At 38.1% G+C, this 245,193-nt stretch overlaps 4 protein-coding genes across 7 annotated transcripts; 1 reads left to right on the forward strand and 3 right to left on the reverse strand.

Annotated features, from left to right (window-relative positions):
• Nucleotides 1-5,961: 5,961 nt before the first annotated feature.
• LOC121910664 (TLC domain-containing protein 5-like) lies at nt 5,962-8,581 on the reverse strand. Its single transcript, XM_042431941.1, has 2 exons — nt 8,259-8,581; nt 5,962-6,595 (listed from the first exon to the last, which is right to left on the reverse strand). Exons 1-2 carry the CDS (start codon nt 8,446-8,448, stop codon nt 6,042-6,044), a joined length of 744 nt encoding a protein of 247 aa, XP_042287875.1. The 5' UTR covers nt 8,449-8,581; the 3' UTR covers nt 5,962-6,041.
• A 4,328-nt stretch (nt 8,582-12,909) lies between these two features.
• On the forward strand, nt 12,910-29,297 carry rcc1l (RCC1 like). 3 transcript variants are annotated; one of them, XM_042432244.1, is made up of 13 exons: nt 12,910-13,100; nt 14,212-14,337; nt 14,419-14,497; nt 15,760-15,889; nt 17,606-17,734; nt 19,920-19,986; nt 21,024-21,078; nt 21,422-21,506; nt 22,028-22,209; nt 23,867-23,954; nt 25,136-25,309; nt 27,408-27,493; nt 28,133-29,297. In XM_042432244.1, the coding sequence occupies exons 2-13, from the start codon at nt 14,213-14,215 to the stop codon at nt 28,208-28,210; spliced, it is 1,278 nt and encodes a 425-aa protein (XP_042288178.1). In that variant the 5' UTR covers nt 12,910-13,100; nt 14,212; the 3' UTR covers nt 28,211-29,297. The 3 variants fall into 3 exon arrangements, with proteins under 3 accessions (XP_042288178.1, XP_042288177.1, XP_042288179.1); XM_042432243.1 differs by having other exon boundaries at nt 14,212-14,497; XM_042432245.1 differs by lacking the exons at nt 12,910-13,100; nt 14,212-14,337 and adding an exon at nt 15,543-15,614 and having other exon boundaries at nt 14,412-14,497.
• Nucleotides 29,298-36,533: 7,236 nt separating this feature from the next.
• castor2 (cytosolic arginine sensor for mTORC1 subunit 2) lies at nt 36,534-62,201 on the reverse strand. The gene is made up of 9 exons (XM_042432097.1): nt 61,822-62,201; nt 51,362-51,432; nt 47,642-47,835; nt 43,723-43,855; nt 42,048-42,171; nt 40,952-41,062; nt 39,106-39,188; nt 37,669-37,763; nt 36,534-37,576 (listed from the first exon to the last, which is right to left on the reverse strand). The coding sequence occupies exons 1-9, from the start codon at nt 61,932-61,934 to the stop codon at nt 37,514-37,516; spliced, it is 987 nt and encodes a 328-aa protein (XP_042288031.1). The 5' UTR covers nt 61,935-62,201; the 3' UTR covers nt 36,534-37,513.
• Nucleotides 62,202-78,909: 16,708 nt separating this feature from the next.
• On the reverse strand, nt 78,910-226,658 carry doc2b (double C2-like domains, beta). Of its 2 annotated transcripts, XR_006099486.1 has the most exons (10): nt 225,991-226,658; nt 155,037-155,116; nt 128,750-128,824; nt 115,386-115,495; nt 108,140-108,266; nt 95,021-95,178; nt 90,656-90,737; nt 88,413-88,509; nt 81,185-84,820; nt 78,910-79,495 (listed from the first exon to the last, which is right to left on the reverse strand). XR_006099486.1 is itself a non-coding variant. In XM_042430135.1 (9 exons), exons 1-9 carry the CDS (start codon nt 226,331-226,333, stop codon nt 84,687-84,689), a joined length of 1,206 nt encoding a protein of 401 aa, XP_042286069.1. In that variant the 5' UTR covers nt 226,334-226,658; the 3' UTR covers nt 78,910-84,686. The 2 variants fall into 2 exon arrangements, 1 of the variants encoding a protein (XP_042286069.1); XM_042430135.1 differs by having other exon boundaries at nt 78,910-84,820.
• Between the last annotated feature and the right edge of the window lie 18,535 nt (nt 226,659-245,193).

Below are 245,193 nucleotides of genomic sequence, written 5' to 3' on the forward strand. Positions count from 1 at the left end.
AACAGTGATGTCACAGGGTCCTGGAGTACACCACTGCAGCAAGGGGTGTTAAGTCACTCTTTAAGCACCTGAAATTAAAACCACTTAAAATGATAATAAGAGGTGTGTGTATGTCAAATCCACATTTCTTGTTCATGTTTGTAGCCTGAAGATCATTTCTTTAGGGAAAGGCCACTAAAAAGTAATTGTCCTACTTGCAAAGCTGCATCTTCTTACCGTTACAGCTGCCTACTTTTTGTGCATCAGCTGACTTAAAAGTCCTAGATTTTAAACTTCCTATAGCACTTGAATGTAGCATGATACAGCATATAAATTAAAATGGTCTAATGAGGAAAACCTTGATCCAGACGACTACAAAAATCAAACCCACTGGATTTCAGCCAAATCCAAAATGTCTCGCTAACACATAAACAAACAAAACAGCCAACTCGGGGGGAAAACAGAGGCTCCTTGACATGTTTGTGTTTTAAATAATCTCTCAAATTGACTCTGGCACTGCGTGGTAAGCAAACAGACTTTGCAAATACTGAAACGATGCACTCTTAATCAAAAGTTCATTTTACTGAAGCACAGCAACAAATTTGAAAGGAATTATTCACATTGTGTTACTGGGGTGTTTTCCCAATGCTGCATGCAACTGAGAGCACATCACACCATATATACTAATAGATACTTCAGAATGTGTGCACATGTGAATTTAATGAATTGAACTTTATTGTAGGATTTATTCTCCATGTGTATTGCAGAGGTTTTTTCTCACTGACACTGGCCTCCATAATAGTGTGCACAGCGAGGTGAATGACTAACCTGAGTGCAGTTTTTCACCTCTTTTGTACATCCTCAGCACTGAACTGATTTAATGTTTATTCCCCTGAAATATTGTAATGGAGAGTGTGTGTGTGTGTTATTATTCCTGATTGGAGGTTTTTCTTCAGGATCCTTTCAGGCTCTGCAGCAGGCTACTCATGAAAGTGGTCTTCAACTTGTAACCAACCACAGAATTGTTGTATGTTTAATCTGCAGGTGTTTGCTATGGTAAATCCTTTAGGCACAAGCTGCAACAATTCACTCATCAGACCTTCGCACTTTCACCGTTGGACTGAAAAGACTAAAATATTCGCCGGCCAAAAGACTGCAAAGATGAAGTTATGGCTTTGATTTTCAGACAAAATATAAGAAAAAAGAAAGTTTATGTAAACAGAAAGGACTGTTTTCATTGTAAAGGAATATAATGTACGATTATGACTGTATATCAAAGGTTTTGTTTTATTTGCCCTGTTTTTTTACACCATGCAATCATGTCATGTTTTAACACAAACTACTTAAAAAGAGGGTAAAGTATCCATGCAATATTAATCCGTTGTATAAATGTATTAACCCTGTTAACGTGTTTGCTGAGAGGAGATTTAAAGCTGACCTGTTGTTAAAAATGAAGGGAAAGGCTGAAAAAAGTGTCATTTTATTTTAGTTGATTTTGTGGTGAGTGAGATTTATTGACGTCATCTTATTCATCTGAAAACCTGTTGAAGGGCCCCGCCAACAATGATAGTAAACGTCAGTTCCTCTTAAAATCAAAACGGCACCTTTCTAGATTTCTCACCAATATCGAGTCATTGGTTTTGTGTGCTAACGTTCAAAGGAGTGGTTGGCAAACAGCGGCCTCCAACTAAAATATTTGCATCAAATCTTTTACAATATTCTACAAAAATCTACAGTAGATAACAATGCAAACACAGAGACCATTTAAATCCTATAAATATGATCTGTTAACTTCTTATAAACTTATGAGATGCATAACACAGATACATAATTCGACTGGAACAGATTTGTGTCAATAACAGTACCTTCCTTCAACCACCAATGATGCAGGCCACTGTTTATTGTGTGAAGATAAGCTATCAATTACATTTCTAATCTCATGTATGTTCATGTTTATGAGTAATTTTTTGCCAAATCACTATCAACATAAGACGCTGTCACGGCAACGATGACATCTGCTCCTCAGATACAACCCTAAAACTGTTTATAAGTCCCTTTTATTCTCGAAATTAATTAAAAGACATAAACAAACCAAACATATGAAAAAATATTGGTTTGTGTTTTCACTGTGAAACTTCAGCTCCCCAATAAATAGTGCTGAAAAAACTGGTCCATAGTTGACCCCTAATTGCTGACCTCTGGTTTAAAGGATCAGGCTGGTGCTTTTCTATATTCAAACAAATCCCATAGAAAGACCAAAACCAACAAAACATTAATCTGTCTCTCATTCACTGCCTGTGACCACATTTGGTTCCTACTGAAGACATAAATCTTTAGAAAATGTTACCCAAACAGGAATAAATAGTGTAAATAGTGTTTTCAGATGTGTTTTAATACATACAGTATTTAGTGCTCTAATCTAGTGCAGTGGTTCCCAATCTGGGTGTCAGAACTCCTCAAGGTGTCGCCAGATGGCTTCGCTTAAAGTTTACTTTCACTTTACTTAAAGGGGCTATAATCAATATTTTTATTAATGACTATGTGTAACGTCAGAGGTGTCTCTCGTAGTGATGAACCTACAGAGACTCTGTAGCTCCCCTCGGCTTTACGGAGCTTTATTGCGAATTTCAGCTCATTGTTTAGCTGCAACTTTACTGTTTTGGTTCACTCTCAGTGCTCTTGTAGCTTCGCTTTTGGATGCAGCAGGCAGCTGTTTTCAGAGTAAAAGCTCTAAAAAACTACTGTACACGACCTGCTCAGCACCAAACAGCAAACAGACACAGTTAGCTGTAGACTAGCTGGTGAACATAGCGGAGCATTTAGCAGCTAAACAGCCAGATATTTCCCTCAGGAGTTGGTAGAGAGTAAAAACAGAGCTAAAAGAGAGTGAATATTGGACTTACATTCACCAGATGGACAGAAACACGACTCCAAATGAATGATATTGTTGCTCCGCAACTGCTCGATGTGGAAATAACCAACTGTTTGCTAACAAGTTCAACATATCACCTTAATAGTTGATGACGTGTCAATGTTGTGTTCACTACTTGTTTCTGCTGAAAACAAGTGGCCAAAAAATTACTTAATGCAAATTTAAAGTCCCCCTATTTAGCTTTTATAAGCAGTGAATGGTTTATAACAATTATTATATTATTATTATAACATTTTAAATGTTTATTAATGTGCAGTATTTGTCAAAATTATAATTTGTCCTGTGAAGACATATTTTATATTATTACAACCATGTTACTACTTTTAACATATTGTCGTTCTCAGCCTCCACTTATGGTTGCCCAAAGGATGATTTACAGTTATTGACAAATTCATTAATAAACACTGCTTACAACTAGATCATAGTGTGTTATAAACCATTTAATAACTGTTTACATACTGCTTATAAATACTCAATAAAAGCTTGCTACAGACATGGTAGCTTTGGATCAAATGAAAGTCAATAACCAATTAAGTAAACTGTGACATTTCATGTTTTCTGTGTTTTTAATATGAAATTTATTCTCACAAAAGCTTTTTCTTTGTGACATATAACTTATCTTACCGCCTAGAACATCAATTCACAATTCAGTTTGTAATGGCTGATGGTGTTACAGCTAAAAACATTTGTATTTATTGTAAGATGAAGGTGAATACAAGTTTGGTGGATTGAGGTAATATGGCTGATAGCTACAAGAAAAGTAGACCTACTGTAGCATGAGTACATTATGGCAGCAGCATCTTTCAAACAGGCATCATAAGATGTTGAATAAGTCGTATACGTCTGCTGGTGAAATTAGGCCACAAGTACTTTTACTACATAGACAAATAACTGAACTCTACCTACTACATCTACTTCTTTTGCATGGGTATCTCAGTGAAATCCAACGCACCATAGAAAACCACATCGGTTTACAAAGCACACTTGGTAAACAGGATGAAAAAAAAAAGACTAAAAGCAGTTTGACACGTTTTTCTTTTTTCTAGATACAAAGCATTTGAAGCGTCCTATCAAGTGTTGATGGAATAGTTAAAGGTATTACATTTTGAACATGAGCATAACTGTCATTTATTGTGATTAGTTGGTATAATTAACGTGTTTTAATTTGCTACATGTTTCAGCATGACACAAAAACAGAAAAAATAACTCGAAATCAAGTAAATGTATATTGTTGTATATTGGACTAATTGTCAACTGGTGATTTGACTGGTAATTGATTGTTAAAGATGTTCGCTATCTGTCAAACACATCCTATAAATGTAATATGTGTATCTTCTACAGGATTGGGAGGGAAATTGGTTGGGTACTCAGGTTACTTCCCTTGCCGTTTTTACTTAAACAAACTAAGCACGTAGTTAGCTAGTTTATCTAAGTTAGCTAGCTAGTTTAGCTTAGTTTAGTTAAGTTGCTTCCTGTGCTGCTTCTACTTTGTAAGAAACAAAGTAAACCAAACATGGGAAGTAATCTAAGTTAGCTAGCTAGTTTAGCTTAGTTTAGTTAAGTTACTTCCTGTGCTGCTTCTACTTCATAAGAAACTAAGTAAACCAAACATGGGAAGTAATCTAAGTTAGCTAGCTAGTTTAGCTTAGTTTAGTTAAGTTACTTCCTGTGCTGCTTCTACTTCATAAGAAACTAAGTAAACCAAACATGGGAAGTAACTTAGTTTGTTTTGTTGTTGTTGTTTTTTTTGTCTCCATCTCTTTCTTTTTTGCTTCGTTGCAGGTTGTTGGTAGTGTACCTACAACACGTACATTTAAATATTGTTAATTCCAAACATGTTAATTCCACACGGTGTAATTTCACATTTCCTATAAACCCTGTTGGTTTGTGTCACAAAGAGGATGTTGTGTCAAAGGTGATTTCTTTTTAATTGTACTTGAAGGGGCACTGCACCGATTCTACACATGTAGATCAGTTTCTAGTCATCGTTAGTACCACTCAGCCTGTGAACGGTTGTATCATGTCTTCTGTGGCTCTGGGGGAGTTTTGTCATCTCTGAAAAAATAACCCCTAATGATGTCCTCAGGGTTAACTTGGTTTGACCTTGGAGACGTTTGTTTTAAATGGAGAGCTTGTGTTACATGGAGTTAAACGTCCTGGTAGCCAAATGGTTACTGTGCATAACCACGTAACTGCAATGTACCTGAGTCGATTCCAGCCAGGGACCTTTGTTACATGTCATACCCATCTCTCTCTCCCCGTGTTTCCTGTCTGCCTCTTTGCTGTCCACTGTCCAATAAAGGAAAAAATGCTGCCCCCCCCCTAAAAAAAAAGTCTTCAAGGATGGTCTAATGAAAGATGCTATTGAGTTGTGATGTGAAATGTATGCTCTAGTGTTTCTGGACTAGAACTAGAGACTAGAGGTCAGGATATTTAGGCAAGTATCACATCTAAGAGTAATATGGAGACATTTTTGTCAAATAATTTGGAATAACAATAACATTTCATGGGTAATGATTTTGAAAACGCCTTGTGTGCCTTTTGCTGAAGAAACATGTTCCCTGCAGAGTACAGACAGCTCATTGTGTCTCCTCCCATTACACAATAAGAAGGACCAAGTGTGCGCACATTCAAACAAAAATATTCTGTACAGGTGCAAGACAGAAAATATTTCACTGCAGGGCACAGAGAAGAAAGGTCTGCATGCTGTTAGCGAGCCTGAATCAGGCCTGAAGAAGGTCATGTAGATAGAAACGTTGCCTTGAAAAGAGAAAAAGAGAATTAATCTATTTATTTGGAGCCTAACAGACCTTTCTCTTTTGTTTGCTCCCATTACACACAAATGAAAAATTCCCTGTTTCTGTTTTGTGTCATGAAGCAATCCAGAAGATTTCATGTCGAATGTGACCTGATGGCAGGTAATGTAAAAATAACAGGATGGTAATTAGCAGTGGAAACAACTCTTCTTTGTTTTGGGTAATAATACTATGTAATGAACATACAGTATGTCTGATATCAGATGCACTGTTGAAGCTGCAGAAGTCCATGAATGTATAAACACAGCAGATAAGCTCTGTAAGCTTTTGTCCACAGACGAACTACTGTGAGTTTAACTCTCTTCATGATTAATTCATTCTTTACTCTCCTCTGAATGTCCGTCCGGTTTTTGCGTATTGATTTCTTTTTTGAGTTTGTGGTTCTCCAGCCACTTTATATACTTGCCCCTACTTTTCCTGTAGCCAAATCTGGCGATGTCCACCATGAACACCCAGGCTAGTCCGTACATAACCACACCGCCGAGCTTCATTATCAGTGTGGTCCTGGGAGATGTGAGCTCGCAGTAAAACATTGCTGTGCCGACTCCCACGCGAATAGTGGCGAACAGTAAAATAAAAAGCAGGTCCACCGCGTCGCCCAGCAGGCTGTCGTACAGGCCCACCCGACGGAGGAACCAGCGGGTCTGCAGCAGGGGATTAGTGATCTCGCTGCCGAAGATGACTCCACAGGTTTCACAGCCTGACACTCCCATGAGCAGAGCCAGCAGGATGCCCATGATGCTCGCAGCGTGGTGCGCCAGCATGACAGGGCCCTCCGTGTGGTAGCATATGCACCAGCCCAAATCAAAGAAGAAGTAGCCGAGGCAGACGGTGAGGGCGAAAGTCTGGAGCTCGGTGTTCTCTGTACCTGAGGAACAGACAGGAACAGCGTCAGGTAAGAGAGTAAAATTCAATATGAAGACTAAACATTTAGAACAGTGAAACTGCCAAAAAAACAAACGTTCCCTTTGTGCTGTAAAGCGATCCCGACCATCCCAGCAGCACATGGAGAGTTCAGAGACGGTCTTGTTTGATTATGGCAACTTCAAGCCCAAACTTAAGATGGTAATGATATATTATTACTGAAATAATACATCATGCTCCCTTAAAGGATATGGCTGGTGATTTTCTATATTATTCTTATTGTCAACAAATCTCATGTGCAACGAATTCATCTACTTACAAGTAATATGTGTGTATTAAAATCCTCTGTTGTTGTCCAAAAACCATTAAAACCATGTCAGTGAGCCACACTGCTGCACTGAGTGACATGTTCCTTCACCACAAAGAGTTTGGGAACGATAGTTTGTTTTTGTTTTGTATCGAATGAGTGAATTGAATCATTGTTTGCCTCACTGATGGATTAGAGCTTAAAATTAGAGTTTAAATGTTGGTTGCTTGGAGGTCAAATGAATGTAATCCATTCAGACAAACAGTCTAGTCAAGTCGTGCCTGTCAGTGTTCTCAACTCTTTTAAGGGGGTACCTTATTGATATTAAATAAAAAGTCAATATGTGGAGGCTGTGAAAACAGTTATATACAATATTATCTTCTGTGGCTCTGCAATACAAACTGAGTTTAAAAGTTGCAGGAAGTGTCTAACAAAGTTGCTTTTGAGTTGCATCATGGGAAGAGCGTGACCCATACTCGTGACAATTTTATCTTCCTCTTGCATCTCCTCCAACTTCCTGGAAACACAATATTAAATCACTGGAGTAGCCCTTTATTCACTAAATCGTTCATATTTAACCAAAACAAACATCCTAAATGTGTTTTTTCTTTGCTATAACGTGTCCCTGTGTTCAGCACTAACAGCTTGTTTTAACCCTGAGTAAAGACAGTAGTCCACTAATAATACTACAGCACCGATCTTTATTTATAGCGCTTTCAAAACACTTAAAGAATGATTTACAGTCAAAAGAGACACAAACATTAATATTACTCAACTGGAAGCAGGCAGTAGCTGCTAATTGATGAGAGAAGCAGCGATGCATTTACATTTAGACAAAATAAGCCGTTCATTAAAAGGACAGGAGGATAAATTCTACAGAATATGGTCACTTTTTATAAATCGCTTGAACCAGACCAGAAACTGAAATATTAACAAATACTATTACCACCATGTTTACTACTAATTACCCATTTACTCTCATTAAATCCTCTTGATTATAGGAACAGTATATAGACAGACCATCTTTTTTTTAATCTATTTACTTTTTATTATTTAATTTAATAATATCATTAATTCAATTAGATTTTATATTTTGTATGACCTTTCATGTAGAGTGTTGTGTTTTCTAATTTTCAATCGTTAAAACACAATAAAAACTGTAAACATTCTCTGTCTACATCTCTAATATAGTAAAGTAACATTTGTCAGATTTGCATGAGAAAACAAATTAGTAAGATGTATTTTAAGCAAAATGTCAGAGTCAAAGAACAAGTCCAGCGGGATTTAAATGCAACATATTTTTTAAATGTTTTTTATGGATGCACTGCTGATGACTTATAGTTCAGTTTATATCACTGACCTGCATGTGTAAGAGGCCAGGGTCCGTCTATGAAGATGACGTACGCCGTCAGCAGCACTATGAGGATGCCGTGGGACAACGTGACCAGCCGGCAGTTCCACTCGGCCCCCCGATGACTGAAGATCCACAGGAACAGCATGTAGAGGCAGAACCAGCCAATCAGGCTCACGATCACCTCCAGTACCGGCATGGCTGTCTGTATGGGACGATTTAATTAGTTTTACTATCATGGATTTCAGCTCTAGAGGCTCAAGCTCTAGTTTTAAATGTCATGTGTATTTAATTTGAACATATTTCAAAATTAACAAAGACTGTGTCACTTGCATGAGCAGGTTGCAGGACATAAGCTCCTGAGAAATTAGCTGATTAGTGTTTATTTTTAGGTTGTTAACAAGTGTATAATTACTTAAATTAACATTGTGATAATTAATATATGGAATACGATCACCATTTTAAAGCATTTCACACGTCTTACCTTAACTCCGTCTTCTCTCAGTTGTCCTCAAATTCAGGGCACATGTAGAAAACGACTCCAACAGTCGCACACAGCCTCGGCCTCCATCACTGTTTATGCTCCATAAAAGGCATAAAGACTCCACCAAAGTGCCTGGAGCTCAGTATATGTCAAATGCACACATGCTCACTCTGAAAAGGTGTCAGAAATGCCATGTGCAGGCCACTATAGACAGTCAGTGGATCCTGTATCCCTTCCCCCTGGATCTCAGACTTGATCCTCTTAAAGGATTACAGTCAGTCTCTACTTCTCTGCAGATACCTGCTGTTAGACGAGACGGGTGATACAAGGGCTGCACACCCGCAGCTCTGTAAAGTAAAATTAAACGGCGCTTCTGATGATCTGATGCTCTTTTGGGCTGCTTGGCGTGTGTGTGGTGTGAGAGAAATATATCCCCAATTTGATTATGCAAATCTGGTTATATTCTTCATAAGCTGGTAATGCACACTCAGAAAGAATCCTGTACTTTACATTTTTAGTCTTTAAATTGACAGTGAAACAGGGTGAGGGTAGTTTAAATGGAGGCAGAGTGATATCACATCTGTGATGCCTCGGTAATAACAGTTAAAAACAGTGATGTAATGAACAGGAGAGAAATACAAGATTAGGCTTCACAAACACACATATCAGACCCCAGTCTTGTCTATTCCCTCATGCAAATTTGCAAAGACTGAGTTCACAATCAGACCGGACCACTACAAATAATGCTTACGTTTGTATCTAATTTTGTATTTTTATCTTGTAAGGTTTGAACAAAAACTGGGTAAAATTTTACCCAGTTTGGGTCAATATAGCATCAACACAACACTGGGTTAATGTTACCCAGAAAGCCAATCAATACCCAGTTTTAGTGTTGTTTTTTATTTTCTTGTCGAGTTATTTACCCAAACTAAAGCTTGTTATAATCTACTCTATTCTTTTTAAATGTACATGTTGCAGTTTGTTATTGATTGCTAATAACTTGTGTATCTTTTGAATGTCATATGTACATCGTTTTGTACAAGAAACACTACATTTGTGACAGTTTTTAGCTAAAGCTTGTTGTGTTTAACACTGTAGATCCATGTAACAGATTGCTATTGGGTATAGTTAACCCAGTGTTGTATTGGTGCTGTATTGACCCAAACTGGGTAAAATTTTAACCCAGTTATTTTTAGTGTATATATATATATTGTTCTTATAGTTAAAAAAATAATAGTTTTATGTTTAATTCTCAACTCAAAGTAAGATTTGAGAACAAAGTAAGAATTTCATTGTCCAGTGCATATGACAATAAAGATTTTATTTTGATTTGATGAGTTGAGTGAACTTTTCATGCTTGCAGTAAGATTAAAACAAGAGTTTTGATCTGTGTGTTTTGTTTAATGACAAATAAATTTATATTGTATCAAAGAAACCTTGAGTCATACTGTATAGCCGGTCTTTCATACGAGGAATGATGGCTAACTGTAAGCAAACAATGACTGACTGACTGAATAAATAAATATGCGAGTGATATATATATGGCATCACAGCAACAATTAAATGTATGCCGTGTGCACACAGGTGAGAGGTTTTCACATTTCACTCCCAGGTGAAGGTTAATAACTTGTGAAGCGAGGGCCAGGTGAGTGACAGTCCTGCAGCATTAACCCACTTCCAGGCTCTAATCTGTCACAAGAGCAGATTATTGGCCTGTCATGAACAGTAACAGCAAACACTGATATTTATTACATCATATTCTTGACTGTTTTCTATTATGTAATGAATATGAACTAGCACAAATCTAAGCGGATAAAGAAAGTTTGTGTACTCTTACAGCACATATAACGTATCCAGGTGTTGATTGTAACAGAAAATTGAAGAAGTACTGTACTTTTTACATAACAAGCAAGATGGTATTGACATTATGAATAGATAAATACTTTAAAGTGAAGGCAAAACGACCACTAAACGATAACCACATGATAAAAATTTTATTGTGAAGGGTGAGGCAAAATCACTGCAGTCGGTCAAGGGAAAGGTAAAAAGGTGACAGACAAGCTGTGTTTTTGAAAGATGTCTCGAATGTCACTATTATAATGTCACTATTATAACATTATACACTTATAACATTATATACAATGTGTTATTTCTGCAAAGGTAATGCAAGATGTTTACTAGCCCTGTTTGGGACAGAAAAACAGTGTAAGATACTCATTCCTGCCGCCTACATTAGCAGACAGGTAGATTTATCTGCTTGTAATGCCACAATGTGTGAACATTTTTCAGAAGCGTATTTCAGCAGATGTAGAATATAGTCTTGAAATATATCCCTAGGAAATATTATGCAGCGAGACAAGGATAGATTAACTCAGGGCTTGATTTCTCCAAGGCTCCTAAAAAATTCATTGTGTGGGGAATGGTTTGTTGTAATTTGATTAATTATAATTTTGAATGTGAAAGATAAATAAATAAATCTTAACTCATGGACTCTTGGCTTTTAAAAAGCTAGTGAGTTACCAGTTGTAATTTTGTTTGGGAATATACACTACTGATGCACAATACCACCTGATATCAACCATGATAAAGGCCTTAAGGTGGATCATTTTGAGGTTATACTGATATTGTGCTTACATGGTACATATTTCTAAATGAATTTATGCTTAATCAAATTAAACCAAAGCAAACTTGGAGCTTTGTTATATTCCTGCAGAGGGAGAAATGGGGGTTAATGGGGCCCAGAGGGTCAATTTTTGTGTGTTGTCAATGTTAACTGCTTTGTAAAGACTGAACACCTCTTCTATACATCATATTAATACTGGGCTTATCTCTGAGGTTGATGTTGGTGGTGTGTAGAAGTGTCAGTGGGCCGTTTCTACAGCTCGTGTATTCTTTTCCAAAAGCAATGAGACTGAGAGGATGTAAGATTGCTAAACTTAGAGTCCCAATGAGGTAAGAGGAACAAAGCAGGGGGCTTTGGAAAAGGCTAGGTTTTCTAAATAACAAACATACAGACACACACACACACACACACACACACACACACACAGCAGGCAGAGGACAAAGACCAAGCTTTGGGTGTGCTGGCAAAATATATGCAGAGGATATGGTGGTTAATTATATCAAGATGAGCCCAATGGTAGTAATTCCAGAGATTGAGCAATGGACACATGTAACACCACAGCAAGACTTGAGCTCAAGAAGGCAGAGAGACGGAAAGTGGACCTGTTAAAAGAATTTTCAGTCCATGTTAGAAAGCACTACTCCCAGTACACACAAGTATATACAGATGAGTCAAAAGATCCAGAACATCAGACACCCGGGGCTGCTTTTTCAGTTCCAGAAAGGAAAGTTGGAATAAAGCAAACTCCAAATTATCTGGGAGTCTACTCAGTGGCGGTACTCTTGGCTCTGCAGTGGGGAGAGGCGAGTAAACCAGGAAACCTGGTTCTATGTCAGTTCTCAAGGGCCTGAGATCCTTCAGCTCCAGCCACCAAGATATTCTGTTCAAAGTATTACAAGTAAATTCCAGACTCATTCAACGACATATGTTAATTGGGTTCATGTAGGTTCTGGCACATGTAGGTCTGAGGGGAAACAAAGAAGTGGACAGATTAGCAAAACAAGATTTACATAGAGACACTATAGATTTACAAGTCCCATTAAGCAAATTAGAGGTCAAGGTAATAGTTCGGAGTAAAGCAATAGGAAACAAATTCAATTCAACAGTAAGAAATATAGGTAGGTCATGGAAAGAAGAGATCATCTGCAATTGAATAAGGCGAGATCATTCCAACCTAAACAGCACACTCACTTTAATAGGAAAGCATCCAACCGGTTTATGTGAACACCACTGACTGTATATAAATATTTATATACAGTCAAGGGTGAGCAATGTCAGGCTGAGGACACTGTTACAGATGCAATCATAGATTGTACTAAGTATGATCAAGACAGGCAATATATGAAGAAAGAGCTCTGGAGGACTGGAGTTCAGGAGCTCAGCATTAAAACTTTGATGAACCTGCCAAGTGGGTTTGAGTTTATTAGAAAAACGGGATTAATGGGTAGGTTTTAATCTCTGGTCCACACTCCGAAGCAGAAGGTGGCGGTAATGCGCTTAATACGATGGTTGCCCGTAGAAGAAGTAGAAGAAGAAGAAGTAAAATAGACGAAGAAGAATCGTAACGGAAGGAAAGCGTTCCCCTTCCTGGGTGATGTTAATTTAAGCTAAATAAACACGACATAATGACATTGAAATATATTTCTACTATTTCTGCTGGTTCACATCGGTTTCTATACAGCACAAGGTAGTTGTCCAGCCCGGGAAACACGTTGTAAAACGCGGCTGTACCAAAAAAACAAAGGTAAGTTCACCGAGCTGCGTGTGGAAGAAGGAGAGAACATGAAGTGAAACTAGGTTCATATTACTGATAATTTAACGTTTCAGAGACTATTGTGAAATGTACGATTTTTATTTATAGTGTTGTATTATCTTACACGATAGACTAGAAGCCGATCTCAAATTCGGCTTGATTAGATATACCAAACATCGCTTATTTAAAGATCATTTTTGCCCATAACGGTCGTTTCACGTGTTATTCCGTACGTCGGTTTCAACCGTCGTTAGCTGACGACCAATATGTTAAATTACGATATGAGTGACATTTAATGAAAATGTAGACCTGTGTAGAGGATTATCTGCATGCCGAATTAACCAGTAGACCCTGACTATTCTTTAAAATCTACAAAGTCCGGTATTACATGTTAGGTTCAAACAAAATGAAGGTGGCATTAATTTGAAAGTTTAAGCGAACGGAGTTCGGCGCTGTTCTTTTTCTCTCAGCATAGGTTGCAGCTGCATATTAAAACTGATGCTGAAATATTTTTTACATTTACAACTAGACAGGCTATGTTCTTTTTTTTTTTAAAGATGTCTTTATGATTCACAAATCCTAACTGGGTCTCAAATGGTGTATAATTTCCAAATGTCACTTATTTTTCAACGTTATACTACATATAATGTTACTTGTGCTAATGCAAGATATTTGTAATCATGTGTTTAGTTCTGCAAATTTTTTCACACTAATTCAAATTATATTATGAAAAACAACTACAATAGCTTCAGTAAAACAAGTAATAGTAAAGTTAGGTTTCATATATTTTGATGGAAAATAATGAGAATAACCGTCCTCTATTTAAAAAAAAAAAAAAAGTATAGCCCAATATAATAAAACACAAATTTGCCTCAGGGAGCTTTACAATCTGTACAGTAATACAACATCCTCTATACTTAGACCCTTGATTCAAATTAGGAAAACCATTAAATGTCATTACTGTGTGTATATATATATATATATATATATATATATATATATATATATATATATATATATATATATATATATATATATTTATATAAAATGTATTTACCTGCTGTTCATTACTTATGTGGTGCTGTTTCTTCTCTTCCTACAGGATGGCGTTTCCGTGTGTGCGACTGTGCACTCCGTACAGAATCACAGGGCTTCAAGTCTGTGGTTATGCAACACTGAGCAAAGCATCCAAACCGCAGGAGAAAAGCAGCAGCGGTCCAGTCTTTCAGTATGTTGGCCAGCACAAAAAACCAAACCACAAAGTGTTTGTATGGGGCTTTAGCTTCACCGGTGCTCTGGGTATCCCCAGCTTTGTAGTGCCGGACAGCGGCAGGAAGAAGCCCCGCAAATACCAGCTCACTCCTTACCGCCTGGAGACTGCAGAGCAGGTAAAATCAGCAGAGGAAAGTCACTTTATTCAGCTCCATGTGGAGCCTTACAGGCTTGGCTCTTGTAGATTTATGGACACTGATCGTTTTTAAATGTAGTTTCAGAAAGATAATACCCAAACGTTTGAGAGGTATTATTGGTATTATCAGCTAGGTATTGTCCTGACAGAAGTTTTTTTTTGTGATCACATTTTTACTGCTTTTACTACGTGTCACAAAAGTCATTAAGGCATTTAAGTCAAACAAGAAACAACACAAGTGGTGCCTGTGTTATTCTCCTTATGCACCTCAATATCTCAAAAAACAATTGAAACTGCAGTTCAGTTCTCTTATTCAAAACATCAACACAAATCAATTTTTTTTTTTTGAAAATACAAAAATTGTATTAATTGTTTTTGTATTTTCTGTGTGGAGAGAGAAACAAACAAATAAACTCACCACCCTCAGTGTCTCCTCAGTCCAGAGAAAAGTCTTAAAAAATTTATTCAATCCTGTTCAGTTCATAATGCTAAAAACTGAATCAAGAGGTTAATCACACCTGTGTAGATCTAGCAATGATGCACACAGGATTTATATTGTTTAATGTGCAAGTGATAGTCGGGGTCGTCAATTTGGATGCAGTTTATTTCTTTAAGGGGCAGTCAGGTGATTTTAATATTACATTCCTGGTAAGTGTGATTTAAATCCTGTGCAGACTGCATACTGATGTGCCAGTAATATTTACCTTTTTGGTTTAAAACAACAAATCATGTTCCTTGTTTTAATGAGATAAGTCAGTATGTTGTTATAACAAAATATTTTCATTTTGTCAAATAACAAGAAAGTTTTGTGATACAAGATGGGATGATATGTTGAGATTACAAGTAAAATATTTTGTAAAAAAAAAGTATAATATGAAAAATATCTTGTTATAACAAGAAATTGAGCAAATATTTTTTGTCATGGGGCAACAATACGCTGCTGTATGTCTGTGTAAATAATACAATTACTCGTAAATATTTAAATAATACTAATATTAGTAATAACATGAAGTTTTGTTATTTAGAAAGCCTGCTGGTGAGGGAAGTCACCTGGTCACATTTCCTTGTATATTGAACCAGCTCCAGTAATTTAATTGGTAATGATAAAATCTTTCTTATTACAAAATATTTTAAAATCAACATTGTGGAGTTTTGGATAAAACAGGAACACGAGGGCTTTGTCTTCCATGTCCACAATCCACAATAAAGCTGAACTCACCGGCTGCTCTTCTTCTGTGGTAGATCTCTTCTGCTGCTTGTGGTTACGGCTTCTCTCTCATCGCGTCCTCGACTAAAGATGTGACCAAGCTGTGGGGCATGGGCCTGAACAAGGACTCTCAGCTGGGCTTCCAGCGCACCCAGCACAGCCGCCGTAAGAAAAACCAGATTGTTTTACAAAGCCAAAAATACTGTCAGCTGCCCTCTACTCTGCTTAACTTACTTCAAAACTTTTTCAGCTAGTTCCCCTTCAGTTTTATGAAGTCTTTTATTGACTTTAAAGTCATTTTTCTTGTTTTACAGCCCAGCTTTACACCACTTTCATCAACCTCATTTCTAGCAGCAGCAGGCAGCTGTTTTCATAGAAAAGTCTCTGATAAATCCACTGTACACTACCTGATCAGCACCTGACAGACAAGGTTAGCAACTAGCTGAAGAACATTTAGTAGATAAAGTGCCAGATATTTTCCTCAGGAGTTGGTGGAGGCCAAACAGGAGCTAAAAGCACGGGGACTATTACTTGTACATTCATTAGGTGGACAAAGACGTGACACCACAGGAACGCTGATGACATTCTGTGTCTGCTGGATGTGTAACTTTATGCTAACATCTTCGCCATTTCAAATTTATAAGGTGATGATGTCAAATGTGTTTTCAGCTTGTTCTGCTGCCGCCAAGAGGCCAAAAAAGATGAATGCAAACTTTAAAGATAAACGCTGCCATCGGATACACCGTGTTTTCTCACATAAAAGACAGTAAAAGCCCCGTCTCTGATAACGGCTGGGGCCGTGGTTGACATGAACAAATAAAGGCCGGCCCCAAAACAGGCTGGAGAAAAAACAAAGGTGGATAAATATATAATGTACATGCCAGTTAAGCATAAATAGTAGTTACCTGGATGAAACTCCGGTTCTATGAGTACATGTGTAGCCCTCTAGCTGACTGTCACAGGGAAGGGAGGGGGACGGAGGAGATATTGTTAAATACAGGGATGACAGCGCATATTTTAATAATAATGACGGCAGTGACACTACATGATCATGAGTAACCAGGGTAACCAGCATGCTACAGCTAGGTGGTGCACTGACAAAACGTTCCGGGTGGAACTCAAGTGCTAGAATTATTGTCCCACAGGTCGGAGTAAATAGTAGTTACCAGGATGTAACTCCAGTTCTATGAATACGTGCGTAGCAGATAATGCAATAACAAAAATGTAATAGAGCAAATGGAAGCAGATCATCAAATATGCTTATCAAACAGAGGGAATTAGAAATAAAGACCTCTCTCTGATGTAAGCCTGCTTCCAATAAAGGTCTGATTTTGAATGTAGCACAAATATAAGTAGAATAGAGTAAATACCAAGAAAAAGCAGCACCTACTCTACGGAAACACAAAGTTTAATAGCAACATGACGGAAATACCACACCACAGCCCACACTGTCTGACCAAGTGATGCAAGTGATGTGATGCAAAAGCATCACAGCAAAATGTGTGGGTTCAGCAAATAGGTGTTTTTGAGAATTACCAGGTGAATAATCTCAGTGCAACGTGTACCCTGCTAAAAATGTCCTTCACAATTCCTTAAGAGTCCTCTGTGATGCCTTCAATTTGCTTCTTCTGTCTGACCAACAGTCCAGAACCTAAAGATTTTCAAATGACTGTTGTTTATGTTGAAGAAAAACAGCAAATCCTCACATCTAAGAAGTTGAAACCAGAGAATGTTTGGCACTATTGCTTGAAAAATCACTGAAATAATCGATTTTCAAAATAGTTGCCGGTTAATTTTCTGTCAATCGATGAATCAGCTAATCGTTGAAGCTCTATACCCCGCCTCACATCCTAATTTTTTCCCGATGCCCTGTCTCTACAGATCAGGGTTATGACTATGTGTTGGAGCCCTCGCCTGTGGCTCTGCCTCTCGTTGAGCCTCTGCAGACCAGAGTGGTACAGGTTGCATGCGGCCGGGCTCACTCTCTGGTCCTCACTGACCAAGAAGGAGGTAAGAGACTCATACTTCCTGTGCGAGCATGAAACTGAACCCACAGTAATACGCGGTGAACATATATCACCCTCAGAGGAGACGTGACAGCCGAGTGTTCGTCACAGCCTGTTAGAAGAGAAAGAACACCTGGTATTGTGTAGTTACCAACCACTTGTCACACTGTTTGTCCTTCTACTCCCTCCACCCACCACTCACTGAAAATGAATTATTATCAGGCAGCTGTTAAAGCTCATTTAAAAAGCCCATTAGGGTTTATTAAATTAGCATACAGATGTTCTAACAAGCGACATTTGATGTCAGAGAAATCTGCATTTGTAGAAGCACTTCTGCTGTTGTTCATTGAGGTATAATTGTATTTTTTTAACATTCCTTTGTGTTTAAGGTATTATCATGTTTTATCAGGTATGTGCTTTGCTGTTTCTTACTGTTGTGTGTCATGACTGTCATGACTCATCCACAGCATCTGTTACTTTAAAAGATCCGGCCGGTGATATTCTATATTTTTATTATCTCCAGAGTCACCAGAGCCTGATATATCGTATTTCTCTGTGCCGTGGAGCTCCGTTGTTGTGTAAAAACTATTAAAAACACATCAGTGAGCCACACTGTTGCCCCGGACGACATGTTCCTAAATTACCACAAACACATATGCTGTGGATGATTCTGTCTCTACTCCGTCATGCTGCCAGAAATACTCACAAGCCACCAATTATGTGTTAATCCATGGCTGAAAATAGTCCCCAACAAGTGAACTATTCACTTCTGTTTGAGTACTTTTGTTAAAAAATTACTTTTCTTAAAAAATGGCCCAGCTGTCTCAGGAAATTGCTTTTAAAAAAATTAAAATATATATTTGTGAGCGGATTTTCATGGGATTTGTTGACCGTAAGGAAAAATATAGAATAATACCAGACTTTAAAGCAGCTATAATCAATATATTTTTTAATAGTAACAATGTATCAAACATCAGTGAGTGATGTCAGAGGCGTAGTGATGAATTATCAGCGACTCTGCAGCTCCCCTCGGCTTTACGGAGGTTTATAACGAGTTTCAGCTCATTGTTTATCTGTCTGGCTGCAACTTTACTGTTTTGGTTCACTCTCAGTGCTCTTATAGCTTCGCTTTTGGACACAGCACGCAGCTGTTTTCAAAGAAAAAGCTCTAAAAAGCCACTGCACACTCCCTGCTCAGCACAAAACAGACACAGTTAGCTGTAGACTAGCTGGTGAACATAGTGGAGCATTTAGCAGCTAAAGAGCCAGATATTTCCCTCAGGAGTTGTTAGAGAGCAAAAACAGAGCTTAAAGAGAGTGAATATTGGAATTATATTCACCAGGTGGACAGAAACACGACTCCAAATGAATGATAATGTTGCTCCGTAACTGCTGGATGTGGAAATAAGGTGACGACATGTCTATGTCCTGTATCTGCTGCTCCAAGTAGCCAGAAAATCTGTTGAAAAGTTTTTCCACTAAGTCATTAAGCCAGAGTGGATAATAAAATAAGGTAGAAATGATGATCAGTAGTATCTGTATCAGACTCTCCTATCGTACTAATTTATCATCATATTCATTTCAGGCAAAAACATTTCATCTGGAAAAACAGATGATATCGTTAGTCAAGCGGGAATGAAACTAATACAAATTTAATTATGTTTTTAATCTTTTAGTTTACTGTAGGACTCTAAATTAAACAGTTTGCATATGAGAATAAAACTTTGTTAATTTCACTACAATAGATAAGAAAGGGTACATTAGTGTATTAAATTGGTGCTTAATTGCCATATTCACAATTGTAAACCACTGTTTTACAAATTGAGCTAAAGTAACTGAGTCAGCGTCATGTAGTTCTTGCAGCTGTGATGACACACGTACAGCGAGGTAGATCACAGATTTTAGGAGAATTAACCAAGACTCCCTATAGTTTTTGAAATATATATTTATTACATTTTCTTCAAAGAAAAAAAACAAACACCCGCAGCTCATCTAGTTTGCAAGTCAGTTCTGTAGCTCTGACAACAACAGTGTTCAAATAATTAACTGTGTTTAATCCCACTGAAAGCCACCGCAGTGAAAACAGTCCAGGAACGAAAGCTCACATGAATGCAGCTGCTTCGGCTTGTTCTTCCTCTCACAGTCTGACACGCTCACCCTCTTCTTTCCGTTCTCTCTTTCTCTTCAAGTTTTCAGCATGGGCAACAATTCCTACGGTCAGTGTGGAAGGCGGATAGTCGAAGATGAAGTCTACAGGTGCGTCATAATGCACTTTACACGCACAAACACAGTGATGACTGCTAACTCAAGTATTTCAAGACTGTTTTACCAGCAGGCCCTGCAGATGTATTCTCAAAATATTTTGGTTTTAATTTGGTATTTTTGGCCGTTATTTCTGTGGGTTATGATAATATTGCACTCATCAATAATACTGACATCTGGGGTCATGGTGACATCACTACAATGGAGTCAGACAGGACGACAAACAGGAGAAGTCAGATGGGTTGTAAACAAATTGAACCAGATTATCTAAACCACTTTGTTTGGAGGTAAAACTGAAATTTTGCCTACCTGTCAGTAGCAAATCCCTCGTTTTCCACAAAAAACTCCAGATACAGTAAATCTTTACAGACACAGACTGATAATCCTCACAGACATGCAAGCATCAGGAGCTTTAAGACATGCAAACAACTCAACTGGTTGTTTAATTGTCACGGGAGACTTAGAAAGTACTGTGCATGCTCAATAGAGCATTACATCCATTAAATTAGTGTTTTATGATGAATTAGACACTTTGGTGCAGTTTAGTTCCTAGTTGGATGTACGTAATGTAATTTGAGCCTGACTTATTGTAGATATATTTGGTATCAGCGTATATGTCGGCAGATAAGTAACAAGAAATAGCAGTACAGAAATGACAAAGATATGTTTTAGGTCATTGAGAAAGGACGATGCCATTACACAGTTTACTAACTGCAGAGCACTGACAAGTTCATTTTCAATTTTCAATTCAATTCTTGAATAAAAACCTAGGAAAAAAGGTAACGCCTGCACCCTGACTACATTTGTATAGTTTAAAGACATCCTATCTTACCTGTAGAAAAGTATCACTTACGTTTCAGGCTGTTTTCATTGGTTATATCGGTACATATATTGTTGATCTGTCGGTTTGGTTCTTGAAAATGCATTCGGGAGGTTATGAGAAGGATGAGAGAGAAGGATGGGACCTCTCTAAGAGACGCTGCTGTTCTCCAGTGATGGATGGCTTATTCCTCTGTCTCATGTTCAAACAGTGGCAGTCACATCATTCACAAGATTGGAGGCTTCAGCAGCAGCAGGGTCATCCAGGTGAGTGCATCCTTTGTCTGAGCAGTGATGACAGATGGTTTGGTTGTTGTATGTGTCATTTCCTCCCCACCTGTACTAAATCTTTGAGTGCCCAGATCATGACAAGATACAATTTAACCCTTGCCCAGTGAACAATCTCCACTGTCCATATTGCTACACATTCATTTATTGCTCAATTTTTTCATCCTGCACTCATACTGACGGTCTATTTTTAACAAGGTCGTTGTTGGTTTGGGTGTTTGTGTGCATTTAAATGTAGATTTAATGTCTTTTAACATCATTCAAATGGGATCTTATCACTGAAGATGCATGTTAGTGTCATCTTTTGTTGTTTCTCTCCCAGGTGGCGTGTGGACAGGATCACAGCCTTTTCCTCACAGAGGCGGGGAAGGTGTACGCGTGTGGATGGGGCGCAGATGGACAGACGGGTTGGTGCACTTTACGAAACAAAAAGTGTCACGTTTTGTTTTGGTCACGTTCAACCCCCTTAACCTTGAAAGCTAGATGAAAAAATATGCTCTCTACTCTACAGTAACCATTAGTTAAGTTGAACAGAGACACATTTATGATAATAACTGCTACTCGTGCTGCATAATCGTGTGTTGAGAAACATTTGTAGCAACAGTAGAATGATGCAAAATAAACTCCTTTTGCAGAATCTTGTCATTGCTGCTTCCAGCTCAGGCAATGGCAAGAAGTCCTGCTCACTTCAGCTAATATATTACTCATCAGTTATTCCAAAACATGTCTTCTTTGTTCTCACCTCTGTCTCTGTACTGTAGTCACCCAGGAGCTCTATTTTAATTTAATAGTATTTTAAACTCGTAATAAATTGTTTTTATTCTCAAGTTTGTGAGTAGGAGTAAAAGTAAAGCCTTTTTACTTTCCTCTTCAAGTCCAAAAATTCCCTCATAGCAATTTGAGGAATACAAGCTCTGGATCATTCCAGGTCTGGGACACCACAAAGTCAGCTCCAGTCCGGTGGAAGTGGGAGGGGATCTGGCAGGGGTGGAGGTGCAGCAGATCAGCACGTACGGAGACTGCAGCCTGGCCGTGTCCAGAGATGGACAGCTATACGGATGGGGCAACTCTGAATACCTGCAGCTGGCCTCGGTCACAGAGGCCACACAGGTGAGAACAAACATGTCGTCGTGTCGTACATTTGACTGATTGATTCGATCTAATTGAACCTCAGTATGAGCGCTCATATGGCACAAATGATCGCTCGATGGCTCTGGTAAGGTCTTTTTACACCTGTCGGCCATCTGTTCAGGCTGCCAAAAGGGTTTTCGCAAGCTGCTCAGTTCTAAGCGCTCACCAGCCAAACACATAAAATATGATCATGATCTTAATTAAATTTGGCCCCAAAATTAATCGAGAGGCTACTGCACATCAGGGGACAAAGCCTACAATAATGTTTCTGACAGTTTAACAGTGGTTGAAGAAATACTTAGAGCGTTAACTTATGTAAAAGTACTCCATTACAAGTAAAAGTCCTGCATTCAAAATCCTACTTAAAGGTATAATATGTAATTATTCCACATTAAAATGTCTAAAAACAACTAGACCTATGTGATATATGTTGTTGAGTTGTGTACTTACATTATCTCAAATGTTTCCAACAATTTTCAAACCCAGAGAAATCTGTAATTTAATCAAAGTAACGAACCGTTTTATTTGGTCGCATGTCGATGGCATCATACCTCCTCTACCAAAGAGTAAACACGCACAAGACGGCAGCGCTGTTGTCGGGCCTCTATAAAGGGTCACATATTAAATCTGAAGGGCCGTGAGATGATGAATAGTGAGGAAAGAAGAAAAAACGAACAGTTTGTGTTTGTTAATTATTTTTCTGATTTTTCTCTAATCTTTGCTTTTTCTTGGAGAAATATTAGATAGTTTTACCTCTTTGGGCCTCAAACAGTAATTTGACTAAAACAATGTGAGAAGTTGAGAGGTGAAATGTCTCTGATTGAACTGCTGAAAACTCTCAGACACAAGCAAAAAGGTTAGAAACTACTGATATGTTATTTAACGATGTATTATATTTTTATAGGCTTATATCATATGTTTTTGTTATGTAAAATCTTAATCTGGAAAATAACTTGTGACCACAGTGATCAGATAAAAGTAATGGAGTAAAAAGTACAATATTTGCCTCTGAACTGCAGTGGAATACAAGTGGAAAATGAAAACACTCAAGTGGAGTTGAGTTAATGTACTTACTTGTTTTCCACCGCTACAGATGAAGCATATTGAAGGAAAAATACCCTGCTACCTCCTTAGATTTCTTTTGTATTAGTGTGATAATACCGTCCTTAGTCTTTCCATAACATCTCTTATATTATTTATGTTGAACTTGAAAGATCATTCTGAACCTTGGAAACAATCTCAACTCAGCGTACTCACCTTATAGCTCGATCTGGAGCTTTCGACTTCGTATCACACGGTCTTCATCTTAAGATAAAGTTTGCTTAGTTGTCATGGAACTGTAAATGTTCAAACTTTCTGTTATTTTGAGTACTTTTAGGACTTCTCATGTATGTTGGCTTAAATTAAAGACTGAGCTTGACTTCATCTGTTTATAAAGACCATGTGATATGGTCAAAAGCTCCAGAACAAGCAACCTCACTAATTATCATGTAACTCCATAGCTTAGTTTTTTTTTAATATATTTCATATTTTGGCAACATGAGTCACAGCATTTAGAAATACGTGAGAGATAAGCAGCAAAGCAACAGATGCTCGCTGTCATTGAGCTCTTGTTTATCTTTTCCTCGTCTTTCAGATCAACTCTCCTCGTCATCTTCCTCTGAAAGGCTGCGGGAAGGTGGTTCAGGCAGCATGTGGTGGCACACAGGTGGCCATAATTAACGGTCAGTTCACACAAGAACACACAGTTAATGATGATGTAGAGAGAGTAGAAGTTTTCTGATATGATAAGCACAGCGGTCTAACAGTTTTTAGCTAAACTCAATCTTTAGTGACAATATTATAGGTATTATAAAATGATGTGAGCATATGTCAAGCAGCTTGATATTAATTTTTCAAGATTGCAGTTGTTTACTTACATCCAACCGTGTAAATGTTATCTGTAAATATCTTCACAAGATTGAAAGTCCCCTCCACTCGAACATGTGTTTTTCTTCTTGTTACTTCAGTTGTTTGAGTTTCACTGTGCAGAGTTTGACACCAGAAAGCTGTTTTTCACATCCATCCGCTGAAAGTTTCTCTGTGCTCACCTTAAATCTGAGTTTTAAGATGTGTACGAGCGTGATTTGTGACATCACAACTAGTTTGTAGCCAATCGTGGTTCAATATTCAACTTACACAAATATGGTGTGAAAACTTGAAGCCTCCAGTGCACAAACACTGAGAATAAACTTCACAGGAGACATCTTGTGTCCAACACTAAAACCTTTTAAATGAAAAATATTTACATATTCATAGAATCTGGATTTTTTAATGAGGGAAAAGAAGATGTAGTCACATCAGACACAAATTCTTAATACATGTCTGGAGGGAATCTTTAAGCTCTTTATCGCAGTAAAAGTTCTATTTTCTGCATTTTGAATTTGACCAATTTTACCACTGATAAACATTTCATACCACAAATGTCAAGAAAACTACAATACATCATCATAATTTCTACTTTGCGGCTGAGAGAGTCCTAAACAGTGACATCACATACACTCTTAGGAGTCTTTCTTGCTGAAAATGAATGCAGGAAACTTCATAAATAACTAAGTTAACTTTTAGCACGATTGCTAGGAGGTATTTGTTTAAGAAGTTTCCTGTTTGTTTTTTACTGTACTTGTAGCTAATTCTGTTTGCCCAGATTTATTTTGTTTTGTTTTCTTCTGTTTGTTCTGTTGCTTATTTTTAATTCATTTACTGTAGCAACTGTTCTTGTGTGTCATTATATTTGTATATATTAAAAAAGCTAATAAAAACTCTTAATTAAAAAATAAGAAGTGTGTTTTCTATGACATCCGTAGCTTTTGTTTCACTATCTCGGTGTATAAGTTGATCTATGTCTCTGAATCTTTTTTTCCAGAAAAAGGAGAGGTGTTTGTATGGGGCTTCGGCATTCTTGGAAAAGGCCCAAAGCTATCAGAGTCGTCCATTCCTGAGATGATTCCCTCCACACTGTTTGGAAAATCAGAGTTCAACCCATCGGTAGCTGTCACCAGCATCAGATGTGGCCTCAACCATTTTGCTGCAGTAACAGGTAAGAATATTAACTTAAAGGGTGTCAACCAGCACAAAAAAAACTCTTCAAGACTTAATTATAAGACGTTTATGTCAAATCAGTGTCACACCAGGAGATACGAGGTTTCCTGATGTCACTTTATTGCATCATCATCTTTTGAATTTCAGCTTTATTCTCCTGAGCTTTTTTAGCAAGTATAAAAGATGAAAACATAAAACTCATAAAAAGCACAGTCATTCTGTCTCATCCAGTCTGAAGTGCAAAAGTGAAGTACGAGTGTCTGGGGGAGCAGTTTACTGTTGAGTCACGTAATTGAGTCTTTTTATGGTACTGAACAAAAAAGTCTGTTCTGTTGCACGTCTTGTTTTTATCCCTCCTGATGTGGATGATGTGAATAGTCTGACTGATCGATTGAAAAAGGCCTTTTAGTCAGTTTTTATGCGTCAGACTCAAGCTGTGTTTCGACCGCAGGAACTTTTCCTCAGGTCCTAAGAACCTACCTGCGTTTCCACTTGAGGGATCAGGGTCTAAACTAAGTTCCAGGGAGATTCTTTTACCCCCCCAGAAGTCTCTGCTGGTTGGGTAGTACTTTCCAAAACGTACAGGAACTTTGGGGGCGGGGTTTGCGGGGGATGACGTCACTGATTGTTCAAACACACAGCCTACCGCTTCATTCATAAAACAAGGAAGTACTCTCGGATTGATTTAGGACCAGTTTAGGACGAGGGGAGGATGTTTCTCTTTATTTGTTAACGTTAAAAGTGAAGTTAGGCTTTGTTGTTGTCTTCCTGACTCGTTTTGAAAAAGATGAGAGAGAGAGAGGGAGCGGCGGTAGCGAAAGCAGCCAGTGAATGAGAGAAATAAAATGTTATTTTCTCAATGTTTCATGACGGTTACGTTCTAAAGCAGAAATAAATAAGCATCAAGATGATTTAGTGTGGAGACAGACGCTCTTAGTTTCTGTTTCATTATCCTCCTCTGAATTTCTCCTTTTCATTCATTCACTACATCCAACTCATGCAGCAGTAAATACAAAGAACAACAGGACAAATCTGTGTTGTTGTTTCCTCGTGTTAATACTGCGTCTCAAATGCTGCCATTACATTTTTCATGGGTCTAATTTGCATGAGCTACCTGGTTCTTCTGGTTCTTCTGGTTCTTCAGGAACCTTCTGGTTCAAACAGGACTGTACAACAGGGACTTTTAGTCTGGGATCAGTTCCTCTGAAAAGTACCTGGAACTTTTGGTGGAAACGCAGCTTCAGACTTCTAAACCAGACAACAGCATAAAAACTCAGAACATAACAGAAGTATTTGTATTCTGTGAAATTCAGTGACTTTTCATTAAATTGCCACTTCCTGAAGTCAATGATTGTTTCTTTGGTTTAGAGTCTGAAGTAATCTGAAGGATGCCTTTTATAAAATACCACAGTCATTACTTTAAGTACACTTTTACTGTTTTAAGTGAAACTAATATGTGATGCCCTTGAGGAGAGCCTGTGAAGGATGTTAATTTTAGGAAATACCCTTTTTTGTTTTCTGGTGGCACATTAGATGAGAAGATTGATACCACTCTCATATTTTTCCGTTAGATATGAAGATACAGCCAGCAGCTGGTTAGCTTAGCACTAACACTGGAAACAGGAGGAAACAGATAGTCCGGCTCAGTCCAGAATTAACAAAATCTTTCTACTAGCACCTCTAAAGCTCACTAATTGACACATTATATCTCATTTGTTTGCGTAAAAATGACAATTTGCTGTTTTACAGGAGGTTATGTGACTACTATGTGACCGACTATTTCTCGCTGAGAACTCATAGAGATCTTATTATTACTGTTATGTAATAATTGTGTTATAACAAAAACAAGGCGTCCCTGGTATGATACATAACTTATTGCTTAGACAGCATGGCATTTTTGTAGCAATAATGGTGCATATTTATGCTGAAATGTTATGAATTCTGGTTATTATTAATTTTTTTTAATATATTCAACATGTCTCAAAGATCAATCCATTAAAAGGTCTAACTTGTTCCAAACTGCAGCTGCTCTGTGTTTGAAGCACAGCAGGCGTTCAGTCTCACAGCGTGCTGATGTTTGATGATTTGCGTTGCAGATCGAGGCGAGCTCTTCGTTTGGGGGAAGAATGTGAGAGGTTGTTTGGGCATCGGGAAGAGAGATGACCAGTACTTCCCATGGCGAGTAAGACAACACTGACTCAATATTAGTCATACAAACAAACAACTATGCAGCTGACGCACTGTAAAACAAGACGCACACAAGCCTCTGAGCTCGGAAATGAGAGTTTAGTCTGGCGTTGTCTTTCTTGAAATCAAAATCAAATGCACTTATATATTTTTTTGTTTCTTCATGTGGTAGTGTTACAAAAAATAAACTGTTAAGAGTAAAAGTTAGAAATATTTCCAGTTGATTTTTGTCGTTCTAACCCACAAATCCTTGAAAGTAAAATAAAATGCTTATAATAAAGTCATCTGTATAAAATGGTGTTCAAAAGTAGAGCTATTTGGCAGTTCAGTGTTAGTTTTAAAAGTACATTTTCTGTGTAAAATATATGTGAAGTATTCCCACCTGAACGCCCCCACAGAGATTTCCAAATAGTCTCGCAGACTTGCATTAGTACGCCCCCGTCACTATGTTCTAAAAGGATTTGAAGGTGAAATAAAGGGCTCACGCTGCCTCTATGTGTTGCACAGTGTGCAAGCTTTGGCTCACTTATAGACCTTTTTCAGAGACACAAAGAAAATAAATGTTCCTTCTGCCCTCACTTTTACTTTTTTTCCTCTCCTTTAAGCTGCCTTTCTCTGTGTGAATTTCCATCAGGTGACTGTGCCAGGTCAAGTGGTGGACGTAGCGTGTGGTGTTGACCATATGGTGGCGCTGGTGAAGTCCCTCCTGTGAGCTCCTGCCCCCCCCCCCCCCGCCCACCCCCTCCAGCAGCGGATGAAAGGCTGGATGTTTGGCTGAGCCTCCCGCTGACCACCGGGCGCCTCAGGGAGCTGATCGGGGCTGCTCTGGAGTCTTGAAGCCAGCTGCTCTCCACGGGTGACGGTCCCTCGTGTCCCTCCGACCTACGGTGACGTCAAACAGTGTGCAGAGCAGTCGATTATGCAGCTAACTGTCACTGACACAGCTCACGTTATCCTGCATGAAGGTCATATGGTAAAAGGGTATTTTCATGGATTTATTTTTGTATTTTTGGCCATCATGTTAACATTTCACCCACCGAGTTAATTGCTGCTATCTGGGAAGTAAAAAGAACTTTGGTGAGTACAATGTAACATAACTAATAGATGACGGCCAAAACTATGAAAATAAGACCCAAGTTGTAATAAACGGGACAAGCTTCTTACCAGAAAACACTGTTAGCTTTCAAGTGGTTAAAACCTTGAAATGTGGTTGTTTTGCCTGTACATGAGAAAATGAATATGAGAGAAATGTGCTCAGTGAATGAAGTGACTCACTGTGGAACCAACAGACTCATGCGGTTTGAAATCTTTGTAGGCCTGTGAAATGTTTGTAAAAAGAACATTTTGCCATTTGAAAAGCCAGTGACAGCAAAACACACACACACACACACACACACACACACACACACAAAAGATTATCTCCCCGCCAACAGCAAATAGAGGTGAAGGCACTCTGCCATGTAGAAAACAGGTTTTCAGAATCAATTTTGCAACATGAACTTGTGTGTCATCAGAAATGCGTGCATGCTCTGCATATGAAAGCTCATCAGCAGAAGCAGAAAGCGTCAATTATGGCATCCTTTCAGCTTGAATGGATGTTGATTGTCATTATATTGCAATATGAATCTAATGCATCAGCAGAAAAGTGACTTGAGACAGGTAGTTTTATTTAGTTTTTCATGTCGTGTGAGTCTGGATGTACTGGAGGAGAAACCCACCTTACCCACAATGTTAAACTCACATTATGCACTGAAGAAAATGTCAAAATATCAAAATAAATGTATATTTTTATTTACTGAGTTGAAAGTTTTGATAACGCTTTGTTTTACGTGCCTGTAAATTCCTGATAACGTCCAAGGAGGTTTTCTCTAAATAAATTTGGTATAATTATATATAAAATATGTTCGGTTGACAAACGTTGAATTAATCAATTCTTATATATTTTTGATAACCCTATAGTCTTGTAGTTGGTGCACAGCAGTGCAACATGCAAATAATTAAATAGTTAGTGAACAAATATTTACTCGGGTTTAAATGGAACAGTTCTTTCAGGGAAATTCCCCTGGGAATCTACAAATAACAGATAATCTCAGCACCTTGTCACGAATTTTCCTTTAACTTGTACCAAATTACAAGAAGTTATTAGGAAATAATGGACCTGTAAAATAACGCCTTTAAGTGCATCTTTAACAATCTCTTTAGATTGAACTTTGCAGCTAAAACTGGCCATGACCTTTTAATTTACTGAAATTAACAGACCAGCTGATGGAAAGTTTCATCAGTTCTCACAGTACAGTTAGTGTGTAAACAAACTCATCATCACAGCATTGTTGTGCTTTGCTCTCCTCATTCAGCTCCTTTATTTTGGAGCCATTAATCACTGTGACAACTTCAGGGCCCCTCAGAGAGTATGGAAATATATTTATGATTTATTTATTTATGAACATATTTATGAAACTACTAAGTGAGCATAAAACTCACAACCTGTGATTAACCTGCAAGTGAGAACACACAGGGACAGACTTATAAACACAAATCAAGTTGGTCTCTTGGTGTGTTTGGTCCCTTTCTCAAGACTTGAGAATGTGCGGGCACTTTTCTAGAAATTTTAGGCTAACATACTTCTAAGGGGATGCCCATATCTGTTAGTTAGGGTCATATTTATCTCACAGATGTTATTGTAGACAAATGTGAAGAGTAAGCATGCTCATTAAAAAACAGGGCCTAACAGAATGAAGCTTATAGCGAGCAAAGGAAAGCCCCTACTGCCCACTCAGATCAACTGATATAACACTCTTATACATTTCCGTACAGTGAACTAAAATATCTAGCAATAAGGAACCATTTTTACAACTGAACACATCATTCCTGTCATTTAGGTTTGAGTCAAAAGATAAGGCTCGTGATTTTCTATATTTCTCTTATGGTCAACAAATCTCAAACCAACAATTAATTTATCTACTTACAAGTATAGCATGTGTATCCAACGCCTGATAAATCTTATTCCTCAGTGCTGTAGGCCTCTGTTGTCGTCCACAAACCATTAAAAGACATCAGTGAGTCACACTGTTGCACTGGGTGACATGGTCCTTCACCACAAAGAGATTCGGTGTGTTAGTTTGTTTAAAAACAGCTCCAAAGACGAATAACCGCAATCACATTTTCAGTCTCCGGAGAGTAGTTCTGTGTAAGACAGACACCACTGAGAATGCACGTATACAGAGCTTTGCAAGCTTTTTGTGCCACATATCACCACCTCTTGATTTTTAATTACATTGTTTATTTACTGAATTAAAAACATCAGTATAAAGTCAGGAGGATGTGATGTATAGCACAACAAACATCTGCCTCACACAGAACTACTCTCCAGAGACTGAAAACTTGATCGCTGTTATTAGTCTTTGGAGCTGTTTCTAAACAAACTAACATGACCAAACGCTTCATGATGAAGGGACATGTCACCCAGTGCAGCACTGTGGCTCAGTGACATGTTTTTAATAGCTTTCGGACAACAACTGAGGTCTATAGAGGATCAAGATATATAAGGCTTTGGAAACACACACAATACTTTTAAGTAGATCTATTCATTGTTGGTTTGACTCTGGCCATTAGATTTGTTGAAAATAAGAAAAATACAGAAAATCGCAAGCTTTATCATTGAAATACACTTTGTTTTAACTCTGCAGACATGAATGTAGATGTGACAAACACCTGCAGTGACATCACTCATTATGGTTGTGGCTAAAAGTGCTTTCTTAGAATAGTGCAATAGTGCAACTGGGCTCCAAATTTCAGAGAAAAATGATTTCAACTTTAATACCCAACAATGCTGTGAGATGACACTAGTAGGTTTTGAGTGGTTTGTGATGCAAGAGGGAAAATGTGTTGTTCATATCTGGCTTTGTCTGGATGAAGTGACTCACTGCTGTTTATGTGTCACTTGTACAGTTTTTATTTGTCATTTCTGTGGGTGGAGATTTCTCACCAGTGACCTTGCAACTCGAAGGAATCGATTAGAGAAGGTGAAGGGATGCATTTCAATTAGCAGTGACGAGATGCTCTTCTGTATGCAGCTCCACTTGAATTTAACTGAGAGGCGAGCAGAAGCTTTTACCGATGAGTCACAAAACTCTCTCGTAAGGAGAAAGATGATCATGAGAAGGGAAAACACTTACATACCATGTCCGCTCCTTTAACCCTGCTCTGCAGAGAGGGTTTCTGCAGCTGGAACAGCCCTCCTCCTCCTCCTCTTCCTCTCCTTAGTCTGTGTGCTGAAGTGAGCTGAAGCAGAGAAAAGGTGGCGTGTTGAGGCACCCGTGCAGGGCCACAAGGACCTGGCTGTTCTCTGCTTTGTTTACTCAGGTCAAATAATACAGGCAACTGATACACCTGCAGTCTTCCCTGCTGTTGTCTATTTGCTGCCAGCAAAAGTGGAGGAAGGGTATCAGTAGAGCCAAAGTCCAGTAGTGAAGACACTGACAGACAGGCAAAATGCATATTTTCACAGAGAAGTTCTAAGTCAGATTACTTCAAAGCTACATTATACACCTCATGATATGAAAGTGTTGGGCAGAATGAGCAAGATATTGAATTTAGATTGACGTAGCAAGACTGTGAAACTATTAAAAAAAAAGAAATGACACATTTATTCACTTACAAAAGAAAAGGTAAACGCACAATAAATAAAATGCTCGTGCTCAGTTCAATACATTTGAGTTTTGGTGCTAAAGCCTTGGTCTGATGGGAGCTGCCCATTAGTCCGAAGGCCCATTATTCCGAAACCTCAATAATTTGAAAAATGTCCCATTGGATTGCTCTGAAAATACACACAGTCATTATTTATGGTAAGGCGATCCGATTAGGCTACCTCTGTTGTCTTCTGGATGAGGGTTAGTATGCAACAAATGCACTAAAAAGCAAGCGTTTTGTAAATGATATCTTCGCATTTGCACATCAAAATACACTTAGATATTAAGGGCAAAAAACTCCAGGGACAGTGTGTATTTTCAGAGCAACGGGCCTTTGAGCAGTGGGCTTTTGTTTTCGGGATACTGGGCAATCGGACTAATGGGTTTTCAGTCCAATGGGAAGTTTTTCTAACTATTGGGGTTTCGGAATAATGGGCAATTGGATAAATGGCATTGCATCGGTCTGGTACCACCTTTAGCTTATATCTAATGTTTACAAACATTAGACATTGAGGTGTAACCGACATTACTGAGCCTACTGTTGCATTATGTTTTTGCATTGTAGTTCTAACTGCCACTTCAGCAGTGCGAGGGGTTCAACATGAATATCTGCACCTATTATTTTTGTCTTCAGAATGAAGCCTACACACAGGTGTTAAAGTGGCATCAACATGTCAGGACTTCGCCACTGTTCTATTTTCCCAGCGCAGACATGCAACAACTCTCTAGAAAAACATTAATTTAGTCACATTAACTGCTCGGATTAGCACGTTAGTACAAGTCTGTCTGACCTGAGCCTGTACTTAATCTTAGTCTTAACCCCAGCCATGGAGGGAAACACTTTAGGTAACACTATTCAAAGGATAAACAGGCGCAAGATGTCTTTTGCACACTTACAATTTACGTGAGTCTAAATCACAAAATGCAGCTGGTTTGTGTTACACTTTAGATTATGACATATCTTGCATAAAAGCTGACATTTTTTGCCAAGGGTGATGCTAGTCAAAAGCTGATGGAGAATCCACAATAGAAGCTTTTTACTCTGGTGTTCAGTAAATTTCAGAGCAATCTGCCCTTCAGATTTTTTATTTTCTTTGTACAAATGGAAATTTTGCTTAATGGAGGCTTTTGAATACAGGTTAAAAGATGGATTCACAATTTTTCAAGTCTGTCTTAAAATAATAGTCAGGTGCCCAAATGAACACTGAAATAGGTTTCATACTGGCGAGACAGACTTGAAAAATTGTCAACCTATTCTGAAGGCATCATCAAAAACACAAGGAAAAATATCTCCTGCGTACCATGAAGATCAACAGCAAATTTAAATAACATCTGACTATTACTGTTTTTTATACATGTAGCAAAATGTGGAAATTTAGAGAAGATGGTTGTGCTTGAAGAAAGATGAGGCGGTCACCAGAATCATGAGCATTCATGAGGACTCTGGGGGACCATGCAAATCTCTAGATGCCTTCATGTGGGCTGAAGGAGTGAGCAACATCTAGCCTCCTTTCGTGGAATAAATCTTTATATATTTCTTTAACCAATATGAAAAGGATCCGTTCAATTTGGCAGGTGATTGTTTTCGTGCTTTTGGCTTTAAGTGCGTCACACCTCAGAGGGTTCAGAAATCTTTTCACCGATGGAAAACAAGTCCCAGTTGAATTGATTTAGTAATGATGTAACAAACATTATCAGTGAGAGTCTTGGCAACATCACTGCTGCTGTTAGTGGGTTTTTTTGGCAGGTTATTATAGGCACAAGGTGACGTCCTTCACTTCTAGTTTGCATTATGTTTGTTTACGAATAAGTTTGTGCCCAAAGGTTGTAAAGCCCTACTGCTATTCTGTTCCTTTATGTATTTGTGTATTAGCTGATACTGTTAATTTTTTCATGATATTAATCCACAGATTATATTTTATGTAAAAAAAACCCTAAATGCCAGAAAGTTTCCTTGAGAAATCTGATTTAGAGTCAATCTGGAGGCTCTGAAGACCAGATTGGGCAGAGATGTCACCAGTTTATTGTTTAAAGTACACATTGGGAGCAAATAACAGTGAGAAGACAATCCTCATTGGTAAGTAAAGACAGTAAAAATTACACATTGGTGAAAACTGAACACGCAACAAGCTCAAAAAAAAGCTTGTTTATTTTTCCACACAAGAAGCTTCAAATGAAAACCTTTTTCTTTGAAATGGAATCAGAAGAAATGACACCTTCCTCACGGTTTAACACTGATAAAATACAGGGTTTCTACTAATCAGATCTGATCAGAAGAACAGTTGTTGTTATGTGTAAGGTGTTGCGAAGAAAAAAAAAAAAAAGTAAAGAAAGAAAAACATCACCAAACGCTTAAGACCAACAGAAATCTCCCCATAAGAACAAGATCTTTCTAAAGTAAATAGCCCTCCCCATTTTCACATCAGTACAGCAGGTCTGTGGGGGTGGAACCTGCATTAAAGTGCAGACTGGGGCAGGGGAGGGGGAGCTTCAAGACCGAAATGGACACCAGGGCTTGGAGGGAGACGTTCCTTCCCTGTGTGAACCTTAGCTTATGTTTAGCGCAATTACACTGCCATTATTCTAGTACGCTGTCAAAGTGGCTCAGTAATTTATTACTAGAGGCAAACATTTTCATCATTGTATTTATCATCAGGTCTTACTGCAGATTCACACTGTGAGAAACGTGATCTTTAAGTTGTCAGAAGAGACCAGAAAACAGTCAAATTTCTACCAAATAGAAGGTTTGTTAGTCATTAAGAGTTGGACTTTTTTACTATGATCAGCTTCTCTGTAGTGTATCTATTTCTTCAATTTGCCCAGCACTTACCCACACATAGCCATTTTTGTTTGTGTACAAATTAAACAAGATACAATATGTTTATTAGTAGGTATATATTTGAGTTTTAGACAGAGCCAGGTTAGACGTTTACCCCTTTTCCCAGTTTTTAAGCTGAGCTAATCGCCTCCTGACTTCAGCTTCATACTTAACGCGCATGGTATAGGTCTTCTCATCCATCTCTTGGCAAAAAATGAATAACTGCATTACTGAAAATGTTAAACTATTCCTTTACGCAAGCTCAACTCAAGTGGTAAGACTGCTTGTATCCCATATTGGGGTTGATGTGCAGAAGTAGGGCGGCAAGTTATGATTATGTCTGTCAATTAAACTTCATATATCCTATAAATATATGTTGGGTGGAAAGAATAATTCAGGTCTGAATAAAGAAAGAACTTATAAACCCTTTTTTTTTTATAAACATTTTGTATTCAACCCATTAATAATGCTGTGTTTCACTGATATGATCTACTTTTTTAAAATGATCATATTTTTAAAAATCATATTTTTAATCATTTCATTGTGTGATGAAACAACATTAACTTGCGATGTTACTTGTGGTATTATTTCGCTCTTATTAAAACCCTGTGAGACCGTAAATTAAAAGGCTGTAAGTAGAAATATCCTCCGTATTCTACCTACAGGTTAGTGCCTTAAGAATGTGTTCATTTTTGTGACTTGTTTATTTGTCTTGTTTAGATTAATCAATACAATACAAAACAAGACCAAGAGTCTACAGCCATGCTAGCTGCTATGTAAATAAGCTAGCTGTAACGAACACCAAATTATATGATTGATTTGATGTTTTTGATTTTCACCAGTTGTGGTGCAGTAAATGTAAAATGTAGTGACTGTTAACATATTAACATGCTGATGTTTAGAAGGTTATGTTTACTGTGTTCAAAATCTTAGCGTTAATATGCCTGTAGACTGTAAAAAATAATGGACGTAGCCACCGTGACGTTGGTTTGAAGCCTCGAGTTTGCATTTTGACCGCCGCCATCTTGGATTTTTGGAGCCAGAAGTTACCATATTTGAACAAGAGGATGGAGCTGACCCTAACGCTAGCTGATAGCTGCTAGCTTGGTTAGCACGGTGCATTTACAGTCTGTGGTTAACTGTGATAATGCTAATGCTAATGCTAATTTTCACTAGTGAAAAAAAAAAGGCTTAAAACCATTAAAACAAAATGGACTTACCGGAAAAAACTGAACATACGACCCCTGAGAGGGTCATTTAGTACAAACAAACACTGAACAAGACTTTTTTAGGTGACTAAAATGTTACAAATAACTTTGATGAACTGAACACACACTGAAATAGCAACAGCTATGCCTACACTCTGTAAACCTGGGGTTACATCATGGTTACATTACATAACCAACGTTGTCACCTTGACGGCACCCACCTGTCACTAAAAGTGGCCACACCCTTAATCATGCATAACTTTTTTTTTTTTACTCTAAAACGGACAAATACTTTTAAATTTTAGTGATAAATTGTCACAGATTTATTTTCTCTACATCAAATCGATTCATAAACTAATCCAACTCTCACACACGACTCTGAACTCAATGATTAATGCTACATAAATTGTGCTTTCTCACCGATTTGTCTGTCTAAAACCTTGCAGTCCCACTACCTAAATAAAATCTGCTGATTCTGAGTGACTGATCAACCAGGTTGCTCACAGTGCGAATGCATATTACTTATGAAAGTACTAAAAGAATAATCCTTCATCAAGAGGATGATGGATTCATTTCATGTTTCACTAGATCAAGCATCTCGAGGCCTCTGAATTTAACATCTAAGTCTGAGGGACTCCAACAGTTAGATCATTGCTGTGATTAAAACAATGTTCAACAGCTACTAAAAGCAAAAACACACCATATGACTGAACCAGGCCGTCTGGCGGTCTCCAAAATTGTCTCCTTCAATTGCACACATGTATTTTGACAAAGGCATCGGTTTAGGCATTCAAACATCTTGGCACTGAAAAATGACCTGTTGAAAAAACAAAACAAAAAAAGAAAATGGAGAGCTTGATATATGCCTATATATATAGAATATTTCTTTTGTTTTTGAGAGTACATTCGTCATCCTTCCATGAGAGGAATTATGTAACTAATACAGTATGGTGCTTGTGAGGGTCAGGGAGTGGGAAGAAGCAGCTTTAGAGAGGGAAAAAAAAAACATATTCAGTCCGGTAAACTAAAGCAACAACTACCAGAGCAGGCAGTGGAGGCCTCGAGTGCCAATGAAGGAAGGAAGGAAGGAGATGTGGGGGTAAAGAAAATGACCGAGTAACAAAGGCATCCCTAACACACTGCCACACTCCTCCATACACCACCCCACACTTTGGGGTTAGATCCCTTCCTTTCAGAGCCGATCAACAGTAGTCCGCTAATAAGCTCTTGGCACTTTTTGGACATGATAAACGAAATGACTTTGAAAACGGTTGTTTTCATTGTTTTTCCTCCAGCTTCCTTCACTGCGCCGTGCTCTCGGTCCTCAGAGCGCCGATCACACTTTGGATGTTTTCTTCGGGAACCTGGAGAAGACACAAACATTTAAAACCTCCTCTGACAGAAGCCTTCACATTTAATCCAAACGAATTTAATGAGGAGGGTTCCTCTCTCTCACCAGGGCGTGGTCGAACTTGAAGGTACTAATGTAGTAAGCTGGAATGTCAGCTGTTGCCAGGGGTTCTGATATTTGAGCCACGATGCCGCATTCATCTGAAACAAACAAACAAACAAACAAACAAACAAACAAACAGGTTTCTGCTGAGTTCACTTTAGGGTTAGATTTCAGACTTTTTAAATACTTTTAATACCACATACAATGTAATTTAAGTCCTGTTTCACAATACCGTACAAAGTTTGGACAATATTGCCTAAAATTATTTAATATAAATTACTATACAGTATATAATGACAGTATAGGTGATATAAATCAAATTAATGCAACCTGAACCCAGAGAAGTGGCAGAAAAGTGGATTAAACAATGAAAAATGATTCATTCAATTAAATTCATGCTATAATTGACACTTATGAATGGATGAGCTTTGTAGCTACCACCAGTGTTTGCAGGTCTGATGGTGCTGATTGAAACGACCGAACAATCCATTGTCAAATCCTATTTAATTTATACAACAGGTGAATAATGTCTCCAGACAGCCTGTGACTTTTGACGTTTAATACCTTCTAAGGTGTAGGGAACTGAATTCAAAGCTGCTTCAAAGACCTGCAGATATCTGCTGATTTTTTAATTCCCCAGCTGTAACTCATTCACTATACTGACTTATTCAGTTATTAGTTTGTCCATGAGCACTTGAACATGTGGTGAGGCAGTGGTTCCCACAGCCCATCAGTTCCAAATGTGTTCTTTTGAATGAACTTTCAACTTGGGTCTTATGTAACACTATTAATTATATGAAAGTGGATACTCTAACAGTGTTTTTTTCATACAAAACACTTGTGGCTGTTTAGGCATGGTCTCTTTTCCCCCCAGAAGGTTTGGTCAAGTTTGCATTCGTACTACTACAAACTGGAGAGGCAGAAGACAATGTATCCGTAACTTTTAGTGATCTACTTTGACATCCTTATGTCACAACTAACTAAGGTTAGTTGGAGGTGTGTCTTGTGCAATCAGCTTATAGTAGCTGGTAGTTCATAGTATTTATTGTGACAATAAATATACCAGAGTTTCTGCAGTGTTCACCAATTTCAATTTAAACCTTTTAATACCACACAGAATGCAACTGAACACAAACTGATGGATGGGTTAACTAATTACATTAATTCATTTAGGTTTCAGTGCCAAAATACTGTTGTTTATAGCAGAGTCTCCTGGTCATAATGTACAGTGCTTCTGCATCTTGCACATATTAACTGCATATGAAGACATGCTAAGTTGTGAAACTGAACTAAGCTACTCATCAATAATTTGAGTATATTTATTATACTGATAATATAGTAAACACCGTATGCTGGAGCTGGCTTAATCTCTGATACTGTAACAGTACATTTTACCATCATATAACCTGCCTAACTAGCGTTATGGCAAATAAAACTCACCAAATCCTAAAGGTTGTCCCCCAATTCGAACCATTTTCCAAAGCTCACCAGAAGCGCTGGTGAAGAGGACATTGTTTGGAAACCTAGAAGAGAATAAAAAGAAATTGACAGCATAAGGGTCAATACAGAAGACGACAATAAATAAACCTGTAATGCTGACTGCATCTTAACAGCTAAGGTTTGTTTGCAGTAGCATTGAAAAAGGGGACCACACTGACTGTTGTTGATGTTTGCAGCTATCTGGTCTGCAAATGGTGCTGCAGTGCAGGACAGGACATTGTCTCCATGCTTTTAGATAGAAGGAGATAATAGCTAAAAGGCTAATGTGGGTTGTAGTTAAGAGGTGTATAACAACTAGGGCTGCAACTAATGATTATTTTCATTATCGATTAATCTGTTGATTGTTTTCTTGATAAGTTGTTTGGTTCTTAAAATGTCGATCAGTGTTTCCCAAAGCCCAAGGTGTTGTCCTTAGATTAGTCTTGTTTTGTCCCGACCAACAGTCCCCAACCCAAAAATATTCAGTTTACTGTCAAAGAATAATAAAGAAACCAGAAAGTCTACACATTTAAGAAATTTGATATTTTTTGCTTTAAAAAAAAAAAAAAAAATCCTTTTGTAAACAGAATTTAACATTTCTTTTAAATATCTTCTGAGGCCTTTTTTAAAAGGAAAAACTAAAGATACCAGGTCTGAACAACACAAATTCTTCACTATATTTATGACTCCATTCAGTTTCAGTTTGTACATGATCACTTGGCTAATGTGGGTTGTAGTTCAAAGCCTCTGCTTCTTTTTGTGTTGTGGTTGTCTGTGTTACCGTTTGATGCAGCGCCGTCATTAAAACCAACAGATAAAAAATAGAATTTTTTCCCTTTTGGGTACTAATTTGTCTCAAAGGAAAGTACAGGATATGTAATTAAAGAGCAGATATGTATGCGGTAGAAGAAGAAAAAAAACCATCCAATTCAATTTCAGTAGGACTATAAATCATATATAAACTTTCAAAATGATAAAAGTATCTTTTTTTTTTTTTTTTTTACATAGTTTTCTTGGTTGTTTTTGGGAACTCAAATGTTTTGCCAAGTCCTGCCCTACTCTACTTCAAAGCACTTATTTGTCTTGCTCTAGTTAACAGTACTGTGCAGAACTGCAACAGAAGAAGCTAACTATTAACCAATGAGAAACTGGAACAAAACAGATGAACAGCAGCAGGTGAATGCTGTTGCTACTGTTCATCACACTGCACTGAATAAGAGAGCCTTTGTAAAGTAAGAGAATAAAATGGGTGACCTATCTCTTTAAGGCAACATGTTAAGTCTTACATAAATGTTGAGACAAGGCTGGCCCACATGCTGCAGTAGCAAAATATGAACTGAATTATATAAATATATAAATAATGAAAGTTTGGTCCAATTATTTCTTTACCTCCATATGGCCTAAAGACATTAGTGACCCATATAAGGGCTATCTCATTTATGAATGGACAATCCTGATATGATCAGGTACTGAAGTGGTGGTAACAGAGGAGCAACCTGCAGTTTCCCAAGTTTCTTTATGGCATTTCTGCTTAATTACAGAGTATACTGCGAGAAAGAGAAGAGCAGCAGAGAATAAATGAGTCAGACTGAAACCCACTGTGACTTAAGCACATTGTAGATACCCAACTGCTCTGCCATTGCTTAGCAACAAACTAATAACCCCCTCCAACAACAATCATAAATTTGTTCCCATTGCATGAACATAATGTCTCAGTGTTGTCTTGACTAAAAGGAAAACAACATCTTGAAAGAGTTTGGCTAATTATGCAGCGGTAATATGTTTTTGAGTTTTCTGTCTGCTCCACCTTTGAGTTGTCTGTTCATCCATGACCAGAGAGATGTAGCCTTCGATCAGGGAGAAGGAGAAGAAGCGGATGTGGCTCGAGTCCTCATTGGATGCTCCCGGCTCCTTTGGCCTGGAAAGGAAGGCTCAACACTCAATGTGCTGGGACTAGTGACACAGAAACCACATTTATTTTCTTTATCTCACACCTAGTTACCAAACCCACTTAAGTTTCATACATTTTCACTTGTGTCTTTGCAACAACAAAGAGGTGGGTGTCAAACCTGGCTGATAGTCATCAAGTAATGGTGGAAATTGTATCTATTTACGTGTATGTCATGACATTTAACATTTTATACAGAGGCTCTACTGGAAAATCTGCATGATTTACAGTTTAAAAAACTCCTTATTTATCTTATACTGGCCCTTTATGCAGCCCCCCAGTTCCACTTCTGTCTGAAACAGGCTGTTTTAGCTCCTGTCCCTTTAAGACCCCCAAACGAAGTGTCAGGGCAGGCTGAAGCCCTGGCTTTTGACTTGAAGGCAGCATTTTACATCCGTTCACCACATTGGACATCATAGCAGTGTAAAAAAATAACAGAAAATCAAAAAAAAGCATGACATTTCTCTATCTGCTTCAAAGGCAGGTCAGGGGATGACAAAAGGATTCAACATGAATGTCTGTGCCAGTGACAATCCTTCCATTGCCAAAAATGTCAACATGTTCTTGGCACTAGAGGAAAAGTCAGGTGATCATCCAAGTCAGTACAATTCATGCTCTGTGGAGTGTGACTGTCTGTACAAAATTTAATGGTAATCCATCTGATAGTTGTTTAGATATTTCAGTCTTGACCAAAGTGGTAGACTGTCTGACATCACACCACCAGATAATGTAATTACAAATACTGCTACACAACAACTGAAAAAAAAAATCAAAACTCAAAAACAAACAAAAAATAAAATGAGATGTACAAGAATTGATAATGTAATGTCTTTTGTTATTATTCCTGTATTCCAGTTCATACAGGTATTGCATCCAACAAAAGATTAATACATTCTAAAAAGGCATTTTTCATTTAAGATGAGGTCATTTTCAAATACGATGAGGTGATTCTTACCCTCCAGAGTAAAACATGACGTCCATGAGAAGGGTGGCTACGGAGGGTAGTGTGTCTGGGTCCAAGCTGGTCACGCAGAACATGTTGCTGGGACTAGATAACGGGTGAATGATGGGACGGGGCACTGAAAAACAAAAACAATGGAACACATGAGGGCTCAGAGGCTGTCTGTCTGTCTGAATGTGTGCTTGTCCTTTGCATATCTCGAGAAGCGTTCATCCAATCTACTTCATACCAAGCAGGTGGATTGCTGGGGAATCAAGGAAGTGCAATGTCGATGTATGAAGTTGTTTAGATGAGTGGTTCTCGAGAAATATATAAAAATACATCATATACAGTGTTGATTTGCTTCTTCTTCTGCCAGTGGAGTCAACGAGCGGAACCACGGACAGCGCCACTCTGCCATTGCAACCCACATTGTGGTTAGAGGTGGGATTACATCCTTCGTGTTAATGACTTGAAAAAGTTTAAGAGGCTTAAGCTCTATTATTGAACTGTGTGCTGTGAATGAAACTTGGCATGTACATTCAAGACTTAGTGCTGGATGTCTCAGGCACGGTCAGAAATATATAAAAATACCTCATACACAACGTTGCTTCGGCTTCTTCTTCTGCACGAGAAGTCAGAAGTCAACGAACGGAAATACAGACAGTGCCACTCTGCCATTGCAACCCACATTGTGGTCAGAGATGAGATTACATCCACAGTGATGAAAACTATCATAGAGAATGAACTGAGAAAGTTTAGAGAGTTAAGCTCTATTCCTGTTTCTCATGCGCAGGATCTTTGGATATATGTTCAAGACATAGTGCAGGATGGACACTACAGTTCATCTAATCCACTTCAGCTCAACTCAAAATTGTAGTCTCCAGATATTATGCACGTGAGGCGTTTAGGGAGCATCGGTAAATTGTAGCATCTACCAACAGGCACGTTTTGAATGGGCACTGCACTAGTAGTGATAATGAGCATTCAATCTCAACACTTTTTTCCATTTGTTTGAGCTTGTTTAGGACAACGTGTTGGCTTTTAATCTGAGCTTGAAATCTGCTGTCAAAAATGAAAGTTTGAGCTCTTCATACATGACGTGAAATGCCAAAAAAATTCGTTTAGCTCAATGTTGTGAATACTTCTGCAGAATAAGGACATATTATTTCAAACGAAGTAATTTGCAAACTAAATTACTATTTGAAATTTACACTTTACTAACAAGTCCTTTAAATGCCAATCCACTTTGACCTGAAGTACTTGAACCATAATTACAACAAAAATCCTCCGTAGATTTGCTTTCAGTTATTGTGTCAAAAAGAAACTATGCAAAAGACTATTTGGATTTGTTTTATAGCTTCTGTACCTGTGCAGTTCCATTGCATATTGAATATTTGTAAATTACATTCTGCAATATTTCTCAGTAAGCACTCTGATGCTAAACAGATTGATGTAATGGTGGTGGGTTACATCAATATTGAAAACTACAAGTGCGTAGCGTAAAATGAAAGCTGAGGTAATCATCCACCACTCCCATCTGTGTAGTTTGACCAATGTCTTTATGTTATCCATGAAAAAAAACCTTTCCAAAGCAGTTTTAATATGCAGCTTTACTATGATATATTTTGAAAACATTAACCGTTTGGGATCAACAAAGATACACATATAAATGTTTGGTTACACCTACCGAGTTTTGGCTTTACAAAGCCATTGGTGACTCCCAGATTGTGAGCAGCAACAGTCTCTCCGTTGACCACCCGAAGCAAAGTGAATTCAGAAGACAGCGTGTGCATGACCATTGGCAGGTCTCGCTCTCTAACCTGAGGATGAAAACATGAAAGTTGAGGTTCAGCAAATGATGTATGAATTGTGTGAATAAATGTGAATTAGTGGTGGTCTCCTATGTACGACGTACAACATAAGAAGGGAAATGAACGAAATAAGAACACTCATATACTGAGTTATTTTGTGATGAAATGCTGTAATTTACTTCTTGCTGTTCCGCCTCTTTTGCTCTGCTTCATCTACATTTTTTTCTGTTAATAACCTGCTACATTTCTCAAAATGGCTTTTGATTATCTCCAAAGAAGAGGCTTAGACTGTTTAAATTCTACCAGTTACAAAGAGAATAGTAACAACAACATAGCTGTTTTGAGGAAAACCAAGTGTTGTGACCACAACACACCTTGTGGCTTTACTAGATTCTGATCTAGAGAGTCTTGTGTAGGTGGAGAAAATGGCAAATGTGAGAAACTGTTTACTGCAACATTGAAAGCTTTGAGAACTTCAGACTCAGGTCTTTCTTTACCACAAGAATACAAACAATACAACGTCTGCATCACTGGGGCTGCACAATGTGGCAAATTATTCTTTTTTATAGAACCTTTCACACAAAAGGCCAATTCAAAGTGTGTTACATAAGGCAAAGAAATGCCTTAAAACAACTGCTAAAAGCACAATGAAGACGAATATACATCGCATAAAATAGAACAGAATGATTTACGTTAAAATAAAACACAAATAGACAATAAATCATAAAGAAATAAACATTTCAGCGCAGCTACAAAACAGTTATAAATTGTTCCAAATGTATAAAAAGGAAAGAAAAGTACACACAGGGAGGCGCAAGAAAACACATCAATTTGAGGTGCATTTAAGGTGACACAACATGATCATATCGTCACACTACGTTTTGCATCTTCCGGTCCTTGTATATCCACAGTAAGAGCCATGTACCTAAGCACATAGTGTTTGATATGTCATGTGTACAAGTGGATTTTTAAAAAGGTCAATAAAGATATTAAGCTTGACCTGGGGGGGACTATAAATATCTGCAGCACATTTCATGGAAATTAAGTTATTAGTTTTGTAAACATCCTGTCTTGGGGAAGAGTGTCGGTAAGAGGGAAAGTTTTGGAATATGGATGCATGGGAGAGACTTTTCTTGCTTGTGGGGCAAAAAGATCATCAAACAGAAAATAAAACCACATAGAAAATGTGCCTTTCCATTTTTTTGAGTTATATATGTTTATTTTAGTGTGAATTGTTCCTTGATATGAAAATTGTATTTGAACAGCTTTGTATACTGAATATATTGCTATCAAATAACAATTAAATTCCACAGTAGCAAACATTTCTTTCATTTCAAGATTTACTGTTAAATGCTTAAACATAATATGACCTATAAAGGTTTTTTATGATATTGTCACGCAGGCAAGTATCTGACTGTCTAATATAAAGGAGCCGAGTATATTGATAGGAGAATAATTTAGACCCGAATCAATATACAAAGCCTTGGGTGTGTCTTCTTTGTTATCTCTGATACAAAATAATAATCTCTGCAGCTAGTGAAAGAAGTGTTTTTGGTAGTAATAGAGTGTTTTATTTATCCGGAGTGACAGCTATTGCTTCATTGAGTGTGTATGAGTGTGAGTCGAAGGTAAAGTTGCTTGAGAGAAGCTGGTATGTAGCTCTGAGCGGCTTGACTCAGTCAGGATACTTCCGGCTCTGTCTAAATGAGTGCATTCAACATTTGGGTCAGGCTTTACCGCTTTATGTAACACAAACGATCATAATGGTGAAAAGACACATCTTAAGCTGGTCTGTCTTAGAGATTCGGTAACGCGATCCGACACAGTGTGAGATGAGGACGGGGGGGGGGGGGGGGGGGGGGGGAGAACACGGGTAGCGGGTGAACGCAGCAGGTCTTTTTCCTCTTTTTAGCTGATATACCAATAATTAGGATCGTGGATCGGAGCAGCCGGTGTCAAGACAGGAAACAGGCTCGTGTATGATACCTGGAATTCCAGCAAGAGGCCGAGCTGCTGATCCCCTTTATGTAACTATCAACAGATTATCAACATCGACGCAGGTTTTTTGTTTTTTCTTTCTTTCATTTTCATAAACATGCCAGAGCTGTTCAGCAGGCCTTGTTTTTCCACCAAAGCAAGGCAATAAATAAGACTCCCTGTGGCCAGAAAGGCTTTGGTATGAGGGGATTTCTTCCTAAATCAAAGGAAGTGGGGCTGTGGAAGGTACACTATATCCAAGGTTATTGCTTTTTCATGTCAGGTGTTGTGGTACAGCAGAACTGTTTGTAATTGTATTTCATTGACATCTGTCTCACTTTTTTTTAAAAACAAAATTTAATTTATTTTATTCTACACTTTTATTAATGTTCCCTTTGATTCTCATAATTATGTCTGTGTTTTTGTTTGATTGTAATTCTCAGTCTCTCTGTAAAGCACTTTGGTCAACATTGCTCTATAAATAAACTGACTTGACTGTTTACCGTTCACTCTCCTAACGCCGTATCAGAGCTGCAGGAAGTTATTGCTAACGCAAATCAAACATTTCCTGCTGCTGCTATTTCACAATAGAGGCATTCAATTGGTGAAACGTGGGACGGCTTTTACTGTGAAGCAGTCACAGGAAATGCAAGTTATTTACAAACAAGAAAGGGCAGCCACAGTGAGCTGTGGGATGAAGAGCTGCAGTTGACTTCTTCAACTTCTCAAAACAACAACTTCTTTGTTTATGTATGAATCTTTGTAAGTATGTCTGGGAGATAAATATTTTGTGATGCAGCGACGCTGAGCCCAAGAAAAATTTCCCAAAGGAGACAATAAAATATATCAAAGTAACTGACTCCTTTTACTATGACCTGTTTGTTTGGCTGCACTGTAAACAGAAACACCACTTGCTCTTCTGATGTATTTCCAACAAATGCCAGAATTCTGCCACTTGAAATATTAAAACAGTACTTGCTGTTGTCACGGTAACCACAAGTGTTTCCAAGTCAACCAGGACTGAAATCTTAAGGATTGTAACTTCAAATTTGTCTGCCTTCTTGTAGCCAAATATCTGCCCGCTGTGCAGTACAATGCAGATTGAGAAATGCATTGTTCCAGAAATTTGACTTTGATACCAACATTAAGATTATTATCATCATGTGATACACTGAATCTATCATTTTAGTACCACAACTCACCCACTGTGGGCTTCACTGGTGGATGTTAAAATGTTATTATTTCGTCCATTATAGCGCAGCTTGAATTCATATCCTTTAAAATGGATTCCAACAGTTTTCAATGAAAATGCAGATGGGCAGTGTAGAAGTGGATGCAGCAGCAGTTTCAACAGACCTTTTGATACTTGGTACCACTGTGAAAACTTGTCATCATTATCAGTTAATCAATAAGTCTACAGAATGTCAGAAAATTGCGAAAAATGCCCATTAGTCCAAGTTTACTATCATGTATGACAGAGAAAAGCATAAAATCATCACGTACGAGGAGCTGAAAGCAGCAAATATTTGTCATTTTTGATTAAAAAAAGAGACAATTATTGATATAAAAACCATATATTTAGGATGGACTTTAACTTATAATACTGAGATTTCATATTCAACCCCTTGAACAAGTCTAGTTGAACATGAAGGACTGTTCAATGCTGTTTTCCATTGACTGTGGCCGACTGCTGTCAAGAGCCACACTTATTTTCACACTCTTAACGTTGATGGTGTTTCAGAATTAAAAAAAAAAAAAAAAGTAAACAACCTCTTGAAATAACGTTCCAGTACCACTTTGGTACTTATCCACACTCACCAGAATGAAGTCCGTCTGATAGGTTGACAGCATGAAAACAGAGATGTTGTGGTCGGCCAGCGGAGCGATGACTGATTTAGCGATTTTGGTGACTCCGATGGGTTGCGAACTGGAGGCGTTGCCGCCCCCCGACACCACGTTAAGGGCCAACCATGTGGCATCAGCAACACTGATGTGCTCTGACTCAGGCAGCTCTGGAAGAGACAAGAAAGCTGTGTCAAAAAACACAAAGTAAGCAGCGAAAAAGGACTTATTGCTTTTATTAATGGTGGCAGTAAAACACTATTATATTAATATTGCACATTAGTGATTTACATGATACTTTTATACTAGTTGTTCTAATATTCCAATGTCCTCTAGCTCTTTTCTGGGAAAAATGGTAAATGGTAATGACACATTTTCCAACACCAGTTTGGATTGAATAGAAGAGAAACAGGTGGTAAGAGTGAGCAACGAGCATGACTAATGTTGTTCCTCGTATTTTTTTTTTTTTTTAATGCACCACCAGTTCCTGTTTTTCATCTTTTATACAGATGCTCTTTGTTTTCACAAAAATATGAATACTATTGCTACTGCCTTTTTATTACCTGGGATTATGAGAAACAGAATATTATTCACAGCCTCCACCCTTCTATGTTAGAGCCAGTGATAGAACAGCAACCACAGTCTGTATTGGACAAGCTTTTCCACCTGTCCTATTAAATTCCAGTCTAGACTGTGGTGCTTGGCCCCTGTTTAATTATACATTCTGGATCAATGTGTCCTAAGTTTCTCAGGATTTAAAAGTCAGTCAAAGAGACAATAACAGCTGAGTTACATCTGGCCTTCATTAATAATGCTGGAATAAGAAAGGGTAGCTCTAACATAGAAACTCATGGTTCAACAATAAGGCTTGCCCGATTGCCCAGGGCAAGTAAAATGCCACATCGGGCATTTTACTTGCCCGAGTTTCATTCATTTTTTTTGATCATCGTCATATCATGAATTATGCTCTCGCTCTCTGGCATGCAGCATAGCCCACTCCCCTTGCAGGCATCGGAGAATATTGGCATGCGCAGAATTGAGTAGGCTAGTAGTGTGATGCGTGACACAAACATCCCTCAGAATTATGTGAGCACTTTCAAATAGAGGAATCAGAGGAAACTATGTAATTTTTCACTGCCATAAATACTCTCAAGAATGAGAAACATTAAAGAGGGAAATCAGGAAGCTTGGAGTCGAGGAATGAGTTTAAAAAAATGTATCTGCCATCAGGTTAGGGAGTCATTGTTTGAAAGAAATCGGGCTGGTCAAAAGAATTTAGTGCTCAGTTGAATATATGGGAAGGGTCATATCATTTTCGATTTGCAAGAATGTTTGTTGCTTCGCATCCGTGACGCTCTGTGTCCTTGTTCGGTTTCATTTACTTAAATAAAGATTGAATATGACAGTTAACTTTAGTCTGTGTTGTTAGGTCTATTTGATAACCGCTAATAAACAAAAAATTTGTATAGGGGCAAGAAAAAATTGACTTCAGGCAAGTAGATTTCTGACCGGGCAAGCAAAAAAAAAAAAAAATTAATGTCGAAATATTCTATAGCTTTGTCCTAAATCCAGACTACACACTAATTCTAAGCAGGTTTGAGTATGTAGTGAGTTTGCAGTTTGTTCATACTGGATGTTACATACTCCCCCCCTGCTGGATGGGATTTGTATAGCCTTATTATTGACCCTTTGTTTGTGCTCTCTCTCCCAGGTGGCCTTAAGTGGATGATTGAGGGGAGGGCCTATAAAGAGAGAAGGAAGGTGGCTTTCCAGCCTGATCAGCAGCAGCAGCTTGATCTTTGTGTTTGTTCTGTTATGTTGCAGTTGCCTTTGTTAGTTTCTTGGTTCGGGTTGGTAAATCCAGTAGTCTTTTTTTCGTGGCTTTATTTCTGTGAGGTTTAGTTCTGTGGATTTAGGTTAGAGAGGAGAGTCCAGATCCTACGGCCCTTTGTGGGCTGGTCTGGGTGTCTCCACTTCTTTTTGTTCTTTTTTGCCGGCTCACCAGCTTCTGTTATTTGGTTGTTGTTTTTTATTGATAAATTTGTTTAATTATTGTGGTAAATCCTGACTCTCAATTATGTTGGGACCTTCTGTGGGCGAGCTGGTTTAGAGGGCCGTAACACTGGAAAAGTGACAAAATAAAGAATATTGAAAACAGATGGCATGCATACTAAAAAGGAAGGACCGCAACTCACTATGACTTTCATTGACGATTAATCAATAACTTGCTTTGTCTATAAAATGTCAGAAAACAATGATGTGATTGTTTCTAAGAGCCCAAGTGATGTCTTCAAATGTCTTGATTTGTCCAACCAGCGGTCCAAAACCCCAAAATATTCAGTGTTGTATCACATAAGACAAAGGCAAGCATTAAATCCTTACATTTGAGTAGCTAAAATCAGCGATTGCTTGGTATATTGCAGATCCGATGTACTCTATTCTCCACCAACTCAATACACAAAGGAAATGGAGGAGCTACTTGCAGTTGGGAAAAATGAAAAAGTAATAGTGGATAGTGGTGAAACAGCTCCATGAACACCTCAGAAAACAAAAAGTAACACCACATTTTTCTGTATTTTTGTTTAACTACTGGTGCCATTTTGCACATATTGCATCTTTTCCTGCTAGTATAAAACAATGTAGCATGTTGATTTCTTGCATACTAATTGCAAAAAAACCCAGTACACTATAAAGATTAATATATTGTTGATAGTGGATACAACTGGTGTAGTATAATAATCGGGCAGTGTAAGTAATTATGTAACTTTTAAAGAACAAGAAGAAGAAATAGCACACATTTCCTCTTAAAAATTAAAACACACATACTCATTCAGTTTAATGCACTCAGGAGGTTTTGCTGTTACTAATCTTCTTGCTTTGGTGGTTTGACTTGTAGCTAATTTTAGCTAATGTTAGCTAATCTCCTACTCTATTTCTACACATTTTAACATTTATCATTATCTCATCACTTGTGGCTTTAACTCACAAATGATCAACAGTAACAACACATCAACAAGCAATTTACACCAAAACACAGAGATAATTAATTCATCTCACAGATTATGCTTTGAAACTAGAATCATAATACTGATTAAAAAGCTTGTTAAAAACATTAACAACTAATATCATTGTAGTAATTGAACCACAAACCGTTAACATCTTAGCTGAATTATTAGCCACTTCAGTCTGGTCCAGTTAATCAGCAACCTTTAGCATACAGTAGGTTTAACAGGATATGCAATAATATTGATCTAAAGCTCAAGTATACAGCATATTTTCCTAAATAACTTACTGTCAGTGTTTAATTATCCCACATCAAGATCTTTTCAGTCTCTTTTTGAAGTTTTTAATAATGTATCTGACATTGCTTGCTTGAGTTTCATATCTTAGTTCAACACAGAGCCAGTCACCAGTAGAAAATACCTGCACCACTTATGCAACAAATAGCCTGTCGTCTCCAGGGTAACAAAGGAGAGTCACCCTGGAAAAGGGTGTGTAATGACATGGATTTACTCACTCAGCCAACCACAAAACACGGCGAGTGGCAGCTTGGCCGCACATCCATAATGTCAAAGTGTGCTCAAACAGTGGCAGCTGAAGCTACGTGGTACTGCAGAGAATCAGAGATCTTTTTTTTTTTTTGTCCCCCTCTATGGTTGCCAGAGTGACTTTAAAGATCCACAAAATGAGGCCCACCTTTGAAGCCTTCCTCGTCAACGATAATAGTGTAGTCCTCCGGAGTCTCTGTCAAACTGAAAAACTTGCATCTGAATGAGAGAGACAGAAACAGAGAGGACAGATCAAACAGTGAAAACAGTGACGTTATAATACAAAATAGAAAAGCTTCACATCAGACAAAGCTTGACTATGTAACTCATGTGTCAGGTCAGTCTGATGGTTAATGTCTCCTTTAGCTCGACTGCTCCCTGAAGCATTCATAATACACATCAAACAGAATTAAGGAGACAGTTTCATAAGAAAAGATGCAACAATAAGATGCACAGGGACTAACATGAGACCACAGCTGAGCCTGTAAATGTCTTCTTCATCATTTTATATTGAATATGAGGCTCATAACCAAGTCATCAATAAAGCACGGTGCTGTTCTGCTTCCAATAAAAAGCTCCCCGACAGCAAAACCTTGTAGTGAGAGTAATCTCACTGATCGATGTTTTTAAATACATAGGCCTGGGCACCATGACTTAAACTCTATATTAAGATTAATTATCAGATTTTACTTGATAATCATAAATGTCACTATTTTTTTTTCACATCAGTGTACACATTTCCTTTCTCATGTTGGATCACTTCTGATATATTCATCTTGTTTAATTAAGAGCCACAACAATTAATTGTTCACCAGAAAATTCACTGCCAACTATTTAGATAACTGATTCATTGTTTTTTGTTTTTTAATCATAGATAGATAGTTATTATGAATATATTTAGATCAGTTAGAGATTCATAATGTCAGCAAGTTTATAAATTAATTTATTGCCTAAAAACAAAACATACTTGCATTCTTAGCAGTTGTTAATATAAGAAAGCCTTAAAGCCTTAAAGGGGACGTATCAGGCACATTTCCAGGTCTATATTTTTATTCTGGGGCTCTACTCTCTGTATGATTTATAGTTCAACAAACTCAAAACAACTTATTTATCTTATACTGGTTCTTTATGCAGCCCCTCAGTTCAGCCTCTGTCTGAAACAGGCCGTTTTAGCTCCTGTCTCTTTAAGGCCGCCCTCCCAATAAGCCCACTCTGCTCTGATTGGTTAGCTTCCAGAAGTTGCCTCTGACTCTGGAGGCTATGTAAACAGTAGTAGTAGGATTCCACTTCTTTTTCTTGTTTTTTTTTACTAAAAATAGACTTCTCAAATACAATGGACAGCATGAACAACCCCCCATGGAACAACCTTACCAACAAAGACTTGTGGGCTTGTTCAAACAATCTGATGTCATCGCGAGGAGGAAGTAGACGTAACATTACAAATGGAGCATTCAGAGCAGGATGAAGTGCTGGCTGTTGACTTGAAGGTGGCATTTTTACATATGTTCACCTCAAGTTTTGGAACTTTGACCATGTTTAACACAGACATCCGACATCATAATGGTATATGACAGAAAATCACAAAAAGCACGTTATGTCCCCTTTAACTTGCAACAAGCTGACTGATTAACTTGTAAATATTATGCCATTGCAAGTTATTGGTTGAGGAAAAAATGTAAATTGAAAAAAAGCCAGTACTGAGCCTGCACAGTTACCAGTTTCTTTTATAATGATAATGTGCGTCATATTATGAATAGAGCCTGGTATCAAACTTCTATATGATTTTAGTCCCAAACAAAATGTGTCCGTAGCACAGAGTATTGAAAATTATCAAGTATTGAAAGCTGGTCTGGTCAGATTCATATGTTATTTAATTAATCTGTGATCAGATAAAATTTGCTAATTTTAGACTGTATTTTATTTTGTTTAAGTTCTTGTTGTGTTGTGTTTAGACAATATTTAACATTTGCAAACTTTGGATTCTTTTGGGAAATGAAGAAAAGGGTTTTGTATAAAAAAAAGATGTTTACATACATCAATGCAACATATTGGAAAAAAGTATTAATTTGGTATTGGTACCAAAACTCAACTGGCAGCGATGTTGAAAAATTTCAAATGATACCCACAAATGCTTCTTCGTTCTCTTTTAGTCTCATCTTTTGTTAAATGCCACCCTTTTTCTAAAACACATACATTATGTTTAGTTAGATTTGACCACTTGTGGTACAACAAAGTTTGTGTTGATGATTTTTCCCGAAATCCAAAAAGTCAAAATTCAATTCAATGAACCACAAATGTTCCAAGAAGTCTAGGAATATTCTTTCGAATCAGCTTGAAAACATGCCTAGCAGGCATTCTGAAGCACAGCACTGGAAAAACACCACGCACAACACTTCTGTGATAATCACATTCTCTACAGGCCAGCGAATGAATGCTCGCACTTCACATTTGTCTGAAAGGTGTGAAGGACAGCAGGGGGAATAACAGAGAAGACTTTTGACAACTCTCTCCATGGCAAGAACAGCGTTTCCTCTCAGAATCCAATGAGCTGTCAAGTGTCACTCTGACTTGCAGCATGTTTTCTTGAGCCAGGACATTAGCTTGATGAGCACTGGAGGTTTTATCTAGTGACTGGTTTGGATGATTGACTGATTGATTGATTGATTTTATTTGACAGCTTCATTTTAAAAACACCAGCTCTTCTATGGCGTTGAGCGTATATATATATATATATATATATATATATATATATAGATAAATAAAAGGAAAAGTCAGGACAACACAATAAAGCCAAAGGTTGATAATATTCCTCTAATTATGATTGTCATCGACTTAATGACTCACTTTATTCTCTGACAGCGTTTCATGCAAATCAGCAATGAAACAGCAAATCACTATAGACACACTATTATTACCTAGCCTGCATTACTCACATTCTGTGTACATGCAAGGAACTTCACAAGGCGTCTTTAATTTAGTTTATATTGTAAAGCGCTGCATTGTAACACCACTCAACCTCATTTATGACTAAACACAGAAACTGTAATTAAATGTCTTTAAAGAACATTGACATTAACGGAAATGAGGTTGATTTATTACTTACATAATCGTAGGGTAATCCAAACAGTCCTGCACCCGTTCATTCAGCTTCTTGAGTTGTTGGTGTAAGTTAACAAGCTGAATTTATCTCATAAGTGTTGTCAGAGGGACTTAAGATATCTTCATATGATCAGTCAGACTATTAGGCGTATTTACTCTTTGATCTAATCTCTTTGATCAGATGTTTCCTCATCTGAATTCGGAAATGCTTCTATCTTAAAATGATTTTATCAAGGAAAAACTCTTCATTTAAAGCTGCATTAATTAATTTTGTGGCCACTTGGGGGCAGAGGAACAAGCTGAAACCATACTACTGGCATATAATCGCCTCCTGTTGTTGTTGTTGTTGTTGTTGTTGTTGTGGCAGACATGTTACCAATCAGTTGCTTATTTACACATCCAGCAGACATGGAGCAACATTCACTAGGAGTCGTGTTTCTGTCCGCCTGATGAAAATTCACTCTCCTTTTAGCTCTGCTTTGCTGGTCACCGACTCCTGAGGAAAATATCTGTTCCTTGAACTGCTACAAGCTTCATTATGTTCACCAGCTAGTCACAAACCGTGTCCGTCTGTCATTCGGTGCTGGGCAGGTAGTGTGCAGTGTGTTTAACAGAGCTTTGGTACAATTTTTGGGGAGCATTTTTACCTTTACACATGAGAAGAGAGAGGTGGGCATGACATGAAGCAAAGGTGTCAAGTGTCCCAGTAAGTCTTGACAAGTGTGACAGTGAACCAGCACATGGTAGTGGTTTCATTACTATGACACATTTCACAATATCACTTCCATCCATTGCTTCTTGGTGCACTGAGCATTTTTGAATATTTTGTTAAAAACAAAAAAAAAGGGGTTAAAATATATTTATATTCTCTTAACTATATTTTTACCAGTGTATCAGTATTGTATTGGTATTAAAACATCTGTACAGTATCGTACAATCACCTACATTGATTTGAAGATGAATTTTATGAAGAAAGGACAACTATTGGACATACATTACATTTGACTCAGTTGGCTGAACTGTGAGCTATTTTAATGTAATCACAGCATCTTGGTTTTAATCCTGTCGCTCCATTGGTATTTCTAGTTTTCCAGCTTTGTCCACAATTTCCTTCATCCTCTGTCTTTTCTTAAAAAAAAATAATGTGAGATAACTGTTGTGAATGCATGCAAAAATAAACAAGACAAGAGATTTGAGATTAAACCCCAGAAGAAATGGACTGAATTAAAACTTTAGATTTAGCAGATCAGCTGCAAAACATGTACTGTATACACAATGTGCTCAGTGGACAAAGGAGGCACAATGCAACAGCATGATAAACGGAGAAAAGTGTGCTGTTGAAGAGGCTTATCAACGGGATGTGTGCCAAGCTTGTTGCTTCTACAACATGAAGGCAGAGAAGTGTGAGAGTGTGGTGAGAAAAATCAGCTAGAAGGAACAACAGGGGAGGCTGAAAAGAAGAAACAAGCTGCAAAACCTCATCTGACGGACACACGTTCTGCAGCTGAATGGTATGAACTTCTGTAATCATTAATAGATAGCTGCTGTGACCACCTGAACACCCAGCTTCAAACAAGGTGCTGAAGAATATTCCTAAACCACTAAATCTAGTTGTCCAACTAACCCTGGAGAGATATGATGGTAAAAGTGCTTTTATTCAAGGAGCTTTTCAATTCGCCTCTGATTCACCCATTGAATCACCAACCCTGTGATTAACGAACGACCTCCTCTCTACCTGCTGAGCCACAGCCGGTGGAGCTGCCTGTTAATATCGATTTGTTCAGACATCACGTCATTTGGTCAGACGAAAACAAAGCCACCTAAACGCTTCGGCACCAAATAACCAAACACGGACACCTTAAAAAAAAAAAAGGAAGGTTCAGTCCAAATACAAGACGACTGTGATGTGACGTTCATTAGGAAAAAAATAATTAATAAGACAAAAAAATAATTCAGACATGGGGTGTAGGACATAGATGTTGACATGTGATAGCATTTCCTCACATTATGATAAAAATGAAGCGAGAGCAAACTGTAGCCTGGCCTGAACATGGGAGGAAGGGAGATTACAACAAAAAGAGCAGACACGTCCAACATGTGAAGCCACAGTTACAGAGACTATAAGTCAGCGGTTGAATTGTTTCTTAATTAGTTGTTTATTTGTGAATGTTTCTACTTTGCTGAAGACGACTAAAGAAGATGGACTGAGTGCATAATCACGCCCACAGACTGGACACAAATAGGCTAATGTAACAAACACTGATGCCTGTATATGGATACAGTCTAAGACCAGTTCTTTGAATGTGTCATTTCAAGTGGATGAATCTGTATCTTTTAGTAAAAACAATCACTACATCGTTGTAGGGTTTGATGAACTATACTGTAGATTTCCTCACTGATTACAGTCTTTGTTTCATTACATTTTTCAGGCCATCTTGGCAGTCATTGCCAAAAAAAATTCACAATTGACATCTGAGTTCAGCCATAATGAGCCTGTAATAGCTGATGAAGGCGTTTCCTTTATGAAGAGGTTTTTGCCTTTTTTTTTTTAAAGACGTTGCTAATGATTGACAGTGTCAAAGCCACAGTCATGCAGTGACAAACAAGTTGGTTTAAATGGCAAAACCACACTTCTCATATGTTGACTTCCTCACTGATATCTACACAGTGAGTTCTGCTTCTCCGTTTAAGACACTAGAAATGTGGTTTCAAGGAATATCAAATTAATGAACATAGGAAGACATTGATACTGTCTACTAGAGTCTGTCTGAACTATCAGCTGATAATAGTTTATCGCAGATATATCAGTATCAACAACTATGTGGGCCTTATAAATAGCAAGAAAAATGAAAAGATGATGCTTTGTTTGTATGATATCATTTAGAAACAGTTCCTCCATTACGTAGTTTGTCCTCCAGAGAGCACTGACAAGTTCATTTTTCAACTGTGTAATGTCTTGCGCAGTACAAAGCTTGGTCACAATTCTTTAATAACCAAATTTAATGGATTCTTAAACAAACTCGTTAGATGTGTTATGTGAAAAGAATAAGACTGCAACCAATGAATATTTTCATTATCAATTAATCTGTCGATTATATTCTTGATTAACTGATTAGTTGTTTGGTCTATAAAATATCATGGTTTCCAAAAGCCCAAGGTGACATCCTGAAATGTCTTCTTTTGTCCCGATCAACATTCAATAATCCAAAGATATTTAGTTTATTATTCTAGAAAATATTCACATTTGAGAAGCTGGAATCTGAGAATTTGGACATTTTTTTTCTCTAAAGACTCAAAACGATAAATTGATTATGAAATAGTGGTGTAACAGAACGTAGTTGATCCGTGATCTGAACAGATCGCTGTAAGTACAAGTCACGGACAGACAGCGTGTCACTAACAGGGATTTTGAAGAGCAACGACCAAACCAGCATCTAACTGGTCTAAAGTGACATCTGCAGGTATGTTTACATGCTGTTTAGCCGTCAAGCTGCTAGCTGGCGCCCCAGTGAATGTTTATTTGGTGACTCGTTCAACAAGGTAAGCTACAGGACAAGACGTGTGTTCATGTTCGTAAGTTTTGATGATGTGGATACAGGCTGTTGTTTCATTCACTACCATGTTTAAAGGAAGAAGGTATCAGGCCTCATATTACACTTTAATTTAACAAATGAGTATTGAATATTCCATATATTTGAAGATTTTATTTAAACATCGGACATCTTTAATGTTGTTTTCATGTAAGACCATGAGCAAATGATGAAAATAGTTGGTGATTCATTTCTTGTTGATCGACTAATCGATTAATCGACTAACCGCTGCAGCTATAGAAAAGAATATCTGCTGTGCAGTATATTGAGATATATTAGGTGGCTAACCACCTCTGCTAAACTATTTCCCAAGGGTTAAACCGTGCAATTTATTTTAATACGTGCATTCAAAAGTGGACAATATTCAGAGCATTTTGTTTACAGTCAAGGGCAGATTACGAGCATGCAGAGTGATATTACAGGCTAATATAACATGTTGCTCTGTGGTTTCTCTTACTGGTCTTGTGCAATAGCCATGGCAGCTGTGGCTGTCTTTTCTTACACCAGCAAAACAAAATTGGTTCACACTTCAAAAGAAAATGGGCAAAGCTGGAAAATCACAGAATCCGTGTTATTAAGTTAAAGCAATCCTGCCAATAAGAAATGATGAAAAGCTACTTTAGAAAGAAACAAGATGGTGTTTGAAAAGAACAAAAAGATGACTTGAGATGTATTGTGCACACATTGGAAACACTGATTTCAAATAATTGCAATACCCAATGTATCTGTATGATGAAACATGGGAGGCATATTCAGTCATGAGTAGCTGGAAGTGATGAATGAAGTGAATTAATTACTTTGCAGCTTTTTTTGATAGTTAATCAACTGTTTTTTGAGCAAAGACGTCAAACATTCTCTGGTTCCAACTTCTCCAATGTGACGATTTTTGGCCATTTACACCTTCAAGTCTAGGAAATCGTGATGTACATTTTTCACTACTTTTTAACATTTTATAAACCATAAAATGATTAATCGATTAATTAAAAAATGATAGTCTGTAGATTAATCAATACTGAAAATAACTAGGGCTGCAACTAACGATCAATGAATCTGCAGATTATTTTTCTTCCATTAATCAATTAATGGCTGATCTATAAATCATCAGAAAACACTGAAAAAGTCCCATCACAATATGCTAGAGCACAAGGTGACATCATCAAATGTCTTTTTATCCAACCAACAGTCCAAAGCCCAAAAAAATGTAATTTGCTATAAATTAGACCAAGAAAAGCAGCAAATTCTCACATTTAGAAACCCAGAACCATCAAATGTTTGGCATTTTTGCATGAAAGGATTTACTTTAAGGATTAACATATTATCAAAATAGTTGCCGATTAATTTTCTTTCGACTGACTAAGGCTGCAACTAATGATTATTTTCATTATCGATTATTCTGACCATTATTTTCTTGATTAACCGTTTTGTCTCGAAAATGAAATAAAAACGGCCTTTATGATTTCTAAGAGCCCAAGTTGACGTCTTCGTATGTCTTGTTTTGCCTGATCAACAGTCCAAAATTCAAAGATATTCAGTTTACTATCATGTATGACGTTAAAAAGCTTCATATCCTCTTATTTGTGAAGCTTAAACCAACAAATGTTTCCTTAAAAGATGACTTAAAACGGTTAATTTCTGTTGATAGACTAATCCATTAATCGACTAATCATTGCAGCTCTAGAAATAATAGTTAGCTGCAGCCTTATTTGAATTAAAATAAGCTGGTATTTTGGATGATATGAGGTAACCAGTTATCTGAAGGGAGTGTCTTTTATCAGTAACCTCTCCTCAGCACAGAGGGAGAGTTGATTACCAGCTCACTGCCACACTTGTACTGACTTTGCCTGCCAGTGTGTCAGTTAAGTGAACTAATTTGCTGAAGCTAATTTTAATAGACTGGTGGTAATAAAACTGCACAACAGAGCAGTGACATGTGTAAAGGCCTGCAGTCAACACATCGACTCCGCTGCTGCTGCAGCTATTTCATTTTGAAGGGGACTTATTAGGCTTTTTATGTTTATGTTATTTATATACGGTTATGATGTCGGATATCCATGTTAAGCATATCATCAAGGGATGCTGTTTCTGTTGTTGTGTCACATGTCGATGGTGAACAACACGCCTGTCAAATGACCGGCTGTTTGCGTGTCACTCGTAGCACGCTCCATTATCAAGGGATATGGGAGGGAGGGAGCACGCTTAGGGTGTGTCTGTGCAACTGAACTTTGTGTATTCATAATGTTTTTTCATGGCAGTTCACATTTAATTGAAACTATCAAACAATTTTCTTATTGTTACTGATTAAGTGACTATCGCCGGTACATATCGCTATCGTTTTATCACCCAGACCTAGCTGAATGTGGTCAAAGCTGCAAAATTTGAGTTGACTGCAACTAACAATTATTCTCATTATCAATTAATCTGTCGATTCTTGAGTAATCGATTTGTTGTTTCGTCTATATAATGTTACAGAATGGTGAAAAATGTTGATCACTGTTTTCCAAAGTCTTCAAATGTCAAAGATATTCAGTTTACTATCATAGAAACCAGAAATATTCATATTTGAGAAGCTGAAATCAGAGAATTTAGATTTTTTTTCTTAAAGAATGACACCAAACAATTAACCAATTATCAAAATAGTTGCTGATTAATGTAATAGTTGGCACGCAATCAATTTGCCGTAGAGTAGTAGCAATACTCTAGTAGCAATGCTACCTGCTAGTCAAAAGCCAGAGATTCAGTTTGCTCTGAACGCTTCGTTTGCAACATTTATTTATACCTCGTTGCTCATAAATGTCCGTCTGTTCAGTAGCCTTGGTTGCTAAGACTGTTGCTAAGGTTTTCCACGTGTTGTTTGTGTTGTCCACTTTCATATTTTTTCTCATATCACATCGGATTTTGGCTTGTTTTTGGCTATTTGATAAGTTGACATTTCAAGTAAAGAACGAGAAAAAGTAGTGAAATCCTACTACTGCATTTCGTCTCAAGGTTTGTTTATGTAGCCTGCACAGCTGGCGGATATCTGCCGAGAGGCAGCTTCCTGAGGCCGGCCAATCAGAACAGAGTGGGCTCATCGAGAGGAGGGCCTTAGAGAGGAGCTAAAACATCCTGTTTTAGACAGAGGCTGAACTGAGGGGCTGCATAAAGGGCCACTATAAGATAAATAAGGAGTTTTTTTAAACTGTAAATCATGCAAAGTTATTCCAGTAGAGCCCAAGAATACAAATACAGACCTGGAAACAACAAAAAATGAGTTGGGGGGGTGGGGAGGGTTAGAGAGGCAGGAGCTTAAACAACTGGTATTAGACAGAAACTGAACTGAAGGGCTTTGTAAAGGGCCAGCATGAGATAAAAGGTTTTTTTTTTTAGCTATAAATCATGCAAAGATATTCCAGTAGAGCCCCAGATTAAAAATATAGACCTGAAAATGTGCACGATGTGTCCCCTTTAAGTTTCCACGGGCTGATTGGCTGTCAGTAAACATGCACTTCATGGGACAGGATAAACTGTAAACGTCTCTTTCAGTGCGTTCAAGTTAGGTTAAAAACATGTTATAAATTCCCCAGGCTGCACACACACACACATACACACATATATATAGCCTACTGTACAGACAAACACACCCCCCGGCTGGCGTCGACCCAGCTACAGATGGCACAAAGCTACAAAATGACACTACAGAGCAAGGATAGGCCTGGAAACTGGTGGCATGAGACCAAACACACAGTCGACTGCTCTCAGAATAACACACAAAGCTGCAGTTTGAGGCATTAACACAACTACAGGAACTAGCTAAGGCAGGAATTACACCGCTACCTTTTCAACACAGGCAGCACTAGTTTTGCTATGCACAGCTCTGTGTGACAAACATAAATGACACTGTACATTTTTTTGTATTTATCACGTCTGGGAAGTTACGTACCTTGTTTTAGAGGCCAAGAAGGCGAGTTTTATTAATCCGTGAGTGCAAATCTGGATCCCCTCTTTCTCTATACTCGCCACTTTCAAGCTGTGCTCTAAAATATGAAGCTCCATCTTTTACGTCTTCTCATTTGAGGAACGACTAAAAATGAAAAAAAAAAAAAAAAAAAAAAAAGCAAAAAGAAAAAAACCCAAAGTACTTTCAGATGAGATGCATAAATAAATAAATACTCTCTCTCTCACACACACACACACACACTCACACACAGGGGCGACAGGCTCAGGCGTATTAAATAGAGAAAGAAAGAGGGAGGCAGGGAGGAATAAAGAAAGCAGAGGGGTGAAAAACGGAGCTGCTGTCAAAGCTGCAACGGAAACGCGCACACTTCCGGGGTCACCTTCTCAGAATAAAAGTCTCCGAGGACATGAGTTAGAAAATCACACAGCTTTTTGTTCCTGTAAGTGTTATTTCCTAATTGCTTATACCTAAAAAGTATAAAAAATGGCAGAAAATCATTCCCTTCAGGCTTTTTTTTTTGATATTTTGGAAATGTACCTACAGATGGGTCACAAATTAAAAGAAAAACCTACATAAAGTGTCTTAGTAAGGTGTTGGGCCACCACGTGTCACCAGAACAGCTTCATTGTGCCTTGGCATTGATTCTACAAGTCTCTGATCTCTACTGGAGGGATGAACACCGTTCTTCCAAAAGATATTCCCTCATTTGGTGTTTTAATGATGGTGGTGGAGATCTGGTGACTGTGAAGGCCATATCATATGTATCACATCATTTACATATTCATCAAACCATTCAGTGACCCCTCGTGCCCTATGGATGGGGGTATTGTCATCCTGGAAGAGGATAGGATAAAGGTGATCAATCAGAGCAACTTTGTATTGATTCGCAGTGACCCTTTCCTCTAAGGGGACAAGTGGACTGAAACCATGTCAGCAAAATGCCCCCCACAGCATAACAGAGCCACTGGATCCCCTCACTGTAGTTGCTCTTCTGTTTTTCCTTACATATTGCACTTATGCACAAGCATCACGGTCAGCAAATGTTATGTTACTGATGTCTTTCTCATAGATCTAAATGCAGATGTTACTTTAGTCACAGTTCATATTGAAACACCAGCCATGACTGAAGCTCCTGCCATCCGTGCCCCAACAATGAACCGTCTTTCATTTAGATCTGCTCAGCATTTTTATACATGCCACATGATTGGATGTTAATTTCTTAATTGTACCATGCAGTGCATCCGTGTGGAAGCATCTGCATTCGTTATGAGGAATTTCCTTGAAAGAAATGCTCAATTTAAATAACACTTAAAAATATTATCAAACATCTATCTTAACAAATCAAACAAGAATAATCCAAATAATTAAAACAAAATAGAGTGGGTTGGGGAGTAGAATTCATGGTAGTATTTCTAAAATCATGAAAAATATGCCTCTCTTATGTTGAACATTCAGATCACAGAAAGAAGTGCTTTTATTTTGTAGAAAAAGCGCGAAAGCGGAAGTGGCTTGCCCTCCTGCTTCCCGTAGCTTGTGAGATCTGTTAAATATGAGAGCAGCAGACCACTGGTCCCCGTGTTGCTCTCCGCCTGGAATAGTTAGCAGCTGGTCGGACTGAAACAAACAACTTGCCATTCAAACGAAGGGGGCGGGTCTGCAGTGCAGCGGAGCATCATGGGAAATGTTGTTCTATATGGTGTTTGTCCACAGAAGCTTTTCAGTGCAGTGTTAGGCCTACAAATTTGTTTTTTTTATATGAAACAAGGACTATGAGGTAGTGTTCACATCTAATATTACTAAATAGTTGAACCGTTCTGTTATCAAACCGGACTTCACATTTCACATCCCTCCCTTTGATCCCTGCACTTGTCACTTTCATATATCTCTAGACTTTACATTGTGCATTGCATTCAACCTCCACTGTAACATAATTTAATTATTTATTGCACATGTCACATTTTATTTTACTCTTGTCACCTTCATATAACATTCATACACTTCATTTCTTTGTCCATGGCACAGTCCATATTTCCTTTGTTCAGTCAATATTTCATTTCAAGATTTATTTCCCATTTTAAAACTTTTATTATTCCATTCTGTAAATAGCCTCTTAGTATTACTCTGTTTATTTCATTATCGTTATTACTTTACTCTTAATCTATTTTTATTTTTTTGTGCTGCGTTTGTGGGAGCTAAATGCCAAGACAGATTGATTCTTTGTATGATTGCATACTTGGCTAATAAACAGATTCTGATTCTGATCCACATCAGAAGATGAAGTGGATGAGGGAAAAGATATTTTTCACAGCAGAATTTTGTCTTGTCATAGCAGGAAAAACTGTAATAAATAGCTGTAATAAATAACAGTAATTTTATTTATGACTCTGTTCAATTTAGTCTGCAACTGGCATACTAAATGTAATGCAGCCATTAATTTTTTTATAAATAACCCCTCTGCTCTTCCTGCTATGACATGTCAAGATCTCTTTGGGCCTTTTGCAGCCTTTTCTTGTAACCTCTCCTAATTTTAGGGGACCAAACTAAGATGAGATAATAGATAAGACTTTACTGATCCTCTGGGGGAGAAAATGAATTTTAGCAGTAAGACACAGGCTAAGTTCAACTATTTGAGTGAAAGAAAAGGACTAAATACAGCAAAGATACTGGATAATTTACATAATAAATGTGTATAAATTATATACATGGCAATAAGTCAGTGAATTGTGAAAATACTATATACATACACAGTATGTATGGGAATAATGAGTCCAGGAGTGCATCCATGGTGTCTGCATGATAGGCAATAGAAATATCAGAATATAGGTAAGTATGAATAATAAATACAACATACATATACATCACATTAAAAATAATACAATAATACAATAATACAATAATATAAGGTACAGTAATACTGTGATATATTATATAATAAAAAATCCAATCAAATATACAGCACATTTTATATCTTCTATAAGTGTTTCCATAGGAAATATCATATTTTAGATTTCCAAACATTCCTTTTGCAAATAGTGAAATATTCCAGTGAGAGAAGGAATTAAGGAATTTGTAGGCATATAGCCCAGTGCGTGAGTAAACAATTATACCAAACAGGTGCTAATGAACAACAGCATAATATGTAGGTTGAACCGAGATCATGAACTGAAACACAAACAGCTGTGTAGGGGGAATAAAACTGGGTGAGGGACAGCCAAACTAAAGAGGTGAGTGACAGTTTCATCTAAAAATACTGCCAAATACTAAGTAGCCTGGAGGTATTGCTATCCATAAGCAATAGGAGACAAATAAACTAACTTACATAAAGGTACCATATTGAATATTCGGTTTTAAATCCATAACACTAGCATTGTAAATACATATATGTGGACCTCAGGCAGAGTAGCTGTCGTTTCACAGCAGCTAATTGGGATCCAAACAAACATCCACCATGTTTCACAGGTGAGGCGGTATACCTTGAGTCATGAGCTGCCCTCTTCTTCCCACCAAACTTTTCTGGTGCAAGTTGATTTCCGGCTCATCGATCCGTGACTCTTGGTTCCAGCGTTCAACTGGTTCATTACTACACCTTTTTGTAAACTGCACTCTGGCCTCTCTATTCTTGAGGCGTGTCAGCGGTTAGCATCTCTCGGTGAACCCTGATGAAGACACAGAGACAGAGGCAGGTTCTCTCTGGCCTCTCATGAACCTGGACCTTGTGGGCATGTTCAGCATGTAATTCACAAACTAGGCTCAGATTTAACAGTTATTTTCTCACATTGTCACTGTAGTTATATTGTAGAGTTCACTATGACAATCGGCTTTTCCTACATCTTGTTTTAGGTAGGTGAGTGGGGTCTGTTTCACAAGAGAATCAATGTGAGCGTCCTGTGTATCAGAGGATATTTGCATCGAGATAAACCCCTCTCATCTTCCCCACATTGCACTGCCAGGTGTCTTTGGAGTGCAGGGAACTGGCATGTTTTTTCGAGGTTAAATTCACAATAATTGGCACCCTGTTGCATCTCCAGTTTTTGAGTCTGTATGAGTGAATGGTTATCTCCTGCTGTGATGTGTGTGGTATGTATTCATGACGACTTAAGGTAGCACAGTGCCATTAAATTGAGCTATACTGGGTTTGTAGAAAAATGGCTTTTGACACCTCTCCATCTATATCCTGGAATGTGTTCCTCACCTGTGTGAGATGGTTGTAAAGAGGTTTCTCTTATTTACGACAATGGTTGTCTTGTCTGTGGTGTACACTGCTTGTTCAATTACTTAGCTCCCCTGTGTGCTTTTGCTTCTTGACAAGTGTTTATTTCAACACAGCCAATATTTTGGCTCTGATGAACTCTATCTCCTAAAAATTATGTTTTGCCATAGAAAATATGTTTTGAAAAAAAGGTAATGTCACCTGAAATTAATGTTTCTTATCAACAAATGGGGAAACATTTTTTTACGGCCATATCTGGCAAATTAATGTATATGCAAAACATTCACTCCTTGACAACATATTTTATTTGTTTTTACTATAATATCCCCTCTCGCAATAAAATGGCCGTTTGTAGCAACTAAAGCTTTATTGAAGTTTTTTATTGTTATATTCAGGCACTCAAAGAACTCGGTTAAGGTTAGGGAAAGGTTGTGGTAAATCACTGAATAAGTCAACACTGACTTTAAAGGATATGGCTTATTGCAACAAATCTCATGTGCAGAGCCAAACCAACGATGAACTGATCTACTTACAAGTATTGTGTGTGTGTGTATCCAAAGCCTGATATATCTTATTCTTCTGCTCTGTGGAACTCTCTTGTTGTCCATAAACTATTAAAAACACGTTAGTGAGCCACATCGCTGCACTGGGTGACATGTTCCTTCTGCACAAAGATTACCATCACGTTAGTTTGTTTAGAAATGGCTCCAAAGACTAATAACAGTGATCACATTTTCAGTCTCTGGAGAGTAGTTCTGTGTAAGACAGACGCCACTGAGAATGCATGCATACAGAGCTTCACTACTAAAGTTACTAACAATGTACAATGTTGTATAAAGTCTAGAGGTTGTGATTCTGTAAACAGAACCGTGTTCCTGCACATGCTCAGTGTCTCCCTCCGATTAGTCTTTTTTTTTTTAATGGTCTCTGTTATGTTTGTAATGTTGCTGTTTTTTTGTCTTTTAATCTTTTTCTCAAGTTTTATGAAGCACATTGTATTGCATCTTTCTGTATGTAATGTGCTATATAAATAAAGTTATTATTATTTTATATTGTAATTATAGTATATTATCAGTAATAGTAACTTAAAGGTATACTATGCAGGATTTGCCATTGGCGTTTGTAAACACACAATATTCAAAGTTGGCCCTTCCTCGAGAGAGAGAGCAGTGGTGGTAGAGCGAGCTAGAGAGTGAATGAAAAGAGTGAGCAGCACTGGTGAGAACAAAGCCGTGAATCAGATATATAAAACGTAATTTTCCGATTGTTTAATGGCGGTTATGTTCTAAAGCACAAATAAACACCCCTGCACACCTCCACACAGCCCTGTGTGAAGGTGCTGCATTGTCAGATTTTGTGTGAATACAGAGAGAGCTTCATCCTGTCCGCTTTGGCCTCTCTGCTCTGTGTGTGTGTGGCTCAACCCTGCCCTCGGTCAAACAGACCAACAGCTCTTTATACATCCATGACACGGAGACAGAGAGCAGAGCAGAGCACAGGAGAGAGACAGAGACAGCAAAATGACCTGCTATGCTGCGAGTCCTGACTTCACACCCTGCGTGCTGTTATTGGCTGGTGGCTACACACACACTGGCCAAAGAAGCATCCCAAACACAGCAAAATAATAAGAAAATAAGAAAATACAGGCAGAGGGCAGGGTAAAGGGTGCAGATAAATACACCGCCACACACTTCTAGTGTGTCATAAGGGATGATTGAGAGGGATTACTTTTGTATGAGTCTATACTTTGTTTTTTTTAGGACAGTCCTGTATAGTATACCTTTAATCAAAGTGTAGACTTCAGGTTCAGGACTTCTGACAGCAGTGATCTGGTTTAAACCAGTTTCTTTTCCATCATGTCTCAGGTATTTTGGCCCAGAGGAAGAAGCTGTGCACCAACCTTAAATCCCTTCCTCTAAATCTCAAGCCCCTAGCAAGCAATCTTGGAGTGCTTTGTAATCCTGAGTTTGATTCTAACTTCTACATTAAGAATATCACCAAAATTTGGTCTTTTTTTTAGAAATATGAATATTGTGGTTGATTTTTATCACATAAGCAGGTACAACCACTGCTCCTTCATTTCACCATCCTAGCCATCCCTCTGCCTCAAAGATTACACCTCTGCATTTCATTTGAAAGCCCAAAACCACCTCCCTGACAATTTTATTCCTGTCTAATAAAGCAAAGAAGCACTGCAGTGTTAGTCGTCTCTAGCTGAAGGCCTCTGTTGCTGCAGCAGTTCGAGCCAACTATCTAATTGCAAGAACAATTAGTTGTAACAGCCCCACAACAAAGTATTAATTAAGCAAACAAAGACAGGAGCTCTGCTACCACACAGATAATTGAGACCACAGTGTCAAAATATTTGAACTGGAAAAAAGTATTTCCCCCGTGAAGGCAACTATTGTGCTGCTAATCTGCAGATGGGAATTTGAAATAGGTCCCTAAATAACAAATAAGCACATAAACAATAACATAAGGACATTTAATACGTGCTATTTTGTAACAGTGAAGTATTTCAAATAATAACAATTTTTCATTGGGATTTCATTTTACAGATCACATGACAGCTGCAAGATCTAGAGACAAGCATTTAACACTCAGAGGTGATTTTCTCTTTGTGGGATTCCCACTTGGATAATAATATAAAGAAAATAGTGAAATTTAAGTCTCATGAATATATACAGGGCTGCAATTAACAGTTATTTTCACCATTGATTAATCTGCCAATTATTTTCTCAAATTAATGGATTGTCTGTGTGTTGTTTGTCCATAAGATGTGAAGAAATTGGGGGAAAAAAATGGCATTCACTATTTCTTAGAACCCATGGTAAGGTCTTCAATTTACTTGTTTTGTCCAACCAAAGGTCCAAAACCTATTTTTTTTTAATATGCTGTCACATATGACAGAGAAAAACTGCAAATCCTCACATTTGATAAACTGAAACTAGAGAATATTTGGCCTTTTTGCTTGAAAAATTACTGGATTATCAAAATAGTTGCTGATTAATTTTCTGTAGATCGATTAATGGATTAATCAATTAATTGTTGCAGCTCTAAATATTTATGTCCTTATCACTAATTATTATTTGTGAGTCCATCACCATTGGTTATTTTTGTATGGGAGACTGGAAATATTTAACAAAGAATGTAAATTATTGAAAATTTTGGTCGACACCGTCAGGAAATTGGAAACAAACCTGACCAGCTCGAGTAGTTCAGATATACCATCATTTATTTATGCAACAATCAATTCCTACTCCTGTATATGAAACCCAAGGCTGTTTAATGCAGCTCCATTTGCTTTTCTTGTAAGATCAAGGCTATATTATGTATTGATTGTTTGGTTACATGTGGGTCTTTTACTGCATCATGCATGCAAGTGAATAAATAGACTTGAACTCAACACCAGTGCACTCTCAAAGCATTAAAATGTTCTCTTAGATAATGGTGCTTTAGTGCTGAGTTTTTACCTGATGGTCATTAAATCGACACTTTTATGCACTTTTATGAGTTACCATGGTTTTCCTTCCACTCCACAGGAACCTGAAATCTTCAATTTGCATTAAATGAACAAGGACATATGACTACGGCTAAAGATAAGTGTTTATATCTCCTCCAAACAGCCACATTTGAGAGGGGAGGGCTGTTAAGACAGCTGGTTGTACAGAGCAGGCAGTCTTTGCCCCTTCAACTGCTCCACTCTGCTTACACTTTATTTTGGTCTTCTTCTGGCTGCACCCCAAAGTCTTTCCAAGAACTGTGTATCTTTCAGGTGTTTTTTTAGTCTCAACGTGATGAATCATAAAAATGGGGGGGTTAAAGGCACGCGCTTTTGGAAGTCTCTCCTCATTCACGGTGTTGCACTTGGTTGTACACATGAAAAGTGATGGAAGTAATAAACTCGGCAGACCTGGCCAATCACACATAGTTCTAGACCCTGGCCCAGTTGGTGAGCCCATCGGAGAGACGAGGGGCTGCAGTAAGTTCAGACATGTCAGTAAAAACAGCTGGACGGACTGGTGTAGAAATCTTTAGACAACAGAGATTAAAACTAAAGAGTTTGAAAATTGAGTTTAAATACTGCAGTGGCAAATTTTGATGTCAGTTGAAGCTGTAACAGTTCACCACTCAACAATCACCAGGGCTTTGACTTCTAAACACAATTGCTGAAGTGGAGCCAATTTGTCTCAGAATATGAAAAGTAAACCCCAGGAACATGCTTTATTTTTTTCAGAAAGACACACGAGAGAAATACTAAATGAGAGATTGCATTGAGCTGCAGACTTTGGCTCTCTATGTATGTTTATCTTATTATAGTGACCTCCAAATATGTTAACTTGGTCCACCAAAATGTGTTGTTATCAACTGGGAGCAAACTGCTGTTCATTAAACAACATTAAGTATGAAACATCAGTCTCACACTATAACGTGATTTCACAACATACTGTCCCGTTCCTCATACAGTGTTTGAAACCCTTCTGCATCTAGATGCTAACGGTGATGTCACAACTGATGTCAATTAAAGTCTGTGAGGGTTCAGTGCTTAGGGCTTAGGGGGGGGGAGGGGACACTCACTCACTCATATTTTTGATATTATATCTAACTGCCAAGACACAGATTCACAACAAACAAAATGCCAAATGGAGGAGGAATAAAAAATCCACTAAGTTTCCTCACCGGCTGAGGTTGCATCATATGAGAAAAACTTGGTGATAAGCATCAACTTGGCCTTTGTGGTATTGTCAATTATTTCCTGTTTACATTTCCTAAACAAAAATATAACAGATAGGTTGCTAGAAAAGACATGCAAGTAACAACAATCTATATAACACTGCATTGTCTCCGGTGCAGTACATCAAAGGGTAACATTTATGTTTAACACTGTACATGGTCCAATAAATACAATACAACAACAAGCTTGTTCTGTATCTGGCAGTGCTATGTAAATGTTAGATCTGCACACATGATTTTATGAAATTTTACTCTGGTAAAAACGTCATTCACATCACAAATCTCATCTTAAACTTATGTAAGATTAGTATTATGTATACATAATATATAAAATTTGTAAAACAATATGAAAAGATTTGACAAAATATTGCCAAATATCTCACCAACACGAATCTTCTTGTAAAAATAAGCATAAGACATTTTTATGTAATTTAGCCCCTAATTGATATGAGCGTGTGTGAATGTTCATGTACATATTCATGCTCTCTGTCTTTATTTATGCTTTAACTTATTTTCACCCTGTAAAGCACTTTGAATTTGCTTTGTAATATTGTGCCTTGAACTTTAATCTGCAACAGATTTATATGGTAGGAACATTATATATATATTTTAAAAAAAACTATGACATCTGAGTACAGCAACTGGAAGCATTAAGGGGAATGATTGTGGTCATGGCAGGTCATGGTTATGGTTAGGCAACTTAAACACTGGGGTAAGGTTAGGGAAAGGTCATAGTTAAGATTTTAAAAATGTCAGTTGCACGTCTGCGATGGGAGACAAACTCCGAATGTCTACACACAAGTGGCAACACAATACATACCCATCCACCACTCCAACCTCCACACCCTTACTTTCTGCCTCCCTAAATATAAGATATACTACTTCCTGTCTTGTCCCTGAAAATTGTCAATAGACGCAACCTGTGGTTATAATCAGCCTATATTTATACCTGTAACTTATAACATGTTAAAAATTTGTTTTTAATTGGTCTCATGTGACACTTATGCAGTTTGGTACCAAACTTAAAACCACACTATTACAGGAATAGAAAGCAATACGAGAACAGCATGTGGTCATTAGAGTCCACAAATTTAGCATTTGGCAAAAAGATGGAACCTTTTAACAAGTTGGTTCCCTTCATGACAGTGTGGCACATCATGTCTCTAGCTTATTATATGCTTGTAATTACAGCCTCAAGGCATGATCACTCAAGATGTGTTTTTTAGCAGCACAGAGAAGGCTTTCCTGATTATTTTTAATGCGACGGATGCTTTTTGTATGATCCTTTTCAGTTACTATGTGCCCTCTGCTTTTTTCCATTTAGGGAGACCGCATTGAATGTTGATGAAACCTAAGTGTAAAAGAGTACAAATGATTGATTGAATTTATTTATGGATTAAACAGACACATAAAAAACAAAAATCCAAATAAGTGAAAGTGAAAACATTTATTTCCAACATGGTCCCAACAATGAAGCTGTCATTGTTTTTGTATTGTGTGATTGGATGAATGGAGAAATACTAGCTCTGTGGGAGAGAAGAACTTTGCTCTTTAAGTTCAAGCTGCTGACACAAAATGTTAGATCACTGAAAACTTTTTCGTTTTAGTTGCGCTGAAAACATCTCAGTGTGACATCCAGTCATTACACAGGAATATAAAAACTTCCAAAACACCAAAGTGGAGATCCTGCTGGTGGAAGCTCATTCACAGAGCTGGATCTCCGTCTTAAGAGCTGAATTAACACAGGAGGTGGTGGAGTGGAGGTGGGATGCATAAAAGAGCACTTAAATGACAGCCAAAAGCAGCTGAGCTAGGGACATTTTTAAAGTCTGGCAGCAGTATGATGATTGCCTCACTGAAAATATGGAGTCATTTGAAGAGCAAATTGCAGAAGCTGCAAACAACAGCTAAAAGGTTGAAAGAGTAGAAAAATCTATAAGCCTGGAAATAATTCCTTCTGATTGTGATTCAAAATGGTTGCAATGGTTCATAAGAAAGATTGTGAGATTATTCATTCCATTATTTATATAAAATTTCTTAAAGATAGTCTTTGTTGACTTGCTTCTCCCACTTGATTTTCACTTTATAAATGAGCTTAGTTCAAAAGAGGATTCATTGAGACAGGTGATACAGAGCAGAGCAAACCTGTGTCAGTTTGAGGCTGAGGCCAATGCAGAAGCACCTTAAAGTGCAATACCACTGACTGCCACTAGATGCTGGTTCCCATTCAAAAAGTGTCAACTTCTCTCTAGAAATGCTAAGTCAGTAATTTTTTTCAATTTTTGGTCTCAATGGTCGCTAGATTTGCGCCCTCTAATAAGTGTGCTTGTGGTCATTTTGGAAATTATTGCTCCATTAATAAGATTTGAAGACTTATGCTAGCTTGGACGGTTGCCTTGTGGGCATTGATTGACAGCTGTGAGTGACAGTTGGCTCACCTGCTGCTCTCCCCGGCTCCAAGACTCACACTGAGTCTTTTATTGTCGCAATATTTTGGTAAGGTTAACGTTACTTGATTATGAAACCTGTTCTGCTAACTAAGTTTAGCTGCAGTTCCCAGTAAGTTATTATTCACTTCAGTCCGAGGTAGTGGGGCGTGTTTCCGGAGTGTGAAAGGCAACACCTCGCACTCATTATTCAGAAGGTCCTGGCTCCAAACAGAAAAGATGGTGCCGACCATAAGCAGCAACTCCGGGCTTCAAACCAGCTCCAATGCAAACCAATGTGTGACGTCACACCTCACTATGTCCATCTTTATATGGTTCACATCGAAAGAATATGCAAAATGTTCACTAACAATGTATTTAATGTGTTTTCCCTACAATATCCTATTCCCTATCAGTATTACACATTTCTCTGGCTAGGTATCTGGTTTGAATACTTACTCAAAGTGTGCCAATGGTTCTCACAATATATATCAAGACACCAATGGGTCACAAGATACCTAGGAACAAGCTAGGATTGAGAAGAAAAAAACTTTTTTGACACACAAAATTCTGTTTATTTTTCTGTCTTTTCTCAATCTTTTATTATTGTGAAATATTGGAGAATTTTACCTCTTCAGGCCTCTAAAAACTATTAAAATGAAACATTATGATAAAATAATATCACTATTACAGCTCATTTACAAATGCAACCTGTTTCAAGTCATACTGTAGGCACTGCTTGGCTATAAAAAGTCACAAGCCAAAAAGGTTGAGAACCACTGCCTCAGTCCATTCCACTAAACTTGTGAAGATACTGACATATATGAAGGTTTACTTACAGTATTTGATTAAAGTTTTTCAGGTAATTCCACCTGCAAAAATGTGTCTTGGCAATCTTAGTCATGGAGATTAGATCAGAATGTGTTTTCTGAGAAGATAAACTGTAAAGATAGTTAAACATTAGGAGTGTCGCACTGAACAGCTGCTGATGAACAGGAGGACGTATTTGTTTTGTCGCTTTGTACCATTTATCCACAATGAATGTGTGAGTCTACCTCTTCCTTTCCAGAAATAATGTGATCAGAGTTTTAGCCTTTGCTCAAGGATTATAGGAGCCATGTGTTTCAATTTGAATTTCACATATTTAATTTGTGGGTCGAGATATTTTCATTGCTTAAAAAAAAATGTTTAAACACTAAGACAGCACTGAGTCTGAAAGTGTTCTGCATGCAGTTGCTGTGCTGCTATTTGGTGTCATTTAAGAAGCAGTGGAGCCTCAGACAGAGGCATGTAAAATGGAGGACAGGGGTAAGCTATAATCTCTTCCCCGTGACCCAGATGAAATTCTGAGAACAACCAGGGTGTTGGCAGGGCTCAGCCCACGTCTTAGAAATACCTCCCTCCACTAGTACACACAACTGTGATCTGTGCAAACACAATTCTCTGTGGATGAATGGACTTTGTACACCCTCAAGAACACAAAATGGCAAAGCCTGTTACCTAAACTGACAGGTTATATAAGAACTGCAACTATTAATCAAGAACCATTGCGTAGAAACAATGTAAAAATGATGTAGTCAGCTTTTTGGAAAGTCAACATCTAAATAAAACACCTAGTTTTGAAGTCTACTTTGTAATTTTAACTGACATAGTTTATTTTATTAGATACTAAACACAATGACTTATTGAAATAGAACTATGTCACAATAGTATACATTTATAACTGCATTAAAGTTTAGAATAAAATTGTTGGCTGCACTTGAATTATGGGCTTTTATACCTCATCCATTGTATTCTTCCACCAGCTGTTGGTTTCAGTTGGGTGGTCTGTTGTTAGTAGCAACCACTACTTGCTCAGTTTTGTTATTTTTTGACATATGTTTAGATTACTACATGCAGAAGACATAATGTCTTATGTATACATAAACATAATGTTCTGCTCTCTCTAAAGCCGGGTAGACACTGTGTGGACTTTTTAATCCCAAATTTCAGAGTTGGGCTGATTTTCTGCCAGATCGGTTGTCATTTCATGTGCAGTATGAGGGCACAACACCTGATTAATTACCCAAATGATCAACAATCTGGCTCTCGGATGATTGGTTGGACTTCTAGCATGTCAGGAAGTTTTGGTTTCAGTTCCATGGTCTGATTTCCTGCAATTCAGCATAAAGTTACCTCAATATGCTTGCTCAAGTACAGAAGTAAACAATAACAAACATGCCACAGATGAGAGAATGTATTATGTGGACAGAATCTATGAAGACCAGGTTAATTGATCACTGAGGTTGTTTCTGTATGAAGTAAAATGGCCAACCATAAAGCTGTCTTTCCCTTCATTGACAAGAACTACAAGGATGCAGCTATCTTGTCTGAATAAAACTTTTTTGGAACTGTCAATGTACAAACCCGTTCGGTCCCCCTGTTAGAGGCAGCAATGTGCCGCGAGCATGGATGTATTAGAAGAAATGGCAAAGATGGCACCTATTCAATCCCATGAAAATTGCTTGCCTGATGCTAGTTTCTAGCTTCCGGGTTTGCTTCTGCGTCATGTGGCCCACTGAATATGTGCAGAAGTGTTTTACGCACTGGCCTTGCCTGAGAATTCCTCCTCAGTCCATAAACTGTACATTGGGATGATGTTTTTTCCTAAATTTTGTTTTTAATATGCTCAGCTAACTGCTAACCAAGCAAAAAAGGTAGCTATCTAGAGCTAATGTTTTGCTAATTCACACATTACGTAAGGAACTGTTTTGAATTACTTTTGGGCTAACTATTAGTGCCGTGTTTTCTATGGGAAATTAATGTTAATCTTTACTGATGAAAGGCCTACTTTGTGCTTTGATACCCGGCATGAACAAGGCCACTAATTTGACAGCTAAAGCTAGTTAGCAGTCCCTGCTTATATATATTAATCATATTAATTAAAGCAGAAATATTACACTGAAAACCTTCAGGAGTATCGTGAAGAAAATGAATATTGATCTTGACTTCACATTTCTTTTCAAATGCCTTATTTTTATTTTTGCATCTGTCTTGTGAGCTGTAATTTTCTCTTTTTCCCTTTTTACCCGCAGGAGTGCAGTCCTCAGAGTACAGACACATGATTCAATGAGCCACCAGAGCCACTCGTTCATCATTTTATTCATTCTCCATTTGTTAGATAGATGGCTGAAAGCTCAAATTTCCTTATTTTCTGTTGTGTTCGAAGACATAAATCCGCAATCAAATGATCCGTGTTTCTAATGATGTAAATTTGGAAGAACAATAAAAAGCTGAAAAGTGCCCCAGTTTTACTGACTAAAACAAAATATTATTGTGATAATCAGTAAGTGAATTGATTACCAAGTTGTTGCCTATATAACTATACTTGGCCGTCAACTGTTAATCATGAGCAATTGAGACCATAATGACTTTTACATTAATGACTTAAAGGAGAAGTTGACACTTTTTAAATGGGAGTCAATTGGAGCCACATTTTTTTTGGAGCCAGCATCTAGTGGCCTTTGGTAACATTACCTCAAACTGTGGTAGTTGCTGCTTGAACTTTACTTGTATGTTATTCTCTCCTAGGGAACACAATGTCAGAGCGAAGTGTGTCGTTGCATGGAAACCAGCTGATACTGATAAATGCTGTTATCTGTCACTGCACTGATCATCTGAGAAAAGTTTGTTGGAGGGTATTTGTACCTGAATGTTGCTGACAGAGAGTTCAGACTCTTTCACAGGGCTTTGATGGGTTGCATAAGGGGAGGAGGGCACAAAGAAATAAGCAGTCACACAGCTAATTGACTTTCTTTTGTTCCCTGCATTTGAATTAGAGCTGTGCAGCCATATGGACTTCTGCAAGAGTAACTTGGCAAAAGGCACAAAAAAAGAGATCAGTATCTTGAATTGCCTCATAAAGTCCTTAGAGGGGAATGCCACCTGAAAAATTGCCTTTTCAGTGGCCATGAATGCAGCTAGGCTTTAAATGGGAGAAACTCTCAATGCAAGCTAGAGAACAAGTTAGAAAGTTATAGTATATACAGAATGTTGGTGTGGCATTTATTGCTATTTAAATTTAGGTTTGTGCAACGTTAATTTATTGTGTAATCATGAGTGTGGCAGTGATTTGCAAATAAATGTGGTTTGCAAATAAAGATTTGTTAATTAATGTTAAATTGCCAAGATGTTTAAAGGTTAACTCCACCAAATTTATAACAGAAAGCCTGCATTACAAACTGGAGTTGTGGAGTGTGAAAGAGGTAGGCGTTTACAAGGCAGGAAGGTCTCTTGAATGGGTGCTATTGGTTGCATTATGGGAAATATAGGATGCAGTGTTTTTGGAGCTTGACCCATTCTAGCAATTAAAATGCAGAAAATCTCAGCTTCTGCACTATCAATTTTGATCTTATTTTGAAAAACCTTGCGAGTCTCCAATATGTATGGAAGCGCAATACTAAAAATCACAGAAGAGAAAATATAATTTCAAATTCAAAGGTTGTAATGACTGTGTGATGCTGTACGTCATCTAGTGAATCTGTACATTTGTTTCTCTACAGGATTAATGTTATAATACATACGCTGCTAAAATGTAACATATTTTCATGCATGGCTTTTGTGATGGCAATGCTGGTCTGTCAGTTGGTCCATCAATTTGGTCCAGACTGAAATATCAACAACTATTGGATGGATTGCCATGAGATTTTATACAGACATTCAAGACCCCCAGAGGATGAATCCTCCTGACTTTGGTGATTCTTTGACTTTTCATTTAACTGTGAGGTTGACATATCCTAATAGCGTTTCCTCTACTGCTACTATGAGGTTGACGTTTGTGGTTGTAAGTGAGATGTCTCATCAAGTAATTGCCATTAAATTTTGAAGAGACTTTCATATTCCCCTCAGGATGAATTGCAATAACTTTGGAAATCCCTTAACTTTTACTATAGTACCATGGTTAGGTCAAATTTTGAAATGTTAGCATGCTTACACACTAAACTTAGATGGTTGTCGTGGTGGACATTTTACCTGCTAAACAACAGCATGTTAGCACTGTCAGAGAGAAGATCCTACTTACTGCAGGAATGCCTCGCATCGGTGTTCAGCTCTCATCTAGATTCATTCTTTTGATATGTGGAAAACTTCACATGATAAGAGATACACATCAGTCTTTTTTGATATTCTGCATGCTACTCTTGTATAGCTAGACTGGCATAAAGTTGCGTGATTACACTGGTCTTGTATTGGCAAGAAACACAGCAGGATTGTTGCTTCCTGTTGCTTCCCAGTCAAAATACAGAACTCTGGTATCACTGAGCTGGCAGGAACCACCTGCTGTTTGCAAGCACCATACTACTACAGAAATGAGCTCAAGGAAAGTTAGAAACACGCAAACTTTTCTAATTGCAACCTTACACCAACTCTCTTATCGTCATCAATTATCACAGTGGGCAGAAAGAATTGACCTTTCACCATTATAGCAGAAAATTTCAAATCTGAAATGACCCTTGAAATGACCAGCATGAGACCAAGTGTATCTTAACTTTCAGTGATTAGCTATTCTTTGAAAAGCATTTTGTGCTGAAATACACTGTGAGAAATATGGAAATGCACAAGAACCTGTCCCTTTGGCAAAGGACTAAAATATAATTTGAGACCATGCATTTGGAGTCATACATTCAACAAACCACCAGAACAATGCAAATAAGTGCCTGAGAGTTAAAAAGGAAACCAAACAACAAAGGAAAGATTTTAATTCACATCAAGTCACGCTTCCAGATAGTCAATACAGCAGCCAAACAGGCAATGCGATAGTGTTCAAAGGTACAAAATGTTGTCCAGAAGAAAGACTGACTTATAGCATAATCTTAGAGCATCCACAGTTGTGTATTTTGTGTTTTTTTTATACAGAAAACAGTATCAAACATTAGGCAAAGTCATCTCATGACAAAACCAAGAACATACGCATGCAGTTGTGTTTTTTTCATAATATTGAGCTTGCATACAAAGGCAGACAGATTACAAAATCAAAATCACATGTTGGTTGTATTCATTACATATTCATCAGAGAGAGAGAGAGAGAGAGAGAGAGAGAGAGAGAGAGAGAGAGAGAGAGAGATCACTGTTGTGTAAAGGAGTATATTGAGATGTCAACAAGGTTTCACAGCTGGTTTGTGCCTCACAAGTCAATGTGGTTGAAGAGGCTGTTAACACCTAAATAAAATGGAGATGTGAGGCCTGATGTGATGCATTAAACACTTCATTCCACAGCTTTGAAGGTCTGGGACCATTAAAATATTTTTCCCTAAATAAACGGAATGTAATAAGTCAAATAACACTTTGTCAATAATAAAACTATGGGTTCAAAGGATTAAATAATATAACAAATGGACATTAGGGCTGTTCATCAAGAGCCAACAGCTGTAATGAGTGAGATAAAATGATTATAAAAACAGCCAGCCACACTGACAGAGTCGACATGCTCCTAAGAACAATCATGCCCGGCCTATCACTTACAGTGACGTGAGGTAATGACAAGAAGCCGATAGCTGAATTGCAAGCCTGACAGGAATCCTGAACATTACGTAAGGACTATTTGTATGGCGTTTCTGTGTTACCAGTCAGTGCACGGTTCAAATTTACAAGAAAGGTGAGTGTGGGGGCATGCGGAAAAGATCATACTGCAAAATCATACTGATAAAATCACAAATACATGGCATGCATCCCAGCCTACGGATCCATGAGGACAACTCAAGTTGGCATAAGGGTATGAAACTTTAACATATATTATTGAAAAGAAGAAGAAAAAAAAAACATAGATAATTCAACAGGCTAAGAGAAGTCGAAGTAAAAGTTTAGTTATCTTAGTATATGACTTGTTGGACATAGCCCCTGGTAGTTTGCTCCTGGGTTGTGAGTTCAACCATCTCTATTCCCAAATATGTGTGCCCAAATACAGAACTTCAGATTTGACATATGGACAATATCAACGACATGGAGCACTAAGGTGCACATTCTCAGAGGAGTTACTGTGGAATAGAAGGGGTTAAACATGTACATTCTGTTTGATACATTTATAGTGGAGCTGCTTACATAAAAAAACCCTCAACATATGCAACAACATAGTAACAATATACATACTATTATATTTAACATATATTGTTGAAAAGGCTATTATATTAAAAATTCTGCCCTTCTCACCTCTGCCCACCTTAGCAAAGCTTGCATTGCACGATTGAACAATCGCAGTGACTTTAGCAAGGGCGTGTTTGCCCTTTCAGCAGCAAACTTGAACTTCAGCAAGAATAGGCTGTTGTAAACAATACATGCTTTTGTTACTTTTTTTTTTTTTATTATTTGACGTAAACTTTCCATTTTTAAAATTCGGCCCTTTTGACATACAGAAGGTACATTTTCATCCACATTACAGTTGAAAATGCCGTCAGTGAGTTTTTTGTGTGGAAACTAATTTTGTCCAGTGTAAACAATAAGCTGCACACACACACACACACACACACACACACACACACACACACAAACACACACGCACACCATAAAGCTGCCCAATCATGTGTTATTGTGGTTTGACAAGTGATTTGCGCCAGGCGGGTCACCCACTGAACTTTCCAGCTGTAATCAACAATATTCTGTTGTTGATTACAGCTGGTCTCTATCAAGTAGGCTCTTTACCGTCTACCCAGTAAAGTAAGCCAATATGATGTGATTGCTCTGTACAGTGACTGGGAATGTTTCCACCTCTGTGCTGATATTATCAACATGTCATCCATCAGGTGCATACTGTGCAGCTGTTTTACACCCATAGCCCTCTTCAATTTCGGACTATTCACAGACTCACAGCATTATTATGCTCTTATTGCAGTCATTCGGCTGAATGTCTGTTCCAATCTTACTCAGAGGGACTCTGCTAACACCCTGCACAGCCATTTGAAAGACACTGTATCATGTCCAAATCCCTGGTATTTCACGTACTTACTCTTAAGAAATCTGTAAGTGAGTTTGAAGCAGAGACAGACAGCCAGCCTTGTGCACATGACCCATTTCAAAATGCATTTCTGATTTAGCTCTCCTTTGCCTTTGCACTGTAAATGCGTAAGTAGCTATTTTAAAGTCTGGATAGAGTGACTGAATGGACCAAACACTTGTGAAACCTTGATATTAGGATCACCACAAAACTAGGCAGCTCTATAGTTTAGGGGTTGCATTGAAATATCAGTGAGGAATCCAAAAAGGTGGCACTATGACACCTTTGTGTATACAGATACAAACAGGGAATCATGGGAATCATGAATGTTTACTGTCAGTAGCCTCGAGGATGAGTTAAGCAAAATAGATTTTTGTATCGGTTCATTTAGTTCACACTCGCCAAACAGTTTGTTTATTGGAGAGAAATTTGGTAACCTGTCATCCTGCAGCAATTAGATGAGCATCAGTCGTCCTAAAATCCTCTAAGCAGAACATATGGCTATTAACTGCCAACATCTGTCTCCTTATACTCATACAGCCTTGAATTTTGGGGTTGGTCTGTGTTAATCGTTTTTGGGTGTGGTTATGGTACTTTCTCACTCCCAACAAATTGCACTGCAGTTTACGAGGACCGAAGGTATACTTCAAAGTGCTTGTCATATCAGAAAGGGAGTCGGTGAGAGGAAAACAGCACTACATGAAAAAGGTTGAATACAACACGACATCATCTGCCAAAGTGCTGATGTCGTCTGACCAATCGAATACATGAAAGCGCACATTCCTGGTAGATTACTTTGTAACATGAACACTGCATGTCTACTCTTTACCTGGCGAATGTCGCAACAAACGATTATATGTTAAATCCTTCCTCGTAAGATAAATTGCTGTGCAGTGCTTTGTCTTCTGATAAGCCTTCAATGAACTTCCAGTGGTCAGTTTCACCAAACTTGCAACATGAGATAATTTTCTCTTGTGTCAGTTTTGACACATGTAACTAATCAAAAGAAGCACCATACTTGTGATCCATGTGGTTGGACTGTAGCACTCACAAATTTATCAGCAATTTGTGATCAACAATCTTTTGTGAAACAGGACACTGTCACCATTTGCAAATGATACATGTATGCAGTGTTCGCAAATGGAATATATTTTGTGAAATGGTTCCCTGGATTGTAATTTTAAAACGTCCCCCATAACGCAGCCCCTTGCATTTTTGTAAACCAAGACAGATTTCAATCCGAATGCCCACTTACGCAGCAATTGGCCGGGTGTATGGAGGTGTGATAGTAAGGCAGGGTTTTAACTTCTCTTTCATGCCCGTTTTTTTTATTCTTCATACAACTACTTTGGTCGCATTTCTTGTGTGTGCATCATGAGCGTAACCTCTGAAAGTGTGTGCTGCTATCCAATTTGTACAAGTCATCGTGTTGAGACAAAACACAATTCTTGGAGAGAGACTGAGAAGGCAGTGGGGTGTGTGGGAAAAGGTTTAAACACTGTTAGACTTTAGACGTGATCCAACCAACAAAACTTCCAAATTAAATTACAAAATACATTCTTTTAAATTACCATCCAGGCTGACACACACATATATACACTTGATCTGAGGCCCCTGTCGACAGGGCGACGTCATTTGTTAGTGTCTTCCAAAACCATCAAAAGTGATTTTCTGATGTGATATCAGTATAGTTAAGGTTTGGTTAGGTGTATGCACAAAAATGACTTGGTTAAAGATAGTGGTCATGATTAAAAGAAATAATGTTGACTGCTGGTAAGAAACGGGAAGCAGCAGTCGTCACAGTCTGACATTTTGTTGACCCATCCAACCATCTTGACCTCTTCCGTCTGCAGACTTTGTGCCTCTTTAACAACTTTACTTTTAACTTCTTTCCCTCTGACGGCCAATATTTGTAATTCCTCCGGCAGCTAGAGGTCTTTATTACGTGACATAATGTGTTATTTGGACATTTACTGGGACAACTGATTAAGTTGTTTTTCTCAGAGGACAGTCTCTGGCAGACAATATGTCTCTACATAGTTTGTTTGAAGCATATTGAGGTCTTAATTTGTGCAGTATTTTAAGGTTTTACGTTATTTGTCACAGATGTCCTATTACGTTGTTCTCACCTGGCCAAATGACTAAAAACAAAGTGATGAAAACACCAGCCTACAACAAAGTGCTTGTTGTTGCTGTGCTATTAACAGTTTTACAATCATATTAAAGTGCAACATCTTCATTTAAAAGCTGTGGCTGATTTGTTTATTCAGTTGCTCCTCCACAACACAGACATATTAGTGTTAAGCTGACTGAATAGTTTTAAATGGAGGTTTATATGAGAAGATGAGAACTATTCCACCAAACATTTCTGCATTCTCTAAATGTATGAAAGTTTGCTACATCCTTTGTGAGAAGCTCCACTCTTTTACCTCGCCTCCTGAAGTTCTGTTTTATATTTGTGCTGACAAAGTTAGCATATGCTAACTTTTCTCCTGTGGTGAATTAAATAAGGTAGCTGCTGTAAAAGATCTAATTGAATAGAACACATTTGTTCCTTTCATCTTCACTGATCATACAAGAAATCAGAATTATGAAGCTTGAAATTGAACATTACAATGCCCACCATTCATTTTGTTGATTGAATTTCTCTTAAAAGAAAAATAAATGAGCAGCAGTGCAACCCCTATCGTACAGTCCCTCCAGGATTTCGCTGAGTTTTTTTTTTTGATTGTTGTGATCAAAAATACTTGCTTTTGCAGTGGCTTTTCTCAAAAATTGCAATGCAATTTGCAAAGTTACTGCAAATTTGCACTTTCTTCATCGTGTTATTTCCCCTGAATGCCTGATGCGATCACATGTCACATTGGTTGTTTTGATTGAACTGACACAGGGAAGTGCGACAATTGGTAGCCTAATTCTCATGATTAGACCACATCTCCCCTAAACCTCATCACTTCCTGTTTTGCTGTTTTTGCCCCCTGGCATGGAGTTTGTTTTGATGCCTTCAGCAGAACTCCTGTGAGTCTGACCTGGTCGCACACAATATCAATATAAAATAGGGCATATTGATGGACATGTTGGACTTATCTTTCATTCTCATCGCAAGGTATGGACGTTAAATTTATGATGATATATTGATGTCAAAATCTTCCCTGTAGTACCTTTAATGCTGAGAAATTGCAGGAACTTTGCAAAATTGCAAGCCCCCACAAATATTGCAGAGATTGATTGAATTTGCATTAGTTACTGTGATCACAAGATGGCGATTTCCTGGAGGGACTGATTGTACATGTGAAAGTGTTGTTGAACACAAAAATAAGGTTTTGAATATTTTCAGTTGAGCCCTGTTGAGGGGAAAGATATTCCCAAAAAAGGTGTCACAGGTCACTGTAGCCAACACGAGGAAAATCCAGAGAAGAAGAGCTGGGAGGAGATAGGAAAACGAAGGCCTATCCTATCTGGTACAGCAAGGGAGGGACGGGGGCCGACAGGTAGGACGACAGGATGCGGGTCTTCAGTCATTTAATGAACCAGGTAATTCATTGGTCAACGTGTGCCAGCGCTCTATTTTCTTGTCCTTGTTTTTGAGGCAGTCAAACCAGTGTTTGAGCCTCTCTCCGTTTGCATTGATACCCAGAGATACGCCACCTGAAAGAAGACACAAGGAGAGTATGTGTCATATGTTGAGTTCTAAGAAAAACACAATGTCCACAACACTAATGTTTCACATTAGAAAATCATTATCAGCACAAACAGCTGAAAACAGGCACAAGACATTGTTATGATGCATAGTACTTTCTATTAAAACATTGTTTATAGGTTGTAACTAATGGTTAATAAATCATTCACTAATGTTGACACGAGCTCTGATGACATCAACGTGGTTACAGAAGTGGTGACGTGTTTCATATCCAAGATGATGGACGATATCATTCCTGCGGTGACTGTTAAGATCTTTCCTAACCAGAAACTGTGGGTTGATAAAACAATCCGTGAGACTCTGAAAGCACAGACCTGCCTACAACGAAGGACTCAGCTCGGGGGACATGTCACTGCACATAGTAGTGTCCTACAAGCTCAGACAAGTGGCTAGGAGGCAGAACAGGGATAAAGCGGAGGCTCAAATGTGCAACTGCGATGGTAGACGCATGTGGCAAGGACTTCGAACGATCTATAGAGGATGTACGCACACCTTGGTTGATGTGGACTCTGCGCTAGTGAAAGATTTAAACACGTCTATGCATGCTTCAAGGCCAGCGGCGCGAGTGCCTACACTGCATGCACCATGGTTAGCGTAACTGAAGGGGGCAATCTGAGACTCTCTGTCTCAGTGCACGATGTGAGGAGATCTCTGAGATGAGTGAACAGCAGGAAGGCAGCCGGCCCAGATGGCATCCCTAGGCGGGTGCTAAGATCATGTGCTGACCAACTAGCCCTGGTGTTCACCTCTATTTTCAACGTCTCTGGCCCATTCTGTCATTCCTACATGCTTCAAAATGTCCACCATTATCCCTATACCCAAGAAAACCAATCCAGCCTGCTTAAATGACTACTGCCCTGTAGTACTGACATTTGCGGTGATGAAATGCTTTGAGAGACTCATGAAAGACTTCGTCTGCTCATCTCTGCCCGGCTCATTAGATCCCCTTCAGTCTGCCTATAGGAGTACTGATGACACTATCTCCCACGTCCTCCACCCCATCCTCCCCCACCTGAACATCGAAAAGGGGAATCATGTGCGTCTGCTGTTCATTGATTACAGTTTGGCGTTCAAGATTATAGTTCCCCTTAGACTGGTCACCAAGCTCAGGGACCTAGGGTTGAGTTCCTCACTCCGCTCCTGGGTCTGGAGCTTCCTGACTGACAGACCACAGGTGGTGAAGGTTGGAGCCTGCACCTCCAGCACCCAAACCCTCAACACTGGCACCCCCCAAGGCTGCATCCTGAGTCGTGTTGTTGTCTGATGTTGCATATTTTGTCTTAAAGAGACAGGATCTAAAACAGCCTGTTTCAGACAGAGGCTGAACTGAGGAGCTCCATAATGGGCCATTATAAGATAAATACGTTTTTTTAAAATTGTAAATCATTGAAAGATATTCCAGTAGAGCCCCAGAATATAAATATAGACCTGGAAATGTGCATGATATGTCCTCTTTAACCTCTTACGAATGATTCATAACTGATCTATAAAGCATTAGAAGCATTAGAAAATGATTCATTAACTATTACTTAAGCTTTTTATACTCACTGACAACAGCTCAATAAAGATGTTATTGAATACTTAATGAAGTAAAGACATGCCCTGAGTGAATAATGATTTGTTGTAATTTGATTACTTGTTTGCTCCCTAAGGCATCCATTGTATTATGAGGGGTCATTAGTTGTCACATTGCAATTCTTGGTAATAGTTTTCAGGTTGTTTGGGGACAGAGCACCTTCGGACATGCTGGCTGCTGTGTGTTTATGAAGTTGGATACACAGAATCAGCTCCAATGAGATGCAAGATGGTGGATGGAACTGAATTTGTGAGCTTGTGTTTATTTACTGCTGCTCAGTGCCAGGCAAATATGCAGATCATCAGTAGTCTTGTCCCAGACCTCTAAATCAACACTTACATGAACCATTTTTTTTCCAGTGATTTAAATATGTCAACAATTGACCAATCAGTTTTGGGGGTTGGATTAAGAATGTGGATCAGGCCCTCTGGAACTGTTCTGGGCTGTGAGGTGATTTTGGGATAGTGGCTACACTTGCCATTGCAGGATCATGTGATGCACACTGGCCCAGAAATACTTTTTCCTGTACACAATCATAACAAAAGGAGCTGCTGTAAACACATATACAAACACCGGGACTCTTTGTATCATCAGAATTTGACACATTAGGTTCAAAAACTAAAACTAAAAATTGGGAAGTGCAGAGGAGCTGTATAATTGAATTATTTTCATGCTTATTCGTGTGTGCGGGGAACCAACAAGTCAGCTGGCTTAGGAAGAGGAAATCTCTAACACGCATGCTCTCAAATAGCTCAGCTGAAGAAAAACTCTAGTTTTGCATGCTCTAAGCACCCAAAAACACAGGAGACCAGTGGCCAACTTTCATATGAATAAATGGGGTGCTATCTTGGAAAGCAGAACCCAGTATTTCTTGATACATGCATGATGTGGACCTCCTCTTCCCATATAGCTAGCTCCATGAAAAGTAGCGATAAAAACATGTCCACGAAGATGGTGACAAGCATGGATGAGATCGACACAGATGCACAGGTTGTTGTAAGTTGACCTACAGAAACAGCAACTCTTAAATTGGCATATCCAAAAGCGTTGAGTCAAGAGCAACTGGACTTGTTGTAGATTCTTTAAGACTCTCAACCAGTCAGTCAGAACTGAAAAAACCTTTTGGATGAGAGGTGAAAAATCTTTAAGGATCTACAAGGAGTCCAAAATGACTGAGAATCTTTGCAGATTTAAATTGGCATATTTCTTTTCTGTGAAAAACCTTGACTGCTCCTTGTACCAGCTACCCCAGCTTCCATGTCCACAGAAAATGATGTAACTGGGACTGATTTTAAAAAATGAGTCCTTCGATATGAGTCCTATAACCATGATGTCAGGCTGAATAAATGAAGTGAAACAAAATGTTGGCTCAATCTGATTATCAGGCCATGCCACCAAGAACTGAGAGCATAAAACTTGTCCTTACTATAACGCTAATTGATTCTTTGCAAAGCAATCTTAACTGTAGATCCACTTACTAGCCTTTTCTGAAGCTTTCAACCACATCTCACAGTTTTCATCAGAGTCTGAAGTGTGATTGGCTGAGTTTAAATGACTCCAAGTGGACCTTATTTTGCCAAACTAAATTTCCAAGGTATTCAGATTCTTAAGAGGCTTTTTTCAAATCTCTCATACATTCTCTTATTCATATTTTTATTCATGTTTTTTATTACTTTGACAAAGATCACTTCCTAACTGCTTTGATGCAGGTCTGGGCATCAGTGCAACATGCTCAAATTGACATGAAAACATAATGGTAGGCCAGATAGTTCCCAGCGTGGCTCAGTACTTGTTTGTTTCCCAGCCTTCAGCTTTAGGAGGGGCCAGGCAGATGGTAGACTCAGTTGGACAGAAGGCCAGTGGTGCTGCTGATGCTGCTGAAAATCAGTCAAGCTATTTAAGCTCGTCCCAAACCGTCATCATCTATGATGAAAGCAAAGCTGGCACTTTACACCTGTGCTTACCTATGAAATCGTTGGACTTGCCAATGTCGTAGTCCCACACGGTCACCTCCAAGGTCTTTTTGGTGAGGTCTGCATATTTGATGTCATAACAGAACTCCTACAGAAAAACAGAAAAGGAGAATCAGTATGATAGAATATAATGACAGTAATATATCTCATCTTTTCAGATCACCAGAAAGTACAAAGCCTAAGATGTGGATTTAAAGGTTTTGAACATGTTAAATGAGAGTCCATTCTGCTTCACCACCTTCATAACAAAACTCTCCTTTGCATGGTGTTGGGTTTGCATGAGCATCATTACAAACCTGAATGCAACTGACATTTGTTTCATTTTCTGGTGAAACTGATTCACATAATTCTGACAGCCTCATTGAGTTTTAATTTCTTTTGTTAATGTCGATGCAGTAGTTGCTTTTCTCACTCTTACGGAATCATTCAGTACATACTGAAAAGTGGTTAGACACTCAGCCAGTCCTATTAGTTCAAGACACTTTAAAAGGATCCATTCAGTATAGAACAAGTGTCAGAAGTATCTTGATTATAGCACAGAGGACATAAAATCTGAAATACAGACAAGCCTACTTTAACAGAATGACAGAATAATCAATAAAGTACACTGTTCACTAAATGAAACAAGCATTTTTCTCTGATTTGCAGCACGAGAAAGAAGAGCATTTATTCTGCATTGTAATCTGTAGTTTAATTAAGGTTGCTACTCCATTTTAGAGAAATCAATGCCTTGATTTGGACCCTGTTGCTCAGCTCTGACAGAAAGGCCTAGAGGTGATGAAGGAATATGGGTGGAAAAAATGTCAGAGGAAATGTCAGGCCGCTGGCCTGTGAGTGTTTTTGGCCAGGGCTGTCTACTTGTATACAGGCGGATACTTCCGAGCCAAGCTACCCTGTGCCATGAAGCACTGAGGGGCCTGCTCAGCCTTCAAAACATATTTGGCATCCTTTCTGCAAAACATGGCTGGGTTCCTAGAGACTAACAATGCATTTCTGATTTCAACAAAATTTAGAATCAATCATTTTGCTCACAAAAGAAGCGTGCAGCTTTGAGCCTGAGCTGCACATGCTCAGTTTGGAAGAAAATAAAGGCTGATACCCCATACTGAATTCACCAATGCAATGCTACAGCACAGTACAGTTGCTTATTTGCACATCCAGCAGACAAGGAGCAATTTAAGCATTCATTTGCAGTTGTATTTCTGTCCATCTGATGCATGTAAGTCCAATATTCACTCTCCTCTTAGCAATGTTTTTTGTCTCTACTAACGTAAAGGTATAAGTTGCTTTTCAGCTGCTAAATGCTCCACCATGTTCACCGGCTTGTTGTTAACGTTGTCTTGTCTTGTTTGGTGCTTGTAGTGTACCGTGGGTTTTTAGAGCTTTTGTGTTGAGAACAGCTGCCTGCTGCAGCTAGAAATGACCTTGGTAGAGCTGAGGGGAACTGCAGAGTTGTTGAATCATTTTTTCCTTTTGTTAATCCAAAATATTGATGGTGCAGTTCGGTCTGAGGTAGCGGGGCTTGTTTCCAGAGTGTGAAATGCAACATCCCGTACTCATTACTTGGAAGGACCTGGCTCCAAGTGGAAAGATAGCGCTAACAATAAGCTGCAACTCTGGTCTTCAAACTGGCTCCAATGCCACAACTCGCTACATTCATCTTTATATACAGTCTATGATCGGTGCACAAAAGCATGTGACAACACATTTTGCCAACTCTTCTGGTGGCCAGAAACACGATTTTTTTAAGGGCCTTTAAAGAAATGTTGGAGATAAAAGCAATGGACGACTGCAAGAAATCCTCTGAAGTTTCATTCTGACACTGTTTTAAAAATCATCTGCTCACCACCCTAATCTTTGGTGGGATACATCATATAAAGATATTCAGTGGATGAGAAAATCAGATAATGAGGTTGGATAAAGTATCTGTGCTGCCAAAGAACAGCTGAGCTATGTCTTAACTGACAAGCATTTGGCTGAGGATAAGTTTTATGGCTTATTCTACCTACGTCCACAGACACCTTCAGTTGTACTGCTCTCTCCAAAAGTCAATTTTAGTGATGAAATAAGAAAAATGTGATTCTTTCCAAACTGACAGCCTTGCCCTCTCCGAATGGCTTTTGCAGGTCCTGGGGTTATGGATGTTGCTCAGCACATAAAAGCACAGGATAAACACTCAGCTCAAAAGCAAAATTGGAGCTGCAAGATTTCAGCACATTAGCCGTGGTTTATACCTCGTTGAACTCGGGATTGAGCGTCTTCTTTTTCACAGCAGTCTTGTGCTTTGACTTTTTGTTCTCGTCAGGCTTCAGGTACCTGTAGGATAGCAGAGCACAGGAGGGAAGACTTAATACAAGGCTTAACAGTGCTGATCTCAAAACTTTTACTGCTGCCTATTTTTGTAGATGGAACAAAAACAGGAAGAAGAAAAATCAGAAAATACTACGGTGAAGCTGATGTTTTATGTGAATTGTCTGAAACCATTGTTAAGTATAAAAAGCCTCACATACAATATAAAAGCATTTGTCATTTTCTCAGTTGTTATATTGTTCTGTCCTCCAGAGGGTGCTGTGATACTGCCCTGCATTCAACCACATGGCTGCATTACATTACACACATAACATTACATTACTATATTTTCTGACTTTAATAGACTCCTCCTGTGCTTTTATTAAAGACATTTGTGCAAGTCAGTAATACATAGATGCTGTTGAATCATCACCTCTCAAAGCAGCTCCTCTCTATCAAGACTGATGTCCAATACATGGTTGGTTTAACAATAAAATTTCATTTTATTGTCTTTTTGATGGGATTACAGAGGTGAGGATGCCTCACCTCATCACAACAAGACACTTCCAAAGTCGATACTGCTCATACATTACAAGAGTGGAGATCCCCAGTACTTTATTAAATTTCTTTAAACCCTAATCCTCATGTCTTGTTAGTATGAGGTTTTTATTTGGTAGGATTTTACCATAAGACCATTTTACCATAAGAGTTTTCAGAGGCTATTTTGCCTGTTATTGTGTTCCTTTAGGACAATTGTTTGTGTTTTACCGGCTTTCTTTTTAGGTATTTGGGTGACATTGTGATGTGAAAAGTGCAATGTACTGTAAATAAAAGTTGGTTTGATTTTAACATGTACAATTCTAAACATGTAAAAGTTTAAGAACAACATTGTGGTTATATCAGTTTTAGTTTGCATTCACTGCAGTCTGTGAGTTATTGGTGAAAACAGATCATTAGAGCCACTGTTGCTCTGGGTAAAGGTATATGTGTGTATGATTGCACAGCCACTGCGTGTGTGTGTGTGTGTCTGTGTGTGTGTGTGCGCAGTTTGGACCTTCGTTTCTGCTGTGCCTTCATAAATGATGCAAAAGGAAGCAAAATATATCAAACCCAGCATATTGGATGTTGTGTATTACCTTTGTCCATTTGGCAATGAGCTTTTTGGGCAATAATGCTCAATTTGATGTGGTGTGTTTCAGTCCTGCAAGCAATTACAGTAGTTCGTCACATTCCTCTTTCCTTTGACGTGCTCACTGGACCCACACAGACTTCAATTTCCCAAGGTAACATAGAGACTTAAAGGGAGGCTAAGTGGGTTATTGCTCACAAACTTACCCCAGTTTGAGTGGGGGCTTAGAGTGTTGTTGATGAGGATATTGCAGCAAACCTAATTGTTATCATATAATGGGACTACTGACCCCCATGCAAAACAAGCTGAGAGTGAAAGTTGGGATGCGAACAATGCTATTGTGCAATATAATGGTTTTAAATGTTATTTAACTTCATTTTCCATTATTACACTCTTGTTCAGCAGCTGTGTGATGAACCATTCATTATACTTTAAAAATATCTTTACCTCTGAGCTTGGTGAAAAGCACTTGTCATTGACTGAAGAGCCATTAAGGAGAGCATTTACTCTGTCATGTCTCATGACAGACCTTGTAGGCTTACATACGTGTGTCTGCGTTATACATTCATCCATTTTTAAGAATATGGCCAACATGATCGACAGAATAGAACAAACCACTGACTGTTCAGGTGACAGCTGTGACTTGATGCATCAGATCTAGACTCTTGCTAGACATCAACTGCTGATGGAAGGGTGAAATCATGCAGTCCTCTCTATCTGACAGAGTGCACATTTTCTTTATTCCCTCTCACATGAGCTAGTCAGTAAATCTATTATCTTTCCATGTGTCCTTCAAGCTTCAGGGAGATTTCCTCAACCTCAAACTGTTGGAAAACTGTTGCCAGCCCCTCTCTTCTGAAACAAGTCGCGCTTTTGTTCTCGAGGTGTGCACAGCAGAGTTGAAAATTAATTGCACTTTCATTGCTCAGCCAGATGAAAGACTTGGAAATGTTCAGGTGTGATAAATAGGACTCTCCTTCAAATTGCAGCCCTGTGGCTGGCCTCTTGTGCTGTGTAGGAAAACGAACCCAGGAACAAAAGAAAAGTTGAATTCTTTCAGAAACATTATGATATATTAATCTAACAGTCTGTCTATGTGTGGATGCAGGAGCACACACACACACACACACACAATGATCTCTGACCTGGAGGCATGTGGATGTCAAGTAAACATTGAAGAGGACTAAAAACCCAGCCTCTTCCAAAGTCACGGGAGGGAAATGGACAGTTTTGGGATTTGACTTCCAGACACGAGCAGAGCCTCTCCCCGCACCCCTAAGATGAACTGATGAACTCACTCTGTTCTCTTATTCCATCTGAGTGTGTCCCTCTCTCTTCCTTTCTCCTTTTTATTCACAATGAATGTCTAAAATAGTTAAAAATGCTACTAAATGTGTAAATATATTTGTAACTTGACTTGTGTAACCCATGTTAACTTTTATTGTGTTTTAGAACAATTTAATTATTTTGATATTATGGAAATTCAAACTCTGCTTCATTTGTTAAGTATATGTAACACATATTATTGCATTTGATTTATTTGATATTAACCAGTGCAAGGGTATTATTTATCTATGGTTTGATTGCTAGGATAATGCTTTCTTAATATATTTAATTACAGATTAGAAAATGAAGGTTTATTGATTTTATTCTGTATTTTATGTGCTGAATCAATATTACACTTTCTAAGTGGTTTCTCACTGGTTGAGTGTTGATGACTTGGCACTGACGACAGAAATTAGTGAGTATTCAGTTTGCAAGCATGTTATTTTCAGATATTCTATAATCAATGCGGCCCCTAAAAACACGCCGCCTAGACTATAAAAACTTTTACAACTCTTTATTGGGCGGCTGTTGCTTCTTCTGTTTTCTCTCGGCCTTATCGGCTGTGATGGCCATAAATGCATTTTGGGTGTTGTCCTTTTTAATCTGAATGAGAGCTGAAAGCTCGAGAAAGAAGAAACGACTGCAAGATGCCTAAGCCATAAGCCAACGTTTTTGACTCGTGATAACATTCATTAATTCTATAGGAAATAACTTGTTAATGTAATTTACCCATTCATTCATTCTAGTTGTTTATATATATATATATATATATATATATATATATATATATATATATGTATATGCTTAGTGTTTACCATTCATCCCTATCCCTCAGTAGATAAATACATATCTTGATTTACAGTTGTTGTATCCGTGTATGCCTTTATATCAGAAGGTGAAGGTCACTGTATTCAGAATTTACGACTCTCAGATATAAGGCTGATTAATTTGTTTTAATTATTTTTCCTCCTAATTAATAAACAAATAAATATTATTAATAAATGAATTAATTAAGGGAGATGGTGCCCCATATAGCGGTTGTTCTAAAGGTGGGGTCCGGGGTCCATCCCCATTTTATTTCACAACACCCTTTTACCCAATGTTATGCCACTTTCGTAACAAAGTCTGTCTATCAATCAGCGTAGACAGTGAAGAGCCAGTTATGTGACTGGTTTATTTTGGTCTGAATGAGCAGGACAACAATCACATAATTAGCTCAGCATTGTGTGAGAGTGTTACTGCATAATCACAGTATTTTGGAATAAAAGGATCACCCTGAACAAAAAATGATTTGTGAGATAAATACAGACTTTGTAAAAATGACATTTTGAAACAAAAACAGCTGAAAGGAAATAAAAAAAATGAACTGCAATGTAAGTCGCTCTGGATAAAAGCATCTGCCAAATGACAAAATGTAAATGTAAATGTATATGAGACCTCAGCAGTCTAGATCAATCTTCAGGTAGTTATTAAAATTAAGTGGATATCTTAAAAAATAGTCTTTTAAGTACAAAAAGTAAGTACAAAATTCCCTCTTTTAGGTACTATCTCCCACTGCAGCTCAACAGGAAAACAGTGTCCAGGGAAGCAAAAAGAAGGAATTGTAATAAAAAGACTAACATATATACACTTAATTTGACTATTTCAGACTGCTGAAGCCTCATATTATCATCACAGTTTTGCAAAAAAAAACAAGGACTATGGATTTTGTCCCCCACCACTTAAACTGAGAGCACATTAGGAATGGATGATTAACTTGGTGTGATAGACCAATATTATCCTAGAATAATGCTAAGTACTAATTGTGGAGCACAGTGTATGCTCAGTTTCTATTTGGGTGCATTTGCATACTGACGTTTTGACATAAGGGTCGGAGAAGCCATTGGCGTCCATGGCGGCGAGGTGAGCACAGCGTATGATGCCAACAACAAGGCAAGACTTCTGGGTGTTGTACTTAAGTGAAATCATGATGCGTCCTCGTTCCTCCAGTGACTTGTCTTCTGTCTTGTTAACCTGCAATTGTAAAAAATGACAACATTTAGATATAATAACCAGTTTTTGTTACAAAGACCACTATGTGTAAGTATTTCTGCTTCCAAGTGGCTGCCAGCCCGGCTTCCCCTTTATGTCCAGATGATCATTTTCAGCTAATGTTTTGTTTGGGAGAAAACCAAAGCTTTAATTATGATAACAAAATGGCATAAATCCATGTAGACAACAAAATCATTACCTGGAAATGTTTTCACTCTGTCAACCATGGATTAAATTACATTTTAAAAATCCAAGTGTTCTTGTCTTGTCAAGCATTTTCTGACAGTAAGTTGATATCCTAAAAAGTTTACAGCAGCTTCTTGTCTACTTGACAGTTGTGCATCTGGAAAATCAGACGAACACTGATTGGCTGATTGGTGCCATCTCCGTTGTAAATTGTGAGTTAATAGCCTCATCAAAATTAATCTGCCATGTACTTTAGAGACAAGGTAAACATCTGAACTGACACACGTCCTGTGTGCCAAGAGTAGAGTTTTCATTTGAAACACTACACCTCCACATCACCTTGTAACTGATGAGCATAACTTTAACAAGAGAAACAAAAGTTCAGGCAGTGCTAAATGAAGTCATTCATTTTCATCTGCTGGGATGGAATTAAATGTGATGTGTCCAAGGCTCAATTTAAGCCCAATTCTTTTGCAACTTTGTCCAGTTATAGAGGCAAAGTTAAACCTTTTCTTGCAGAGAAACAAATGTATTTTCTAACCACTAAATTGACTATTTGTATAAATTATAAACTACACAAAATGATTTTAATTAGAACCAGGAAGGGAAAACACATTAGTCCTCTTTGTGCAGTGCTGCAGGAATATTCATGAACATGCTTGTTCAATACATTTGTTTTCTTTAGCTGCGCATAAACAAATAGCTTTGATTTAGCTCTACACTCTGGAATCAGAGGTGGACTTAGTGATCTCGGGGCCCAGGACAAAAGCCTGCGCAGGGGACCTTGAATCCAACCCTTTCTCCTATAAATTATATTCACATACAGCCAAATTGCAACAACAAATATGTTGCCAGAAGGCTGAATTAACATAATGAGAAAATGTTGTTAAATAACATATTTGGCAAGATACAAGATACTAAATGTTGATATTGTACTTGCAGTACAATATCTGCTGATAGTGATTACATTCATTTGAAAAACATTACCTGTGAACATAATCCAGATAGCAATTACCTTTGCCAAACCAATGTAATTTGTTTTGCAATTGGTTGCTGAAATGGTCCTCCTTTTAAAACCTTTCTTTTTATACATTTGAGTTTAGTTTGAGTTGGAGCTGAAGAAAAAGTACTGGAGCTGATCTCCCTTGATGACATGCACATGCTGTTATTTATTTGGTTTTCATGCATAGGTTGATTATACGGGGTGGTCATGACTCAAAGCTCAAATAATTTGTTATAGCAAATAGAGGATTGTTGCAAATTTTTAAGTTATTTATAGCTATTGTCCATAAATAGGGCTGTCATTACCCCCTTTATTTATAATGTTCCTTTAATGAATTTTATTCTCTATTTTTCTTTTGTTCCTATTGCATTAAACTGCATGTTATTTTGAAAATGTAGCCTACTGTATGAAGACTAATTTACTAACTGTTTGGTTGGCTAATTGATCAATTGAATAGCTGCTCATTCATCACAGCTCATTTAATGATATTCAAGCTTGCATTTTTACCCCACATCAGCGTGCAGCTTAAACCTCCAGCCTTGAGGCCCAAACCCACTCCCCTGCTCAAAACCAGCCATCTGATCAACCATCAATCAATCAGTTGAGTCAGTTTTTGCTTCATGGTCAGTGGTTAAATTAATGGTGTGGGGGACCCCTGCAGTTGGCAGACATTCATCATACTCTTATCATCAATATAATTGTCTTTTTTCACTTTTTCGCTGCACAGAGCACTTCAAGCCCTCCAGAGAGGAAAAAATACATACTTGAGAGTATAAATTTTTACGAGAATGCAGCCCAGGCCCCTAAAGACCTATCTGCGCTTTGTTTTTTTCACAGCTATGCTCAATGACTTAGAAATGCAATTTACCAGCAACACTCCCGCAGTTGCTGATTGCATGAAAATTTGCTGGGCTTTCCTATACCTCAGCATTTATTTCTACCCACATATACAATATAAGACCAATCCTATCAGCAGAGGAAATGCACAGAGACTTAACAACTTCAAGCTTATCAAGAGCTATATTGAAAGTGAAAGGGCTAGAGGAAATGTGGCATTGGTAATCTGCATTCTTTTAAGTTTGAATTGAGCTATTTCAAATTGATACTCATTCGTTTTTTTCTGACTCATTCTTCCTCTCTGTCTTGTTTATGTCAAAGACTCAGTTGCACTTAAGAAACATATAGGTGCCCATTAATTTTAATGAAAAAAACCAAGAGCAACTGAAAAACTTTTCTAAGTTTCATGTTTGCTTCAGAGTTGCACATTCACATTTGTTTTTTATTGCCCTTCCTGCTTTTTAAGACTGGGGAAGTTTTAGAAAAATTAAACATTTGTGCAGTGTGCGCAGTGTGAGATGTTCTGTCAGGTTTTACAGACGTCCTTTTTACAATGCTGGCTATGGAGAAAAGGAATTTTGGGCCGCGGGGTGTTTTTTTGTTCCAGCACTGCAGTTGGCCACGGGGGCAAATTGGCAGCAAGGCTGACTGGTGGCACCAAATCCAGCTCTCTTAATACAACCATGGTTGCATTAGATTGACAAGCTAACTATCAGATTCAGGTTTCAGGTTGGGTCAGTTCCAGTCTTATAGGGAACACATCATGCACATTTCCTGGTTTATATTTATTCTGGGGCTCTAATGGAATATCTTTGTATGATTTACAGTTTAAAAAAAACTCAATTATCTAAAATGGCTCTTTATGCATGTATCCATGCATGTTCAAGTCCAAATCTGATCAGAAATATATGAGTGGACAATGTGAACAACCTGTGGGACAACCTTGGCTACAACCTTAACAAAAAAGACTACAGAATGAATGTCTGTTTGTGGGCATGTGCGAACGACCTGATATCATCATGAGGAGAAAGTAGAGGTCACTTTGCATAGCAGGCTGGAGCCCTGGCTTTTGACTTGCAGGGAGCATTTTTGCATATTTGTTTTACATATTACATATTCACCTCAAGTCTTTGAACTTTGACCATGTTTAACATCCAACATCATAACAGTATAAAAATAACAGAAAATCACAAAAAGCATCTTATGTCCCCTTTGAAGATGGGAGTACAAGCTGGGTTTGGGTCAGTTTTAGAACTCATCTTGGGGATACTGAGATGGATGAGCTGACAAACAAAAAAAACCCCATATACCATTGAAAGATACTATGATGATGGGCTTTAAAGAAATAAATTAAAAGTTTTGGAGCAACCAACCAGCCTGTACAACCCAGGTGTAAACAAGTTTACAAGTTGAAGAAGGTAATTATGCCAAAAAATGTCTTGGATGTATCAAGTAGCACTCAGCTGCTAATAGCTTGTTGTTGTCCAGTATACATTTATAGACCACTATGTTTTGGTGTGCTAAAAGCTGCTGTTTCAAAAGAATCATCCATTCATTTCTAAACACTGATGCTCCAAAATAACCCCAACATTCAGATACAATATTAAAATAATAAAAATGAAGATGGAAAACAGACAGAAAGAAGGGTCTCTGCAGACACAGACTTCTGTCTCTGCCGCAGTCTTATACTATGTTTAGGAAACAGTGCTCAACAATCTGTCCAGCAGTGTCCACAGCAGGATACTAATCAGACATCTCTAGAGAACTGACTCTCTCTACATGAATCACAGATGACTTTTACAAGGCGTCTCACTGGACTGGTGGACTCGCCATCCAATTCGTCTGGCATGCCACCATGTTTCAGCCGCTGCCTCAGTTTACTGTCAAATCCATTTAGTCCTGTCTCTTCTTCCACTGTTTATCCATATTTAGGACATCCAACTGTTGTCTCTGTCTCTCTCTCTCTCTCTCTAACACGATGCACTCTGGGAAGTCTGTGACAAACCAAGAGGCTGACAGGAATAAAAGAGTATCAAGATAGAAAGCGAAGGAGGAAGTGCAAACCTCAGGCTGCCTGGATGGTATCAAGGTCGGCGCACCTGACGAGTGCAGACAGCACTCACTGTCCTCTTTTCTATTTCATACTCACAGATCATCCATTTAGTCTGGCTAGCCTTCCTTCCCTAACAAAAGTCTTAAACATTTTTTTAAACTGGCATATAAACAATATATAGCATCTACCAACAAGTAAACACATCTAAGACTCAGTAACATCATTAATCACAAACAAAAACACATAAATTAACTGCAACTGTGTAATTTTTGCTCTTCCTAGACTAAGGTCTGCTCTCGTTCTCCTGCTTCTGAGTCACCTCTTCCTCTTTCCATCAATCTCCTCAAACATAAAATCAACTTACATAAACAAACACACTGCTGTGCAGTAGTGTTTGCTTAACATTTTCCAGATAATTGTACCATTGCCTCAGGGGAAACTCAATTAAGATTGGCTAGAGGATGTCCATTAATTGAATTTAACGCACAGTATAACCAGACACCTCCAATGTGACTGTCTGAACATCATTCTAAATGAATGCGGCTGCATTGCTAAATAATCAAGTGAGATATGCATCGCTGGTTCTCTGCCTGCTTCATTGTTCTCTAAACTCTGCAGACTGGCAACAAAGCAGTACAGAGATAGCAACCCAAGAAAATAATATTTAAAGTGTATTGACTTGGTTCCAGGTATTACTCAGTCCCTTCAGGGTTTCCCAGGAAACAAAGATATTACCAGGAAGGTGTGGTAATATTCCAGGATAAAGGGGGCTTTTCCACGCGCAGGTTGATGAGCCAGTGGTTAATTTAGATTTATAAACTTACAGATTGAAGTGGAAAACCTTAATTAACTGCCACAAGTGTTTCCATTATATCTTATCTTACTAATGCCAGTATCTCCTTGCTATAGCATATCAATACAATTTAAAAATCGTGCTGTGCTTACAAGAGCGCAGGTCTTTTTCCATGCTTCATGTCATGACTAAACCTTCTCTGAAACAATGCGTAGGTAGTTCAGGATATGAGACTATAAGTGTGTGTAGCAGGAAGCAGGGCCAAAATGCATCACCTGCCAATGTCCTGGTAGGATCCCTCAGATCAACACCTCTCAGAGAACAGTGGGATGCTGATTATTGTGCTGATGCAAGAGGCTGCAGTTTACAGGGCATAGGCTTCAGCCTGTACACTCACAAACATATTACATGTAGAGAGGTTAGAGAAAGCAGTATTGATAACAGAGGAGGTAACATCAGATAAGAGAACCTGGTGTGCAGGGGCTTGACTGGGAATTTTTGACTCCCAGAAAGAGTATTGCTCAGGACCTCTCTTTCCATTTCCAAATAAAACAAGACTCAAAGTCCAACACTCCTGAATTCCACAATACTCATTATTGCCCACAATACTGATGACCTGCAATTTTCTGCTACTAGACTCAGACAAAATTGAAGTTATTGTGCTTGGCCCTAAACACCTTAGAAACACATTATCTAATAATTTAGCTAATCTAGATGGCATTACCCTGGCCTCCAGCTCCACCGCAAGGAATCTGGGAGTTTTTTTTTTGGATCAGGATATGTCCTTTAATTCCCACATAAAACAAATTTCAAGGACTGCCTTTTTTCACTTACGCAATATTGCAAAAATCTGGTACATCCTGTCTTAACAAGATGCAGAAAAAATAGTCCATGCATTTGTTACTTCTAGGCTGGATTATTGCAACTCATTATTATCAGGCTGCCCTAACAAGTCTCTAAAGACTCTCCAGCTGGTTCAGAATGCAGCTGCATGTGTGCTACTAAAACTAGAAAAAGAGATCATATTTCCCCCCATGTTAGCTTTGCTGCATTGGCTTCCAGTAAAATCAAGAATAGAATTTAAAATCCTTCTCCTCACATACAAAGCCCTTAATGGTCAGGCACCATTATATCTTAAAGAGCTCATAGTACCCTATTTCCCCACTAGAACACTGCACTCCCAGAATGCAGGCTTACTGGTGGTTGCTATAGTCGCCAAAAGTAGAATGGGAGGCAGAGCCTTCAGCTATCAGGCTCCTCTCTTGGGGATCCATCTTCCAGATTCGGTCTGGGGGGCAGAAACCCTCTCTACGTTTAAGAGTAGGCTTAAAACTTTCCTTTTTGATAAAGCTTATAGTTAGGGCCAACCAGACTTGCCTTGGACCAGCCCTTAGTTATGCTGCTATAGGCCTAGACTGCTGGGGGACTTCCCATGATGCACTGAGCTCCTCTCTCCTCTTCTCCATCTGTATGTATTCTTTTACCATTAATGCATGTTACTAACTTGACTTCTTCCCCAGAGTTTTTTGTGCTTTCTCATCCACAGGAAACCACCTGGACCATGCTGACGTGTTGGTGTCCTTCCTCTGTCCTTCTCCAGCTGTTGCTGTTTGTTGCTGCTAGTCATGTGTCTGTTGTTGTTGTTGCTGTTCTGCTTCTCTGTGCCTTTCATTTTAAGGTAAGATGCCCTTTAGATTTTGATTCTGTGTGTCTTGCATACAAGCAGAAATCTTCAAAGGTTGTTGGTACCATATGAAAGGTCAGGAGGATCACCAAAAAGTATTATGGACCATGAATATTCACAGAAATTTTAAAAGAAATCTGGCCAATGATTGCATTACCTTGTTGCTAACTCTCACTGTTGGCCAGGAGGCTGTAGACATCTATGTTAAATATGTTAGTCACTCCCTCTTATATACCAGTGTGAAGTATCTCCAGGAGCACTTAAAGAAGCTATGATCAATATTTTTATACTAACAGTAGATCACATGACCTTTATACTTGTATGTGAAAGCGGCTGTTCATACAGTAGTGACAAAACTTCAGCAAAGTCTCACCTAACACTCAAGATTTATAGTTCACACTCTTCAATCTCATTAGTGTCTTTTTTGGACACAACAGACAGCTTTAAAAACCCATCTTACACTCCCTGCACCAAACAGCAGACAGACAAAGTTAACAACATGATGGTGAACATAGTGGAGCATTTGGCAGCTAAAGAGTCAGATATTTCCCTCAGGAATTAGTGGAGACCAAAAAGTTCAAAGGAGCTTAAAGGATAGTGAATATCGACCAGAAATGCAACTAGAATGAATGCTAAAACTGCTCTGCGTCTGCTAAATGTATAACTAGGCAACTGTTTGCTAACAAGCTTGCCACAAAAACTTTTAGAGGTGATAATACTTCAGTGTTGCAAGTGGCCCAAAAAATCAGTCATTCCAGGTTTAAAGTGCAAAGAACCTTATACTGACTGTTAGAAGTATAAAGCTATGAGAGTCTATGTTGCTTTTTGTCTTGAGTACATCCTGACAGCTACTTGTTCTTGGGATTCAACTGTCTAAGTTTGGTTCTTGTGTTGTGATGTTTCTTCATGAAAGACAATGAACTCCTGCCCCCATCTTGCTGAATGGTTGATGGTCTGTGAAAACACCAGGGACAATGGTGGACGTAAGTCTAGGACTTTGTCATTCTATCTCTGACACAATCTGAAATGCTATGTTTTAAAATATATTGTAGTGTTGTCAATAAACCTAAAAAACTCTATCTAACATCTAACATGATCCCTCACTGGTTTCCTACACTCTTTTTGTCTTATTATCCTCCTGGGATCATGAATGTCCATACCTTAACATTACTTTTCATGATTTCTTGCTGTGGACCACGTGTTTGGATTGACTGACCAACCTATTCACCATCAGACCCAACCACTTATGGGCCATAACCTTTTGTGAGCCCTCTCCAGCTATTTAGCACTATAGCAATGCTACTGCTGGTGAAGGGCAGACAAATCAATGGCTTTTAAACATCAGCTTGCATGCATTGTAATGAGACAAAGTGCAATCCAAAACAGGGATTAAACTAATTATATTTTAAATGGCAGCAGGGTGAGCAACGAATTTGTGGTCATCTCTCACAGTTGAGCCATCGTTGTCCAACTGAGCTGCGGGGAAAGAGAACGATATTACACAGAGACACAGATCCAAGATTCATTGCCAGATTAGGAGGCTGGCTCCAACACTGTTCATGCCTCCTCGCTGTCTACTAGTGCCAATGCTAATGGCAGATCCAGAGTTGAGGCTGGCAGACACATCCATTAAATAGAAATGGATGATTGGTCAAAATGTTAGTAAGGACGCAGCAGTCCAGGTACCGTGAGATTACCAAAACAGCTCTATGTCTTCCAAAGGCCTCAACACCAGCATGTGCTTTTCCTCTTTATGGTGGTAACTAAATCTATCTATGGTGACTATGTAGTTACTTTCATGAATGTGCCTTAACCTGCTTCCATATAAATTAGACTGCTTCAGGTATATATTTATTGCAGATTGTTGGGTACTGGCCTCTGTGCTCTAAATTTATCACGTATAAACTTTAGCAGCACTGAAAATTCCCAGATGTCACAGTGAATTGGAGGATTGGCTGCTGAAAGGAATACATTGATTTGACGCACACCCAAATCAGTTAGATTGTTCCTTTTATTTAGTTTTCTTCATCAAACTTGAGCAAAGGGGGGGGAAATGTACAGACCTGTCAGCTGTGCCTTGAGTGAGTAATAGTCCTTCAGTTTCATTGTTGGGACTTTTTAACTTTGCACCAACAGTGAGTGTCATTTATAGAACTATAATCAAACAATCAAAAGAGATATTAATGTGGGTCATATGGGCAATACCAAAATAACTTCCAACCACCATAGTCCACAAAAAACAAAATAACTACATAATGAATAAACATATCTGTGGTATACTGCAAGGAAAGTATCGGGGCATCCGTCATGAGTCATTATAGTATAAGACAAAACATGGTTTATTAATGTATTCCACAAATTGTTACAGGAAAGGAGACAAGTCAAATTCCTTGTTTAAATTAGCCTGAGACATGGCATTTAATGTGAAAATCCAACCTTCATGTTGAAGTGGTTGTCTTTCTAGATCACCAGCTCTACGTGTTTGGGTCACTTTCTCTATACCAAAAGACTTTAGGCTGGCTGTGATTTATGTTCTGAGATTTTTGTTCTTTATTGGTGAGATGTTGGGGCATGCACTGTAACAAGTATACAACAATCTTTGTATGGCATGTTATACATACGATTTCTACAAGGAAAACAACCTTTGATAAATGTCCCCTTTCTTTGAACAAAATCAGTCCTGACCAGCATGTTAGATAAATTATTGGTTGTCTTCTAAAATGTAAATAGAGGTGGATTCGTAAAAACTTGATTTAAAGAGGCATAAGACTTTAGGATAAACCAATATTTGTTTACTGCAGATTTGATTTTCAAACTAGCTTCACTGTAGGTGAGCACACAATTGGCAGAGTACAGTCTCTTTTGTACTTTGGTCACTCACTTTATTCAGTGCTTATATTGGAATATATAGAGTGAAAATGGGATAAACTTGGTAGAAAGATTTTTAGGTTACATCTAATCATTGTTTTCCACATATTCCTATATTTCAACCTGTGACCGGCCCCTTTCACAGGATCACTGGCAGGCTGTCAAAATGCTCTACTGTCTGGCCAAAATCAACCAGAAGACAGGCTCGCTAGCTGCTGGATGAGATGATTAAATGGTCGGTGCTCTATGCTCCCCAGCACAGCAAACAACATCCTCTGTAGACAGAACTCCTTATTCGCTTTTTCAAGCAAGCAGCAAGCAAGCAGAGCAGAAAGCTTCCTGCCTCAAGCCCCTTCAGTAACCAGCAGCAGTCATGGCTTCACTTTGCCTTGACACATGTGAAAATGGCCAAACTGTGCTTTATACTTTCCCTTGCTTGTGTGAGACATTTATGACAGACTGGTCCAAAATAGCAAAGCCAATGAACTGAGACAGAGCAGATAATCCCTGAAAAAAACAGTTATGGAGATTGACACACACTTCTGCTCTACAGCTGTGCTGAATGTCACTGCATGCTGTGATGGTCTGAGATACCAGATCTACTAAAACCTTCCCCAGTCTTATCGTTATGAGGAATATGAGAATGTATATGTAGGAAGTTAAATACTGTCTAATAATTAGATTAAATGTACATGTAGAGTAAATGCATCCATTCCTCACTAAGATAGGTGATGAAAAGCTGTAGGTTGGGGTTTCAAGCAGGTCTACCTTCAATTTTCTAAATCATTTTCACATAGTGAAAGATAGACTTAGTCATGGAGAGATATGGATTCTGCCTGAAACATCATGTTATCTGCGGCTGTGGCTCAGGAGGTAGAGCAGGTCGTCCACTAATTGGAAGATTGGCGGTTCGATTCCTGGCTCCTCCAGTCCGTGGGCTGATGTGTCCTTGGGCAAGATACTTAACCCCAAATTGCTCCTGATGGCTGTGCCATCAGTGTATGAATGTGTGTGATGGTTAGTTTCCTCTGATGGGCAGGTTGGGACCTTGCATGGTAGCCCCTGTACCCATTCAGCTTATGAATGTGATTTGTAGCGTAAAAGCACTTTGAGTGGTTGGAAGACTAGAAAGGTGCTATACAAGTACAGTCCATTTACTGTCAGGATGTACTTCTTGTGGTGGAGGCTATGAAACTACTAGTGAGTCAGATATCAGCACGGACAGTAAATATCCAAACTGATCATGTAGTCTTTTTTTGTTACCACCTTACAGATATTCTGATTTATGTCACAAAAGTTTAGAGAGGTAATGTTGCACAGTTTTATCACTGGTCATGATTTTATAGACAAACACACACACACACACACACAAAATCAAGGTTTTTAACTCCAGCTCTGTGTGGCTGTGATTTCTGCTGGCAGTTTTACTCTGTAATTATTTTGTGATAAATGATAAAAAATATGGATATTTTTGAAGCATAGCATGTACAGTATTTATAAATAAGAAATAAGTTATGCAGTTATCAGTTATGCACAAGCATATTTAGCATTTCTTAATGCTATTTCACACTCTCACATGGACAACAAAGCATAATAAAAAGAGCAACAGGGATCAGTCTCTCTAAAAAGAAGGCAGTGCATTTATCTCAAAGTATGGATGATCCAGATTTACACTGTATTATTACTTTTTTGAAACCGTAAACTGTGTAGGCAATTTGAAAAGGATATTAAATCACAGTTCAATGACACTCCACTCTGCTCCCATTCTCTCATAACACATAATCCACTCCTGCAATCCACTCATGGGCTCAAAACTCAATGGGTTAAATTCACATAACAATCTGTCATGTGGTTTTAACTGAATCCTTATGGATACTGTTGCAATTATTAATATGTACTATATGAAACTCTCATGTTATGTCATGCCTTGTGGTGATGTACAGCATCTGAAGCAAGATTGAAGCTTTTTTTTCTCTATTATTTGTAGCATAATTTCTCTTTTGACTCCCAGAAAACATAATTGCACTGGATATCTTTTGTTGTAACATAACTATTGCAAAAGAAGAGATAACAGCATCTATTATACAGCCTGTCCTCAAAAGAAAAACGACAGTATAGGTTGAAAATTGAACTGTCACAAACGACCTATAGTTACATTTGAGTGACACATACCATCGAGCGGCCATGGTAATTATAACATGGAGAAGTGACACAGTTCAGATCAATATAAGGTGACAAATTTCAATAATTGGAGGTGGCGTGTTGGGTGGATGGCTGGATAGATAGATGGCAAAAAGCAGACTTAGCTGCAGGAGACCAATATTCACTTCCAGTTTCCAACCGTGAGTCAGGACAGTTTTTCATAAACCATAACTGCGACTGTTGTAGTGTTTTTACTGTTGCCTTGACAGTGAAGGTTGCCTAATTTTAAGAAAGAAGTAACTTTAACCCACACCATGTTTTCGAGTGATCATTTTAACCCAAACCAGATCGTTTAATTATGAGGATGTGTTGCTATTATAATATGAATTTAGTACTACTTGGTATTTCACAGTTTAACTATGTTCCTGTGAAAAATACTTCATAAAAAATGAGTTAACGATACTAAGAATGTCTTCAGTATTTTCTCTCTATGCTACACTGTAATAAGGCCTACGACATATACAGTAGCTGTGCCATGTGCACCCCTGAAGTTTTAATGAAGAGTATAGCTCAGGAAAATTTAGGAATGTAGCAATACAGTGAGATATGTACATGATCTGAAAAAAGAAAAGCTGAAATAGCTCTGGTTAAAAACCTCAGATGAGTGAAACTAGCAGGCATTTAGAGGTAAAAGGCAAAAGCTTTGTTAGAAATGTCAATATAATAAACCCATGACAATTAAAAACAACATAGATATTGTCTTTTTCCCTTTACTACTGATCACATTACTGGGTTAATTTCATTGACAGGGTGGTGGATATTTTAGAGGTATAATCTATGATGTATTAATAAGTATAATATATGATAATATAAGTATTATATCGTGGAATACTATACTATACTATACTATACTATACTATACTATGCTATACTATACTATACTATACTATACTAGCATTTATAGTATAGTATAGTATAATACAGTATATACTGTAGTATCATTTTGTATAACATAGTGTAGTATAATATGGTACATAGTGCAGTATAGTATAGTATAGTATAGTATAGTATAGTATAGTATAATATAATAGAATATATAGTGTATTACAGTTTTGTATAACAATATAGTATACACTGTAATAATGTTTGTATGTAGTTCTTAAGTTTAGTATAATATAGTATATTAGTATAGTATTATACTAGTATTATATACTGGGGTAAAGTACAGTATTGTTTTGTGATGTATAGTAATGAAAAGTATTGTAGAGAAGAGTAGAGTATGTAGCTAAGATAATATAAACTTAATGTGACAAATGTAAATGATGTTATTTTGTCTAATCCCTGTTCCTGTGTGTGTGACACAGTCAGTAGACTTACAGGTAACTGTTTCTCCAGGCAGTTGTTGAAGTTCTTGGTTTGGTTGGGCTTCAGCTTCTTGAGGGGGATTCGTGTTTCCCCGATGAACTCGTTGTGGCGGAATTTGTCCTCATCACACACTGAAATCCTGAGAGAAGAAAAAGAGAAAAGGCAGAGGTAGGTTTTGTTGCTGAGAAGAGTGTTACAACTGTACAACGGTCATTTTCCACGTGGAGTCAATCATCGTCAATCACAGGGATTCAATTCTCACCAAAATTTTACTTCACTATACATCTGCTCCCACTGGCTCTATGACCTCACAGCACTTAAGCAAAACCTTGGTAGCCCTGCAGTGAAGGAGTTCATATGATTTATGCCAGACTCAATCAGTATGACAGAAAATGATGGGATAATTATTATAGTTTTTAGGAAGCATTGTACCATGTATGGATCAAAAGGAAAAAAAGAGGGGAAACTTTTGAAGAGAAGAATTCGAGAGATATTTCAGATGTTCATAAAATGACAGTGTTCCTGATCATGTCAAAGCCATTTAAAACCAAATCACGACTTCAACTTGAACATATCTCGCTGTGTTTATCTTATTTACTCAATTAGTGCGGCTTGAATTGAATTGTGCTGTGATGGATGGTACATCCAGCCTGTTTACTGATTTGTATCATGTGCCCATTTTCAATTTTCCCATTTACCTGATTCCCCTGTACACCCAAACACAACACAAGCATCTTTATTCTGAATGCATGACAACATCCTTTGAAAACATTAAAGTATATTTGCCAGTATGCTCTACAATCAATAAAAAAGAAGATTCATTGTTAGGTAAAGCAAGGCAAGGCAGTTTTATTTATAAAGCACGTGTCATACACAGAGGTAGATTCAAGGTGCTGTACAAAGTTAAAGCAACACAGTTGGAAAAGAGCAAAATAAATTAGATAAAATCTATATAGAAATAAAACAAATTAAGAAATAAAATATAAGAGAGTAAAAGATTAAAAATAAATAAATAAAAAGATTTAAAATAATCATAATACAATAATAATAAGACCACAGGTTTCAAAAACATTAAGTTAAAAGCGCTTGAGAACAATAAGGTTTTCAATTTGGATTTAAATAGTCATGTTGCTTCCATGACAAAAAAGGTCCAACAATGACTTTTTTTCCTGAGGAAAATTTTCTTTTAATGTCTCCTCTGAGATGATGACTCCCTTTTACAGAAGTTTTATTAAATCAGTTGTAATGTTCTGCATTGTTGCTTGGTATCATAATTTGACTCAATAAAAACAGGCTCAATAGCCTCATCAAAGTGGCTATTAAGATTTCAGGGAAGAATCAAGCCCAGCTTACCAACCTTTATAATAGGCAAATGTTCAGAGAGGCTACTTCCCCTCTGGATTGCCAAGAGTTTGAACTGTGACCCTCAGGTTGTCTGTTGAGCTGTTGTCGGCCTGTAATGAGGACTAGTTTCCTTTGTCCCTGCTGCCGCTGCTGTAGATAGTATTCTAATGTTGTCTGGAGATTTTTTATTTGTACAGACTGCTTACTTAACTTCTGCACTTTGACCACGATGCTGAATGAACCCCTTTAAATCACTCTGCCCACTATGTCCTGTTTGTTGTTGTCCATCAGTGTTTTGGTGATTTGTGTGAGTTTGTATGATTTGTGTGTTTTTGTTGATCCCAGCTGCAAACCAATTACCCTGTAAGGGACAATAAAGATACTTTGAGGGTTGGGGCATGACTAAGACCATCAGGCAGTTGGTTCTAGTACTGTGCTGCATAATGACTAAAAGCCACTTCTCTTTGTTCAGATTTTGCCCTGGGCACCATTAGTAGTCTGTCCCTAGTGATCTAAGAGGTTTTGTAGGGTTATATTTCTCAATCATACCAGTCATATATTCAAGGCCAACTCCATGTAGAGATTTATAAATAAGTAATAAGACTTTAAAGTCAATTCTGTGGCTTACTGGCAACCAGTGTAGAGATGTAAGAACTGGACTGATGTGGTCCATCCTTTTTGGTTTTGGTCAGAACTCTTGCAGCTGAATTTTGAATAAGTTGCAGGTTCCTGATGGTGTTTTTAGGAAATCCTGTCAGGAGTCCATTGCAATGATGCATTAATCGAGTTTTACAAATCTTGTTTTGTCATAAGACCTCTTACTTTGGCTATGTTTTTAAGGATAAGATAAAGATGTTATTGCTTTTACATGACTGTTAAAACACAATTAAAACACCAAGGTTCCTCCCCTGCTTTTTTGTTTTAAGTGCCCTGTCCTTTAAATGAGCAGCTACCCTGAGCCTCTTATCTTTGCTGTAAGATAAAATTACCTCTGCTTTTTCTTTGTTTAATTGCATAAAGCTTTGAGAGATCTGAGTTATTTATTAGCACATTGCATTTGCATAATGACTCTATAAGACTGTAGTCATTTGATGAGAGAGCTAAGTAAATTTGAGTGTCATTAGCATAACTATGATAAGCAAAGTTATTGTTCTGAAGGATGTGGCCAAGTGGGAGCATGTACAGGTTAAACAGAAGAGAAACGACCCTTGAGGTACAGCATGGGGCAATGACATGCGTTTTGAATTGTGATTCCTAATAGTGACAAAATTATCCCTGCCCTCCAAGTATGATTTCAACCATTTTAATATTGTTCCACAAAAACCAACACAGTTTTCCCATCTATGTAAAAGTATACTTTGATCAATGGTATCAAAGCCTGCTATGTATGACAGCTTACAAAAGATGATGATTGATGATGCACTGAAAGAACCACCATGGACAAATACACACATACAGTACACACCATTTCATTTAATGAGTCAATTATTGGTGTGGGACGACACTGCTCTCAGCGGACCTCCAGTATTTCTTCAATAAGTGCAGAGAACAGACCCTATGTAATCACTCACTGCTCTGACATGACATGATTCACACTCACGACTACATCCAGCTGACGTAGTGGAATATTGTTTGTTTTGAGAGCTTCTCTCTGCATAATTAGCTGCCATATGGAGGAAAACATGCAGCCTTTGTGCACCCAATGGCATGAGTAATATGTGTTAGCATTGTAGCCTCAGAATGAAACTCAACAGATAAAAAATAACTTATCTGCCACATGGACAGGTGGTGCTCAATCCAAATTTCAATTTACAAAAGGAAATGAATAGTGCTGTGCGGAAATGTGGAGGCCTTTCTCGCAGTATATTGTTCCTGGAAAATGGTTAATCAAGGCACTGTTATGCAAATAAGTTTTTTGGCTTGTACACAGACAAGTGTCCATCAGATCACATCTCATGTTGTTATGGGACTCAATTCAGTAACAATACAGTCATATTTTTGCTGCTCTGGAACACAAAATAATAAAATAAAAATTAAATAGTTTTGCAGAGCGTTGATAAGGTTGCCTGTCAGTCAACAACAGTGATTCAACAATTATTTTACCAGCTGTGAGATACAGTATGTCTTTTCCAGCTCATAATCTGTTGTAGAAAAATAATTTCACATGGTTTGAAGAATTAATTGGTTTGTTTCAAATAATAAAAAAATAACACAATAAATGTTGTATTATATGATGATCAAAACATGTTATGATGATTTAAGGAGCATTTGCATATAAAGATGAACATCAGATTTGGTTTTAGTAATAGAAACAAATACACTAAAGGGCTACAGTCTACCAGCCTCTTGATGCAATAAAGTTCATTACACCCCACAATACAATAGTGTTGAATGCTCCTTCACCGGAACTGGGGCTTCTGCTTTGGCAACTCAGAACACTTGGTTGAGGCGAGGGAAAGGTGGTGGTCTTTGTTGAATTTTGAAAAGGTCGACATCCTCTATTCTGAATTTGAGTTAACTGCTTTGTAAATGAAGTTATAAGACACATCTAGCCAACAAAAAGATATATAAGGGATCCTTTGTGCCAAATGCAATCAGTATAATGACCAAACAGCACTAGAACATCCCCATGTTGGGGGATCCTATTGAACGGTTCTGTATAACTGTAGTATATTGCTGTACTGCTCGTGTTTGACCGTGTGTGTGTGTCTTCATTGTTTTTATTGTGTCATTGTTTTTAATGGTGAGACAAAGCCAAATTTCCTGCTGCAGTGGGATAATTAAGTTCTGTTCACACATGGCCTCATTTCTGTTTGCAAAGACCAAAATCGTTGTTGTTTTTAATTGGCAGGGGTAGGAGTAGGGTCCGTGTACCCTCCGTCCAAAGTTGTGTTCAACTTGTTTGATAACAGGAGAAACAAATCTACAATGCATTGTGTGCCCCCTCACGAAAATCAAACACCCGTCCTATTGATTTGCTCTTGTGCTGGGTCTGAACATATATATATTTAACAAATATAGAGTTATATGCAGCGACCTCCACACAGCTGTGTCTCCCCATTGAGAGACGTTGTGCGCATTTATGCACGAAGCACAGCAGCCTAACTTCATTGATTATTTAAATCTCCTGACACACTGACAGGATCGGTCAAGATCTAATGTTAATTAATGTTCTGTGTACTTGTACACATCCAGAAGGTCAGCTGTTACACACAGTCCAGGTTCATTGATCGGAGTAAAGCAGTCGTCCTCCTGATAAATCCTGAGCTCATTATGTCGAGCAGCGCAGCAAAACTAAAAACTGTAGTTATCAACTTGACAAGACAAAGGAAACCATCCAGGGGAAACAGAGTGAAACGTTTCGCTTCTGAAATAAAATTTTTCGTCAGACAAGTGAAACAATTTGTTTTCTGGTTTTTGTTTAATTTCCATTGCAATTGCCAATTTCAAGAAGAATACAGGTTAGGGTTAGGGGAACGGGAAAAATGGAAAAACAGAAGAACAAAACCGGCATGCAGCAATGCAATTCCCATGCCTAGTCTGCCGGAAAATAGATGACGTCAGTTGAGTGGGCGGTCCTTCCATGTGGCCCAGGACACATTACGTTTACACTGCTAAAAGAATGTGACCACATGTAGCCCAGACCACCTCCAAATGTGGTCTGAGCAATCGGATCTCAATGCATCCTCAATGCATCTTGGGTGCGTTCACACCTATACTTAGAGCTGTCCACTGATCTAGGCACTGTGGTGCTTTGAACAAAATGCTAACATAAGCACTCTAACATGCTTGCAATGCCAATGCTAACATGCTGATGTTTGGCAGGTGTAATATATGGGTGAAGCTGGTGGGAATGCCATTAGTATTGAACATACTTGGTCATAAACCAAAGTATTGGACAAATTTATATTTTGACCAGGTGTTAGCACTAGATGGAGAGTGCTCTATAAAGAAAGAATATTATTATTACATCATTATAACATGAAAGCCTTCACAAAGTTTCAGGGCAGTCCATCCTATAGTTGTTGAGATACTTCAGTTTGGCCCAAAGTGGTGGACCAACTGACAGACCAAGATTGCCATCCATAGAAAAATGGCCACTACAGCCAATCAGTGCCATTTTTTTCCCCATGTGACACCTGTTTCTCTCAGTGTACAGCAAACCTACAACAAGAATGTCCGGTGATATAATGAGCCACCTGCACTCAGGGGAAGTCACAGGTAAAGGTGGGAGTACTACACACATAGTAGTTTTACAGTCCTGAGATGCTTGAGGTGTCAAACTGAAAAATGAAATCCTCCACTGCACATGGCTCACCTATCACTGGATGATACTTTAGCTATCAAAACGATTAGGCATATGATTACATAACCTACTTCTTCCACTTGATTGCACAGCGATAACACTTTGGTAAAAATAAAGGAGCAGCGAACAGTGAAGTAACACTTATATTGCATAACATTGACGTATTTATCAAGGGAAGTAGAAGTTTTTGTTACAGGTTTTATTCTATTCTCAAGCATTGTAGTATACAGGAAGTCCTCTGTCTCTCTCACCTAAACATAAGTTCTGTTTGGAGTTCACAAAAACAAAGGATTTCCCAACTGTTATTCTGATCGGAGGCTATTACACGTCCAGGTTCGTCCTGGCACGTATCATAAATTGTAAGGCAAAAAGAGTGCACAGGATAAATAACTACATCAGTCATTTCTGGCTAAAATGACTGTTGCTAATGGATGTAATACATGATTCACCTCAGGAGCCAGGAAGAAGAGAAACCGTCAAACATCACTGCTCACTGAAATGTATTTTCTAAACCCTTTCAGCACAGATACAGAAGTTAAGGCTAAAACATATCAAACCATGAACAGTCATATTTCCTCTTTTCCTTCTTTCTATTCTATTCTTTTTATTTCCTTCTTTCTTTCCAAACTTTGTCTCCTATAAATTACGGTCATGTTCATTTATGACTGAATTGTAACAGCAAATATGTTTTGCTAGAACTGGCTGAATTACATTTTCTCTCATATAATGACATATAATCACATAAAGAGAAAATATTGTTAATTAAAATATTTGGCAAGTTGCAAACATGTTGATACTGAATGTGTGAGTGAAATGTTCAGAGACAACATACGTAGTTCTTTATCTGATCTTGCAGCACAAAATCCACTAGTAGTAATTACAGCGATATTAAGCTTTTTATGGTTATGTTTAGACACTGACAGCACTTGTTTAAGATTAGGGAAAGGTGGTTTTAGTTTAATAAAGAAAAAAGTCTGCAGTGACTTGAAGAACATGTTTATTTACATTTAAGTGAAACCACGATCTTTCACTTACCTAAACCAAAGTGCTTTTGTTGTCTAAAACTAACCACAAACAGGATGTGAACTGCAATTCATAAATATAGTGCTTAATTCCTTTATTTAAAAAAAAAGCATTGCCTGTGAGCGTAATACAGGCATCAATTATGTTTTCCAAGGTAACATAACTGGGAAAACAATTTAGTAGTATATAAACCTAATTTCTAGGAGACAAGGTTGATTTTTCTCCCCTTTTTATTCTTGCTTGTCCGTTTATTCCTTTCTCTTCTTTTTTCTCTCTATCCTCTCCCTCCATTTCTTTAATTTCCTTCCCTCTTTTTCCTTTCCCTTCATTCTCTCTCATTTGCATCCTACTAATTTCTTTCCTTCCTTTCCACTCTTCATTTAACGTCCTCCGTCCTTTTCTTCTTTTCTTTCTTTTCCTCTCCCTCCATTAATCTCATTTCCCTCCATTGTTCTTTCCTCTTCAACCATTGTCTTTTCTGCTTCCTTTTCTATCAGTCCTTCAGTTGTTTCTGCTTCCCCTATCATTACCTTCCTCCATGCCTCATGTCTTCCTCTTCAATGAAGGGCACAAAGTTAAGAGTACCTGAGTGTTTTGCGGACCATATCCTCATCAGTGATTCCGTAGTAGGTCAGGGTCTCGCTCCAGACAGGGTTGAGTGTGTTGTGCAGGGTCTTGGTTCTAAGTTTATTGGCCTGAAAGACAAACGGAGAAGTTGGCTATTGAACAGAATTGAACATCATGATGGACTACAGCTCCAGGGAGCACATCTCTCAAGTGTCAGTTTCATTGACATGCTGCCAGAATTATACAAACATCCTTGAAAATGTACAAAGACTCCCCGCTCCAGTGAAAATTTGTCAATGCATTGATATCTTGTGGCACGCATGCAAACATGAGCTCACTGCTGCATATTGAACACTGTCGGGAATGAAATGCAAACAGCAGATGGCATTTACATGAAGAGGCAGGCATAATCAAATCCATGCAGGCAGTGAATGAAAAAGAGTCCAGTGTGTTGAACACACTGAAGTTAAAAGATAGTTACAATGAGCTCAGTTTTGTGTTGCTGAAAGCTGTTTCAGTCAGGCCTTAAATTCACAATATGACAAAAAACAACATATTTATATTTGAACCACAGGCTGCAACAACCAGGATTCAAAACCTTCATTAAATAAATACAGAAAATGAGATGAGTAATTAATCTTAAGATCCATAGAGCACAATAGAAACCTAAAAAATTCTGGAAAATCAATACAAAATAAGTCATATTTATCAAAAAGAGGGGAGAGGTGGAGGGAGATCATGCACATTTTCAGGTCTACATTTATATTCTGGGGCTCTAGTGGAATATCTTTGCATGATTAACCCCTTATTTATCTTATACTGACTCTTTATACAGTCCCTCAGTTCAGCCTCTGTCTGAAAAAGGCTGTTTTAGCTCCTGTCTCTTTAAGGCCCCCCTCCCAACCAGACCACTCTGTTCTGATTGGTTGCTTCCGACAAGTTGCCCCAGAATCCAGAGGCTATGTAACAAACTACAGCAGTGGGATTTCACACCTTTTTCATGTTCTTTACTCAAAATGGAAACTTCTCAAATACATCCGTGTATGTGCGAGCCCGAATCCAAAGCGAAATATGCAAGTGGACAACATGAACAACCCATGGAATAACCATGGCAACAAAGACTATGGAAAAGGTGGCACTTTTGTCTTTCAGGGAGCATTTTACGCACGTTCACCTCAAGTTTTGGAACTTTGACCATGTTTAACATAGAAATCCAACATAATAACAGTATAAGAAAATCACAAAAAGCATGATATGTCCCCTTTAAAGATAAGCGTACAAGCTGGTTTCTGGTCTCAGTTTTAAACCCGAGCAGAACTCCTCCTGGGAATACGGAGATCAATGAGTTGACAAACCAACCAACACATATGTCACCTTTAACAACATTTTCCCATTATGTTGAGAGAAAACATAATTCAGCCAACATTATGTTTCTAGCAAAATGTATTTTCTGGTGCAATTTAGTCGTGTATGAACATAACTTTTAGGAAACTGGGTTGTACACAATGTGTCAGACTAAAACCTACACCAATATTGATTTGGAGAACCTCAAAAAGAAATGTAAGTTGAAGCTAAAGGAAAAGTGTTTGTGAAGTGTTAGGGGTGTAATGGTACACAAAAGTCACAGTTCAGTATGTACCTCTGTACAATTTCAGTACAGTACAAAAAAAAAGAAATTTAGAAAAATAACATTTTGGTCTTTCATTTTTTGAAAAATGTAAACATTCAGCAATGGCTCATTGGCCAAAACTATTACTGATACAGTTCAGTTGTGCTGCAGTGGAAAAGTAAAACAAGCTTTCCGTTTCTTGACAGCTGTTTTATGATGATTTATGGTCTAACTGTATATAAAATGGTTCAAACTAGCTCCACCTCCAGCAGCTACAACAGTAACATGCTGCTTACACACTGATGCTTCAGTATTAATAATCTAATGATGTCATCTATAATAATAAATATATATTTATAACATATATAATAACATATAAAGTTGTCAAAAGTCCATGTAACTGATAATTGCAGCTGGCTTGTTTGAGCTGGATTTAGTCTTCTTGTGTGTTTCATCTATGTGTTCCCTATCTCTTGTGTTTTATTTCTACTTAAACTGTAACTGCTGTGCTGTCTCGGTCTCCCTCGGAAAAGAGATTTCAATCTCAAAGGACTTCCTGTTTAAATTAAAAGAGAAAATCAGTCAGAGGGACCAAACCACTACTTTTACTTTCATACTTTTTAACTACATTTTTCTCTCTCAGAACTGGTTCTAATGACGTGCTGTCTGACCACATCAGAAATCGAATGTTTTTATAATTGTTCTGAACGGCTTCACTCAAAAGAGGAGTGAAAAGCCAACCGTCACAGAGAGGGGAGGGGGGGACGGGGAGACACAGTATCGTCTAAATATGAAGATAACAGCGCATATTTTAATAATAATATTGCAATCAGTCAGTGTCAGTGTCACGGGTCTCTCGTTTGTCTTTCTGACGGCAGGGTAACCACGGTAACCAGGCTACCTTGGCTAAGCATGAGCGTTCTACAGCTAAGTGGTGCACTGCCAAAATGTTCCGGCTAGAATTCGCACACTAGAATCATTGATCTGCATGTAGGAGTAGGTGGATCATTAAACTGTTTTGACAGTGATTGTTTGGGCCACGGAGCATATTCTTCATTCGACTGCATGCAGAGAACCGTGCCGTCCATACCGTGATGGTTCGGAACGAATACACATAGATCCAATCTTGTCAAAACCAATAAAACAAAGAGTGGAAGTATAATTTTGAGCATCACAGAAGTGAGTCACGACCCAATAAGTCAGTCTGCACTCTCCAGATGGATATTGTGACAAAAAGTCAGTGAGTGACTGATTAGCAAGAATTGCATCAATAGATATCAAAACAGACGCCACTGTTACATAGCATTTTCACTGACTTCTACTTTTTCAGAGTTGCATCCATTACAATCTAGCGAGGTGATGAAAATCACTGTGACAGGCGCCACAGCTTTATCAGCGGAATATTGTGCAGGGAATTCCTCTGAGAACGCGGCTGAACATGACAAGATGAGGACGATGATACTGTGTTGTGAGTCACGGATGAGGACATGTGATTCTGTTGGATTTAATCAATTGGCTGGTGTGATTATTTGCAATTCTGATGGCAGGGTTCCACGTAATACGCCTCTCGCTGATTGTTTCTCCCTCAATCAGTGTTTGCTTCCCACAGGAAGTGTGTTGAACACCGACACACATGCACACACACACACACACACACACACACATACACACACACACAAACACAGTGAAATTATGCTTTTAAGGCTGAACCAGATTTTGTATAAAAATTCAAATAACATTTTTATTTCATAATTTAATTAAGTGATTAAATGTAAATCTTGTGTGCTTTCCATTCCTTTCATTTCTTTCCAGGTTTTCAGTCTTGTCTTGAGTAATTGTAGTGCAGTGGACACTGAACATATTAGTGGTATCCAGTCATTATGCTGTATTAGAGTTCATTTAGGTTGGTTGTGCTCATTGCCTGAGGGCCTAAAAAGCATATCATGTAATTCCAGTGCCCCCAGTTCAAATTTGTCAGGGGAACTTTATCATCTGTCTTACTGTCCTTCCTCATTTTCTGAAAACTGGTGATCAGACAAAATCAGGGGCTTAGCCAGGATTTTAGAAATACTAATGTCCGAGTCCAAATTCCTCCCACCCCCACCATCTCAACGTGTCAAACTATAAAAAACATGTCAATGAGCCACACCGCTGACTGACTGAAATATATCTTTGCCACGAAGAGTTTTGGGCATGTTAGTTTGTTTAGAAGCGGTTCCACAGTCGATTAACAGCAATCACGTTTTCAGTCGCTGGATATAGTACACACCTGTTTCAGACCATGTGAGGAGCAAACTTGAGTAAACCATGAATTGTTCATGCACAGATTGGCAATAATGTACAACTGAACAAATAAACTAAGATGATTTACACATCCTCGGTGAATGAGGGAATTTCTGTGCATATAGTCAAATTGACCACTGAAGCAGAAGCACCATGTGTAATTTGTGTGCAAATACATATCTCTTCCACAGGCCAATTTCACTCCCAAGGAAGTGATTTCTCACTCCAACTCAGTTACATACAGAAGCTACATACTATGTATGCATAATACTGTACATAGAGAGGAAAAACAGATCCCTGCACAACCCAATTACTGAACAGTATTGCTGTGGTAAATATTAAAATATTTTTCCTGTGTAAATTCAACACAAGTAGCAGAGAACACTGACTTGTAATAGATGTTGTGTTTTGCATTTAAATCTATTTTCTAAAAAAAGCCAATATATGATATGTGTACCTGCCCATTTAGCTACTTCATCATTGTCTAAAGCGTTGTGCCCATCCACCATGAAGGTCAAAGTGTTCCTAACTTTTGGGGGGGGGGGGGGGGCATCTTGCTGATATCAAATACTCTGCTTGGCAGTTACTAAGTGGATTGTTGGCAGGATGGCAAAAGCAGAAGTGATCAGCTGAATGTACAATGTAGTCAGATGACAGTTGAGTTGTGGGCAGGGATGTCAATAAATCATAATGAAGCAGCTCGATCTGAAGGTATGATGTACCACGTAAGGTTTACAAATCCTTGAATGGTTCAGATCCTTGAAGTGACATAATGTCAAGGCTGCTGGATTTAACTAGGGAGATGAAAGCAGTGAATTAAATAGATAAAGCAGCAGTAGAGATTCCTCTTCTGCACGTGTGATCAGCATGCATTAAAGGGGAGATAATTCACCACTACCACCTGCTCACAGATGGAGGGCAGCGCTACGGATGAGCAACCGGTGTCACAAGTCTTTTCAGCTGCACAGGCTAAAAAGCCACGCTCTCAAAATGATTATTGCTGTATTTTTGCATGGACCTCTGGGTCTCTGCTCTAACTAGTTTTAATTTAAAAGTCTCCCATACCCAAAGGAGATAGGGAGAGAGGAGAGAGGTAGCAGGGCTGAAACACAGACTTGTGTAGGAGGGGGAATCATTGAGCTGTCATATTAAATCGTTCATTTCTCTGATTTTAATCACACCAGGCTCTGCTCAAAAATCTTTAATTTAACTAGGCCACAACTGTTGTTTCAAAGTTGTTTAACAGCTGCATCTTCTTAATATTGTTATTATCTGTGTTATTTGTTAGTAGAAAGTAAAAACAGCCTGTTTTGGCTGAAGCTCAGTTTTTGTGCAACCTTCACACCAAATCATAAAAATGAAAGACTCAGCACTTGCAGTAGATCATAACTTAAAGGACCATTGTGTAGAATTTAGTGGCATCTAGTGGTGACGTTGCAGATTGCAACCACTTGAATACCCCTCACCTCACCCTCCCCTTCCAAGCATGTAGGAGAACCGACGGTGGCTGCAAAACTTGCAAAAAACGCAAAAAGACCCTCTCTAGAGCCAGTGTTTGGTTTGTCCGTTCTGTGCTACTGTAGAAACATGGCGGTGCAACATGGTGAGCTCCATGGAAGAGGACCCGCTCCCTATTTAGATATAAAGGGCTCATTCTAAGGAAATGAAAACACAACAATTCTTATTTTCAGGCGGTTATACAATAATGAAAACATACTTGTATTTCTGCCAAGTTCCACTAGATGCCACTAAATTCTACACACTGCACCTTTAAAAAGGCACCTCAGTCTATTTTTCTTCAGTATTGGTCTTCCATAGAATTTACAAGAAACAAACTCCAAAAAGACTGTTTGTATGAAGAAAATCATTTGTTCTTAATCAAATCACAGCTACTTGTACTAAATATATAACTAAAGTTATACCGTAGAAAATTGGGAAGCTATCATGAGTTTATTTGAAGTACATTTACGTAGTTGACAGGAGTGAGGATTGTTATTGTGTTACTGGTTGTAGCTTCCACATTCACATAAAGTCGGACCATTCTCAACTTCCCTGCATAGCATCGCTTTTGAATCTTTGAGTAGTGGTGAGTGGTACCAGCATATTTTTCAAATTTTTCAAATTTCATTTCACAATGAATGGCATTGTGTTGTATCTCCAGTGCTTGAGTCTGTATGTATGAACGTGATGTCACATACAGTGTGTTGGTAAGCAGGAGCAGATTTTAGTTTCTGCAAAGGCCACATAGAATAAAGCTCAGGTGCTCACATGTTATTTCTCAGCACTACATTTATTTCTCAGCTGTAGTTAAAAGATTTTATGAGTAAAACAGATGATGTATTTCACATTTGTAATTAATTTAGATAAATTTTTGTTGATTGGTGTAAAAAAAAAGCCACATTAAACCCCCTTGATTCCATGTTGTAAAACAATAAAACATGTAAAATTCCTAGAGGAGTGGATACTTTTTAAATGCACTGTATAGTATATCTGTATATCCAGTATATTTTTATACTGTGGTATTGCTGGCATTGCTGGATAGATGACATAATAACCAGACAGAGTTTACAAAGTCAGTCAATCACCTTTGCTACTCTACCTTCAATGGTATGATTGGAATACTAGTTTTGGACATGTAGCTATTCATTTGCCAAATATCAAAAGTCACAGACTTCATTTCAAGGTAATCTAAAAAAAAACTGAGAGCTGTTTGGTCTCTCTGTGCATGCAAGTGCTTATACAATCAAATTTTAGCACTGATTCTGTTTTATTCTTACCCCGTCAAACACTGCTTTTATTAGGTGTATTACATAATGCAAAATACAATATGCAACAAACAATGTTGAAGTCTTGCTCTTGAAGATTCAATTTCATTCTCCCTAAATTGATTCTTGTATTCCAAATGTTTGGTCTTTAAAACAATCAAGTCAAGCAGGGAAATACAGTTTTATTATTTCATCAGCCACAGAGTGTGTGGCTCCTGTCAGTGTTTCCTTTTTATCAGCATCATGACATGCAATTGAGTTATTACTATTTTAGCAGTGCAATATTATCCCAACTATTATCCCAGCTTTAAATATTTGCTTTAGCTATGAGTCCTACAATTTTGTCAGCTGCACCAGTTAATCACCCTGCGGTCCTGTGAAAACATCATCATCATTACACAATATTTAATCCCTGTCAGTAATCGACAGTTTAATCTGGAATAATTACAGGCATTTCATTGTGTTTGATTGTGGACTCAAAGGAGATGAAACTGTGATCTGGCTTTGCAGCAGAGCGTGAAACTTCACTTCTGATTAGAGTGCATGCAGAACTTATGACCTCTTTAGTGGGCCTTAATGAGGCTCTTAGACCGAGCCTAATGATTATTTTCAGAGCAAGCGGAGAGAATATCAGAGTAGGGAGAAGGTGACGGCATCTTGTTGTGAGGTCTCCTAGTGAGACAGGAGACAGCTCCTAGAAGCAACATACCCTTGTGGAGAGTTTTATTTCACTTATCAGTCAAATAATCCATGATAATTGTCATATAAATGCTCATTCGACTAGTCTCTAAGTTTAGCTGAATGGTGCTGGATAGTTGGCATTAGCATTGATAGCAGAACACATAAAGAAATGAAAACCCCTCACATAAACTCAAACCAATCAAGGGGAAAAGATGCAGCACTATGTGAATGACAAACTAAGTCGAGTAAGTACCAGAAATCAGGGTTTTTCCTGAAGTGCAAAGTTGTTCATCGGAGACACTAAAAATAATTGTGTTCAGGAAGTTTTAAGCGGTGGTCAAACCACAACAAGACATTCACTCGTCCACGTGAGAGAGGTGGAGCTGAAAGTTGTGACTTAGTGACTACTTACAATTACAATCGTTCAATTAAAGTTATTTAATAGGGTAAATAAAGCAAGTAAATTGCAGCAATTCTATTGGAATAAACTTAATTTGCCCTCAAATTATCACCGTTTTAAATCAAGGTGGGAGGAGGCCTTAACAAGTACATTTAAATCGACTAGGAAACTGCATTTAAAATCAGTCTTTTTTAAGAAGAGTTGACTTGGACGCCATGACATCCATTCACAGATAGATTAAAGTCTGTAATTTTATCAGCAGGGATGGGATAGAAAGCTGGTAGCAGCAGAAGCAGCTGGGCCAAACCAAATAATGTTATAGATACAATACTGTATAAATTGTGCAGCTTAACCTTTCAGCCTTTGAAGAAATGAATTAAGTCAATATTTAGTACCAGTGCGGTGTGTAGTGGGTCTGACTTTAATTTGCATCTTGTTTGAGCCCAATAATTAAAGCCACGGCAAATACTCTTATTTTCTCTCTCTCATGTCTGTGTGTTATGAGGTACAGCACAGCCTAGCCTATCCGATGTGAAAAAATACACCTAATAACAGGTCCAAAGCTCACTAATTGACAGCTTGGAGCTCATTTGTTTCATTTGTACACAAACAGAAATGTAAAACAATAATTTTTGTCTTGTTTTCATGTGCTGGAGTTATTTCTTGACGGACAACAGTATATCCATCGTTCCAGTATTTATATGTGCAGAATCTCAGGCAGTAAGCACAGTTTTGGTTTTTGAGCTCTGTACAGGCACGATGGTATCAAACCTGGACCTAAATGTGACGAACAGTCACTACACCTGACTGCCGTTTGAAATTGACAGAAATTGTTCCAGCACATAACTCCCCCTAAAACGACAAATAGTCATTTTTACATTTCTGATGTCGAAATGTAACATATTCATTCATTCATTCATTCATTCATTCATTCATTGCATGTTCTAATTCAACTGAATGTTTTTGGAAAAAAGATTTTGTGCCATTTACTATAGAATAATTAAATGTGATTCAATCATTCTAAAACAATGAATGAATCATAACAATAAAAATTATAATGAATTCAGAGTTAATCCTGTCAGGAGCCATACTTAAAATTGTGAGGACAATAACAATTATTTTGAGAGAAATTAAATTAAAAAAAAATCCAATTAGGAAAAACAAGGTGATGATTCACCACTGACATAGTTATGTGTCATTTACTTTGAAATCCTTTATGCCATATTTCTAGTATGTGTACATGGTATTTTCAACACATTCTTCTAAGCGACACTATTTCCTCATGTTTATCTCCGCAGAACAGACAGCTCACAAACATTTTCTAAATTCAGACAGCTAAATGCAGAGCTTTTACAGTTCTTTAGTGTGTAAACATAAGTTTGTGGGAAGTCTTTCAGTAATAATACCTTCAATAAAACAGCATTGCATCATTGATTTTTTTACACCCCTTCATCCTGCAAGGATTAATCAATTTGCATCGTCCTCTGGGTGCATCAATCTTGTCATTAGTGAATTGATTTATCACAAATTATATCTACGGTCGGTGGATTTTTACCTTTAACTGCGGTGATTAAAGGAAAGGAGCTGTCCGATTCAGACCAACAGCAGACAGAATGTTGATTTGTTTTATGGGCCTATTCCATGTGCTGTGTGTGTGTGTGTGTCTTGTGACAATTATTATGCTACTGTTTCATTACACTCATCAGGCCCCGGGCTTTTCCACTCTCTGAATGGCTAATTGCACATTCTCATGCTAATAATCACAACTCTATCTTTGTATTCTGCTTAATTAGGCCATGTTTAAAAAAAAAAAAAAAAAAAAAAGAAGAAAAACAAGTTGTGTCACCATGAAGCACCATCAGTGTCTGCATACATGCGGCATGCGTCACTGATTTATTCCAGTTAGATACGAAAAGACTGAAAATGTTATTTACCATGTTCTGTGCATAGGGCGGACAATAAAAGTCACAGCACATTGTCTGGCTGAGCGTACAGTAGACACCAATAAAGGATGGCATATGCATGGTGGACATGATGACTGTTTCCATCTGCCTGCAGAGATCTGACTCATTTAATTCATTAGACTTATCAGTTCAGACTAGTTCAGAGATCCAGAATCTCTTCAGCCTTGACTGAGTGAGATGTAATACAGAGACTGTCATGATGTACCTCTCAGTTATATTAATGTATTCACAGTGCGAAGCCAGTTTATCAGAATTTCTGTGTCTGTTAATCCGTAAATCTAAGTATGAAATCAACAGGTTTGCAATCATTGCAGACTTTCTCAGCCTCAGTCACGTAGTCTGCAGCACATTGCAGTGACAGAAAACACCATTATCATATTATCAGTATCATTTATAACAGGTATTAAAGTGCAAATGTGTTTTATTGTTCATCAGGTGAAAAATTTGTGAGAAATAAAAAAGGTTGTTGCAGTATTTCTCATACTTTTCAGGGCTAGTACACCTTTTTTCTTTTAGCTGCTAGTTAGCATCCCTCCCTTCATCCGTCAGTCTAACTTTGGCGCAGAAATATCTCAGTAACTATTGGATACATCGCTGAAAAATTTTAATAGAGACATCCACAGTCTCCAGAGGATGAACTGAATCCTGAAAACTTTGTCCTTACTTTGCCTCTTTACGTAGCATCTACAACTGTTCCAGTAGCTGTTAACATACATGGTAACATGTGAACTGTAAGCATGTTAGCATGTTAGCATGTCAGTTTTAAGCTGTATTCACATTATTGTGGAAAAACAGCTTTCGCATGCATCTCCTCTATTATTGTATATGTGTACTGTGACGGTATTACATTGATGTATGTGGTGTAATGAGCAGAGCAGCCCTTTGTGAGCTTGACCAATGGCTGAAGGCTACTGCTTGTGCTATGATTAAAGACTGAGGAAGAATTGCTAAGGAGTGTTTCCAAATAGCAAACAATAATAAATTATATTGAGACTTAACTAAAAATGTTTGTAGAGTCAGCTACAAGGTTTGTTATAAAAATGCTGTTTGTCTTTATCATGATCTTTTAACAACTTTCACATTTTATCCCGTAGGTCTTTGCAAAAGAAATTTCACCTTGTAATAAGAACAAGTCATGATAGATTATAAAAACTGAAAATAGTTAGAAACAAATGATAAGTATCTGCAAATTGCTCTTTGCCAAAAAGTTAGATGCTACAGACGTTAGCATTCAGCTAATAACAGAGCTGAGCCGAAATACAGCTCAAGCTAACGAAGTACAGCTGAGACCGAATAATCTATGGGGAGCTGAATCTATGAGGTTCTAAATAACCACTGCAAACAGGACAAACCCTCTCATTATCAGCAATAACCAAGCATTACATTTTTTGCTCCACTAGTGGTGACAATCTAAGAATAGTAAAGTATTTTTATTACATTTTTCATCCATCCAATAATTTTGTCTTTTGGTGTCTATAGCTTTATGGCCTCATGGCTGTAGACCTTTAGTCTTCAATTTTGTTTTGTCTCCATTGTTTGTGTGAAGCCATCATTGTTTGTTTAATTTCCTTATTATTCAGTCATTGCTGTGCGTCATTGTCTCTTTACCTCCGGCTCAGTTTCAATTCATCAAGCCTCTGTTGCTATGAGTAGCTAAGAGGCTTAGATTATGATTCAACATGGACAGTCTGGCTTTGTTATTGCACACAATTTAATACGCTTAGTTGTGTTTTCCCTGTAATTTTACAGTAAATGCACTGCTGAGTTTTCTTGGAATGTCATTCAAGAATGACCAATTAGAAGTAAGTAAATCACATATTTACAAATGATTAGTCATAACCGTTTCACATATCTGTCAGACGTAACAGTGGTCTAAAGTCAAAGATGAAGTTCAATGGCAAGAGCAGGTATTAAACAATTACAAGGTTCAGATCCTAAAAACAAATGAGATGAGTTTGAAAAAAGCATTAGATTAGAAGAAAAGGAGATGTGAGTCCTTTAGATGGATAATCACAAAGCTTTAGCTTTAAATAAGCTGCTTTTGTGGAATGTACTCATATTAGATTTGAGGAGTTAATGAAAGGATTAAATCAACCTCAAAGCCCACTGACAGGCACAAATTAAAGAATTCATTCTCTTTTCTTTACACAACAACCAGTGAGTCATTATGCCAGTTGAATTTTAGATGCATGTCCATCTTTGATTCATACAATATGTGTGCGTCATATTGGCTGAAAAGCAGTGATGTGTGTCTGACATGTGGAAACCCATGAGAGCTTTAATGGCTCTTATACAATAAGTCTTAATTTATGTCTCTTCTAGTGCGTCCACTTGTGACACTGAGAGGACCAAAGCTGGGCTCACAGCATGATGATAAGAGGAAACGTCTTTGCAAGTGAGGCACATTGCTGCTAAGCTGGTACATTAGGTCAGTCAGTTAATGTTGTTTACATTGATGCAGCTTCACGCTGACATACCCTCACTGTGGTTCTCCCCTAATCATGATATAGATTTTCAGTCTTCACCTCATCTGGATCTATTCACAAGGCTGAGAAAACCACAAGACGGCCTCAGTACGAAATATGTGTATTCCTGAACACTTGGACTTCTAACTTTGTTGACCGATCAAAGCTCATATAAAGAATATCCTTGACAGACTGAAAATGGACCAAGGAGAACTTTGTTTCTATATTGTGTTTAAAGGATAAGGCTTTTCTATATATTTCTATATTTTTCTTATTGCAAGTATTGTGTGTGTATCCAAAGCCAGATATATCTTATTCCTTGACTACATTGACTACATTATAAAGAACATTAGTACAAAGTCAGTAGGTAGTGATATGTAGCACAACAAGCTAGTGAAGTTCTGTAAATGGAGCCACATTCCCGCACATGCTCAGTGGCGTCTACCTTACACAGAACTACTCTCCGGAGACTGAAACCATTAACACTGCTATTAGTTTTTGGAGTTTCTGAACAAACTAATGTGACCAGACTTTTTGGGGTGAAGGAAAATGTCACCCAGTGCAGCAGTGTTGCTCAGTGACATGTTTTCAATCATTTGTGGACAAACAGCAAACAGGAATAAGATTTATCAGGCTTTGGATACACACAAAGTACTTGTAAGTAGATCAGTTCATTGTTGGTTTGGGTCTACACATGGGAATTGTTGACAATAAGAAAAATATAGAAAATCAGCAGCCATATCCTTGAAATCTTTGGAAGCAGAGAGTGGTCCTTATTGCTCAATTTTACTTTGTGCCCTTAACAACTTCCTGTTCTTGTTAGCTTTTGATGTATTGTTTTGTATTATAGTGATCATGAGATCATGACTTAAAGGATTAGTTCAACATTTTGGGATATTTATCTGTTTTCTTTCTCAAAATGAGATTGATATCATTCTCATGTCTGTGCATTATGTGCAGGTGGAGTCAGGATGCAGTCAGCCTGGCTTAACATAAAGACTGGAGGCAGGTAGAAACAGCTAGCCTGGTTCTGTTCAAATTGACAAAAGGGCTTTTGAAAACAAACAAAAAAGTCTTCAAAAAGACTTTACAGTGTGTGACTGCCTTTAAACCACAAATTTTTACATTTCTCTTTATGAACAGATTAAAAAACATCAAAGAAAGTCAGGTAATCCAGATTTATGATTAATTAACATGCTACAGTATATTCTGTACCTTGCTGGCGCCAGGCAGTAGGTGCAACTTGACATAAGGGTCTGAAAGCCCATTGTGGTCCATTGGCTTGAGCCCCTGGAGAAGAAACACAGAGAATCAGTCAGAAATCATGAAGATAAATAGCTTCATTCAAGAGTGTTAGTTTTGTTCTAAAAATACAGCCAAACATGGTTCCTGCAACAAGAAACATTATACCCCCCCACTAGCATCCTCTAGAGGCAGTCATGTTAACTACACCCCATGAGGTCAGGGGGTCACCAGATACATCATGATTCGTCCTCTGAAACCACAAATATCCACATATATAAATGTAAAATCTGCCAGTGACAATTTGTTCTGAGAGTTGTGAAAAAGGAAAACTCATGGAGTGTCAAATGGAAAGGGTTCATCATCTGTGGATTATAATGTGCTCAGTACATTTCATGGCAATCTGCACGTTAAGAAGGTATGAGAATTTTAGCTTGATATTGATGTAAAAAAATAATAATTAAAGAACATGTGAAGAAGATGTCAGTGTGTGTTGATGCACTGGCCAGTAGCTCCCTCAAACTTTATAACTACATCCTACAATATAGTTTTACCTCTTTCCTCTAAATATCTTCCTTTAGTATTACTTTTTTATACTTTTACCATGTTTTTGCCAGTTTTATTGTTTTATGCAATTCTAATTTAAAATATTTTAATATTTGTTAACACATTTTCTGTGTGTAGCATGGAGGGGGCTACAACTGCATTTCATTGCACAATCCTGCATTGTATAATGACAATAACACTGAATCTTGAACCCTAATTAAAATCTGGAAATCTGTTGAGATATCCTGCCCTGGTGTCTAGGGATGCAAAACTGGCCCCAAAACAAACTTTTTAATTACATTAATTTGTCTAATAGTTCAAGATATGCTCTCATGAACCAAAATGTTGGTCAAAGGGTAATTTTGACCTGGTGGTCATGGGGTCATCACAATAACTACAAATCATCTTCAGGAGAACTGGACCAAAGTGTTGGACAGAGTATGATTGATGATTCTGCAAACATCGTTATTCTTAAAAGTTATATAAAAGATAACATGAAGACATCATTAACATGAGAACCAAATGTCCTTATAGCCCCCACTTAAATTACATTGATGTTTTCACACATGTGAAAGATGACATATCATGCTTTTTGCGATTTTCTGTCATTTACATACTGTTATGATGTCGTATGTCTCTGTTAAACATGATCAAAGTTCCAAAACGTGAGGTGAACATATGTAAAAATGCTCCCTGACAGTCAAATGCCAGGGCTTCGGGCTGCTCTGAGCGCTCCATTTGCAAAGTGACCTCTACTTGCTCAGCGATGTCCGTGCCTTAGCCTTTGTTGTTAAGGTTGTTCTATAAGTTGTTCACGTTGTCTACTTGCATAGTTTGGATTGGATTTTGGCTCAAACATGTATGTATTTGAAAAGTTTATATTTCAAGGAAAGAAAAATAAGTCAAATCCTACAACTACTGTTTGTTTTCGTAGCCTCTGGAGCTGATGCTGAAGTTTCCAGAAGCTGGTCAATCAGAACAGAGTCCGCTCATCGTGTGGAGGCTCTTAGAAAGACAGCCTGTATAAAGGGCCAATGTAAGATAAATCCGTTTTTTTTTAACTATAAATAATGCAAAGAAATTCAAGTAGAGCCCCAGGATAAAAAATATAGACCTGGATTTTATGTCCTCTTTAAGTTTTATTTTGCACCGGACATTTGTATGTGAATGACACCAACGAAGAGCATCTCAGTATGTCACATACTTTTATGAGATTTATAAAATATCAGGAGCGGTGGAATCGACTTAAGAAGAAGGAGGTTTTACATTCCTTTGAGGAGTAAATCAATGAGACCCATAGAAGGAACAGGATGTAAAGGTTACTCATACAAAGACCAAATAAAACAACACCATGTGGGTGCACACTGAGTGAGGTGAAAGGACCTGAAGGGGTTTGCAGAGTGAATCACAGAGGGAATAAACAGAAGAATTGAAACAAACCCTCAGCTCACTCAAAATATCTACCCATGAAGCACAGGCTGCTGCACTTAAAGGTTTTGTTGGCTTCTCTTTGACCTCATGTGGTATCAAGATTATTCAGGTTGCCAACTCCTTTTGAGATAAAAGCTTAAATTGGATCAGCGTCCATTGATGAGTATTTTTGGTCATTATTTTATCAACGCTGTCAAGTAACACTCTCAGAAATTGAGGAAACAGGAAAATCAGCCTCTATCTTTATGTACGGAGGCTTTAATTGTTTTTATCTCTATTTAGTCAACAGAAACACAACAAAGATATCACAAAAAGAAGCTGTAAAGAACGGACACTATACAAAACATAGAGGAGAGTCTGTGTGAGTGTGAATGTGGGAGTGTACGCCAGTGGCTGTAGAGCCGTTTAGATGACATATGCGGAATATGTAAAGCAAAGGGGAAGTGAACTGAAGGAAGGTGGGAGGGCAGGATGGGCTAATCTGCACACTCCTGCATCACACAAAGGAAAATTACACATCCTGAATTACAAAATATCAGCAAGTCCTCCAAATTAAAGAATAAAATATGTTGTTGGTTCATGCACTCCAGCATGACACACATTTTCTGATCTGATGCCCCTATTGGCAGTTATTTGCAGAATGATGTATTTGCCTTCCAAAACTGTTACGAATCACTTTTTAGAAAAATAACATTACAGTTAAAGACATGTTTTAAGATGTGTATAAAATACTCTAATTTGAATAATAATTTGTGTCTGATATGTTTTTTTCACAAAAATCTTGTTAAAATCCCTAAAATTACATTATCAGTGTATGCACACTGGAGGCTTCAAGTTTCCACATCACACTTGCGTAAGTTGATCATTGGACCAGGATTGGCTTCCAAACTAGTTGTGATGTCACAAATCCTGGTCATAGGCCCCTCCCCTTAAAATTGGATTTTCAATGAGCACAGAGAAACTTTCCACTTTCAGCAGATGGATGTGAAAACAGTCTTCTAGTGGCCAACTCTGCACATACATCATTCTGCACAGTGAAGGTCAAACATCCAACTGGAGTAACAAGAAGAAGAACGTATTTTTTAGTGGAGGAGGACTTTAAGGTCTACCTAGGTATAGAGGAAGATGATGGTTTGGGTTAAAATGAGTACTTGCACTGAGAATGGACTTTTCAATGAAGTAGGAGACATCTTGTGTCCAGCAGTTAAACTTTTGAAATAAAAAATAATTGCAAATTCACAGATTCTGAACTTTACAGTGAGGGAGGGAGTAGATGCCATTTTAACAACAAACTTAATTTAGCTTTAGTTATGTGGAAAAAACATATTAAACACAAATTATTACTTAAAGCAGGAATTGTTTTTAATGTCTTAAACATATCTATAAGAGATATTTAAGGTTGGGAAACCTTTGTTGTCACAGTTACAATTTTTTTTTTTTTTTTTTTTTTTTTGCTTACACACTAAAATAAAAAATAACACACAGTTGATGAAATGTGACACTCAGCCCATTCTCAGCCTCACACTGTCAGCTGATGTCAACAGATGTCAGTTCTTTGCCATCTCAACGCACTGCCTTTCAAGGTAGAAATAATCAGCAATCTCTCGTGTTAAAATCAGATGTGTTGTTGACCCGTCTGTCAATGTATAATAACATCACCTGATTTCCTCCTTTGCTGCATAATTACTACAAGCATGGGGTTCTGTCACATGAATGTACACATAGGTTTGGGGCACTAATTCTGTTGTTTTTCTAACTCATATTATGTGTCAGTGCATGGAATAAAGGATAATAAGGCTTAAAAAGCCGTGGCTTTATTATCTTGCAATACAAAGCTTTCATTTCTCATCTGGCAAATAATTAAAATTTCAAATCTCTGAGAACAGCCATCATGAAGAAAAGAAAATTCTTTATTATCAGCATATAGTAGCTCCATTATTTTAATTGTTCCCTGTCTTTAAGGTTCTTTCTTTAATGGATCAATAAGGGAAGAGCAAAACAAATATGACATCTATACACCCACAATTATCAGGCTTAATAGAGGAGCTCAGCTCAAAGCCCAGCACTCAGCAGGAATTACTCGCAGCAAAATGACACACTCAACTGTGTCTCTAATAAGGCAACACTACTGCTTGAGATCCTGTCTGCATAAAATAGAACAAGTGACACTAATTTCTTAAGCTGACTCTCATAAACATGTCCACATTTCAATAGCATATATGCAGTGTCAGATATTCTTATCTCTCTGACATCTCAGGGACACTCAGAGTCCAGACTGAACGAACTAGATTAGAACTAGATAAAAAACAGACAATCAAACCTGTTTCAGAGGGTATACCAAATAGATGAGTCATACTTTCTTTGGGTCTTTTTGATTTCATTTAGGTCTGTTGCAGAGACAAATATGTCTACAGTACAGTAGACTATCACTTCAATAGGATTTCATTTGTTTGTGCTCTGATTGGACAGGACATCTCCTCTCCTTCTAGGATTTTGTCGTCACTCATCTGGTACTGTGTCATTTTTCTACCTTCACCGATCTATGATGTCACCTGTGCAAGAGAGTTAGCAGGATGAAAAAGAGAATGAGAGAGAGACGCAGGATGGTGTCTTGTGAAAACAGTTATTTGATAGTAATGTGGTGTGACCACTGTGCAAGGGGCCTGGGACCTCCTGGGGGTGTTATTGTTAAGGTTATCATTATGACACCCTCAGCATAGAGAACAAAGGTTGCATATCTAGTACCTTAACTTAATTAATCGCCAATTTAATGAACCACCTGCGGAGCCTCAAACACACTGACCCACCAGGAGCCTAAAGGTACATTCATGAATGTAAAACTGAATGGAATTCATTCAAAAGGCTACAGGTGCTCAAAAGAGAATGGAGTACAAACAATTTGGAGTACAAACCAAAGAGCAAAGAAGTTGGATCTTGGCCAGATTGTGGAGGACTTGTACAAACCTCACAGAAGTTGATTCATTTTGGTGATAACAGCATTCACTGGGTTGCAGTGTTAAGTTAGTTTTGTGTGTGCTCACATTACGCAGTGTACAAAGAAGCACAAACTCTTTGCGCTGCATGCATGTGCATTAGCACAAGCATAAAAGTGATGCAATATAGTACATTCCTGCCATTGGTTTCACATTACTCCACTGAGCTACAGGTGCTCGTAATGTGCCAAGAAAAGGAGCAATGCACCAGCAGAGGTAGTGAAGACAGCAAGCTTGTAAAGTGGATGTTAACGATGCAGGTTTCAAACTTTTTTGTCAGGCCTCAAGGATTCACACAATGTGATACACTGCAGGTAAACAGAAACTTTGTTTACAAGAAAAATCCACAAGGCACCTATAGGCACAAAAACATAAAGCTGAGCCCATCAACACATTAAATCAAACTGAAACAGTAAAACTGGGGAAATCAAGCCCTTGTGTTCCAGCTAATGTGGCATTAGCGATAGTTATTAACCATAATCACCAGTGACCATTATTTAGTCATCAACAGTCATTGCCAGTAAATGCTCATCTAAATGTTTTCAACAGCTCACACACAGTTAGTTTACTGTTGTTACAGCACACATTTTAGTTAACAAGCCATCTAGGGAGGAGAAATTAAATTTACATAGTAGATAGTAGTCAATATATATTTAACACCACTTGTATGAATGAGAAAGACTGCATGAAATCACCAGATTTTCTTTAGTATTGCAAAAAGGATATTATAACAATTTAAATAGATTGTTTTGGTGTCTTTCTTTTATGATCATTAAATGTGCATTAAAATACTGCCAAAGGCATTTATTTGTTTGTGTCATGAGGAAGCAGTGGTAAATTCATGACTTTTCTGTCAGAGATAAAAGAAAAACAAGCTGTGTCTATCGAAATTTGTTTTGATGGCAAAGTCGTGAGTTGCCAGAGGGTTGAAGCAAGCTGCTGGGAATTTATATCTCACTTTGAAAGATTCGAATGTTGCTTTTCTGTCCATCTTTAAGATGAAACATTGTGTTTTGTGGCACAGTACAGACACAAACCAAATGACTGAGACCAGGGTGTCCCTGCTGTCTCACTCACCTTAAAGCTTAACAGGAAAAGTGAGGCAAAGCTGAGAGGCAGAGGTATTCTGCCATCTGCAGCGCCTTATGAAAATAAGGCGATACAACACAGTCAACATTCACTTTGCAACCCCAATCTCTGTGCCAGCCGTGACCCTTTAGTCTCTCTTGCCTTTTATTTTCTCGAAGGATCAGCCCCAGTGAACTTAACACAGAAAATATTCAGCTATATATAACATGCTTGAGCTGAAATACAAACACTGATTTTTCTTCTATGTGCAAAAAAAAAGAAAAAAGAATATAAACCAGCTCAAAGCTTAACATGCCTCTAATAATTTAACCCCCTCCTGCAACTCTTTGCTCACTGATTTTCATTTTCTGCAATTATATGCACCTCTGGGTGCTGAAATGTTACATTTCTTGCTAATATTTAGCCGTACATTTTGAATGTGTTTTCCACACAATGAAATCATTGAGATGGCACCATGAGAATTGATTTGAGAGGTTAATGTGCTTCCTTCATCTACCTCTATTGTTGCCTTGAGCAAAAACCTGAGATATCACTTAAATGGAGGTACATTATGTTGGGTTGGATTGGGATGAACAGACACATGCATCATGCTGCTGATTGCATGAGCACACTGTGAATACTCAGTTGATCATAATTACTGAGGGTTGGAGAAAAATGACCACTGTGAAAGGCAGATGGGTAACATGCATCAGTGTGTCTACACACCTCCCAACTCACACGCACTCATTCATTGCAGTTCCTTTGAATAACAGCCTTTAAATGCTGTGAAGATGAGCTCTCTTTTGGGAATTATGAGCATCCTTGTCGTCTTTCAGGGAAAGTGAGGGGTGTAGTGGGGCTTGGCATGTGTGGTGATGTTGGGCTGGAGCTGGAGTTGAATTGAAAGCACCAAAATATACACAAAAAGAGGATTTTCACTGAAACCACAAGCATATAAACTGCTGGAAATAATTTTGTTAGAGAAATATTTCAGCTCAAACATGCATCTAAATGTAGACTTTACCAAATAATTACAACTCATAACTAACTAGTGGGGGTGTGCCCGAATACAAATACATTATTCGGTAAAGCACAAATAGTGGGTTTTATACAAATATTTGTTTCATACAAATATTTTAAAAGTTATTTGTTGGGGGTGTTCCCCAGAGATAAAGCTGAGCTACTGACACAAGCAAAGTGCTCCAAAGGGACTCTCCATAACCTGTTGTTCCCCTTCTCCTTTCCACAAAGTTAGGTTGTAAAAAATAGGCGATAAATGAAAAGTGCAAAGCAATAATTGCCTTTGAAGTTCCTCTCTACACGTTACACGGCGTGCTGTCTCTGTGTTATGGGTGTATAAATAGGTAGAGGTCTGTCTGCATGAGGCGATGAGTAAACTTTTAGTTCAGTAGTCAGCGCAGTTGTCTATTATCTGGGAGACTCCAGTTCAAGACCTGATGTGGGGACCTCCTTTGTAAGGTAGCTTATTCATGAACACTTATCGTAACACTTTAATTCTCTAAAATTAAAAGTGTAATAAAAACAAAAAAGGACTTTTAAGCTTATTTCTACTTTAATTTGAATACAAATACAGATACAAATAATTTTGCTGCCTCAACAAATACAGATACAGATACAAATACTGGGCTTTCTGCACATCCCTACTATCTAGTACTAACTAGAGTTTTTTCTACAGCTTTTGAAGTCACTGACTGATACTGTAGTTCATTTCTTTTCTGAGTGATTGCATTAAGGTTCAGATGCACAGTAGTAGGTGATGGTATCACAGTTTAAAAATGTCTTAGATTTTAAATAAATTGCGTATCTGCAATCTGTTGCTATTTCAAACTGTTTCATTCAGTTCAGTCCAAAATTATGTCAACAGACACATTATTTATATGGTTAAAAGTTAGTTCTGGTTTATTACACTTTGTATTTTCATAGTTTTGGCCAACAATCCCATTGGTAAGAATATTGTTGTGCTTACCAGTGTTTTGAAATGCAACACTGTCACAAAGAAGTCAGATGGGTCAAGTTATATTATTGTTAATAAAGTCGTTGTAAATATCCATCACAGTTTACAGATCCACTTATTGGTTCACTCATGACCAGATGTACTTGCTGAAGTTGCAATGATGGATTACTGAAATGTCAGGTGTACTCGCTATTAGTTTTACCTCCAAATAAAGTGGCTCAGAAGCTTACTTTAGTGGTTCTAAAGTTAGCTTGTTTGCAAGCTGTCTAATCATTTAACCACTGCGGTGTCTTGCCATGTTCAGAGATCTCAGCAATTAGTTTGTTGAGTAGAATGTTATAACCAATAGAAATGAATAAAATCTGCAAATAATGTCATAATAAACTGGATTTTTTCTTTTTTGTGCAACAGAGTTATAACATCATGATTAATTCTATGACTTTTGCTGTCTTTTAATAGGTTTTTAAGGAGGATGTAACATACTGAGCTTTACCAGTGAGGGAGCCCCACTGCTAAAGGCTACTGATCCAGTTTGTTAATCAATGATTAAGATTCTGAGTTAGAGATTCATTCATACAAACTGAACACTTCTACTGCTCACCTTTAGTGCTAACATATACAACAAACTGTAGGTTTCATATTTAGTGGTCCACATTTTATGTTAATTATGTTAGATACACTTCTTACACTATATACAAAACCTTGACTTTCCCACAGTTTTTGTTGAATGTTAACTGTGAACTGCACTGAGTTTAGAAACGTCAACAGTGTATCTTTAACCTTGAAGAATATCGGGAACATTTGTAAGCAAGCACTGTAAGAAAATCCAGTATTGTTGACAACAGCAATGTCAGCACCATAACAATACGATGTGTGTGTTTAGATATTATTCATACAGTTTTGATCACTTATTTCTGTGTGTTTTTTTTAGTTTTTAGTATGTATTTTATATTCTTTATACTTCTGCTCTTTCAATGGCATAATATGAATCGATAAGCTGATATCCTCTTTATATATGAAGCCTTATTTTGAGCAAATACTGCTTATTTTTATTTTCTAAGCCGCATGTCCCACACGGGTGCCTTTTTTCCACAGTGCTATCAGCCTCTTCATTGGCTAGGGCATACGTCTTCATTACCATATCTGACTGGTCTTGTAGTACGCAGGTGGCGGAGGCATCAATCACCAGGAGCAGCAGATAACAGGGATGAGATGGAGCATTGATCTCATCCAGAGGGAGCTGACCCGCAGTCATGTTAAAGAAAGGATTAACGCTTCAGGGGCCACCTGGGATCAGTGGAGGTGCTCAGGTCAAGGCTAGTTGATGTAAGTCTGGAGTGATGGAAGTAGGCAATATGGAGAGCCAGCAGATGGGTCCCATTCATGACCAATGAATGTCAACACTGATGATCGAGAGGCTTACGGAGGAGAGGGGTGGAGGTGGGCGGTTGAGTCACAGGGTCACACTGGGACACAATAGTTTCAATGGCAGTCATGTCATCAATAATGTGTCATTTATTTGGTGGAAAAACACAGCAGAGAGGTTGATTTGTGATTTTTATCGCAAGGGAGACGATCCAAACTAGCATTTTAACAGCTAGTAGGGGGTAACGTGTTTGTCATTGTGCTGCTGATGCTGCTGCATGCTTTTATTTTTATTTCTCACAGTGAAACAGTGGAAGACAAATTCAACAATACAAAACATTAAATGATTTGGTGTCTGTCCATATAAAAAGAGCAAGAGCTGACATTTGGCAGTGACAACCACCACAAAGGAAGATAGCTGTTAGAGATCAGGCAAAGACTCCAGTTTCTCTACAGATATTAGCATCAATAAACTAGAGTGCAGCTGCAAGACATGCTGTGTTTTCAGTGTAGAGAAGAATCCCATTTCTTTTACTATATTTTATATTCTAATGTACATTACTAACACTACATATATTCCAGGTTTACACCATTTTTGTTACCTATTTCTATACCACATACTGATTTAAACAGTATTTAAAGAGTATTTAAAGATTTTAAAGAGTATAGGGCCTAGTTTGTTCATACAGGAGAAGCATTGAAATTAAATGTACTCAAAGAAGTCAGTGCATTCTAAATTTGTATGATTTTTTTGTATGTTGTTGATGGACACTGTTGTTCCACAATGCAATGCACATATATGTAGCTGGAAAATTTTAAACTAATAATAGAAAGCTTTCCAAAGTTGTAGTTTGATCAACATCTTGCATCATTTCCTCTACAACAAAATGGTAATTTACATTCATTTCTTGTGTACAGACTGCCCAAACAGTATACTGTATAATACAGTGTATACCGTATATACAGTATCTTGTCTTATATATATATGTATATTTTTATTAAAACAATACCTTCTGCCTACCACTCTTTCTCATTGCACTTGTACCTGGTCAGCTACCTGAGAGTTTGTATGACGGCTCTTTGGGAGTCACTGTCCTCTAACGCTTGACTGTCTTGGCTAGCTTGTAAGTCGTTTTGGATAAAAGCTGCTGACAAATGACAAAATGTAAATGTAAACATAATACCATATGCAATTATGTTAGTTGAGTATGTCTCTGAATTGCTAACCCCATATAAGTCTCAGTGTAGCCTGAGATCCTTTTGGTAGGTGTCTGTTAATAGTTCCTAGGTCAAGGCCCCTCAACTCTGGAGCAACCTGCCAGAAGAGATCAGGCAAACCAGCTCTGTTTAAATCTCTCTTAAAAACATGCTATTTTAGAATTACATTCTGTTGAATTGTTTATTTTTTGTTTGTTTGTTTTTTTTAAAAAAAATTCTACATTTTTTTTCTGTTGTTGTATGGCTCTGTAAAGCTCTTTGCAACCTGTTTTGAAAAGTGCTACATAAATAAAGTTATTATTGTTGTTATTATTAGTAGTAGCAGTATATACTGTAATGGGTATTTGGGACACAGCTCATTTCACTGCACTGTTTTTGCAGTTAATGTACAAAAAATTAATGTAGCGGCACTTAGCCATTTTGGTCTGACAAATAAATAATACAAGATTTGTGCCAGTGGATATCAATCAACCTTTGAATGGACCAACCACTACCAATATGAAATTTGAAAGCTTCAGAATTTGCAACTATGAGCAACAATTAGCAAGTATTTTTCCAAGGATTATTACTTGAATTGGTGCCAGACCCATTGCACCACTTTTCACAGCTGGAAATATTTTCCACGTGTGAGCTCACAAACTGAGCAGTTTTAATCTGCACTGTTGGCTTTTTTAAGCATCCCTCATTTTGTAATTTCCAGTGTGAACACATGATATACTCAAAACACATTTATAATTAGAATAACATGCAATTGTACAGGGAGTACATACTGGGAGTGTCTCCTAGAGCTATTTGACAACAAACAACTGTAGGCTATTGGTGAAGGTTTTCTGGGAAAGGCAGGGAATTGCGAGTGTAAGCACAAGGAAGGGATTTGGTTCAAGGAAAATGAGTACACCAAGACAACACATATAGTAACTATAAATAACTACCTGAACAACACTGATTGATGATGTGAAACAGCATCTCGTATCTAAGGATGGAGTTGACCTTTAATTTATCAGCTTAATCAGTAAATTGGTTGACCTTTCAGTCCAATGTATGCTCCTGTCACTATTTGTTATCAAAGTGTTTGCTTGTAATTAGTTGACTTGTCTTGGTGAGTAATTATTTATAATATATAGTACTGTGCAATCAAAATGGAACCAACAGAATAGCACATTCAAAGCATTAAATATTAATTTATAAGAAACATAATTTTCTTTGGAATCACAAGGACAGCTCAGAGGAGGTTAGCTGGGGGTTGGTGGTGGTTTTGATCAGGGTTCACTGGGTTTGGATGTTGGTTGGATAAGAATAAGTATTGATTAGTGAGGACTGGTTGGGATTTGAGCTTATCTCAGTGGCTTACCTTCTTGTATCTGGGGATAGGAAGCTGTTTTTTCCAGCAAATATAAAGTAGCAGCACGCACAGACGATGAGAGCATGCAAAAGAGCAAGGTGGAGGAGAAAAAGAAAATCAACATTGAATATGTGAACTTAAAGCTGAGGCAATTAAATGAACATGCAAATGAATTATGACAAGAAGCTGCGATGGAAATTTAAACATAAATAAGAAGAAGTAGTCTGTATACATTCAGAAATAGTTTGGATTACACAGCTCAGAGCATTGCTGAAATGTTTTCTGTGAAAATAGCCTGAGAGGAAAAAATTGTTAAAGTCATGATGAATATGAATGGTCTGTTGATATATTAATTTTCAAGTAAGCATCACCACACACTTGTTATTTAACTTGTTTCCATTTGGTTTTAAAATGTAATAACAATAACAATAATTGCAGTTTGTGACAACTAACTAACAACTAACTGGAGTTACAAAACCTGCTTTGAATCACTGTGCTGCTGTTGCTGCTGCACAGGGATCTTACAGAAATCACTTCAGCAGATGTTTATGCTCACAAAATTTCACATAGATCCCACATTCACAGGTACACATTCACCAACAATGACCGCCAAAAAACCCTTTAATCTAAACTAATATTATGATGGCATCCCAACCACCAACACCTCACTATCCAAACAAAAGACAAACAAAAAAATTGTCTTTGTGCAGAAATTACACCCATAATTTATTGTTTATCTACCAGACAATTGCTGTCTAAGACTTGACAGCACCAGTATTAACTGTTAGAATATGAACAACAATTGATTTTGCTGTAGCCATGACATAGCAGCTTCTCACGTCATCCTTTCTGAATAGCCGTTTGGGATTTTCTGTTTGACATTTCATCAATATTTAGAGCTGAAATGTGACAAGCTGAACAATAAAAATAAAGCATTCCTCAGATTTTTCATATGGTTTTCCATTTAGTGTAATGCAGGGATTACAAATGAAGATGAGTCATTTTATAAAGCCTTTTTATGTTAAACCAGCAACATGAAAAACAGACACAAACCAGGATAATGAATACAAAAGAGCCAAAACATCTCTAAGAAACAGAGCCAGAAGGTGTGTGTGTCTGTGTGTGTTTGTGTGCTCCCACGCATGAGTGTGGGCGTACCGGGCAATGACAGGGCAGTCTGCAGGAGAAAGAAGAGAATGAAAGACTGCAGTGGCGTGTTAAGGTAGGTTGTACTGTATGCAGTGCTGAATAAACAGGTCTTGGATCTGCATCTGAATAGTGAGACAGGGTCTGACTCATTGATAAAGACAGGAAACTAGTTTTTCTGTGGAAGGAGGACTCTTTACTCAGATATTTACTTTACTATGTGTGGGATGACAGGAGGAGATATGAAAAGGTATGACTACACTTACAGAGGAAGTAAATCAGTAAAAGGCAGGAGGCAAACAGAAGCCTTGTAAAGCTCTAGTATGTGAAAACATTCAAACATAGTGGCACCTTTGAGAGAACAGCAGAAATTGCAATTGGACCTCTGATGACAGCCACAATCAACAAGTGTGTACTCCCTGGTGATGATAGTGAAATACATGTAGATGATAATAATGTTGTTTTTTTTAACCTTTCTGCTCAGTATAAACAAATATATAATAAAAAATATAAATTTTCTTCATCTTCTGTACTTCAGCAAAATTTCTCACAACATATTCAGTACATCATACAGTAGATCAGAAAAGGCAGTTCTTAAGGGTCTAAAGTTATGAGAAAGTCCTCATTACATCCTGTAAGAGTTAACTATAACACTGGTAAAACTTAAAAGGGTATTCCAGGGATATAGTATTGCACTTCCATAAAGTTGGGACACTCACATTGTTACAGAAAAGGAAAGCAGCACAGTTCCTAGTATGGGCTGAGATCCTACATCCTACTGGATCCTACAGGTGCAATCAATCGTCTTTGCTGCCTGGTAAAAGCTGATATCTTCCAAAATCTTTATAAGAAAACCATGTATTTGTAATTAGCCAGTGAAGAGAATGTGTTGTACTGTACAGAGGACACAGACTGCAAAGTTTTGAAAAAACCTTGGATAGCAATACAGAGCTGAAGCCAACTGTGAAGGAAGCAAATGGCCCTTTTTGGCCTCAGTAACTTTCCCAAGAACCCATGAACTGCTGCTAACTGCAATGCAGGAAAACTAGTTGGGCCACAGCCACACTTACCCCCCCCCCCCCCCCCCCCCACACACACACACACACACACACACTGCTTCCAAGGTAGTGCATTTTGATTGGCCCAAATTTGAAGTGCTGAACAATTCAACATTAGTGCTGGGAAGTTCGAGTGTTTGAGTTGTTGCAGTATATTTAAATCCGGATTTCTAAATGTATTAAGTATTTTGAGTTTTCCATTGCTGAGTGTTGCACACCTCTCAGGCCACTGTAATGTAGGACACTCTAACAAGATGTGTGTGTATAAAGTGGTAGTAAATACATTTATGCTTCATTATCCTCTCAAAATATTAGGATGTACACTAAATAAAGCTGATAATTGAGTTGATGCTACATATGTATTATTTTTTACAGTAAATAAAGAAAAATCTAGCAACTCCTATTTGTATCATGACAACTGCTTCCATTTTTATCACTGGCAGCCAGCCTGGTAACATATAAAGCAGAGTATGTGGGAGAAAGCAACAGCTTTTATCAGTGTCAGACTTTGAGTGTGAGTGTATGGCTACTTCCTGGAGGCAGACCTGATACATACCGAACCTGCAAGAGAATAGGCACTTTGGATTTGTTGGTTCATTTATGCCAGCAATGTTCAACATGTGTACAGCATTCATTCAGACTGCAAACAAGCATTCATGGTTGCTGGTATCAATATTAAAGGATAAGTCTGGCGATTTTCTATATTTTTCTTATTATCAACAGATCTCTCTCAGGAGACTGAAAATGTGATCACTGTTATTAGTCTTGGAAGCTGTTTCTAAAAGTGCACAAACTCTTTGTGGCGTGGGAAGATGTCACCAGTGCAGTGGTGTGGCTCACTGACATGTTTTTACCAGTTTCTGGACAACAATGGAGATCTGCGAAGATATATCAGGCTTGGTTCAGGCCAGTTGTTGAGATATCTTGCTGTTGGACAGATGAATAGACAGGCTGACAGGTTGACTACTATCATCACCCTTAGGTCCTGCTGCCACTGAGGCGAAAATGATTAAATAAAGTGATCCATCTTTAAACTTTAAAAACACAACTGTCATGTTTCATTGCTGTACTGTATGCATCAGTGTGCAGAGTTAAAAATGCATCATTGTAGATGATAGACAAGCAGTAGGTAGTGAGTGCACATAAGAACCTACTGGGTCTGAACCATGGATGTATAAAGAGAACTGGATACAGGAGGAGTGCCGGGCTTTAAAGCAAATTTGACATAGCAGCCAAACTGCGTCACGTGATGCCCACTGGCACAAAAAGACTTTTTCCCATAGACTTACATGGTGAAAGAGATGTCTGTAAATCAGCTGATACATTTTTTTGAGTGTCACAACCCCTGCGAAATGACTCGTTTCACTATCATAATTTGATCAGTTTGGTCCGATCACATTTTGAAAGTCTAGAAGAGCCGCGTGATTGAATTGTTTTATCCCCATTCAAGTTAGCCGGAGGGCTAAACCAGAAGTAGCCAGTTCAGCTGGTGAAAGTCACTAGTGCGCTTGCTTTATGGGCCCCACAGATGCAGAAACAATGTGGAAGAAGTGGAACATTTTTGGCTTCATGCACCTCTGAGCAACTTTCATAGGAATGAATGAGGCCCTGCCTCCGACGCTGTATCCAGTTCTCTTTATACATCCATGGTCTGAACACAGAAAGATGTAAAATAGACCTCAGAAATGCTGCAACCTGTAACCATCTGAGATAATAAATTGGAAAAGTCAGGTGTGAGTGAAATCACTTAAGACATAGTGATTAGATTGTGTTTTAAACCTTCCAGGAAGATTTCTCTGTGTTTGGAGTCCATCAGATTGAAGGCTGACAAAGAGAACTTCTTAGTGGCTGATTGGTTATTTCTAATTCTCAAGGAAGCTGAAGAGGATCATTGAAATTCAGAGCGAGTGAGCTACAAATTGGCAGGTGTTTTTAGAGAGAGGTATAAGATTGTAAGTTTGCCTGCATGTAATATTTCAGCTCTTGTAAAGATGAGTAACTGGAACCACAGCACTGTTCCATACAGACAGGTCTCCTGCGGGGATGAGCTCTTTGGATAATTTAATGGTTTTGTGGTGATGTTGTGAGGCATGACAAGCTATAAGGATGCCTGCAGTTGAACTGAGGTACAATGACAGAATCTATCTTGTTTTGCTTGGTTTTAGGTGCACTGTAATGTTATCACACAAGGCAGCGAAGAGTTCTTTGTTCACCTGAGGTGAAAGGAGCTAAAGCAAGCGGCAGGGTGATAGTAAGATTTGAAATGGTGCAAAATAGATATGCAGGGTTATTTTATGTTTGTATCAGGCAAGCTAAAAAGATGAATAGCTGATGTTTGTTTGTTCTGTAGCAAGTAAGGCTGTCTTTCAAAGAATTAATGGACTGACTAGCAGGTCCGTTACACACCATTTATCCTTTTATTTTCAAAGTGCCTGTGTGGACACTGTGTACAAAATTGTGTTTTAGCTTCTTGGAATGTAATTCCAATAACTTGCAGGGGTTCATTAATATGTTTCTGATGAATTCAGTATTCCTATATCACATCTATTTGCATACACATATAAAAACACTGTACAGCACTGCATACCTTTGTCAAATACTATTTTCTCTGCTTTTCTAGGAGATTAGCGGAAAATGTAAACAAATAAACATTGACTTTCATGCATAAATCCTATCAAGCTCTTCTTGTCCTGCAAAGTGCTTTATGTGCAATGCAAGAATTGTACACAGTATTGTCTCAAAAAAACCTTAAAAATGTAAATGCATACAAATCAATGTAACAAGAACCAACAGCAGATATCTAACTTTGCAGAAGAGCAATTAGTGACTTTACAAGGACTAACAAGCATGTAGAGAGGAAGCCTGGGGATAATGATAAAAAGACTTTAAAAGAGAATGAATGTTATTTTATGCTGGTGTTCATAAGAGGAGTCTTTGGAGAGCAGTACCAATTCAGCAGGGAGGTGTTTAAAGTTGCACCATTATGAGACAACAGCGTGTTATTTTCTCACAAGGGTTAAGGTAACATCATTTATGTCATCATTTTTCTACCAGCACGTCATTGCTTGCTTTAGTGTTTAGTGTTAAGTGGCATTGTGCTTCAACATTTCTACTTTACTGAGTTGACTCATGATGTTATGGACATCACATGAAAAACCTCAACAGTCTCAATTGAGCTTTGTTGATGTCATACTAAATTCTGTGGTTCAACATGGGTGGGAGATGAGAGAAGGTGCCATTTGTACTTTGTCACTTTCACTAGTTTTGTAGCACCTGCACAAAGTCACTAAAATGGTTGGCATAAAGAACTTACCACTCGTACACTACTAGGGAAGCTTTTATCGTGAAGCATCCTCACTAGAGAGCCTGGGGTAAATGACAAACTGCTAAATAATTTTTTGAGCAAATCATTTTAAAATCTTGCCAGGACCAGTGTTGGGCGAGTTACTTGAAATTTGTAATTAATACTGATTATATATTGATCCTTACCCAGCAGTAAAAGTAACACATTGTATTACTTGTTGCTTTACTCATGTTACTCAGCCGCCTTTAAACAGCTCAATATCCTCCACACACACACTGCATATTTTGTATTTAATACATGTGGAAATATAAAATGAGATGTTGTGGTTTAACAAGCAGGCAGGAAGCAGTTTTGAAGGATTTACTGACCATCATCATTACGGTTGCTCCTAAAGCAACCCAGTCCCAGCCCTACCGCTGTTAATATTAGAAAATTCTCCTGTGGCTGCCTGATACACAGAGCCTGGTGAGAATCTGTGCCTTGATCTGTATTGGCATATCATGATAATGAGGCACAAATGTTATCAGTTCAATTAACTATTGACTTTGAAGTTCTTGGGCTCGGCCCTCCCATATTCTCCAGTTTTCATTTCATTCAGCTTGAATATTGTACCATTATGTACTGTATGTGTGCTCAGGTCTAGTATGTCTACATTTTAACTGTCTGTTCCTCTGGCTTGTGTCAACCTGACATCCTATTCCAACTGGAATTCAGTCTGTCAAATGCAGAAGCAAGACACAATAAAATAGCTTTTAATCTAGTGACATTATTGAGTTTCACAAATATCAACCTACCATAACATCAAGAATGACTGTGAGATGTTGGAGCCACAGCTGTGGGTCATTCTGTACAATTTACTAAAGTCTCACCAAGGTCAACTACTATGTGAGAGTGAAACGCCCCAAAGGGTGAGATTTAGACCAAACTCTTTTATCTGTGTTTGAGTCATCATGATTCCACACATACTGGCTGCTTTGGCCAACAGAGATGGAAGTGCTGTTAGCTGCATGCTATTTGTGTCTCTCTGGGCGTCTACATGCATGTACTCCCTTATAAATCAATTAAAGCCTATTTCAAGGGGCCAAAATTGACTTATTTCAGTCATGTGAGCCGTTACAATGGATGTGGTCTGATTCACTTAATGCTACGAAGAGCCTGTGAAGACGGTGAAGTTACAGATGGAGTGATATTAGCAGAAGCTGGCCTTGGCACAGGGAAAGTCTGTGACGCTGAAAGGGCTGTCAGCAGAGGGAGCGTCACATTGGCGAGAAAAATGGTGCCCGAAGTGTGTGTGAATCGGTGAATGAGAACAAAAATTGTAAAGCACTTTGTCCATTAAAGTAAAAAAATGCTATATAAGTGCAGTCCATTTACCATTATATTATAAGGGCTGCTATCCCTCTTCAACAGAGCCATATTGTCACAGCCAACAGATTGGCTCAAGTACTGTATCGTCACCGATCTGGCTCAAAAATGTGTCGTCATCCTTGAGCAATGTGTGGAGCAGTTGAACATGATCCAAAACTGAGCGGTGGAAAACCTATCCAAACCTGACGTACATAAATTAATTTTCAGAAAAGAGAGAACTGATCCGAGAGGGACTCAAGCGCAGCCAGACCCGACCCGAATAGACCCGAGGATAATTAAACCCAATCCAATATGTGGTCGGCCCGAACAGAGCCTAATAGAGAGAGAACATAAACACCAGCAGCAGCACGATGTTTTATCAATTAATTAGCAAGCAGCTGGGGTGGGAAAGAGTAGCAATAAAATAATAATAACAGCACCCTGAGAATGACTGTAAAGTCATAGAAACTAAATTAATTTGTTTGTATGCTTCAAAGACAAATTTATCTAAATAACTGAAAGTCCCATTCCACCTCCTGTACCAACAATAAAACCTTCTGTAGCCAACTGGGCGATAAATAGACAAAAGACAAAGTTTTAACCTCTTTAATATATCAGCAAAGAGGTTAAAGGTATGTAAAGCAAGGTTTCACTATGATATGGTTTCACTATACTTATCTCAATAGAATCACTTCAATCACAGTCATTAACTGATAACTATTCTCTTAATCACTTTATATTTAATCACCAGACGCCAAGATAGTCATCATTGCCTATAGCTATACAATTCGTGTCCACACCCCAAGCTTAATTGAAACACTGTTTGATATCAATATAATGTCTTTGGTTCAAATGAGCCACAGTTTCCCTTCTTCCAGCAGCGATTCGCTTGGTGGCATAGATGTCGGAAATGTGCAGAAATAAAACAAATCTCACTTTGACAAGGTAAACACCCCTCTATGAGATACCACATGGTTTTATCTCATAGGTTAAAGAAAGCCCTACAGGATGAAGAACATCAGCTCTAAAGGATAGAAAGGATAGATCTCTGAAGTCATCTTCTCTTGTGAAAAGGAAAAAAAGTAAGCAGCAACAGTCATTTTAACTTGTAAAAGTAGCATCATTAAAAAAAGAACTAAAAGGTAATTATCAAATACTTCTGGCTCTCACCCTGTGACATGTCAAGGCAAAGGATTTAATTAAATGTTAACAAGAGACACGCTATGGGCTATTTGTCCTACCACATCCTTATTGAATGGTTCAGAGCCCTTCATTTCCAATTATAAATTAATTCCAAAGTAGATTAACAAGTGCAGTTGGTCAAAAACCCAGACGTCTGACTTTATGTGTACACTTTATCCAAAAACTGATCCACTACACTCTTAGAAATATTTACAGGGTCCGCAATTTCCCAGTATTCATAAGAACTTAATTAAAATACTGGGGATTGTACAAGCACAAAAAGCACTGAATTAATCAATGCATCAAGAAGTAAAGAAGTGGTTTAGGATTGTGTTCTGGCTTTGGTAACTTAGAGGGATACTGTTAAGGTAAAGTAAATTACTCATTCCTTCTTTTGAATCATAGGAAGAACTAAAAAAAGAAAAATACAAAGTGACTGACTAATACTATACTATTTACTTTGCAATAATAGAGCAGAAAGAAAAAGTAAAAATGCAGAGGTGATTGGCAGCTTAAATGAGGGGCAATCATGCACGTAGCATTTTGTCTGTATTGTTCTGGGCGGGTGAGTGAAGGGGCCTTAGACACATTAAAATGTATAAGATGTAGGAAGGTTTCTCTTTGCTGCTGCTTCAAGCGGCAAAACTAGACCTATTCATGCTTTTAGCATGACATGGTCAAAATGGGTCTTATCAAATCATCAAAACCACAGTCCTATAAAAACAGCATGTCTTATGATTCCCACATTCGAACAAAACAGGTAGTTGTTCAAAGCCAAAAGCTTAGAGGAAAAAATTTGTTTGAATGTGGAGTTCTAAAAGCAACATGTCCCTTCAAATAAGAGAGCACTACATCGCCCTAAAGAAATATACATGTTGATTGACATTATCAAGAGGAAATATGTAAAAAGAGCAAAATATGGATGAGATGGATCCCTGAGGGACACCACAAGTGATACTACAGTAGCTGAAGAGGATGAAAAATTGACCATGTTGTACATCCTGTAGTAAAATAACACTGTTACCAGCATCAAGAGTTAAGATGAGGTCATTTATAATCTTCAGAGGGGCTGATTCAGTGCTGTCTAGTCAAGACTGAAATCTATCAAACATGTCAGCCCAGTATCCCTAGAAATTACGTTCCTATTCCAACACATGATATTCAGCGTAAATGAAGAAAGCAATGTGTGTGTGTGTATAAGGGTATGGAGGTCTGGCTGGTAGATTGGTGTGTGGTATGTAACCATAATCATGAATAATTCCAACCTAAACTAAAAGGTTATTAGTTATTACCTTACCTAACTGTATTTTAACCATACCTTAACACTAATATGAATGATTTTAATGAATGTTTGGCAACTGATTTATATATCTTGCTCATGTATATAATCTCTGTTATCCTGCTGTACTTCTTTTAGCCGTATGTCTTCTGTATGTAAATCTTCAGGTACATTTGTATGGAAGCACATTAAGAGCTCCTGGTAACCGATGTCAAATCCTGTGTGTCTAAACATATTTAGCTAATTTCGATTCTAAATTTGCTGAATAGGGAAGATAAATTGTATTATATTCAAGGTGACTTCAATATTTATCTTTTCAATAGTGACTTTCATGTCTATAGTATACAGGTGAAACCTACTAGAGTTAAAAACTCATCAGTGACTTTGATTGATAATATGCAAACTAACTCTTAAACTGAGGGAATGATACCTTGGATTCTATATGCTAATCTATCTGACCACTTTCCTATTTCCCAGTGTGGATTTGTTTACCACTTATATCTACATATGTATATTATTTAGATAGAGATAATCAAGAAGTTCATCTGGGCTTTTTCTTCTCCTTGCACATACATTTGTTAAAATAACTTTTGCATGTCTTTGTTTAACGTGCAAATAAACTCAAACAAACTCAATTTTGAGTATTATTACCATAACCACAATCTCTCCCAAACATCAACCTCAAAGTTTGACTTTGTTAACTTTAATTATAACTTAACTATTAACCATTCTTTAGTTGCCATGCATGGATACTGTATGAATAAATCATTTTTAAAATGTTGACACTGAGTGATCAAAAATGTCATTATTATTCATAATCCTGGGTTTTATAGAACTGTCCAGTATCAATGTTCTGTTTTTTGATAGGGTTGAAAATATTGTATTGTTGTGGATTATTATTATTATCATTATTATTATTATTATTAAAGCACAACCTGCTTTGAGAACCCCAAAAGGCAGCATATGAAGTTGTCAGCTTCAAACAAGAATAAATGAATAAATATTAGAGGAAAAACTGTCTTAACATGGTTTTGTTGTCACATCATTAGCCGTTAGCCAATGGCCATTTGGATCAAACAGGGAGAAGAACCAGCCCTCTGATATTCTGACATTTAGAAACAAACAAAACAATGAAACATGCCTCAACAGTTTAAGTGGTGTTAGAGGGGTTACTGACTAAATTGATGAGAACAGCCCTGGGTTTATGACAGTGTCGCAAAACTGTTCCCTGATAAAAACTGAATCATTCTGTCAATATGTTAAAAAAAAATTGCAACTTATTCTTTTCCAGATTCGCAGAGCTTTGATCTCTTTGTAGAGCCCATTGTATCATTCAGCCCAGGTTGGATTTTGGGCGTTTTCTCATTTTGAGAGCTGTATATAGTATAGTAACTCTATATATCTGATATATAGCAACTCTCTGTAAAAAAATCAAAACTTTAATATACAAATTCATTTCAGTTTTTTTCATGTTAGAATAATTATCAGATAAGTGGCCTTTCGCAACCTCTCTAACCTCTTTTGCTTGTATTAGTTATGTTGTCTGTCTCATTTATTTTTTTACCAAATGCCAACAGGGTTATGATAATATAAGCATTGTACTGTACATGTGAGCTATTACTGCTACATAAATATAAAACCCTGTCACCTCTGCACCCTTTCACCCTAACCAGCTCACCAGGCACCAATATCAGTCCCCAGAATGTAGCAATTTAGTGTTTAACCTTCCTCCAGTAACAACCATTCTTCCATGAATCAGGATCTATAAGATCTAAGTAGAGAAATGCTTAACTGAGGTACATTCAATCCCCTTTACCATTGAAACTACTGCAACTTTGGCAACAAAAAAATCTAAGATTAGAGAGATGAATTGAGGGTTTAGTAAACAAATTAAATCACAGAAATGGGTATATACAGTATCTGAGAGAGAAAAGGCTTTTTCTCTGGTTGGCTGGGCAGCAGCCGAAATAAAGGAGCAGAGCGGTATAGGAAATAACCGCCATAAATCAAGTGGCCTGATGCCCAATCTGCTGTCCAACACTCCTGCCAAGACTAGTTCCTCTGATGCCCACTTTCCTCCATACCAGCTACTCAGGCAGACAGATAGGAAGAGTTATGACTGCTGACGAGAGCAATGGCTGTCAGAACCACCGCTTCATCACCACAAGCACAGGAGAGGGAATCAGAGAGGACGACACCCATGGTGGACTTATATTTATTGTATATTGGATCGATATTGGCTTTTTATTATTATTAATATTATTATATATAATATTATTATTTATAAAAAATGGATATAGTTCAGTGATAGCAGTCCACCTCCAGTATGCTGGATAGTCGGTTGATTATGGTTGAAGCATTTATAAATGTAACTCTGACTTTCTGTTTAAGAAGCCCGTATTGATTCAGCCGCAAAATGAATCTACTCTGATCTACAGTGGTGCTCTGTGACATAAAGGCTACTTAAGCTCCTCAGCTTTGCTAATCCTGCAAAAAAAATGAATACATGACCAGAAATAAAAAGACGAACTTGGTTGCAGTGTCACTTTCAGTCAACCGTCTTCCCTTTATTTTTTGATAGCTTATATGTTTTCAAGATGTAACTTATTCTGGGTTTTGTGTATCTCTATTATTCTTTCATTTTATTTCTTGATTATATTTTCAATATATTGTCTTTGTGTTAAATTTTGTAAACAATGTCGGGTTACTATATACAGTACCAGTCAAAAGTTTGGACACACCGGAATGAGAAAGTGTGTCGAAAACCTTTGACTGGTACTGTATTTATCATTATGTCTGGCTTGAAGATGTGCTAACTTATTCAATGACACACGCCTGAGTCTATTTGTTGCCTCTGTATCTGATAAAGAGCCAATCTGGGCTTGAAACATTGTACTCTGTTTGATATGTAATAAAGAGGAATATTTTAAGGGAGCATTTTACAGTGTTGTTAGTCTTTGAGAGACAAAAAATAAATACATAAAAATAACAAAAATGGAGAATTGAACAAGTTAAATTTTGGATTTTATTGACTTTTTTTGATTACTTATTGGCATGGCAATAATAATGGCAGAATTTCATTTAGGTGTGCAATTTCCAGGCCCATGCTATTGTGCATGCTGGCTCACTGACTGTCACACCTTAATGTATCAGAGCCATCGTTAATGTTTTCAGCTACAACTTTGCTTTTCCTTCCTATGACAAGTCAAAATGTTGTGAGAAGGGTCTACTGGTAGCTTCAGTTCAGGTTGACGTGAGGCCACTAAGTTTTTAATTTGAAACACCTGCAGGAAGAACTTAGTTTCATTGACTGCAGCTCAATATGTGGAGTGGATCCGCACACACTTGCAAGTGGTCAAGTGGCTACTTGTGTGACCGCAACAGTGTGGAGGTTTATCAGAGTTCACTGGGACACTCTTGATTAATAAGGACATCCTGTCACTCACACAAATACATAAAACCAAACAGAATTACAGTCACGGACATTTGGGAGCTGAGAGGAGAAAAACAAAGCAAGAATTTATCTAGAAGCACAAAGGTTTAATTTACATCAAAGAGACATAACAAGATTTTGAATGGTTTCTGTCTGATAACATTTTTTTTTTTTTTTTTTACAAATGGAGCATATTTCCCAAAATGTTTAAAAAAAGTGGATGTTTGATATTTATCTTGCAACAGTGTCATGCGATTAACAATCTGATGAAGAACAAATAATAGTTAATATTAAATGATAACCATCGGTGGAGGTTCTGCCATAACTTAGCGTTTGGGATATTAATACTAACATTCACACTGAATCAGCTGAGTGCACTACTGCCAAAAACTGGATTGGCGTTGTGCAATATACCGTGGTGAATTGTGGGATATACTTGGTTCTGAATATGGCTTTGAGGCAGTAGTGGGAAAGTGTGCATCCATTGTGGGTTAAGTGTAGTGTGTTTTGGTATTTTTCATATATATAAGACCACAATTGTGAGTATTGGGACCAACCCAAAGACGGGTAAAGTAGAACCGATTTAAATAAATTAGTTTGTGAGAGGAGCAGAAACTCAGAGCTGTGATGGCAAGAGTATTGTATGTTGTTTTACTGATGGCACTGATTCCATATTATGCCCCGAATCAATCATGAAACATGGTGGTAGTGAGTTTACATCAACAGCAAACAGCAGCAACAGTAAATTAACACCTCAAACGTGAGCAGATTACAGAAAAAAAAGAGTCTCTTCTCACTACAATATAATAAAATACAGCTAGAAAACAGAGGAAATGAAAAATAAAGGTCTACTGTAATAACAGCCTGTCCTCAATCGAGGCCTCTCTTCAGTTAAGCTAGTTAAAGGCCTTCAGTCTCTTCTATTCTTCTCTATTTTGGTCTCTGACAATTCCAGAGTAAAACATCTGACTCTTTTGGCTTTAAGCTGCTTGATTTTTGACTTCATTCAGCAGCTAATCGCATTACATGCATTTTTAATATAAAACTTACTCATTAATGCTGGTTTGAGCTAATAAACACAATTGATCGGATGCATTTTCTTGGGTCTGTTTGTTAGCAATATGCTTCAGAAATAATTACTGTTTTCTGAGATGAAAATAGATGCAAATCTCTCTCTCACAGAGAACTGTGGGATGTGTTAAGTGGCTATTCCGCTGTCTTTTGCCAGTACGTGTAGGATGACAGGAATAGGCTGCTGCAAAAATATTCATCTTCAACAGTCATTTTATTGACGCTGAAAACATATTGAAAAACTGTCAGTTGGTTTATATTGATTGACCTTTTATTGCCTTGTTTGGTAGTGACAGATGTTTGTACATTACGGTACATTTAGCCAGATCTAAAACTGCTATGGATGTGAGTTTCACGTTAGTATATTCATAAATTATTTCATAGAGTTTCTCTTTCAAATTCATGCTGAGTTACATCCAGGAAATATTTTTAAATAAACTATTATGACTGTGAATTTAAAGACCACTTAGAGACCGTCATTATCATCATCATGGCAGCTCACCTTGGCTTTATTAATGGTGCAGTGCAGTGCATTGTTCTCCTGGTCATACAGCAAACTGAACTCCAAGGTCCCCAGTGTGGCTGTAAAGATGGAAAAGGAGAGAAGAAAGAGAAGGAAATTAGTAACTGGAAAAGAAGTCTTCACGGCACACAGCCTATCTCACTGGAGAGAGAGGAAATCCAACCCTGTCTGCCTGCTTTCATCATTTGAAAGAATAAGCCTGATGGGAAATCTCATGGTTCTCTTGGCACTGACATTTTAATAATAAAGCATAATAACCAACAGAGCAATGTTTGCAACACAAGAAAAAATGGAAATGGACATGAGTTAGTCAAATAAAGTGGATATCTCCCACAGTTACACTCTTTTTAGTGAAAAAAAATTCCCTCTTTGTGTCTCGATGGACAGTGTTTCCCTGTTCAGCTGCAGTGGAAGGATCATAACAACAAGAGGGAATCCGGCAATAAAAAGACTGTAACTTAAAGAAAGATAAAAATATAGTATCAAGTATCTACTTGATTTGACTAATTTAGATGATTGAAGCCTCATATTAACATCAAATGAACTTTTAAACACATTTTTACACAGAAGGATGACAGTGGCTTTTGTCCCCTATCACTTACATTGTAAGTGCATTATGAAAGGATGTCTTTATGGCCGGTTATGATTACAGCAAAAACAACATGTGTCAATGTTCATATGGGTGCCTGACTATTGTTTTAAGATGGACTTGAAAAATTGTGAACCTGTCCTTCAAGGTTTTTCAGTGTCTCAGTTTCTTTGTAGTGTAGAAACATGATTAACAAAGTGCACCTGACTAAAAAAAGTAAGATAATGTTTTTTATAATATTTGTTTAAGATTCTATTTCACATTGATTTATTCATAGTTTATGTATGCTCATCTTTTCTACATGCACAGTGCAAAAACCAGTCATCAACATCAACAGCACAGTTGGCTTGTAATCAAGGTGGGAGAACTGGGAAAATCCTGTTGTGATAACAATATTGAGCCACACTTCAGGTTGAGCTAACAGCCACATTCAAACACACACACACACACACACACACACACACACACACACACACACACACACACACACACACACACACATAGCAGCGGAGTAGATGAGCAGTCCCTGAATAAAGTGGTACACTCCTACACTGTTCATATTTTGTTGAATTTCGACAGTAAAGTACGCAAGATGGACAGCAACAAGTGGAAAGAAAACAATGAAAAACTATATGTTAAAAAAAGAAAAACATACTGGAGCAGGATGTTAAAGTAATGGACATAATTCAGTTGTTGCATTATAAATAGGGTGAAGGCTCTCTTAGCCAATGCACTGTATTAAATAATTTGATTAGTTTAAATTAAAATGGCTATGACAAAATTAGTTTTCAGAAAATAAAATTAGCAAGTGGATGGAAGTCAGGCTGGTTTTGTGAAAAAATGTGTGCTTCGATAATTCACTGTTAAATTGTGAGCTTTCACAGAGCAACCAGCTCAGTAATTATAAGATGAGGGCAGAAGGAAGTGGAAAGAGAGAGATAAAAATATACTGGTCAGGATTTCCTTCAGGCTACAGACTGTATGACTTCACTGCCCATGAAGGATTCAAAGTATTTTTTTCATAATAAATTCAGAATAATTTGGTTCATTATTTAATTGAGTGGCGTCTGTTTTTATTGGTGTGGATCTGTGTGAAATTAGGAGTTAAATTAGCAACCTTTTCCTGATTAAGGTGGGTCACTCTGCATTGTTTAACCTCCCAGCTGAAAGCTTCTAGCTTGTAGTTAAGCTTGTAATTAACCGGCTTTTCCTTAAACTTAGAGTCTACTATGTATTATTGAAGCACTACAGTGCTGAGTGGTGAAATTAAACAAATTATGGCATGATCTCATCCTTCGTCCTTTCAAAATGCCAAGTGGCAAGGGACTCTCATTTAATGGTTTGATGATATGTCGTCAGGAGGAAAACATTTCAGCGACCATGATATAAAAAAAGATGTGTGGGCTTCAAAAGGCCTTGCAGGTTCTAAAGTATTGTGTTGTTGGTACCAAATAACACCCAGTTTTTTCACACTTTGATATTTATAATACAATTTGTAGTTGTACTTATGGCAACTGTACTTATCACCACCTCCATGTTTTACCTCCTCTCAAAAACATGTTTTTGCTGAAGTATAGTGGATGTGCGATATGTGGTATGATCCAGTAGCTGGCTTGTCTGCCATCACTTTATCATCATCACTTTGGTCCAGACAGCAATATCTCAACAACTACTGGACTGATGGTCCAGTTACTATTACACAGACATTCATGGACCTCAGATGACGAATCCTACTGACAACTCTTAGATGGATTACTACAGTATGTGTATCACCTGGAGTTCAAGGTTTTTACATACCCAGCTAAATATCTCAACATCTACTGGATGGACTGGCACAAAATTTGTGCAGACGTTCATGTTCCCCATACAATTAATACTAATGACTTTGGTGAACCCTTAACTTTTCCTACAGCGCCCCAGCACATTTGTGTTTCAGAGTGAAATATCTCAATAACTGTTCGCTTGATTACCAAGCAATTTCATGCAGACATTCTTAGTCCTTACTTTTCTAGCACCGTCATTTCAATTTGCCTAATACTTGTATAATTCATGTAACACTTTTTTTTTCTTTACAATGAGCATTGCAGCCTGACCTGGTCTGCTTTTGTGTGACACATCACGATCATGTCATGTAATCTGGCTTCATTCAGCTACTCTCTAGTCATCACAGTTAGCAAGGCTGTTCTTGGATGTAAGAGCTCCGAATGAAAAAGTAAAATGGCTTGTTCAAAAATGATATGAAAAGAAAGGTTGGGGTAAAAATACATTTAAGGATGAGTGGACTGAGAAATACATGTTAATTGGGCCAGAGGGAAGTATGAGACCATTGTGCTTGCTTTGCAGTGAAACAGTTGCCATAATGAAGAGTGGTACCGTAAAACACCACAACAACATCAAATATGCACATTTTAAATGCAACTGTCCTCAGAATATGGAGGTAAGAACAACAACCAGGGACTGTAGATGGAAAATAGCTGGTAGCTAAATCTGGTACAATACATATTGTCTCCTTGTGTGAAATGAATATTCTTTAAGTTAATGGTCCCTGACCTAAACTGAACCAGTTGAAGTCATCATGTCAAGCCTCCAGCAGAATAGTTGGAAAATTTTCATTCTCATTTCTCCCATTGATACAGAAATGCTGTTCATATACAGAGTTCTGGTGTTTTTGTACTGAAATTTCATCACGTAATTCAGTGGACAATGGGTAAATGGACCTCTAAGACTTGTATTTGAGTACCCCTGCCTTAGATTATAACCAAATTTCTGCTTAAGTACCTTAAAAAGTATTTTTCCCACACTGTATCTGCCTCTTTCAATGTTTAACTGAAACCATATCATGCTTACATTGAGTTTATACAATAGGGGACAGCATTTTAAAGGCTTCATCATTACATTAAAAGAAAAACATCTCGATATGAAATTTTGTATACATTTCATCATAAAGCCCAATCCAGTATATTTAGTATGTTTGGATATCTTGAGTTTCTCATTGCGATTAATGGTAAAATGATGTGTGTGGAGAAAGCTCAGCTGTGTAACAGGTGTTTTCAGTGATGGATGCACCGGTGGGATCAACAGATAGAAGAGGTGAACAAAGGGACAGACAGGGGCTCCGATGCTGTAAAGGGCAAAGCTTCAATAGCTGTGATGAATTAATTGATTTTGGTGAAGAATCTGACCTTTGTTATAAAATTTCTGTTACAGAGTTTGAAAATTAACAGTGAATCTCTCTTTTAATGAATGAACCAATTTTATGGCAGTGGGGGGAAGTGTAGGTAAGTTTTTTTTTTATATATATATTTGATAGATTTGTACCTTTTGTCACTGATTGTGATTAGAGTGGTCCTGAGTCTCCTGAACAGCAGTGAATCAATGCTCAATTAGAGAAAGCTGAGCTCATCAACTGCGAGTGGACCTCTTCACCACCTCCCATCCCCAACATGCACCAAGACATTTAGTTTGCTGCCCAGTTTGTTGATGTGGTAGGTGATTAATGGGTATTGTTGTGCAAAGTTTTACAGTCACTCTGTACAATCGTTTGCTGCCAAAGTTTAACATTGTCCAGTGCAGCTTCAGAATACTGTTGTTTGCAGATCTACTGATATATGCTATAAAACCACGTTATCCAGACCTGTTCTGTAAAATATCAAATCATTGTAGGCTGGTTTGTGTCCTAGTGGTGCCAGATTTGTTTCTGCATCAATTTGTGTCTCCACTTACCTTAACCTGAACCAATCATCCCCAACGTGTCATCTATATGAATGCAAATGATAAGCCCAAATGCCAAGAAACACTATCTGATACAAAAATAAACACGAGACCAGTGCATGAAAAGTATGACAACTGACTGTTTTTCCCTGCTAATGCAAGACCTGCAAGGATGTTGACGTCATGTGGTTGGTTGGTTGTAGCTCTTCGGTCCAGACAGAAATATCTCAAAAACCTGTCCACAATACCGTGAAGTTTGGTATGGATAATCATGATTCTCAGAGGATGAACCTCTTAGTGACCTCCTGATCTTTCCTCCTGCACCACCATCAGGTCAGATTTTTCCAAATTTGCACAGGAAATCCAACAGGCAGATTTCCATGAAATTTACTGAGCACATTCAGGGTCCCTGAAGATGAATCTTTTATCTCGTTATCTCACTTTCCTCTAACTTTGTGCTTGAGATATCTCATTGTCTACCTGGTATATTTCTATTACATTTGCTGAGCACAATAATGCTACCAAGAGGAAAAACCTTTTTGATTTTAATAACATCCTTCTCTTTCTTCAAGCGCTACCCATTACATTTTATCCTGCCATTTTGTTTTGACCTCATTATTCAGTCTGTGTTTCATATTAGCACATTTTCTGTTTGGGACACTTAGTTTTATTTTGCCCAAAGCAATTAGTAGACTGGTACATCTGCGCCATCTAAATCACTTTCAGTTGACACACTGGTTGTGTTATAGGAGTGCTAAGAGCAGTTATCGTTTGTCATGTTGATTGAAGAAATATCAATTGTTTGACATTGATCAATTGTTTCTCCAACTGAGGAAACAGCCATCAATGCAATAGGTAAGTAAGTAAAGTATATTTATGTAGCACCTCTCTAGATCAGACAAAGTGATTCACAATACAAGGTAAAAGAAAAACAAAGCAATATAAATGAAAAAAGACTATATAAAAATAACTAACAAAATAGAGACAGAGGGGCATCTGGTAAGTCACAAAATGTTCACTAATGATGTAGTTAATTTGTTTTCCTATGACAATATAATATAGCAACTACAGCGTGATTAAACTTTTTTATGGTTATGTTTTGGCACTCACGGCACTTGGTTAAGGGAGAGATCATGGTCTTGGAATAATACTGAAATAATTCACAGTGAATCAAAGCATGAGATGTGGCTACCTATAAATATTTAACCAAAACTATTATCTTTCCCTAAATTTAATCAAAACACATAATCCAACCACAAGGACTTGAGCAAGGTTGTGATCCCTTGTTCTTTGCACAGCTACCATCCATGCCTGACCACCTCTCTATAAGGCTGCAGTATGGTACAGAGTGTACATACCTCCTTCACTTGAAAGCAGCAATTACTGTTACCATCGTAACATAATGGGGGGGGGGGGGTGGTATGTAAAAATCAGACTTAGCTCAAAAAACCTGAGCTGAGGCTAGATTTGTCTCTAAGAAGAGCACAATTATCATTATATTTATTGTTCTGTCCCACACATTTTTATTGTAAGGTGTAATAATGATGACACAGATGCATTTTTTTGCAATCTGTTACATTATGTACTTTGAATAAAAGATAAAGTTGCAACAGTATTCAGCCTCTCCTTTGAAAGAATCCGTAAACCTCCTTTTCCCTGCTAATGGTTAATTAAGCTGATTTAATTAGCCAAGATGTATCACATCGACATATAAAAGGCAAACTGAAGTGTTCTTAAGAGGAGTATCTTTTTCAGGGATGAAGAAAAAATACTTTTTCCTGCCATGAACTCATTCATGACATTAATATTTAATTTGCTGTAACATTTCCTGTGTTTATCTCTGTATTCAGGCTAACAAGGATAGGATTCTGTTAGGCAGTCTATGGACGAGCTGCTTTTAACACTGTTTTGCACTGCAGATGCATGAGCCATCTGGATAGCTGTGGGGTACAGCGCAGTAAGATGCAACAGTGCTGTGAACTCTACAGGAGTATAATAAAGTGGAGTCATTTTTTCGACAGTAGAGTCATATTCCAGTCTTGCTGTGCAACCTAATTTCTGTGACTCTCAGAAAAAAGGTGATAGGTCTAATTTAATATCAAGTGGCTACTTAACATTATTGAAAGCAATAATTGAAAGCAATTTACTGCAAAGAATCATTAATTACATAATTGCTGACAAAGAAAGGAATGAATGAACATGTTAATTATTTGTACCCAGGTCTTTCATTAGACGGTGCTGAGATACTCTGAAACAAACTGACTTGAAATGCCTATAAATGTGCCAGTTCATTTCCTTTCCTTGGAAAAGACGTGAAAACATCAGCGGAATAATTCAGAGAGAAATATTGTCCATGCAGCACGGTGCCTGTGTGTTGGATTGATGAGATGTTAAAATATTGAACAACATCAGGTGAGGATTCAGCAGAGAATTCTGTTGTCAAAAACAAGGTGATGTGATTGTTTCCCCAAGAATGAAGGATGACTGTTAAATGTTTACAGTGTGATAATTTCTTCTACAAAATATGTTGTTCCCGCTGTGTGTAATGATTTATGTGCTGATAACGCTGCCTGTTATCAGAGTCATTGCTTGAAGCAACGTTTTGAAGCCGCCACATCGACCACTTCTTTTTGCAGGGATGGATTGAGGCTTTTGAGTGACAAGGGGGAACATTTGCTGTGTAGACCATAAAGCTGAACTGCAAAAATATATTACAGGATTTCGTATTTTTTAAAACCAGGCATGCCTGTGCAGTTGTCGAATTGTTCTTCTATCACTATCAACAGCAAATATGTTGCTGAAGCCTGAAAATCTTAGTATTTTCTGGATTATAGCATAACCATCAGAAAACCATCACCTTCCTTGTGTACACATCGACATGTGTCATGGTTTTTATTGAAATACTCAGTTATATTTTGTCTCACTGTTTCACAATATCTCACATCCTATACATATACCAAGTGTTGGCCAACAGATGTCTCTATTTAGACTGTTTTATTGCTATAATGAACAACACAGTTACTTAAAAATAGTTCAATCCCTCAGCAAGCTCCATTTCCCACATCTCTACTTATCAAGCCATGAAGTAAGGAGTGCCTGTGTGGGCTAATCTCAAGGCACATTAACTTGAGCTTTGGCTCACGGCAAAACCAGGCAGCAGACAATACAAAGGCAGATAGTACTGAGTCACACATGGCTTCACGTGATTTGTGCAACAAGTGACATTTTTAAAATCTGATCTCCAAAAGTGCTGAGAGATGACAATAGAAAAAAAAACTGTAAAGTGAGGAAGCAGCCTCTGGCCTGCACCACAGTCAAGAATCAAAGGGAAAGAAAGGACACAGCTTAATTTATACATTTGATGCATGATGCCACAACACAGCCAAGCAGCATGTTGCACATGTCAGAGATCTTGGTAACACTTTATAACTAGAAGAGTGCATTCAGTAGAGTGTAGATAACGCCTCTCTGATAGAAAAAATAGCTTTGTATTTCTATGAGAATAGACCCAAAGGTATTTTTGACACATTTGCAACACAGTGGGTGGATGTGAGATGTTGTTTTTTTAAATTGCAGGTTAAGGAGGAGTATCATTTCCCACTGAAAGCATGACTGAATTTCCACTGCTCGTCCTGCGTGTTTTCCCAAAAAGATGAAATGTAACAGATCTTTGGTTATTTTCCCTCTATCTTTAGCTTGTCCAGCAGGAATATAATGTTCTTATTCCCTCACATCTTCCCTAGCTAAACTGATAGGTGCCTGCCTATCAACTGGGCATCATATATCTTTATTTTTATGTGGCATTTTTTGGTATGTCTAAAATGAGAAAATACGATGTTTTAAGTACATAGTAATAGAATAAATCAGTCTCTTTACAATTATATGAATGTATGTGTTTGTGTAGTGCAGTTTTTATGTGGTTTTCCACATAAAATAAGCAGCAGATAATGCAATCGCCACTTGAGAAACAATGTACATAATAATTGGTGAGGTTATGTGAAATACACCCACTATGGGCCGAGATCAAGTTAAGTTTAGGACCTCAATTTAAATTTTGGTTTGAGGATAAAAATATATGGTTTGGTATTAGGTCAGAGATATATAGGGCAAAAGTTAAAACTTTTATTTTTTTTTTTAATTTTAAGGGCGGGACCTTGACTTGAACAAAAAAAAACTCACTCTGTGTGAGGGTAAAAAAAAAGCAAAAATGAGAGTAAAATGGTTTATGAAGAAAAGGCTCCTGCAAAAGAAACCCACGTGCAAACTATGCAAAACTAAAATGAAACTAAAAGCAGCAAAAGGAAATGATGGACTTCAATGGTAAGTTGAGCACCACAGCAAGGCACCTTTGACGCTCAGAATCATCCTTCACAATTTTTGTACATTTTCCAAAAGACGTAAAGTTGCAATATAACTGGCTACATTTAATTCTCCACAGTTTTTGCTTGCTATGCTATGCAGAGTTTTGCCAACACTGACATACATTAAGTTTGGCATACATTATGTTGTGGGGTTTATTTTTCTCTTATCAAGATACACGCAAGCTAAACCTTCCATTGTAACAGTACCAAGTTAATCCCTGTAAAGATATCCATATTGTGACATGCTCAGTTCATATCTTGTCTAATTGACAGTAGTGTTGCAGTTAGCAATCGGATGACAAGACTATCACACACTGTTAGATACCGGTGATATGTTTATAGTATAAGTTATATAAAACTTAAGTGTTAAAGTGATTTTGGGCCTAATGTAACCAGAAATCGCCTACTAACTGCAATTCCTCTATTTTCATGTTCCACCAGGACGTGCTGTCACAGAAGCCATCTGGGTTACAATTTTAAAGAATAATAGCTTATTGATTTAGTCTATTAATTAACTCATTTTCTTTTTTTTTTGTCTGTTTTCACAGATTTTCCCAGAGGGTTGAGGCTGTGCCAAATTGTCTTGTTGCAAAAAAGTACACGCACACTGTCCAAAATGAGCAAGAAACTGTGAAATGTCTGCATTCATGCAATGAGGAGAAAGAGGAGAAAGACAGGAAAGCAACTTGGTGGTCCTCATGAGTTTGTGATGATAGATGAAAGCAGTTCCTGCCACAAGCGGAAGGTTTTTGTTCTCTTATGATATAGTTTTTATATTATTCTCAGGACTTTTAAAGCTTTAAGTGCAACTGTCATACTTTTGAAATAATATATTTTCATGATATTGCTATTAGTAGACAGTATGTCTCATTTAACCACTGGTCTCATGCTATCCCCCCATATATGTGAATGGCAAGACCTAGAAACTGTGGTAATTTTAAGTGATGAGCAGTAAGTGAAAGGTGTCGCTGGTGACAATTTTTTGATTCTGACATGTTCTGATCTTTATAAATTATTTTTTAACATTATGGCCGAGGGGCGATAAGACAAGACGAAGGCGGTGGAGGAGATGAAAGAGGGTTTTTGGAATCCTACGCATCAAAGGAGAAAGAAGACCTGTGAAGAAACGCTCTCTGTGCCATCTGCTCCCAATCATCCCCACTATCTAATAATAATAATAATGATTTCCAATGATTTTGAAATATGTGATTACTGCCATTTTGTTACTGGTCTTACCCTACATACAGTACAGTACAGTGAAAGTGATTTTTTGTTTTGTATTCCATTTTACTTTTTGGGAGAGGTTGATAAACAGAACAGGCCACTAATTAATCAAGAATTACTGTGTGAAGAATTTAAAGTAGCAAATATGTCCTTTTAGTGAATGTTTGTTAAGAAACCATTTACAAATGAGTATCACGATGTGACTTTACCTTGGAGGGACACAAGTCAGGTAAGTAATGGTGACCTCATGTATGAAGTAATGATTATGTAATGATGAACACTTCATGTGTCTTTTTACCTGCTAGATTATTTTGGTTTTCGTGCATCTCTCTCTAACATGCTACACTCCACTGCTTTCAACAGCAACACAAATACAATTTTAAGAACAGCAACTCATGTTCCACCCACTGTGTTGTAAATTTTTGTCTATTTTTGCTATCAGAGTGGCTGAGCAAATGCATGGTCCTGAAGTAAACTTTTATGTAAGAGGAATCCAGCTAATTTGATTGCATATCAATTAATGTATGATGTAAATGTGAATTAACATTCTTTAACTGATGATCTATTAAGTGTGAACTAATTTGTTTAGTTTGTTAATGGTGGGCAACAGGAATTCATAATGCATCCTGCTTTAATTCATGCATGAAATCATCATGAGTCATGCATTAGTTAAGCATTACTTAATTATATGATTTGTACCCTCATTATAAAGTGTTACAGAAATCTTTTTATAGTGATGGTCTTTGCTGTAATAGTGTTGAAAGACCTGATGAAGGAGACAAAAGCTGACAGGGACAAGAGGTTGTCTGAGTGATGACTGCTGTCAAAGTGGCCACCATAATGCTCAGTAAAGAGGAGTACCACACCAGCTCCATTACCTCCCTCCAGGCAAAACTGCAGAGGCAGTTCCCACTGAGTGAGGCTGACCGCGCAGTCACCTCCCAGCTGAGAGACAAGTTCACGATACACTGCAATGCCAGGCGTACCTCTGCATAGACACACTAAGTCGGGGTTTTGTTTTCACAGAAACATACACATTCAGGTAGCTTTAATGAATCCAATGCACGTTTGGACTTCATGAAGGAAGCATTGAATATTGATCAACAGGCATCGGCCAGTGTAACACGGACGTGTACATTTTCAAGAAATATTCAGCACACCTTGTGAACACCATCACCGGTTATTATTTGGGCTCGCTCAGGTGGAATGGAAGTGCAATTAGGGTGCCATTAGCAGTAAATAGCTCAAAGTCTAATTGCATAAGTTGAGTGCAAAGAAATGCAGCTTTTTGAAACTAGGTTGAACACCTTGTGATTTCCTCACATTACTGTGCTGGAAATTGAATAATAAATATAATAATATACATATAGTAACTAAAACTTGAGATCACTGATTCCATGTGCGAAACTCAAGGCCTGTTTCTCAGACACAGTTTTGATGCATTCTGTCCACATGCGGTATATTTCTCCTCGCTGTATATTCATTTGAAGGAAGATTGCAAATGGTGGGTTACATCTTAACAGAAGAAACCTGGACTTGACTGATCCTCTTGAAGTTCTGTTGCTGCTGGTTTTGATTTACAATCTGCAGAAACGGGACTGACTACTGTAGTTACAGTTTTTTAAAAAAAAACAACTGTCCCAACAGTTGCAGTTGGAAATGTGACATTCATGGTTGGAAATGAACAGTGGTCTCCTATGACAGAGTCCACTGTTGGGTTGATACCATTCACCCAACCCATCACCTCCTCATGAGTAAATTGGTGAACTTACAGTACCAGTCAAAAGTTTGGACACACTTTCTCATTCAAGTGAATGGAAAGGTGTGTCCAAACTACTGTGCTGTTTTCAATGGGAGGACAGTCTCCTTTGAAAAGTAGGTGTGACATATTTTATTATTTTTCAGCAAAACAAACAATGGGGTGGCGGTGTTGTGGCATGTATTTTATTTAACGATGATTATATTGTAAAATCAATACAGGCTGCAACTGCAATGTTCTGTTTTTGGAAAAGACATTTATTAAAGGGGACATATTCTGGGAGCTAACCAATCAGAACAGAATGGGCTCATCGAGAGGTGGATCTTAAAGAGACAGGAGCTAGGGACTGGCTGATCAGGGTTAGTATCAGGATAATGATACTTTCTATTTGACTACAAAACAATTAAAAAACAAAACAAGCAAGTGTAAACTTAAGTGTTCATGTTGATTTATACTCTCAAAAACTGACCATGTGTCAGAAAGCGAGGGGGAGTCCCACCATGCACACTACATTACGTATACTCTAAGGGACAAAGTGCCTAAGTGTTCATTTGTCTGCTTATGCAGTGCTTGAATGAACAATTAAATTGCATGCTTTGCTTCAGCATCACATTATGTGCCTCTCAGTGGAGTGTCAAACTCTCATGGGGGATGACAGGTTCTGTAAAAGATGTTATTTGTTTTGCTTTTTACCACAGAGATGATTTAATGTCAATTGAGAGAAAAAGTCTAGTAGTTAGACCTCGGCTGTCACAAGATTTGAGAGTGTTGAACACTTAGATCTGCACACTTTACAATGTAATTTGTTTTTGACATCAGGGTATATTTTGTGAAACATGACAGAAACTTGCTGCCTTGCCAGCTTCCACCTACAGAGGAAATGATTAGATTTTGGAGCTCATGACTGCACATATTTGCATACTAACGAGAAAATAAAACTTATGAATGTTTGAAACACTGTAATGCTTTTAGATAGAGTTCATATAATTTTATTTAGAACTACCCATGTGTTATGTGAAGAAGCATTTTCACATTAACCTTTTAGTAATGACTTGACAACATCAGAGCAGCTGGTTTTGTTTGATCTACGTCAATTATGGCAGCACATTAGGTAGCTCCTGTTAAATGGAGGGGGTGGGGGGGGGGGGGGGGGGGGGGGGTGCACTGGAGGGGGCAATAGCCAAAGCCCCTTTCAGACATCTTAAAATCATCCTGAGCCAACAGACATAAATGGATGCTCTAAATATCTTTATCTGATGCATATTGTGCCACCTTGGCCTTATTATCATTTCTCACATACAAGGAGATTAAATGTGCCTGAAAAACAATCTTAAAAACAAAATTAGCTTAATTTTAAATGAAAGGAATAGATGTTTTTTTCAGATATTTTCATGTCAGGTGATTTTTTTCTTTTCCTTGCTTGCAACAAAGCAAAAAAAACAACTCCCCCTCTGAAAATCCTATTTGACAGATTATCCAGCAAGTCGATCTAAATTATCACCTTTCATTCATGGCAACAGAATGAAATCCAGCAAAAGACTTGACCTGCAAAAACATCAGCATGTGAGCGGAATTAAATGAAAAGCAAAATGTGACTGTAACTTGACCATTTTTTAAGTCTAACTGTTGTTGTTTGTCTACTCTCAGTTGCAGTCTGCTTATGATTTTATGTCCAAAAGCTTGTACCTTTGCCTTTTAACCAAAGAACCAGATATTTCCTAATATCAGGCAAAACTTTCAAGAAAACTACACAAAAGTGCTACATATGTGATTACAATATTCTCCACTTTTCTCTCAGTAATTGGGATTTCTCTTTTGCTGTGACTTTTTTCAGTTTTGCTGCAGAATCTTTCCATTTTGTACGACTTGATGCACTTTCAGACCATCGACCAGTCCCTCCAATAGTAACTGGCCAATGAGGACGACCTGTAACATCCATCCACCTGAGAATTATGTGTAAGGCCTGAAAGATTCAGCAGCGAAACTGAAACATTCAGCAGCGAAACTGAAACATTCAGCAGTGAAACTGAAACATTCAGCAGTGAAACTGAAACATTCAGTAGCGAAAGTAGAAAAAATTGACAAAAGAGAAATCACAATCAGTGAAAGAAAAATGGAGAACATTGTAATCAAATGTAGCACTCTTGTATGGTTTTTATTGTATAAGTTTTGCCTTTGAGGTCACATTTTTTTGGGTGTTTCTTGAGAGATTTTGTCAAATTATTATGAAACTAACCCCATAGGTATTCTTCCTCAGAATCAGCTCCAGAGTATCAGACTGGTGATGCAACTGAAGTGGAGATGAGCCTCTCCCAGATGCTGTAGAAGTCAGTCAAGCTGTGAGGATAAACAGCCGGTCAACAGCGAAATGCTTCATCGCTAAGGCAACATGAATGCTCCTCTTCCCCGATGACCTTATTTTCAAACTCTCTGCTGTGATCCAGCAGTGCTACCACCATGGTGAGGAGGAAAAACAGCTTGAGCATCGAGCATTTATCTCTTACTGTCATGCAATTCTTGAACAACTTTTCGATAGTAGAGAGCTGTAACAACTTTATCGCAAAACATGAGACTGCAAAGTTACATATTTGACATATTAAAGGGGATTAGGACAGCCTTGTAGTCCTGGATCTTGTCTGTAAAAGGATATTTTACCCAAAATGCAATACTTAGATGTGCTTACAGTGTTGCAGTAAAGTCAAATGTCTCCTGCTTTTAGCCTCAGATCACTATACACCTACTACAACAATAACTCTCTCAACCTGTAAGTCTCCTGTCATCGCATCTATTCCCAAATCTCTACAGCTCCTCTGCTTGCATTGTCCAACTGTGTAAAAACCACAGAAGCACACAACCCACACAACACTTTACAGTACTGTACCTGTAATTCAACTGGTTTTCCATTTTCACCAACTGATTTTAGATTCACATCGTCTCCCAAAATGATCAAATGAAGTCTTTATTTGTTCCAAATCATCCAAAACTGTTGAATGTTGTTCTGTTCATGCTCAGTTACTGAATATTTAAAGTTGTTTGGTTTGTTGGAAAACATGGCAATTATAGACGGCACGACATCACATATTTCCAGATGACATTTTTAAAGCAGGGCACATCTATGAACCTGCATGACAGCGCTACAGATTAATGGAGCTGGCAGGAGCAGAGGTCAACCCCCTGTTAATTACTAAAGCCAGTGAAGTGTGACATATTTTGTCTGCATCACTCATTCTCCAGGTACGCTTTATTAGATACACACCAATAATTTTTTTTTGTGTGTGCTACGGCTCATATAATTTGGATGCATTGAAGTAGACACTATGAGATCATACACACATGGCAGGTAAAGGATGAAGAAAGACAACAATCTGACGAGGTGGACGTTTGTACAATTGCATCGTTGAACCAAGCTTCCTTAAACGGGACTCATCATGCTTTTTGTGATTTTCTGACATATATATACTGTTATAATGCCGGATGTCAAAAGCTTCAAGTCAAAAGCCAAGGCTTCAGCCTGCTCTGAAGCACTACTTCCCTGTCAAACTGATGTCAGATTGCTCGCACATGACCACAAATGGCCGTCCATTGGTGGCATTGGTTGCTAAGGTTGTTCCATGGCTTGTTCTTGTTTTCCACTTGCATATTTTGGATTGGATTTGGGAAAAGAAGTGAAATCTGACTACTATTGTTTGTTTATGTAGCCTTCTAACCAATCAGAACAGAGTAGGCTCACTGGGAGGGAGGCTTTAAAGAGACAGGAAGTAAAACGGCCTGTTTCAGACAGAGGCTGAACTGAGGGGCTGCATAATGAGCCAGTATAAGAAGGAGGTGTTTTAACTGCAAATCATACAAAGATATTCCAGTAGAACCCCAGAATATTAATATAGACCTGGAAATGTGCACAATACATCCTCTTTAAGCTCAGAACCATGAAAAACATTAGGCTTCATCGTCTGGGAATCTTGAATGTCTTTACAAAATTTCAGGGCAATCCATTGAATAGTTGTTGAGATATTTCAGTCTGGACAAAAACTGACTAAGCAAAAGTCTCTCTGCCATCTCTAGAACCACTCTGCAAACATGGCTAAAAATCATCTTCCAATACAGTACAACTCATTTTTTGCATGCATACTATAAATACTTTGTAAAGAAGACACTGAAATACAAGCTGAACCAGTGTAGATTAGGACCCCATGGGGCACATCTGTATGATACCTGAGGCAGGTGGAGCTTGGGTCACTGTAATACATGGGAGGTCTGTCTTCGAGGCCAGATTTTCCTCAGCATGTTTGAAAAGGGATGGTAAATAATTCAGAGGAGAGGAATACAAGTTTACCAATAATGAATGGTTTCCTGTATGAAAATGCTGCCTCTCTGTGTCAAAAAATGTCTATTTTTAAAGATTTGTGGGTCATGTCCAATCCCTTACTTTCTATTCTGTCTCAAATTGCTTTTCACAGAACTGGCACCATCAATACTTCACATGGATTTTAGCTGCAGGCTATTTTAGCATAAAAGGTCAGTTGATTATGCATTTGGATGGAGGCTGATACCAATATCAATTATTAGGAATGGAACTCTATCCTGAAAATCCTGTCATAATAAATCAGACAAATGCAAAATAATCTCACTTTGATTGGAAACTGAATCCATGTTTGCCCTTTATCCCTCAATTTAATAAATCCATTGATTTTATACACAGGTTGAACACTTGTAATGAAAAGTTGAGTAGCAGGTGAAAAGCAAAAGACTGCATTTAATTGTTCAGTCATTTTGAAATATTGTTTTTTCTAGGTTTTTCCTATGTCTTGTCTTTAGTTTCCAGAAATGACCGGTTTCCCTGTGGCAGGTTTGTCCTCCCAGTGACATTGGCTGCCAGGATATTTAATTGCTCAATTCAAGTTGGGGCTTTAACACAGAAGGATTACAGTTGTTTTTATTTATAAATAAATGTCTAGCCATAGCCTGGCCCCCTGGCCCTGCAAATTAACTTAACAAGCGACCAAATCTCTCTGTGGGAGGAGCAGGCTGCTGTGAGTATCTAAAAAGATGAGTGAGATCAGTGCAGTACCAGAGGGCAGCAGGGAAGACAGTTGAGGAATCTGCACCAACTAAAGGCTCAAATAAGCTCAACAGAGATTTACTGATAGATTTGTCAGAAGTAAAATAGCAGTTATTTCTTCATGGATGGTTGTAGTGTTGTGTCACTAAAATGTGGCACATACAGTATACTGTAGAAAGACAAATCCTTGCAGGATTGGCTGCCTCGACTTCAACGCATCAATACAGCTCAGACTGTGAAAGCGCTCCAAGCCAACCGACAGTATCACTGAGTGCTATTAATTATTTTTCATGACCATAAAGCATAATCAGTGCCCACATCCACTGATCATTGATCATGCGCCAGTCCTAAAGGCTTTGCAGGGGTATAAAACAACTAATGGTGATATATCTTGTCATCTATGTGTTCAGGTTTTTCAAACACTGAAATGATCAAAAAGCAAGAGTTTCTTCCTACAGACATACTTTTACAACTAAATTTACTGTAAGAAGAAACAGATACCAGTTCTTTTGGTGTTGTCTATTATGATATTTTTATGATTTGAATAAATAAGTACAACATTGTTCTCTTTGGAATAAGCTAAACTAAGAAATTCCCATCAAATTGAAGAAGACTACTACACACGACCACATTAGGTAAAGAATTTGTAAATGTGTACACAAATTTGTGAGTGTGTAAACACCAACACATATGATGGAATTCTTTATATGTGTTATCAATTTGTCTATAATTTTGTCATCCTGTTTTTCTATGCTGTATTTCTGTAATTTTGCTATCTTGGTCTATTCTGTACACACAACATTGATTGCATGTCTGTCCGTCCTGGGAGAAGGATCCCTCCTCTCTTCCTGAGGTTTCTTCCATTTTTTTTATCCCGTTACAGGGTTTCTTGGGGGGAGTCTTCCCTTATTTGAATGAAGGGTCTAAGAATAGTGGATGTTATATTGCTGTACAGATTGTTATTCCCTCTGAGGCAAATTTGTGATCTGTGATTTTGGCCTGTATAAATGAAATTGAATTGACTTGTCTCGACTTCAACAAATCTCCAAATGTGCACGAGATTTGTACATGTGTGAACGAATTTCAAAATATGTACTCAAAAAACTGAGTGTAAATGTCTTTTTATTGTGGTAATGAAAAGTGCTGTATTAAGTAGATTTCAGATCCTTTGAAAACTCGATAGATAGATACTTAATTTGTCCCTGCGGGGAAACTGGTTTGCATGGGGGATAAGGTGCTAGTGAATTATCTGTTTAAACACTTAATGGCTTGTGGAACAAAAGCTCCCTCAAAGAGCAGAACCTTTACCCCCAAATCTAACTGTCTAACCATTTTCTATGAAGGGTTAATGGTACGCTACTCCTGTGTTGTTAAAGATGGATTTCATTTCATTGCCCCACATGCACTGGCCTAAGCTGTCTGCTGTTACTAGAAAAACAGTTAAAATAATCCTGATTTGTTGTGGTTGTTTGAGGATAATATGTGGAGATGGCTTATAAAAGTGCTTTTTAATGTTTTTGTTTTGGCAAGATTTTGAGGGAGTTTGGCAGACAGTGGAAGACAGTGTGCCCTGTTTCCTTTGTTATAGGTCATTTCTGTTATGAAAAATGGACAAAACATTTTGAAACACTGTCTTTTTTAATGTGCGTCATGAACTTTTATGTCACCATCTTGGTTGTTTGTTTTTTTTGTGTCTTGTAAGTGTGTATGGGCTGGACATCACATATAGTCAGTCAGTCTCTTTCTATTCCTCAATTTTTATTATTATATATTTTTTCCTTACATTTTTAGCTTCTGTTTTAAAAAGCTATAAACAAATTTTCAATAAATTAAGTTAAAAATTAAATTAAAAAAACAATAGCATAGGTTTGAGAGAGATTACATTATTTATATCAATCATTCAAATTTACTAAAACATTTCAAACACCCACACCCTCTCTGGGAGTTGTCCTGAAATGTCCAGAATTAGTAACTTAAGTAGAAATGGAAACAGTAAATTGAAGTAAGGTAGACCACCAATGATGCAAATGACACTGTCCATAAAAACATTTTAACATCTAAACATGTAACATGAAAAGTTGGTCCAAGGGATGAGTCACCCTGGTTTTCCTTTTCTTTGCTGATTCTTATTTACACAAAACCCCTGGTGGTAAATATATTCTGTAGGTTATAGCAGCACCTTTTCGTGTCTTTCTCGGTATTTCACTCATCCAACATAATTCAACTTAATCCATTCCTTTGCTGTCAGGTTGACTATTGGCTTACGAGAACAAATGGGGACTTTGAAGACACTGGCCTGTGAAACACCTCTATGATACTGTTGTCACACACTGTGTTAATCCACTTAAGTGGGCCAGCAGAATGTCTGTCATCCCTTTGGAGTTAAAAGTCAAAGTTTCATACTAAGCTGCGACAGATAAAACACTGTTTAGCTATATTGGGCAAACTTTGACTGCATTTTTATTCATAAATTTGAGAGAGAACAAAGATGACGGGAGGTGGTGATCATGAGTTGTGCCTGGCAGCCTCCCCTGAGAGAAGTTATCTTTTCCACCCTGCTGTACATTCACTGTTACAGCCCCGTGGATTAGACAGGGAGAGGAGTGCTTTGGCTTTTGCTCACTCTCCCCCATCGCCCTCCACCCCCACACCCTCGCGATATGAAATTCTGTCGACAGAACTGACAACAGAATGGGGGGTAGAAAACGCTCCTTGATAAGAAACGACACCCTGCACACACATTCAACCACCACCTTTTGTAGCCAGAGGAAATGTAAGGCTATGTTTGCTGAATTCAATATATCTCCTATGATTCATTGCAGCTTGTAATGGCATCATGCTGATGTTACATAGATGAATCATCAGTCAATAATAAAAGGTCGAAATAAAGACTCAATATGTTATGTTGTCAATTTTGCATAAAACAAGATTTTCATACATCGGCTGGCTGCTGTGCCTCCGTGCTCTCCAGCATCTATTAAAGAATGCAATCATAACTCAGCAAGCATTTGGCAGACGGCAATATGCACAAGGAGGCCAAGTTCGACATTCCTCAAACTGGGTACAAAATATCCACAATATGATTTCATTGCACCATGAAAACACTCAATAAAACAGCTTTGGATATTGTTGAACTGATTTCAGAAAGATATTTAGCTCCTGACTCTACAGAGCAAATAGTGATGATGGATGACTTACGGACATCGCCTCCACTTTCATTTTCACTGTGGTATATTTCAATGTAGCTGCAGGCTATTGTACGAGCGTCAACGTCATAATGTTTGATGAGAAAAGTAGAGGCAACTTAACATGAAAGAGCAGGCCAAGGGGCATAGATGCATATTTTCTGCTTTTAAAAAATGACATTTAGATTTGGCTCATATAGAAATAAAAAAAAATGATAGATTGGTTTCCAAGGCTGAAGATCATAAATGCATCTGTCTTTACTTTGCTGTTTACCTAAATTATAACCATGAAATAAAAAGGGTGTTCATTTCACCCAAAAATTGAATGAGAATAGTAGAATGATGCTGCTATTATTACAACCTGACCAGAGGTGGGGCTAAAGCTGGATTAACTCTTCTTCATTAAAGGGTTATGGCACAATGACAGAGCCTTCCCACTTAGCATGTTTAGCTAATAGCCACACTCTAGGTTTCAGACCAACATTGACAACTTAAGGATCCATCTTCTCAAAACCATGAATATTTCCAGCAAATTTCAATAAAATCTGGCACAGAGTAAGATATCAACAACTGTCAACTGGATGAAAAAATAATAAAGATCTGATACCAGCATTTAAAACAGTAAAATTTCAAGGTAAATGCATTCAATTCAGTGGAATTGCGGTGATTTGGATTCGCACGCAGTTGCAAATTAAATCTGCAGAATTTTATTGCGTTGAGTTCAACTTTTGCTAACTTTGATTCATTTATTCGCAACCATTGATGAATTGAAAGTGTCTGACAGTGCTAAACATCAAGCAAACTGAGAGCCAGAAAATGTAGAATGCTATCGTAGCTTATTAGCTGTGTTGCACCCCCCAATTTAATTTAACCTCCTCCCTCTGTTGGTAGGCCTATAAACTACTCCACAACATGGTTTGCAGACAGTTATGAGAGATGATGGTAAAAATAACATCATTTGAATAAACTGTGTGAACTTATCATCTTAAGCTGTTAGTGGCCAAACTGAGGAGTTTGCTAACTGACATTCAGTCAGCAAACTGATAAACTCAGAGAGTTTTTTTCCCTCTTCAGTAACATACTTTATTGAATATAGTGTACAATCCTGAGAAAACTCCAGGGAGGAGTAAACAATTAAACAAAACTAGAAAGAATCTTAGAGATCTGTTGTGACTGACTGGTGCTAGCCTGTACCATTAGGCTAGCATTTTAGTGCTTAGCTCGCCAGCTTGCCAACGTTTGCGAACTTTGCCTGCGAGTAGTAACGACATCACCAAGCTTGCTTTTGTGTGTTTTGTTTTTCCCCTTTGTTCACTATGTTCATTTGAGTTTTTAAAATATTTTATTGTTTTATTTATTAGAATCTCTCGGTGTTCCTGTTCTGTGGAGCACTTTATAACTCTTATTTTGAGAAGTGCTACCAGAACCAAATATTTTGCAAAGATGCAAGGATGAATCTTTCTGTGACGCTTTCTGATGTGTGTGATCAGATCTAAACATTAAATCACCTGCCCAACCTCTGCAAAAAAAGGTATGCTCCACTCGTCAAGTCACTAAAATCTCAAGTCTGTGAGTACCATAGTATGGAGGATCTGCAAATGCAAAGCAATGCTAGTTGTGTTTCATTAGGAAGATGTATGTTGTATGAATATGCATGATGCAGACTGCCAGTGTTTCTAGACTGATGCACTGCAGTGAAGACAGGCTGAGTCAGTGTGAGCGCTACCTGATTGATGCAGTGCTTAATCTTTGTGTCTGATCAGTGCTGGGCATCAACTGTGAACCACCTGCCTGGATGTGTAGTGTGTCACTGAAGCCAAGAGTGACTACATGTACAGTAGAAAAAGAACAAAGAGCAAAAAATCAAGCAATAGCATATGCCTTATCAGTAAATAATACATTTAGAATGTCAAATTGGTGTGATATTTCTACATTCTTATATTTTGTCCACTATTTTCAACAACATAACATACATTTGTGTGTTTTGAACAGCAAATGTTACAGTTTTCATGAACTGCCTGTGAACTGTACTGTAGGTTGAATCATTAAATATGGTAACACTTGGCAACAGAGAGTAGAGTAAGTCAAACAGCATTCGACCTAATCGTCTATTTTCAGATGAACTATCTTTTTCTATGTGTGCTTTACAATGCTGAATATATCTGCTCAGAGTGCGCGTGGGCTTTGCCTCATACGCCTGTGTGTATCTGTCTGTCTTTTCTCTGTCAGGCACCTGTCACACACACTGATTTTACCTAGCAGTGGGCCAGCCTATTTGACAGTAATCCCATCTATCTATCATCATGTTTCTTTCTCTCTGGCTTGTTGTCTTATCTCACTATCATTGTCCATGTTATTGTCCATTATGTGGTTTTGTCCCCGCAGCTACTGCACACTGGGCTCAGTTTGTAGTTTCTCAATGTTTAATGTCAGCAAAGCTGTGCATGACTGTTTCCTGTCTGCCCAATTGCACAATATGATCCTTGATATACTGTAGTATCTGGGAGGGTAGATGGGGTTGTTGATCAAAACCAATGACTTAACGGTCACTTGACCAGGTGGTGATTTCAAGTTCAAGTTCATTTATTTTATAGCCCTTCATCACAAACATGCCTTCAAGGACTTCATACCGAGGCTTCCTACATCCAACTAATGAACCATCAATCAAAGGACAAAATGAAGGAAGACAGAACAGTTTAGAGAGAAGAGAGAGAGATCTATTGGTCTCTGATTTAGAAGATCTCGGATCTGAGACAAAGTAGCCTAAACAAGTGACTGTAGCTACAAGTCATGGACAGACTGCTAACAGGGATTTTGAAGAGCAACGACCAAACCATCATCTAAGACAGGGTTGCCATCTCTCACGCTTCTTGGCGTGTGACACACGCTTTCACCTTCAGTCTCACGCTCTCACGCTGCCCAAACAATTCTCACACCAAAACATTGTGTCAGCAACAGAGATGAACAGTCAGTCTTTTTGGTATAGAGTGATGCTTAAACTACGCAAATTATTTTTTTACAGTTATACACAGGGCTGTAATGGAGACTAAACGCACATAAACGCCGTTTAGCCACCTCTCAAATTCTGAAATAGCGTTTACGCAGACATCCCTTTACAGCTGTCAAAGGCTCAGACTGGCTTTATACCGCAGCTTCTGTTGTATCTTCTAGGAGCGCTTGTTTTGTTTTCCGTTTGAACATTGTATCCTTGTATGAGACACGGAGACAGCTGTTACTGTTAACAAGGGGTGACCAAAAATCCACCGCCCACTCCTGCTACGAGGGTAATTTAATCAAACAAACTCTCCGTGCTGAAGCTAGCAGGCAGACTGGAGCTGCTTTCATGAGATAGACGAATGAATCAGAGTTCAGAGGATCATATATGACAATAACTGACATATGCAGCATCAAAAAACAATGTCAGAAAAAGGACCACAAAGTAAGTAGCTAGCAAAAACTGGAGCTAAAGTTCTTTTAAATTGACATTAGTGTTTTAACCGTTCAGTTCATCTATCTGTTGCTGCTTTAGCCTACTTTACAGTAATGTTAATGTAACGTTAGCTTGATAGCTGCTGGTGCACCCCCACTGTGTGTTTTGTCCACAATTTCTGTAATTAGCACCATACAAATAAAAGTTCTGCTTTTGCTCACTCAAATTCTTAAAGGAAGGTTTTTTATATTTTCAGAGTGAGTGAAGGAGACCTAAGTGAGGAAGAGTTGCAGGATGTAATAGTGCTGAGAGGAAAACAAGGAGAAAGTAAAGAACTTTCAAAAAGATCGAAAGAAAAAGTTTAAGGAGGAAAAAGAAACATAAAGGCCACCCAGACGTCATCTGATAGAGACATGAACAGATTCAAAGCAGGAAAACTGGTAAGGAAATTACAGCTGAATCTAGATTAATTACTGTTCTGGTAAATATTTTTAAAGGGACAATCGGTTATTCAAATGTAAAGACATCTCACTAACAAAAGTCAAAGAACAAGACTGAAACCTGCTATAAAATGACATTTCATTCGGGCTGAATGAAATGATTGGACGGGATTATTACAGGGTCACAGGGTTACAGCTGTCCATCCTGCCAGTGTAGCACCCATGAAAAAAATAGTGAACAGCACTGATGTACATATTTGGCCGAGTGACTGTGTGTGTGTGAGTGTGAGTGAGTGAGTGCATGCGTGTGTGTGAGTGTGTGTTTGTATGTGTATGTGTAAACCCTTGTTATTGCCTTCTAACTTGTGAACATTCAAATAAACGTTGTAGTTTTGATATTGGAAACAACACATCTTTGACTTTCATTAGTGAACGAGCCTGTGTGCCCTTTATTGGATTAGTGTATGTCTACTATTGTGGTGTAGTAAGGCTATATCCGTAAATCTGAGACCTATACTCCCGCTCCCACCACATGTGTAAACTGCATACTGTTTTAAACCCTGATGGTCAATTGAGTCCAAATACGTGCACGTGATTAAGTGCGCATGTGCGTGCATGTACGTGCGATTAAGCCCATGGCATCAAAATCTCACTCCAGCCAGGTACCAAAAGTCGGCAACCCTGATCTAAGGAGTCCAAAGTGACATTTGTAGGTATGTTTACATGCTGTTTAATATGCAGCAGCTGAGCAGCTAATTAGCTATTAGCCTGCTAACTAACGTTAGCAGTGGGCTAAGGTGCAGGACAAGAAGTGTTCATGTTTGTAAGTTCCTTTAGCAGGAAAGCTAATGTGGGTTATTGTTCAGAGTCTGTGGCTCTCGTGTTGTGTAGCAGGATGCAATCAGGCTCAGTGTGACTGTCTGCTCTGCCTATAATATAATGCCACGTTGTCACTTTATGTAAAGACTTGATTTACTGTATCAAAATAAGGACTCCATTCACGTAATGAATGGATGATGGAACAGTATTTAAATGAAATAATGTACAACTACAGGGCACCATCATGAAATGAAAGAATTTTGAATATAAAGTTCTCCCTTTTGGTTTCAGTTTGGTTTCATTTTTTCTCAAAGGAAAACACAGGACGTGTTCCCTTGGAAGTGATTTACAAAGCACATATGTATTCTGTAGTAGACAAAAAAGACAATTTAATTTCAGTTGGACTTAAACCGTTTAACAAGATGCATAGCCACAAAAAGTCAGGGTGCTGGTGACTCCAGATGGTTGTGGCTGGATATACTGTATGTATTGTCCCAAGATTTTTTCTTTTTCTGTTGTACACCCTGCCTCTGTCCCTATCACTCACAATATCTTCAGTTTATTATCACACACTTTCCAGATGGATTCCTATAATATTTTGTGTATCCCATAGTATCTTATCTGTGTTGATCTCTTGTAGCAGGAAGGTTTTGACAGGATTTAGACAACCTCTCCAGCACAAACAAAACAACTCAAGTTTGAATGTAGCCATCAAGCAACAGCAGCACATGACATGAGAGTCTGTGTTCATCATGATTACTGTATGGTGATGTCAAAATGTGATGAAACAATGCTCTATAGACTCCATACAACACTGTTCTTTTGATATATTTTGCAGTACATTCATCTGATAATCCACTGAGATCAATTTAGCTACTCTATTGCCTAAAAATTATGTTTCTATACTAAATGGTTTTGCCTAATACATTTCGGAGGAAACATAATTACTGCCTGGATAATGAGTCATATGGAGGTGGCAGGGATGGATGGCAGTTGTACAAAGCAACTTTGACACCGCAGACTACATGGGTAAGTTTGGGCTCCAAATACACACTGGTGGTTAAGATTAGGTTGTGAAAAGATTGTGGTTTGGCTATATAATAATAATTATAATAATAATAATAATAATAATAATAATAATATAGAAAATAGTTGACTTTTTTAACCAAGATGATGATCTTTCCTGGAACCTTAACCAAGTTCTTTGAGTTGTCTAAACAGATAAACATAACCATATATATACCAGGAAAACAAATGAAATACATTGTCGCATATTTGCAGACATGTTCAGCAGGAAAATCTGGATACATTGTTGATACATGCATTAAAGTTGTTTCTTGTCGATGTTGATGAAAAAAAAAACATATTTGCTGTTACAAGTCAGTGGCATATAGATTTTAATCTCTGAGGAGACAGGGTTGGTTAGCGGGGGCGGTTTTTATTTCAGGTGAGGCATCCACTATAACACACTGACAATGTTGTTTAACATTCATTGTGAATGTGAACTACTCTTTAGGCAATTAACAGATGATTCCAATCAAAATATGAATAAAGACAAGCTATGTTATTACTTTTAATAATAATAATAAATCATTGTGAAAGTCACTTGTTGCTCTCCTTTTTTTTTGTTTAAAATGTTACACCTGAAGTTTCAGATTGGTATTAATTCAAGACAATATTGCAAATTCATTCTGTAGTTTGGGACCTACTGGTTTAGGTCACATACATACATCAGCATGGCGATATTATCTTAAAATTTAATGTCAGCCTAACTTATTGTACAAATAGAATAGGGAGAAAAGTGAATTGAGGTGAGTTTAACCTCTGTGACATTTGAGTTTTATAAGAAATGTTTGCAGAATTTCATCTATATCTTCTTTCGAATCATTGACTTATCAGTTGTTTGAGTGTGTTCGTGGGTGGGTGGTTGTGCGTGCAGGCACATATGTGTTTATCTGGTGTGCTTGCATGCATGCATTAAGTCTGTATAATGTGATTATGGTATCTGCCTGCACTCTGGGCCTTTCCAAACCACTGAGAAACAGACAGTCTAATCTTGTTGGTTGCTAAGAACTGGGCAAGCTAGGGAATGGATGAGGCAGACAATTTTGTATCCCCATCAAATAGCTTACCACATTGAGCTAGACTTGATCTAATATCAAGGAGGGAAATAAATGGATGGTTGTGGAGGGGGGATATGCATTTGGCTGGAAACAATCATATTAGAAAATGCACCATGGCCGCATGTGGTCATTGTGTGGCTGAATGATTTAAGGCTAGCAGGGGCCGAGAGACACATGGAAATGAACAAAGGTATGTTTTAACCCTCACAGCAGATTTCAAAGTGACCATTACATTTATTCATTTTTTGATTAATATAAATATTAGTATGGAGGTGTTTGGTGCATAAAGGTTTGTATGTAATAGACTGTAGCTCAATAGTATACTATTGTATAGTATAGCTTTTAATGTAAAATTACAATACATGCATCTCAGAGAGGCATTAGCGTCTCTCAGCAGCCTATTCACATTTCCCGTACAATAAGAGAAACACTCACCATGAAACTGAGAAATGTTTTACTCTATAGGCCTAAATAGAAATGGTACATAGTCCAAATATGCTTTAAAGCAAAACCATATTAATATTTTTATATCAGGATTTTTACACAGAAGGCATACATTTTCCAAATAGTATTAATGATTAAACACACTGCATTCCTTATACCTAATTATTAACATATGTCAGTTGACCCATGTGACCCCAAATGACCCATATTACTGTTCCAAAAACGACTAGTAAGAGTGTTTTCTGATCTTCCATCTCCATGGTTAATTTATGGTTAAGGCAAAAGAAAACGTTGAATTCGTGCTGTCAGTTCTGAGTTTATTAGAGATACAACATTTCAGTCATGGACCTTCGTCACACATTTAAATGATCATTTAAAACTCATGCTGAGGAACTGACTAAAAAGCTTAAGTTTAAATTAGGTTTCTTTTATAGAAATAAGCAGTGCCTCTCTTTTAGCAGTAGGTTGCAGATTACAGATGTAAATTTACATGCATGCTGCTACCCATACCCTCAAATCCCTTGATGCTGTGTATCACAGTTCTCTCAGATTTATTACAGGTGACAGTTTTAGAACCAATCATTGTATCCTCTGTGAGAAAGTGTGGTGGACACTTGCCACTTGAAGGGAACATCACTGTCTTGTTTTTATTTATAGAGCCATCCTAAATGAGCTACCATATTAATTTATCATCGCTTTAAAGACTTAGAAATATGGGATACAATACCCGTTCACAAGAATGCATTACCGTGGATATCCCTTATATGAAATCAGAACTATTAAAAACTGCATTCACCTATTATGCTCCTCATAAGTGGAATAAGCCCTTTTAAGATTCTGTTGGACGATGTTTTATATAATGAATGCTCCTGTTTTTCTCAATGTGTCTGCTTTTATCCCTTTGTAATGTTCTTGTGTTAATGTCATTTTCTTTTTGTTCTTTTGTATTTTAGAAGTCATCTGACTTGTGCTTGTGTTGTATTTATGGTATAAGATTGTTGGTGTTTTTACACTTTTTGTAATGTGACTTGTTTGGTTGTGTATTTGCAGGGCACCATTGTAAATGAGAGCATTGTTCTCGATTGGTTTATGGCCGATTGGTCTATTTAACTAAAACTTCATGGTGAATGAATAACACCGAAAAATATATATAATTTTAAATGTATTGTGTTGTAATCTATTTAGTCATTATTTTTTGGTAAAGTTTATACTTACTTATTTATTTAAAATTTTTATCATGCTCATTTATTCATTTATTTCCTGTGTCACTTTTGGGCCCTTATACAGTGGTCAAGGTTAAAAGATAAACAAACACCTTCGGCTACTTGCATCAGTGCTATTTAAGTTGCGTTATTAACACTAATGCAACAGGTCACTTGTCAGGAAAAATTTCAGTTTTTAACAAACAAGCAGTCATTTTACTGTTGAGTTTTTCCTGCTTGCTTTAGATAGGGGTAAAGAAAAAAATATCACAATAGGAAAATACAGTATTATTGTTAACATTATTGTGTTTCTGTTCTTTGCACCCTTTGAGGATTGGATTCACAAATACGTAAACCTTGTTATGTCTGATAGCCACAGAATTGGCCAGATTTTTTGGTAGCTGCATACTGGTTTCTGAATGATAAATTAGTGCATTATATCAAATAATCTACTGGGAATCCATATCTACACTCTACAGCCCGTACTAAAAGGCAGTGACGAACTGTGACCATTGAACTAAAGCCTTCTACCCTTGACAAAAAGTTTACAAATGCTCTTCAAAACTTCACCAGTTTCACTCGGGAAAACAGTATTATCAACAAGCTAACATTAGCAACAATAAATAAATATATTAATTTTCCTCAGTTGAAACAGCTGCTGAAATGTCCACCTTCTAGCTGGCAGAAGTTGTCACTACTTACTCGATAAACAAACGCTCTGTCTTAGAGGTGCAGTCTGATTGGTCAGTTTTCACATCACTCCAGATTGTAGCTTTGTTTTGTTGTATTGGAGAGGCTGTCTACAATTTTACATAGGGCCTACCAATCACCGAACTCCCTGATATGTTTTATCTAGTGACTAGCCAAAGTAAGATCCTGATTTGGTTGGAAATGCAGATTTATTTTCTTGTCAGTGCTTGATTTTTCCAATAAAGAGAACTCGTAGTGATGTTGGGAAGGTTAATTATGACTTGGAAACATTTCGATTTCATGGTAAATGACTTTGAAAATATATATTAATATAAAATGAGGAGAAATGCTTTTTAAAATTACATTTTGATTTCTGTTAGGCCCTCTGTGAGGGTCTAGACGGCCCCAATGGTTCCCCACTGCTAAAAGAACCTCTTACTTTTGATTATAGGGGTTGAAGTCCAAAAGCCTGCTGTCACATCTGGAATTAAAGTTCTCAATTTCAATTCAATTCAATTTTATTTATATAGCGCCAAATCACAAATGAAGTTATTTCAGGGCACTTTTCACATAGAGCAGGTCTAGACTGTACTCTTTAATTTACAGAGACCCAACATTCAGTTCAGTTCTGTGAAGAAATAGGCAATCATCTCTGCAGATCCACGCAGAAAAGAGTGTTATGGGTAACCATGCACTGCAGAGAAGCTGACGCATATACACCCCAAATTTCAGCTGTGCAGCACATAGCCTTTTGGATGAAAAAAGCTGATTGGTTGATTCAACTTCCCGTTGGGAGGAGGGTTAAAAAATTAAGAAAATCTGTGGATGTTCACTTACACAGAGACTCATGTCCCAGCCATCAGTCAAATTTTTCAACTGAAGCTATAGCTGTACAGTTTCAGGAGTACTCCATGTAGCTGGTTCCCTATTCACAGACAAACACCACCTCCTCATGCACTCTCATATATCTTGGGGCTTCTAACAAAGCGTTGCATGGTTTTCCTCCCACCTGGCTGACTGCTTTCATAGAGAGAGTCTCTTATTCACCACACATCATGGGTCCCATTAGACTCAGTGCTTGGCATTCACTAGTTCTCTCTTAACATCTAAGTCTCACCGGTCCTTCATCTTTTCTCAAATATTCCCCTGCTACTCAGACAGTTCTCAGTTGTGCCTCTCCCCCTTCCATTCTATAGAAACATCCATCATGAACATTTCTGAGTGGATTTCCTCCCACCACAAACTCATAATGTACAAACTGAGCTGCTCTTCTTTCCTGTGAAACCCAGTCCACTACAATACAGGACATTTTTATAATAATTGACAAATCAGATTAACACCTACCCCACTCAACTAAAGCAGTTGTCTCTGGCTTGCTGATCATCTCCTGGTTTAGCTACTGTACCTCCCTCCTTGTTGGCCTCCCTGTTTCCCCTCCGCTGGCTCTCAATCAAGTCACAGAGTTGTAAACATAACTACAAAGGGGGTCAACCAAGATAGAAATTCCACTAGATTTGTTATCCAGAAAGAAATACCCAACCAATAAAATTAATAGTAGACATAAGGGACAATAAATGTGTGAAAATGAGATACATGCTTTAAAAAAATTTTAATCCTCACTTCCTTACTATCTCTTCCTCCATTTTAATTCTGTAAGTGTTATCCATCATCTGGCTACTTGGCACCACAACAGAGAAGCATCTATTTTGGCTATGCACATTTTCATGCACAAAAATAATTTGTGCAGCATTTTAGGGCAACAGGGAGCAGGTAAGCCAGAGTGAGTCGGTGGGCTGCAACAGGATAGGATGGGTAATTGTTTCTTAAAGGGCACATATCATGCTTTTTTCTGTTATTTTTATACTGTTATAATGTCAGATATCTCTGTTAAACATCGTCAGAGGCCCAAATCTTGAGGTGAACGAATGTAAAAATGCTCCCTGAAAGTCAAAAGCCAAGGCTTTAGCCATCTCTGAATGCTTGTTTTGCAAAGTTATCTCTACTCCCTTCTCGATGACATCAGACATGATGTTCGCACATACCCACAAGCGGCTGTTCCATAGCCTTTGTTGCTAATGTTTGGATCACATTTGGGCTTCAACATGTACGGATGTAGAAGTTTCCATTTCAAGTAAAGAATGAGAAAAAGAAGTGAAATCTTACTACTATTGTTTGTTTGCATAGCCTCTGGAACCACCAGAAGCTGACCAATCAGAACAGAGTGGGCTCTGGGAGGGGGGCCTCAAATAGACAGGAGCAAAAACAACATCTTTCAGACAAAGGCTGAAGTGAGGGGCTGCAGAAAGAGACAGTATACGATAAATAAGGAGTTTTTTGAACTGTAAGTCATGCAAACATATTCCAGCAGAGCCCTAGAATATAAATACAGTAAAACCATTACTGTAGATATGACAAATACATTGCCAACCATATTTCAAGAGGACATAACATGTGCATTTCCAGATTTCCAGGAGTAGGAGTTGCCTTCTGAAGAAAATTCTCCCCATGGGCCCCAAAAAGGCTAAAGCTGGCCCTGTGCTATACTATATATACTAAAGAGATGACCATATGAGGACAAAATGCTGCAAAATCATATAAATACACTGAAAAATCTCACTCTCTTAAAATATAGAGGTTGTTATTTGCTGTCATCATCAAAGCATGAGGGTCACCTGCAGGCTGGTTACCGCATCACTGTGTTTTAACAGCTAGCAACAAGCAAGCATGAACTACACAACAACAACAACAACAACAACAACGCTGTTGTTATAATTAGTAAAGCTATCTTAATTCTTAATCAGCTGTGACATGCCTTCTTTTACCAACTGATGACAAACACCCTGTCTCTATTTTTGACATCTTGCACTCAGAAAAGGACAAGGAACGAATAATTGTTAGGTCCTCGGTTTATAGCATTTTAACTTTACATGCGGACCAGATGGCTCAAATGTGTTTTGGACAATATACAAGTTTCATGTTCAAATGATGACACTAAATACAAAGAAATATGAATCTGAAAAAAACAAACTTCAGGGAAAATAGCATTTTAAAAAAATCTGTCAGCACTCCTCACTAAAAATCAGAAATCTGAAAAGTGCTTCTTGTGACACAACACCAAACTTAGTAAATGCGAGTTCTGGGAGATTAAGATTCAGGTCGCAGTGCATTGTGTGCGTTTATACAGTAGATTTATGTTATTTTACTGCTCACTTGCAGGTAGCAGCAGTGGAATTCACAGAGACATACCTCATAAAGCAGAGATTTCTGATTGAATGAAGACATACAGTGTATCAGCCCTGCAGTCATAACAACAAATGGCAAACACGGCATCTACATCTCGAATGTGTTCAGCCCCTAAGCCAATCTGCCGGCCATCCGGCGATTAAAGATGTGGAGGGGTGATAGGATTTGATCAAACAGAGAATTAGAGGGGCCGTTCGTTTCTCCTGATGCAGGAATAAAATTGCCTCCAGATCAATAACCTGCTGTCAGACATGACTTGAGTGATCTTGCTCTTATCCCTGGGTTGAATACCAAAACATCTCATGGTACACTGAGTTGGCTTGCAGATGCCTCCCTTCAAGAATGGGGGGAAATTTCGGGAGGGGTCATAAAACATAGATGTCTTAGTGGACTGTGTTATCCTTTCGTGACCTTGTGTTTCTTTCCAGAGCTGTTTCTTTGGACCGTGAGCAAATGAAATATTATATTTTCTGCTATTAAAAGTGGGAAATGCATGATGAAAGAAACGAAAAGGGGCGTTTATCTTTTTTAAGATGTTAACACTAACTTAAGAAATGCTAGAGGAGATATTTTAAAGTCCAACTGAAATTACAATTAGACATTCATTTTTGCACTCAGAAAGCACAGTAGGTTTAAAATGTATTATTAATAAAGGTCAGAAATGTTCCTGTAGCCTTCAAGCCTCTGACTCATCAGCCGGTGTACGAGTTTGATAGACAGCCAAGCTGGCAGGGCCATGAGACGCGATGTAAGCGAACCTGAGTTGCTAACTCTGGTTTACAAGCCAAGGACAGGCAGCATTTTGTTATCATAGTACAGGAGAATGAGAACGACAGAATTTAGCATTTAAAGCAACATGTCCAGGTAGGTTTTTCAGGCCCTGAAGAAGACTGTGAGTTGAAACGCGTAGGCCCTTAGCCCATTTATTAAAGGCTTTTTAATTTTTGCAAAGCAGTGTGCCACGGTATTTTTTGGTTCTGATTTATTGATCATAAAGCAAAGTACAAGTCGAACCTTTCTCTCTTTCTTTGGTCCCAAGTTTTTAAGCTGCTCAAGGTGTCACAGCTGATGAGCTAATTAGCAATCAAGCTTGCAAATTGACATTAGCAGTGTACTTTTCCCCAGTGGAAGTTTATTTGGTGGCTCTTTCAGCTATAGCTGTGGTTTAACACAAAACGTGTTCATGCAGATAAGGAGACATGTGGATTTCTGTTCAAAGTCTGTGGCTCTGTTTGTGTCTTGTGGCTGTCTGGCTGTTAGTCAGTGTCACAGTCGGAAATTGACAGAATGGAAACATTTCTGTTTTGTGCAAACACATTATAAAGTGGCAGCTTTTGATTGGCCTTCAGCAACACTTTCTCTTACTGTGTAAGTAGAGACATAACGACAGTCTGATTGGAACATGTACAGACAGGCGGCTCCGTCATGACACCAAAATACATACATACATACATTTGTACCTTTTAGGTACAGCTTTTCTTCCTCAAAGACAATAAAGGACATGTAATTTATACAATAGATCTGTCTGCTGCAGCAGATACAAACATATAATCATTTCAGTTGGACTTTAAAGGGGACATATCATGCATATTTCCAGGTCTAAATTTATATTCTGGGGCTCTACTAGAATATCTTTGCATGATTTACAGTTAAAAAAATTCCTTATTTATCTTATACTGGCCGTTTATGCAGCCCCTCAGTCCAGCCTATGTCTGACACAGGCTGTTTTAGCTCTTTAGGGCCCCCCTCCTGATGAGACCACTCTGTTCTGATTGGATAGCTAAGCGTAAACAAACAGTAGTATTAATAGGAATTCACTTTTTCTTGTTCTTTATTTGAAATGGAAACTTCTTAAATACATCTGTACATGTTCGACCTGGTGTCTGATCCGAACAAATTAAATGACCAAATACGTCGCTTGACCATGCACTCCAAAAAGACCCATAGGAGCGTTTTCTAACCAGGCACCTCTATCAGCAGTAATTGGCATGACAGCTTTCCAAAACCGTTACAAATCACTGTTTAAAAAATAATTATATTTTATGATGTGACAACACTGTGGTGAAGGCCTGCTTAGGTTTAGGCACAAAGGGTTAGAAAATAAAATAAAACGATCACTTGAAACATGATGTGAGTTTAAGTTATTACTTCCTAAAAGTCAGGCAATCTTCGTTGTCATGGCAACAGTAAACACCATCGTAGTTACACTTTTTTTAAAAACTGTCCCGACTCATAGTTGGAAATGTGACGCTTGCAGTTGGAAACGGGAAGCGAAAGTCCACTAAGTTCACTTTTTGCAAGTTAAGATCTAACCAGCCACCCAACCCACCACCTCCAAATATGGAAACTTGTCACCTCGCATAGACGTCATCTGAACTGCGCCACTTCTCTGGATAATAATTACTACAGCCACTAGATGGCGGGTGTCACTTAAAACATAACTATAGGTTAGGTTTTCTGAGACTGCCATTATGACCTATTGTGTCATTTCTCTTTGGAGGACAGGCGCATTCTGAAATATGCAAACTGACAACCTGAACAACCTTAGAAACAAAGGCTACGGAACAGATAGTTGTTTTTGGGCATGTGCGAATGATCTGATGTCATCACGAGGAGGAAGTAGAGGTTAACAAAGTATTCAGAGCAGGCTGAAGCCCTGGCTTTTGACTTTCAGGGCGTAAATGTTCACCTTAAGTTTTGGAACTTTGACCATGTTTAACATAGACATCTGACATTATAACAGTATAAGAATAACAGAAAATCACAAAAGGCATGATATGTCTGTCCCCTTTAAGGTATCTTGAATTTTGGGGAGACAGACACATGTTGCATGGCACTAAAGCAATGTCTTGTCTTACCATACCACTGACATCCATAACACCAGAGGAGTGTCTACAAGCATTAATGACGGAGTTAAGGTTTGAGTTATTTATGAGCACTGAGGGAAATCCTTGACCAACAAACCTCCGAAGAAAGCTGTGCCATGATGTACTTTAATGCGTGACGCAAATCAAGTGCTTCTTTGTGTTGCTGTGAAGAGACATTAACAGATTGGATGTAATGTCAAAACGTACTTGGATCTGAGTCCATATGCCAGGTTGTGACATCAGGCTGTTATTTTTTTTCATTCCTTTCATCCAGTCTTGTTTTGATTGAGTAGGCAGCTTTTTAAAGGCATGCAATGAGCCTGCGATAATCAGAATAATGAGGGTTCAGAATACATTTTAATATTAACTAAAAATGGGGTTTTTATTGTTGAAACAGTGTCATTTGAAGCTTGCCATTTTTACAGAGTTGTTAGAGTTGTCAGTTGTTAATAACGTCAGTGTGGTGGAAGAGAGGTAAGCAGGTAAGCAGACAATAAAGAGAAAACACTGATGCCAAAAATGTTGTTGCTTATAGCAGCAATGCACAGAAAACAAGAAGATACAGTAGAGATTTTATGGATATAGATTTAATAAAAAACAGTCTTTGAAAACCTTCAGATTCTTATCCCAGTTGTCTCACTTTTATTGTTGTTTAAGTAATCCTTCAGTGATATAGTCATAGCTACATTTGATATATGATACAATAATATATACAGACAGACGCAGGGGATCAGTGTTGCTGCTCCCTGTGGTGAAAGATCTGAAGATATCGCACATTTCCGTTGTCATGCATGAATAGTACAACCACTGCAGTTAACAACACTTCAGAAATATTGAGCATGTGTGAAAATGATCTGTACTTCACTGATGAGACACGTAATTCCACCAATGAGGCTTTTTTTTAATCAAGCGAGAGGTAGATGTTAAAACCAGAATCAAAGAAATCATGTCTTTTTGAACATATTGATTGTTTGGACTGCAATGAAATATGTTAGTTTATGGGTGTAAAATCAAGCTTTTCATCTGCGGTTTTGAGTAAGAGATGTGGGCAGCTTTCAAAGGCTTTGAACCAGACAGCTAAAAAGGCCAAAACCTACAGTGAACAACTCTTATTTATCACATTAAAGGAACATGCAACGGCCATTAATGTGTTTTTGGACAACAATGGACACTGTTGTGCTAATCACGCTACTTCAAGTCTGGCTGTGGCTACATGGCCAATACTTGTAAGCAATATTTATTTATTGTTTGTTTTGGATACTAAAACATAATTAGCTTCATCGGATTTAAAATTCAATTGTTTTCTCTGTCCTACAATGTATAACTTTATGTAATCCTCTGGTCGCTTCAGCTCCTGTCTTGGCAGCCTGTTTTAGTACCAGCTGTGGTTGGATTTCTCCACTGTACAAAGTAGTACAAACATAATTAAATCAAAATAAAGTAATCAGTGCTTCTGTAGTCAACTTGTGGACAGTATTAGTCCTGTATGTACTACAGAGTTAAATACCCAGAGTAGCAAGATTCAAGTAGATCAGTATTGAAGCAGTCAGGTTTGATCAGTATGATAAAAACGATGCAAAAAAAATAGAGCCAAGGTCAAAAACTGTTATACTTTGATTCATTCAGACTCATAAAATGGCAGGCTATAAATATATGACATGTATGATAGTCATGTATGATGAAATGACACAACTTAACACCTCTACATCACGTCCACACACTCTGACAGGGCAACTCTTTTATCAATTCTCAAAGCTTTGAAAAGAAGCGATCAAATGGGATGGGTCTGTCTCTCAAGGCTGCTGTTATAAAGTGTGAAATTGCTCCTTCAGAGAGGCTCTTGTGTTGAAAAAGCAATAACCATCCTCAGGTGTGATCCTCAGGCAAAATTAAAGTGTACAAGTGTCCTTCAGACTGATTATTTGATTGGCCTTTGCTCATCTAACTTCGCCTTCAGATAATTGGACAATTCTTTCCAAAGGCTGACTCACTGGGAACTGAAGAAAGTAGAACAGACTGACGCACTTTCAGCACAAAGGTGAAGTGTCAAGTGTGTAAAGTCAGCCATGATTATATTGGAAATATACATTTGTAATTGCAGTACTTCTTTGCATTGAAAGTCACTCTTGATAAGGGTTAGCTAATGCAAAATGGAGACGCACATGTGATTATCCTTTTCTTGCAAAACACTTCGAAACTTCACTGTGTTGGCTCCACTGACCTGCTGCTGTCATTATCGGGTGAAATAAGCTTATCTTGTTGATCAGCGAGACATTTCTCAGGCTTATTGCAGGATTTTCTCAAGATTAAGATTCCATTTCTTGCATCAATTATTGAGGTAAAATCTCCTGTGAAACAGAACTGATGTTGTACTTATGATATGGAAAAAAAAGGTTTAATTTTCTCTCTGATCACTAAGCCTTAAGCAAAAGCATCATCTGCATCAATGACTTCTGGCTGAACAAAGAAATGAGCGCAGTGAATAGCAAGACTAATCGTGTTGATTTTCTTTCCTTCCCACCTCTTTCAAGTATTCCATACCACACAGACACGAAAACAGCAGGCTGTGTTTCTTCCTCAAGGCCACTGTTATAAAATGTGAAACAGTCCTTTTTCATCTGTTGTCCCGTTAAAAAGTCATTTTGGAGTGTGACATTCAGGACAGATTAAAGCACAGAAATGCCCTTCTCTCTGATTGCTTGATTGGCCTTTGACCCCCTTTTATACGGGCGATGATTGGACATTGCTTTTTCAGTTCTGGTACAATCTGAAAAAGGAATTTGGTTCCTCTTCCCGGTTTGCATGCTCACGCTTTGTAGCTCTGTTCCCCTTTCCCTCCCACCATGCACACCAACGCTGCCTCAATATCCACCAACACTGTTTTCATCTATTCAGAAAACAGAAAATCAAGAGGAGAGAAGGGGCGAAGCATTTCCACTCTCTTTCTCAAATCTAGATCATGGCAGCTACATCTAGGAAGAGTTCATGAATTATTCAGATTGGATAAACTGTTGTGAATTGTGGGAATAAAACACCAAAAGAAGATGAGAAAAGCTGATGTCAACTTGGTTTTTTATTTGACAACCGTAACTACTGTCTGCTAATTCTCACTGTGATCTTGTCTGACTGCAACTGTGATATAATGTTTGAAAGCCTGGAAACTGCAGATGGATACAAGATTGTGACCGGCACAGCACAACAAAATGAATCAAGATCTGTTTAAATGGAAAAAAGTATGTTTTATTACAGGAGGGTTAAGAGTGTTCAGTTCTGTTTCTACATTGTTTCCTGCAAGACTCCTGAGCTTTGACAGACCATATCAGTGATTTTACATGCAGTATTTTCCTACTTTTCAGGCAGCAATTGGTTTTCATTAATCCCCATGTGGGATGGAAATTAAGTGGACTTAACGAACAATACAACATCAATAACGGAGCTTTAACAAAAATGTGACGAATCTATAAATATTTTCTCCCCGAAATCAGAAACCCTACAGCATGCATGAATGTATGCTGTAGGGTTTCTTATGTAGTTAAGGAGATAACACTTGTATGCTCTGGAGCTCATATAAACACTGAAGCGTGAAAGAAACATCTGTCAATGATGAATTTACCTGTTTGCAATGAACTCCTGCTCAGGTCACAGTTTGAGACACTTGATTTTACCAGAGTTTTAAGGTTTCTGCCTCATCAGAAACAGCAGTATATAATCACTGATGGCTTGAAACAGTTTCCTCTGGAGAAATCATAAAGTTAATTAGTTATCTAAATTCATAACCCAGAGAAATGGGTGTTCCTTTTTACCTAGAACTTTCCATTAAGCAGTCAGGTTGCTGCTGAGGTGAGGAAAGAAAAGAAAAAAGAGAAAAGTGTGGATAACAAAAAAGCGTTAAGCAAAAATAAAATGTGATCATGAAGAAAGCTATAAAAGTGCAATGTATACACCAAAGAAAATAACATAGGATAGAAATGTACTTTTAATTACTTAGTATTTCATAAATATCATCACTTTGGTTCAGACTGAAATATCTTAACAATTGTATTGATTAATTTCCGTGAAATTTTGTAAAGACATTCATTGTCCACAGAGGATTAAGCCGACTGACTTTGTTGATTCCCTGACTTTTCATCTAGCGCCACCAGCAGGCCAACGTTATCTTATATCCAGTGAAATATCTCAACATCTACTGGATGTATTAGTAATTTAATCATATTGATTTATTCATGGTTCCCTGAGGATGTTTCCTAAAGACTTTGGTGATCACTTTTGCTCTAGCACCACCATGAGCTTTACATTTTGGGTTTTTAGTGAAATGTTTCTGTCGGATGAACTGCCATGAAATTTGGTACAGACATTCATGGTCCCCCTGACTTTTTTATCTAGCATCATCATCAGATCAAAATTTTAATTTGTCTAATAATTTTGTTTAACTCATAACAAAACTAATAACGTTCCCATCAGCCTCAGATGTACTTTGTGTTTAGTGGTAATTAGCAAATGTTACCATGCTAACTTGCTAAACTAAGATGGTAGACAATAGTGAACATGGTAAATATTATACCTGTTAGCATGTTAGCATGCTGATGTTTAGCAGATATAATGCATCACTGTGCATGAGTATTGTCTCACAGAGCGGCTAGCATGGCTGTAGACTCTTAGTCTTGTTATCTTAATTATGACATACAACCTTATACATCCTTATACAATCTTTATCTTAAAATTGCAAGATCTATTTATATCTTTATTTTACAGTTTTCTCATAATATAATATCACACATACTGTAATTATGAGGTCCTAAGTGACAATTAGGAGATACAATTTCAAAAGTAAAATTAAGTCAGACCTGAGTGCAGCAACTTGAAATTGAATTTCAACTCTCAAATGTAAATCATTACTGAAGCAAGCGTCTAATAACAATGTCAACCTTGCTGTTCCCAATTCATTTTCAATTGATTCAATTCAAGCTCAGCTTCCCCAGTCACACATCGAGCCACAAGGGATATGAGCGAGGCGCATTGCCACATAGCTCGCAAAAGTGTTAGACAGCTTTGAAAGAGGCGGCTGCCTTCCAGTCAACACTTAGGAAACAAAATCTACCACTGCCCAGATGTGTGGCTCAGGAATGTCAGTTAAATACATTTTCTTATTCATGTAGACGTTGTTACTGACGACCAGCCCAGCATGTCTGCCTTCACTGTGTGTGTTTACAGAAAACAACACTCATTGATGATACTGTATATAATCAGCCTCCTTTTGCACCACATAATACGTGGATGACTAAGGCAGAATAAAAACCAACCTTGTAAACCTGTTGCTATACCAACCACTGGAGTGTAATTTATGTTAAGAGATATTCACAGTGTTTCTTAACTACAGCTATAAGGAGGAATGTGTGCGAGTGTGTCCAGTGATGTGAAAAAAAAATAGCCGTGTTGTTTCAGTGTCTTCTGATCAACAAGAAGGGGACAAAGCATTTGTGAGTTTTCAGAGAGTAGAGAGGAGGAGACAGACGGATTACATTATGTTAGCCAGCAGGAGTCTGTGGTCAGAAACTGCGTCCTACAAGCCAGCAGGAAAACGCCTGCTGAGTGCTTCTTGCAGAGCTGTACCAGATTTTCATCACAGATACACAGGCTGAAATCACATATGGGATCTAATTGTTTTCTTGTTATGCTTGGTTTTTTAGTTCACTTCCGGTTTAATTTGATTTAAAGAGGCAAAAAGAGCAGTTCAGTCCATCAGATCATCCTCTGAGCTGAGCTGAACCCTAAAAACCTGGCTGTAGGTGACAGTACCATGAGGACCAAAGGGGTGGGGTGAGAGGATGAGAACATGACTTGTGATTACTAATGCTTTTTCACCTCACTTGTAATAAATGAGGCCATGGGAGGCCTTTTATTGGCCAGAAGCAGGTGGCAGAAAGGCTGCAAGTGATCATTGTGGAAGAAAAGTGAATAAATAATGGATTTTTTTTTATTCTGACAGTCTGGGTGTGAGAGCCAATTACAGGGAGCCCTTGGGATTAATTGGAACTGACCATTTAGGCTAAATGTAAAAAGTGCTTTTGGCTCATGATAAATGAGCACGAGCAACAAAATGTATGCAGGGGCTCATTAGAATGTTCAGCATTTCAATTTCAATTAATAGCACAATTCATCTTCCACAAAGTGAGAAATCGGACGGGGATTTGAGAAACAAAAGATTATTCTTTCACAGTGAACAACAGAGTGAATGCGAGACAGCCAGGAAGCGAGAAAAAAAAAGTAACCTCTAATTGCTTTTATCCCTCTGACCCATTTTGTACATATGTGAGAGCAGAATGATACAGCAGTGTGCTGTTTGACTGATGGCGATGTTCACTAAGACTACACAGTGAAGATGGAGCCATCAGTGCCAGACCTTATTGAATCTGCACTTAACAAGCACCATCCGCCACGAGATACAATCTCTGACAACATGTAGAGGGCAACAGTGGATCCAATGACTGACTCTGCACATCTTGTCCTAAAGCTAAATAACTTACTCTGTATTCCAGCCGCAATTCTGTATTATATACACTGTTATGATGTTGGAAATCTATGCTGAACATGGTCAGAGGTCCCAAACTCTAAAAAGGTAGAAATGTAACATATGTAGAAATGCTCTCTGCAAGTCAAAAGCCTGGGCTTCAACCTGTTCTGAATGATTAGTTTGCAACGTTTTTTTTTTTTTTTTGGCTTTAACATGTACAGATGTATTTGAGAAGTTGACATTTCGAGTAAAAAATAAGAAAATCTACTTTCATAATATGTGTTTTTAATTATCCTTAATAATGTAGTATATAAACAAGTTGGTTTTCTGTATGCTTTTATTCGTATTTAATCTCAGCTCACGCCATAAAACTGTATGACTTGAATGAATTTATAAATTACTTCAGAATTTGCTTATTTAGAGTGACTTGTCATGTAATCGACATAAGGAGACTTTTTGCAAAGCATCATAATGTCAGTAAAACTAGTAACTATGTGTTTTTGAGCTTTAGTTACTTAATGTTAAATAGTGAACGGTGCTGGTAGCTGCTAGCTGGGAGTAAATATTCCACAACTGTATTCTGGTTGATGTCTGTTAAGGCTGAAGGATCAATTATTTTTAATTACAATTTTTCTTGTACATCATTTACAATGTCTAAGCAGGTGAAAATGAAATAACCATCGATAGTTTTCACCTATGACGACAGGTGTTGACATCAAATTTACGGCACATTAATTCTTTAAAACTGCATTAACTGACTTTTTTGGACACTTAGGTAGCAGAAACAGGCTGTAAAAACAACACTGATATATAATCACCTTTTACGTTGATTGGGGGAAATTGTTGGCGAATAGTTGCTTATTAACACATCCTGCAGAGATGAAGCACCATTATCATCATTGAATATCATGATTATATTTTAAAATTATTTAGTAATGTCAAATATACTACCTATGTCATATCTTTTGCAATATTTATAACTTAAATTTGAGTTGGGATCAATATAATCATTGATATCAGACACCTCATGAACACACACATAAGAAGGCAGAGCCTGAAAATATCCATGTGAGAAAGTGGACTGTTGCTAATCATTTAATCTAAAGAAAAATGCTAAATGAAAATAAGTACTTGTAAGTACTTGCCCCATACTTCACTATGTGAATTCAGATTGGATTTCTGCTTTCGGCTGGTGGTACCCTAAAGAACTTCAAGAGATTTAATATAAAGCCATCGAGTGGTGCCTGTTCATTCCCTTGTTTTACTCACAGCTTGCCCAAGGCAGAGGCTTAGTAGCTGCCAAACCAGCAAATTACAAATCACTGTTTTCACATAAGAACCTTGCATCACCAAAAATGTCACCCATTCAGATGCCTGAGGGATGTAAAAAGGCTCATCTCCATCAATTCGTGGAGGAGCATATGGTACTTCAAATTAAATGTGAATTCCTATTTATAAAGGCTTCACATTTATGTATTAGGTATTTAGGTACAATACATAATAGGAGGGATATATTTTATTATATGTAGACTACACACCAAAAACAGACAAAGTGCAACTCTATTATACAAAAGGCAGGACTGTGTGGTACATTTTATAGCAGTAAAAGTGAGAGGAGAAGCAACCCCCCCCCCCCACGCACACACACATTCGCACATTTTCGCCCCTGTGCTCCTGTGAGTGAGACGAGACAAGTGATGTGGATGAGGAAGTCATTCTCAATCAGGGAGAGGCGTCAGATGGAAGCAGATGAGGATGAGAGAAAAGGTAGTGCTTCTAGAGAGGAAGACAAGAGTGCTCACTCATGTACAAAGACCAAGAGGAAAATGTGTTTTCCAAAATATGGACCTATAGGAACATTGTCACAACAGACCCTGAAAACCAAATCACCTCTTGAGCCATCAATGTCACTGAATGTATGTTTGCTTTAGTAGACACTTTACCAATCGGTCTTATCGACATTGGTATCGTTGGAAACATTTGGATTTTGACTCAGATTTTAAATAAGGTTCAGTAGGTCTGAACAATGCTTGACGTTGTGTTTGTAATGATGGACCTACTGTATATGTGGGCGTGGCAGAATGGAAGAGGATATAACTATTGCAAATGTAGACCGATGAGCAAACACTGGTTCTCAGAGGGCTGTTATGAAAAGCAACACTTATGTCGCTAACTGAAGGGTGCTTCTAAGTATGATGAATGTACATCTTAGGCAGAATTTCATTTATGTTTTGAGAAACCATGCACCATATTACAGTCAGTGAGCACCGGAAGAAGAAGTGCTTCAGTCAGTCTACAGCCATACTAGCAGCTCTGTGAGGCCGTGAAGCCGATTTGACATCGTGGCCAAACTGTTTAATTCCAACCTCTGGGTCCGTCAAGTGATGCACACTGGCCCAAAAAGCATATTCCCCACACACAATCTTTGGAAAAGGAGCAGCTATAAAATGGTGAATACATTTTTCTCAGCATCACAACCCCCACGAAATGATTTGTTTTATTATCAGAATTAGATCCATTCAGTCCAATAACATTCGGAAAGTGCTGCATGATTAAATTATTTTATCCGATCTCAGATGAGCTAGAGAAGGACTCTAATGTGCATGCTCTTTGGGCCCAAAAGTGCAGAGGCGTGAGGCAGCCTGCAGAAAAATGGCAGACTTTTCTTTTGCCTTCATGCACCACTGAGCAACTTTCATAGAGATGGATGGGCGACCATCTTTGAACGCAGTATCCAGTTCTTGTTAATACCTCCATGCTGAGGCTTCATTTAAGCAGAGTGGAGCTTTGAGCTAAATGCTAATGTCCGCATGCTAACACGCCCACGATGAAAATGCTCACTCATGCTTAGCAGGTATAATGTTTATCATTTTCACCGGCTTAGTTTAGCGTGTTAGCATGCTCACATTTGCTAATTAGCACTAAACAGAAAACAGTACAGCTGAGGATGTTATTAGGAAAAAATGTCATAAAAAGTATTGTACAAACTAGATGAAAAGTAGAGGGGTCATCCTGAGAAAATGTAAATATCTGACATTTCACTCAAAACAACAAAGTCATCTTCATGGTGGCACAACAGTGTTTTGTTAATGTCATTGGGATGAATCATTCATGAATGTTTGTGTATATTTTGTGCCAATCCATCTGGTAGCTGCTGAGATATTTTTATTTAATTTCATGAAAATCTTTGACCTGATGTTGGCATTAGATGAAAAGTCAGGTGATCACAGTCACCTGGATTCATTCTGTGTGGACCATGAATGTCTGTAAAGATATTTTACTCTCCCAAAGTGGTGCACCGACCGACCACCCAACACACCAACAATGGGATCCATAGAATAAAAAAATGATTTTGATGTGTCAAATGTAAGGCCAATGAACTTTAAAAAAGTACTGACCATCGACCATGTGGCCTCTGACTGTGAGACGTCAAACCTTCAGGACATTTTCTGACAACTGAAACCATCTGTGGTCAGTTTTCCGTAGAGGAGTCCAGGTTATATTCTTTAACTCAGGGGGCATCCTGATGCCTGAGGGGATGTAAACATGACATTCAGGGCTTTTGTCCCACCCAGGACCTTAGTACATGCCCTCCTCCTCCTCCTTTAACCATCAGTCTCTGTCTTATAAGGTTCTCAGTCTCTCTATGCTGCAAACTACAAAAAAAAAAAAAGCTAAAATGCCACACACACAGAAAAAAGATTCAAAGCTCAGTGAGGCCCAACCGAGAATAGATTGGGTATAGATTGTAGAATGTGTAGTTTCTGCCCGAGAAATCCACCAACCTAGGTTATATCGACCATAAATTGTACACCAGTGATGACAGAAAACATAGACAATGTGATAGCACCTTCATTGATTATAAACATGAAATAAATACAACACATGAGCAGCAGTAAAAGCAAGACAATGCCACAGCATAAGGCAGAGACAGACACATGAATCCTGTAAGAGTATTTAGAGGTTCAGCTTCATCATGAGGTGCATTCAAGCAAGACAAGTCAGCCGCACACTGTGAAATACTCGTTCAGTCTTTTCATGTACCTGATTGAAGAGACTGCTTTGATGCTAGAAGATGAAGCGTTTTGTTCTCTGAGTTAAGCCACATTCCCTCCCTCCCTCCTTCCTTACATATACAGTTATGTTTATAAGTTGTAACTAATGGCTTTATTAATGGTTAATAAATAATTGAATAATGCTTCATAAATCAGTTATAAGCTATTAATAAGAACAACTTTTGGGTAGTCAGGCTATGGGAAATCTCTCTGGCTGATGAGTCTTTAATAGTCAGGTCATTAATTAAGTCACTTTCTAATAAGGCATCCAGTCCATGGTTATACATTTTTTCAATTAAAGGTAGTAAACAGATTTAAATAAAGGGTAATAATACATTAACTATATAGTTATAACTGATAGTAGGTCACATGTGCAGTTAAGAATGTTTTTTTTTCCCGATGTTTCCACACTGATGAAGATCCAGATCGGTCAAAACCAGTCTGAATTTTAGCTAAAGGCTTTTAATATAACTTTTCTCCTTGCTCTGCCTAAAGGACATTTTCTTTTACTACTATCACAAGTTTTTTCATCTTCAAGAACACTGTGTGGTTTCCTGAACTTATTGCAGGTGAAACTGAGTAAGCACTTTTTCTAAAAATGTTAGTACTGTAAGTCACCAATAAAGGGTAATAAAACATCAAGTCTGACATCATAAACATTAATAGTCTACAATTTAAAATGTTAGTAAGTCATTAATAACAGGTAATAGCCCATTAACTACACAGTTATAAATGTCAGTAGGTTTTAAATAAAGATAATAAACTATTAACTTTATAGTTATATAAATGTTGGTAATTCATTGATAAAAGGTCCTGATTTTCTCACTTTCCAATAAGCCATCAGCAAAATATAGTACACAATTATACATATAAATAAGTTATTAATAAAGGGTTTTTACAACACAACATCATGTTTTAATTGTAAAGGTTGTTAATAAATGTATTTTGTCCAGATTTTGTGCAGCTTTTTTCCAGAACTACAATTCAAGGAGGGAAATATTCTCGATAATTTCAGGTCTAATTTTGAAACTAACTCTCAGATTCACTCTTATACAACCAGACAAACATCTCAGCTTCGTCTTCCCAGACATCTGACAGCCAGAGTTCAATTTTCAGTTAGAATCAGGGTCTAAATTTATGGATCTCCTAATCAAATTGAGTTTTATAATCCCATTAGTGTTTTTTGTTTTACGGTGTGACCATGTTTTTTTTTTATATTTAGAGTAAATATATTATATAGGTAGAGGTAATCAATAAGCCTACAAGGATTTTTTCATCTCCCTGCACATTCTTTTTTTTTTGTATGTGTGTATTTGTTTGATTTAAACTTGTGCAAATAAATAAACTCAAAACTCAAACAACTCATTGGAGGAAACTCCCACGAGTCAAAAGTGATCTATAAATGATGAGTGAATGATTGACCATTAATAAAAGGTACATATTAGGAAGTGGTATGTTTGACATCAACATCAATTTAGCAAAAAAAGAGATATTGTGATTAAAATCCTAGTTATTGGTTCAAATGTAGTAGATTTCTGAAACTTGAATCAATCCTTTGGGATACATACTGTCTGTCTCTGCTTGACGGTCACACCGTCTGCACTACACAGTACCAGAGCTGATTATAACTCCAATTTAGCCAGAATAATAGATTTTCAGCACGGGGAGTCTGCACTGGTCTGTACAGAATAAAGCAGGTCAGCATGGACAGTCAGCACACGTTATCTTCTCCTGTGTGGGAGTCGACAGTTCAAATCTGTTGCCCCCAGATTGAGCTTCAAAGCCGATGGAACTGACCACATTTAGATTTTTTTTTCATCAGTGGAATCTGGACAAATCTTATGATGTTTCTGTAGCTGGAGACAAACCCATACAATAGGGGGAGATCCAAAGCTATTCACAGTCAGATAGGATTTTAATGTCCTCTAATGTGTTTCATTTAAATGTTACAGTAAGTGTCTGCCAGCAGCTGTGTGATCTGATTTCCTACCTCCTCTTCAATGGAAACAACATAAATTTAGATTTAATGTGCTGTGTGTTGGAAATGCTTATCAGCACATTTCCTGACTGCTCAGTAGGGATGAACAGATTCACTACTCATTGATCTATATTAATCAATATTGACCCGAAACTAGGCAATAAAACAGTTCACTCCAAGATCAAAATGGTTACAATTACATTTATAGAACAGAGACAGCTGTAAGCATATTATATGAACATTAGATCTTATTAAACTGGACATATCATGCACATACTGGCCCTTTCTGCAGCCCCTCAGTTCAGCCTCTGTCTGAAACAGGCCGTTTTAGCCCCTGTCTCTTTAAGGCCCACCCCCTCCTGATGAGCCCACTCTGCTCTGATTGGTTAGCTTCCAGAAGCTGCTGACTTCCGCCAACTCCGGAGGCTACGTAATTTCACACAATAGTTGTCAGATTTCACACTCTTTTCTTGTTCTTTACTCAAAATATAAACTTCTTAAATACATCCGTACATGGTCAAGTGGAATCTGATCCGAAATATGTGAGTGAACAACGTGAGCAACCCATGGAACAGCCTTAGCAACAAAGGCTATGAAACGGACAGCCGTTTGTGAGCATGTGAAAACTAACTTTGAAAACCAAGCGTTCAGATCAGGCTGAAGCCCTGGCTTTTGACTTTCAAGCATACTTTCACCTCAAGTTTTGGAACTTTGACCATGTTTAACATAGACATCTAACATTATAACAGTGTAAAATAACAGAAAATCACAAAAAGCATGATATGATTCCTTTAAAGTCAAAATTACATAAAGGTTCTTAACATAAGAGGATGACATTGGGGTGGTGTATTGTCACCTGTGTGAATGTTATTTTGCATCATGACCCATGATGGTGGAGCTTGAATGAATCACCTGACCTGAAGTTAGAATCCAATGAAATGTCATGAACCTTATGAAACATCATGAACATTTTTATTTAATTAACTTAACCTTTATTTAACCAGGAAGTCTCTTGAGATACATTATTTCTTTCACAAGGGAGAAAGGCTAAAATGGCAGCGTAAAATAGGTGTTTCGTACTGTAGTTGTACAAAAACACACATTATTAATTTAGAACAATCACATCTAACACAACAAAACAGGACCTGAGTCCTAGCAGCTGCTATCACTATGTCAATGTATAGAGTTCTCTTGCACTTAAAGAGGAAAAAAGCCAGACAGCAAGAGGCAAAGTACACAGTCGGTGTAAGTGCTTTGAAGGGCAGAATCAATGTTGGAACCTGTAACACATGTTTACAAGCAAGTTGGTGGATTCCTTATGGAAAAATGCTGCAGCTGTGAGTTTTACAGATGACATATGAGGCTCAAACATGTGTAAACTTATTGCTATGGCCCCATTTACATGTGGTATTATGATCTGTCTCTGGATACATGATCTGGATAATGATATCCCATGTATGGGTCCCGACTGACACAAAACATACTTCCAATTGAAAGACATTAGTTTGAAAGTTATGCTGAGTGTCATGAAAAAAAATAGAAAATCTGTAGATTAAATTTCGTAACATGCATGCGTATTTGTTTTTTCTTCGGTTCTGTAACACCAGTATTATTATATTGTATAATTTCTTAAAATGCAAAAAAAAAAACAACCCAAAACAAAACCAAAAAAACATGCATTTTACCATATCCAGATAACATATTCAGAAACAGATCACATTTTAATGCCAGATGTAAATGGGGTGTAAGTCTGACATAAAGGAGATGCAGTATTGCAAAACTACATCACGTTGTAAATATTATTCACTTGTGGGATTCAAATATTTGACAATTTAGGCATCACATTTTTAGCTATTTCAAGAAACGTCCACTTGATTGGATTATTAACAATTTAGAAGATGTTAAAGGGGGAAAAAACTTGTGTTTTATTCGTATCAGCAGACACTCAGTGTTGTGGTGGTATTGATATTGTGATGAAAAAGTGCTATTGAACCATCTGTGCCATTGAGGGATTGTGTGCTGGGAAGGCACCATCAGAATGACTGGGATCAATCCAGTTGACAGTTAAATGGAAGAGACAATATTAGGGTTGTTCAGATCTTTTTGGTTTGTAGTGGTTATTTTACCCTATTTACAAATTAAAGGGGCCATATTGTGAAAAACTATAAAATAAGACCACCCAGTCAGTTTGATGTTGGCTGGTTTGCTCACTGGCCATTCAGATTTGATGCCCCTTCTTACATCACTTGGGGCGTCATTGAAATTGTACCGCCCCTCATCTATGGCTCTATCCCACCCACTAAATCTTGAGGTCTGCCATGTTTTTCTCGCAAGCGCCAACCAGGACTCGGCTTAACTAAGCAAAACTAAACTAAGCTGAGGGCAAAAAATGTATCGAGGGGCTGGACTGGGGGCCCTGCTTACCGACAGACGGCTGCTGAGTACCAGCCAGCTCTGGAGGAGAGAGTCAGCGAGCAGAGCCAGAGAGTCCTGCATTGCTGTCATCAATAATAATAATAATAATTTTAAAGTTACACAGTATGTAGGTATCTATGTGTATAAACAATAACGTTGCTGCCATATTTATGCCTTTAGATGACATTATTTTGAGTCTGGACAGAGCAGCTACAATGTTAGCATAGCCCTGATCGAAAGTTGTTTGCTTGTCATCTGGCGGACAGACCTGAAAAAGCATGAATTCAGATTTTTTACAAATTGGCATCATGATGTAGTTATTTCTGCATCCATTTGATCCGTTTATTGCAATTACATCACAGTAAAATCTGAGTTTATTGTGGGTTGATTCAGGCTGAGCTTCAGTAACATCACCGCGCTGTTTGGGGACTAGTCGGCACCTGCCTTCGCTCGTTGGCTGTTTCGGGCGAATAAACACAAATGATCCCGCAGTCAAACCCACGTGAGTGACGCAAGATGTGTGGTGTGTGCCATGTTTCTCCGGCGTTCACGTTCAACAGTCAGTTGCTATGGTAGCCGACACACCCCGCAGAAGAGGGGGTGAGGTGGGCAGAACAGGCACTCAAACCAGCAGAGCTGTTTAGACAGGATGAGAAGGCTGCTGTGGTACAAATCATGTCAGATACATTTTTATTAAGATCCCCAGGAACTGTGTTAACTTGTTGAAAAGGGGTTTAATATGGCCCCTTTAAATTCAATCTGGAATATGATTGTATTTATATTTTTATCAAATTAAAAATAGAAATCTGAATTTAATCAGAAAATCTGGTCAAAAGTTACAGCTACAATTTTAAGAAAAAAATATAAATAAGGGAAGTCAATATGGACCTTCATTCAATATGCATTAAAAAAGGGGGGGAAATTACATTTCTAAGCAATCAGTCTAACATTTATCAAACAAAGAGGAGCCCTGAAGTTTGCTTTGATTTTAAATGTCATACTGTACTGCCTGCCTTTAGTCAGCCTGGAAACCTACTGTAGCCTCCCACAGCGACGCAGCTCTATTATCAGGTTCCACCTTGAATAGGCTGGTTGACTGGAAATTCCAGATTTAATGTGTTTTACCGAATCCTTCAATTCCTGAGTCAGAGAAACCATAAAAGTCATGAGGGCGGACCAGAGAACACAACGTATAAACAATCCATCTTCAGACAGGCACAGGAAATCATCTCATTTGTCCATTCTGGCATTTACCAAACCCCCTTAAAACACAGAAAACTGTGAAAAATGTAGACACCCTCTGTGTCTACCTATCTTTCTGTTATCTATTAGACTGCACTGTCTGACACTGTATACCATATTGATACAGTGAAAACTCTGTTTTCCCATATGTGTGACAACATCATGGACACACTGGGCATGAACAATAATTTTCCTGTACTAATTCAATAAAATGGAACATACCTGGTTCAGCATGACTGAAAGTGAAACTGGAAGGCTGCAAAGGACCCTGTGATGCCCTGAAAGCTTAGTCAAACAGCAGCATGACACCATTGTGATACTTTTGGACCTTATTTGGTGTAAAGGCATCTCTGGAGGGATCAAGGGGCAGCTTACCAAGGTTTTGCCGACTCATTAGAGCCAGCAGGATCCAATCAAACTGCACTCAGATCTATACAAATGGAGCTTTTCAGAGATATCGCAATATGTACAGAGGGAGTGCAGGGGGGGTTAGGGGGGTTGACCTTGATGATGGTGAAATGGTGTTTCACAACAAAGGCATGCCGCAAAGCAGAGTGAGTCTTTGAACAGACTATTATGATGTGCCATTTCCATAATATGCTCCACCAGCACAAAAAGGAGCCAAGAATAGGTGGGAGAATGACAAAAACTGCAGTAAACATCTGCTGAAACATAAACAAGCATCACTGCTGCTTGTGTATTTCATATTTCAGTTGACTGGCAAGGGCCTTGCTCTGTATGTCTATAAGGGTTTAATTTATAATCTGTTTTCTTTGTATACCTTTAGTTTTACAGTCACTCATCAGCAGTCAGCAGTCAAGTGTAATTTAAAGTCCCTTTTCACCCATAAAATAACAACAAAAAAACAACAACAAATGTGACTCATGATGATTGTATCTACTGGGGATGTGCAGAGATCCCAGTATTTGTATTTGTATCTGTATTTGTTGAGGCAGCAAAACTATTTGTATCTGTATTTGTAATAGAATTAAAGTGGAAAGAGGCTTAAAAATCCTGTTTTTGTTTTTATTACACTTTTATTTTAGAAAATTAAAGTGTTATAATAAGAATTCATTAATAAACTACCTTACGAAGTTGGTCCCCACACCAGGTCTTGAACTGGAGTCTCCCAGATCATAGACGACTGTGCTGACTACTGAGCTAAAACTTTACTCATCACCTCTTTGCAGACAGACCTCTACCTATTTATACACCCATAACAGGGACAGCACATCGTGTAACATGTAGAGAGGAACTTCAAAGGCAATTATTGCTTTGCATTTTTCATTTATTGCCTATTTCTTACAACCTAACTTTGTGGAAAGGAGAAGGGGAACAACAGGTTATGGTCAGTAGCTCAGCTTTATCTCTGGGGAACACCCCCAACAAATAACTTTTAAAATATTTGTATGAAACAAATATTCGTATAAAACCCACTATTTGTGCTTTGCCAAATAATTTATTTGTATTCAGGCACACTTCTAGTATCTACATAATAAGGCATCATAAAACATCACAATGTCTAGTTATGTCTAGACCGCTAATATGTCTAAAGCTGCAAGCAAAAGCCCATATGACCAAAGCAATTGCTTAGAATAACTTCAGTATTTGAGAGGGGTAAAGTTCTATATCATAGTGTCTTAACCTTAGGGTTGGGGGTCTATATGAGGTCACTTGATCGTGGGAAATTCAGATTTCATTTTCATTACAAAAATGAACCATGAGGTTTGAAATATGTCATAGTTTTTTCTATAATCCCACGTGCTTATGAGAAAAGAATACAAAGAGCAACTTAACAACTGGTATAAGCTTGAACTTTTCCACCTCACAAATTCAAAAGGTCATTCAACAGCCCTCACCGGTACGCTTATCCCACGACAACTGACATCCCCGCCCTCCTGACAGCTCTTTACCCCTGACTGCCCACACTGACTCTTTCCACTGTGTCAATGTCATAATACATCTGGGAGTCATCCAGAACTCATAGAACCATAGTTACATACTCTCATTTTCTCTCCCTTAGACCAACATTAGCTTTGTGTGAAAAAACTTTCATCCATCTGAATGGGGGCAATGCGTTGATACAACGGGGGTACCAACGCAGAGGGCTCAGCAAAACAATGCAGGGTCATCTGGCAAAAAAAGTTGAACCTGGTTTTACTTTTGCTAACGCCATCCAGCAAGGCCAATCTCATACATGCAAGCGCACATTCTTGGTGGATTACTTTGTAGCATAAATGACGTGTTTCTGCTGTTTATCTTACGACAAAAGATAAAATAGTTGCACCCACGATAACTTTCCACAACTGTAAAATCTTGTCTGTGAGTATTACAAACAACCGGGAGATACATTAAATGCATTGTGTAGTTTAAACTCGAATTCCTGGATCATATTTCATTGTCTCACCAATATCTTAATCAACATGCCCCACAATGCAGATCTCAACTTAACTGACAGCCAAGATGGTGGTTAGCAAGTCTTCAACAGATGCAGCAGAGAGTGACAGAGGAGGGGATGTGAATGAGTGGTAGAGTAGGAAGGATGTAAATTTACCCCAAAACACTGTAACACAGATCAACACTGTGAACTAATAGCTTACTACTAGAAATAGTAGTAGTAGTAAAAGTGATATTAGCGGTGGGGGGATGTTAGCATCCACCACATGTAGTCAAACAAAAAAGAATGCAGCAACAACTCAAGCTGTAGTTTCCACCAATATTGTCTCAGTTTCCTACAAACCAGACTTTGTGCTATAAGAATCATTTTAAAGATGCTACAGTCAAATAAGTATTCCTCACATAGGGGCTTTAAATTCACATAACCACTTGACACCTCTCTAACGGCTTGGACGTGAGAATTTAGGCAAGTGGGGCTCTGGCACATCAGGCTGCTCACAAGCCAGCTGAGGGGCTTTTTTTGAGTTTTTGAGATGGAGAGTTATCTGATTGGATGTTCAGGGAGGCAAATCAGTGCATGATATGTTAAATGAAAGTGACAATTGATGGCATACATATTTTTACCTTCATACAGACTTCTATAAATATTTTTTGCATGCATAGACTACTGCCACCCGCTGGTATGGGTAATTATTTCCTCATCTGCATGTTGGCTGCCAGCTGGCCATCTGCTGCTACTTGTCAGAGGTCAGCTTGGTGTGTTATAACCCATGTAGGGAACTCTGGACTTGACCTGGGTATAGATATGGCCAACAAAGGAAAGAAAGACATAGCAGTAATAAAAAAGTTAGCAAATGAAGACACATTTGGTCAGCGCAGGATTGATTCAGTACTCACGGATGATTCAAACGCCCAGGCAGCACTCTTTATTTATCACACCTCATGTTCTTGCGAACAACTACTTCCCCTGCGTCAGAGCACACTGGATCAAGTCAAAGTCTGATTTGCTTTGGATTTAAAGTCAGCTGGTTGGTATGAGCAGCACACACAAGTTATATATGTTGTTCCTCAACCCTCGAATCCACTTCATCTTATCACAGATGGCACCAAGTGGTCTTCATCTTATCCACACTTAAGGGAGAACACAATGTCACCATAATGAACGTCTGATTTTGATAGAGGCGGTTGAGTACATTAGGAGATGAAATTTCTTCATTCACTACTCAATTATACAATTAAATGTCCGCTGAAAGCTTGGAGGTCTGTATCTAATGTCTGTAGGTTTTGTTCATTTTAATGTTGTTGCAGGACGTGGAGAAACCCCGGTTAGGCATCGTGCTTGACACAAATATTGATTTTTGCTGATGAGGCTGTTTTGGAGTAACCTGGTCTGCAGGGTATGAATAGTTCTCATTCACTAATGGCAGAGCTTTAAAGAGCTGGACAGAAGTCCTTTGACTGTTTGAATTCAAAACACACGGCATACAGTATTACACAATTCTATAATCCTAATCTGTTGAATGAAGAGGTTTACATAAGAGGAAATGTGAAACAACACTGGTATAGTAACCAGGCATGAAGTAAAACCTGTGGTCAATTGTTTTTCACTCCGTTTGACACATTTTGTATACATATACTGTATGTATTTTTATCTTTCTGTCAGTTTTCCCGCCTACAGAATGTGAGGCAGCATTACCATTTCCACTTTGGCTCAATTTTCTTTAAATACTCTTCTGGTAGGCGACCAGGACTCTGATATTTAAAAACTGCTGTGAGAAGTGATATTTCTTTGGCTGAAAGTTGTTGTTTTTTTTACATTTAGCTGACACAAAAATCCAAGAGCAGTCAACCCACTCTCCCTGGAAAAAAACTAGTCACCACCAAAAGCTCTCACAATCAATAATTGCTATGAGGTGAAACTACTCACTGAAGACAGGATGAAAGACTTTTTGTTTGTGCAGTAGTGTACTGTAGGTTTAAGACTGACAAACAATTCAAAAAGTAACTAAGAGTCTTACAGAGAGTCAGAGCACACACAGAAAGATAGAAACCTGCAGGGAGTCAAACCTTTGAAACATACTTCTTGGAAATGGTGCAGTGATGCTTCCCTCTGAATTATTGTTTGGAGCACTGTGTGGGATTATTGTTGTGCTGCTCTTTTCAGTAAGTTACAGATTTTTACGTAGTGGGATGAGAACAAATTCTAATCGAGTGGAGACAAGTGAAAAGCTCTGTATGCTCTCACTTTGTATGTTGGTTTTCTTTTTAGGGTAAAATAGCAACATGAGAGTGTCCTGTATAATTTAAACCAGCTATAATTGATATTTTTTATCATAACAGTGTATCAAATGACAGTGAGTAATGTGAGAGACGTGGCTCATAGTGATGAACCTACAGAGAATTATCAGCGACTCTGCAGCTCCCCTTGGCTTTATGGAGCTTTATAGTGAGTTTCAGTTCATTGTTTAGCTGTCTGGCTGCAGCTTTACTGTTTTGATTCACTCTCAGAACTCTCATAGTGTTGTTTTCGGCCACAGTAGCTGTTTTCAGAGAAAAAGCTCTCAAAAACCCCACTGTACACTACCTACTTAGCACCAAACAGCAAACAGACACAATAAGCGACTAGCTGGTGAATATAGCGGAGCATTTAGCAACCAAAGAGCCAAATACTTCCCTCAGGAGTTGAGGGAAAGAGCAAAAACAGAGCTAAAACACAGTGAATTCACTCCCACATTCACCAGGTGGACAGAAACATTACTCCAAATGAATGACAGTGTTGCTCCATAACTGCTGGATGTGTAAATAAGCAACTGTTTGCTAACAAGTTCAACATATCAACTTAAAAGGTAGTAATAATAATGCAGGTTTAAAGATACTACAGAATATGTTTGTATTCTACTAATTTGCTTTGCCAAATACATTTTGAAGGAAACATATTGCTGCCTGGATTACGTTCACTAGAAACATTTTTTCCAATTGTGGGAGTGAGATATTGTTTGCTGCACAGATGTTGCAGGTCAGGGTGGATGGTCATCTGGGACCTTGGCTCCCTCATGTAACCCACTTTGTTCTTTTGCTGCATTCCCATCGAAACATGATGCATCCTGTTTTGACACTGTTTGGACTTACTGACCTACTTGGACGGAGAACAATAGTTACATTGTGACCATCGGTTCTCTATCGCAGCTCTGTGCAACAACACCGGTTAAATACACACGATACGGTTTTATCTGATGATGGCAGGCCCTGCGGTGGCCTTTTACGGCAAAAAGCCTTGAAGTAGCTTGAAATGATTGAAGCTAAAGAATGCTGACTTTCATAGTAGTACAGTATGACTTTTGGCTTTTATCAGTCTCACAGGTTGTTGCTGTAATAGTGTTGTTATTGGCAACTAAACGTAGATGTACAGAGCGAGTGTGATATTTTCATGGAGCACCCCCACAAAAGTTGTTCCATCAAACATTCACTCAATCTCACAGCACATCTACTACAAAGATTGCGATTACACTCAAGGCTGATGATTTACATTTTAAAGGATTATTAATGTGTTCTTTTATGACACGCTTACTCAAGTTGACTGCTCCCCCTAATGCGCAGTAGAATAGTACAAGGGCTCGCAGTCCTATGCTTCATTATCAGGTTAAACCTCACAGTGCAGAAATGAAGGCGATTGCAAATCAAAGGGAACAGTAAGTGACAGCACAGAGCTGCTAGCCAGGAACTTTTATTCAACCTCACACTGAAACAGTTCAAGACTGATATGAATCAAGATGAGCGTTTCTGTGAATATGAAGCAGCAGAGGAACAGCTGGAACTAATAGAGTCCCATAATTAATCTCAGCAAACTGGGAAGAACCCACTTAGTGGGATTTTAATGGATTTTTATAAGTAAGAATAGATAGCAGTGCTTTTTTCGATGATTCATCACTATATGAATTTATCACCGGTGACCAAATGACATTGTGCACTGAAACTTGTCTCAAGGGATTTCCCTGCATGCATGTTAAAGATGCAAAAGCATATACAGGTCATTCACATAGCACACTTATGCTCTTTTTGGACTGCCAAACTGTGAGCTAAAAGCTGCTGTATCTAAATGTACTTTTAATTCAAAAGAAAAGATACATTTTCTATTTTTAATGAAAATTAACACTCTGTGTTAATTCCTGTGAGCAAGAACCATAACATGAGCTTATAATTTTGTGAAACTTCTTGAAGTTCTTTAAATATGAAGAAAGGCCTCATGTGGTTCACCAACCTTTTTCCGACAATGTGAGGTAGAGGTATAACTCCTCTTCATTTCCCTCATCACACACAGTGGAGGTTCAGAGGCGGTAAAATAACACCATCAAGACTGCCCTGGTCTTTATTGATAAAAGTGGACTTTCATAGAAAAATGGAAAATGTAATTTTTTGGCCTCTTGAGTTTTTTTAAGACCGGTGGCTCCCTGACAAGATGAGTCAGTTACTGCTTCTCATGTGGGGTTGCCAGCAGCGTACGAGTCATGGATCTTTATGTAAGCTTCACTGTGGTGATATTTTAATGAATTACATTGGTGACACAGCATGCATACTAAACTTGCTTTTAATGCTCAACATGACAATTAAATGTCACCAGATACTGTGAGAAGGGCATTTGTTATTCTGCAGCATTAGCTTCACCTCCTCTTTCAAATGAAGCAGGGATATTGCCATGTTGACAGCTGGGCCATACCAAATCTCTTATGTCAATATATTTAATTACTCAAAATGCTTTTTTTAAAATGACATATTTTCTCAATTATTACTTTTACTTCTTGGAAAACATCCATATTTTTAAAACATATAACATAACACAAATAAGTGTCAGACCAGCTGAAACTTTAGTCCAGACCAAGGTATCTTGACAACTAATTGCCATAGAATTTGCCGTGTAATTAATCCTCCCTAGAGGAAGTTTCTTAATCCTTTTGGTAACCCCTGATGACCTTTCCTCTAGCTGTGCCCAAATACAAATACATTATTCAGTAAAGCACAAATTGTGGGATTTATACGAATATTTGTTTCATACAAATATTTAAAAATTATTTGTTGGAGGTGTTCCCCAGGTATAAGGCTGAGCTACTGACACAAGCGAAGTGCTCCCAACGGACTCTTCATAACCTGTTGTTCCACTTCTCCTTTCCACAAAGTTAGGTTGTAAAAAATAGGCAAGAAATGAAAAGTGCAAAGCAATAATCACCTTTGAAGTTCCTCCCTACATGTTACATCCTGTGCTGACTCTGTGTTACGGGTGTATAAATAGGTAGAGGTCTGTCTGCAATGAGGTGATGAGTAAAGTTTTAGCTCAGTAGTCAGCACAGTTGTCTATGATCTGAGAGACTCCAGTTCAAGACCCGATGTGGGGACCTCCTTCGTAAGGTAGTTTAATTTTCTAAAATTAAAAGTGTAATAAAAACAATAACAGGATTTTTAAGCCTCTTTCCACTTTCATTCGAATACAAATACAGATACAAATACAAATACTGCGCTCTCTGCACATCCCTATTATCTACTTTTTCTACAAACAAACGTCATTATATCCAAATAATTGATTGTGTTAATAACTGAAGTGTGATCACAACATTCTGCACATAGTGACTTTAAAGATACCATAGGGCAATGCTGTGGATATAAGTTATAAAATATAAATCTCCAATCAATAATAAATCAATAAATTGCCGAATTTACTCTGCAAGTTGCACAAAGCTAAACCTGGAACTTCACACGTTAGTGGCACAGCAACTGAATCTTAAGGTCAGTCATTGTTTGTTTCTAATCAGTGGATTTCTTTGACATTTTCCGAGCCCATTTATGCTCCCAAAGGGAGAAGCCCGCTTGATTTCAGTGACCCTATGGCCTTTCCTCTTTCACTTGACTCACCAGCTTTACCACTTAAAAATATATTAAATTACCATGAAAATGTGATGTCTATGTGACTTTAGTATAGTGTTATTAAAGAATATGTACATGGTCTTTAAGTCTTGGGACCATCTGGCAAGAGAGACACCTGACACTGCAAGGAAATCAAATCGACTTTGGTAGATAATAAAGGAAATACACAATACACCTACACAAGGAAATCCTCCTGCCTGGCTGGTATTAGTCCAGGTGAGCTCAGTAAACATTTCCAGTCCAAACACTCCACTCTGAGGCCAGACATTGAGGTCTATGGTCTGTCTACAGCAGAGCTGCATTGTACTATTCATTGAGTTTTCCCTCCTGTGGGAGCCAAGACTGAAAGACTGAAATACAAAGATATGGCTTCCAAGAGTCCAAAGAAACAGGGCAAAGACCTGCTATTGATCGAGCTGAGGTGGGATGCAGAAGCTTTGAAAGAACATGAGTTCAGTATCTTCTGGGGGAGCAACAAGAGGAACTCAGATGAGAGAAAGGAAGCCACTTTTAACCAAGTAAGAAAAACAAGAGTTGGGCTCTGACTTACGAAAAGCTCCTCTAATCATAGCTGAGCTCACACAATGGATTATTGACAAAATCACATATACACATCAATGTGCTACAAAAAAGCACACATAAATTAGATATAATATTACATATCGAATGATGAAAAACAATTTAAAACAATCTTAAGCTCAGGCAACCAATTGATTATACAATATTTATCTGAAAGGGCTCTCTGGAGAGGAGAAAAAATCTCTCAGCCAGATGTGGTGATTTGAAGAGTTCTTTAGCACCGCTATCCAATCAGCAGGAATCTCAGGATGATCCCAGGATCTCAGCAGCACTATCTTATTTGAACAAACAGCTTGTTCTATTATGTTTCTTGGGGGGGAAAAAGGGGTTGAGTTATGGGTTATATATAGCCCAAAACAGATGTGATAAGAGAGGTGCTTGGCATCTATCGTTCTGTTTATATTACACTGGGAATTTGCGTATTAGGACGTGTCATCAGATGTGAAGTATGTGACGAAATTACATCTCAAGGACCTTCACAGTTCCGCAGACACATTGAGTGCGTTTACATGCACACCAGTAACCTGGTTATGATCAGATTTTTAGAGAATCCTGATTATGTTTTATGCATGTACACTTCACCTCATCCTGGTTTCTGGACATTCTTCATTGGTACAGAACATAGTAGCTGAGATGGTGAGAAATAAGACACAATTGGACACAGATGATCAGAAACCTGGATACTGATAGAATCATGTAAACAGGAATATTAATAACCTGGTTTCTCATGTTCCATTTAAATGCCATATCCCAAATATGATCAAAAGCAGGATAAGACTCAAAACCGGTACACTAGTAGTAAACTCACTCATTATTGAGTATAATTGGACTTAAGTCAAGCAGCAACCACTATGAGGACATGTATCCTTGAGGGAGCCATTGCAACAAGGCCTTATGCTGCATTTCCTCTAACAGCCAATGTGTGATAGCACCGAAGATTTTATTCAAAATGTCTTAAGGATTAATAAAGCTGCATTGACTGAAATTGGCCACTAGTGAACTAGTGTAGTGCTAGAACTACAAAACAAGCTGACACACCTTATGAAGGCATTATGGCTAAAATGTTAGCTAACAGTTGCCTATTTACGTATCCAGCAGACACAGAGCGGCATTAGCATTTATTTGGAGTCATGTTTCCGTTCACCTGATGAATTTCAGTCCAATATTAACTCTTCTTTTAGCTCAGTTTTAGTCTCCACCAACTCCTGAATAACAAATATCTGGCTTGTTAGTAGCTGGATGTTTGATTTTCTTCACCAGCTAGTTGCTAACTTTGTCTGTCTGCATTTGGTGTTGCGCAGGTAGTGTACAGTGGCTTTATGAGGGCTCAGCTTTACATTACAGCCATCCAGTTTTAGAAATCAACAACTGACAGGTGTCTCAGCCTATTATATTCAGTCGTGGTAGTTGCCACTTCCTTCTCCAAACTCAGCCCCAGCCTGGCTTCCTCACCTTTGAATAAATTTGGATTTTGTAGCTTCAGCAACTTCGCCAACACACTGTACGGCTTGATTCCACCAGGCGCGTCTGCATCGCGTTCCAGCTGCAACACCGCTGCTGGAGCTGATCGCGGCCACCCTAGTCAATGCTTGTGATCCCGCCAGACACACATTTCATAAGCGTCCCAGAAACGGCTCTCAGCTAAACATATGTGCCTAGTCTACTTTTGATGGAAGCCGTGTCAAGCTGCAGAGAGCAGATCGAGCCGGGCAGGAAGTCTGTCACAGACACAGATAGAGCATTCAATCAATTTTCAAAATAAAATACCCTGTGCAGATTGGCCGTGAACAGCTCTGGGGGCTGCACCAGTGCTGGAATGTGATGCAGATGCGCGCCCAGGGGAATCAAAGCGTTAAGAGTCAGTGGAAAACCAGAAGCAAAACATGAAAACTATACTGGGCAATCTAAGTATTTTGATGGAGCCAAAATGGTTGTTATTGGAAGTACACGTACAGTAAATATTAACATCAAGTACACTTTGCAGCTTTGCCCTTAACTACAAATGGAGGCCAGAAATAACAATTTGAAAGCTTTGAACTTGCATACCCAGATCTCCTTTAATGTGGCCTCATTTAACTGCATACAGCACACTCATGCTTCACACCAAAGGATACCAAAGAGACAAAGAGGCTAACAATCTAATATTGGTGAACTCAGCTTTCTGTGTGCCCACTCAATGCAGTTGTGGTTAAGTTAGTTAAGTTCTGATTAATCACTTTACGTGGGAAGAGAAGTGATCAGACACCAGGATTTAATTTAGGCAAATGGAGTGAGTCTGTGGCTTCTCAGGAAGAAGTACTCCTCTTGGACTCACTTTGTGGTTTGAGCTGATAAAACAGGTTGGATTTTGCATTAAAAAACTGAAGCTTTTAAGAGCTCTGTGTTCATGTATCACCAGCAACATTTAAACGCACTCTCTAAATGCGTGCATGCAAAGCGTGACAAACTAAAGCCAAACAAAATTTCTCCCCACTGATGACAGCCCCGGACACCAAATGGATCTGTGTAATAGCTGGCATTATCATTACATAATGTGCTTAGTGGGATGAAGGGAGGGAGGAGGCAGGGTTTGTATCTGATGAAGCAGAACTGCTGCTAACTTAAAACACTCGATGGCTTCCGTTGAGAGACAGCACCAGTAATAATAACCCATAATGTGAACAGGCTGACAATCTGGCCTGCTTTGTTGTCTGCTGGCCTGCTGCTGTGTTAGTCACAGGAAAACATGGGACACTACCGTGAATCATTACTACTGCATGACAGCTTGCATGTAGACTCTTAATAGGATTCTACTGTGCTGGGCATGGCAGCGCTGAAGTCACTCTTTACATTGAACTGAGCATTATGAGGCTCAAGGGAAATTTTCATGTGGATTGATACAGCCCTCTGTTTTTCAAATGTCTGGAAATGACTTTTGGTCTGGTAGAGGCAACAGATGGCTCGACACACTCCCCTCTCGTCTGCCCTTAAAGGAATATGCAGAGGGTTTTTTTTAGGAGATTATCCTACTGGTCAGATACCAAAAGCATTTGAACAAACTGTTATTGTAAGTAGCAGCTACTTTGGGGATTTGTTCCTCACCTAAAACAGCGTCGGTGTATGCTTTTGAAAATGCTAGTGCCTTTTATCACTCTGCATTATGCTAAAGAGTTAGCACAGAGTATCAGAGCCATTGATCTGCCCTTGACACATGGATGATTTCTGTGCTCTTATACCTAAGCCTCTGATTTAATGCTGCAAGTCTTGCACTGATGTTACTCACAAAAGACAAAGATTGTGTGAGTAATACAATCATATTGTGATTATAAATTGGGATGGTTCATGGAGAGATATTAAATTATGCCTCTCTTGCACCTTACAATTTCACTGCCATTTTTTTTTCTGGCATTACCAGGTTTTTGAGGACAGGTGCTCTCAGTGGGTTACTGAGAAAATTCTGTAGGCTTAGAAAGAACATAACTCCAGTTTTAGTCTCATTACTCAAACTCCCAGCTTGTGTAAGACATTTGGTTTTTAAATCATTTTAATTAACTACTAGGCACTGCCTGGCACAAACCCAGAGGACACTGCTGAACTTTTAGAAGCAACAGTTGTTGCATTGACCTCTGTGGTTTTAAAGGTTCAAGTCTGTTGCGCAACTGATCTCGTTCATCACTGCAGTTTGGTTGTGGTCAGATGTAGTCTGTTGAATTTGTGACCACATCTAGCTGTGATGTAGTTGACTATAGTACAATGTCAAATGCTGTGCTGCACAGGACATGCAGGATTATTAGCCTGGGTGTTGTTACTCTTAAGCACCTTCAATCTGTCACTGTTTGGTGGCCATCTGAAAAGGTCACTTAACTCGAGTTCAAAATCTATTTAATATAAAGGAGACATAGCTGCAGGAACATGCTTTGAGTGGGCATTTGAGTGTCAATTATAAATTGTCCCGCTGAGTACATCTCTGTCTCAGTTCTTTAATGAAAAATATAAGGAATCCTTATCAAAAATACTTGTTTAAATTATGTGTTTATGTAAAAAAAAACAACAACAAGCTGATATCTCGTTATCACATTTTTTAACTCTCAAAACTCGATATCGATGTCAGCCTTAAATAATAATTAATAATAATAACAATAATAATATACAACAATATATACAATAATAATTGTATATGACATCTTGACAGCACAATATGACAATATAAAAACAGTATGGTTAAGAAATGTACTTTGGTAAACAAGGTGAATATTGGGATTGTTTATTTTTACTTTAGTAACTTTCATATTTTGTTCATGCTCAGGACTAAATATTACATGAAACCATCAGGGAAGATTGCATTACTCGGAATAATAAAAAAAAAAAGGTATACCAGGTGACAGGGATCAGACTGGTGGGATGTACAGCAACAGAAAAAAAATCTTGCAACAATAAAAATTAAGCCTTCCTCAGACACCTTGAGACGGGGTTGCTGCACCACCTTCATCACCCCAAGTTCCTGTGGCAGCTTTAGAAACTGTGGCCTCAAAATCAGCTGATCATAGGATGGCTGATTGTCAGATATTTTGAAAACTCACTTCCTCCTTGTCTTAATTTGTGATTATTGCCCTCTCCACCTTTCTTTATCTATCATATATTCATCTGAAACTGCAAAACAAACAAACCTAATAGTATTTTCATGATACTATAGCACACATCAAATACATCGGAAATATGTCTCATATCGCTAAATATTTAATACCTTTTAATTTATTGGTTTTATTATATGAACTTGCATCACTGCAGCTGCTTATTAGGCATTGCATAGGCTAATTTGTCTTTATTAAATTTCATTTCAATATAATGTACTGTAATTTAGGTATGTTCAATGCTGAGGAAGATGCCTACATTGACTATGAGAGATTAGTGCGAAAAACTGAGTAATTATCTTTATAGCTTGTGATGAATATATGAGACAAGATTATATGAACACATGTTGTGTTGCAAGCCAGTTGATCCTCAACACGTCTGTCATCTGTATCCCTGTTAATTAGTTTGAACTTATGATCGCTGTTTCTCATTGTTGATTCAGTTTGTCTGCGTTTGATAAACAGGATGTTGACAGACTAAATAACCACATTATTTTGTCCATAAATCAGAATCCCAAAGATGTCAGGAAATGATGTCATATTTACCAAATGAAAACCCATTATCTTCAGTAACAACTAAATACAGTTTATTTTTATTTAGTTCTTCTGATGGATCATTTTGCTATGTTTTCCCTCCTACCCTGACTGAATCTCTCCTCACCAGTTGACAACTACAAGCAAACATTGTAGCTGCAGCCTTGTGCCGAGGAGACAGCAGTACTGCCAGAGCAAGACATCTCAGGGGAGACCAGTGTGCATACATTACCAACTCCCCCCCCCAACCACCCTTGACTAGTCCTGTCAACACATATGGCTCTAAGGCTTATCTCTCAAAACCATAAGAGCTCTCTCTGTCATCTAGGTCGCGCAGGCTATTTCTCCTGGCCCCGGCAGTGACGTGACCATCTACACCCACGAGAAACCATTAATTGATGTGGCAGAGATCCGGATGTCCAATTGGTTTTGATTACCCCCCTTCGCAGGGGAGCTGGGACACTTGGTGGGTGATGCACTTTTCCGTTTCAATTAAAATCAAGTTTGAGTCACAGTGAATTAGAAAATGCTGCTGTTATGCAGATTAGCCACTAGGTTCTTAGCAAGGACTGAGACGTTCCTGTGTGATTTGGTTCATAAGGGAGAACATTGCCTCGCTGCTCCACCCTCCCTCGTCCCCCCTGAGGAAGTGTACAGATACTGGATCAAGTCCCGCAGGACCATGAAGAGCCAATTTGGGGCAGCGCTAGCTCTTTTAAATCACAAACAGCAGGATAGGAGAGAGTTCTTTTCTCTTGCATTTCAGGCAGCAACAGGGTGAAAGTCACATCTCCAAAACAGTTTTTGAAAGAAGAAGAAATTCAAACTGAAGCAGCTTTTTCATTCGGATCACAGCGCCACTTGCTGCTGCACTGTCAGGAGGCAGAAATTACTTTACCTCTGTGTGTGACCCATATGTATGAGGCCAAGAATAATCAGCTCAACAGCACAACAAGTGTGTTCAAACTTTACAAACCCTCCAAGATGAAATAAAGTTTGAAACACAAACTAATACAAATAAATACAAACTAAGCTTATAAGACAGGAGAAAGTGGTTATATATTCAGTTTCTTTATTCTTATTCTTATAAACTTTTTACCATCCAGTAGAAATGTTTATATCTGCAAAACTAATATGATGTTTTATGAAATGGCCTTGGTTTCTGGTGTCCTTCAGCAAGTCTTTCAACACTGCACATTATGGGAGCAGAAAGGAGAAATCCTTTCACAGAGTTGCACAACATCAATCTGAAATGTTTGTGGCATAATTCATGATTTATTTGTTGTCACATTTTGATTAAGTTCCTTAAATAATTACATTTACATGTATTTATGTTCTTTTATTTGTTTGATTTTGAAGGTCTTCATGTGAGAAAATGAATATCCACTAAAATGTGTTAAAATAATAAAATATCAAACAGATTTTAAAAATAGGTGGAGGATGATTAGCTTTTGTTGCCAAAGGAGAAGAACTCAGAGTTTTCTCCTTAAAAACACACAAAGACACAGAACATTGTCCATTAACGCTATTTGAACAATGAATTTCACAGTGTATGACTAAGCTTTGGTGCAAAATTAGTTATTTCAAATATAAAACTGTACTGCAGCTGTGCTGGGAGTGTCCCAATATGAGGTCATATTTTCTGTGTTTGGTCATGTGACCACAGGAATAAGACAAATACACAACAGCAAACCTGAGCTGGGAACACAAAGTATATCACCTGTAGCGTTTTTTTTCCTTTGTATTACAGGTCTTGATTGAGCCTACAGTATGATTCTTTAAAGCAGGCTGCAGTAGTATTTTGTTTATACACCTTATGTTTCTCCTTTCAGACTCCCATTGCAGCAGCACCAACTTGGGATTATTTGGGATGTTGCATCAGACCCAAACAGTGACTTATTAATTATTTATTTATTTATTTCAGTGCCTGCCTTCATTAGACACATCAATGCTGCAGGTGGGGTATGTAATAAGCATGCAGATGACTCAGACTTTTAAAAACACATCCAATATTTTTATTTATGATTAATTGCTACCATGGTTATTTTGGTGGTCCTTCCTCATGTGGTCTCCATTTTTAGTTTTTTGAGGAGAGGTGGGGTGGGAGGGTTTTGACACCATAATTATCTTGCACAACTGATGCCTCATCAGGTGATTGTAAATTCATTAAGACGATGCTCAGGCAGATGTTTGTGTCTAATTGCCTTATTAGCAGGGAGGATGGAGAGGAGCTGTTGTTTTGACGTTTGCATAAACCTGCAGTGTGACTGATCTCCAACTGACACCTTGAAAACAAGTAAAGATGTAACTGTGCACCAAACCAATTTGGTAAACGTACAGTGATTGAATGCATGCCGTAATATCCCAAACACCTGTTGCATATAGCCTACCACATTTACACTATGCTGTTTCATGCATCTTGGGCAGAGTGGAGAGCTATCTGTTATGAGGGGAAGTCAAGTGTAAATGCAATCAAAAATTCAAGACGCCCTCTATCCAGATGTTTTAAAGACGTTTAAGACCTCAGTATGCTTCAAACTAAAAGTAAAGGTGTTTATACTTATATCAAATGGCCACACTTAAAGGACTAGTGTGTAAGATTTAGTGGCATCTACCAGTGAGATTGCAGATTGCAACCAAATGAATACACCTCCCTTCACCCTCCTGTCCAAGCCTGTAGGAGAATCTATGGTGGCCGCAAAACTCACAAAAAACATGAAAGGCCCTCTCTAGTGGTGGGTTTGTCCATTCTGGGCTACTGTAGAAATATGGCGGTGCAATATGGCAGCCTGGATGGAAGAGGACCCGCTCGCAATGTAGATAAAAAGGGATCATGGTAACAAAAACACAACAATTCTTATTTTCATGAGATTGTATACTAATTAAATCATATTTATGAATATCATATTCCATTTCTGCCAAGTCCGTTCCGCTAGATGCTGTTAAATTCTACACACTGGTCCTTTAAAAGCAGGGCTGTCGTCCTCCTGACTGCATCCCACTGCTTCTCCAAGAACTCAATGTCTTTGAGAAGCATTTGAAGTCTAATGGGGATAACACACTTTCAAAAAGCCTTTCCTCAAAGGTATTTATGGTGTTGCACTCAGTTGTCTACAAGAAAAGTGGCACGTGACAGAAGTTCAAGCCCTTCCTTACTTTCACATCTTCACACACCTGGTCAATCAGTTGAATCAAAGTGGCCATGATTGTCAGTTTGGGGAAGTTACAAAAATTGTCATTTTCTTCATGACCATGACCCCAAATATACAGCCATAAAGTCATAAAGAACTATCTTCAGCAACAAGAAGAACAAGGAATCCTGCAACAGATGGTTTGGCCCCCACAAAGCCCTGATCTCAACATCATGGAGTCAGACTGGGATTACAGCAAATGAGACACGTAAATCCACAGAAGAACTGTGGCAACTTCTCCAAGATGCAGGAACAACCAACTTGCCAGGTACCAGAAACACTGTGTGCAGGTGAACCGAAGAGAACTGCTGCTGTTTTAAAGACAAAGCTGCTCACACCAAATGTTGATCTTATTTAGGTTTCTTCTGTTTACTCAACTCTGTATGAAAGTAATTGCTAAATAAAAAATATTCATGGCATTATTTTTTCAAAATCCCTGAAACGATCTATGCCTGGACGTGCATTTTTAGCAATAAGTAGAAAGCAGATTACAGTTTACACTTATGATCATGTAAAATGTGTACGGTGATGTTGTACGACTACAGCACGTACTTTATCTTGTTTTATGGGCCGGGGTGTGTCCCACACAGTTCTGTTCAAATGAAAATGAAAATGCATAAAATTTGACTATTATCCAGATGTGAGTCAAATTAAATGGCAAGTGTCAATGGGACCATAGATTACTTTTACCATGTAGCAAATGCATGGACAGCACTGATCAACTGTGCCTGTTTGTGGGTTTAGAGTTAACAGTACACTATTATTAGACAGAGACCAGCAGTCTCACATTAAGTAAATAATATTAATGCCCACATACTTCAAAAAAGGAGAAAAACACTTTCAGAAAGTCATGTGGATACAAAAGCTTCACACTGATCAAGGACTGCTTTCAGAAAATATGAGAATGCATCTCTCCGTCTCTTTTCCCTCAGAGTGAAATCCCAATTGCCTGGTGGAGGTCATAGAGCAACATCTGTCACGCCCGACCTGCCTCCTCTGCTCTCTACCATCCCCCCCCCCTCTGGATTAAAGACGGTCTAACCTCCCCCCCCCCGCCCGCATGCTGCTCTGCATGGATTAACTGTTGGAGAAGCTGCACTGCTGTCACACATTAACCTGCAATCACAAGTCTCTTGTGCAGAGAACACTCGCGACAAACCTCTAGAAAGGGTTGTGAGAGTGCGATACAAACACACCGAGAAGCACTGTTTTTGTGCACCGTGAGAGCAACATGTTATTCAAAGTGGACTGTAGCCGAGCGAAGTTCAGTGGCAACTGGATGCCACAACAGAGACTCTTATTTTTAAGTCCCTTCACAGTTTCTGTGATTTATCAGACAGACCTTGAGGATTTAAAATGACGCAGGTAGAAGCAGCTACATTAACTGAGTTGTCAGCACTGGTGCATACTGTCGTATTGTTTATCCATCAAGATGAAAAGGGATTTGCAAGAAGTGGAAATCTTGTTCTGTCTCTGTGATTTGTTATTGTTCCAATAGCTGTGCTGCATGTTATTAACAATCATTATTAATCATCCGCTCAAACCTGTTAGATTAAAGGAATGACATTCAGCAAAGGCTTTCTCAAGGGAGCCTCCCCTCTGTGATGGAGACAGATATGGACACACACACACTCACACACACATCTTTATGGTCTGCAAACAAACACACAAAGAGACCGACAGACACACAATAATCTCACACAACTGGAACTTGCTTGTCTTGCCACCAGACAGGTCTGCATGTGGATGAGCTTACAGATGCGGTCAGACTCCGCTGAGCGTAAAACTGCGACTAATTTAAAGCTTCTCCAAGAAGCCATGAATCATTCAGCCCGGTGAGACTGATCGACAGTATAGACCGAGCACCCTGTAGACACTGGAAATCTGAATAATGCACACATACACCCAGAAGACAGACATGCAATCATTTGCTCCAATAAAATCACACATATCATCCTCTCAGTTGGAGGAGAGCAGAGGAGGAGGGGGGAGCTTTATTCTTTGCAGCAGCAACAGTTGGCTGTCTGTCGACTGAGAGGCAAAGAGTTAGCTGCAGCACAGAGACGCACACACACACACAGGGACACACAACATGCATGCACACACGCACACACTTGTACACCGGGCAATTGGAGATAGAAAGAGATGGACAGGGGAGTCGAGAGAAGAAAAGGTGACAGATAAAGCCACAAAGCCACACGGCTGTAGGGATGCCTGGCAACCGGTGGCAAAAATGGAGATGCAGTAATAAGAGAAAGGGAGAGGGGAAACTAAAAGGGATAGACACACACATGTAGACATGTTGGAAAACACCATGGTAAACAGTAGGATGGAGACTAGAAGAGGGGAAATCATCACTCACTGGAGTCATCTGAGTCGTATCCCTCAACATCAGGCTCCTCATCTCTCTTGGCGGCCTGCAAGGAGGCGGAGGCTCCGGCACAAGCCCGGTCTGGGTTATCCTCATCGGGGCGGTCACTTTCGGCGTTGGGGGAGGCAGAGGCAGAGGCTGAGGAGGTGGAGAGGGCAGAGCGCAGGGACCCGGCGTGGCCCACTTGGTGGGGCACAGCAGGGGGAAGGCCCCGCGGGTAACGGGGGAAGTAGTCAGAGATCTGCTTGATGGGCTGGATGGGGCCAGGGCACACGTCAATGGCCATGTGCTCCTGGATGCTGATGGTGGGTTTCTCGCCTTTGCGTTGTGTCATGCATGCGGTCCAGCCCGGAGCCTACTCCCAAAACCAAAAAACTAGAAAAAAGAAAAAAAAAAAGAACATAAACAGACCCACCCCCTCGTCCTCCTCTGGCTCCTCTTCCTCTTGTGTTTTTTGGAAGGTATGGGTGTTGTCCTGGGTGGGTGCTGATGGGTGGACAGGTCCAGGTGATCTGTGGATGTCACCACTCTGGTCTACATGGAGATCTGGAGGTTGTTGCTGCGTCTTCCAGTGCTGTCCTCAGACCCAGACCATGCTGTCTGACAGTCTCATACACACTACTACCTACCCTCCCGCTCTCTCCTCTTCTCTCCTCCTATACCCCCACACTCTGCCCACGTCTGCGCTGCCTATCTCAGAGAGAGAGCAGAGAGAGTGGTGTGTGAGGGAGTGTGCAAGAGAGGGAAGGGATTAGAGAGGAAGGAGGGAGGGATCAGCTGATGTCACTGCCTAGCAACCAAGCGGTAAACAGGAACCGTCGGCCGAGGTGCTTAATTATATTAACCCCATCCATCTGTCAGTGGGAGGGAAGATCCAGCACTGTGCCAGACTCGTACGCGTGTGAATGTGTGTGAATGCGTGTGTGTGTACCTCTAGTGCTATGATAACCTGGACAATTAGCCATGAATTGATGCTTTGTATTTGTGACTCACTTCCATGTATCACTGTTAGAGTCTTTTACATTTTTTCATGCGAGTACTTTTAAACTGCAAACATCCAAATTAAGAGTTTTAGTTTAGTTTTGGGTTTTTTTTTTATGTTTTTGAGTGCTTCCAGAGGGCTTCCATCTGCAATTATTAATATCAGTGTTTTCGTTAAACTTAACAAAAAAACATTAAAGTGGTAAAAGTCTAAGGGGGGCACCCAAAGCAAAATTTCCCCTTGGCCCCCAAAATGGCTAATACCACCCCTGCCTTCTGCCTCTTTTCTGCCATGACACCCTGATTTCTCTTTTGTACACCAATTAACACACAAACCTTCAATCATTCATGCACACGTGTCTGTTTAAAGACGAAGACCTATTTCCACTACCCCATGTACCAATTACGCACCCTGATGTTATCTCACATTTCTTAATTGCTTACCATCTGTTGCAGTTTTGTGGGTGGCAGTGGAAATGTGTGATCCTGTACACTTTCACACATGTTTAATATACATATTACCTCAGTTAACCATTGCGCACCGATCTGCTTGACACTGCGACCTTTATAATTTACTGCAACACATTTATGTCCTGTTAAAGCTGCAGCAGGTGACACGTTTATGTAAAATTACACCTGTCTTCTCATTGTACATCTGTGTTACTACAGCCACTAACTATCCAATAGAGATTTACACACACAGAAAAGAAAACAATTAGTTCAATAACATCACTTTACAGGAGTTCTGCATGATAAAATCCTTCAGTCTTTCAAAGATATCAACAGTTGTCCTCTGCTGCCACTTGAGACGGCCAAAGATGCACATGCAGCTTTAAAATTCAAACTCTTAAGTGTGATGTATTCATATTCAAAACATATGAAACCTGATTCTTCCCCTAAACATTCACAAATGCTCAACACTTTTCATGTAATTCACATTACATAAGAATGAGACCCATAATCTCTCATCAGCAGCTCTGTCATCACGTTCACTCATTCACAAACAGAACAAACATGTCTACCGTGAACAGATGATGCAGCACCCTCTTGTGTTAGCTGCTAGCAATAATTTAAAGCTTTGTGAGATTGAAAATGTATGGGCTGCATCTGAGTGTAGGTGATTAGTTTCATAAGATCATTTAGTATAAGATAAAGATGACATTTGACCTTCAGCAGATGATCTTTCCATCTGTTTTCTATCCACTATATATGGTACCTCCCAATGTCTTCTTACTGTAAACAAACCAGCAACATAAAATACTTTCTTCCTGTGTTTTAATGAACATAGCATGCTTAATATGGCTGCCTTGGATGGGATTTTACCTCCAGAAAACATTTCTCTTTTGGTGCCTTCTGAACAGATGGGCTCAATTATGTCCTCCTCCGCTACAAGACATGGCATCGCTGTAGGAGTCATGCTGAGGATTTCCTACCTTCATCAGAAGTGAAGAAGTAATCCTTATAAACAGAAAAACATCAATTCTAGAGGATCAGTTTATTTTCATTTGACAAGTAGAGAAATCAGAGAAATCTCTATTAAAACCAAAGACTTAAATAAAACAGTGACATATAAAATAAAATTTTAGACATTAGTCTAAGGTTTGAGATTTTTTACACTTCTTTTCATTCTCCTATCAGGTGATGAAAGTGGAAATTGTTATTTTGACAAAAAATGCATATTCTGTGCGAGCTTGAAGATTAAGGGCTTGTGTGTGTGTTTTGTGCATGCGAACACAAACACAATGGGTGCTTTACCATGACTGTTGGTGAATAATGCATTGAGAGATAGCAGTGTGTGACTCTGGGGTATTTAAAGTAGCCCTCTCTCAATCCCCAGCCACTCAGAGGCAATTATCTCGAATAAGCAGTGAGACAAGTCAACAGTAAACACAAGTGGGGCACCAAGTAACCCTTTCTATGAAAACACAAAGACTAAAAATCCCCAAGCATCAGCTGCCTCACAAATAGCATCAGACATTTCACAATATGGAGTGGCAGAATGGAAACAAAAAGCACCTTAAAATAAAATTTAGATTCTTCTTTGGCAAACTTAGCAGTTTACTCATTTTCAGTTTAAGTTTTAATGATCAGATATTAACTCCAAGGAAATCACGACACAGTCAGTCACTGCCAACATAGGGGAGATCTGAGATATCCAGCATTAACTCCAGTGTTGTATAAACCCAATTTCTTTTTCTCTCAAACTGTCATACTGTGACTTCCTCTCCTAAAACTTCATTATAAAAAAAAAAACTATTTCACATATAGTTACTGCTGTTATAATGCAAATTTGATGTTAAGCTTAAGGACTCTGAAGGACTTTTAAGGGTGCCTCAAACTAAGTAGTTCATACATTATGTAGTCCAACCCTTTCTTAAGGTCTTTCCATTCCCATTCATTTCTATGTCGAACGGGGCGAGACACATTTGCTTCCAGTCACGAATTGACCCACCCCTTTTGCTTTGTTTTGATTTTATGAGTCAAAGTTCAACCTGATTGAAATTTGACTCACAAAATAATTGTAATAAGTGCAAGGACAGTGACAGAGGATAATGACAGTGAAGCGTTGTATAATTCACAACTTTGTGGACTATTGTTGTTAGCACATTAGCCATGCTAACTAATGTAGTTTTTGTTTACAACCCTATGAATGCTATTTCTTCTCCCTCCTCCTCTTGGCCCTGCGAGTAAATTTCCCCAGGCGGATACCGGTCTGACTGAAGCTTCAAGGTCAAAGCGTTTATACCGCCATCTCATTGCCTCCCATTTTCTCAGCAAGAATTGAATTTTAGACACAATCTCTCCTCAGAGGCATTCATGGTGTTGCACTATCGTAGACATAAAATGTTGTTGTGTGGAGGATAAAAACAAAGCGCTTGAGAGATGCACACCAATCCAATTGTGATGTAAAGCAGGCGTGATTGGTGAATTGTCTGTTTCAGACACAGCCCCCCACCGATTCTACATTCTGTTAGGGAGTTTGCTCTGTCAAGCACTTTGACCATATTCAACGATGAATAATGGTAAAAATAAATAGCATTTATATAGCACCTCTCAGAGCAAAGTTAGAGTGGTTTAAAACATAAAAACAAAATAAAAAATCAATTTTGTATTATCAACCAATGCTGGTTTTCCTTAAGTCTACTGTACATCATTGTTCAGTCACTCCCTTGTCTCTTGGAGGGTCGAGTTCACAAAAGTGTACATGAGCTTGCAGAGCAATGGAATGTCACTTAACATGGCAACGGGGAGAGGAATGACAGCTTGTTAAACCACAACTGAAACTCACCAACTGATGCTGCTCAGGGTGGAGAAGATGGTGGTTGGGTAATCACCATCGGCAGCTGGAAGCAGCACACGCAGGTGCAGCTGATAAAGAGCATGTTGATTATTGATTGGCTCCTGTATGGGAAGGAAAAAATTCTGAACCAAGAGCTGCCTCTTCAATTTCAAGTTCACATGCTGTTTCATTCATTCATTTGTTCATTCATTCATCCATCAATCAATCAGTCTGACAATAACAACCCCCCCCCCCCATCCACAAAGCAATAAATGGCTTTGTAAAACAAGTCTCATCAATTTGCAATGAGGAAACACCAGAGGCAGGATTAGAAATACATAAAAACTAACTATAAGAGCACATGATAAAATAATAAAATACTAAAAGAGAGGAAATGTATTGAAGTGAGTAAAATAAAAAGTAGGGTATTAAAAGGAAAATCCAGAAAAAAAAATAAAATAAAAGGATATAACAAGAAGTAAAACACAATTTATATAAAAAATACATAAATAAATAGACAAATAAATAAATTAAGTTCCATTAAAAGCCAGACTAATGAGGTAGTCTTGAGTTTGCTTTTATAAATAAATAAATTATTAAATTATTAAATAAATATCAACACTCTCTGCTGCCGTCAGGTCCTCAAGAAGGCTGTTCCAGAGACAAGGATCATAGTAATCATAGTAATAGTAATAATAATAACAGGATGCCTCACCATGGGTTTTCGTTCTGACTAGGGATAATTAAAAGGCTCATAGGTTCATCGGCTAAAAGCACATCTGATAGCACCAACACCATTAAGAGTTTTATAAACCAATAAAAGGGTCTTTAAATCTTTTCTGAAGCAGACAGGTGGCCAGTGCAGAGACTTTAAAATTGGTGTAATGTGTGCTCTTTCTGGTCCTGGTCATCACACATGCAGCTGAGTTTTGATGTAATTGTAATTAAGCTATATTCTTTTTAGGGAGACCAGAAAGTAGAGCATTACAATAGTCAATCCTGCAGGTAATAAAGGCATGCATTAGTGTCTCTTGTGTTGGCTTGAGAGAGAAGCATTTGCACTCTGGCAATGTTCTTCAGATGATAAAATGCATTCTTAGTTGTGTCTCTAATGTGTGGTTCAAAACTAAGATCTGAATCAAAGATTGAGTTTGTCTCTCTAAGCTTCAGTACCAAAAAACAAGACTTCAGTTTTGTCCTGATTGAGCTGTAGAAAATATTCTGCGATCCATAACTTGATACTTAAAATACAGTTAAAAAGGGCACCTATTGGCCCTGAGTCACCAGGACACACGGTAATGTAAAGCTGTGTGCCATCAGCATGGAAATTTATGCCATGCTTCCTGAGGAGCACCACAATTCATTTTATAGCTTTTAGATGAACATTCATCCATGCTTACAAAACATTTTCTATTGGTAAGATAAGATTTGAACCAATTGAAAACAGTACCAGAGAGGCCAATCAGACTGTGAAGTCTACCTAAAAGAATTGAGTGATCTACTGTATCAAAGGCTGTGCTTAAGTAAAGTAGTAATAATACAGAAAGTATCCATATTGGCCCTGAGGTCAATCTTAACTAGTGCTATCTCAGTGCTATGATTGATTAGTATTTTTCAAGTTCATAAAATCATTTAACCAATTAAAAACAAGCTTCTCTAAAATGTTACTTAAAAATGGCAGACTGGATACTGGTCTGTAGCTATTAAGAAGAGAGGCATTGAAATTGTCTCACTTGAAGAGGTTTACTATGAACTATGGAGGTCTTCAGAGCAGTAGGGAAAACACCAATCTGAAGAGAATAGTTTACAATGTAAAGTAAATCTCCAAGCTATAAACTGTTTTAAAAAAGGATGTGGGAATGGGATCTAAAAAGGAGGTTGCAGGTTTTAATTAGGAAATCAATTTGCCAAGAATCTCAAATTTCTCCAGCATTTCCTCACATAAAAACAAAGGTTCTGGGGTATTAAGATTCATAGGCTGGCATTGACATAAATTTGATCTAATAGTGTCTGTTTTATCTCTGAAATGGACTGCAAATTCTTCACATTTGGAGTTGGTAAACATACTGCTAGATTTAACAAAAACAAGGTTAATTAAACGGTCTGTGATTGAAAAGAGGATTTGGGGGTTATTCTAGTTGTCGGTTATAAATTTTGAAAAGTGTGCTTGTCTTGCATGTTTAATTGATAATTGATCATTAATTTATCTCTCTCTCTTATCTTCTTTCTGCTGTTCAATGGTTTCTCCTTCATTCATCATTCATTCATCCATCCATCCATTCATTCATGCATCCATGAATGTCAACTAACCGTCATAATGTCTTGACAAAATATGTAACTATCCTTGTTTTGCTTGTGTCTCCTGTAGAGCTGCAACTAACAATTATTTTCATTATTGATTAATCTCCTGATTATTTTCTTATCCTTTGTCTATAAAATGTCATGAAAAAGAAAAAATATGCCCATTTTAACTTATTAAAACATATTTTGTTTTGTCTGATTAGCAGTCAAAAATCCAAAGATTTTCAGTCTACCATCATGTATGACACAGACAGGCTACAAATCTTCACTTTTGAGAAGCTACAACCAGCAAATGTTCAGCATTTTTGCTAAATAAATGACTAAAACAATTATTTCATAATCAAAATGGTTGACAATCAATTAAATCATCAATTAATTTTCTGTCAATAGATTAAACAACTAATCGTTGCAGCTCTAGTTTCCTGCTTGGACACATAGAGTATTTCTGTCTGCCGCTACAAGGGATCTCAGTAACTTAATGACCAGAGATGAGGTGTTTTACAGGCTGACATCTACTGAACCCCATCAAATAACTTCCCCTTCAAAGTCAGCTTTATAAAGCCTGCAGTTGCTTTTAATAGAAGTGCACACTCCCGTGGTGACTCATTAACAGTTTTGTCATGGAGAGCCCAGACTAGTTCCTCCAAAAAGGAAATTAATGTGCTTGGAGTCCAAAGACCTCAATATAATTCACCTCAAATATGAATAGACTGCGCACCAAATATTCCAACGAGGGCAGAGGATTTCCATCTGAGGTTGGCATCATGTTCCTGGAAACACAAAGAGCCTGGTGACCATACTTTCTGTGGGAAATGATGCACAACAACAATTTCATTTTGGATATTAATGGCATATCATCACTTCATTGGAAGTGTAGCTGTTGAATGAACAGAAGGCTGCATTCGGTCATACATTTATATGCATAGAAAGGTGGCATTATTTGACAATAATTTGAGAAAAAAATCCTTATGGTTTCATAAACTGACTTCTTCAAAATAATCCTGTTTGCATGACTGAAGCTTTGATTTATGAGTATCTAGAGAAAATTGTAGAAATCGCAGCTTTATTGGAAGAATAAACAAACATTTTCCACTCACACCACAGTTAGAGTGATTATAATCAATATTTTACTTCAATTTGGTCATTCTTTCAGGCTCAAACATTTGAAAAGTCTGTCCCATGTAGCTGGCCCCAGTAAACCCAGCATTTTCGGGTACTGGTGGGTGGGATAATCCCATAGAGGTTAAGAAATGTAGAGCAGAGAGAGAAGTTTAGAAAATAACTGTGTGATCTTCTTCTTTAGATCACCCTCAGGATGTATCCTGTGCAGCTGATGGACTGCACTGTATAAAATTGAAAGCTGCAGTACACAGAATACCAGGCAACAGCCCTGCAGTTGATAAGTCTGGTACAATTTTACAAGAGTATGTAGGTTGTTGCAGCTTTGAAAACATCTCTCAGAACAGACGCTGCAGGTGGAACACATTTCCTGTCCTGCCATTTTCAGATTACGGCCCAAAGGAAAGGGCCTTACAACCTACAAGCTATTGTGGATATGCACAAATATCATTCCTTAATCTAACTCAATACACACCTCACTTTCTTGGTATTATTGTCTTAATCATATAAAAATTGTATTTTTGATGTGCCTGTGGAGATGTGTACGTGTGTCGGCTAGGTTAAGCCACTAAAAATGCCTGCATCTACACTAAAAGATGATCTGATGATCAAAATCACATACATCACATCTCCCAATTACCCTTCCCTCAAGTGTTCATTTTATTGCTAGAAATGACATGGTGCACCATGAAATTACAGAATGAGGAAAAATCCACTTGTGTCCAACAAAATTACCATGTTGCCAGTCTAGAGTCACTATGCTTGCTCTGCAGGAAAACTGTGCCTTTTTTGTTAATGTGACAAGGTGCATCCTTGTCTACCTCAAGAGGTGTTTTGGGCAATCAGATTATCCTCTGTCTCCACTGCATCTTGAGAGCATTACACCTGCGTTTTTATTTGTACTATGTGTGTAGTTTTGGACATAATCCCCATCATTAATACAAACACTGTAGTCAGAGATTTAATTGCTGGGATCTCGGAGGACAGTGACATTGCTAAAAAGAAGTCATATTGGCAAGGAGCAGAAGCACAAGAGTTATTTGTAAGAGAAAAAAAAACAGAAAACAGCAAACAGAAAAATTATTACCCCAACTTCCTGCTTTAACTTTACTGTACTTACCGTAGTTGTGCACATACATAGTTTAATGTGCAATGAGGGATAAATACTGACATTTTGTCAATTTTACAATGAAATAAACTAGTTTAGATAATCTGGCTAAACTGCTGGCTTGTTTACAATTTGTGCAATTGTCTGATTGCCTGTGTATGTTGCCAGATCTCAGCAATTACACTGGTGATTAAAATGAAATGTTATCATAACTGATAGAAATGATGGCAAAAAACACTAAAAGAACAAACAAGTTATAAAAGAAAATTGAATTATCCTTTAAATTATGACTCGCAAAGTACCTTGTAGTTGAACCTGGGACATATTGTGGCAGGCAGTTCCCTTTCTGTGTGCACAATGCTGAGAATGTTGAAGCAGGACACAAACAAGAGAAAACCCTGCTGGAAAAGTTTCTTTATGTTATGATTTTGGTCAAATTAAGTGAATAATTCACAGCTCAAACAATTTTCATTGTGAATTTCATTGTCAGTATTATACTCAGTCCATTTTCCATCCAGCCCATGCACTCTCCTGTCTCCAACACTATGTAACTGTACGTAAATTAGCTGGTGCCTCCTTTTTAACAGATGTGTCTTTGATCCTTCTGAAAAAAATGTCTACAGAGACAGAAGTAAGCATGTGTCAGACTGTCTTAACTCCAACTTCCCTCCTCTAAATAACAGTTACTGTAGCTATCCATTGGACACTAACAGACAGCTTTGTACACAACTGAGTCCTAAAGCAGTCCTTGCTTACGCCATTGTTATTCAGAGGCGTAAATGAAAAAAGGATAAACAATCTCTGCCAAATTGCATGCCATGTCAGGAGAAATCTGATTAATGGTCTCTTAACAAGCGCTCCGAGGAGGCTCCGCCACTCATGTCACCCACGAATTCAGTGCAAATGAGGGAGTCAAGGGTAAGAGTGACCTTTTCAAATATGCTCGTTCATAATGGCCCGTACTGACGCCTGAAATTCTCCCCTTAATTTTGGCGGCACACAGTTCTGCTTCACAGACGTAAACACAAAAAACTCACACACCAAAGGGCCCTTGGATTGAAGTTTTAGCTTAATACTGCTTGGAGGTGGGACTTCTCTAAAGGCAGATACATCACTCAAATCATTGGTTGAGATAAGAGCGAGTAGACAAAGCCAAATTTCTCTCTTAATTCCAGCACAAATATTTTTTGTGAAACAAAATGCACCCATGGATTTTACTGCTCTAGTAACTGCCAAGATAGTGAGCAGTGGTAAACTAGAATCCAGGCCTCAAAACTTAAAGATCCCCTTCAGACAGGTTATAAGATGTGCAGAAATACTCTGCTTTTAATTATAATTTGTGTCTAATGTTTTTTTTCCAAACAAAACAGTTAAATTACTTTAATAAAATTGTCAAAGGTGAACACAAAGGGTTTAGGTTTTGGGTTTCTCCTCCTCATACAGTAAAACAGATCAACATTATGTCTAACATTTAAGGACATTGTTTGAAAAGTAAAGAAATTGGTGCTCAGACTCCTTTGTTCCATTATAAACGGCATTCAGGAGACAAACTGTCCCTCTGGAGATGTTGAAGGCTGAATGCATCGACCTGTAGACTGAGAAGCAACAAGCCCCGTGTTATAGCTTATGTTTCATACTGGAATGTCTGGGTAGACAAAAACACAAAGTACAATATTTTCACAAAGCGCAGGAGTTTTCAGTTTGGCTTAAATTTAAATTGAGTGTCTTTGCCCTCCAGCCATCCACTGTCAGCAACAGGTGTGTCATCTGCCCCTGGCACATCCATTTATTAGGAATTAATTTAAGAGAGGCCGAAGAACCTATACAGTATATCATGTCTGCCTCTCCTCTATATGTCTGTTAACCCTGCCCTCTGGTGGTGACAACAGAAAGATTCTGCTTCTGCAAATAAATTCAATTTTACCACCCACAGGGGATGATGCTTTTTTTTTCCTGACACAAAATGTACCCTGGGAAAACAAGCTCCTGCTCCTTGTGATCATACACAAAATTAAATGAATGAGTGACATGATAATTGTAAACACAGATGAATAGTGTCCTGTGACATCATCAGCCTATCTGATGCAACTGAGCAATTATCTGGCACACCTGCTGTTAATTACCTGTGGTTTCCTAACAACTCTAACTGCTCCTGATGATGGGTTCAAAATAGAACTGCAAATATAACCCTGCTCTTTTTGGGAGTAAACCTACTTGTATATGTTCTAAATTTTAGCAGCTCTCTCTTTAAGTCACTCTTTAAACAGACCTATCATGCACATTTCCAGGTCTATATTTATATTCTGGGGCTCTACTGGAATATCTTTACATGATTTACACACAGAAAGTCCTTATTTATCTTATACTGGCTCTTTCTGCCCCCCTACCGATGAGCCCACTCTGTTCTGATTGGCCAGCTTTAGGCAGACTTCCACCACCACTTCCTCCAGAAGCTACATAAACAAACTGTAGTAGTAGGATTTCACTACTGTTTCTTGTTCTTTAGCCAAAATTTCAACTTCTCACATACATCCGTACATGTTCGAGCTGAAATCCGATCCCAAATATGCAAGTGGACAATGCAAACAAACCCTGGATCAACCTTAGCAACAAAGACTACCAAACAGATGCATGTGCAAACAATATGACGTCAGTTCAATATGGAAGTAGAGATAACTTTGCAAATGAAGCATTCAGAGCAGGCTGGAGCCCTGGCTTTTGACTTTCAGGGAGCATTTTTTATATACATTCACCTCAGGTTTTGGAACTTTGACCATGTTGTCTCCTTTAAGTCTATCAAATGTAATGTTCAGTCTTTTAAACCCTGAATTATCTGTTCATCCACTATATATAAACATCATATGCTATGCTATCTGAGAATTACATTCACAAGGTTCATTGGCTGTGCTCAGGTGTACAGGATGGCAGTTGTAGTCATGTTGGATTTTTTTTATTTGATCATGTCCATATTTGTATTGGGATATTTAACTCAATAAACCAGCTAATTAACTTCTGTATTATCATGTAAGGAATATTGTATATACTGTGTCAGAGGCACAGTGCTCAGTTGGTTCAGAGGCTATATGTATGGGTGGAAGCAATATGTATATGTAAATGGTCACAAATCTCAAAGTAAAACCATCAAATATGGAGTCCCCCAGGGATCCATTTAGGGCCGCACCTCTTCATTCTGTATATAAATGATTTTGTGAATTGTTTTAGCGTTCTACTTTAAGTATTATTTGCTGATGATACAAATTTATTCTTATCACACAAAAATCTAAATCATCTGCTAAAAAATCTAAATGAGGAACTGGTTAAGGTGGATACATGGTTTAAATGCGATAAATTATCATTAAATATAAGCAAGACGAACTTTGTTTTTCGCTCTAATATAAATCAAAATAATGTTGAACATGTTTGTATCAAAATAAATGGTCGGGTTATTGAGAGAGTGAAATCCACCAAATTCCTGGGAGTTCATATTGATGAATTTTTAAACTTTAAGAGCCATATTGATGAATTGACAAACCTTATATCAGTCTTTACTTGAGCCTCATATAAATTACTGTCATGTTATATGGTGCAATACTTTTCCTAGTTATCTTGAGAAACTACAGATCTTAAATAATGCTTGTATAATGTATAATCCATTTAAATTGTACTGTTATTCCCACACGCCATATGTCTCTATTCATTTTATTTTACCTATTTAATCAGTGCTTAGACTGATGGAATAAATGACGGACCATTTAGGAGTACCTCTTAGTGTCTTAGGTTAGGCTTAAGTGTTTTGTAGGTTGTAAATGATACTGGATACTTCATGCACTTTTTAAAATCTGGACAATGTATGAGTAAACATATAATATGAATACTATCTGCTTAGTGTCTTGGCCCTGATTCTCAAGCTTCAGATAACTTATCAGGGTGTCCCATTTCGCATATCTGCATTATGTCTTATATGATTGTACTTCTATTTTAACTGATTTGTGAATAGACTGAAACTGAACAGAAATGAACAGTACATGCTTGAGTTTATCATTTTATCATTTTGCTGGAAACTTCCTTCAGCTAAATAGAGAGAAATAGAGTAATAATGGATTTTTCAATATCTTATTAATAGCATCACTGAAGCAAAGTTGCTTTTTACCAATTAAGAAATATCACCAAAATCACAGGCTTTAATTTCCCAGTCTGATTCAGAGAAACTTAAGCATGCATTTTTCATAAGCAGGCTGGACTATTTCAATACTCTGTTTACAGGCCTTATACGACTTATCCAGAACGCAGCCGCACAAGTTCTAACCAGGACAAAAAAAATCAAGACATCACTTCTATCCTCCAAAACCTCCACAGGCCAACATGGTGGTATTTAAATAAAATTGCAATTGAATTTATTTAGGAAAACATATTCCTCTCTGCAAAAAAAGGTCACTCTTTGACTGAAGAAGATGTGAACAGGTACAATCATTTAATGCAATGTTGGGAATCTATCATTTTGCGCATTATTGATTCATTCAATAAATAAATGCATTAGTATGTGTGTTTAAATTCATGCTATATGCTGAGGCAATGCTGTGTGCAACCTTGTCCTACCACTAACCTTTGAACCTTGAAGTACAGCTGGTTGCCATTCACAAGATTTTTCCAAAGCCTTGTGTAAACACCTTTTTTCACTGATATTTGGACTCATCATAGTGATATAGAACAGCTATGACTCATTTTGTCAATGAGGCCTCAGTTCCATTATGTGTCCCAGTTGCCTGCCCTTTCAGTGTGTCAGCATGTACAATACCAGGACTCATGCAGTCATTATAAATGTTATTGATTACACCTGTGCTTTTCCTGCTTGACAGACCTTTATCAGCTGTGATAAATGCCTGTTGATCTTCTACTCTGTGCCCAACATCACTGTCAATGAAGAGCGGCGGATGAATCATTAGAGGCTGGTCTCACTCTGCCATCTAGCTGTTGCACTTCTATTTTTTGTCTAATGTTTTCATGCCAGTATGTAAATGGAACAGAATTGCTGAAGTTCATGTTTGTTGATTGCCTGCACCTCCTCAGCTGTTTGAGGATTATATCCAGCAGGGATAGAGCAACATTAGCATTCATTTGGAATTGAGCTTTTGAGTTCCTCATGAGGGAAATGTCTCTCTGTGTTCACCAGCTAGTTGCTAACTTTGTCTGGCTGCCATTGCCAGTGCTGGCAGTTAGTGTACAGTGGGTTTCTTCCTTTTTTGCTAAAAACAACTGCCGTCTGGCTGCTGCAGCTGGAAACAAAGTTGATAAGAATGGAGTTGCAGGCTGGAAAACCAAAATATTCAGCTCAAAGAAAGCTAAAGAGCTATATATAGCTTAGGGGAACTGCAGAGGTGTGGGTTTGTCACTATGAGCGGCGCTTCTAAAATTACACATGGTCATCTGAAGCATTTAACCATTTTAAAGAGAAGGTTACTATACATCAGCAAAGATTACTTTCAGGTGTGCATGTGAACATTCGGTAAATGCTAATTTTCTTTTACTTACAGGCCTCTTAATTTAGTTCACTCAGAAGAGTGAAATGTCATGTCTGTGCACTGTTAGTAAATGGGAACAAGGGAGAGTGTGGGAAGGGCTGACATCAAAATTGAGTGCCTGAGGTCTTATGGCTCCTTTTTCTCTTCCTTATATTTTCATTAAGAAGTGTAGTCATTCAGGTTTTGACTGTCCCATATAATGGGGGGTTGCTACTGTATTTTCTCAGTTATTTTTTTGGCCTTTACCATTTGTGAAACACCCCCACATCTTCACAGCTATTGGGGGTTCATAGACCTTGCAGCAACAGTGATAACACATTTGGCTCCAGCACAAGTCTCTGGCTTAATGGCCTCTCCTCTTATCTTTGAAGGAATTATGAGAATTTCCATCAGGGTGTGATTCTGAATATTAATCACCCCACTCCACTTTTCTGAGCCACATGAAGATTTTATACAAACAAAATTCAATGGCTAATGACAGCCAGTGGTTTCCACCAACCAATCTTGGCCCAATATTAGAAGCAAACAGATGACTGATAATCCTAATGTCCTCCCTCTATGTCTGGTTCCTCTCCATCTCTTCCCACCATACACATTAGCTTCAACATACTATATTGTCAGCACTGCCGAGAAGGGGATTTGTAGTCAGCTGCCTTTCTCTGAAATTATACTTCATTTCACCCCATTATACAGTATGTATTCTATCAATCGCCACTCAGCTCTGCTTGGACAGTCTTTGACTACTCCATTGCATGCATTTTTCGTGAATGCTGAATTATATCTGAACCATAGTTAAATTGAAAAAAAAAAAAAAAAAGTTCAGTAGTTCCCTAAAAAAAAACTGGGCACTGCAGAATTTAGTCAACATGACTCAAACAGGAGTACATAGTGACTTTGTTGGGGACTATTTTCAGCTGCAGATTCCTAAACATTCAGTGTTCTAGTGAGTATTTACTGCAGCAGGATGGTGTATGTGGGATTTATGTGTTTTAATAGTTTTAATTTCATACTATGGCACAGAGGAATAAGATTTATAAGGACAGCATTGAACCACCTTGACTGGGATTTTCTAGCATGCACCATGACTGGCTGTAAATTGTCTCAGCTGGTTGTGTGCAAACAAGATGTTGTTGTCTCTGGCTGCATTAGTGGAGGGAGGGAATTAATCAAACAGAATGTTCTGGTACTCTGTACTTAAGTTGTTTATTCTCTCTGCCCAGCTCCTGGTTGAGAGCTGACATTCAGGGCATGAATACAAAGGAGGAGGAGCAACACATGCTGGAACCCCCACACCGGCGGCAAGCAGCAGTAATTAAATCAGTGGCTGTCTGAAAGGTAAAAAGACCTCACAATGTGGAAACTGTTGTGGATGATGTGATTACTGAAATTACTTTTAAAAGGTTTGCTTGATTAAATCAATTTAACAGTAAAATTAAAGCTCCTATGAGCAGAATGTGTGCCAATCCAGCCTGAAGATGTTGAGATATTTCAAAGGATAAGTGAAAACTCTGGTGTTGCAAAAGGAAAAGTCAGGGGATCACCATCCTCTGGTGATCATGAATGTACATATACATTCAATGTACATATGAATACACAGATTGTAACTGCAATACATCCAGTAGTTGTTGAGATCATTTAGTCTGGACCCAAGAGCTACACTGCTAGCATGGATAAAAATTCTGAACATAGTTTCTTCAATGGAAAAGTTAATTTAACCAAAATCTCACAGCAGCATCTGCAGTTCTGTTTCAAATATTCTTGGAGCTACACCTTCATCCTGTATAAGAATCACCCGTTCAGGCGCTGCCACCAAGGCAGATTGGTTTGCTTGGTGGTTTTGGGTCTCGAGGGTCATTTTGACCTTTGTTCATTAAGGTCTGCAGTGGTTAGGCCTGTTTGGTAATTCTGCCCCAGCTGCCATCTGCCCTTTGAATCTCACTGATAAAAAATTTGATGTGTGAGGAGCTTCTATTACTTCTTCCAATCACAACCATGATTCTATGTATGTAAAGTGTCTTGCTTGAGTAAAGAGAGAGAGAGTTTGAGTTTTTTTAAATTAATAGTTTAGATTTCCTGATGATATTGATGATATTGTGTATTTATACAAAGACCAAAACCACTGTATTTCCTGTGTAACCAAAGTCTGATACAGCTTATCACTTTGTGCCACAGACCTCCATTATTGTGCAAAAACTATTCAAAACACATTGATCAGGCACACGTTTGCGGAGTATGTTGAAGGGGACTAGAAAGATATAGACAGAAGGAATATATGAGCTTGGGGCTGAGCGCCACAGAAAGTATTAAGAGAAGGACTAACACATTGTTAATTTAGGTCCCTTCATGGAATTTGTTGACAATAACAAAAACATAATATCATCAGCCTTATCATGTAACTCCCACACAGAAAACTTGAGACTTCCAGCGCTGTACTAGACAATTGTTTATTCCCAATGACAGATCATCAATCTCCCTGTAGAAAAAGTGATAAAAACCAGACTATAGAATGGAAAAAAAGGGGGATCAGGGACACAGTGATCGTGAACTTTAGAGACAGTTTATTTAAACTTGAATTCATTTACAGCAGTTCCACTGGAAAGGAAAAGGGTTTGAATGACGTCCTAGCCACATTAAACCTATCATGGTCCTATCTACTGTATGTACAAGGAGGATGCAGCTCGATAGTGCAGAAGGCACAGAGTTGGCTTAATACTTGCCTGTAAGCGCTGCTAACATGACAGAAAGGATAACAAGGTGAAATGGCAGCCTCGTATTAGAGACTTACATGTGTGTTTTGCTTAATGTGAAGCCGAGAACACTAGAAGATGATGTTGTCACTAAGGGGAATATGGCTCCACTGTTTTTACTCCAGTCCTTAGTGATATAGTGGAATAGATTTAAAAACTACAAAAGCAAGCATCTGCTCCTTTAAAATCCATTTGTCTAAATGTACACTTAAGTATTTGAGTTTCTTGGAGCTCAAAAGTGATAAAATTAGTATTTTGTCTGGATTTGTTTCTGTAAAGCCAGCGTGTTTTACAATATGCGATATGTGACACAAAGAAAACTTGGACAATGTTAAGGCATTTTGCAATCAGAGAGGTGCAATTCTAACCAAAAACGAGGATAGTACATCACACAAGGAGGGATAAGTCGCAGGTAAATGCAGGTCATCGACACATATTATGACGGTTTGGCATTATGACAGAAGTCAGTCACATCTTTAAGTTCCCTTCACCGGCCAACTCCCAAAATATCCAACCGTCCAGTAAGAGCTGACGGATCTTGCAGAAAAAAGCAAGAGTCCAACCGTGAGAGCACAAATGGGAGATAGTGACGACAGTAAAAGCAACATGCTCAAATATGATACACATCAGAATAGGAAGACTTGTCCTAGCATCATTCAATGTAGGAGGGGGGGGGGGGGGGGGGGGGGGGGGAAATAAAAGGACCCAAACCCAACCTCTTTCACTCATTCACCAACACACACACACACACACATCAAACAATTAAAGTACAAAGTGTTTGATACAATAATGTGACAAGAGATTCATTTTTGCCACAAAAAGATAAATCTTATATGAATACCACTCAAACAAAAACACAATTCAAGTAAAGCCTTTCAAACAGAAAAAAAAACAAAAAACAACTACATCATAGTTTCAAATCACTTGGAATTCTGAATGTTGCATCTCAGATTTAGATTATGCTGTTTATAAAAAAAGTACATTCAACAGGTACATCAATTATGGAACAAAATTATAACACAGAGGTAAGTAAAATGTTTCAGTAATCGCTATTGAAAAAAGTCTTACATAACAGACATTAAAGGCGGACTTAGACTGTTTTCTTTTTTTTTTTTAAGACTGCAGGAAGATTTGGAATTTACATTGAATGTTTTCTGGGTACAGACTTCTTAAACGGACTTTAATAGATATTACGTTTGTGTCAAATTACAGTAAACATTTTTTTCTTTATTGCAAATCTAATATGTGTTGCTGTACATTTAGAATAAATGATTGTCAAAGTCAGCCGTGCTCTCAAAATACGAACCACAGGATGAGCACAAAATTTTATCCTTAAAGCTACGATGAGAGATTCAGCGCAACACAATGAGAGTCACAATTCAGGTGAAAATGTCAGGTGAAACATTTACATGTGGACGTCAGTCAGGGGAGGTGAGCTTGTTTTATTTCTTTGCCCCGTCAAGTCAAGACTCGGAGAGAATCACAGTCTAAAGCCGCAAAACATTTCCCAAAACTCACTCACACACATTTGCACACTGGGTTTTTTGCACATTTTGTTGTACTAAAAAATAATAAAAAATAAAATTATTTAATCATAAATATATTAATTATATAAATATAATTATATAATAATATATAATTATATTTATTTTTAGGAACAATTCAACTAGTACAAGGTTTATTTAACTCAACACCACTGTTCACATGTGATCTTGGACAAAGAAAACAAAAGAAATCACAGGAGCAAATAACAAAATGTGCAAGAAATCTAACGGTGCACTAACTATGCAAACACTTGAACATGTCGAACTCATATTGATTTGCTTAAAACGAAAGCACAAGTAAGTCAGAAAATATAATAACTCAAGGGCCACTTAATTACATTAATAGGACAAAGATCACACGTTTGATTTCAAACCAAAGGCTCATCATACTGGAAGAAACAAAATGAGAAGGATGGCTGTGGAAGAAGAGACTGGCAAGGTAATGTTGGAAAGGGAGAAAATAATCTCTCCCCACCTAATTTCAAGCAAGCAAGTCCACCGAAGGTAAGGCAAGATAATGTTTTGCTTCATCCAGGTGTAACTGAGAAGACTGTAATGAACATCAAATAAGTCTAGAAGCCAAAAATACTAAACT

This window comes from Thunnus maccoyii, chromosome 13, assembly GCF_910596095.1.
Source record: "Thunnus maccoyii chromosome 13, fThuMac1.1, whole genome shotgun sequence".
Classification (NCBI taxonomy): Eukaryota; Metazoa; Chordata; class Actinopteri; order Scombriformes; family Scombridae; genus Thunnus; species Thunnus maccoyii.

Bases quoted from the DNA above. Each gene is read 5' to 3' on its own strand.
- doc2b (XM_042430135.1), bottom strand. From the start codon at position 226,333: ATGACACAACGCAAAGGCGAGAAACCCACCATCAGCATCCAGGAGCAC. The intron at 95,179-108,139 runs GTAAGTCTACTG...TTACAATTGCAG, and splicing joins GCCTGGAGAAACAGTTACCT to GTTAACAAGACAGAAGACAA. The intron at 88,510-90,655 runs GTATAAACCACG...GTTTTTCTGTAG, and splicing joins TCAATCCCGAGTTCAACGAG to GAGTTCTGTTATGACATCAA.
- castor2 (XM_042432097.1), bottom strand. From the start codon at position 61,934: ATGGAGCTTCATATTTTAGAGCACAGCTTGAAAGTGGCGAGTATAGAG. The intron at 47,836-51,361 runs GTGGGCCTCATT...TGTCTCTTCCAG, and splicing joins TGACGAGGAAGGCTTCAAAG to AGCTGCCTGAGTCAGAGCAC. The intron at 42,172-43,722 runs GTAGGTGTAACC...TTTGTTTTTCAG, and splicing joins CTTTGTAAAGCCAAAACTCG to TGCCCCGTCCCATCATTCAC.
- rcc1l (XM_042432243.1), top strand. From the start codon at position 14,213: ATGGCGTTTCCGTGTGTGCGACTGTGCACTCCGTACAGAATCACAGGG. The intron at 15,890-17,605 runs GTAAGAAAAACC...CTGTCTCTACAG, and splicing joins GCGCACCCAGCACAGCCGCC to ATCAGGGTTATGACTATGTG. The intron at 23,955-25,135 runs GTCAGTTCACAC...CTTTTTTTCCAG, and splicing joins ACAGGTGGCCATAATTAACG to AAAAAGGAGAGGTGTTTGTA.
- LOC121910664 (XM_042431941.1), bottom strand. From the start codon at position 8,448: ATGCCGGTACTGGAGGTGATCGTGAGCCTGATTGGCTGGTTCTGCCTC. The intron at 6,596-8,258 runs GTCAGTGATATA...TCTGTTCCTCAG, and splicing joins CTGGCCTCTTACACATGCAG to GTACAGAGAACACCGAGCTC.